Source organism: Scyliorhinus torazame, chromosome 3 (genome assembly GCF_047496885.1).
Source record: "Scyliorhinus torazame isolate Kashiwa2021f chromosome 3, sScyTor2.1, whole genome shotgun sequence".
Lineage (NCBI taxonomy): Eukaryota > Metazoa > Chordata > Chondrichthyes > Carcharhiniformes > Scyliorhinidae > Scyliorhinus > Scyliorhinus torazame.
Window position 1 is genome coordinate 368,197,212 of NC_092709.1, and position 288,358 is coordinate 368,485,569.

The following is a 288,358-nucleotide window of genomic DNA, read 5'->3' on the forward strand; positions in this document are numbered from 1 at the left end:
ACTCTCTCTCCAAACCACTGCCCACTCTCTCTCCAAACTACTGCCCACTCTCTCTCCAAACCACTGGGCACGCCCTCTCCAAGCCACTGCCACTCTCTTTCCAAACCACTGCCCTCTCTCTCTAAACCACTGCCCACTCTCTCCCAAATCCACTGCGCCCTCCCTGACAAACCACTGCCACTCTCTCTCCAATCGACTGCCCACTCTCTCTCCAAATTACTGCCACTATCTCTCCAAACGACTGCCCACTCTCTCTCAAAACCATTGCCCACTGTCTCTCCAATCCACGGCCCAATCTCTCTCCAATCTACTGCTTAATCTCTCCCAAGCCACTGCTCAATCTCTCTCCAAACCACTGCCCACTCTCTCTCCAAAACCACTGCCCACTCTATATCCAAACCACTGCCCAATCTTTAAACCACAGCCCACACTCTCTCCAAACCACTGCTCACGATTCTCCAATCCACTGTCCACTGTCCCTCCAAACCACTGCACATTCTCTCAACAATCCACTGCACATTCTCTCTCCAATCCACTGCCCATTCTCTTACAATCCACTGCCTAATCTCTCTCCAAACCACTGCGCATTCCCTCTCCAAACCACTGCCCACTCTCTCTCCAAACCACTGCCCACTCTCTCTCCAATCCACTGCTCACTCTCTCTCCCAAACCGTTGTCCATTGTCTCTCCAAACCAATGCCCACGCTCTCTCCAAACCACTGCACACTCTCTCCAAACCACTGCCCACAGTCTCTCCAATCCACTGCCCACTCTCTCTCCAATCTACTGCTCACTCTCTCCCAATCCAATGCCTAATCTCTCTCCAAACCACTGCGCACTCCCTCTCCAAACCACTGCCCACTCTCTCTCCAAACCACTGCCCAATCTCTCCCCAAACTACTGACAACTCTCTCTCCAAACCACTGGGCACTCCCTCTCCAAGCCACTGCCACTCTCTTTCCAAACCACTGCCCACTCTCTCTCCAAACCACTGCACACTCTCTCCCCAAACCACTGCGCACTCCCTCACAAACCAGTGCCACTCTCTCACCAAACCACTGCCCACACTCTCTCCAAACCACTGCCCACTGTGTCTCCAAACCACTGCCCACTCTCTCTCCAAACTACTGCCCACACTCTCTCCAACACACTGCGCACTCCCTGCCCAAACCACTGCCCACTCTCTCCCCAAACCACTGCCCACTCTCTCCAAACCACTGCCCACTCTCTCTCCAAACCACTGCCCACTGTGTCTCCAAACCACTGACCACTCTCTCTCCAAACCACTGCCCAATCTCTCTCCAAACCACTGACCACTGTGTCTCCAAACCATTGCCCACTCTCTCTGCAAACCACTGCCCACTCTCTCTCAAAACTACTGCCCACTGCTCTGCTGCCTGACAGCTCCAGGGTCCATGATTAGATTCCCCGCTGGGCCACTCTCTGTGCGAATTCTCCAAACCACTGCCCACTGTCTCTCCAAATCACTGCCCATTCTCTCTCCAAACCACTGCACACTCTCTCTCCAATCCACTGCCCACTCTCTCTGCAATCCATTGCCCTCTCTCTCTCCAAGCCTCTGCCCACTCTCTCACCAAATCACTGCCCACCCTCTCACACATCTACTGCCCACACTCTCTCCAAACCACTGCCCATTGTCACTCCAATCTACTGGCCACTCTCACTCCAATCCACTGTCCACACTCTCCCCAAACCACTGCCCACTGTCTCTCCAATCCACTGCCCAATCTCTCTCCACTCTACTGCTTACTCTCTCCCAAACCACTGCTCAATCTCTCTCCAAACCACTGCCCACTCGCTCTCCAAAACCACTGTCCACTCTCTCTCCAAACCACTGCGAACTTTCTCTCCAAACCACTGCCCACTCTCTCTCCAAACCACTGCTCACGATTCTCCAATCCACTGTCCACTGTCTCTCCAAACCACTGCACATTCTCTCTCCAATCCACTGCCCATTCTCTCTCCAATCCATTGCCCATTCTCTCTCGCAAACCACTGCCCACTCTCTCTCCAATCCACTGCTCACTCTCTCCCCCAATTCGTTGTCCACTGTCTCTCCAAACCACTGCCCACTCTCTCTCCAACCCACTGCACACTCTCTCTCCAAATCACTGCCCACTCTCTCTCCAATCTACTGCTCACTCTCTCCCAATCCACTGCCTAATCTCTCTCCAAACCACTGCGCACTCCCTCTGCAAACCACTGCCCACTCTATCTCCAAACCACTGCCCACTCTCTCTCCAAACTACTGCCCACTCTCTCTCCAAATCACTGGGCACGCCCTCTCCAAGCCACTGCCACCCTCTTTCTAAACCACTGCCCACTCTCTCTCTAAACCACTGCACACTCTCTCCCAAAACCACTGTGCACTCCCTCACAAACCACTGCCACTCTCTCACCAAACCACTGCCCACACTCTCTCCAGACCACTGCCCACTGTGTCTCCAAACCACTGACCACTCTCTCTCCAAACCACTGCTCTCGATTCTCCAATCCACTGTCCACTGTCTCTCCAAACCACTGCACATTCTCTCTCCAATCCACTGCCCATTCTCTCTCCAATCCATTGCCCATTCTCTCTCGCAAACCACTGCCCACTCTCTCTCCAATCCACTGCTCACTCTCTCCCCCAATTCGTTGTCCACTGTCTCTCCAAACCACTGGCCACTCTCTCTCCAAACCACTGCCCACTCTCTCTCCAACCCACTGCACACTCTCTCTCCAAACCACTGCCCACTCTCTCTCCAATCTACTGCTCACTCTCTCCCAATCCACTTGCTAATCTCTCTCCAAACCACTGCGCACTCCCTCTGCAAACCACTGCCCACTCTATCTCCAAACCACTGCCCACTCTCTCTCCAAACTACTGCCCACTCTCTCTCCAAATCACTGGGCACCCCCTCTCCAAGCCACTGCCACCCTCTTTCTAAACCACTGCCCACTCTCTCTCTAAACCACTGCACACTCTCTCCCAAAACCACTGTGCACTCCCTCACAAACCACTGCCACTCTCTCACCAAACCACTGCCCACACTCTCTCCAGACCACTGCCCACTGTGTCTCCAAACCACTGCCCACTCTCTCTCCAAACCACTGCCCACACTCTCTCCAACACACTGCGCACTCCCTGTCGAAACCACTGCCCACTCTCTCTCCAAACCACTGCCCACTCTCTCCAAACCACTGCACACTCTCTCCCAAAACCACTGCGCACTCCCTCACAAACCACTGCCACTCTCTCACCAAACCACTGCCCACACTCTCTCCAGACCACTGCCCACTGTGTCTCCAAACCACTGCCCACTCTCTCTCCAAACCACTGCCCACACTCTCTCCAACACACTGCGCACTCCCTGTCGAAACCACTGCCCACTCTCTCTCCAAACCACTGCCCACTCTCTCCAAACCACTGCCCACTCTCTCTCCAAACCACTGCCCACTGTGTCTCCAAACCACTGATCACTCACTCTCCAAACCACTGCCCAATCTCTTTCCAAACCACTGACGAATGTGTCTCCAAACCAGTGCCCACTCTCTCTGCAAACCAATGCCCACTCTCTCTCAAAACCACTGCCCACTCACTCTCCAAGCCACTGCCCACTCTCTCTCCAAACCGCTACACTCACTCTCACCAAACGACTGCCCACTTTCTCCAAACCACTGCTCACTCTCTCTCCAAATCACTGCTCACTCTCTCTCCAATTCACTGCCCCCTCTCTCTCAAGCAACTGCCCAATGTCTCAAAATAACTGATGCACTTTGACCAAAATACGGCCCACATTCTTTCCTAAAAATGTTTCACTCTCTCCAAACAACTGACCACTCTCTTTTCAATCCACAGTGGTTAGCACTGCTGCCTGACAGCTCCAGGGTCCATGATTAGATTCCCCGCTGGGCCACTCTCTGTGCGAATTCTCCAAACCACTGCCCATTCTCTCTCCAAATCACTGCGCATTCTCTCTCCAAAACACTGCCCACTCTCTCTCCAATCCACTGCCCACTCTCTCTGCAATCCATTGCCCTCTCTCTCTCCAAGCCTCTGCCCACTCTCTCACCAAACCACTGCCCACCCTCTCACACATCTACTGCCCACACTCTCTCGCAAACCACTGCCCACTCTCTCTCCAATCCACTGCTCACTCTCTCCCCCAATTCGTTGTCCACTGTCTCTCCAAACCACTGGCCACTCTCTCTCCAAACCACTGCCCACTCTCTCTCCAACCCACTGCACACTCTCTCTCCAAACCACTGCCCACTCTCTCTCCAATCTACTGCTCAATCTCTCCCAATCCACTGGCTAATCTCTCTCCAAACCACTGCGCACTCCCTCTGCAAACCACTGCCCACTCTATCTCCAAACCACTGCCCACTCTCTCTCCAAACTACTGCCCACTCTCTATCCAAATCACTGGGCACCCCCTCTCCAAGCCACTGCCACCCTCTTTCTAAACCACTGCCCACTCTCTCTCTAAACCACTGCACACTCTCTCCCAAAACCACTGTGCACTCCCTCACAAACCACTGCCACTCTCTCACCAAACCACTGCCCACACTCTCTCCAGACCACTGCCCACTGTGTCTCCAAACCACTGCCCACTCTCTCTCCAAACCACTGCCCACACTCTCTCCAACACACTGCGCACTCCCTGTCGAAACCACTGCCCACTCTCTCTCCAAATCACTGCCCAGTCTCTCCAAACCACTGCACACTCTCTCCCAAAACCACTGCGCACTCCCTCACAAACCACTGCCACTCTCTCACCAAACCACTGCCCACACTCTCTCCAGACCACTGCCCACTGTGTCTCCAAACCACTGCCCACTCTCTCTCCAAACCACTGCCCACAATCTCTATAACACACTGCGCACTCCCTGTCGAAACCACTGCCCACTCTCTCTCCAAACCACTGCCCACTCTCTCCAAACCACTGCCCACTCTCTCTCCAAACCACTGCCCACTGTGTCTCCAAACCACTGATCACTCACTCTCCAAACCACTGCCCAATCTCTTTCCAAACCACTGACGACTGTGTCTCCAAACCAGTGCCCACTCTCTCTGCAAACCAATGCCCACTCTCTCTCAAAACCACTGCCCACTCACTCTCCAAGCCACTGCCCACTCTCTCTCCAAACCGCTACACTCACTCTCACCAAACGACTGCCCACTTTCTCCAAACCACTGCTCACTCTCTCTCCAAACCACTGCTCACTCTCTCTCCAATTCACTGCCCCCTCTCTCTCAAGCAACTGCCCAATGTCTCAAAATAACTGATGCACTTTGACCAAAATACGGCCCACATTCTTTCCTAAAAATGTTTCACTCTCTCCAAACAACTGACCACTCTCTTTTCAATCCACAGTGGTTAGCACTGTTGCCTGACAGCTCCAGGGTCCATGATTAGATTCCCCGCTGGGCCACTCTCTGTGCGAATTCTCCAAACCACTGCCCATTCTCTCTCCAAATCACTGCGCATTCTCTCTCCAAACCACTGCCCACTCTCTCTCCAATCCACTGCCCACTCTCTCTGCAATCCATTGCCCTCTCTCTCTCCAAGCCTCTGCCCACTCTCTCACCAAACCACTGCCCACCCTCTCACACATCTACTGCCCACACTCTCTCCCAAACCACTGCCCACTCTCTCTCCAATCCACTGCCCACTCTCTCTCCCAAACCACTGTCCACTGTCTCTCCAATCCACTGCCCACTCTCTCCAATTGACTGCCCCCTCTCTCACTGATCGACTGCTCACTCTCTCTCCAATTTACAGCCCACTCTCTCCCCAATACACTGCCCACTCTCTCTCCAATCCACTGCCCACTCTCTCCAATTCACTGCCCACTCTCTCACCAATCCACTGCACACCCTCTCTCCAATCCACTGCCCAATCTCTCTCCAAACCACTGTCCACTCTCTCCCAATCTAGTGTCTCCCTCTTTCCAAACCACTGCCTCCCTCTTTCAAAACCACTACCGACTCTCTCGTCAATCCACTGTCGATTCTCTCCAAACCTATGCCCAGCCTCTTTCCAAACGACGACCCACTCTCCCTCCAAACCACTGCCCACTCTCTCTCCAAGCCACTGCCCATTGTCTCTCCAAATCACTGTCCACTCTCTCCCAAACCACTGCCTACCTCTTTCCAAACCACTGCCTCCCCCTTTCCAAACCACTACCTCCCGCTTTCCAATCCACTGCCCACTCTCTCACCAATCCACTGTCCACTCTCTCCAAACCTATGCCCAGCCTCTTTCCAATCGACGACCCACTCTCTCTCCAAACCACTACCCACTCTCTCTCCAAACCACCGCCCACTCTCGTTCTAAACTACTATGCATTCTCTCCAAACCACTGCCCATCTCTCCAAATCACTGCCACTCTCTCCAAACCACTGCCAACTCTCCTTCTAAATCATTGTCCACTCTTGCTTAGAAACCACTGCCCATTCTCTCCAATCCTCTGCCAACGCTCTCTTGGTTGTATTGCAATTCACCGACTGACCACTAGGAGCCTCACTAGTATTTACGTGCATGTTCGTGTTAAGAGATCTCAGAATGACTGCAGACCATGGGAGGGAGAAGTGGATTGTTAATACTGTTATTCACTTATTGTTTTTTATATAGTTGACCCATAGCTGATGTTAACAAATTGTTCATAGCTTTAGCTGCAAGTGTTCTTGTAATACAAATCAGGCTAGCCAACAAGAACATTACATGGTTCCTGGAGTGGGGTTGAAATAACATTCACATGCAGATCTACATCTTCAGCGATTTCATAGCTAATAGTTTGCATCGGTGCTCAAGATAATGCGTCTTCTTCAAATTGTATCTCGTTGGCAAATGGGAGTGCACTAAAATCCTTGTGGATAGCATAATTGCTTCACAGCTCCAGGGTCCCAGGTTCGATTCCGGCTTGGGTCACTGTCTGTGCGGAGTCTGCACATCCTCCCCGTGTGTGCGTGGGTTTCCTCCGGGTGCTCCGATTTCCTCCCACAGTCCAAAGATGTGCAGGTTAGGTGGATTGGCCATGATAAATTGCCCTTAGTGTCCAAAATTGCCCTTAGTGTTGGGTGGGGTTACTGGGTTATGAGGATAGGGTGGAGGTGTGGACCTTGGGTAGGGTGCTCTTTCCAAGAGCCGGTGCAGACTCGATGGGCTGAATTGCCTCCTTCTGCACTGTAAATTCTATGATAATCTATGAAAATCAGTGAACAAATCGCTGAATTTGCTGACAATGTTCTCTGACTCGTTGGAGTGTTGATTCAATCCTTTGAGGATGCTCTATACCAACTACACTAGACCTAATTCTTCACAGGACTGATCACCTGTCCAAGCCCTCGGACACAATACAGAATGGGGCAGAATAAACTGTGTTCTTCACCACCACTCTCAAGTCACAAGCACCATAACATTTAGTACTTCAACCGTTATGATCTCTCAGAGATATTTTGTGATTTCTTCTAATCGGCTGAATTTTTATATTTTTAAAATCAGTCATGCTGATGAAATTGGCTTTGGATCCAATATCTACATTTAATTGGATCCATGCGCCGTTAACCTCAAGTGGTAGAAGCTAGTTGTCCTCATCAACCGCATTTATTTTAAATGGAGCATCAGTTTGCATGTTTTTAAGTGCTGAAGAATGTTTTGATGTCTCAAGTAAATGATTCTTCTGTTATTACTCCAACAAACAATGATGTTTCATCACTGGAGACTGTGTCTTCCCCTGTGTTGACTGATCTGGGGCTGAGCTCAGAGTGACGATTCTGAGCAAAGTGATCTTTTTCCTTTGCATTTGGAACAAAACTTGCCAAACGCTGGACACGGCCTTAATCTGTGCCTCTGACCACATCTTTCACATAGAAATACTGTGTCCTGATCTTTATCCTGTTTGTTGGTGGGTGAGGAGCTGCAACAACTTTCCCGCCTTTATTGGACGTTTCCTGCCTTTTTGGGGAAAGGGCGATAAGCGGAGTGCTTTCCTCCAAGAAGCTGCCGCCATTACTGAGAAACATTTCACAATGCTGTGCTGCTAGCTCGTGAGCCTGGCAAATCTTAACTCTTTGTTCCAAAGAAAGATTCCCTGGCAACTGTTTCCTCAGCAACCGTTCCCTCCGTAACCGTTCCCTCAGCTTATTTTCATTCATACCGAACACAATCTGGTCCCGAATCATGTGGATTCCACCACAGAAAAATTCCAGGTGTTAACTTTTACCTTTAAATCAGCGATGAAATGATCTATGGACTCTCCTGTCTTCTGTTAACTTGATCTAAACAGACATCATTCATAAATTTCATTCTTTCTGGGGTGCAATGTGCATCTTACTATCTTCCATGTTGGCAAATTTAAACGTGTTAACCACAGCAAGCATTTCGGGCCTTGCCACTGTTCGGAGCATCGCTCATTCCGCAAATCTGATTGATGTCCGAAATGTACTGCAGTAAGGAACAGATTAAATTGTTGTTTAACACAGCCAGTTGCTCTGCACATTACCATGAAAGCTGAGACTGATTGGTGACTTCACCGACTCCATTCGTGCTGTCTGCATAATCTTCAAATCTCTGTGGACATCGTGGCAGGTTGATGTTTTTTTTTCTCAGTGTTTAATACCATCCTGATCTGGTACTGGTCCATCCGACCCACTGTCCAATCTCACCAAGGCACTTCCCACTCTCTATCCAGTCCACTGGCCACTCTCTCCAAACCACTGTCCACTCTCTCTACACCAAATCACTGCCCACTCTCTCTCCAAACTACTGCCCACTCTCCCCCCAAATCACTGCCCACTCTCTCTCCAAACTACTGCCCACATTCTCACCCGTCCACTGGCCATTCTCTCAAAATACACTGCTCACGCTCTTTCCAATCACTGCCCACTTCTCTCCAAATCACTGCCCACTCGCTCCCAAAACCACTGCCAACTCTCTCTCCAAGCTAATACCCACTCCCTCTCTAAACCACTGCCCACTCTCTCTACACCAAATCACTGCCCACTCTCTCTCCAAATCACTGCCCACTCTCTCTCCAAACCACTGCCCACTCTCTCTCCAAACCACTGCCCACTCTCCCAAACCACTGCCCACCCTCCCCCCAAGCCACTTCCCACTTTATCCAAAACACTTCCCACTCTCTCTCTAAATACCTGCCCACCCTTTCCGAACTATTGCCCACTCTCTTACCAAACCACTTATTCTTCTCTCTCTAAACCACAGGCCACTGTTTCCAACACACTGCCCACTCTCCCCCTCTCCAAACCACTACTCACCTGGTTCGGACCTGCTTCAAGACCCGACCCCAGGAGCACCCAGGGAGGGAACAGACCACGGGACTCAGCCCACCCTGCCTCAGGAAGCGCCTGCCGACGACCCAGGACCCCCAAAATGGCGGAGACCCCGCGCGAGGACCCGAACGCGCTGCAAGGTATTCACCTGCCCGCAGAACGCCGCGACCCATCCAGATCGCAAACATGCCCCCCTAGCAACCCCTCTACCTCAACCAGCGTCATGGATTCTGCCAGACGCGACCCTAGAAAGGTAGCCAGCGCCCTGGTCCCCGCCAGCGCACTGGACCCCGCCAGCGCCCTGGTCCCCGCCAGCGCCCTGGTCCCCGCCAGCGCACTGGACCCAACCAGATTCAACCGCCGACCTTCCACAAGGTCAGACCTCTCCCATCGGATCCCAGGATCATTCAGCCGCAGCTGCCGACCGAGGAAGCGAGGGAAACGCGGCGGTCTGCAGGTTAGACTGAAGCAATGCGGTTTCAAGACCCCTTTCCCCAGCATACTCCTGGCAAACGTCCAAGCGATCTAAAACAAGCTTTATGAACTTAACGCCAGACTTACCTCTCAGAGGGAAGTAAGTGACTGCTGTGTACTCTGTTTCACAGAGACATGGCTCACTCCCGCCTCACCGGACTGCGCCATACAACCTGAAGACTTCTCAATTCACCGGCGGACCGTACCGCGTCATCAGGCAAGGCGAAGGGTGGAGGGGTTTGCCTCCTCATCAACTTCTCCTGGTGCTTAGATGTGGCGACCCTGGCGACCTACTGCTCCCCGGTCCTGGAATACCTGACCGTGAAGTGCCGCCCATACTATCTTCCACGTGAGTTCATTCCAGCCATTATCACAGCGGTCTACATCCTACCCCAGGCAGAAGTGAGGAAGGCGCTGGACGAACTGTACACAGTTATAAACAGCTATGAACCAGAACATCCGGAGACCTTGTTCATCATGGCCAGAGACTTCAACAAGGCCGACTCCCCTCTCCTCCTGACTCTCTCTGCTTCTCCCACTTCCCCTCTCCACTACTCCCACTTGCCCTCTGCTCCCCACTCTCTCTGCTACTCCCACTTCACCTCTCCTCCCCACTCTCTCTGCTACTCTCCGTCCCACTTCCCCTCTCCTCCCCACTTTCTCTGCAACTCCCACTGCCCTTCCACTACCCACACTCTCTACTACTCTGCCTCCCACTTCCCCTCTCCTCCTCACTTTCTCTGCTGCTCCCACTTCCCTCTCCACTCCTGCCACTTCCCCTCTCCTCCTCACTCTCTCTGCTGCTCCCACTTCCCTCTCCACTCCTGCCACTTCCCCTCTCCTCCTCACTCTTTCTGCTAATCTCCCTCCCACTTGCCCTCACCCCCCCACTCTCTTTACTACTCCCACTTCCCCTCTCCACTACTCCCACTTCCCCTCTCCTCCTCACTCTCTCTGCTGCTCCCACTTCCCCTCTCCACTACTCCCACTTCCCCTCTCCACTACTCCCACTTCCCCTCTCCTCCTCACTCTCTCTGCTGCTCCCACTTCCCCTCTCCACTACTCCCACTTCCCCTCTCCACCCCACTCTCTCTGCTAATCTCCCTTCCACTTCCCCTCTCCTCCCCACTCTCTCTACTACTCCCACTCCCCCCCTCCTCACCACTCTCTCTGCTGGTCGTTCTCCCACTTCCCCTCTCCTCCTCCATCTCTCTGCTGCTCCAACTTCCCCTCTCCTCCCCACTCTGCGACACCAACTTCCCCTCTCCTGCCCACTCTCTCTGCAATGCGCACTTCCCGTCTCCTCCCTACTCTCTCTGCTACTCCCACTTCTCCTCTCCTCCTCACTCTCTCTGCTGCTCCAACTTCACCTCTCTACTATTCCCGCTTCTCCTCTGCTCCCCACTCTCGCTGCTACTCCCATTGCACATCTCCTCCCCACTCTATCTGTCCTCTCCCTCCCACTTCCCCTCTATTCCACACTCTATCAGCTACTCCCAGTGCCCCTCTCCTCCCCACTTTCTCTGCTACTCCCACTGCCCCTCCCCTCCCCACTCTCCCTGCTACGCCCACTTCACCTCTCCTCCCCAGTATCTCTGCTACTCTCCCTCCCCCTTCCCCGATCCTTCCCACTCTCTCTGCTACTCTCCCTCCGCTTTCCCCGATCCTTCGCACTCTCTCTGGTAGTCTGCCTCCCACTCCTCCTCTCCACCCCACTCTCTCTGACAATCTACCTTCCCCTTCCCTTCTCTTCCCAAAACCCTCTGCTACTCGCCCTCCCACTTTCCTTCTCCTCCCCACTCTCTCTGCTACTCTCCCTCCCACTTTCCCTCTCCTCCCCACTCTCTCTTCTACTGCCAGTACCCCTCTCCTCCCCACTCTCTCTACTGCTCTCCCTCCCACTTCCCCTCTCCTCGTTACTAACTCTGCTGCTCCCAATTCCCCTCTCCACTACTCCCACTTCCCCTCTCCTCCCCACTCTCTCTGCTTCTCCCACTTCCCATCTCCTCCCCACTCTCTCTACTGCTCTCCCTCCCACTTCCCCTCTCCTCGTTACTAACTCTGCTGCTCCCAATTCCCCTCTCCACTACTCCCACTTCCCCTCTCCTCCCCACTCTCTCTGCTTCTCCCACTTCCCATCTCCTCCCCACTCTCTCTACTGCTCTCCCTCCCACTTCGCCTCTCCTCGTTACTAACTCTGCTGCTCCCAATTCCCCTCTCCACTACTCCCACTTCCCCTCTCCTCCCCACTCTCTCTGCTTCTCCCACTTCCCCTCTCCTCCACACTCTCTCTGCTGCTCCCACTTCCCCTCTCCACTACTCCCACTTCATCTCTCCTCCCCACTCTCTCTGCTACTCCACCTTCACCTCGCCTCCTCACTCTCTCCGCTAGTCTCACTCCCACTTCCCCTCTCCTCCACACTCTCTCGGCTAATCTGCCTCCCACTTCCCCTCTCCTCCCCACTCTCCCTACTACTACCACTTCCCCACTCCTCCCCACTCTCTCAGGTGGTCCCACTCCAACTTCCCCTCACGTCCTCAGTCTCTCTGCTACTCCCACTTCCCCCCTCCTCCCCACTCACTCTGCTGCTCTCCCTCCCCCTTCCCCGATCCTTCCCACTCTCTCTGCTGGTCTCCCTCCCACTTCCACTCCCCTCCCCACTCTCTCTGCTACTCACCCTCCCCTTCCCTTCTCCTCCCAACTCTCTCTGCTTCTCTCGCTCCCAATTCCCCTCTCCTCCCCACTCTTTCTGCTGCTCCCAGTTCCCATCTCATCCAAAGACATTCTGCTACTCCCAATTCCACTCTAGTCCCCACTCTCTCTGCTACTCTCCCTTCAACATCCCCTCTCCTAAGCCCTCTCTCTCCTACTCCCAGTTCCCAACTCCACCCCAGACTCTCTGCTACTCCCGCTTCCCCCTCGTCCGCACTCTCTCTCCTACTCCCACTTCACCGCTCTTTCGCACTCTGTCTGCTATTCCCACTACCCCTCTCCTCTCCACTGTATCTGCTTCTCCCACTGCCCCACCCCTCCCCACTCTCTCTACTACTCTCCCTCCCACTTCCCCTTTCCAACCCACTCTCTCCGCTACTCCCACTTACCCTCTGCTCCCCACTTACTCTGCTACTCCCAATTCACCTCTCCTCCACACTCTCTCTGCTACTCCCACTTCCCTTCTCCTCCCCACTCTCCGTGCTACGCCCACTTACCCTCTCCTCTTCACTCTCTCTGCTACTCTCCCTCCACTTTCCCCGATCCTTCCCACTCTCTCTGCTACTCTCCCTCCGCCTTCCCCGATACTTCCCACTCTCTCTGGTTGTCTCCCTCCCACTCCCCCTCTCCACCCCACTATCTCTGACACTCTACCTTCCCCTTCCCTTCTCTTCCCAAAACCCTCTGCTACTCGCCCTCCCACTTTCACTCTCCTCCCCATTCTCTCTGCTACTCTCCCTCCCACTTTCCCTCTCCTCCCCACTCTCTCTTCTACTGCCAGTACCCCTCTCCTCCCCACTCTCTCTACTGCTCTCCCTCCCACATCCCCTCTCCTCGTTACTAACTCTGCTGCTCCCAATTCCCCTCTCCACTACTCCCACTTCCCCTCTCCTCCCCACTCTCTCTGCTTCTCCCACTTCCCCTCTCCTCCACACTCTCTCTGCTGCTCCCACTTCCACTCTCCACTACTCCCACTTCATCTCTCCTCCCCACTCTCTCTGCTACTCCACCTTCACCTCGCCTCCTCACTCTCTCCGCTAGTCTCACTCCCACTTCCCCTCTCCTCCCCACTCTCTCGGCTAATCTGCCTCCCACTTCCCCTCTCCTCCCCACTCTCCCTACTACTACCACTTCCCCACTCCTCACCACTCTCTCAGCTGGTCCCACTCCAACTTCCCCTCACGTCCTCAGTCTCTCTGTTACTCCCACTTCCCCCCTCCTCCCCACTCACTCTGCTGCTCTCCCTCCCCCTTCCCCGATCCTTCCCACTCTCTCTGCTGGTCTCCCTCCCACTTCCACTCTCCTCCCCACTCTCTCTGCTACTCACCCTCCCCTTCCCTTCTCCTCCCAACTCTCTCTGCTCCTCTCGCTCCCAATTCTCCTCTCCTCCCCACTCTTTCTGCTGCTCCCAGTTCCCATCTCATCCAAAGACACTCTGCTACTCCCAATTCCACTCTTGTCCCAACTCTCTCTGCTACTCTTCCTTCAACATCCGCTCTCCTAAGCCCTCTCTCTACTACTCCCAGTTCCCAACTCGACCCCAGACTCTCTGCTACTCCCGCTTCCCCCTCGTCCGCACTCTCTCTCCTACTCCCACTTCACCGCTCTTTCGCACTCTGTCTGCTATTCCCACTACTCCTCTCCTCCCCACTTTATCTGCTTCTCCCACTGCCCCACCCCTCCCCACTCTCTCTGCTACTCCCACTTCCCCTCTGCTCCCAACTTACTCTGCTACTCCCAATTCACCTCTGCTCCACACTCTCTCTGCTACTCCCACTTCCCTTCTCCTCCCCACTCTCCGTGCTACGCCCACTTACCCTCTCCTCTCCACTCTCTCTGCTACTCTCCCTCCACTTTTCCCCATCCTTCCCACTCTCTCTGCTACTCTCCCTCCCCTTCCCCGATCCTTCCCACTCTCCCTGCTACTCTCCCTCCGCCTTCCCCGATACTTCCCACTCTCTCTGGTAGTCTCCCTCCCACTCCCCCTCTCCACCCCACTCTCTCTGATACTCTACCTTCCCCTTCCCTTCTCTTCTCAAAACTCTCTGCTACTCGCCCTCCCACTTTCCCTCTCCACCCCACTCTCTCTGCTACTTTACCTCCCACTTTCCCTCTCCTCCCCACTCTCTCTGCTACTGCCAATTCCCCTCTCCTCCCCACTCTCTCTACTACTCTCCCTCCCATTTCCCCTCTCCTCCTTATTCACTCTGCTCCTCCCAATTTCCCTCTTCACTACTCCCACTTCCCCTCTCCTCCCCACTCTCTCGGCTAATCTGTCTTCCACTTCCACTCTCCTCCCCTCTCTCCCTACTACTACCACTTCCCCCCCCTCCTTCCCACTCTCTCAGCTGGTCCCATTCCCACTTCCCCTTACGTCCACAGTCTCTCTGCTACTCCCACTTCCCCCCTCCTCCCCACTCACTCTGCTGCTCTCTAACTCCCCCTTCCCCGATCCTTCCCACTCTCCCTGCTGGTCTCCCTCCCACTTCCACTCTCCTCCCCACTCTCTCTGCTGCTCACCCTCCCCTTCCCTTCTCCTCCCAACTCTCTCTGCTTCTCTCGCTCCCAATTCCCCTCTCCTCCCCACTCTTTCTGCTGCTCCCAGTTCCCATCTCATCCAAAGACACTCTGCTACTCCCAATTCCACTCTAGTCCCCACTCTCTCTGCTACTCTTCCTTCAACATTCTCTCTCCTAAGCCCTCTCTCTCCTACTCCCAGTTCCCAACTCCTCCCCAGGCTCTCTGCTACTCCCGCTTCCCCCTCCTCCGCACTCTCTCTCCTACTCCCACTTCACCGCTCTTTCGCACTCAGTCTGCTATTCCCACTACCCCTCTCCTCCCCATTGTTTCTGCTTCTCCCACTGCCCCACCCCTCCCCACTCTCTCTACTACTCTCCCTCCCACTTCCCCTTTCCAACCCACTCTCTCTGCTACTCCCACTTCCCCTCTGCTCCCCACTTACTCTGCTACTCCCAATTCACCTCTCCTCCACACTCTCTCTGCTACTCCCATTTCCCTTCTCCTCCCCACTCTCCGTGCTACGCCCACTTACCCTCTCCTCTCCACTCTCTCTACTACTCTCCCTCCACTTTCCCCGATCCTTCCCACTCTCTCTGCTACTCTCCCTCCCCTTCCCCGATCCTTCCCACTCTCCCTGCTACTCTCCCTCCGCCTTCCCCGATACTTCCCACTCTCTCTGGTAGTCTCCCTCCCACTCCCCCTCTCCACCCCACTCTCTCTGATACTCTACCTTCCCCTTCCCTTCTCTTCTCAAAACTCTCTGCTACTCGCCCTCCCACTTTCCCTCTCCTCCCCACTCTCTCTGCTACTTTACCTCCCACTTTCCCTCTCCTCCCCACTCTCTCTTCTACTGCCAGTTCCCCTCTCCTCCCCACTCTCTCTACTATTCTCCCTCCCACTTCCCCTCTCCTCCTGACTCGCTCTGCTCCTCCCAATTTCCCTCTCCACTACTCCCACTTCCCCTCTCCTCCCCACTCTCTCTGCTGCTCCCTATTCCCCTCTCCACTACTCCCACTTCATCTCTCCTCCCCACTCTCTCTGCTACTCCCCCTTCACCTCTCCTCCTCACTCTCTCCGCTAGTCTCACTCCCACTTCCCCTCTCCTCCCCACTCTCTCGGCTAATCTGCCTTCCACTTCCCCTCTCCTCCCCTCTCTCCCTACTGCTACCACTTCCCCCCCTCCCCACTCTCTCAGCTGGTCCCATTCCCACTTCCCCTCACGTCCTCAGTCTCTCTGCTACTCCCACTTCCCCCCTCCTCCCCACTCACTCTGCTGCTCTCCCTCCCCCTTCCCCGATCCTTCCCACTCTCTCTGCTGGTCTCCCTCCCACTTCCACTCTTCTCCCCACTCCCTCTGCTACTCACCCTCCCCTTCCCTTCTCCTCCCAACTCTCACTGCTTCTCTCGCTCCCAATTCCCCTCTAGTCACTCTGCTCCTCCCAATTCCACTCTAGTCCCCACTCTCTCTGCTACTCTCCCTTCAACATCCCCTCTCCTAAGCCCTCTCTCTGCTACTCCCAGTTCCCAACTCCTCCCCAGGCTCTCTGCTACTCCCGCTTCCCCCTCCTCCGCACTCTCTCTCCTACTCCCACTTCACCGCTCTTTCGCACTCTGTCTGCAATTCCCACTACCCCTCTCCTCCCCACTTTATCTGCTTCTCCCACTCCCCCACCCCTCCCCACTCTCTCTACTACTCTCCCTCCCACTTCCCCATTCCAACCCACTCTCTCTGCTACTCCCACTTCCCCTCTGCTCCCCACTTACTCTGCTACTCCAAATTCACCTCTCTTCCACACCCTCGCTACTACTCCCACTTCCCTTCTCCTCCCCACCCTCCCTGCTACGCCCACTTACCCTCTCCTCTCCACTCTCTCTGCTACTCTCCCTCCACTATCCCCGATTCTTCCCACTCTCTATGCTACTCTCCCTCCCCTTCCCCGATTCTTCCCACTCTCTCTGCTACTCTCCCTCTCACTTTCCCTCTCCTCCACACTCACTCTGCTGCTCCCACTTACCCTCTCCTCTCAACTCTCTCTGCTACTCTCACTCCTCTTTCCCCGATCCTTCCCACTCTCTCTGCTAATCTCCCTCTCACTTTCCCTCTCCTCCCCACTCACTCTGCTGCTCCCACTTACCCTCTCCACTACTCCCACGTTCCCTCTCCTGCCCAATCTCTCTGCTGCTATCCTCCCACTTCCCCCCTTCTCTCCACTCTCTCTGGTACTCAAGGTTCCCCTCTCCTCCCCACTTTCTCTGCTACTCCCACTTCCCCTCCCCTCCCCACTCTCTCTACAACACTCCCTCCCACATCCCCTCTCCTACACACTCTCTTTGCTACTCTCCTCCCACTGCCCATCGCCACCCCACTCGCTCTGCTGGTCCCACTCCCACTTCCCCTCTCCTCCACACTCTCTATACTACTTCCACTTCCTCCCCACTCTCTCTACTGGTCTCCCTCCCACTTCCCCTCTCCTCCCTATTCTCTCTGTTACTCTCCCTCCCACTTCCCTTCTTCTCCCTACTCTCTCTGCCACTCTCCCTTCACCATCCCCTCTCTTAAACCCTCTCTCTGCTACTCCCAGTTCCCAACCCGTGCCCAGACTCTCTGCTACTACCTCTTCCCCTCTCCTCCGCACTATCTCTGCTAGTCTCCCTCCCACTTCACCTCTCCTCCCCAATTTCTCTGCTACTCCCACTGCCCCTCCCCTCCCCACTCTCTCTGCTGCTCCCACTTGTCCTCTCATCCCCACTCTCTCTGTTACTCTCGCTCCCCCTTTCCCTCTCCTCCCCACTCTTTCTGCTACTCTCCCTCTCACTTCCCTCTCCTCCCCACTCTCTGTTCTACTCCCAGTTCCCCTCTCCTCCCCACTCTCTCTACTACTCTCCCTCCCACTTCCCCGCTCCTCTTTACTCACTCTGCTGCTCCCAATTCCCCTCTCCAATTCTCCCACTTCCCCTCTTCTACCCACTCTCTCGACTACTCACCCTCCCACTTCCCCTCTCCTCCTTACTCACTCTGCTGCTCCCAATTCCCCTCTCCACTACTCCCACTTCCCCTCTCCTCCCCACTCTCTCTGCTACTCGCACTTCACCTCTCCTCCCCACTCTCTCTGCTACTCTCCTGCCCACTTCCCCCCTCGTCCCCACTCTCTCTGTTACTCCAGGTTCCCCTCTCCTCCCCACTTTATCTGCTACTCCAACTTCCCCTAGCCTCCCCACTCTCTCTGCTACTCTCCCTCCCACGTGCACTCTCCTACCCACTCTCTCTGCTGCTCCCACTTCCCCTCTCCACTATTCCCACTTCATCTCTCCTCCCCACTCTTTCTGCTACTCCCCCTTCACCTCTCCTCCTCACTCTCTCCGCTAGTCTCACTCCCACTTCCCCTCTCCTCCCCACTCTCTCGGGTAATCTGCCTCCCACTTCCCCGCTCCTCCCCAATCTCCCAACTACTACCACTTCCCTTCTCCTCCCCACACTCTCAGCTGGTCCCACTCCCACTTCCCCTCTCGTCCTCAATCTCTCTGCTACTCCCACTTCCCTTCTCCTCCCCACCCTCCCTGCTACGCCCACTTACCCACTCCTCTCCACTCTCTCTGCTACTCTCACTCCACTATCCCCGATCCTTCCCACTCTCTATGCTACTCTCCCTCCCCTTCCCCGATTCTTCCCATTCTCTCTGCTACTCTCCCTCTCACTTTCCCTCTCCTCCCCACTCCCCCTACTACGCCCACTTCCCCTCTCCTCTCAACTCTCTCTGCTACTCTCTCTCCTCTTTCCCCGATCCTTCCCACTCTGCTACTCTCACACCCCTTCACCGATCCTTCCCACTCTCTCTGCAAATCTCCCTCTCCCTTTCTCTCTCCTCCCCACTCACTTTGCTGCTCCCACTTACCCTCTCCATTACTCCCACTTCCCCTCTCCTCCCCAATCTCTCTGCTGCTATCCTCCCACTTCCCCCCTCCTCCCCACTCTCTCTGGTACTCAAAGTTCCCCTCTCCTCCCCACATTCTCTGCTACTCCCACTTCCCCTCCCCTCCCCACTCTCTCTACAACACTCCCTCCCACATCCCCTCTCCTACACACTCTCTCTGCTACTTTCCTCCCACTGCCCCTCGCCACCCCACTCTCTCTGCTGGTCCCACTCCCACTTCCCCTCTTCTCCCCACTCTCTCTGTTGGTTTCCCTCCCACTTCCCCTTTCCTCCCCACTCTCTATACTACTTCCACTTCCACTTCCTCCCCACTCTCTCTGCTGGTCTCCCTCCCACTTCCCTTCTTCTCCCCACTCTATCTGCCACTCTCTCTTCACCATCCCCTCTCTTAAACCCTCTCTCTGCTACTCCCAGTTCCCAACCCGTGCCCAGACACTCTGCTACTCGCTCTTCCCCTCTCCTCCGCACTCTCTTTGCTACTCTCCCTCCCACTTCACCTCTTCTCCCCAATTTCTCTGCGACTCACACTGCCCCTCCCCTCCCCACTCTCTCTGCTGCTCCCACTTTCCCTCTCCTCCCCACTCTTTCTGCTACTCTCCCTCGGACTTTCCCTCTCCTCCACACACTCTCTTCTACTCCCAGTTCCCCTCTCCTCCCCACTCTCTCTACTACTCTCTCTCGCACTTCCCCTCTCCTCCTTACTCACTCTGCTGCTCCCAATTCCCCTCTCCACTACTCCCACTTCCCCTCTCCACCCCACTCTCTCTACTACTCTCCCTCCCACTTCCTCTCTCCTCCTTACTCACTCTGCTGCTCCCAATTACCCTCTCCACTACTCCAACTTCCCCTCTCCTCCCCACTCTCTCTGCTACTCTCCCTCCCACGTCCACTCTCCTACCCACTCTCTCTGCTGCTCCCACTTCCCCTCTCCACTATTCCCACTCCATCTCTCCCCCCTACTCTTTATGCTACTCCCCTTCACCTCTCCTCCTCACTCTCTCCGCTAGTCTCACTCCCACTTCCCCTCTCCTCCCCACTCTCTCGGGTAATCTGCCTCCGACTTCCCTGCTCCTCCCCACTCTCCCAACTACTACCACTTCCTTTCAGCTCCCCTCTCTCTAGCTGGTCCCACTCCCACTTCCCCTCTCGTCCTCAGTCTCTCTGCTATTCCCATTTCCCCTCTCCTCCCCACTCTCTCAGCTGCTCTCCCTCCCCCTTCCCCGATCCTTCCCACTCTCTCTGCTGGTCTCCGTCCCACTTCCCCGATCCTCCCCACTCTCTCTGCTACTCACCCTCCCCTTCCCTTCTCCTCACAACTCGCACTGCTTCTCTCGCTCCCAATTCCCCTCTCCTCCCCACTCTCTCTGCTGCTCCCAGTTCCCATCACATCCAATGACTCTCTGCTACTCCCAATTCCACTCTTGTCCCCCTCTCGCTGCTACTCTCCCTTCAATATCCCCTCTCCTAAGCCCTCTCTCTGCTACTCCCAGTTCCCAACTCCTCCCCAGCCTCTCTGCTACTCCCGCTTCCACCTCCTCCGCACTCTATCTCCTACTCCCACTTCACCGCTCTTTCACACTCTGTCTGCTACTCCCACTACCCCTCTCCTCCCCACCTTCTCTGCTTCTCCCACTGCCCCACCCCTCCCCACTCTCTCTATTTCTCTCCCTCCCACTTCTCCTTTCCAACCCACTCTCTGCTACTCCAACTTCCCCTCTGCTCCCCACTTACTCTGCTACTCACAATTCACTTCTCCTCTCAACTCTCTCCGCTATTCTCCCTCCACTTTCCCCGATCCTTCCCACTCTCTCTGCTACTCTCACTCCCCTTCCCCGATCCTTCCCACTCTCTCTGCTAATCTCCCTCTCACTTTCCCTCTCCTCCCCACTTACTCTGATGCTCCCACTTCCCCACTCCTCCGCACTCTCTCTGGTACTCCCAGTTCCCCTCTCCTCCCCACTCTCTCTGGAACTCCCAGTTCCCCTCTCCTCCCCACTTTCTCTGCTACTCCCACTTCCCCTCCCCTCCCCACTCTCTCTACAACACTCCCTCCCACATCCCCTCTCCTACACACTCTCTCTGCTACTTTCCTCCCACTGCCCCTCGCCACCCCACTCTCTCTGCTGGTCCCACTCCCACTTCCCCTCTTCTCCCCACTCTCTCTGTTGGTTTCCCTCCCACTTCCCCTCTCCTCCCCACTCTATTTACTACTTCCACTTCCACTTCCTCCCCACTCTCTCTGCTGGTCTCCCTCCCACTTCCCTTCTTCTCCCCACTCTCTCTGCCACTCTCCCTTCACCATCCCCTCTCTTAAACCCTCTCTCTGCTACTCCCAGTTCCCAACCCGTGCCCAGACTCTCTGCTACTCGCTCTTCCCCTCTCCTCCGCACTCTCTCTGCTACTCTCCCTCCCACTTCACCTCTTCTCCCCAATTTCTCTGCGACTCACACTGCCCCTCCCCTCCCCACTCTCTCTGCTGCTCCCACTTTCCCTCTCCTCCGCACTCTCTCTGCTACTCTCCCTCCCACTTCACCTCTTCTCCCCAATTTCTCTGCGACTCACACTGCCCCTCCCCTCCCCACTCTCTCTGCTGCTCCCACTTTCCCTCTCCTCCCCACTCTTTCTGCTACTCTCCCTCGGACTTTCCCTCTCCTCCACACTCTCTCTTCTACTCCCAGTTCCCCTCTCCTCCCCACTCTCTCTACTACTCTCTCTCGCACTTCCCCTCTCCTCCTTACTCACTCTGCTGCTCCCAATTCCCCTCTCCACTACTCCCACTTCCCCTCTCCACCCCACTCTCTCTACTACTCTCCCTCCCACTTCCTCTCTCCTCCTTACTCACTCTGCTGTTCCCAATTCCCCTCTCCACTACTCCAGCTTCCCCTCTCCTCCCCACTCTCTCTGCTACTCTCCCTCCCACGTCCACTCTCCTACCCACTCTCTCTGCTGCTCCCACTTCCTCTCTCCACTATTCCCACTCCATCTCTCCCCCCTACTCTTTCTGCTACTCCCCCTTCACCTCTCCTCCTCACTCTCTCCGCTAGTCTCACTCCCACTTCCCCTCTCCTCCCCACTCTCTCGGGTAATCTGCCTCCGACTTCCCCGCTCCTCCCCACTCTCCCAACCACTACCACTTCCTTTCAGCTCCCATCACATCCAATGACTCTCTGCTACTCCCAATTCCACTCTTGTCCCCCTCTCTCTGCTACTCTCCCTTCAATATCCCCTCTCCTCAGCCCTCTCTCTTCTACTCCCAGTTCCCAACTCCTCCCCAGCCTCTCTGCTACTCCCGCTTCCACCTCCTCCACACTCTATCTCCTACTCCCACTTCACCGCTCTTTCACACTCTGTCTGCTACTCCCACTACCCCTCTCCTCCCCACCTTCTCTGCTTCTCCCACTGCCCCACCCCTCCCCACTCTCTCTATTACTCTCCCTCCCACGTCTCCTTTCCAACCCACTCTCTCTGCTACTCCAACTTCCCCTCTGCTCCCCACTTACTCTGCTACTCACAATTCACTTCTCCTCTCAACTCTCTCCGCTACTCTCCCTCCACTTTCCCCGATCCTTCCCACTCTCTCTGCTACTCTCACTCCCCTTCCCCGATCCTTCCCACTCTCTCTGCTAATCTCCCTCTCACTTTCCCTCTCCTCCCCACTTACTCTGATGCTCCCACTTCCCCACTCCTCCGCACTCTCTCTGGTACTCCCAGTTCCCCTCTCCTCCCCACTCTCTCTGGTACTCCCAGTTCCCCTCTCCTCCCCACTTTCTCTGCTACTCCCACTTCCCCTCTCCTCCCCACTCTCTCTACTACTCCCACTCCCCCATCCTCCCCACTCTCTCTGGTACTCCCAGTTCCCCTCTCCTCCCCACTTTCTCTGCTACTCCCACTTCCCCACCCCTCCCCACTCTCTCTACAGCACTCCCTCCAACTTCCACTCTCCTCCCCACTCTCTCTGCTACTCTCCTCCCACTTTCCCTCTCCTGCCAACTCTCTTTGCTACATCCACTTCCCCTCTCCTCCGCACTCTCTCTACCACTCTCCCTACTAGTTCCCCTCTCCTCCTCACTCTCTCCGCAAGTCTCATTGCCACTGCCCCCCTCCTCCCCACTCTCTCTGCTGGTACCACTCCTACTTCCCCTCTTCTCCCCACTCTCTCTGCTGGCCTCCCTCTTACTTCCCCCCTAATCCCCACTCTCTCTACTACTTCCACTTCCACTTCCTCCCTACTCTCACTGCTGGTCCACCTTCCACTTCCTCTCTCCTCCCCACTCTCTCTGCTGCTCTCCCTCCCTCTTCCCTTCTTCTTCCCACTCTCACTGCTACTCTCCCTTCACCATCCCCTCTCTTAAGCCCTCTCTCTCCTACTCCCAGATCCCAACTCGTGTCCAGACTCTCTGTTACTCCCACTTCCCGTCTCCTCCGTACTCTCTCTACTACTCTCCCTCCCACTTCACCTCTCCTCACCACTTTCTCTGCTACTCACACTGCCCCTCCCCTCCCCACTCTCTCTACTAATCGCCCTCCCACTTCACCTCTCCTCCCTTCTCTCCCTGCTACTCCCACTTCTCCTCACCTCCTCAATCTCTCTGCTGCTCCCACTTCCTCTCTCCACTATTCCCACTTCTCCTCTGCTCCACACTCTCTCTGCTACTCCCGGCGCCCCTCTCCTCCCCACTTCCTCTGCTACTCCCACTGTCCCTCCACTCCCCACTCTCCCTGCTCCTCCCACTTCCCATCTCCTCTCCACTCTCTCTGATACTCTCCCTCCCCTTCCCCGATCCTTCCCACTCTCTCTGCTAGTCTCCTTCCCCTTTCCCCGATCCATACCACTCTCTCTTCTAATCCCAGTTCCCCTCTCCTCCCCACTCTCTCTACTACTCTCCCTCCCACTACCCCTCTCCTCCTTACTCACTCTGCGGCTCCCACTTCCCCTCTCCACTACTTCCACTTCCCCTCTCCTCCCCACTCTCTCTGCTACTCGCACTTCACCTCCCCTCCCCACTCTCACTGCTACTCTCCCTCCCTCTTGCCCCCTCCAGCCCACTCTCTCTGCTACTCCAGGTTCCCCTCTCCTCACCACTTTCTCTGCTACTCCCACTTCCCCTGCCCTCTCCACTCTCTCTACTACTGTCGCTCCCACTCCCCAACTCCAACCCACTCTCTCTGCTACTCCAGTTTCCCCTCTCCTACCCACTCTCTCTGCTACTCCCACTTCCCCTGTCCTCCTCACTCTCTCTGCTGCTCCCACTTCCTCTCTCCACTTCTACCACTTCCCCTATCATCCTCACTCTCTCTGCTACTCCCACTTCCCCTCTCCTCCTCCCCCTCTCTGCTGCTCCCACGTCCCCTCTCCACTGCTCCCTCTTCCACTATCCTCCCTACACTCTCTGCTACTCCCACTTCACCTCTCCTCCTTACTCTCTATGCTAGTCTCACACCCACTTCCCCGATCCTCCCCACTCTCTCTGCTACACTCCCTCCCACTTTCCCTCTCCTCCCCACTCTCTCTTCTACTCCCAGTTCCCGTCTCCTCCCCACTCTCTCTACTACTCTCCCTCCCATTTCCCCTCTCCTCCTTACTCACTCTGCTGCTCCCACTTCCCCTCGCCTCCTCACTCTCTCTGCTAGTCTCACTCCCACTTCCACGATCCTTCCCCCTCTCTCTGGTAGTCTACCTCCCACTGCCCCTCTCCTCCCCACTCTCTCTGCTACTCCCACTTCACCTCTCCTCCTCACTCTCTACGCTAGTCTCACTCCCACTTTCCCTCTACTCCCCACTCTCTGTACTACTCACACTTTCCCTCTTCTCCCCACTCTCTCTGCTGGTCGCACTCCCACTCCCCCTCTTCTTCTCAGTCTCTCTGCTAATCGCACTTCCCCTCTCCTCCGCAGTCTCTCTGCTACTTCCACTTCCGTTCTCCTCCCACTCTCCCTGATACGCTCACTTCCACTTCCTCCCCACTCTCTCTGATACTCTCCCTCCCTCTTCCCCGATCCTTCCCACTCTCTCTGCTGGTCTCCCTCCCACATCCCCTCTCCTCCCCACTCTCTCTGCTACTCTCCCTCCCACTTCCCCTCTCCACCCCTCTCTCTCTGCTACTCTCCCTTCAACATTCCCTCTCCTAAGCACTCTCTCTGCTACTCCGAGTTCCCAACTCGTACCCAGACTCTCTGCGACTCACACTTCCCCTCTCCTCCCCACTTTCTCTGCTACTCCCACTGCCCCTTCCATCCCACTCTCTCTACGACTCTCCCTCCCACTTCCCCTCTCCTCCCTACTCTCTCTTCTACTCGCACTTCTCCTCTGCTCCTCACTCTCTCTGCTGCTCCCACTCCCCCTCTCCACTATTCCCACTTCTCCTCTGCTCCCCACTCTCTCTGCTACTCCCATTGCACCTCTCCTCCCCACTCTATCTGCTACTCTCCCTCCCACTTCACCTCTCCTCCCCACTCTCTCAGCTACTCCCAGTGCCCCTCTCCTCCCCACTTTCACTGCTACTCCCACTGCCCCGCCCCTCACCACTCTCCCTGCTACGCCCACTTCCCCTCTCCTCTCTCTCTGCAACTCTCCCTCCCCCTTCCCCGATCCTTCCCACTCTCTCTGCTACTCTCCCTCCCCCTTCCCCGATCCTTTCCACTCTCTCTGGTAGTCTCGCTCCCACTCACCCTCTTCACCCCGCTCTCTATGATACACTACCTCCCCCTTCTCTTCTCCTCCCAAAATTCTCTGCTACTCGCCCTCCAACTTTCCCTCTCCTCCCCACTCTCTCTGCTACTCTCCCTCCCACATTCCCATTCCTCCCCACTCTCTCTGCTACTCTCGCTCCGACTTTCCCTCTCCTCCCCACTCTCTCTTCTACTCCCAGTTCCCCTCTCCTCCCCACTCTCTCTACTACTCTCCCTCCCACTTCCCCTCTCCTCCACACTCACTCTGATGCTCCCACCTCCCCTCTCCACTACTCCCACTTCACCTCTCCTCCCCACTCTCTCTGCTACACTGCCTCCCACCTCCCACCTCCAACCCACTCTCTCTGCTACTCCAGGTTCCCCTCTCCTCTCCACTTTCTCTGCTACTCCCACTTCCCGTCCCCTCTCCTCTCTCTCTACTACTCTCCCTCCCTCTGCCCCTCTCCTACCCACTCTCTCTGCTACTACCACTTCCCCTCTCCTCCTCACTCTCTCTGCTGCTCCCACATCCCCTCTCCACTTCTGCCACTTCCCCTATCCTGCTCACTCTCTCTGCTGCTCCCACGTCCCCTCTCCACTTCTCCCTCTTCCCCTATCCTCCACACTCTCTCTGCTACTCCCACTTTACCTCTCCTCCTCACTCTCTCCAGTAGTCTCACTCCCACTTCCCCGATCTTTCCCACTCTCTCTGCTACTCTCCCTCCCCCTTCCCCGATCCTTCCCACTCTCTCTGCTACTCTCCCACCCCCCCCCTTCCCCGATCCTTCCCACTCTCCCTGGTAGTCTCCCTCCCACTCTCATAGAACATAGAACAATACAGCGCAGTACAGGCCCTTCGGCCCACGATGTTGCACCGAAACAAAAGCCATCTAACCTACACTACGCCATTATCATCCATATGTTTATCCAATAAACTTTTAAATGCCCTCAATGTTGGCGAGTTCACTACTGTAGCAGGTAGGGCATTCCACTCTCTCTGATACTCTACCTCCCCTTCTCTTCTCCTCCCTAAACTCTCTGCTACTCTCCCTCCCACTTTCCCTCTCCTCTTCACTCTCTCCGCTAGTCTCACTCCCACTTCCACACTCCTCCCCACTCTCTCTACTACTCCCACTGCCCCTCTCGTCCCTACTCTCTCTGCTACTCCCACTTCCCGTCTCCTCCCCACTCTCTCTGCTAATCTCCCTCCCACTTCCCCTCTCGTCCTCAGTCTCTCTGCTAGTCCCACTTCCCCTCTCCTCCCTACTCTCTCTGCTACTCGCACTTCCCCTCTCCTCTCCATCCCTCTGTTACTCTCCCTCCCCTTACCCGATCCTTCCCACTCGCTCTGCAGGTCTCCCTCCCACATCCCCTCTCCTCCGCAATCTCTCTGCTACTCACTCTCCCCTTCCCTTCTCCTCCCAACTCACTCTGCTTCTCTCCCTCCCACTTCCCCTCTCCTCTCCACTCTCTCTGCTACTCTCCCTCCCACTTCCCCTCTCCTCCCCACTCTCCCTGCTGCTTCCAGTTCCCATCTCATCCAAAGACTCTCTGCTCCTCCCACTTCCACTCTCGTCCCCACTCTCTCTGCATTTCAGAGACCTGATTGAGGGAAGGGCAGGATTGGCAGCTAAACGTTCCAGGATTTAGATGTTTCAAGCGGTATAGAGGGGGATGTAAAAGGGGTGGCGGAGTTGCGCTACTGATTAGGGAGAATATCACATCTGTACTGCGGGAGGACACCTCAGAGGGCAGTGAAGCTATATGGGTAGAGATCAGAAATAAGAAGGGTGCAGTCACAATGTTGGGGGTTTGCTACAGGCCTCCCAACAGCCAGCGGGAGATAGAGGAGCAGATAGGTAGACAGATTTTGGAAAAGAGTATAAACAACAGGGTTGTGGTGATGGGAGACTTCAACTTCCCCAATATTGACTGGGACTCACTTAGTGCCAGGGGCGTATACGGGGCAGAGTTTGTAAGGAGCATCCAGGAGGGCTTCTTAAAACAATATGTTGCCTGTCCAACTAGGGTAGGGACGGCACTGGACATGGATTTGGGGAATTAGCCCGGCCAAGTGGTAGAAGTTTCAGTTGGAGAACATTTCGGGAACAGTGACCACAATTCAATAAGTTTTAAAGTGCTGGTGGACAAGGATAAGAGTGGTCCGAGGATGAATGTGCTAAATTGGGGGAAGGCTAATTATAACAATATTAGGCGGGAACTGAAGAACATAGATTGGGGGCAGATGTTTGAGGGCAAATCAACATCTGACATGTGGGACGCTTTCAAGCGAAAGTTGAAAGGAATTGAGGACCGGCATGTTCCTGTGAGGAAGAAGGATAAATACGGCAATTTTCGGGAACCTTCGATAACGAGAGATATTGTAGGACTCATCAAAAAGAAAAAGGAGGCATTTGTCGGGGCTAAAAGCCTGGGAACAGACGAAGCCTGTGTGGGATATAAGGAAAGTAGGAAGGAACTTAAGCAAGGAGTCAGGAGGGCTAGAAGGGGTCACGAAAAGTCATTGGCAAAAAGGTTAAGGAAAATCCCAAGGCTTTTTACACAAACAGAAAAAGCAAGAGGGTAGCCAGGGAAAGCGTTGGCCCACTGAAGGATAGGCAAGGGAATCTATGTGTGGAGCCGGAGGAAATGGGCGAGGTACTAAATGAATACTTTGCATCAGTATTCACCAAAGAGAAGGAATTGGTAGATGTTGAGTCTGGAGAAGGGTGTGTAGATAGCCGGGGTCACATTGAGATCCAAGAAGACGAGGTGTTGGGTGTCTTAAAAAATATTAAGGTAGATAAGTCCCCAGGGCCTGATGGGATCTACCCCAGAATACTGAAGGAGACTGGAGAGGAAATTGCTGAGGCTTTGAATGAAATCTTTGTATCCTCACTGTCTTCAGGTGATCTCCCGGAGGACTGGAGAATCGCCAATATTGTTTCTCTGTTTCAGAAGGGTGGCAAGGATAATCCAGGGAACTACAGGCCGGTGAGCCTTACTTCAGTGGTAGGGAAATTACTGGAGAAAATTCTTCGAGACAGGATCTACTCCCATTTGGAAGCAAATGGACGTATTATTGAGAGGCAGCATGGTTTTGTGAAGGGGAGGTCGTGACTCACTAATTTTTTCGAGGAGGTCACAAAGATGATTGATGCAGGTAGGGCAGTGGATGTTGTCTATATGGACTTCAGTAAGGCCTTTGACAAGGTCCCTTCTGGTAGACTAGTACAAAAGGTGAAGTCACACGGGATCAGGGATGAGCTGGCAAGGTGGATACAGAACTGGATAGGTCATAGAAGGCAGAGAGTAGCAATGGAAGGATGCTTTTCTAATTGGAGGGCTGTGAAGAGTGGTGTTCCACAGGGATCAGTGCTGGGACCTTTGCTCTTTGTAGTATACATAAATGATTTTGAGGAAAATGTAACTGGTCTGATTAGTAAGTTTGCAGACGACACAAAGGTTGGTGGAATTGCGGATAGCGATGAGGACTGTCAGAGGATACAGCAGGATTTAGATTGTTTGGAGACTTGGGCGGAGAGACGGCAGATGGACATTAATCCGGACAAATGAGAGGTACTGCATTTTGGAAGGTCTAATGCAGGTAGGGAATATACAGTGAATGGTAGAACCCTCAAGTGTATTGAAAGTCAGAGAGATCTAGGAGTACAGGTCCACAGGTCACTGAAAGGGGCAACACAGGTGGAGAAGGTAGTCAAGCAGGCATACGGCATGCTTGGCTTCATTGGCCGGGGCATTGAGTATAAGTATTGGCAAGTCATGGTGCAGCTGTATAGAACCTTAGTTAGGCTTGGAGTATACACACTTGGAGTATAGTGTTCAATTCTGGTCGCCACACTGCCAGAAGGATGTTGAGGCTTTAGAGAGGGTGCAGAAGAGATTTACCAGAATGTTGCCTGGTATGGAGGGCATTAGCTATGAGGAGCGGTTGAATAAACTCGGTTTGTTCTCACTGGAATGACGGAGGTTGAGGGGCGACCTGATAGAGGTCTACAAAACTATGAGGGGCATAGATAGAGTGGATAGTCAGAGGCTTTTCCCCAGGGTAGAGGGGTCAATTACTAGGGGGCATAGGTTTAAGGTGAGAGGGGCAAGGTTTAGAGTAGATGGACGAGGCAAGTTTTTTACACAGAGGGTAGTGGGTGCCTGGAACTCACTACCGGAGGAGGTGGTGGAAGCAGGGACGATAAGTGACATTTAAGGGGCATCTTGACAAATACATGAATAGGATGGGAATAGAGGGAATAGAGGGACCCAGGAAGAGTAGAAGATTGTAGTTTAGTCGGGCAGCATGATCGACACGGGCTTGGAGGGCCGAAGCGCCTGTTCCTCTGCTGTACATTTCTTTGTTCTTTGTCTTTGCTTCTCTCCCTTCAACATGCACTCTCCCCCCACTCTCTCTGCTACTCCCACTTCCCCTCTCCTCCGCACTCTCTCTGCTACTCCCACTTCCCCTCTCCTCCGCACTCTCTCTGCTACTCCCACTTCCCCTCTACTCCGCACTCTCTCTGCTACTCCCACTTCCCCTCTCCTCCGCACTCTCTCTGCTACTCCCACTTCCCCTCTCCTCCGCACTCTCTCTGCTACTCCCACTTCCCCTCTCCTCCGCACTCTCTCTGCTACTCCCACTTCCCCTCTCCTCCGCACTCTCTCTGCTACTCCCACTTCCCCTCTCCTCCGCACTCTCTCTGCTACTCCCACTTCCCCTCTCCTCCGCACTCTCTCTGCTACTCCCACTTCCCCTCTCCTCCGCACTCTCTCTGCTACTCCCACTTCCCCTCTCCTCCGCACTCTCTCTGCTACTCCCACTTCCCCTCTCCTCCGCACTCTCTCTGCTACTCCCACTTCCCCTCTCCTCCGCACTCTCTCTGCTACTCCCACTTCCCCTCTCCTCCGCACTCTCTCTGCTACTCCCACTTCCCCTCTCCTCCCCAGTATCTCTGCAACTCTCCCTCCCACTTCCCCTCTCCTCCCACTGTCGTGGCTACTGTCCCTTCCCTTTCCCTCTCGTCCTCACTCTCTCTGCTACTCCCACGACCCCTCTCATTCCCACTCTCTCTACTACTCTCCCTCCCCTTCCCCTCTTCTCCCCACTCTCTCTGCTACTCCATCTTCCCCTGTCCTCCTCACTCTCTCCGCTAGTCTCACTTCCACGTCCCATCTTTCCCCACTCTCTCTGCTACTCTCCCTCACACTTCCCTCTCGTCCTCACTCTCTCTGCTACTCCCACTTGCGTTATCCTCCTCACTCTCTCTGCTACACTCCCTCACCTACCCCTCACCTCCCCAATCACTCTGCTAGTCTCACTTCCACTCCCCCTCTTCCCCCACTCACTCTGCTACTCTCCCTCCCACTTCACTCTCCTCCTCACACTCACTGCTAATCCCACTCCCCCTCTCCTCCCCATTCTCTCTGCTACTATCCCTCCCCTGCCCCTCTCCTCCTCACTCTCTCTGCTACTCCATCTCCAACTTCCCCTCTCCTCCCCACTCTCGCTGCAGCTGTCCCTCCCACTTCCCTCTCGTCCACACTCTCTCTGCTACTCCCACTACCCCTCTCATCCCCAATCTCTCTGCTACTCAACCTCCCCCTTCCCCACTACTCCCCACTCTGCATTCTACTCCATCTTCCCCTCTCCTTCCTACTCTCTCTGCAACTCCCCCTTCCGCTCTCCTCCTCACTCTCTGTGCTACTCTACCACCCCCTTTCCACTCTCCTCCCCACCGCTCTGCAACTCCATCTTCCCTGTCCTTCCCACTCTCTCTGCTAATCCCACTTACCCACTACTCCTCACTCTCTCTGCTACTCCTACTTCCGCTCTCCTCCTCACTCTCTCTGCTACTCTCCCTCCCTGACCCCTCACCTCCACAATCGCTGTGCTACTCCCATTTGGCCTCTCCTCCTCACTCTCTCTGCTAGTCTCACTGCCACTTCCCCTCTCTTCCCACTCTGACTGCTAGTCTCACTTCCACTTCCCCTCTTCGCCCACTCGCTCTGCTACTCTCCCTCCCACTTCCCTCTCCTCCTCACTCTCACTGCTAATCCCACTCCCCCTCCCCTCCCCACTCTCTCTGCTACTCTCCCTCCCCTTCCCCTCTCATTCCCACTCTCTCTGCTACTCCCACTTCCCCTCTTCACCCCGCTCTCTCTCCAAATTACACTACCGCTCTCCTCTCCACTCTCTCCGCTAAACTCCTTCCCACTTCCCCTTTCCTCCCCACTCTCTCTGCTACTCCCCATTCCCCTCTCCTTCCTATTCTCTCTGCCACTCCCATTTCCCCTCTGCTCCCCACTCTCTCTATTACTCCCACTTCCCCTCTCCTCCCCACTCTCTCTGCTGGTCCCACTCCCACTTCCCCTCTCCTCCCCACGATCTCTGCTACTCTCACTCCCCCTTCCCCGCTCCTTCACACTCTCTTCTACTCTCCCTCCCCATTGCCTCCTCCTCCGAACTTTCTCTGCTCCTCTCCCTCCCACTTCCCCTCTCCTCCCCACTCTCTCTACTACTCCCAGTTCCCCTTTCCTCCCCACTCTCTCTGCTACTACCTCCCACCTCCCCTATCCTCCCCGCTCTCTCTGCTACTCCCAGTTCCTCTCTCCTCCCCGCTCTCTCTGCTACTCCCACTTCCCCTCTCCTCTTTACTCTCTCTCTGCTGCTCCCACTTCCCCTCTCCACTGCTCCCAATTCCTCTCTCCTCCCCATTCTCACTGCTACTCCCACTTCACCTCTCCTCCTCACTCTCTCCGATAGTCTCACTCCCACTTCCCCTCCCCTACCCGCTCTCTCTGCTACTCTCCCTCCTCCTTCCCTCTCGCCCTCACTCTCTCCGCTAGTCTCACTCCCACATCCCCTCTCCTTCCCGCTCTCTCTGCTACATTCCATCCCACTTGCCCCTCTCCTCCTCACTCACTCTGCTAGTCTCACTTCCAAATCCCCTCCCCCACGCTCTCGGCTACTCTCCCTCCCCTTCCCCTCTACTTCCCACTCTCTCTGCTGCTCCCATTTCCCCTCTCCTCCCCACTATCTCTGCTACTCTACTTCACCTCTGCTTCCCACTCTCTGTGCTTCTCTCCCTCCCACTTCCATCTCGTCCGCAATCTCTGCTACTGACCCTCCACCTTTCCTTCTCCTCCCCACTCTCTCTGCTACTTTCCCTCCCACTTCCCTTCTCTCCTTACTCTCCCTGCTACTCCCACTTCCACTCTCGTCCCCACTCTCTCTGCTTCTCTCCCTAGCCCTACCCCTCACCTCCCCAATCTCTCTGCTGCTCTCATTTCCCATCTTCTCCTCACTCTCTCTGCTAGTCTCACTGCGACTTCCCCTCTCCTTCCCACTCTCACTGCTAGTCTCAATTCCACTTCCCCTCTCCCCCACGCTCTCTGCTACTCTCCCTCCCACTTCCCCTCTCCTCCCCACTCCCTCTGCTACTCCCTCTACCTCTCTCCTTCCCATTCTCTCTGCTACTCCCTATTCCCCTCTCCTCCTCACTCTCCCTGCTACTCCCATTTCCACTCTCCTTCGCACTATGTCTGCTACTCCCACTTTGCCTGTCCTCCTCACTCATAGATCATAGATCATAGATCATAGACTCTCTCTGCTACTCTCCCTCCCACTTCCACTCTCCTCGCCAGTATCTCTACAACTCGCCCTCCCACATCCCCTCTCCTCCCACTGTCGTGGCTACTGTCCCTCCCCTTTCCCTCTCGTCCCCACTCTCTCTGCTACTCCATCTTCCCCTCTCCTCCTCACTCTCTCCGCTAGTCTCACTTCCACGTCCCATCTTTCCCCACTCTCTCTGCTACTCTCCCTCACACTTCCCTCTCGTCCTCACTCTCTCTGCTACTCCCACTTGCGTTATCCTCCTCACTCTCTCTGCTACACTCCCTCCCCTACCCCTCACCTCCCCAATCTCTCTGCTAGTCTCACTTCCACTTCCCCTCTTCCCCCACTCACTCTGCTACTCTCCCTCCCACTTCACTCTCCTCCTCACACTCACTGCTAATCCCACTCCCCCTTTCCTCCCCATTCTCTCTGCTACTATCCCTCCCCTGCCCCTCTCCTCCTCACTCTCTCTGCTACTCCATCTCCAACTTCCCCTCTCCTCCCCACTCTCGCTGCAGCTGTCCCTCCCACTTCCCTCTCGTCCACACTCTCTCTGCTACTCCCACTACCCCTCTCATCCCCAATCTCTCTGCTACTCAACCTCCCCCTTCCCCACTACTCCCCACTCTGCATTCTACTCCATCTTCCCCTCTCCTTCCTACTCTCTCTGCAACTCCCCCTTCCGCTCTCCTCCTCACTCTCTGTGCTACTCTACCACCCCCTTTCCACTCTCCTCCCCACCGCTCTGCAACTCCATCTTCCCTGTCCTTCCCACTCTCTCTGCTAATCCCACTTACCCACTACTCCTCACTCTCTCTGCTACTCCTACTTCCGCTCTCCTCCTCACTCTCTCTGCTACTCTCCCTCCCTGACCCCTCACCTCCACAATCGCTGTGCTACTCCCATTTGGCCTCTCCTCCTCACTCTCTCTGCTAGTCTCACTGCCACTTCCCCTCTCTTCCCACTCTGACTGCTAGTCTCACTTCCACTTCCCCTCTTCGCCCACTCGCTCTGCTACTCTCCCTCCCACTTCCCTCTCCTCCTCACTCTCACTGCTAATCCCACTCCCCCTCCCCTCCCCACTCTCTCTGCTACTCTCCCTCCCCTTCCCCTCTCATTCCCACTCTCTCTGCTACTCCCAATTCCCCTCTTCACCCCGCTCTCTCTCCAAATTACACTACCGCTCTCCTCTCCACTCTCTCCGCTAAACTCCTTCCCACTTCCCCTTTCCTCCCCACTCTCTCTGCTGGTCCCACTCCCACTTCCCCTCTCCTCCCCACGATCTCTGCTACTCTCACTCCCCCTTCCCCGCTCCTTCCCACTCTCTTCTACTCTCCCTCCCCATTGCCTCCTCCTCCGAACTTTCTCTGCTCCTCTCCCTCCCACTTCCCCTCTCCTCCCCACTCTCTCTGCTACTCCCAGTTCCCCTTTCCTCCCCACTCTCTCTGCTACTACCTCCCACCTCCCCTATCCTCCCCGCTCTCTCTGCTACTCCCAGTTCCTCTCTCCTCCCCGCTCTCTCTGCTACTCCCACTTCCCCTCTCCTCCTTACTCTCTCTCTGCTGCTCCCACTTCCCCTCTCCACTGCTCCCAATTCCTCTCTCCTCCCCATTCTCACTGCTACTCCCACTTCACCTCTCCTCCTCACTCTCTCCGATAGTCTCACTCCCACTTCCCCTCCCCTACCCGCTCTCTCTGCTACTCTCCCTCCTCCTTCCCTCTCGCCCTCACTCTCTCCGCTAGTCTCACTCCCACATCCCCTCTCCTTCCCGCTCTCTCTGCTACATTCCATCCCACTTGCCCCTCTCCTCCTCACTCACTCTGCTAGTCTCACTTCCAAATCCCCTCCCCCACGCTCTCGGCTACTCTCCCTCCCCTTCCCCTCTACTTCCCACTCTCTCTGCTGCTCCCATTTCCCCTCTCCTCCCCACTATCTCTGCTACTCTACTTCACCTCTGCTTCCCACTCTCTGTGCTTCTCTCCCTCCCACTTCCATCTCGTCCGCAATCTCTGCTACTGACCCTCCACCTTTCCTTCTCCTCCCCACTCTCTCTGCTACTTTCCCCCCCACTTCCCTTCTCTCCTTACTCTCCCTGCTACTCCCACTTCCACTCTCGTCCCCACTCTCTCTGCTTCTCTCCCTAGCCCTACCCCTCACCTCCCCAATCTCTCTGCTGCTCTCATTTCCCATCTTCTCCTCACTCTCTCTGCTAGTCTCACTGCGACTTCCCCTCTCCTTCCCACTCTCACTGCTAGTCTCAATTCCACTTCCCCTCTCCCCCACGCTCTCTGCTACTCTCCCTCCCACTTCCCCTCTCCTCCCCACTCCCTCTGCTACTCCCTCTACCTCTCTCCTTCCCATTCTCTCTGCTACTCCCTATTCCCCTCTCCTCCTCACTCTCCCTGCTACTCCCATTTCCACTCTCCTTCGCATTATGTCTGCTACTCCCACTTTGCCTGTCCTCCTCACTCATAGATCATAGATCATAGACTCTCTCTGCTACTCTCCCTCCCACTTCCACTCTCCTCGCCAGTATCTCTACAACTCGCCCTCCCACATCCCCTCTCCTCCCACTGTCGTGGCTACTGTCCCTCCCCTTTCCCTCTCGTCCCCACTCTCTCTGCTACTCCATCTTCCCCTCTCCTCCTCACTCTCTCCGCTAGTCTCACTTCCACGTCCCATCTTTCCCCACTCTCTCTGCTACTCTCCCTCACACTTCCCTCTCGTCCTCACTCTCTCTGCTACTCTCACTTGCGTTATCCTCCTCACTCTCTCTGCTACACTCCCTCCCCTACCCCTCACCTCCCCAATCTCTCTGCTAGTCTCACTTCCACTTCCCCTCTTCCCCCACTCACTCTGCTACTCTCCCTCCCACTTCACTCTCCTCCTCACACTCACTGCTAATCCCACTCCCCCTCTCCTCCCCATTCTCTCTGCTACTATCCCTCCCCTGCCCCTCTCCTCCTCACTCTCTCTGCTACTCCATCTCTAACTTCCCCTCTCCTCCCCACTCTCGCTGCAGCTGTCCCTCCCACTTCCCTCTCGTCCACACTCTCTCTGCTACTCCCACTACCCCTCTCATCCCCAATCTCTCTGCTACTCAACCTCCCCCTTCCCCACTACTCCCCACTCTGCATTCTACTCCATCTTCCCCTCTCCTTCCTACTCTCTCTGCAACTCCCCCTTCCGCTCTCCTCCTCACTCTCTGTGCTACTCTACCACCCCCTTTCCACTCTCCTCCCCACCGCTCTGCAACTCCATCTTCCCTGTCCTTCCCACTCTCTCTGCTAATCCCACTTACCCACTACTCCTCACTCTCTCTGCTACTCCTACTTCCGCTCTCCTCCTCACTCTCTCTGCTACTCTCCCTCCCTGACCCCTCACCTCCACAATCGCTGTGCTACTCCCATTTGGCCTCTCCTCCTCACTCTCTCTGCTAGTCTCACTGCCACTTCCCCTCTCTTCCCACTCTGACTGCTAGTCTCACTTCCACTTCCCCTCTTCGCCCACTCGCTCTGCTACTCTCCCTCCCACTTCCCTCTCCTCCTCACTCTCACTGCTAATCCCACTCCCCCTCCCCTCCCCACTCTCTCTGCTACTCTCCCTCCCCTTCCCCTCTCATTCCCAGTCTCTCTGCTACTCCCACTTCCCCTCTTCACCCCGCTCTCTCTCCAAATTACACTACCGCTCTCCTCTCCACTCTCTCCGCTAAACTCCTTCCCACTTCCCCTTTCCTCCCCACTCTCTCTGCTACTCCCCATTCCCCTCTCCTTCCTATTCTTTCTGCCACTCCCATTTCCCCTCTGCTCCCCACTCTCTCTATTACTCCCACTTCCCCTCTCCTCCCCACTCTCTCTGCTGGTCCCACTCCCACTTCCCCTCTCCTCCCCACGATCTCTGCTACTCTCACTCCCCCTTCCCCGCTCCTTCCCACTCTCTTCTACTCTCCCTCCCCATTGCCTCCTCCTCCGAACTTTCTCTGCTCCTCTCCCTCCCACTTCCCCTCTCCTCCCCACTCTCTCTGCTACTCCCAGTTCCCCTTTCCTCCCCACTCTCTCTGCTACTACCTCCCACCTCCCCTATCCTCCCCGCTCTCTTTGCTACTCCCAGTTCCACTCTCCTCCCCGCTCTCTCTGCTACTCCCACTTCCCCTCTCCTCCTTACTCTCTCTCTGCTGCTCCCACTTCCCCTCTCCACTGCTCCCAATTCCTCTCTCCTCCCCATTCTCACTGCTACTCCCACTTCACCTCTCCTCCTCACTCTCTCCGATAGTCTCACTCCCACTTCCCCTCCCCTACCCGCTCTCTCTGCTACTCTCCCTCCTCCTTCCCTCTCGCCCTCACTCTCTCCGCTAGTCTCACTCCCACATCCCCTCTCCTTCCCGCTCTCTCTGCTACATTCCATCCCACTTGCCCCTCTCCTCCTCACTCACTCTGCTAGTCTCACTTCCAAATCCCCTCCCCCACGCTCTCGGCTACTCTCCCTCCCCTTCCCCTCTACTTCCCACTCTCTCTGCTGCTCCCATTTCCCCTCTCCTCCCCACTATCTCTGCTACTCTACTTCACCTCTGCTTCCCACTCTATGTGCTTCTCTCCCTCCCACTTCCATCTCGTCCGCAATCTCTGCTACTGACCCTCCACCTTTCCTTCTCCTCCCCACTCTCTCTGCTACTTTCCCTCCCACTTCCCTTCTCTCCTTACTCTCCCTGCTACTCCCACTTCCACTCTCGTCCCCACTCTCTCTGCTTCTCTCCCTAGCCCTACCCCTCACCTCCCCAATCTCTCTGCTGCTCTCATTTCCCATCTTCTCCTCACTCTCTCTGCTAGTCTCACTGCGACTTCCCCTCTCCTTCCCACTCTCACTGCTAGTCTCAATTCCACTTCCCCTCTCCCCCACGCTCTCTGCTACTCTCCCTCCCACTTCCCCTCTCCTCCCCACTCCCTCTGCTACTCCCTCTACCTCTCTCCTTCCCATTCTCTCTGCTACTCCCAATTCCCCTCTCCTCCTCCTCACTCTCCCTGCTACTCCCATTTCCACTCTCCTTCGCACTATGTCTGCTACTCCCACTTTGCCTGTCCTCCTCACTCATAGATCATAGATCATAGACTCTCTCTGCTACTCTCCCTCCCACTTCCACTCTCCTCGCCAGTATCTCTACAACTCGCCCTCCCACATCCCCTCTCCACCACATTCTCCCTGCTAGTCTACCTCCCAATTCCCCTCTCCTCATCACTATCTGCTGCTCCCAGTTCCCCTTTCCTCCCCACTCTCTCTGCTACTCCATCTTTCATCTCCTTACCACTCTCTCAGCTACTCCCACCTGCCCTCTCCTTTACACGCTCTCTGCAGCTCCCACTTCCCCACTTCTCCCCACTCTCTCTGCTACTCTCCCTCCCGCTTTTCCCTCTCCTCCCCACGATCTCTGCTACTCCATCTTCCTCTCTCCTTCCCACTCTCTCTGCGATTTTTACTTCCACTCTCCTCCTCACTCTCTCTGCTACTCCCACTTCCGCTCTGCTCCTCACGCTCTCTGCAACTCTCCCACCCACTTTCCCTCTCCTCCCCACTATCTCTGCTGCTTTCCCTCCCACTTCCCCTGTCCTTCACACTCTCTTGCTAGTCTCACTGCCACTTTCCCTCTCCTCCCCACTCTCTCTGCTACTCACCCTCCCACTACCCTCTCCTCCTCACCCTCACTGCTAATCCCACTTCCCCTGCCCTCCCCACTCTCTCTGCTACTCTTTCTCCCCATCTCCTCTCCTTCCCACTCTCGCTGCTACTCCTACTTCCCCTCTTCTCCCCACTCTCCCTGCCACTCCCACTACCCCTCTCATCGCGTCTCTCTGCTAGTCTCCCTCCCAATTCCCCTCTCCTACCCACTCTCTCTGCAACTCCATCTTCCCCTCTTCTTACCACTCTCTCTGCTACTCCCACTTGCCCTCTCCTCCCTGCAACTCTCCCTCCCACTTCTCCTCTACTTCCCACTCTCTCTGCAAGTCTCACTGCCCACTTCCCCTCTTCCCCCCACTTTCTCTGCTACTCTCGCTCCCACTTCCCATCTCCACCCCACTTTCTCTGCTACTCCCTCGTCCCCTCTCCTCCCTACTCTCCCTGCTACTCCAACTTCCCCCCTCCACCCCACTTTCTCTGCTACTCCCAATTCACCTCTCAGCCATACTCTCTCTGCTAATGTCCCTCCTACTTTCCCTCTCCTCACGACTCTCCTACTCCCAGTAGGTAACTCCCCAGACACTCTGCGACTCCCACGTCCACTCTCTTCCCCCCTCTCGCTGCTACTCCCACTACCCCTATCCTCCTAACTTTCTCTGCTACTCCCACTTCCCCTCTCCTTCGCTCTTTCTCTGCTACTCCCAATTCCCCTCTGTTCCCCACTCTGTCTGCTCCCCCAACTGCCCCTCTCTTCCGCACTCTCTCTGCTACTCCCACTTCACTCTACTCGCCACTCTCTCTGCTACTCCCACTTCCCCTCTCCTCCCCACTCTCTCTGCTAATCCCACTTCCCCTCTCCTCCCCACTCTCTCTGCTGATCACACTCCCACTTCCCCTCTGCTCCCCAGTCACTCTGCTACTCCCACTTCCCCTATCCTCCCCACTCTCTCTGCAGCTTTCGCTCCCTTTTTCCAGCTGCTTCCCACTCTCTGTGCCAGTCTCCATCCCACTTTACCTCTCCTCCCAACTCTGTCTGCTACTATCCCTACCACTTCCTCTCTCCACCCCACTCTCTCAGCTACTCACTGTTCCCAAGACCTCCCCAGACTCTCTGCTCCTCCCACTTCCCCACTCTTTTATCTCCTCCCATTTTCCCTCTCCTCCCCTCTCTCTCTGCTATTCCCACTTACCCTCTCCTCCCCACTTTCTCTGCTACTCTCCCTTTCCTTCCATTCTCCTTCCCACTCTTTCTGCTACTCTCCCTCCTACTTCCCCTCTCTCTGCTACTCCCACTCACCCTCTCATCCCCACACTCTCTGCTCCTCTCCTATCCACTTCCCCTCTCCTCTTCACTCTCTCTGCTACTCCCACTTCCCCTCTCCTCATCACTCTCAATGCTACTCCCACTTCGCCTCTCCTCCCCACTCTCTCTGCGACTCCATCTTTCATCTCCTTATCACTCCCTCTGCTACTCTCTCTCCCGCTTTCCCCTCTCCTCCCCACGCTCTCTGCTACTCCATCTTCCCCTCTCCTTCCCACTCTCTCTGCGACTCCCACTTCCCCTCTCCTCCTTACTTTCTCTGCTACTCTCCCTCCCCCTGACCCTCTCCTCCCCACTCTCGCTGCTACTCCCACTTCCCCTCTTCTCCCCACACTCTCTGCTACTCCCACTACCCCACTCATCCCGCCTATCTGCTAGTCTCCCTCCCCTTCCGCTCTCCTCCCCACTCTCTCCAACTCCATGTTCCCCTCTTCTTACCACTCCCTCTGCTACTCCCACTTGCCCTCTCCTCCTCATTATGTCTGCTACTCCCACTTCTCCACTCCACCCCACTCGCTCTGCTACTCTCCCTCCCCCTTTGCCCTCTCCTTCCCACTCTCTCTGCTACTCCCACTTCCCCTCTCCTCCTCACTCTCTCTGCTACTCCCACTTCCGCTCTCCTCCTCACGCTCTCTGCTACTCTCCCTCCCCCTAGCCCTCTCATCCCCACTCTCTCTACTACACCCATTTCCCCTCTCCACCTCACTCTCTCTGCTATTCCAACTATCCCTCTCCTCCCTACTCTCCCTGCAACTCTCCCTCCCACTTCCCCTCTCCTCCCCACTTTCTCTGCTGCTCTCCCTCCCACTTCCCCTCTCCCCCCACTCTCTCTGCTACTCTCCCTCCCCTTCCCTTCTCCTTCCCACTCTCTCTGCTAATCCCACTACCCCTCTCCTCCCCACTCTCTTTGCTACCCTCCCTCCCACATCCCATCTCCACCCCACTCTCTCTGCTACTCCCTCTTCCCCTCTACTTCCCATTCTCTCTGCTACTCCCATTTCCCCTCTCCTCCTCACTCGCCCTGCTACTCCAACTTCCCCTCTCCACCCCACTCTCTCTGCTTTTTTTCCTCCCACGTCCCATCTCCTCCCCACTCTCTGCTACTCCCAGTTCCCAACTCCTCCCCAGGCTCTCTGCTACTCCCAATTCCCCTCTCCTCCATACTCTCTCTGCTAATTTCCCTCCCACTGTCCCTCTCCTCACCACTCTCGTTCCTACTCCCAGTTCCCAACTCCTCCCCAGACACTCTGCGACTCCCACTTTCACTCTCCTCCACGTTCTCTCTGCTACTCCCACTTTCCCTCTCCTCCTAATTTTCTCTGCTACTCCCACTTCCCATCTCCTTCGTTCGTTCTCTGCTACTCCCAATTCCCCTCTTTTCCCCACTCTGTCTGCTCCCCCAACTGCCCCTCTCCTCCACACTCTCTCTGCTACTCCCACTTCACTCTACTCGCCACTCCCTCTGCTACTTCCACTTCCCCTCTCCTCCTCACTCTCTCTGATAATACCACTCCCCTCTCTTCCTAGCTCTCTCTCCTCTTCTAGCTCCCCCTTCCCCTATCCCCTCCACTGTCTCTGCTACTCCCATTTCACCTCTCCTCCTCACTCTCTCTGCTACTCTCAGTTCCCAACTCCTCCCCAGATTCTCTGCTACTCCCAATTCCCCTCTCCTCCATACTCTCTCTGCTAATTTCCCTCCCACGTTTCCTCTCCTCACCACTCTCAGAGGGGGCGGGGTTACCTTGTTAATTGGGAATGAAATTAAATCAATAGCACTAAACGACATGCGTCAGATGATGTGGAGTCTGTGTGGGTAGAGTTGAGGAACCACAAAGGCAAAAAAACCATAATGGGAGTTATGTACAGGCCTCCTAGCAGTGGTCAGGACCGGGGGCACAAAATGCACCATGAAATAGAAAGTGCATGTCAGAAAGGCAAGGTCACAGTGATCATGGGGGACTTCAATATACAGGTGGACTGGGTAAATAATGCTGTCATTGGACCCAAGGAAAGGAAATTCATTGAATTTTTACAGGAGGGCTTTTTGGAACAGCTTGTGATGGAGCCCACGAGGGAACAGGCCATTCTGGACTTAGTGTTATGTAATGAGGCAGACTTGATTAAAGATCTTAAAGTAAGGGAACACTTAGGAGGCAGTGATCATAGTATGGTCGAATTCAATCTCCAATTTGAAAGAAAGAAGGTAGAATCAGATGTAAAGGTGTTACAGTTAAATAAAGGTAACTAGAGGGGCATGAGGGAGGAACTGACGAAAATCAACTGGGGGCAGAGCCTAGTGGGAAAGAGTAGTGGGAAGTCAGAAGATTGGGAAGACTACAAAAACAAACAGAGGATAACAAAGAGAGAAATAAGGAAAGAGAGGATCAAATTTGAAGGTAGGCTAGCCAGTAACATTCGGAATGATAGGAAAAGTTTCTTTAAATACATTAAAAACAAACGGGAGGCAAAAGTTGACATTGGGCCGCTCCAAAATGACGCTGGTAATTTTGTGATGGGAGACAAGGAAACAGCTGAGGAACTGAATACGTACTTTGCGTCAGTCTTCACAGTAGAAGACAGGAGTAATATCCCAACAATTCCGGAGAGTCAGGGGGCAGAGTTGAATATGGTAGCAATCACAAAGGAGAAAGTGCTAGAGAAACTAAGAGGTCTAAAAATTGATAAATCCCCGGGCCCAGATGGGCTACATCCTCGAGCTCTAAAGGAGATAGCTGAAGAAATAGTGGAGGCGTTAGTTATGATCTTTCAAAAGTCACTGGAGTCAGGGAAAGTCCCAGAGGATTGGAAAATCGCTGTTGTAACCCCCCTGTTCAAGAAGGGAACAAGGAAAAAGATGGAAGATTATAGACCAATTAGCCTAACCTCGGTTGTTGGCAAAATTCTAGAATCCATTGTTAAGGATGAGATTTCTAAATTCTTGGAAGTGCAGGGTCGGATTAGGACAAGTCGGCATGGATTTAGTAAGGGGAGGTCGTGCCTGACAAACCTGTTAGAGTTCTTTGAAGAGATAACAAATAGGTTAGACCAAGGAGAGCCAATGGATGTTATCTATCTTGACTTCCAAAAGGCCTTTGATCAGGTGCCTCACGGGAGACTGCTGAGTAAAATAAGGGCCCATGGTATTCGAGGCAAGGTACTAACATGAATTGACGATTGGCTGTCAGGCAGAAGGCAGAGAGTTGGGATAAAAGGTTCTTTTTCGGAAATGGCAACCGGTGACGAGTGGTGTCCCGCAGGGTTCAGTGTTGGGGCCACAGCTGTTCTCTTTATATATTAACGATCTAGATGACGGGACTGGGGGCATTCTGGCTAAGTTTGCCGATGATACAAAGATAGGTGGAGGGGCAGGTAGTATGGAGGAGGTGGGGAGGCTGCAGAAAGATTTAGACAGTTTAGTAGAGTGGTCCAAGAAATGGCTGATGAAATTTAACGTGGGCAAGTGCGAGGTCTTGCACTTTGGAAAAAAGAATAGAGGCATGGACTATTTTCTTAACGGTGACAAAATTCATAATGCTGAAGTGCAAAGGGACTTGGGAGTCCGAGTCCAGGATTCTCTAAAGGTAAACTTGCAGGTTGAGTCCGTAATTAAGAAAGCAAATGCAATGTTGTCATTCATCTCAAGAGGTTTGGAATATAAAAGCAGGGATGTGCTTCTGAAGATTTATAAAGCATTAGTTAGGCCCCATTAAGAATACTGTGAGCAATTTTGGGCCCCACACCTCAGGAAGGACATATTGGCACTGGAGCGCGTCCAGTGGAGATTCACACGGATGATCCCAGGAATGGTAGGCCTAACATACGATGAACGTCTGAGGATCCCTCCCCCTTCCATTCTCCACCCAACTATCTCTGCTACTCTCCCTACCACTTCCCCTCTCCTCCCCACTCTCGCTGCTACTCTCTCTTCCCCTTCCCTTCTCCTCCCAACTATCTCTGCTACTCTCCCTACCACTTCCCCTCTCCACCCCATTCTCTCTGCTACTCACTGTTCCCAACTCCTCCCCAGACTCTCTGCTACTCCCACTTCCCCTCTCTTCGCCACTTTCTCTGTTATTCCCACTTAGCCTCGCCTCCCCACTCTCTCTGCCACGCCCACTTCCCCATTCCACCACCGCACTCTCAGCTACTCCCACTACCCCTCTCCTCCCACTCTCTCTGCTATTCTCCCTCCCCTTCCCCACTCCTTCCCACTCTCTCTGCCACTCTCCCTCCCACTTCCCCTCACCTCCCCACTATCACTGCTACTCCCACTTCCCCTTTCCTCCCCACTCGCTCTGCCACTCCGAAATCCCCTCTCCTCCCCACTCCCTCTGCTACCCTCCCACCCCTTCCCCGCTCCTTCCCACTCTCTGCTCGTCTCCCTCCCCTTCCCCTCTCCTTCCCACTCTCTCTATTACTCTCCCTCCCAGTTCCCCACTTCTCCCCACTCTCTCTGCGACTCTCCCTCCCAATTCCCCTCTCCTCCCCACTCTCTCTGCTACTCTCACTGCCCCTCTCCTCCCAACTCTCTCTGTTCCTCTCCCTCCCACTGCTACTCCCACTACCCCTCTCCTCCCCAATCTCTCTGCTACTCTCCCGCCAATTGCCTCTCCTCTTCACTCTCTCTGCGACTCTCCCTCCCAATTCCCCTCTCCTCCCCACTCTCTCGGCTACTCCCACTACCCCTCTCCTTCCCACTCTCTATGCTACTCCCACATCCCCTCTCCACCCCACTCTCTCTACTACTCACATTTACCCTCTCCTCCCCACTCTCTCTACTACTCACATTTACCCTCTCCTCCTCACTCTCTCTGTTACTCTCCCTCCGGCTGACCCTCTCCACCCCACTCAATCTGCTACTCCCACTACCCATCTCCTCCCCACTCTCTCTACTACACTCCCTCCCACTTCCCGTCTCCTCCCCACTCACTCTGCTACTCCCAGTACCTCTCTCCTCCCCACACTCTCTGCTATTCTCCGCCCCCTTCCCCTCTCCTCCGCACTCTCACTGCTACTCCGTCTTCCCCTCTCCTTCCCACTCTCTCTGCTACCCCCACTTCCCCACTACTCCTCACTCTCTCTGCTACTCCCACTTCGCCTCTACTCCCGGCGCTCTCTGCTACTCTCCCCCCCCCCCCTTCCCCTCTCCTTCCCACTCTCTCTGCTAGTCTCACTCCCACTTCCCCTCTCCTCCCCACTCTCTCCACTACACCCACTGCGTCTCACATCCCCACTCTCTCTGCTGGTCCCACTCCCACTTCCCCTCTCCTCCCCAATCTCTCAACGACTCTCACTTCCCCTCTCCCCCCCCCCCCCCTGCACGCACTCTCACTGCTACTCCCAATTCCACTCTCTTCCCCACTCTCTCGGCTAATCTCCCTCCCCTTCCCCGCTCCTTCCCACTCTCTCCTAGTCTCCCTCACACTTCCCCTCTACTCCCCACTCTCTCTGCCACTCTCCCACCCCTTCCGTTCTCCTCCCTACTCTCTCTGCTTCTCTCCCTCCTACTTCCCCTCTCCTCCCCACTCTCTCTGCTTTTCCCACTTACCCTCTCCTCCCCACTCTCTCTGCTACTCCCACTTTCCCTCTCCACCCCGCACTCTCAGCTACTCCCATTTCCCCTTTCCTCCCCACTCTCTCTGCCACTCTCCCTCTCACTTCCCCTCTCCTCCCCACTCTCACTGCTACTCCCAGTTCCCAACTCCCCCCCAGAATCTCTGGCACTCCCAATTCCACTCTCGTCCGGACTATTTCTGCTACTCTCCATCCCACTTCCCCTATCCTCCACACTCTCTCTGCTACTCACATTTACCCTCTCCTCCTCACTCTCTCTGTTACTCCCCCTCCGGCTGACCCTCTCCACCCCACTCAAACTGCCACTCCCACTATCCATCTCCTCCCCACTCTCTCTACTACACTCCCTCCCACTTCCCGTCTCCTCCCCACTCACTCTGCTACTCCCAGTACCTCTCTCCTCCCCACACTCTCTGCTACTCCCCGCCCCCTTCCCCTCTCCTCCGCACTCTCACTGCTACTCCCTCTTCCCCTCTCCTTCCCACTCTCTCTGCTACCCCCACTTCCCCACTACTCCTCACTCTCTCTGCTACTCCCACTTCCCCTCTACTCCCGACGCTCTCTGCTACTCTCCCCCCCCCCTTCCCCTCTCGTTCCCACTCTCTTTGCTAGTCTCACTCCCACTTCCCCTCTCCTCCCCACTCTCTCCACTACACCCACTGCGTCTCACATCCCCACTATCTCTGCTGGTCCCACCCCCACTTCCCCTCTCCTCCCCAATCTCTCAACGACTCCCACTTCCCCTCTCCCCCCCCCACGCACTCTCACTGCTTCTTCCAGTTCCACTCTCTTCCCCACTCTCTCGACTAATCTCCCTCCGCTTCCCCGCTCCTTCCCACTCTTTCCTAGTCTCCCTCACACTTCCCCTCTACTCCCCACTCTCTCTGCCACTCTCCCACCCCTTCCGTTCTCCTCCCTACTCTCTCTGCTTCTCTCCCTCCTACTTCCCCTCTCCTCCCCCTCTCTCTGCTTTTCCCACTTACCCTCTCCACCCCGCACTCTCAGCTACTCCCATTTCCCCTTTCCTCCCCACTCTCTCTGCCACTCTCCCTCTCACTTCCCCTCTCCTCCCCACTCTCTCTGCTACTCCCAGTTCCCAACTCCCCTCGAGAATCTCTGTCACTCCCAATTCCACTCTCGTCCGGGCTCTTTCTGCTACTCTCCCTCCCACTTCCCCTATCCTCCACACTCTCTCTGCTACTCCCACTTTAACTCTACTCCCCACACTGTCTGCTACTCCCACATGCGCTTTGCTCCCCGATCTCTCTGCTACTCTCCCTCCCCCTTTCCCTCTCCTCCCCACTCTCTCTGCTACTCCCAGTTCCCCTCTCCTGCTCACTCTTTATGCTGCTCAAACATCCCCTCTCTTCCCCACTCTCTGCTGGTCTCCCTCCCACTTCCAGTCTCTTCCCCACTCTCTCTGCAATCCCACTTCCACTTTCCTTCCCACTCTCTCTGCTACTCTCCCTCCCACTTCCCTCTCCTCCTCACTCTCTCTGATACACCCACCTCGCCTCTCCTCCCCACACTCTATGCTACTCCCACAGCTCCCCTCCTCCTCAATCTCTCTGCTACTCCCACTTCCCCTCAACTCCCCACGCTCTCTGCTATTCCCACTTAGCCTCTCCACCCCACTCTCTCTGCCACTACCACTTCCACTCTCCTCCCCTCTCTCTCTGTTACTCTCACTCCAACTCCCCCTCTCCAACCCACTCTCTCTGCTACTTTCCCTCCCAATTCCCCTCTCCTCCACACTCTCTCTGCTTCAGTCCCACCCCTTCGCCTCTCCTCCCCACTCTCTCTTCTGCTCCATCTTTCCCTCGCCTTCCCTCTCTCTCTGCCACTCCCACTTCCCCTCTCCTCCACACGCTCTCTGCTACTCCTACTTTCCCTCTCCTCCCCACTCTCTCTGTTACTCCCCCTTTCTCTCTCCGCCCCACTCTCTCTGCTAGTCCCACATGCCGTCTGCTCCCCGATCTCTCTGCTACTCTCCCTCCCCTTACCCCTCTCCTCCCCATTCTCTCTGCTACTCCCACTTCCCCTCTCCTCCTCACTCTTTCAGCTGCTCAAACTTCCCCTCTCTTCCCCACACTCTGCTGGTCTCCCTCCCACTTCCCGTCTCTTCCCCACTCTGTCTGCAACTCCCTCTTCCCCTCTCCTCCCCACTCTCTCTGCTATCCCACTTCCCCTTTCCTTCCCACTCTCTCTGCTACAGTCCCTCCCCTTCGCCTCTACTCCCCACTCTTTCTGCTACTCCATCTTCCCCTCGTCTTCCCACTCTCTCTGCCTCTCCCACTTCCCCTCTCCTCCCCACTCTCTCTGTTACTCTCACTCCCACTTCCCCTCTCACCCCACTCTCTCTGCTAATCTCCCTCCCAATTCCCCTCTCCTCCACACTCTCTCTGCTACAGTCCCTCCCCTTCGCCTCTCCTCCCCACTCTCTCTACTACTCCATCTTCCCCTCGCCTTCCCACTCTCTCTGCCACGCCCACTTCCCCTCTCCTCCACACTCTCTCTGCTACTCCCAGTTCCCGTCTCCTCCTCACTCTTTCAGCTGCTCAAACTTCCCCTCTCTTCCCCACTCTCTGCTGGTCTCCCTCCCACTTACCGTCTCTTCCACACTCTGTCTGCAACTCCCTCTTCCCCTCTCCTCCCCACTCTCTCTGCTATCCCACGTCCCCTTTCCTTCCCACTCTCTCTGCTACTTTGCCTCCCACTTAACATCTCCACCCCACTCTCTCTGCTACTCCTAGTTCCCAATTCCTCCCCAGAATCTCTGCTACTCACAATTCCACTCTCGTCCGTACTCTTTCTGCTACTCTGCCTCCCACTTCACCACTCCACCCCACTCTCTCAGCTACTCTCCCTCCCAATTCTCCTCTCCTCCACACTCTCTCTGCTACTCTCCCTCCCCTTCGCCTGTCCTCCCCACTCTCTCTATGCTACTCCATCTCCCCCTCTCCTTCCCACTCTCGCTGCTAGTCTGTCTCACACTTCCCCTCTCCTCCCCACTCTTCTGTGAGTCTCACTCCCACTACCCCTCTCCTCCCCACTCTCTGTGCTACTCCCACTTCCACTCTCCTCCCCACTCTCTCTGCTACTCCCAATAGCCCTCTCCTCCCCACTCTCCCTGCTACTCTCCATCCCCTTCCTCCTCACTCTCTCTGCTGCTCCCACTTCGACACTCCACTACTCACACTTCCCCTCTCCTCCCCACTCTTCTGCGAGTCTCACTCCCACTACCCCTCTCCTCCCCACTCTCTCTGCTACTCCCACTTCCACTCTCCTCCCCACTCTCTCTGCTACTCCCAATACCCCTCTCCTCCCCACTCTCTCTACTACTCTCCCTTCCCTTCCTCCTCACTCTCTCTGCTGCTCCCATATCGACACTCCACTACTCCCACTTCCCCTCTACTCCCCACTCTCTCTGCTACTCCAACTTTCACTTTCCTCCCCGCTCTCTCTGCTACTCCCACTTTCCCTCTTCTCCCCACTCACTCTGCTGCTCCCAGTACCTCTCTCCTCCCCACACTCTCTGCTATTCTCCGTCCCCTTCCCCTCTCCTCCGCACTCTCTCTGCTACTCTCTCTTCCCCTCTCCTTCCCACTCTCTCTGCTACCCACATTTCCCCATTACTCCTCACTCTCTCTGCTACTCCCACTTCCCCTCCACTCCCACTCTCTCTGCTACTCCCACTTCCCCTCTCCTCCCAACTCTCTCTGCTATTCCCACTTAGCCTCTCCTCCCCACTCTTTCTGCTACTCCCACTTCCCCTTTCCACCCCGCACTCTCAGCTACTCCCACTTCCCCTCTCCTCCCCACTCTCTCTGCGATTCTCCCTCCCACTTCCCCTCTCCTCCCCAATCTCACTGCTACTCCCAGTGCCCAACTCCTCCCCAGAATCTCTGCTACTCCCAATTCTACTCTCGTCCGTACTCTTTCTGCTACTCTCCCTCCCACTTCCCCACACCACCCCACTCTCTCTGCTACTCTCCCTCCCAATTCCCCACTCCGCCACACTCTCTCTGCTACTCCCACTTTCCCTCTCCTCCCCACTGTCTCTGCTACTCACCCTTTCCCTCTCCGCCCCACTCTCTCTGCTACTCCCACATGCGCTCTGCTCCCCGATCTCACTGCTCCTCTCCCTCCCCTTCCCCTCTCCTCACCACTCTCTCTGCTACTCCCTCTTCCCCTCACCTTCCCACTCTCTCTGCTACACCCACTTCCCCACTACTCCTCACTCTCTCTGCTACTCCCACTTCCCCTCCACTCCCACTCTCTCTGCAACTCCCCCTTCCCCTCTCCTCCCCACTCTCTCTGCTACTCCCACTTCCCCTCTCCTTCCCACTCTCTCTGCTACCCCACTTCCCCACTACTCCTCACTCTCTCTGCTACTCCCACTTCGCCTCCACTCCCACTCTTTCTGCTACCCACACTTCCCCTCTCCTCCCCAATCTCTCTGCTACTCTCCCGCCAATTGGCTCTCCTCTTCACTCTCTCTGCTACTCTCCCTCCCAATTCCCCACTCCTCCCCATTCTTTCTGCTACCCACACTTCCCCTCTCCTCCCCACTTCTCTCCCTCCCAGTATCCCTCTCCTTCCCACCCTCGCTGCTAGTCTGACTCCCACTCCACCTGTCCTCCCCACTCTTCTGCGGGTCTCACTCCCACTACCCCTCTCCTCCCCACTCTCTCTGCTACTCCCACTTCCACTCTCCTCCCCAATCTCTCTGCCACTACGACTTCCACTCTCCTCTCCACTCTCTCTGTTACTCTCCCTCCAACTTCCACTCTCCTCCCCACTCTTTCTGCTACCCACACTTCCCCTCTCCTGTGCAATCTCTCCGCTACTCCCACTACCACTCTGCTACTCTCCCGCAGATTGCCTTTCCTCTTCACTCTCTCTGCTACTCTCCCTCCCACTTCCCCTCACCTCCCCACTTCTCTTCTGCTCTCCCTCCCACTATCCCTCTCCTTCCCACATTGGTTGCTAGTCTCACTCCCACTTCTTCTCTCCTCCCCACTCTTATGCGAGTCTCACTCCCACTACCCTTCTCCTCCCCACTCTCTCTACTACTCCCACTTCCGCTCTCCTCCCCACTCTCTCTGCTACTCCCAATACCCCTCTCCTCCCCATTCTCTCTGCTACTCTCCCTCCCCCTTCCCCTATCCATCCGTCTCTCTCTGCTATTCCCACTTCCACTCTCCTCCCTCCTCTCTCTGCTACTCCCAATACCCCTCTCCTCCCCACTTTCTCTATTACTCTCCCTCCCCCTTCCCCTATTCTTCCCACTCTCTCTGCTAGTCTCACTCCCCGTTCCCCTCTCGTCCCCACTCTCACTGCTACTCCCAGTTCCCCTCTCCTCCTCACTCTTTCTGCTGCTCAAAGGTCCCGTCTCTTCCCCACTCTCTGCTGGTCTCACTCCCACTTCCCGTCTCTTCCCCACTCTGTCTGCAACTCCCTCTTCCCCTCTCCTCCCCACTCACTCTGCAAGCCACTTCCCCTTTCCTTCCCACTCTCTCTGCTACTCCCCCTCCCAATTCCCTCTCCTACTCACTCTCTCTGCTACACACTCTTTGCCTCTCCTCCCCACACTCTATGCTACTCCCACAGCTCCTCTCCTCCACATTCTCTCTGCTACTCCCACTTCCCCTCTCCTCCCCACTCTCTCTGCCATTCCCACTTAGCCTCTCCTCCCTACTCTCTCTCTGCCACTACGACTTCCACTCTCCTCCCCACTCTCTCTGTTACTCTCCCTCCCACTTCCCCTCTCCACCCCACTCTCTCTGCTACTCTCCCTCCCAATTCCCCTCTCTTCCACACTCTCTCTCCTACTCTCCCTCCCCTTCGGCTCTCCTCCTCACTCTCTCTGCTACTCCATCTTCCCCTCGCCTTCCCACTCTCTCTGCCACTCCCACTTCCCCTCTCCTCCCCACTCTCTCTGCTACTCCCACATGCGCTCGGCTCCCCAATCTCTCTGCTACTCTCGCTGACCCTTCCCCTCTCCTCCCCACTCACTCTGCTACTGCCAGTTCCCCTCTCCTCCCCACTCACTCTGCTACTGCCAGTTCCCCTCTCCTCCTCACGCTTTCTGCTGCTCAAACTTCCCCTCTCATCCCCACTCTCTCTGCTACTCCCACATGCGCTCGGCTCCCCAATCTCTCTGCTACTCTCGCTGACCCTTCCCCTCTCCTCCCCACTCACTCTGCGACTGCCAGTTACCCTCTGCTCCTCACTCTCTCTGCTACTCCGACTTCTCATCTCCTTCGCACTCTCTCTGCTACTCCCACTTACCCACTCCTCGACAGTCCCTCTGCTACCATCCCTATCATTCCCCGCTCCTTCCCACTCACTGCTAGTCTCACTCCCACTTCCCCTCTCCTCCCCACTCTCTCTGCTACTCTCCCTCCCCTTCCCTTCTCCTCCCAACTCTCTGTGCTACTCTCCCTCCCACTTCCCCATCCTCCCCACTCTCTCTTCTACTGCCAGTTCCCAACTGCTCCCCAAATTCTCTGCTCCTCCCACTTCCACTCTCCTTCCCGCTCTCTCTGCTACTCACATTTCCCCTCTCCTCCCCACTCTTTCTGCTACACCCACTTCCCCTCTCCTTCGCACTCTCGCTGCTTCTCCAAATTCCCCTCTCCTCCCCACTCTCTCTGCTACTCTCCCGCCCACTTCCCTCTTCTCTTCATTCTCTCTGCTACTCTCCCGCCCACTTCCCTCTTCTCTTCATTCTCTCTGCTACTCTCCCTCCCACTACCCCTCTCCTTCCCACTCTCTGCTAGTCTGACTCCCCCTTTCCCTATCCATCCCACTCCCTCTGCTACTCCCGCTTCCCCTCTCCTTCCCAGTCTCTATGCTACTCCCACTTCCCGTCTACTCCCCACTCTCTCTGCTAATCGCCCACCCTCTTCCCCTCTCCTTCCCACTCTCTCTACTGCTCACATTTACCCTCTCTGCCCCACTATCTCTGCTACTCTCGCTCCCGCTTACCCTTTCCACCCCACTCTATCTGCTACTCCCAATATCCCTTTCCTCCCCACTCTATCTGCTACTCCCAATATCCCTCTCCTCCCCACTCTATCTGCTACTCTCCCTCCCCCACTCCTCCCAACTCTCTCTGCTACTCCCCTTTCCCTCTCCTTCCCACTCTCTCTGCTAGTCTCACTCCCACTTCCCCTCTCCTCCCCACTCTCTCTACTACTCACATATACCCTCTCCACCCCACTCTGTCTGCTACTCCAACTACCTCTCTTCTCATCAATCTATCTGCTGCTCCCACTACCTCTCTCCTCCCCACTCTCATTACTACTCTCCCTCCCACATCCCCCTTCCTCCTCACTCACTCTGCTGCTCCCACTTGCCCTCTCCACTACTCCCACTTCCCCTCTAGTCCACACTCTCTCTGCTTCTCCCACTTCCACTCACCACGCCGCTCTTTCTGCTATTCCCACTTACCCACTCCTCGACAGTCCCCCTGCTACTCTCCCTCCCATTCCAAGCTCCTTCCCACTCACTGCTAGTCTCCCTCCTACTTCCCCTCTCTTCCCCACTCTCTCTGCTATTCTCCCTCCCCTTCCCTTCTCCTCCCAACTCTCTGTGCTACTCTCCCTCCCACTTCGCCTTCCTCCCCACTCTCTCTTCTACACACAGTTCCCAACTCCTCCCCAGACACTCTGCTACTCCCACTTCCACGCTCCTTCCCGCTCCCTCTGCTACTCACACTTCCCCTCAGGACACTCTCTCTGCTACTCCCACTTCCCATCACTTTCGCACTCGCTCTGCTACTCCCAATTCCCCTCTTCCCCCCACTCTCTCGGCGAGTAGCACTCACACTATCCCTCTCCTCCCCACTCTCTCTGCTACTCTCACTTCCACTCTCCTCCTCACTCTCTCTGCTATTCCCCCTTCCCCTCTCCTACCCACTCTCTCTGCTAGTCTCACTCCCACTTCCCCTCTCCTCCCCACTCTATCTACTAATCACATTTACCCTCTCCTCCCCACTCTCCCTGCTACTCTCCCTCCCGCTTCCCCTCTCCTCCCCACTCTATCTGCTGCTCCCACTACCCCTCTCCTCCCCACTCTCATTACAACTCTCCCTCCCACATCCCCCTTCCTCCTCACTCGCTCTGCTGCTCCCACTTCCCCTCTGCACTACTCCCACTTCCCCTCTACTCCCCACTCTCTCTGCTACTCCCACTTCCACTCACCACACCGCTCTTTCTGCTACTCCCACTTTTCCTCTCCTCCTCACTCTCTCTGCTACTCCCACTGCTCATCTCCTTCCCACTCTCTCTGCTAGTCTGACTCCCCTTTCCCTATCCATCCCACTCCCTCTGCTACTCCCGCTTCCCCTCTCCTTCCCACTCTCTAAGCTACTCCCACTTCCCGTCTACTCTCCACTCTCTCTGCTACTCGCCCACTCTCTTCCCCTCTCCTTCCCACTCTCTCTACTGCTTACATTTACCCTCTCTGCCCCACTATCTCTGCTACTCTCCCTCCCGCTTACCCTTTCCACCCCACTCTATCTGCTACTCCCAATTCCCCTCTCCTCCCCACTCTATCTGCTACTCTCCCTCCCCCTTCCCCACTCCTCCCAACTCTCTCTGCTACTCCCCTTTCCCTCTCCTTCCCACTCTCTCTGTTAGTCTCACTCCCACTTCCCCTCTCCTCCCCACTTTCTCTACTACTCACATATACCCTCTCCTCCCCACTCTGTCTGCTACTCCAACTACCTCTCTTCTCCCCAATCTATCTGCTGCTCCCACTACCTCTCTCCTCCCCACTCTCATTGCTACTCTCCCTCCCACATCCCCCTTCCTCCTCACTCACTCTGCTGCTCCCACTTGCCCTCTCCACTACTCCCACTTCCCCTCTAGGCCACACGCTCTCTGCTACTCCCACTTCCACTCACCACGCCGCTCTTTCTGCTACTCCCACTTCTCATCTACTACGCACTCTCTCTGCTACTCCCACTTACCCACTCCTCGACAGTCCCTCTGCTACTCTCCCTCCCATTCCAAGCTCCTTCCCACTCACTGCTAGTCTCCCTCCTACTTCCCCTCTCCTCCCCACTCTCTCTGCTATTCTCCCTCCCCTTCCCTTCTCCTCCCAACTCTCTGTGCTACTCTCCCTCCCACTTCGCCTTCCTCACCACTCTCTCTTCTACACACAGTTCCCAACTCCTCCCCAGACACTCTGCTACTCCCACTTCCACGCTCCTTCCCGCTCCCTCTGCTACTCACACTTCCCCTCAGGACACTCTCTCTGCTACTCCCACTTCCCATCACTTTCGCACTCGCTCTGCTATTCCCAATTCCCCTCTTCTCCCCACTCTCTCGGCGAGTAGCACTCACACTATCCCTCTCCTCCCCACTCTCTCTGCTACTCCCACTTCCACTCTCCTCCTCACTCTCTCTGCTATTCCCCGTTCCCCTCTCCTACCCACTCTCTCTGCTAGTCTCACTCCCACTTCCCCTCTCCTCCCCACTCTATCTACTATTCACATTTACCCTCTCCTCCCCACTCTCCCTGCTACTCTCCCTCCCGCTTCCCCTCTCCTCCACACTCTATCTGCTGCTCCCACTACCCCTCTCCTCCCCACTCTCATTACAACTCTCCCTCCCACATCCCCCTTCCTCCTCACTCGCTCTGCTGCTCCCACTTCCCCTCTGCACTACTCCCACTTCCCCTCTATTCCCCACTCTCTCTGCTACTCCCACTTCCACTCACCACACCGCTCTTTCTGCTACTCCCACTTTTCCTCTCCTCCTCACTCTCTCTGCTACTCCCACTGCTCATCTCCTTCCCACTCTCTCTGCTAGTCTGACTCCCCTTTCCCTATCCATCCCACTCCCTCTGCTACTCCCGCTTCCCCTCTCCTTCCCACTCTCTATGCTACTCCCACTTCCCGTCTACTCTCCACTCTCTCTGCTACTCGCCCACTCTCTTCCCCTCTCCTTCCCACTCTCTCTACTGCTTACATTTACCCTCTCTGCCCCACTATCTCTGCTACTCTCCCTCCCGCTTACCCTTTCCACCCCACTCTATCTGCTACTCCCAATTCCCCTCTCCTCCCCACTCTATCTGCTACTCTCCCTCCCCCTTCCCCACTCCTCCCAACTCTCTCTGCTACTCTCCTTTCCCTCTCCTTCCCACTCACTCTGCTAGTCTCACTCCCACTTCACCTCTCCTCCCCACTTTCTCTACTACTCACATATATCCTCTCCTCCCCACTCTGTCTGCTACTCCAACTAGCTCTCTTCTCCCCACTCTATCTGCTACTCCCACTACCTCTCTCCTCCCCACTCTCATTTCTACTCTCCCTCCCACATCCCCCTTCCTCCTCACTCACTCTGCTGCTCCCACTTGCCCTCTCCACTACTCCCACTTCCCCTCTAGGCCACACGCTCTCTGCTACTCCCACTTCCACTCACCACGCCGCTCTTTCTGCTACTCCCACTTTTCCTCTCCTCCTCACTCTCTCTGCTACTCCCACTTCTCATCTACTACGCACTCTCTCTGCTACTCCCACTTACCCACTCCTCGACAGTCCCTCTGCTACTCTCCCTCCCATTCCACGCTCCTTCCCACTCACCGCTAGTCTCCCTCCGACTTCCCCTCTCCTCCCCACTCTCTCTGCTATTCTCCCTCCCCTTCCCTTCTCCTCCCAACTCTCTGTGCTACTCTCCCTCCCACTTCCCCTTCCTCCCCACTCTCTCTTCTACACACAGTTCCCAACTCCTCCCCAGACACTCTGCTACTCCCACTTCCACGCTCCTTCCCGCTCCCTCTGCTACTCACACTTCCCCTCAGGACACTCTCTCTGCTACCCCCACTTCCCATCACTTTCGCACTCACTCTGCTACTCCCAATTCCCCTCTTCTCCCCACTCTCTCGGCGAGTAGCACTCCCACTATCCCTCTCCTCCCCACTCTCTCTGCTACTCCCACTTCCACTCTCCTCCTCACTCTCTCTGCTACTCCCCCTTCACCTCTCCTACCCACTCTCTCTGCTAGTCTCACTCCCACTTCCCCTCTCCTCACCACTCTATCTACTATTCACATTTACCCTCTCCTCCCCACTCTCCCTGCTACTCTCCCTCCCGCTTCCCCTCTCCTCCCCACTCTATCTGCTGCTCCCACTACCCCTCTCCTCCCCACTCTCATTACAACTCTCCCTCCCACATCCCCCTTCCTCCTCACTCGCTCTGCTGCTCCCACTTCCCCTCTGCACTACTCCCACTTCCCCTCTACTCCCCACTCTCTCTGCTACTCCCACTTCCACTCACCACACCGCTCTTTCTGCTACTCCCACTTTTCCTCTCCTCTTCACTCTCTCTGCTACTCCCACTTCTCATCTCCTTCGCACTCTCTCTGCTACTCACCCTCCCCTTCCCCTCCCCTCACCTCTCTCTCTGCTACTCACACTTCTCCTCTCCTCCCCAACTCTCTGCTGCCCCTGCTACTCCCACTTCGCCACTCCTCCCCCTCCCTGCTACTCTCCCTCCCCCTCCTTCCCACTATCTCTACTACTCCCACCCGCTTTCCCTCTCCCCCTCACTCTCTCTGCTGCTCCCACTTCCCCTCTGCTCCTCACTTTCTCTGCTACTCCCACTTCCACTCTCCTCCCCACTCTATCTACTACTCACATTTACCCTCTCATCCCCACTCTCCCTGCTACTGTCCCTTCCGCTTCCCCTCTCCTCCCCACTCTCATTACTACGCTCCCTCCCACTTCCCCCTTCCCCCTCACTCTCTCTGCTGCTCCCACTTCACCTCTCCACTACTCCCACTTCCCGTCTAGTCCACACTCTCTCTGCTACTCCCACTTCCACTCAACACCCCGCTCTTTCTGCTACTCCCACTTTTCATCTCCTCCCCACTCTCTCTGCTACTCTCCCTCCCATTTCCCTCTCCACCTCACTCTCTCTGCTACTCCTTCTTCCCCTCTACTTCCCAGTCTCTCTGCTACTCTCCCTCCCGTTCCCCTCCCCTTCCCACTGTCTCTGCTAGTCTCACTCCCACTTCTCCTCTCCTCCCCAGTCTCTCTAATACTCACATCTACCCTCTCCTCCCCACTCTCCCTGCTACTCTCCATGCCGCTCCCCACTCTTTCTTCTGCTCCCACATCCCCTCTCCTCCTCATTCTCACCGCTAGTCTCACTCCCACTTCCCCTCTCCTTCCCGCTCTCTCTGCTACTCTCCCTCGCACTTCCCTTCTCCTCCCCAATCTCTCTACTACTCCCACTTCCCCTCGCCTTCCGACTCTCTCTGCTAGTCCCACTTCCACTTCTCCTTTCCTCCCCAGTCTCTCTGCTACTCCCACTTCTCTTCTCCTTCCCACACTCTCTGCTTCTCACCCTCCCCTACCCTGCTCCTTCCCACTCTCTCTGCTACTCCCACTTCGCCACTCCTCCCCCCCTGCTACTCTCCCTCCCCTCCTTCCCACTCACTCTACTACTCCCACCCGCTTTCCCTCTCCCCCTCACTCTCTCTGCATCTCCCACTTCCCCTCTGCTCCTCACTTTCTCTCCCACCCCCACTTCCCCTCTCCTCCCACTCTCTCTGCTACACCCACTTCACCTCTCCTCCTCAATCTCTCTGCCACTTACCCACTCATCGACAGTCCCTCTGCCACTCTTCCTCCCATTCTCCGCTCCTTCCCACTCTCTGCTAGTCTCCATCCCACTTCTCCTCTCCTCCACACTCTCTCTGCTACTCTCCCTCGCCTTCACTTCTCCTCCCAACTCCTTCTGCTACTCTACCTCCCACTTTCCCTCTCCTACCCACTTCTCTGCTGCTCTCCCTCCCACTCCCCCTCTCTTTCCCACTCTCTCTGCTAATCTGACTCACACTTCCCCACTTCTCCCCACTCTCTCTGCGAGTCTCACTCCCACTTCCCCTCTACTCCCCACTCTATCTGCTACTCCCACTTCCACTCTCCTCCCCGCCTTCTCGGCGACTCACACTTTCCCTCTGCTCCTCACTGTCTCTTCTACTCCCACTTCCAATCTCTTTCGCACTCTCTCTGCTACTCCCACTACCCCACTTCTCTCCACTCTCTCTGCTACTCCCAATACCCCTCTCCTCCCCACTCTATCTGCTACTCTCCCTCACCCTTCCCCTCTCCTCCCAACTCTCTCTGCTACTCCCCTTCCCCTCTCCTTCCCACTCTCTCTGCTAGTCTCACTCCCACTTCCCCTCTCATCCCCACTCTCTCTACTAGTCACATTTACCCTCTCCTCCCCACTCTCCCTGCTACTCTCCCTCCCGCTTCCGCTCTCCTCCCCACTCTATCTGCTACTCCCACTGCCCCTCACATCCCCACTCTCATTACGACTCTTCCTCCCACTTCCCCCTTCCTCCTCACTCTCTCTGCTGCTCCCACTTTCCCTCTCCACTACTCCCACTTCCCGTCTCGTCCACACTCTCTCTGCTACTCCCACTTCCACTCACCACCCTGCTCTTTCTGCTACTCCCACTTTTCCTCTCCTCCTCACTCTGTCTGCGACTCCCACTTCCCCTCTTCTCCCTACTCTCTCTGCTACTCTCCCTCCCATTCTCCTCTCCACCTCGCTCTCTCTGCTACTCCCTCTTCCCCTCTACACCCCAGTCTCTCTGCTACTCCCACTTCTCTTCTCCATCCCACTCTCTCTGTTTCTCTCCCTCCCCTACTCTGCTCCTTCCCAATCTCCCTGCTAGTCTCCCTACCACTTCCCCTCTCCTCCCCACACTCTCTGCTGCTCTCCCTCCCCTCCCCCCCCAACTCTCTCTGCTACTCTTCCTCCCACTTTCCCTCTCCTCCCCACTCTCTCTGCTACACTCCCTCCCACTTCCCCTCTCCGCTCCACGCTCTCTGCTACGCCCACGTCCCTTCTTCTCCCCACTCTCTCTACTACTCCCAATACGCCCCTCCTCCCCACTCTCTCTGCTACTCTCCCTCCCCTTCCCCTCTCCTCCCCTCTCTCTCTGCTCCTACCACTTCCCTTCTTCTCCCCACTCTATCTGCTACTCCCACTACCCCTCTCCTCTCCACTCTCATTCCTACTCTCCCTCCCACTTCCCCCTTCCTCATCACTCTCTGTGCCGCTCCCACATGCCCTCTCCACTACTCCCACTTCCCGTCTAGTCCACACTCTCTCTGCTACTCCCACTTCCACTCACCACCCCGCTCTTTCTGCTACTCCCACTTTTCCTCTCCTCCTCACTCTCTCTGCTACTCCCACTTACACTCTTCTCCCTACTCTCTCTGCAACTCCCTCTTCCCCTCTACTCCCCAGTCTCTCTGCTACTCTCCCTCCCCTTCCCTTCCCCTTCCCACTGCCTCTCACTCCCACTTCCCCTCTCCTCCCCAGTCTCACTATTACTGCTCTATGCCTCCTCCTCCCCACTCTCCCTGCTACTCCCACATAACCTCTTCTTCCCACTCTTTCTGCTGTTCCCACATTCCCTCTCCTCCTCAATCTCACCGCTAGTCTCACTCCCACTTCCCCTCTCCTTCCCGCTCTCTCTGCTATTCCCTCTTCCCCTCTCCTTCCCACTCTGTCTACTACTTCCACATCCCCACTACACCTCACTCTCTCTGCTAATCCAACTTCCCCAATCCTCCCCCCTCTCTCTGCTACTCACACTTCCCCTCTACTCCCCAACTCTGTGCTGCTCACTGCTACTCCCACGTCACCACTCCTCCACACTCTCACGGCTACTCTCCCTCCCCCTCCTCTTCCCACTCTCTCTACTACTTCCCCTCCCGCTTTACATCTTCCACTCACTCTCTCTGCTACTCCCATTTCCCCTGTCCTCCTCACTCTCTCTGCTACTCCCACTACCCAGTCTCTCTAATACTCACATGTACCCTCTCCTCCCCACTCTCCATGCTACGGTCCATGCTTCCCCTCTCACTCTCACTGCTACTCCCACTACCCCTCTCCTCCTCATTCTCTCCGCTAATCTCACTCCCATTTCCCCTCTCCTTCCCGCTCTCTCTGCTACTCTCCCTCCCACTTCCCTTCTCCTCCAGAGTCTCCCTACTACTCCCACTGCCCCTCGCCTTCGGACTCTCTCTGCTAGTCTCCCTCCCACTACATCTCTTCTCCCCACTCTCTCTGCTGCTCTCCCTCCCCTTCCCTTCTCCTCCCAACTCTCTCTGCTACACTCCCTCCCACTTCCCCTCTCCGCCCCACTCTCTCTGCTACTCACACTTCCCTTCTTCTCCCCACTCTCTCTGCTACTCCCACTACGCCCCACCTCCCCAGTCTCTCTGCTACTCCCACTTCTCTTCTCCATCCCACTCTCTCTGTTTCTCTCCCTCACCTACTCTGCTCCTTCCCACTCTCCCTGCTAGTCTCCCTCCCACTTCCCCTCTCCAACCCACTCTCTCTGCTGCTCCCACTTCGCCTCTGCTCCTCACTTCCTCTGCTACTCCCACTTGCCCTCTCCTCCCCACTCTCACTTCGACTCCCACTTCCCCTCTCCTCCCCACTCTCACTGTTACTCACACTTCCCCTCTCCTCCCCACTCTCTCTGCCGCTCTCCCTCCCACTTCCCTCACTTCCTCATTCTCTCTGCTACTCCCACTGCGCCACTCCTCCCCACTCTCTCTGCTACACACACCCCCACGTTCCCTCTCCTCTTCACTCTCTCTGATAGTCCCACGATCCCTCTCCTTCTCACTCTCTCTGCTACTCCCACTTCCCCTCACCTACTCACTCTATTTGCAACTCCCACTTCCCCTCTCCGCCCTACCCTCACTGCTACTCCGACTTCCCCACTCTCTCTGCTATTCATACTCCCACTTTCGCTCTCCTCTTCACTCTCTCTGCTACTCCCACTCCCCCTCTCCTCCCCACTCTCTCTGCTACTCTCCCACTTTCCCTCTCCTCCTCATTCTCTCTGCTACTCCCACTTCCCGACTCCTCCCCACTCTCTCTGCTACTCCCAATACCCCCTCTTCTCCACTCTCTCTGCTACTCTCCCTCCTCTTCCCCTCTCCACCCCACTCTCTCTGCCATTCCCTCTTCCCCACTCCTTCTCACTCTCTCTGCTACACCCACTTCCCCTCTCCTCCCCACTCTCTCTCCTACTCTCACTCCTACTTCCCCACTCCTTCTCACTCTCACTGCTACTCCCACATCCCCTCTCCTCCCCACTCTCGCTGCTACTCCCACTTTCTCTCTCCTTCCCACTCTCTCTTCTACTCTCACTCCCACTTTCCCTCTCCTCCTCACTCTCTCTGCTACTCCCACTCTCCGACTCCTCCCCACTCTCTCTGCTACTCACACCTCGCATCTCCTCCCCAACTCTCTGCTGCTCCCTGCCACTCCCACTTCACAACCCCTCCACACACTCCCTCATACTCTCGCTCCCCCTCCCCTTCCCTCTCTCTCTACTACTCCCCCTCCCGCATTCCAACACCCCCTCACTCTCTCTGCTACTCCCACTTCCCCTGTGCTCCTCACTCTCTCTGCTACTCCCACTTCCCCTCTCCTCCCCACTCTTTTTGCTACTCTCACTCGCACTTTCCCTCTCCTCCTCACTCTCTCTGCTACTCCCACTTCCCGACTCCTCCCCACTCTCTCTGCTACTCCCAATACCCCCTCCTCCCCACTCTTTCTGCTATTCTCCCTCCCCTTCCCCTATCCACCCCACTCTCTCTGCTATTCCCTCTTCCCATCGCCTTCCGACTCTCTCTGCTAGTCTCACTCCCACTTCTCTTCTCCTCCCCAGTCTCTCTGCTACTCCCACTTCTCTTCTCCTTCCAACTCTCTCTGCTTCTCCCCCTCCCCTACCCTGCTCCTTCCCACACTCCCTGCTAGACTACCTCCCACTTCCCTTCTCCTCGCCACTCTCTTTGCTGCTCCCACTTCGCCTCTGCTCCTCACTTTCTCTGCTACTCCCACTTCCCCTCTGCTCCCCAAACTCTCTGCCGCTCTCCCTCCCACATCCCTCTCTTCCTCATTCTCTCTGCTACTCCCACTGCGCCACTCCTCACCACTCTCTCTGCTACTCACACTCCCACGTTCCCTCTCCTATTCACTCTCTGCTACTCCCACTACCCCTCTCCTCCCCACTCTCACTGCGACTCCCACTCCCCCAGTCCTCCCCACTCTCTCTGCTACTCCCACTTCCACATTCACTCTCCTCCTCACTCTCTCTGCTACTCTCACTCCCACTTTCACTCTCCTCCTCACTCTCTCTGCTACTCCCAATTTCCGACTACTCCCCTCTCTCTCTGCTACTCCCAATACCCCCTCCTCCCCACTCCATCTGCTATTCCCTCTTCCCCCTCCTCCCCACTCTAACTGCTACTCTCCCTCCTCTTCCCCTCTCCTCCCCACTCTCACTGCTACTCACACTTCACCACTCCTACCCACTCTCAATGCTACTCTCCCTCCCACTTCCCTTCTCATCCCCAATCTCTCTACCACTCCCACTTCCCCTCGCCTCCCTACCTTCTCTGCTACTCCAACTTACCCTCTCCTCCCCACTCTCTCTGCTACTCCCACTTCCCCTCTCCTCACCAACTCTCTGCTGCCCCCTGCTACTCCAGCTTCCCCTCTCCACCCCACTCTCTCTGCTACTCCCGTTTCCCCTCCCAGCCCCCACGCTCACTGCTACTCGCACTTTCCCAATCTTCCGCACACTCTCTGCTACTCTCCCTCCCATCTTTCCTCTCCTCTTCACTCCCTCTGCTACTCCCACTTCCCCTCGCCACTCTATTTGCAACTCCCACTTCCACTCTCCTCCCCACTCTCTCTGCTACTCTCACTCCAACTTTCCGTCTCCTCCTCACTCTCTCTGCTGGTCCCACTGCCACTTCCCCTCGCCTCCCCAACTCTCATCTGCCCCCTGCTACATCCACTTCTCCACTCCTCCCCACTCTCTCTGCTACTACTACATCCCCTCTCCTCCCCACTCTCACTGCTACTCCCTCTCCACCTCTACTCCCCAATCTCACTGCTACTCCCACTTCGCTCTCCTCCCCACTCTCTCTGCTACTCTCCCTCCCACTTCCCTCTTTTCTTCATTCTCTCTGCTACTCCCTCTGCCCCACTCCTCCCGACTCTCTCTGCTACTCACACTCCAACTTCCCCTCTCCTCCCCATTCTATTTGCAACTCCCACTTCCCCTCTCCCCCCGCTCTCTCTGCTACTCCCACTTCCGCTCTCCTCCCCACTCTCACTGCTACTCACACATCACCACTCCTCCCCACTCTCTCTCTGCTACTCTCCCACTCCTTCCCCACTTCTTCCCACTCTCTCTGCTAGTTTCCGCCCACTTCCCCTTTCTCCTCCCCACTCTCTCTGCTACTCTCCCTCCCCTTCCCTTCTCCTCCCAACTCTCTCTGTTACTCTCCCTCCCACTTTCCCTCTCCTCCGCACTCTCTCTGCTACTCTCCCTCCCAGTTCCCCTCTCCGCCCCACTCAGTCTGCTACTCCCAGTTCCGAACTCCACCCCAGACTCTCTGCAACTCCCATTTTCCCTCTCCTCCTCAATCTCTCTGCTACTACCACATCCCCACTCCTCCCCACTCTCTCTGCTACACCCACTCCCACTTTCCCTCTCCTCTTCACTCTGTCTGCTACTCCCACTTCCGCTCGACACTCTATTTGCAGCTCCAACTTCCCCTCTCCTCCGCACTCTATTTGCAACTCCCACTTCCCCTCTTCCCCCCCCCCTCTCTCTGCTACTCCCAATGCGCCCTTCCCCCCACTCTCTCTGCTACTCTCTCTCCCACTTTCCTTCTCCCCACTGTCTCTGCTACTCCCAATACCCCCCTCCCTCCCTCTCTCTCAGCTACTCCCAATACCCCCTCCTCCTCACTCTCTCTGCTTCTCTCCCTCCAGCTTCCCCTCTGCTCCCCTCTCTCTCTGCTATTCCCTCTTCCCCACTCCTCCCCACTCTCTCTGCTACACACACTCCCACTTTCCCTCTCCTCTTCACTCTCTCTGACTACTCTCGCTTTCCCTCTCCTCCCCACTCTCTCTGCTACACACACTTTCCCTCTCCACCCCACTCTCACTGCTACTCCCTCTTCCCCTCTCCTTCCCACGCTCTCTGCTACTCCCACATCTACTCGCCTCCCCACTCTCTCTGCTATTCCCACATCTATTCTCCTCACTCTCTCTGCTGCTCCCACTTCCCCTCTCCTCCCCACTCTATTTGCAACTCCCACTTCCCATCTCCTCCCCTCTCTGATCCTCTCACTTACCGACTCCTCCCCACTCTCTCTGCTACTCCCACTACCTCCTCCTCCCCACTCTCTCTGCTACTCTCTCTCCCACTTCCACTCTGCTCCCCACTCTCTCGGCTGCTCCCTCTTCCCCTCTCCTCCCCAACTCTCTCTGCTACTCTTCCTCCCCTTCCCTTCTCCTCCCAACTCTCTCCGCTACTCTCCCTCCACTTCTCCTCTTCTCCCCACTGTCTCTGCTACTCCCAATACCCCCCCTCCTCCCCACTCTCTCTGCTACTTTCCCACCCCCTTCCCCTCTTCTCCCCACTCTCTCTGCTACTCCCTCTTCCCCTCTCCTTCCCACTCTCTCTGCTACTCCTTCACCCTCAGTACTCCTCACTCTCTCTGCTACTCCCACTCCCACTTTCCCTCTCCTCTTCACTCTCTCTGATACTCTCACTTCCCCTCTCCTCCCCACTCTCTCTGCAACTCACACTTCCCCTCTCTTCCCCAACTGTCTGCAGCCTCCTGCTACTCCCACTTCGCCTCTCCTCCTCACTCTCCCTGCTACTCTCCCTCCCCCTCTTCTTCCCACTCTCTCAATTACTCCCCCTCCCGCTTCCCCTCTCCCCTTCACTCTCCCTGCTACCCCCACTTCCACTCTGCTCCTCAAACACTCTGCTACTGCCACATCCCCTCTCTTCCCAATCTCTCTGCTACACCCACTTCCCCTCTCCTCCCCACTCTCACTGCTACTCCCACTTCCCCTCACCTCCCCACTCTCTCTGCTGCTCTCCCTTCCACTTCCCTCTCTTCCTCATTCTCTCTGCTACTCCCACTGCCCCACTCCTCCCACGGTCTCTCTACTCACACTCCGTCTTTCCCTCTCTTCTTCACTCTATCTCCACTACTCACACTTCCCCTTTCAGCGCCTATCTATTTGCAAATGGCACTTCCCCTCTCCCTCCTCCCCACTCTATTTGCAACTCCCATTTCCCCTCTCCCCCCTCTCTGCTACTCCCACTTCCCAACTTCTCCCCACTCTCTCTGCTACTCCCCCTCCCCTCCCCCTCTCCTCTCCCCTCTCTGCTACTCCCTCTTCCCTTTTCCTTCCCACTCTCTCTGCTACACCCACATCCCCACTACGCCTCACTCTCTCTGGTACTCCCCCTTGCCCTCTCCTCCCCACTCTCTCTGTTACTCACACTTCCACTCTCCTCCTCAACTCTCTGCTGCTCCCTGTTACTCCCACGATACCACTCCTCACCACTCTCCCTGCAACTCCCCCTCCCCCTCTACTTCCCACTCTCTCTTCTACTCCTCCTCCCGCTTTCCCTCTCCTCCTCACTCTCTCTGCTACTTCTACTTCCCCTCTGCTCCTCACTCTCTCTGCTGCTCCTACTGCCCCTCTCCTCACACTCTCTCTGCTACTCCCACTTCTCCTCTCATCCCCACTCTCTCCGCTACTCTCCCTCCCACTTCCTTTTCTTCCTCATTCTCTCTGCTACTCCCACTGCCTCACTCCTCCCCACTCTCTCCGCTACTCACACTCCCACTTTCCCTCTCCTCTTCACTATTTCTGCTACTCCCACTATCCCCTCACCTCGCCACACTATTTGCAACTCCCACTTCCCCTCTCCTCCCCAGTCTCTCTGTTATTCTCACTCCCACTTTCCCTCTCCTCCCCACTCTACTTGCAACTCCCACTTCCCATCTCCCCCCTCTCTGCTACTCCCACTTCTCGACTAATCCCCACTCTCTCTGCTACTTCCAATACCCCATTCCTCTCCACCCTCTCTGTTCTCTCACTCCCCTTACCCTCTCCTCCCCACTCTCTCTGCGACTACCTCTTCCCTTTTCCTTCCGGCTCTCTCTGCTGCTCCCACATCCCCTCTCCTGCCAATCTCTCTGCTACACCTACTTCCCCTCTCCTCCCCACTCTCTCTCTGCTCTCCCTCCCACTTCCCTCTCTTCCCCGTTCCCTCTGCTACTCCCACTGCCCCACTCCTCCCACTATCTCTGCTGCTCACACTCCCACTTTCCCTCTCCTCTTCACTCTCTCTGCTATTCCCACTTCCCCTCTCCGCCCCACTATATTTGCAACTGCCACTTCCCCTCTCCCCCCCACGCTCTCTGCTACTTCCACTTCCCATATCCTCCCCCTCTCACTTCTACACCCACTTCCCCAATCCTCCCCACACTCTCTGCTGCTCACGCTCTCTGCTGCTCACACTCAGACTTTCCCTCTCTTCTTCACTCTCTATGTAACTCCCACTTCCCCTCGCCACTCTATTTGCAACTCCAACTTCCCCTCTCCTCCCCACTCTATTTGCAACTCCCACTTCCCCTCGCCCCCCCTCTCTGCTACTCCCACGGCTCGACTGCTCCCCACTCTCTCAGCTACTCCCAATACCCCCCTCCTCCCCACTCTCTCTGCTACTCTCACGCCCCCTTCCCCGCTCCTCCCCACAGTCTCTGCTGCTCCCTCTTCCTTTTTCCTTCCCTCTCTCTCTGCTACTCCCCCTTTCCCTCTCATCCCCACTCCCTCCGCTACTCACACTTCCACTCTCCTTACCAACTCTCTGCTGCTCCCTGTTACACCCACTTCCCCACTCCTCCCCACTCTCCCTGCAACTCTCCCACCACCTGTCTTTCCCACACTCTCTACTACTCCCCCTCCCGCTTTCCCTCTCCCCTCACTCTCTTTGCTACTCCCACTTCGCCTATCTTCCCACTCGCTCTGCTACTCCCACTTCCCCTCTCCTGCCCACTCTCACTGCAACTCCCACTTCCCCCCTCCTCCCCACTCTATTTGCAACTCCAACTTCCTCCTCTCCCCTCTCTGCTACTCCCACTTCCCGACTCCTCCCAATTCTCTCTGCTACTCCCAATAAGCCACTCCTCCCCACTCTCTCTGCTACTCTCCCTCCCCCTTCCCCTCTCCTCGCCACTCTCTCTGCTACTCACTCTTCCCTTTTCCTTCCTACTCTCTCTGCTTCTCCCACACCCCTCTCCTCCCACTCCCTATGCGACACCCACTCCCCCTCTCCTCCCCACTCTCACAGCTACTCCCACTTCCCCTCTCTTCCCCAACTCTCTGCAGCCTCCTGCTACTCCCACTTCGCCTCTCCTCCTCACTCTCCCTGCTACTCTTCCCCTTCCCCTCTTCTCCCCACTGTCTCTGCTACACCCAATACCCCCTCCTCCCCACTCTCTCTGCTACTCGCTCTTCCCCTTCCTACTCTCTCTGCTACTCCTCCATCCTCACTCCTCCCCACTCTCTCTGCTACTCTCCCTCCCCCTTCCACTCTCCTCGCAACTCTCTCTGCTACTCACTCTTCCCTTTTCCTTCCTACTCTCTCTGCTTCTCCCACATCCCCTCTCCTCCCACTCCCTCTGCGACACCCACTCCCCCTCTCCTCCCCACTCTCACAGCTACTCCCACTTCCCCTCTCTTACCCAACTCTCTGCAGCCTCCTGCTACTCCCACTTCAACTCTCCTCCTCACTCTCCCTGCTACTCTCCCCCCCTTCCCCTCTTCTCCCCACTGTCTCTGCTACTCCCAATACCCCCCTCCTCCCCACTCTCTCTGCTACTCTCCCACCCCCTTCCCCTCTTCTCCCCACTCTCTCTGCTACTCCCTCTTCCCCTTCCCACTCTCTCTGCTACTCCTCCATCCTCAGTACTCCTCACTCTCTCTGCTACTCCCACTCCCACTTTCCCTCTCCTCTTCACTCTCTCTGATACTCTCACTTCCCCTCTCCTCCCCACTCTCTCTGCTACTCACACTTCCCCTCTCTTCCCCAACTCTCTGTAGCATCCTGCTACTCCCACTTCGCCTCTCCTCCTCACTCTCCCTGCTACTCTCCCTCCCCCTCTCCTTCCCACTCTCTCTATTACTCCCCCTCCCGCTTCCCCTCACCCCTTCCCTCTCCCTGCTACCCCCACTTCCACTCTGCTCCTCACACACTCTGCTACGCAACATCCCCTCTCTTCCCACTCTCTCTGCTACACCCACTTCCCCTCTCCTCCCCAGTCTTACTGCTACTCCCACTTCCTCTCACCTCCCCGCTCTCTCTGCTGCTCTCTCTTCCACTTCCGTCTCTTCCTCTGTCTCTCTGCTACTCCCACTGCCCCACTCCTCCCCACTGTCTCTTCTACTCACACTCCGTCTTTCCCTCTCTTCTTCACTCTCTCTCCACTACTCCCACTTCCCCTCTCAGCGCCAATCTATTTGCAAATGGCACTTCCCCTCTCCCTCCTCCCCACTTTATTTGCAACTCCCATTTCCCCTCTCCCCCCTCTCTGCTACGCCCACTTCCCGACTTCTCCCCACTCTCTCTGCTACTCTCCCTCCCCTTCCCCTCTCCTCTCCCCTCTCTGCTACTCCCTCTTCCCTTTTCCTTCCCACTCTCTAAGCTACTCCCACATCCCCACTACGCCTCACTCTCTCTGGTACTCCCCCTTGCCCTCTCCTCCCCACTCTCTCTGTTACTCACACTTCCACTCACCTACTCAACTTTCTGCTGCTCCCTGTTACTCCCACGATACCACTCCTCACCACTCTCCCTGCAACTCCCCCTCTACTTCCCACTCTCTCTTCTACTCCTCCTCCCGCTTTCCCTCTCCTCCTCACTCTCTCTGCTCCTTCTACTTCCCCTCTGCTCCTCACTCTCTCTGCTGCTCCTACTGCCCCTCTCCTCCCATTCTCTCTGCTACACCGACTTCTCCTCTCATCCCCACTCTCTCCGCTACTCTCCCTCCCACTTCCTTTTCTTCCTCATTCTCTCTGCTACTCCCACTGCCTCACTCCTCCCCACTCTCTCCGCTACTCACACTCCCACTTTCCCTCTCCTCTTCACTATTTCTGCTACTCCCACTATCCCCTCACCTCGCCACACTATTTGCTACTCCCACTTCCCCTCTCCTCCCCAGTCTCTCTGTTATTCTCACTCCCACTTTCCCTCTCCTCCCCACTCTACTTGCAACTCCCACTTCCCATCTCCCCCCTCTCTGCTACTCCCACTTCTCGACTAATCCCCACTCTCTCTGCTACTTCCAATACCCCATTCCTCTCCACCCTCTCTGTTCTCTCCCTCCCCTTACCCTCTCCTCCCCACTCTCTCTGCGACTGCCTCTTCCCTTTTCCTTCCGGCTCTCTCTGCTGCTCCCACATCCCCTCTCCTGCCAATCTCTCTGCTACACCTACTTCCCCTCTCCTCCCCACTCTCTCTCTGCTCTCCCTCCCACTTCCCTCTCTTCCCCGTTCCCTCTGCTACTCCCACTGCCCCACTCCTCCCACTATCTCTGCTGCTCACACTCCCACTTTCCCTCTCCTCTTCACTCTCTCTGCTACTCCCACTTCCCCTCTCCGCCCCACTCTATTTGCAACTGCCACTTCCCCTCTCCACCCACATTCTCTGCTACTTCCACTTCTCATATCCTCCCCCTCTCACTTCTACACCCACTTCCCCAATCCTCCCCACACTCTCTGCTGCTCACGCTCTCTGCTGCTCACACTCACACTTTCCCTCTCCTCTTCACTCTCTATGTAACTCCCACTTCCCCTCGCCACTCTATTTGCAACTCCAACATCCCCTCTCCTCCCCACTCTATTTGCAACTCCCACTTCCCCTCGCCCCACCTCTCTGCTACTCCCACGGCCCGACTACTCCCCACTCTCTCAGCTACTCCCAATACCCCCCTCCTCCCCACTCTCTCTGCTACTCACCCTCCCCCTTCCCCGCTCCTCCCCACAGTCTCTGCTGCTCCCTCTTCCTTTTTCCTTCCCTCTCTCTCTGCTACTCCCCCTTCCCCTCTCCTCCCCACTCCCTCCGCTACTCACACTTCCACTCTCCTTACCAACTCTCTGCTGCTCCCTGTTACACCCACTTCCCCACTCCTCCCCAATCTCCCTGCAACTCTCCCACCACCTGTCTTTCCCACACTCTCTACTACTCCCCCTCCCGCTTTCCCTCTCCCCTCACTCTCTTTGCTACTCCCACTCCCCCTCTCCTCCCCATTCTCCCTGCAACTCTTCCTCCCCCTCCCCTTCCCACGCTCTGTACTACTCCCCCTCCCGCTTTCCCTCTCGCCCTCACTCTCTCCGCTACTCCCACTTCGCCTATCTTCCCACTCGCTCTGCTACTCCCACTTCCCCTCTCCTGCCCACTCTCACTGCAACTCCCACTTCCCCTCTCCTCCCCACTCTATTTGCAACTCCACCTTCCCCCTCTTCCCTCTCTGCTACTCCCACTTCCCGACTCCTCCCAATTCTCTCTGCTACTCCCAATAAGCCACTCCTCCCCACTCTCTCTGCTACTCTCCCTCCCCCTTCCCCTCTCCTCGCCACTCTCTCTGCTACTCACTCTTCCCTTTTCCTTCCTACTCTCTCTGCTTCTCCCACATCCCCTCTCCTCCCACTCCCTCTGCGACACCCACTCCCCCTCTCCTCCCCACTCTCACAGCTACTCCCACTTCCCCTCTCTTCCCCAACTCTCTGCAGCCTCCTGCTACTCCCACTTCGCCTCTCCTCCTCACTCTCCCTGCTACTCTCCCCCTTCCCCTCTTCTCCCCACTGTCTCTGCTACTCCCAATACCCCCCTCCTCCCCACTCTCTCTGCTACTTTCCCACCCCTTCCCCTCTTCTCCCCACTCTCTCTGCTACTCCCTCTTCCCCTCTCCTTCCCACTCTCTCTGCTACTCCTTCACCCTCAGTACTCCTCACTCTCTCTGCTACTCCCACTCCCACTTTCCCTCTCCTCTTCACTCTCTCTGATACTCTCACTTCCCCTCTCCTCCCCACTCTCTCTGCAACTCACACTTCCCCTCTCTTCCCCAACTGTCTGCAGCCTCCTGCTACTCCCACTTCGCCTCTCCTCCTCACTCTCCCTGCTACTCTCCCTCCCCCTCTTCTTCCCACTCTCTCAATTACTCCCCCTCCCGCTTCCCCTCTCCCCTTCACTCTCCCTGCTACCCCCACTTCCACTCTGCTCCTCAAACACTCTGCTACTGCCACATCCCCTCTCTTCCCAATCTCTCTGCTACACCCACTTCCCCTCTCCTCCCCACTCTCACTGCTACTCCCACTTCCCCTCACCTCCCCACTCTCTCTGCTGCTCTCCCTTCCACTTCCCTCTCTTCCTCATTCTCTCTGCTACTCCCACTGCCCCACTCCTCCCACGGTCTCTCTACTCACACTCCGTCTTTCCCTCTCTTCTTCACTCTATCTCCACTACTCACACTTCCCCTTTCAGCGCCTATCTATTTGCAAATGGCACTTCCCCTCTCCCTCCTCCCCACTCTATTTGCAACTCCCATTTCCCCTCTCCCCCCTCTCTGCTACTCCCACTTCCCAACTTCTCCCCACTCTCTCCGCTACTCCCCCTCCCCTTCCCCTCTCCTCTCCCCTCTCTGCTACTCCCTCTTCCCTTTTCCTTCCCACTCTCTCTGCTACACCCACATCCCCACTACGCCTCACTCTCTCTGGTACTCCCCCTTGCCCTCTCCTCCCCACTCTCTCTGTTACTCACACTTCCACTCTCCTCCTCAACTCTCTGCTGCTCCCTGTTACTCCCACGATACCACTCCTCACCACTCTCCCTGCAACTCCCCCTCCCCCTCTACTTCCCACTCTCTCTTCTACTCCTCCTCCCGCTTTCCCTCTCCTCCTCACTCTCTCTGCTACTTCTACTTCCCCTCTGCTCCTCACTCTCTCTGCTGCTCCTACTGCCCCTCTCCTCACACTCTCTCTGCTACTCCCACTTCTCCTCTCATCCCCACTCTCTCCGCTACTCTCCCTCCCACTTCCTTTTCTTCCTCATTCTCTCTGCTACTCCCACTGCCTCACTCCTCCCCACTCTCTCCGCTACTCACACTCCCACTTTCCCTCTCCTCTTCACTATTTCTGCTACTCCCACTATCCCCTCACCTCGCCACACTATTTGCAACTCCCACTTCCCCTCTCCTCCCCAGTCTCTCTGTTATTCTCACTCCCACTTTCCCTCTCCTCCCCACTCTACTTGCAACTCCCACTTCCCATCTCCCCCCTCTCTGCTACTCCCACTTCTCGACTAATCCCCACTCTCTCTGCTACTTCCAATACCCCATTCCTCTCCACCCTCTCTGTTCTCTCACTCCCCTTACCCTCTCCTCCCCACTCTCTCTGCGACTACCTCTTCCCTTTTCCTTCCGGCTCTCTCTGCTGCTCCCACATCCCCTCTCCTGCCAATCTCTCTGCTACACCTACTTCCCCTCTCCTCCCCACTCTCTCTCTGCTCTCCCTCCCACTTCCCTCTCTTCCCCGTTCCCTCTGCTACTCCCACTGCCCCACTCCTCCCACTATCTCTGCTGCTCACACTCCCACTTTCCCTCTCCTCTTCACTCTCTCTGCTATTCCCACTTCCCCTCTCCGCCCCACTATATTTGCAACTGCCACTTCCCCTCTCCCCCCCACGCTCTCTGCTACTTCCACTTCCCATATCCTCCCCCTCTCACTTCTACACCCACTTCCCCAATCCTCCCCACACTCTCTGCTGCTCACGCTCTCTGCTGCTCACACTCAGACTTTCCCTCTCTTCTTCACTCTCTATGTAACTCCCACTTCCCCTCGCCACTCTATTTGCAACTCCAACTTCCCCTCTCCTCCCCACTCTATTTGCAACTCCCACTTCCCCTCGCCCCCCCTCTCTGCTACTCCCACGGCTCGACTGCTCCCCACTCTCTCAGCTACTCCCAATACCCCCCTCCTCCCCACTCTCTCTGCTACTCTCACGCCCCCTTCCCCGCTCCTCCCCACAGTCTCTGCTGCTCCCTCTTCCTTTTTCCTTCCCTCTCTCTCTGCTACTCCCCCTTTCCCTCTCATCCCCACTCCCTCCGCTACTCACACTTCCACTCTCCTTACCAACTCTCTGCTGCTCCCTGTTACACCCACTTCCCCACTCCTCCCCACTCTCCCTGCAACTCTCCCACCACCTGTCTTTCCCACACTCTCTACTACTCCCCCTCCCGCTTTCCCTCTCCCCTCACTCTCTTTGCTACTCCCACTTCGCCTATCTTCCCACTCGCTCTGCTACTCCCACTTCCCCTCTCCTGCCCACTCTCACTGCAACTCCCACTTCCCCCCTCCTCCCCACTCTATTTGCAACTCCAACTTCCTCCTCTCCCCTCTCTGCTACTCCCACTTCCCGACTCCTCCCAATTCTCTCTGCTACTCCCAATAAGCCACTCCTCCCCACTCTCTCTGCTACTCTCCCTCCCCTTCCCCTCTCCTCGCCACTCTCTCTGCTACTCACTCTTCCCTTTTCCTTCCTACTCTCTCTGCTTCTCCCACACCCCTCTCCTCCCCACTCTCACAGCTACTCCCACTTCCCCTCTCTTCCCCAACTCTCTGCAGCCTCCTGCTACTCCCACTTCGCCTCTCCTCCTCACTCTCCCTGCTACTCTTCCCCTTCCCCTCTTCTCCCCACTGTCTCTGCTACACCCAATACCCCCTCCTCCCCACTCTCTCTGCTACTCGCTCTTCCCCTTCCTACTCTCTCTGCTACTCCTCCATCCTCACTCCTCCCCACTCTCTCTGCTACTCTCCCTCCCCCTTCCACTCTCCTCGCAACTCTCTCTGCTACTCACTCTTCCCTTTTCCTTCCTACTCTCTCTGCTTCTCCCACATCCCCTCTCCTCCCACTCCCTCTGCGACACCCACTCCCCCTCTCCTCCCCACTCTCACAGCTACTCCCACTTACCCTCTCTTCCCCAACTCTCTGCAGCCTCCTGCTACTCCCACTTCAACTCTCCTCCTCACTCTCCCTGCTACTCTCCCCCCTTCCCCTCTTCTCCCCACTGTCTCTGCTACTCCCAATACCCCCCTCCTCCCCACTCTCTCTGCTACTCTCCCACCCCCTTCCCCTCTTCTCCCCACTCTCTCTGCTACTCCCTCTTCCCCTTCCCACTCTCTCTGCTACTCCTCCATCGTCAGTACTCCTCACTCTCTCTGCTACTCCCACTCCCACTTTCCCTCTCCTCTTCACTCTCTCTGATACTCTCACTTCCCCTCTCCTCCCCACTCTCTCTGCTACTCACACTTCCCCTCTCTTCCCCAACTCTCTGTAGCATCCTGCTACTCCCACTTCGCCTCTCCTCCTCACTCTCCCTGCTACTCTCCCTCCCCCTCTCCTTCCCACTCTCTCTATTACTCCCCCTCCCGCTTCCCCTCACCCCTTCCCTCTCCCTGCTACCCCCACTTCCACTCTGCTCCTCACACACTCTGCTACGCAACATCCCCTCTCTTCCCACTCTCTCTGCTACACCCACTTCCCCTCTCCTCCCCAGTCTTACTGCTACTCCCACTTCCTCTCACCTCCCCGCTCTCTCTGCTGCTCTCTCTTCCACTTCCGTCTCTTCCTCTGTCTCTCTGCTACTCCCACTGCCCCACTCCTCCCCACTGTCTCTTCTACTCACACTCCGTCTTTCCCTCTCTTCTTCACTCTCTCTCCACTACTCCCACTTCCCCTCTCAGCGCCAATCTATTTGCAAATGGCACTTCCCCTCTCCCTCCTCCCCACTTTATTTGCAACTCCCATTTCCCCTCTCCCCCCTCTCTGCTACGCCCACTTCCCGACTTCTCCCCACTCTCTCTGCTACTCTCCCTCCCCTTCCCCTCTCCTCTCCCCTCTCTGCTACTCCCTCTTCCCTTTTCCTTCCCACTCTCTAAGCTACTCCCACATCCCCACTACGCCTCACTCTCTCTGGTACTCCCCCTTGCCCTCTCCTCCCCACTCTCTCTGTTACTCACACTTCCACTCACCTACTCAACTTTCTGCTGCTCCCTGTTACTCCCACGATACCACTCCTCACCACTCTCCCTGCAACTCCCCCTCTACTTCCCACTCTCTCTTCTACTCCTCCTCCCGCTTTCCCTCTCCTCCTCACTCTCTCTGCTCCTTCTACTTCCCCTCTGCTCCTCACTCTCTCTGCTGCTCCTACTGCCCCTCTCCTCCCATTCTCTCTGCTACACCGACTTCTCCTCTCATCCCCACTCTCTCCGCTACTCTCCCTCCCACTTCCTTTTCTTCCTCATTCTCTCTGCTACTCCCACTGCCTCACTCCTCCCCACTCTCTCCGCTACTCCCACTCCCACTTTCCCTCTCCTCTTCACTATTTCTGCTACTCCCACTATCCCCTCACCTCTCCACACTATTTGCTACTCCCACTTCCCCTCTCCTCCCCAGTCTCTCTGTTATTCTCACTCCCACTTTCCCTCTCCTCCCCACTCTACTTGCAACTCCCACTTCCCATCTCCCCCCTCTCTGCTACTCCCACTTCTCGACTAATCCCCACTCTCTCTGCTACTTCCAATACCCCATTCCTCTCCACCCTCTCTGTTCTCTCACTCCCCTTACCCTCTCCTCCCCACTCTCTCTGCGACTACCTCTTCCCTTTTCCTTCCGGCTCTCTCTGCTGCTCCCACATCCCCTCTCCTGCCAATCTCTCTGCTACACCTACTTCCCCTCTCCTCCCCACTCTCTCTCTGCTCTCCCTCCCACTTCCCTCTCTTCCCCGTTCCCTCTGCTACTCCCACTGCCCCACTCCTCCCACTATCTCTGCTGCTCACACTCCCACTTTCCCTCTCCTCTTCACTCTCTCTGCTACTCCCACTTCCCCTCTCCGCCCCACTCTATTTGCAACTGCCACTTCCCCTCTCCACCCACATTCTCTGCTACTTCCACTTCCCATATCCTCCCCCTCTCACTTCTACACCCACTTCCCCAATCCTCCCCACACTCTCTGCTGCTCACGCTCTCTGCTGCTCACACTCACACTTTCCCTCTCCTCTTCACTCTCTATGTAACTCCCACTTCCCCTCGCCACTCTATTTGCAACTCCAACATCCCCTCTCCTCCCCACTCTATTTGCAACTCCCACTTCCCCTCGCCCCACCTCTCTGCTACTCCCACGGCCCGACTACTCCCCACTCTCTCAGCTACTCCCAATACCCCCCTCCTCCCCACTCTCTCTGCTACTCACCCTCCCCCTTCCCCGCTCCTCCCCACAGTCTCTGCTGCTCCCTCTTCCTTTTTCCTTCCCTCTCTCTCTGCTACTCCCCCTTCCCCTCTCCTCCCCACTCCCTCCGCTACTCACACTTCCACTCTCCTTACCAACTCTCTGCTGCTCCCTGTTACACCCACTTCCCCACTCCTCCCCAATCTCCCTGCAACTCTCCCACCACCTGCTTTCCCACACTCTCTACTACTCCCCCTCCCGCTTTCCCTCTCCCCTCACTCTCTTTGCTACTCCCACTTCCCCTCTGCTCCTCACTCTCTCTGCTACTCCCACTCCCCCTCTCCTCCCCATTCTCCCTGCAACTCTTCCTCCCCCTCCCCTTCCCACGCTCTGTACTACTCCCCCTCCCGCTTTCCCTCTCGCCCTCACTCTCTCCGCTACTCCCACTTCGCCTATCTTCCCACTCGCTCTGCTACTCCCACTTCCCCTCTCCTGCCCACTCTCACTGCAACTCCCACTTCCCCTCTCCTCCCCACTCTATTTGCAACTCCACCTTCCCCCTCTTCCCTCTCTGCTACTCCCACTTCCCGACTCCTCCCAATTCTCTCTGCTACTCCCAATAAGCCACTCCTCCCCACTCTCTCTGCTACTCTCCCTCCCCCTTCCCCTCTCCTCGCCACTCTCTCTGCTACTCACTCTTCCCTTTTCCTTCCTACTCTCTCTGCTTCTCCCACATCCCCTCTCCTCCCACTCCCTCTGCGACACCCACTCCCCCTCTCCTCCCCACTCTCACAGCTACTCCCACTTCCCCTCTCTTCCCCAACTCTCTGCAGCCTCCTGCTACTCCCACTTCGCCTCTCCTCCTCACTCTCCCTGCTACTCTCCCCCTTCCCCTCTTCTCCCCACTGTCTCTGCTACTCCCAATATCCCCCTCCTCCCCACTCTCTCTGCTACTCTCCCACCCCCCTCCCCTCTTCTCCCCACTCTCTCTGCTACTCCCTCTTCCCCTTCCCACTCTCTCTGCTACTCCTCCATCCTCACTCCTCCCCACTCTCTCTGCTACTCTCCCTCCCCCTTCCACTCTCCTCGCCACTCTCTCTGCTACTCACTCTTCCCTTGTCCTTCCTACTCTCTCTGCTTCTCCCACATCCCCTCTCCTCCCACTCCCTCTGCGACACCCACTCCCCCTCTCCTCCCCACTCTCACAGCTACTCCCACTTCCCCTCTCTTCCCCAACTCTCTGCAGCCTCCTGCTACTCCCACTTCGCCTCTCCTCCTCACTCTCCCTGCTACTCTCCCCCCTTCCCCTCTTCTCCCCACTGTCTCTGCTACTCCCAATACCCCCCTCCTCCCCACTCTCTCTGCTACTCTCCCACCCCCTTCCCCTCTTCTCCCCACTCTCTCTGCTACTCCCTCTTCCCCTTCCCACTCTCTCTGCTACTCCTCCATCCTCAGTACTCCTCACTCTCTCTGCTACTCCCACTCCCACTTTCCCTCTCCTCTTCACTCTCTCTGATACTCTCACTTCCCCTCTCCTCCCCACTCTCTCTGCTACTCACACTTCCCCTCTCTTTCCCAACTCTCTGCAGAATCCTGCTACTCCCACTTCGCCTCTCCTCCTCACTCTCCCTGCTACTCTCCCTCCCCCTCTCCTTCCCACTCTCTCTATTACTCTCCCTCCCGCTTCCTCTCTCCCCTTCCCTCTCCCTGCTACCCCCACTTCCACTCTGCTCCTCACACACTCTGCTACGCCACATCCCCTCTCTTCCCACTCTCTCTGCTACACCCACTTCCCCTCTCCTCCCCAGTCTCACTGCTACTCCCACTTCCTCTCACCTCCCCACTCTCTCTGCTGCTCTCTCTTCCACTTCCCTCTCTTCCTCTGTCTCTCTGCTACTCCCACTGCCCCACTCCTCCCCACTGTCTCTTCTACTCACACTCCGTCTTTCCCTCTCTTCTTCTCTCTCTCTCCACTACTCCCACTTCCCCTCTCAGCGCCAATCTATTTGCAAATGGCATTTCCCCTCTCCCTCCTCCCCACTCTATTTGCAACTCCCATTTCCCCTCTCCCCCCTCTCTGCTACTGCCACTTCCCGACTTCTCCCCACTCTCTCTGCTACTCCCAATACCCCTCTCCTCCCCACTCTCTCTGCTACTCTCCCTCACCTTCACCTCTCCTCTCCCCTCTCTCTGCTACTCCCTCTTCCCTTTTCCTTCCCACTCTCTCTGCTGCTCCCACATCCCCACTACGCCTCACTCTCTCTGGTACCCCCCCTTGCCCTCTCCTCCCCACTCTCTCTGTTACTCACACTTCCACTCTCCTCCTCAACTCTCTGCTGCTCCCTGTTAGTCCCACTTAGCCACTCCTCACCACTCTCGCTGCAACTCCCCCTCCCCCTCTCCTTCCCACTCTCACTTCTACTCCTCCCCCCGCTTTCCCTCTCCTCCTCACTCTCTCAGCTACTTCTACTTCCCCTCTGCTCCTCACTCTCTCTGCTGCTCCTACTGCCCCTTTCCTCCCACTCTCTCTGCTACTCCCACTTCTCCTCTCATCCCCACTCTCTCCGCTACTCTCCCTCCCATTTCCTTTTCTTCCTCATTCTCTCTGCTACTCCCACTGCCTCACTCCTCCCCACTCTCTCCGCTACTCACACTCCCACTTTCCCTCTCCTCTTCACTATATCTGCTACTCCCACTATCCCCTCCCCTCGCCACACTGTTTGCAACTCCCACTTCCCATCTCCCCCCTCTCTGCTACTCCCACTTCTCGACTAATCCCCACTCTCTCTGCTACTTCCAATACCCCATTCCTCTCCACCCTCTCTGCTACTCTCCCTTCCCTTCCCCTATCCTCCCCACTCTCTCTGCGACTAACTCTTCCCTTTTCCTTCCGGCTCTCTCTGCTGCTCCCACATCCCCTCTCCTGCCAATATCTCTGCTACACCCATTTCCCCTCTCCTCCCCACTCTCTCTCTGCTCTCACTCCCACTTCTCTCTCTTCCCCGTTCCCTCTGCTACTCCCACTGCCCCACTCCTCCCACTATCTCTGCTACTCTCCCCCCCCCTTCCCCGCTCCTCCCCACAGTCTCTGCTGCTCCCTCTTCCTTTTTCCTTCCCTCTCTCTCTGCTACTCCCCTTTCCCCACTCCTCCCCACTCTCCCTGCAACTCTCCCACCCCCTGTCTTTCCTACACTCTCTACTACTCACCTCTCCCCTCACTCTCTTTGCTATTCCCACTTCCGCTCTGCTCCGCACTCTGTCCGCTACTCCCACTTCCCCTCTCCTCCCCATTCTCCCTGCAACTCTCCCTCCCCCTCCCCTTCCCACTCTCTGTACTACTCCCCCTCCCGCTTTCCCTCTCGCCCTCACTCTCTCCGCTACTCCCACTTCACCTCTCTTCCCACTCTCTCTGCTACTCCCACTTCCCCTCTCCTGCCCACTCTCACTGCAACTCCCACTTCCCTTCTCCTCCCCACTCTATTTGCAACTCCCACTTCCCCCTCTCCCCTCTCTGCTACTCCCACTTCCCGACTCCTCCCAACTCTCTCTGCTACTCCCAATAAGCCACTCCTCCCCACTCTCTCTGCTACTCTCCCTCCCCCTTCCCCTCTCCTCGCCACTCTCTCTGCTACTCCCTCTTCCCTTTTCCTTCCTACTCTCTCTGCTTCTCCCACATCCCCTCTCCTCCCACTCCCTCTGCGACACCCACTCCCCCTCTCCTCCCCACTCTCAGAGCTACTCCCACTTCCCCTCTCTTCCCCAACTCTCTGCAGCCTCCTGCTACTCCCACTTTGCCTCTCCTCCTCACTCTCCCTGCTACTCTCCCTCCCCTTACCCTCTTCTCCCCACTGCCTCTGCTACTCCCAATACCTCCCTCCTCCTCACTCTCTCTGCTACTCCCACTTCCTCTCTCCTCCCCACTCTATTTGCAACTCCCACTTCCCCTCTCCCCCCTCTATGCTACTCCCACTTCCCGACTCCTTCCCGACTCCTTCAGCTCCTCAAAGACCGTGTTAGGGAACTGGAGCTGAAGCTGGATGAACTTCGGATCATCCGGGAGGCAGAGGGGGTGATTGAGAAGAGTTACAAGGAGGTAACCACACCCAAGGTACAGGACAAGAATAGCTGGGTTACAGTCAGAGGGAAAAAAACAAACAGGCAGAAAGTGCAGGGATCCCTCGTGGCCTTTCCCCTTCAAAACAAGTATACCGTTTCTGATGCTGTTGGGGGGGATGACCTACTGGGGGAAGGCCCTAGCGGCCAGGTCTCTGGCACTGAGTCTGGCTCTGGGGTTCAGAAGGGGAAGGGGGGAGAATAGAAAAGCAATAGTTGTAGGAGATTCAATGGTTAGGGGAATAGATAGGAGATTCTGTGGTCGCGAGCGAGACTCCCAGAAGGTATGTTGCCTCCCGGGTGCCAGGGCCAGGGATGTCTCGGATCGTGTCTTCAGGATCCTTAAGCGGGAGGGGGAGCAGCCAGAAGTTGTGGTGCACATTGGTACCAACGACATAGGTAGGAAAAGGGGTGTGGAGGTAATAAACAAGTTTAGGGAGTTAGGCTGGAAGTTGAAAGCCAGGACAGACAGAGTTGTCATCTCTGGTTTGTTGCCGGTGCCACGTGATAGCGAGGCGAGGAATAGGGAGAGAGTGCAGTTGAACACGTGGCTGCAGGAATGGTGTAGGAGGGAGGGCTTCAGGTATTTGGATAATTGGAGCGCATTCTGGGGAAGGTGGGACCTGTACAAGCAGGACGGGTTGCATCTGAACCAGAGGGGCACCAATATCCTGGGAGGGAGGTTTTCTAGTACTCTTCGGGAGGGTTTAAACTAATTTGGCAGGGGAATGGGAACCGGAATTGTAGTCCAGCATCTAAGGTAGCCGATATTCAGGACGCCAAAGCGTGTAATGAGGCAGTGGGGAAGGGAACACTGACAAAGGAGAGTACTTGCAGGCACGGAGAGGAGTTGAAGTGTGTATACTTCAACGCAAGAAGCATCAGGAATAAGGTGGGTGAACTTAAGGCATGGATCGGTACTTGGGACTACGATGTGGTGGCCATCACGGAAACTTGGATAGAAGAGGGGCAGAAATGGTTGTTGGAGGTCCCTGGTTATAGATGTTTCAATAAGATTAGGGAGGGTGGTAAAAGAGGTGGGGGGGGCGGTGGCATTATTAATTAGAGATAGTATAACAGCTGCAGAAAGGCAGTTCGAGGGGTATCAGCCTACTGAGGTAGTATGGGTTGAAGTCAGAAATAGGAAAGGAGCAGTCGCCTTGTTAGGAGTTTTCTATAGGCCCCCCAATAGTAGCAGAGATGTGGAGGAACAGATTGGGAAACAGATTTTGGAAAGGTGCAGAAGTCATTGGGTAGTAGTCATGGGCGACTTTAGCTTCCCAAATATTGAGTGGAAACTCTTGAGATCAAATAGTTTGGATGGGGTGGTGTTTGAGCAGTGTGTCCAGGAAGCTTTTCTAACGCAGTATGTAGATTGTCCGACCAGAGGAGGGGCAATATTGGATTTAGTACTGGGTAATGAGCCAGGGCAAGTGATAGATTTGTTAGTGGGGGAGCATTTTGGAGATAGTGACCACAATTCTGTGACTTTCACTTTAGTAATGGAGAGGGATAGGTACGTGCAACAGGGCAAGGTTTACAATTGGGGGAAGGGTAAATACGATGTTGTCAGACAAGAATTGAAGTGCATAAGTTGGGAACATAGGCTGGCAGGGAAGGACACAAGTGAAATGTGGAACTTGTTCAAGGCACAGGTGCTACGTGTCCTTGATAATTATGTCCCTGTCAGGCAGGGAAGAGATGGTCGAGTGAGGGAACCATGGTTGACAAGAGAGGTTGAATGTCTTGTTAAGAGGAAAAAGGTGACTTATGTAAGGCTGAGGAAACAAGGTTCAGACAGGGCATTGGAGGGATACAAGATAGCCAGGAGGGAACTGAAGAAAGGGATTAGGAGAGCTAAGAGAGGGCATGAACAATCTTTGGCGGGTAGAATCAAGGAAAACCCCAAGGCCTTTTACACATATGTGAGAAATATGAGAATGACTAGAGCGAGGGTCGGTCCGATCAAGGACAGTAGCGGGAGATTGTGTATTGAGTCTGAAGAGATAGGAGAGGTCTTGAACGAGTACATTTCTTCTGTATTTACAAATGAGAGGGGCGATATTGTTGGAGAGGACATTGTGAAACAGATTGGTAAGCTCGAGGAAATACTTGTTAGGAAGGAAGATGTGTTGGGCATTTTGAAAAACTTGAGGATAGACAAGTCCCCCGGCCTAACGGGATATATCCAAGGATTCTATGGGAAGCAAGAGATGAAATTGCAGAGCCGTTGGCAATGATCTTTTCGTCCTCACTGTCAACAGGGGTGGTACCAGGGGATTGGAGAGTGGTGAATGTCGTGCCCCTGTTCAAAAAAGGGACTAGGGATAACCCTGGGAATTACAGGCCAGTTAGTCTTACTTCGGTGGTAGGCAAAGTAATGGAAAGGGTACTGAAGGATAGGATTTCTGAGCATCTGGAAAGACACTGCTTGATTAGGGATAGTCAGCACGGATTTGTGAGGGGTAGGTCTTGCCTTACAAATCCTATTGAATTCTTTGAGGAGTTGACCAAGCATGTGGATGAAGGTAAAGCAGTGGATGTAGTGTACATGGATTTTAGTAAGGCATTTGATAAAGTTCCCCATGGTAGGCTTATGCAGAAAGTAAGGAGGCATGGGAGAGTGGGAAATTTGGCCAGTTGGATAACAAACTGGCTAACCGATAGAAGTCAGAGAGTGGTGGTGGATGGCAAATATTCAGCCTGGATCCCAGTTACCAGTGGCGTACCGCAGGGATCAGTTCTGGGTCCTCTGCTGTTTGTGATTTTCATTAATGACTTGGATGAGGGAGGTGAAGGGTGGGTCAGTAAATTTGCAGACGATACGAAGATTGGTGGAGTTGTGGATAGTAAGGAGGGCTGTTGTCGGCTGCAAAGAGACATAGACAGGATGCAGAGCTGGGCTGAGAAGTGGCAGATGGAGTTTAACCCTGAACAGTGTGAGATTGTCCATTTTGGAAGGACAAATATGAATGCGGAATACAGGGTTAACGGTAGAGTTCTTGGCAATGTGGAGGAGCAGAGAGATCTTGGGGTCTATGTTCAGACATCTTTGAAAGTTGCCACTCAAGTGGAAAGAGCTGTGAAGAAGGCCTATGGTGTGCTCGCGTTCATTAACAGTGGGATTGAATTTAAGAGCCGTGAGGTGATGATGCAGCTTCACAAAACGTTGGTAAGGCCACATTTGGAGTACTGTGTGCAGTTCTGGTCGCCTCATTTTAGGAAGGATGTGGAAGCTTTGGAAAAGGTGCAAAGAAGATTTACCAGGATGTTGCCTGGAATGGAGAGTAGGTCTTACGAAGAAAGGTTGAGGGTGCTCGGCCTTTTCTCATTAGAACGGAGAAGGATGAGGGGCGACTTGATAGAGGTTTATAAGATGATCAGGGGAATAGATAGAGTAGACCGTCAGAGACTTTTTCCCCGGGTGGAACAAACCATTACAAGGGGACATAAATTTAAGGTGAAAGGTGGAAGATATAGGAGGGACATCAGAGGTAGGTTCTTTACCCAGAGAGTAGTGGGGGCATGGAATGCACTGCCTGTGGAAGTAGTTGAGTCGGAAACATTAGGGACCTTCAAGCAGCTATTGGATAGGTACATGGATTACGGTTAAATGATATAGTGTAGATTTATTTGTTCTCAAGGGCAGCATGGTAGCATTGTGGATAGCACAATTGCTTCACAGCTCCAGGGTCCCAGGTTCGATTCCGGCTTGGGTCACTGTCTGTGCGGAGTCTGCACGTCCTCCCCGTGTCTGCGTGGGTTTCCTCCGGGTGCTCCGGTTTCCTCCCACAATCCAAAGATGTGCGGGTTAGGTGAATTGGCCAATGATAAATTGCCCTTAATGTCCAAATTGCCCTTGGTGTTGGGTGGAGGTGTTGAGTTTGGATAGGGTGCTCTTTCCAAGAGCCGGTGCAGACTCAAAGGGCCGAATGGCCTCCTTCTGCACTGTAAATTCAATGATAATCTATGATTAATCTAGGACAAAGGTTCGGCACAACATCGTGGGCCGAAGGGCCTGTTCTGTGCTGTATTTTCTATGTTCTATTTTCTCTCTCTGCTACTCCCAATAAGCCACTCCTCCACACTCTCTCTGCAACTCTCCCTCCCCCTTCCCCTCTCCTCGCCACTCTCTCTGCTACTCCCTCTTCTCTTTTCCTTCCTACTCTCTCTGCTTCTCCCACATCCCCTCTCCTCCCACTCCCTCTGCGACACCCACTCCCCCTTTCCTCCCCTCTCTCACAGCTACTCCCACGTCCCCTCTCCTCCCCACTCTCTCTCTGCTCTCCCTCCCACTTCCCCCTCTTCCGCGTTCCCTCTGCTACTCCCACTGCCCCACTCCTCCCGACTTTCTCTGCTACTCACACTCCCACATTCCCGCTCCTCTTCAATCTCTCTGCTCCTCCCAAATCCCCTCTCCGTCCCACTCTATTTGCAACTGCCACTTCCCCTGTCCCCCACCACTCTCTCTGCTACTCCCACTTCCCCTCTCCTGCCCACTCTCACTGCAACTCCCACATATCCTCTCCTCCCCACACTCTCTGCTACTCACACTCCCACTTTCCCTCTCCTCTTCACTCTCGCTGCTGCTCCCACATCCAATTGCCACTCAATTTGCAACTCGCACATCCCCTCTCCTCCCCACTCTCTCTGCTACTCTCACTCCCATTTTCCCTCTCCTCTTCACTCTCTCTGCTACTCCAACTTCCCCTCGCCACTCAATTTGCAAATCCCACTTCCCCTCTCCCCCTCTCTGCTACTCCCACTTCCCGATTCCTCCCCACTCTTTCTGCTACTCACAATACACCCCTCCTCCCCACTCTCTCTGCTACTCCCCCTTCCTCTCTCCTCCCCAACTCTCTGCTGCTCCCTGTTACTCCCACTTCACCACTCCTCCCCACTCTCCCTGGAACTCTCCCTCCACTCCCCATCCCACTCTCTTTACTGCTCCCTCTCCCGCTTTCCCTCTCCCCCTCACTCTCTCTGCTACTCCCACTTTCCCTCTGTTCCTCACTCTCTCTGCTACTCCCACTGCTCTTCTCCCCCCACTCTCTCTGCTTATCCCACTTCGCTTCTCCTCCCCACTCTCCCAGCTACTGCCACTTCCCCTCTCCTCATCACTCTCACTGCTACTCCCACTCCCCATTTACTCTCCACTCTCACTGCTACTCTCACTTCCCGTCTCCCACCCACTCTCTCTGTAACTCTCCCTCTCAATTCCCTGTCTACCTCATTCTCTCTGCTATTCTCACTGCCTCACTCCTCCCCACTCCTCCTCACACTCCCACTTTCCCTCTCCTCTTCACTTCTCTGTTACTCCCACTTCTCCTCTCCTCGCCACTCTATTTGGAACTCCCACTTTCCCTCTCCCCCCACTCTCTCTGCTATTCCCACTTCCCCTATCCTCCGCACTCTCACTGCTACTCCCACTTCCGCTCTCCTCCCCACTCTCTCCGCTACTCTCCCTCCCACTTCATTCTCTTCCTCATTCTCTCTGCTACTCCCACTGCCTCACTCCTGCCCACTCTCTCTGCTGCTTCAACTTACCCTCTCATCCCCACTCTCACTGCTACTCCCACTTCCCCACTCCACCCTACTCTCTCTGCTACTCACACTCCCACTTTCCCTCGCCTCTTCACTCTCTCTGCTACTCCCTCTTCCCCTCCCCTCGCCACTCTATTTGCAAGTGCCACTTCCCCTCTCCACCCCACTCTCTCTGTTACTCTCACTCCCACTTTCCCCTCTCCTCCTCACTCTCTCTGCTACTCCCACTTCCTCTCCCCTCCCCACTCTACTTGCAACTCCCACTTCCCCTCTCCCCCCTCTATGCTACTCCCACTTCCCGACTCCTCCCAACTCTCTCTGCTACTCCCAATACCCTACTCCACCCCTCTCTCTGCTACTCTCCCTCCCCTTCCACTCTTCTCGCCACTCTCTCTGCTACTCCCTCTTCCCTTTTCCTTCCGACTCTCTCTGCTAAACCCACATCCCCTCTCCTCCCACTCTCTCTGCGACACCCACTCCCCCTCTCCTCCACACTCTCACTGCTACTCCCACTTCCCCTCTCCTCACCACTCTCTCTCTGCTCTCCTTCCCACATCCCTCTCTTCCTCGTTCCCTCTGCTACTCCCACTGCCCCACTCCTCCCCACTGTCTCACACTCCTACGCACACTTAAACATTTCCTCTCCTCTTCACTCTCTCTGCTCCTCACAAATCCCCTCTCCGCCCCACTCTATTTGCAACTGCCACTTCCCCTCTCCCCCACCACTCTCTCTGCTACTCCCACTTCCCCTCTCCTCCCCACTCTCACTGCTACTCTCACTTCTCCAAGCCTCCCACACTCTCTGCTACTCACACTCCAGCTTTTCCTCTCCTCTTCACTCTCGCTGCTGCTCCCACTTCCCCTCGCCACTCAATTTGCAACTCGCACTTCCCCTCTCCTCCCCACTCTCTCTGCTACTCTCACTCACACTTTCACTCTCCTCCTCACTCTCTCTGCTACTCCAACATCCCCATGCCACTCAGTTTGCAACTCCCACTTCCCCTCTTTACCCTCTCTGCTACTCCAATTCCCGACTCCTCCCCATTCTCTCTGCTACTATCAATACCCCCTCCTCTCCACTCTCTCTGCTACTCCCCCTTCCACTCTCCTCCCCACACTCTCTGCTACTCTCACTTCCACTCTCCTCCCCAACTCTCTGCTACACCCTGTTACTCCCACTTCACCAATCCTCCTCACTCTCCCTGCAACTCTCCGTCCACCTCTCCATCCCACTCTCTCTACTACTCCCACTCCCGCTTTCCCTATCCCCCTCACTCTCTCTGCTACTCCCACTTCCCCTCTGTTCCTCACTCTCTCTGCTGCTCCCACTTCCACTCTCCTCCCACTCCCTCTGCTACTCCCACATCGCTTCTCCTCCCCACTCTCACAGCTACTGCCCCTTCACCTCTCCTCTCCACACTCACTGCTACTCCCACTCCCCATTTACTCCCCACTCTCACTGCTACTCTCACTTCCCGTCTCACACCTACTCTCTCTGCTACTCTACCTCCCACTTCATACTCCTCCCCACTCTCTCTGCGACTCCCACTCCCACTTTCCCTCTCCTCTTCACTCTCTCGGCTACTCCCACTTCCCCTCTCCACGCCACTCTATTTGGAACTCCCACTTCCCCTCTCCCCCCACTCTCTCTGCTACTCCCACTTCCCCTATCATCCGCACTCTCACTGCTACTCCCACTTCCCCTCTCCTCCCCACTCTCTCTGCTGCTCTCCCTTCCACTTCCCCTCTCCTCCCACTCTCACTCCTACTCCGACTTCGCCAATCCTCCCCACACTCTCTGCTACTCACACTCCCACTTACCCTCTCCTCTTCACTTTCTCTGCTACGCCCACTTCCCCTCTCCACTTTATTTGCAACTCCCACTTCCCCTCACCTCCCCACTCTCTCTGTTACTCCCACTCCCCCTTCCCCTCTCCTCCCCACTCTCTTTGCTACTCCCTCTATCCTTGTCCTTCTGACTCTCTCTGCTCCTCCCACTTCCGCTCTCCTCCCACTCTCTCTGCTACTCCCACTTCCCCTCTTCTCCCCACTCTCACTGCAACTCCCACTTCCCCTCTCCTCCCCACTCTCTCTGCTACTCTCAATCCCACTTTCCCACTCCTCCTCACTCTCTCTGCTACTCCCACTGCCGCTCTCCTCCCACCCTCTCTGCTATTCCCACTTCTCCAATCCTACCCACACTCTCTGCTACTCCCACTTCCCCTCTCCTGCCCACTCTCACTGCAACTCCCACATATCCTCTCCTCCCCACACTCTCTGCTACCCACACTTCCACTTTCGCTGTCCTCTTCACTCTCTTTGCAACTCCCACTTCCCGTCTCCACCCCACTCTGTCTTCTAATCCCCCTTCCCCTCTCCTCACTACTCTCTCTGCTACTCTGCCTCCCTCTTCGGCTCTCCTGCCCACTCTCCCTGCTACTCCCTCTATCCTTTTCCTTCCGACTCTCTCTGCTCCACCCACTTCCACTCTCCTCCCACTCTCTCTGCTACTCCAACTTCCCCTCTCCTCCCCCCTCTATTTGCAACTCCCACTATACTTTTCCTTCCGACTCTCTCTGCTCCACCCACTTCTACTCTCCTCCCACTCTCTCTGCTACTCCAACTTCCCCTCGCCTCCCCCCTCTATTTGCAACTCCCACTTCCCGACTCCTGCCCACTCTCTCTGCTCCTCCCAATGCCCCCCTCCTCCCCACACTCTCTGCTAACCCCCTCTGCTTCCCCTCTCCTCTCCACTGTCTCTGCTACTCCCTCTTCCCTTTTCCTTCCCACTCTGTCTGCTACTCCCCCTTCCCCTCTCCTCCCCACTCACTCTGCTACTCACACATCCACTCTCCTCCTCAACTCTCTGTTGCTCCCTGTTACTCCCACTTCACCACTCCTCCCCACTCTCCCTGCAACTCTCCCTCCCCCTCGCCTTCCCACTCTCTCTTCTACTCCTCCACCCGCTTTCCCTCTCCTCCTCACTCTCTCTGCTACTCCTACTTCCCCTCTGCTCCTCACTCTCTCTGCTACTCCCACTGCCCCTCTCCTCCCACCCTCTCTGCTACTCCCACTTCTCCAATCCTACCCACACTCTCTGCTACTCCCACTTCCCCTCTCCTGCCCACTCTCACTGCAACTCCCACATATCCTCTCCTCCCCACACTCTCTGCTACCCACACTTCCACTTTCGCTGTCCTCTTCACTCTCTTTGCAACTCCCACTACCCGTCTCCACCCCACTCTGTCTTCTAATCCCCCTTCCCCTCTCCTCACTACTCTCTCTGCTATTCTGCCTCCCACTTCCCCTCTCCTCCTCACTCTCTCGGATAATCCCCCTTCCCCTCTCCTGACTACTCTCTGAACTACTCTGCCTCCCACTACCCCACTCCTCCCCATTCTCTCTGCTACTAACACTTCCCCTCTCCTCCCCACTCTCTGTGCTACTCCCACTTCCCCTTTCATCGTCATTCTCTCTGCTAGTTTTACTCCCAATTGCCCTCTACTTCCCAATCTCTGCTAGTCTCACCCCAATATCCCCTCTCCTCCCCACTCTCTCTGCTTGTCTCAATCCCACATCACAACTCCTCCCCACTCTCTCTGCTACTTTCCCTCCCACTACCCCTCTCCACCCCCTCTCTTTGCAACTCCCACTGCCCCCTCCTCACCACTCTCTCTGCTAATCCCACTTCCACTCTCCTCACTACTCTCTCTGCTACTCTGCCTCACACTTCCCTTCTCCTCCCCACTCTCTCTGCTAATCCCACTTCCACTCTCCTCCCCGCACTCTCTGCTACTCACACTTCCCCTCTCCTTCCCACTCTCTCTGCTACTGTGCTTCCAATTTCCCTCTCCTCCTCACATTCTCTGTTACTCCCACTTCCCCTCTTCTACCCGCACTCCCTGCTACTCCCACCTCCGATCTCCGCCCCACTCTCTCTGCTACTCTCTCCCCCTTCCCCTCTCCTCATTACTCTCTCTGCAACACTGCCTCCCAATTCCCCTCTCCTCCCCAGTCTCTCTGCTACTGCCACTCTCCCCCTACTCCCCAATCCCTCTGCTAATCCCCCTTCCCCTCTCCTCGCTACTCTCTCTGCTACTCGGCCTCCCACTTCCCCTCTACTCCCCACTGTCCCTGCTACTCCCACTACCCCTCTCCTGCTCATGCTCTCGGATAATCCCGCTTCCCCTCTCCTGACTACTCTCACAGCTACTCTGCCTCCCACTTCCCCTCTCTTCCCCATTTTCTCTGCTACTCACACTTCCCCTCTCCTCCCCACTCTCTCTGATACTCCCACTTCCCCTCTCCTCTTCATTTTCCCTGCTAGTTTTACTCCCAATTGCCCTCACCTTCCCAATCTCTGCTAGTCTCACCCCAATATCCCCTCTCCTCCCCACTCTCTCTGCTTTTCTCAATCCCACTTCACGACTCCTCCCCACTCTCTCTGCTACTTTCCCTCCCACTACCACTCTCCTCCCCCCTCTCTTTGCAACTCCCACTTCCCCCCTCCTCACCACACTCTCTGCTAATACCCCTTCCCCTCTACTCACTACTCTCTCAGCTACTCTGCCTCACACTTCCCCTCTCCTCCCCACTCTCTCTGCTACTCCCACTTCCCCTCTCCTCCCAACTCTCTCTGCTACTGTTCCTCCCCTTCCCCTCCCCAATCTCTCTGCTACTCTCCCTTCCACTTCCCACTCCTCCTTACTCCCTCTGCTACACCCACTCCCCCTCTCCTCCGCACTCTCTCTGCTACTCCCACTTCCCCTCTCCTCCCCACTCTCTCTGCTACTTTCCCTCCCACTACCACTCTCCTCCCCCCTCTCTTTGCAACTCCCACTTCCCCCCTCCTCACCACACTCTCTGCTAATACCCCTTCCCCTCTACTCACTACTCTCTCAGCTACTCTGCCTCACACTTCCCCTCTCCTCCCCACTCTCTCTGCTACTCCCACTTCCCCTCTCCTCCCAACTCTCTCTGCTACTCTTCCTCCCCTTCCCCTCCCCAATCTCTCTGCTACTCTCCCTTCCACTTCCCACTCCTCCTTACTCCCTCTGCTACTCCCCCTTCCCCTCTCATCCCCACTCTCACTGCTACGCACCATTCCTCTCTCCTCCCCACTCTCTCTGCTACTCTCACTTCACGACTCCTCCCCACTCTCTCCGCTACTCATACCCACTTCTCCTCTCCTCCCCACTCTCTCTGCTACTCCCACTTCCCCTCTTCTGGCCACACTATTTGCATCTCCCACTTTCCACTCTCCACCCCACTCTCTCTGTTACTCTCCCTCACACGTCCCCTCTCCTCCTCATTATCTCTGCTAGTTTTACTCCCACTTGCCCTCTCTTTCCGAATCTCTGCTAGTCTCACCCCCACATCCTCTCACCTCCCCACTCTCTCTGCTTTTCTCACTCGCTATTCCCCTCTCCTCCCCACTCTCTCTGTGGCGTTCACTCCCACTTTCCGTCTATTCCCCACACTCGCTGCTAATCCCACTTCTACTCTCCTGCCCAAACTCTCTGATACTCCCACTTCCCCTCTCCTCCACACTCTCTCTGCTACTCTCTCTCCCAGTTCCCCTCCCCTACCCGCTCCCTCTGCTACTCCCACTTCTCCTCTCCTTCCCACTCTCTCTGCGACTCTCTCTCCCAGTTCCCCTCCCCTACCCACTCTCTCTGTTACTCCCACTTCCAGTCTCCTCCCCGAACTCTCTGATACTCCCAGATACCCTCTCCTCCGCACTTTCTCTGCTACTCCCACTTCGCCCCTCCTCCCGACTGTCTCTGCTACTCCCATCTCCACTCTCCTCCCCACTCCGTCTTCTACTCTCCTTCCTCATTCCCCTCTCCTCCCCATTCTCTCTGCTACTCCCACTTCCAATCTCCTCCCCACTTTCTCTGCGACTCTCCCTCCCACTTCCCCTCTCCTCCGCACTCTCTCTGCTACTCACACTTCCCCACTCCTCCCCACTCTCTCTGCTACTCTCCATCCCACTTCCACTCTCCTCCGCACTCTCTCTGCTACTCCCACATACCCACACCTCCCCACTCTCTCTGCATTTTTCCCTCCCACTTCCCTGCTCCTCCCGACTGTCTCTGCTACTCCCATTTCCACTCTCCTCCCCACTCTCTCTGCTCCTCTCCTTCCTAATTCCCCTCTCCTCCCCATTCTCTCTGCTCCTCCCACTTCCCCTCTCCTCCCCACTCTCTCTGCTACTCTCTCTCCCACTTACCCTCTCCTCCCCTCTCATTCTGCTACTCCCACATACCTTCTTATCCCCACGCTCTCTGCTACTCCCTCTTCCCGTCTCCTCCCGACTGTCTCTGCTACTCCCATTCCCACTCTCCTCCCCACTCTCTCTGCTACTCTCCTTCCCAATTCCCCTCTGCTTCCCATTATCGCTGCTACTCCCACTTCCACTCTCCTCCCCACTCTCTCTGCTACTCTCTCTCCCACTTCCCCTCTCTTCCGCACTGAATCTGCTCCTCCCACATCCCCTCTTGTCCCCACTCTCTCTGCAACTCACACTTCCCCACTTCTCCCCACAATCTCTGCTACTCTCTCTCCTGCTTCCCCTCTCCTCCCCACTCTCTCTGCTACTCTCTCTCCCACTTCCCCTCTCTTCCCCACTGTCTCTGCTCCTCCCACATCCCCTCTTATCCCCACTCTATCTGCAACTCACACTTCCCCACTTCTCCCCACTCTCTCTGCTACTCTCTCACTCACTTCCCCACTCCTCCCCACTCTCTCTGCTACTTTCCGTCCCACTACCCCTCTCCTCTCTACTTTCTATGCTACTCCCAGTTCCCCTCTCCTCTCCATTCTCTTTGCTGCTCTCACTCCCACTTCCCCTCTCCTCAGCACTCTCTCTGCTACTCCCACTTCCCGACTCCACCCTAATCTATCTGCTACTCTCTCACCCACTTCTCCACTCCTCGCCACTCTCTCTGCTGCTTTCCCTCCCGCTAACACTCTCCTCCCTACTTTCTATGTTACTCCCTGTTCCCCTCTCCTCCCCACTCTCTCTTCTACTCACCTTACCAATTCCCCTCTCCTCCCGATTCTCTGTGCTACTCCCACTTCCCCTCTCCTCCCCACTCTCTCTGCTACTCCCACTTACCGACTCCTTCCCACTCTCACCGCTGCTCTCTTTCCCACTTCCCCACTCCTCCCCACTCTCTCTGCTACTTTTCCTCCCACTACCCCTCTACTCGCCACTCTCTTTGCGACTTGCACTTTCCCCCTCTACGACGCTCTCTCTGCTACTCACCCTCGCACTTCCCCTTTCCTCCGCACTCTCTCTGCTACTCCCACTTCCCGACTGCTCCCCACTCCCTCTGTTACTCTCTCACCCACATCCCCACTCGTCCCCACTCTCTCTGCTACTTTCCCTCCCACTTCCCCTGTCCTCCCGACTGTCCCTGCTACTCCCATTTCCACTCTACTCCCCACTATCTCTGCTACTCTCCTTCCAAATTCCCCTCTCCTCCCCATTCTCTCTGCTACTCCCACTTCCCATCTCATCCCCACTCTCTGGTGTACCCTCTCTCCCACTTCCCCTCTCCTCCTCACTCTCTCTGCTACTCCCACATCCTCTCTTATCCCCACTCTCTCTGCGACTCACACTTCCTCAGTCCTCCCCACTCTCTCTGCTATTCTCCCTCCTTCTTCCCCTCTCCTCCGCACTCTCTCTGCTACTCCCACGTCCCCAATTCTCCCCACTCTCTCTGCTACTTTCACTTCCACTACCCCTCTCCTTGCGACTTTCTATGCTACTCCCTGTTCCCCTCTCCTCCCAACTCTCTCTCTGCTACTCTTCCTCCCCTTCCCCTCCCCAATCTCTCTGCTACTCTCCCTCCCACTTCCCACTCCTACCCACCCTCTGCTACGCCCACTTCCCCTCTCCTCCCCACTCTCTCTGCTACTCCCACTTCCCCTCTCCTCCCCACTCTCACTGCTACTCCCCCTTCCCCTCTCCTCCCCACTCTCACTGTTACGCCCCATTCCTCTCTCCTCCCCACTCTCTCTGCTACTCTCTCTCCCACTTACCCTCTCCTCCCCTCTCATTCTGCTACTCCCACATACCTTCTTATCCCCACGCTCTCTGCTACTCCCTCTTCCCGTCTCCTCCCGACTGTCTCTGCTACTCCCATTCCCACTCTCCTCCCCACTCTCTCTGCTACTCTCCTTCCCAATTCCCCTCTGCTTCCCATTATCGCTGCTACTCCCACTTCCACTCTCCTCCCCACTCTCTCTGCTACTCTCTCTCCCACTTCCCCTCTCTTCCGCACTGAATCTGCTCCTCCCACATCCCCTCTTGTCCCCACTCTCTCTGCAACTCACACTTCCCCACTTCTCCCCACAATCTCTGCTACTCTCTCTCCTGCTTCCCCTCTCCTCCCCACTCTCTCTGCTACTCTCTCTCCCACTTCCCCTCTCTTCCCCACTGTCTCTGCTCCTCCCACATCCCCTCTTATCCCCACTCTATCTGCAACTCACACTTCCCCACTTCTCCCCACTCTCTCTGCTACTCTCTCACTCACTTCCCCACTCCTCCCCACTCTCTCTGCTACTTTCCGTCCCACTACCCCTCTCCTCTCTACTTTCTATGCTACTCCCAGTTCCCCTCTCCTCTCCATTCTCTTTGCTGCTCTCACTCCCACTTCCCCTCTCCTCAGCACTCTCTCTGCTACTCCCACTTCCCGACTCCACCCTAATCTATCTGCTACTCTCTCACCCACTTCTCCACTCCTCGCCACTCTCTCTGCTGCTTTCCCTCCCGCTAACACTCTCCTCCCTACTTTCTATGTTACTCCCTGTTCCCCTCTCCTCCCCACTCTCTCTTCTACTCACCTTACCAATTCCCCTCTCCTCCCGATTCTCTGTGCTACTCCCACTTCCCCTCTCCTCCCCACTCTCTCTGCTACTCCCACTTACCGACTCCTTCCCACTCTCACCGCTGCTCTCTTTCCCATTTCCCCACTCCTCCCCACTCTCTCTGCTACTTTTCCTCCCACTACCCCTCTACTCGCCACTCTCTTTGCGACTTGCACTTTCCCCCTCTACGACGCTCTCTCTGCTACTCACCCTCGCACTTCCCCTTTCCTCCGCACTCTCTCTGCTACTCCCACTTCCCGACTGCTCCCCACTCCCTCTGTTACTCTCTCACCCACATCCCCACTCGTCCCCACTCTCTCTGCTACTTTCCCTCCCACTTCCCCTGTCCTCCCGACTGTCCCTGCTACTCCCATTTCCACTCTACTCCCCACTATCTCTGCTACTCTCCTTCCAAATTCCCCTCTCCTCCCCATTCTCTCTGCTACTCCCACTTCCCATCTCATCCCCACTCTCTGGTGTACCCTCTCTCCCACTTCCCCTCTCCTCCTCACTCTCTCTGCTACTCCCACATCCTCTCTTATCCCCACTCTCTCTGCGACTCACACTTCCTCAGTCCTCCCCACTCTCTCTGCTATTCTCCCTCCTTCTTCCCCTCTCCTCCGCACTCTCTCTGCTACTCCCACGTCCCCAATTCTCCCCACTCTCTCTGCTACTTTCACTTCCACTACCCCTCTCCTTGCGACTTTCTATGCTACTCCCTGTTCCCCTCTCCTCCCAACTCTCTCTCTGCTACTCTTCCTCCCCTTCCCCTCCCCAATCTCTCTGCTACTCTCCCTCCCACTTCCCACTCCTACCCACCCTCTGCTACGCCCACTTCCCCTCTCCTCCCCACTCTCTCTGCTACTCCCACTTCCCCTCTCCTCCCCACTCTCACTGCTACTCCCCCTTCCCCTCTCCTCCCCACTCTCACTGTTACGCCCCATTCCTCTCTCCTCCCCACTCTCGCTGCTACTCTCACTTCACGACTCCTCCCCACTCTCTCCGCTACTCACACCCACTTCTCCTCTCCTCCCCACTCTCTCTGCTACTCCCACTTCCCCTCTTCTGGTCACTCTATTTGCAACTCCCACTTTCCACTCTCCACCCCACTCTCTCTGTTACTCTCCCTCACACGTCCCCTCTCCTCCTCATTATCTCTGCTAGTTTTACTCCCACTTGCCTTCTCCTTCCGAATCTCTGCTAGTCTCACCCCCATATCCTCTCACCTCCCCACTCTCTCTGCTTCTCTCACTCGCTCTTCCCCTCTCCTCCCCACTCTCTCTGTGGCTTTCACTCCCACTTTCCGTCTATTCCCCACACTCGCTGCTAATCCCACTTGCACTCTCCTGCCCAAACTCTCTGATACTCCCACTTCCCATCTCCTCCACACTCTTTCTGCTAGTCTCTCTCCCAGTTCCCCTCCCCTACCCACTCCCTCTGCTACTCCCTCATCTCTTCTCGTCCCCACACTCTCTGCTGCTCCCACTTCCCCTCTCCTTCCCACTCTCTCTGCTACTCTGCCCCCCCACTTCCCTCTCCTCCTCACTCTCTCTGTTACTCCCACTTCCACTCTCCTCCCCGCACTCTCTGATACTCCCAGATACCCTCTCCTCCGCACTCTCTCTGCTTATCGCACTTCCCCTCTCCTCCCCAATGTCTCTGCTACTCCCATTTCCACTCTCCTCCCCACTCTCTCTGCCACTCTCACTCCCAAATCTCCTCTCCTCTCCATTCTCTCTGCTACTCCCACTTCCCCTTTCCTCCCCACTCACTGCTACTCTCTCTCCCACTTCCCCTCACCTCCGCACTCTCTCTGCTGCTCCCACTTCCCCTTTCCTCCCCACTCTGTGCTACTCTCTCTCCCACTTCCCCACTCCTCCCCACTCTCTCTGCTACTTTACCTGCCACTGCCCCTCTCCTCCCGACTTCCTACGCTCTTCCCTCTTCCCCTCTCCTTCCCACTCTCTCTGCTACTGTTCCTCGCACTTCCCTCTCCTCCTCACTCTCTCTTCTACTCCAACTTCCCCTCTCCTCCCCACATTCTGCTACTCTCCCTCCCCTTCCCCTCTCCTTCCCACTCTCTCTGCTACTCTCCCTCCCCTTCCCCTCTCCTCCCCACTCTCTCTGATACTGTTCCTCGCACTTCCCTCTCCTCCTCACTCTCTCTTCTACTCCAACTTCCCCTCTCCTCCCCACACTCTGCTACTCTCCCTCCCCTTCCCCTCTCCTTCCCACTCTCTCTCTGCTACTCTCCCTCCCCTTCCCTTCCACTTCCCAATCTCTCTGCTACTCCCACTTCCCCTCTCCTCCTCACCATATCTGCTACTCACACTTCCCCTTTCCTTCCCACTATCTCTACTACTCCCTCTTCCCCTCTCCTCCTCATTATCTCTCTGCAGCTCCTACTTCCCCTCTACTCCCCACTCTCTCTGCTTCTCCACTTCCCCTCTCCTCTCGACTACCTCTGCTACTCCCATTTCCACTCTCCTCCCCACTCTCTCTGCTACTCTCCCTCCCAATTCCCCTCTCCTCCCCATTTTCTCTGCTACTCCCACTTCCCCTCTACTCCCCACTCTCTCTGCTACTCTCTCTCCCACATACCCTCTCCTCCCCACTCTCTCTGCTACTCCCACTTCCCCTCTCCTCCCAACTCTCTCTGCTACTCCCACATCCCCTCTTATCCCCACTCACTCTACTACTCACATCTCCCCACTCCTCCCCACTCCCTCTGCTACGCTCTCTCCCACTTTCACTCTCCTCCCCACTCCCTCTGCTACTCTCTCACCCCAGTCCCCACTCTTCCCCACTCTCTCTGATACTTTCCCTCCCACTACCCCTCTCCTCCCGACTTTCTATGCTACTCCCTGTTCCCCTCACTTATCCACTCTCTCTGCTACTCTCACTCCCACTTCCCCTCTCCTGCCCACTCTATTTGCAACTCCCAATTTCATTCTCCACCACGCTCTCTCAGCTACTCTCTCTGCTCCTCCCACTACCAGACTCCTACCCACTCTCTCTGCTACTTTCCCTCCAAATACACCTCTCCTCCCGACTTTCGATGCTTCACCCTGTTCCCCTCTCCTCCCCACCTGTCTGCTACCCTCACACACACTTTCCCTCTCCACCACGCTCCCTCTGCTACTCTTCCTCCCCGTCCCCTCTCCTTCCCTCTCTCTCTGATTCACTCCGTCCCCTTCCCCTCTTTTTCCCAATCTCTCTGCTACTCCAACTTGCTAACTCCTCCCCTCTCTCTCTGCTATTCTCACTCCCACATCCCCTTTCCTTCCCACTCTCTCTGCTTCTCCCACATCCCCTCTCCTCCGCACTCTCTCTGCTACACTCACTTCCCCTCTCCTCCTCATTCTCTCTGCTAGTCTCAGTCCCACTTCCCCTCTCCTGCATCCTCTCTCTGCTTCTTTCACTCCCAATTCCCCTCTCCTCTTCACTCTCCCTGTCGATTTCACTCCCACTTCCCCTCTCTTCCCCACTCTCGCTGCATCTCCCACTTCCACTCTACTGCCCAAACTCTCTGCTACCCCCACTTCCCCTCTCCTCCTCACACTCTCTGATACTCTCACTTCCCCTCTCCTCCACACTCTCTCTGCTACTCGCTCACCCACATCCCCTCTCCTCCCCACACTCTCTGCTACTCCCACTTCCCCTCTCCTTCCCACTCGCTCTGCTACTCTACCCCCCCACTTCCCTCTCCTCGTCACTCTCTCAGCGACTCTCACTTCCGCCCCCACTCCCCACTCCCTCTGCTGCTCCCACTTCCGCTCTCCTCGCCTCTCTATCTGCTACTCTCACTTCCACTTTTCCTCTTCTCCGCACTCTCTCTGCTACTCCCACTACCCGACTCCTCCCCACTCTCTCTGCTACTCTCTCATCCACTTCTCCACACCTACCCACTCTCTCTGCTACTTTCCCTCCCACTACACCTCTCCTCCCTACTTTCTATGCTACACCCTGTTCCCCTCTCCTCCCCACTCTGTCTGCTACTCAAACTCCAACTTTTCCTCTCCACCACGCTCCCTCTGCTACTCTCCCTCCCCGTCCCCTCTCCTTTCCTCTCTCTCTGCTTCACTCCGTCCCCTTCCCCTCTTCTTCCCAATCTCTCTCCTACTCCAACTTGCCTACTCCTCCCCTCTTTCTCTGTTATACTCACTCCCACTTCCCCTCTCCTCCCCACTCTCTTTGTAACTCCCACTTTCACTTCCACCCCATTCTCCCTCCCACGACCCCTCTCCTCCTCACACTCTCTGCGACTCTCACTTACCCTCTCCTCCTCATTCTCTCTGCGAGTTTAACTACCCTCTCCTTCCCAATCGCTGCTAGTTTCACCCACACATTCCCTCTCCTCTCCACTCTCTCTGCTAGTCTCACTCCCACTTCCCCTCTCCACCCCACTCTCTCTGCTTCTCTCATTCGCAATTCCCGTCTCTTCCCCACTCTCTCTCTGCTACTCCCACTTACCCTCACCTCCCGAATGTCTCTGCTACTGCCATTTCCAATCTCCTCCCCACTCTCTCTGCTACTCCCCCTCCCAATTCCCCTCTCCACCCCACTCTCTCTGCTACTCTCCTTCCCAATTCCCCAGTCCTCCCCACTCTCCCTGCTACTTTCCCTCCCACTGCCCCTCTCCTCCCGACTTTCTATGCTACTCCCTCTTCCCCTCTCCTCCACACTCTCTCTGCTACTCCCACTTCCCCACTCCTCCCCAGTCTCTCTGATACTCTCTCACCCACTTCTCTCGACTTTCTATACTACCCCCTCTCCCCTCTCATCCCCACTCTCTCTGCTGCTCTGACTCCCACTTCCCCTCGCCTCCCCATTCTCTTTGCAACTCCCACTTTCCCTCTCTACCACGCTCTCTCTGCGACTCTCTCTCCCCTGCCCCTCTCCTTGCCTCTCTCTGCTCCACTCCCTCCCCTTGACCTCTTCTTCCCAATCTCTCTGATACTCCTAATTCCCCTCTCCTCCCCACCCACTGCTACTCTCACTCCTACTGACCCTCTCCACTCCACTCTCTATGCTACTCTCCCTCCCCTCTGCTTTCCACTCTCTCTGCTACTGCCACTTCCCCTCTCCTCCTCACTCTATCCGCTACTCACACTTCCCCTCTCCTCCCCACTGCATCTGCTACTCCCATTTCCACTCTCCTTCCCACTCTCTCTGCTACTCTGCCCCCCACTTTCCTCTCCTCCTCACTCTCTCTGCTACTTTCACATCCCCTCTCCTCCGCACTCTCTCTGCTACTCCCACTTCCCCTCTCCTCCGTACTCCCTCTGCTACTCCCACTTCCCCACTCCTCCCCACTCTCTCTGCTATCTTCCCTCCCACTACACCTCTCCTCCAGACTTTCTATGCTACTCCCTTTTCCCCTCTCCTTCCCTCTCTCTCTGCTACACTCCGTCCCCCTTCCCCTCTTCTTCCCAACCTCTCTGCTACTCCAACTTGCCTACTCCTCCCCCTCGCTCTGCTATTCTCTCTCTCACTTCCACGCTCCTCCCCACACTCTCTGCTACTCCCACTTCCCCTCTCCTTCCTACTCTCTCTGCTACTGTGCCATCCTCTTTCCTCTCCTCCTCACTCTCTCTGCTGCTCACACTTCCACTCTCCTGCTCCCTCTTTCTGCTACTCTCTCTCCTCTTCCCCTCTGCACGCACTCTCTCTGCAACTCCCACGTCCCACTCTACCTGCTATTCCCACTTCCGCTCTCCACGACCCTCTTTCCGCTGCTCCCACTTCCCCTATTCTCCCCACTCTCTCTGATACTCCCACTTCCCCTCTCCTCGCCACTCTCCCTGCTGGTCCCACACCCCTCTCCCCCCACGCTCTCTGCTACTCCCACTTGCCCTCTCCTCCACACTCGTTCCGCTCCTCCCACTTCCCCTCCCCTCCCCACTCTCTCTGCTATTATCCCTCCCCTTCCCTTTTCGTTCCCACTCTCTCTGCTACTCTCCCTCCCACTTCCCCCTCCTCCTCAATCTCTCTGCTACTCCCACTTCCCCTCTCCTCCACACTCTTTCCGATCCTCCCACTTCCCCTCCCCTACCCACTCTCTCTGCTATTATCCCTCCCCTTCCCTTTTCCTTCCCACTCTCTCTGCTACTCTCCCTCCCACTTCCCCCTCCTCCTCAATCTCTCTGCTACTCCCACTTGCCCTCTGCTCCCCACTCTCTCTGCTATTCTCCCTCCCCTTCCACTCTCCTTTCCACTCTCTCTGCTACTCTCCCTCCCAATTCCCTCTCCTACTCAATCTCTCTGTTACTCCCACTTCCCCTCTCCTCCCCACTCTCTCTGCTACTCCCACTTCCTCTCTCCTTCACACTCTCATAGCTGGTCTCGCCCCACATCCCCTCTCCTCTTCACTCTGTCCACTAGTTTCACTCCCACTGCCCTTCTCCTCCGCACTCTCTCTGCTATTCCCACTTCCCCTCTCCTCCGCACTCTCTCTGCTACTCCCACTTCCCCTCTTCTCTCCACTCTCTTCGCTACTCCCACTTCCCCGCCCCTCGCCACTCTCTCTGCTATTATTCCCTCCCCTTCCACTCTCCTTTCCACTGTCTCTGCTACCCTCCCTCCCAATTCCATCTCCTACTCAATCTCTCTGTTACTCCAACTTCCCCTCTCCTCCCCACTCTCTCTGCTACTCCCACTTCCTCTCTGCTTCACACTTCCATAGCTGGTCTCACCCCAAATCCCCTCTCCACTCTGTCCACTAGTTTCACTCTCACTTCCCTACTCCTCCCCCTCGCTCTGCTATTCTCACTCCCACTTCCCCACTCCTCCCCACTCTCTCTGCTCCTCTCACTTACCCTCTCCTCCCCACTTTTGCTGCTACTTCCATTTCCACTCTCCTCCCCACTCTCTCTGCTACTCTCCCTCCCACTTCCCACTCCTCCTTACTCCCACTGCTACGCCCATCTCCCCTCTCCTCCTCGTTCTCTCTGCTAGTTTAACTCCCACTTGCCCTCTCCTCCCCCATCTCTGCTAATCACAAACCCACATCCTCTCTCCTCCACACTCTCTGTGCTTGTCTCACTCACACGTCACTACTCCTCCTCACTATCTCTGTTACTTTCCCTCCCACTACCCCTCTCTTCCCCACTCTCTTTGCTACTCCAACTTACCCCTCCTCCCCACTCTCTCTGCTGCTCTGCCTCCCACTTCCCCTCTCCTCCTCGCTCTTTTGCTAATCCCCCTACCTCTCTCCTCACTACTCTCTCTGCTACTCTGCCTCCCACATCCCACTCCTCTATACTCCCTCTGCTACGCCCACTTCCCCTCTCCTCCCCACTCTCTCCGCTACTACCACTTCCCCTCTCCAACCCACTCTCTCTGCTACTCCCACTATACCTCTCCTTCCCGCACTCTCTGCTACTCCCACATCCCCTCTCCTCCCCACTCTCTCTGCTACTCCCACTACCCCTCTCTTCCCCACTCTCTTTGCAACTCCAACTTACCCCCTCCTCCCCACTTACTCTGCTAATCCCCTTCACCTCTCTTCACTACTCTCTGCTACTCCCACTTCCCCCCTGCTCCCTACTCTCTCTGCAAACCCCCCTTCCCCACTCCTCACTACTCTCTCTGCTACTCTGCCTCCCACTGCCCCTCTCCTCCCCAGTCTCTCTGCTACTCCCAATTCCCCTCTCCTCCCCACTCTCTTTGCTACTCGTACTTCCCCTCTCCTCCTCACTCTTCTGCTAATCCCGTTTCCCCCCTCCTCCCTACTCTCTCTGCAAAACCCCCTTACCCTCTCCTCACTACTCTCTCTGATACTCTGCCTCCCACTTCCCCTCTCCTCCCCACTCTCTCTGCTACTCCCACTTCCCCTCTCCTCCCCACCCGCTCTGCTACTCCCACTCCCCCTCTCCTCCCAACTCTCTCTGCTACTCCCACTTTCCCTCTCCTTCCCACTTTCTCTGCTACTCCCACATCCCCCCTCTTCCGCAATCACTCTGCTACTTCCACTTCCCCTCTCCTCCCGACTTTCTCTGCTATTCCCTGTTCCCCTCTCCTCCCCACTCTCTTCGCAACTCCCACTTCCCCTATCCACACTTCTCTCTCTGTTACTCTCCCTCCCCTTCCCCTATCCTTCGCACTCGTCTCAATCCCACTTGCCCTCTCCTCCCACAATCTCTGCTGCACGCCCTCTCCGATTCTCTCTACCACTTCCCCTCTCCTCCGCACTGCATCCGCTACTCCTACATCCCCTCTCCTCCCCACTCTCTCTGCTACTCCCACTGCCCCTTTCCTCCCCACTCCTCCCACTGTCCCTCTCCTCCCCACTCTCCCTGCTACTCTCCCTCCCCCTCACCTTCCCACTCTCTCTACTACTCCCCCTCCCGCTTCCCCTCTCCCCCTCACTCTCTCTGCTACTCCCGCTTCACCTCTCCTCCTACTGTCTCTGCTACTCTGCCTCCCACTTCCCCTCTCCTTCCCACCCTCTCGGCTACTCCCACATCCGCTCTCCTCCTCACTCTCTCTGCTGTTCTATCTCCCCTCCCCTCTCCCTCCGACTGTCTCTGCTATCCTCCCTACTACTTTCCTCACCTCCTCAATCTCTCTGGTAATCCCACTTGCCCTCTCCTCCCCACTCTCTCTGCTACACTCCCTCCCACTTAACTCCCCTCCTCAATCTCTCTGCTACTCCTCATCCCCTCTCCTCCCCACTCTGACTGCTACTCCCACTTCCCCTCTCCCCCTCACCCTCTCTGCTACTCCCACATCCCCTATCTTCCGCAATTACTATGCTACTCCTACTTCTCCTCTCCTCCCCACTCTCAATGCTACTCCCACTTTCCCTCTCCTCCCCACACTTCCGCTTCTCTCCCTCCCACTCCCCTCCTCCTCATTCTCTCTACTACTCCCAATTTCGCTCTCCTCCTCACTCACTCTGCTACTCTCACTCGCACTTTCCCTCTCCTCCCTACTATCTCTGCTACACTCCCTCCCCTTCACCTCTCCTCCCCACGTGCTCAGCTATTCTCTCTACCACTTCCCGTCTCCTCCTCACTCTCTCTGCAGATCCCACTTCCCCTTTACTCCCATCTCCTGCCACTTCACACCTCCTCCCCACTCGCCCTGCTAATCTCCCTCCCCCTCTCCTTCCCACTCTCTCTACAACTCCCCCTCCCGCTTCCCCTCTGCTCCTCACTCTCTCTCCTACTGCCACTTCCCCTTTCCTCCCACTCTCTCTGCTACTCCCACTTCCCCTCTCCTCCCCACAGATTCAGCTATTCTCCCTCCCCTTCCCCTCTCATCCACACTCTCACTTCTACTCCCACTTCCGCTCTACTCCCCACTCTCTCTGCTAATCTCCCTCCAACTTCCCTCTCCTCCTCATTCTCTCTGCTACTCCCACTTATCCTCTCCTCCCCACTCTTTCAGCTATTCTCCCACCCGTTCCGCTTTACTTCCCACTCTCTCTGCTACTCTCCCTCTCACTTACCTCTACTCCCCACTCTCTCTGCTACTCCCGCTTCCCCTGTCCTCCTCAGTCTCTCTGCTACCCCCCTTTCCCTCTCCTCACTACTCCCTCTGCTACTCTGTCTCCTACTTCCCCTCTCCTCCCCACTCTCTTTCCTACTCCCACTTTCCCTATCCATCCCACTCTCTCTGCTACTCCCACTTCCCCTCTCCTACCCACTGTATCTGCTACTCCCCCTCCCGCTTCCCCACTCCCCCTCACTCTCTTTGCAACTCCCACTTCCCCTCTCCTCCCCTCTCACTGCTACTCCCACTTCCCCTCTCCTCCTCACTCTCTCCGCTACTCCCACACCCCCTCTCCTCCCCACTCTATCTGCTCCTCTCCCTCTCTCTTCCCTCTCCTCCTCACTCTCTCTGCTCCTCCCACTTCCTCTCTCCTCCCGAATTTCTCTGCTACTCACTCTTCCACTCTCCTCCCCGCTCTGTTCGCCACTCCCACTTCCCCTCTCCACACTTCTCTCTCTGCTACTCTCCCGCCCCTTCCCCTAGCCTTTCCACTCTCTCCATTTCATTCCCTCTCCTTCCCCCCTTCTTCCCACATTCTCAACTACTCCAACTACCGATTTCCTCCCCGCTCTCTTTGCAACTCCCACTTCCCCTCTCCACTCCAGTCTATCTGCTACTCTCTTTCCCGTTCCACTCTCCTTGCCCCTCCCTCTGCTTCACTCGCTCCCCCTTCTCCTCTTCTTCACACTCTCTCTGCTACTCCCACTTCCCCTCTCCTCCCCACTCTCTCTGCTACTCCCACTTTCCCTCTCCTCCCAACTCCCTCTGCTACTCTCCCTCCCACTTGCCCACTCCACCCCACTCTCACTGCTCGTCTCAATTCCACTTACCCTCTCCTCCCTACTCTTTCAGCCTATCTCCCACCCCTTCCCCTTTCCTTCCCACTCTCTCTGCTACTCTCCCTCCCACTTCCCTCTCCTCCTCATTCTCTCTGCTACTCCCACTTCCCCTCTCCTCCCCACTCTCACTGCTACTCCCACTTCCCCTCTCCGCCTCACTCTCTCTGCTACTCCCACTACCCCTCTACTCCCCACTATCTCTGCTACTCCCGCTTCCCCTGTCCTCCTCACTCTCTCTGCTCCTCTCCCCCCCCCTTCCCTCTCCTCCTCACTCTCTCTCCTACTCCCACTACCACATATCCTCTCTTCCGCAATCACTCTGCTACTCCCACTTCCTCTCTCCTCCCGACTTTCTCTGCTACTCACTCTTCCACTCTCCTCCCCGCTCTGTTCGCCACTCCCACTTCCCCTCTCCACACTTCTCTCTCTGCTACTCTCCCGCCCCTTCCCCGAGCCGTTCCACTCTCTCCATTTCATTCCCTCCCCTTCCCACTTTCTTCCCACATTCTCTGCTACTCCAACTATCGATCTCCTCCCCACTCTCTTTGCAACTTCCACTTCCCCTCTCCACTCCAGTCTCTCTGCTACTCTCTTTCCCGTTCCCCTCTCCTTGCCACTCCCTCTGCTTCACTCGCTCCCCCTTCTCCTCTTCTTCACACTCTCTCTGCTACTCCCACTTCCCCTCTCCTCCCCACTCTCTGTGCTACTCCCACTTTCCCTCTCCTCCCAACTCCCTCTGCTACTCTCCCTCCCACTTACCCACTCCTCCCCACTCTCACTGCTCGTCTCAATTCCACTTCCCCTCTCCTCCCTACTCTTTCAGCTATTCTCCCACCCCTTCCCCTTTCCTTCCCACTTTCTCTGCTACTCTCCCTCCCACTTCCCTCTCCTCCTCATTCTCTCTGCTACTCCCACTTCCCCTCTCCTCCACACTCTCACTGCTACTCCCACTTCCCCTCTCCTCCTCACTCTCTCTGCTACTCCCACTACCCCACTACTCCCCACTATCTCTGCTACTCCCGCTTCCACTGTCCTCCTCACTCTCTCTGCTACTCCCCTTCCCCTCTCCTCACTACTCTCTCTGCTACTCTTCCTCCCACTTCCCCTCTCCTCCCCACTCTCTTTCCTGCTCACAGTTTCCCTATTCTTCCCACTCGCTCTGCTATTCCCACTTACCCTCGACTCGCCGCACTCTCTGCTACTGCCCCCACCCCACTTCCCTCGCGTCCTTTCTCTCTCTGCTACCCGCACTTGCCCTCTCCTCCCCCCTCTCAATTCTACTCCCACAACCCCTCTCTTCCGCATTCACTCTGCTACTCCAACTTCCCCTCTCCTCCCGACTTTCTCTGCTACTCCCTCTTCCCCTCTCCTCCCCACTCTCTTCGTGACTCCCACTTCCCCACTCCACTCTAGTCTCTCTGCTACTCTCCCTCCCGTTCGTCTCTCCTTCCCACTCTCTCTGTCATCCCCTCTCTTCCGCAAACACTCTGCTACTCCCACTTCCCCTCTCCTCCTGACTTTCTCTGCTACTCCCTCTTCCCCTCTCCTCCCCACTCTCTTCGTAACTCCAGTCTCTCTGCTACTCTCCCTCCCATTCGCCTCTCCTTCCCACTCTCTCTGCTACTCCCACTTACCCTCTCCTCCCCGCACTCACTGCTACTCCCACATCCTCTCTCCTTCACAATCTCTCTGCTACTCTCCCCCCTCCCCACTTCCCTCTCCTCCCCACACGCTCTGTTACTCCCACTCTCCCTCCCATTCGCCTCTCCTTCCCACTCTCTCTGCTACTCCCACTTTCCCTCTCATCCCAACTCTCACTGCTACTCTCCCTCCCTCTTTCCCACTCCTCCCCACTCTCTCTGCTCATCTACATTCCACTTCCCCTCTCCCCCTCACTCTCTCTGCTACTCCCATTTCCCCTCACCTCCCACTCTCTCTGGTACTCCCACTTGCCCTCTCCTCCCCACATTTTCAGCTATTCTCCCTCCCCTTCCCCTCTCAACCACTCTCTCACTTCTACTCCCACTTCCCCCCTCCTCCCCACTCTCTCTGCTCGTCTAAATTCCACTTCCCCTCTCCTCCCTACTATCTCTGCTACACTCCTCCCCCTTCACCTCTCCTCCCCACGTGGTCTGCTATTCTCTCTACCACTTCCCCTCTCCTCACCACTGTATCTGCTACTCCAACTTCCCAATTACTCCCCTCTCCTCCCACTTAACCTCTCCTCCCCACTCGCCCTGCTACTCTCCCTCCGCCTATCCTTCCCACTCTCTCTACTACTCCCCCTTCCGCTTCCCCTCTCCCCCTCACTCTCTCTGCTACTGTCACTTCCCCTCTCCTCTCACTCTCTCTGCTACTCCCACTTCCGCTCTCCTCCCCACACTTTCAGCTATTCTCCCTCCCCTTCCCCTCTCCAACACTCTCACTTCTACTCCCGCTTCCCGTCTACTCCCCACTCTCTCTGCTACTCTCCCTCCAACTTCCCTCTCCTCCTCATTCTCTCTGCTCCTCCCACTTCGACTCTACTCACTCTCTCTGCTACTCCCACAACCCCTCTACTCCCCACTCTCCCTGCTACTCCCGCATCCCCTGTCCTCACTCTCTCTGCTACTCCCCCTTCCCCTCTCCTCACTACTCTCTCTGCTACTCTGCCTCCCACTTCCCCTCTCCTCCCCACTCTCTTTCCCGCTCCCACTTTCCCTATCCTTCCCACTCTCTCTGCTACTCCCACTACTCCCCTCCCCACACTCTCTGCTACTCTCACATCCCCTATCTTCCGCAACCACTCTGCCACTCCCACATCCCCTCTCTTGCCCACTGTATCTGCTACTCTCCCTCCCCTTCCACTTCCCATTCTCTCCCCTACACTCTCACCCACTTCCCTCTCCTCCTTTCTCTCTCTGCTACCCACACTTGCGCTCTTCTCCCCCTCTCAATGCTACTCCCACGTCCCCTCTTTTCCGCATTCACTCTGCTACTCCCACTTCCCCTCCCCTCCCCAGACCCTCTGCTACTCCCACTTCCCCTCTCCTCCCCACTATCTGCTACTCTTCCTCCCCTTCCACTACCCATTCTCTCTGCTACTCTCTCTCCCACCTCTCGCTGCAACTCCCACTTCCACTCTCCCCCCACACACTCTGCTACCCACACTTCCGCTCTCCTGCCCACACTCTCTGCTACTCCCTCTTCCCCTCTCCTCCCCACTCTCTTCGCAACTCCCACTTCCCCTCTCCATCGCCCTCTCTCTGCTAAACTCCCTCCACCTTCCCCTCTTCTTCCCACTCTCTCTGCTACTCCCACTACCCCTCTCCTCCCCACTCACTCTGCCACTCTCACTCCCACTTTCCCTCTCGTCCTCACTCTCTCTGCAACTCCCACTTCCCCTCCTCCAGACCCTCTCTGCTACTCCCGCTTCAGCTCTCCTCCTCACTTTCTCTGCTACTCCCCCGTCCCCTCTCCTCACTACTCTATCTACTACACTGCCACCCTCTTCCCATCTCCTCCCCACTCTCTCTGCTACTCCCACTTACCCTCTCCTCCCCAGTCTCTCTGCTACTCTCCCCCCCCACGTCCCTCTCCTCCTCACTCTCTCTCCTACTCCCACCCCCCTCTCCTCCCCACACTCTCTGCTACTCCCACTTCCCTCTCCTCCCGACTTTCTCTGCTACTCCCTCTTCCCCTCTCCTCCCCACTCTCTTCGCAACTCCCACTTCCCCTCTCCACACTTCTCTCTCTGCTACTCTCCCGCCACTTCCCCTATCCTTCCCGCGCTCTCCGTTTCATTCCCTCCTTTTCCCCTCTTATTCCCACATTCTCTACTACTCCAACAACCGCTCTCCTCCCCACTCTCTTTGCAACTACCACTTCCCCTCTCCACTCCAGCCTCTCTGCTACCCTCCCTCCCGTTCCCCGCTCCTTCCCACTCTCTCTGCTTCACTCGCTCCCCCTTCTCCTCTTCTTCACACACTCTCTGCTACTCCAACGTCCCCTCTCATCCAGATTCTCACTGCTACTCCCACTTCCCCTCTCCTCCCCACTCGCTCTGCGACTCCCACTTCCTAACTCCTCCCCACTCTCGCTGCAACGCCCACTTCCACTCTCCTCCCCAAACTCTCTGCTACCTCCACTTCCGCTCTCCGGCCCACACTCGCTGCTACTCCCACTTCCCCTATCCTCCCCACTCTCTCTGGTACTCTCCCTCCCATGTCCGCTCTCCTCCCCACTCTCTCTGCTACTCCCACATCCCCTGTTCTCCCCACTCTCGCTGCTACTCCAACTTCCCCACACATCCCCACTCTCTCTGCTACTCTCTCTCCCACTTCCCTTCTCCTCCCCACTCTTTATGCTACTCCCAGTTCCCATCTCCTCCCCACTCTCTTTGCAACTCACACTTCCCCTCTCCCCCCACTCTCTGTGCTACTCCCACGTCCCCTCTCCGCCCCACTCTCTTTGCAACTCCCACTGCCCCTCTCCCCCACTCTCTGCTACTCCCACTTCCCCTTTTCTGCACTTTCTCTCTGCTACTCTCTCTTCCCCTCTCCTCCCAACTCTCTTCGCAACTCCCACATCCTCTCTCCACCCTTCTCTCTCTGCTACTCTCCCTCCCCCTTCCCCTCCCCTTCCCTCCCTCTCTGTTTCATTCCCTCCCCTTCCCCTCTTCTTCCCACACTCACTGCTACTCCAGCTACCCCTCTTCTCCCCACTCTCTTTGCAACTCCGACTTCCCCCCTCCACTCCAGTCTCTCTGCTACTCTCCCTCCTGTTCCCCTCACCTTTCCACTCTCTCTGCTACTCCCCCTTTCGCTTCCCCTCTCCTCCTCACTCTCTCTGCTACAACCACTTCCCCTCTCCTCCGCACTCTCTCTGCTAGTCTCACTCCCACTTCCCCTCTCCTCCCCACTCTCTCTGGTACTCTCCCTCTCCTCCCCACTCTCTCTGCTACTCCCACTTACCCTCTCCTCCCTACTCACTCTCCTGCTTCCACTTCCCCTCTCCTTCCCACTCTCTCTCCCAGTCCGACTTCCCTTCTCCTCCCCACTCTCTCTGCTACTCTCGCTCCCACTTAACCTCTCCTCCTCACTCTCTCTGATACTCCGACTTCCCCTCTACTCCTCACTCTCTGCTACGCCCACTTCTCCTCTCCTGCCCCTCTCTCTGCTACTTTCCCTCCCCTCAACAATCTATTTGCTACTCTCCCTCCCACTTCCCCTCTCCTCCCCACTCTCTCTGCTACTCCCACTTACCCTCTCCTCCCTACTCACTCTCCTGCTTCCACTTCCCCTCTCCTTCCCACTCTCTCTCCCAGTCCGACTTCCCTTCTCCTCCCCACTCTCTCTGCTACTCTCGCTCCCACTTAACCTCTCCTCCTCACTCTCTCTGATACTCCGACTTCCCCTCTACTCCTCACTCTCTGCTACGCCCACTTCCCCTCTCCTGCCCCTCTCTCTGCTACTTTCCCTCCCCTCAACAATCTATTTGCTACTCTCCCTCCCACTTCCCCTCTCCTCCCCACTCTCTCTGCTACTCCCACTTACCCTCTCCTCCCTACTCACTCTCCTGCTTCCACTTCCCCTCTCCTTCCCACTCTCTCTCCCAGTCCGACTTCCCTTCTCCTCCCCACTCTCTCTGCTACTCTCGCTCCCACTTAACCTCTCCTCCTCACTCTCTCTGATACTCCGACTTCCCCTCTACTCCTCACTCTCTGCTACGCCCACTTCCCCTCTCCTGCCCCTCTCTCTGCTACTTTCCCTCCCCTCAACAATCTATTTGCTACTCTCCCTCCCACTTCCCCTCTCCCCACCCCACTCTCTCTGCTGCTCACACTTCCCCTCTCTTCCCCACTCTCTCTGCCACTCCCAATTCCCCTCTCCTCCCAACTCTCCCTGCTACTCCCACTTCCCCTCTCCTCCTCACTCTCTCTGCTATTCCCACTTCCGCTCTCCTCCTCGCTCTCTCGTCTACTCCCACTTCCCGTCTCCTCCCCACTCTCTCTGGTACTCCCAGTTCCCCTCTTCTCCCCACTCTCTCCGCTACTCTCCCTCTCACTTATCCTCTCCTCCCCACTGTCTGTGCTACTCACCCTCCCCCTTCCCTTCCCCTCCCCACTCTCGCTGCTACTCCCACTTCCCCTCTCCTCCTCACTCTCTCTGCTACTCTCCCTCCCATGCCCCCTCTCCTCTCCACTCTCTCTGTGCAACGCACGCATCCCGTCTCCTCCCCACTCTCTATCTCTTTCCCATCCCTCCCCAATCTCTCTGCTACTCTCCCTCCCACTTCCCCTCTCCTCCCAATCGCTCTGTTAGTCCCACTTCCCCCCTCATCCCCACTCTCTCTACTACTCCCACTTCCCCTCTCCTCCCCACTCTCTCTGCTACTCCCACATCCCCTCTACTCACCAGGCTCTCTCTGATACTCCCACTTCCGCTCTATACCCCACTCTCTCTGATACTCCCAATACCCCTCGCCTCCTCACTCTCACTGCTACTCCCAATTCCCCTCTCCTCCCCAGTGTCTCTCTGCTACTCCCACTTCCTCTCTCCTCCCGACTCTCTCTGCTATTCCCACTTCCCCTCTCCTTCCCAGTCTCGGCTACTTCCACTTCCTCTCCCCTCCCCACTCTCTCTGCTACTCCCACTTCCCCTCTCTTCCCCACGCTCTCTGCTATTCCCAGTTCCCGTTTCCTCCACACTCTCTCTCTGCTACTCCTACTTACCCTCTCCTCCCCATTCTCTCTGCTCCTCCCACATCCCCTCTCCTCCCCACTCTCTCTGCTACTCACAGTTCTGCACTCCTCCCCACTCTCTCCGCTAGTCTCCCTCCCACTTCACGTCTCCTCCCCACTCTCTCCGTTACTTCCACTTCCCCTCTCCTCCCCACTCTGCCTCCCACTTCCCCTCTTCTCCACTCTCCCTCTGCTACTCTGCCTCCCACATCCCCTTTCCTCCCCTCTCTGCTACTCTGCTACTCACACTTCCCCACTCTTCGGCACTCTAGCTTCTACTCTCCCTCCAACTTCCAATCTCCAACTTTCTCTCTCTGCTACTCCCCCTTCCCCTCTGCTCCCCACTGTTTCTGCTTCTCTCGTTCCCTCTTCCCCACTCCTCCCCACTCTCTCTGCTACTCCCCCTCCCCTCTACTCCCCAATCTCTCTGCTACTCTCCCTCCCACGTCGCCTCTCCTCCCCACTCTCTCTGCCGCTCCCCTTCCCCTCTCCTCCTCACTCTCTCTGCTACTCTCCCTCCCACTTCCCCTCTCCTTCCCACTCTCTCTCCCAGTCCCACTACCCCACTCCTCCCAACTCTCTCTGCTACACCCGCGTTCCCTCTCCTCCCCTCCCTCTCTGCTAGCCCCACTTGCCCTCTCCTCCACACTCACTCTGCTACACCCAATTCCCCTCCCCTCCCCAATCTCTTTGCTGCTCTCCCTCCCACCTCCCCTCTCCTCCCCACTCTCTCGGCTTCTCCCACTTCCCCTCTCCTCCCCAGTCGCTCTGCCACTCCCACTTGCCCTCTCCTCCACACTCTCTCTGCTACTCCCACTTCCCCTCTCCTCCCCAGTCACTCTCTGATACTCCCACTTCCGATCTATACCCCACTCTCTCTGATACTCCCAATACGCCTCTGCTCCCACTCTCTCTGCTATTCCCACTTCCCCTCTCCTTCCCAGTCTCTGCTACTTCCACTTCCTCTCCCCTCCCCACTCTCTCTGCTACTCCCACTCCCCCTCTCTTTCCCACTCTCTCTGCTATTCCCAGTCCCCGGGGTAGAGGGGTCAATTACTAGGGGGCATAGGTTTAAGGTGAGAGGGGCAAGGTTGAGAGTAGACGTGCGAGGCAAGTTTTTGACGCAGAGGGTAGTGGGTGCCTGGAACTCGCTGCCGGAGGAGGTGGTGGAAGCAGGGACGATAGTGACATTTAATGCTACTCAGGGCAGCACGGTAGCATTGTGGATAGCACAATTGCTTCACAGCTCCAGGGTCCCAGGTTCGATTCCGGCTTGGGTCACTGTCTGTGCGGAGTCTGCGCATCCTCCCCGTGTGTGTGTGGGTTTCCTCCGGGTGCTCCAGTTTCCTCCCACAGTCCAAAGATGGGCAGGTTAGGTGGATTGGTCAGGATAAATTGCCCTTAGTGTCCAAAATTGCCCTTAGTGTTGGGTTATGGGTTATGGGGACAGGATGGAGGTGTGGGCTTGGGTAGGGTGCTCTTTTCAAGAGCTGGTGCAGACTCGATGGGCCGAATGGCCTCCTTCTGAACTGTGAATTATATGATTAAGGGGCATCTTGACAAATACATGAATAGGATGGGAGTAGAGGGATACGGACCCAGAAAGTGTAGAAGATTGTAGTTTAGTCGGGTACCATGGTCGGCACGACTTGGAGGGCCGAAGGGCCTGTTCCTGTGCTTTACATTTGTTTGTTCCTTGTTCTTTGTTCTTTGTTCCCCTCTCCTCCCCACTCTCTTTGTAACCTACTTCCCCTCTCCCCCCATTCTCTCCGCGACTCCCACTTCCCCTCTCCTCCCCACTCTCTTTGCAACTCCCACTGCACCTCCCCCTTATCTCTCTGCTACTACCACTTCCCCACTCCTACTCACTCGCTGCTATTCTCACACACACACACCCTCTCCTCCCCACTCTCTTCGCAACTCCCACTTCCCCTCTCCATCCCCTTCCCTCTGCTACACTCCCTCCCCCTTCCCCTCTCCTTCCCACTCTGTCTGCTTCACTCCCTCGCCCTTCCCCTCATCTTCCCACTCTCTTCGCAACTCCCACTTCCCCTCTCCATCCCCCTCTCTCTGTTTCACTCCCTCCCCCTTCTCCTCTCTTCCCCACTCTCTTTGCAACTCCCACTCCCCCGCTCCACTCCAGTCTCTCTGCTACTCTCGCTCCCCTTCCCCTCTCCTTCCCACTCTCTCTGTTTCACTCCCTCTCCCTTCCCCTCTTCTTCCCACTCTAGAATCATAGAATCATAGAAGTTTACAGCATGGAAACAGGCCCTTCGGCCCAACCAGTCCATGCCGCCCAGTTTTTACCATTAAGCTAGTCCCAGTTGCCCGCACTTGGCCCATAACCCTCTATACCCATCTTACCCATGTAACTATCTAAATGTTTTTTAAAAGTCACAATTGTACCCGCCTCTACTACTACCTCTGGCAGCCCATTCCAGACACTCACTACCCTCTGAGTGAAGAAATTGCCCCTCTGGGCCCTTCTGAATCTCTCCCCTCTCACCTTAAACCTATGCCCTCTAGTTTTAGACTCCCCTACCTTTGGGAAAAGATGTTGACTATCTACCTCATCTATGCCCCTCATTATTTTATAGACCTCTATAAGATCACACCTAAGCCTCCTACGTTCCAGGGAAAAAAGTCCCAGTCTATCCAGCCTCTCCTTACAACTCAAACCATCAAGTCCCGGCAACATCCTAGTAAATCTTTTCTGCACTCTTTCCAGTTTAATAATATCCTTTCTATAATAGGGTGACCAGAACTGCACACAGTATTCCAAGTGTGGCCGTACCAATGTCTTGTACAACTTCAACAAGATGTCCCAACTCTTGTATTCAATGTTCTGACCAATGAAACCAAGCATGCCGAATGCCTTCTTCACCACCCTGTCCACCTGTGACTCCACCTTCAAGGAGCTATGAACCTGTACTCCTAGATCTCTTTGTTCTATAACTCTCCCCAACGCCATACCATTAACTGAGTAGGTCCTGGCCTGATTCGATCTGCCAAAATGCATCACCTCACATTTATCGAAATTAAACTCCATCTGCCATTCGTCGGCCCACTGGCCTAATTGATCAAGATCCCATTGCACTCCTTAATAACCTTCTTGACTATCCACTGTGCCACCAATCTTGGTGTCATCTGCAAACTTACTAACCATGCCTCCTAAATTCTCATCTAAATCATTAATATAAATCACAAATAACAGTGGACCCAGCACCGATCCCTGAGGCACACCACTGGTCACAGGCCTCCAGTTTGAAAAACAACCCTCTACAACCATCCTCTGTCTTCTGTCGTCCAGCCAATTTTGAATCCAATTGGCAACCTCACCCTGGGTCCCGTGAGCTTTAACCTTCTGCAACAACCTACCATGCGGTACCTTGTCAAAGGCTTTGCTAAAGTCCATGTAGACAACGTCTACTGCACTGCCCTCATCTACCTTCTTGGTCACCCCCTCAAAAAACTCAATCAAATTTGTGAGACATGATTTTCCACGCACAAAGCTATGCTGACTGCCCCGAATCAGTCCTTGCCTCTCTAAATGCTTGTAGATCCTGTCTCTCAGAATACCTTCTTACCTACTACAGACGTTAGGCTCACCGGTCTGTAGTTCCCAGGCTTTTCCCTGCTGCCCTTCTTAAACAAGGGCACAACATTCACCACTCTCCAATCTTCAGGCACCTCACCTGTGGCTGCCGATGATTCAAATATCTCTGTTAGGGGACCCGCAATTTCCTCCCTAGCCTCCCACAACATCCTGGGATACATTTCATCAGGTCCCGGGGATGTATCTACCTTGATGCGCTTTAAGACTTCCAGCACCTCCTCCTCTGTAATATGCACACTTCTCAAGACATCACTATTTATTTCCCTTAGTTTCCTATCATCCATGCCTTTCTCCACCGTGAATACCGATGAGAAATATTCATTCAGGATCTCACCCAACTCTTGTGGCTCTGCACATAGATGTCCTTGTTGATCCTTAAGAGGCCCTACTCTGTCCCTAGTTACTCTTTTCCCCTTTATGTATCTGTACAATCTCTTTAGATTCTCCCTTGCACTATTTGCCAAAGCAATTTCATGTCCCCTTTTTGCCCTCCTGATTTCCCTCTTAACTCGCTCTCTCTCCTACTCCCACTTCCCCTCTCCTCCCCACTCTCTTTGCTAATCCCACTACCCATCTCCTCCCCACTCTCTCTGCTAATCTCCCTCGAACATCACCTCTCTTCCCCATTCTCTCTGCTGCTCCCACTTCCCCTCTCCTCCCCACTCCCTCCGCTACTCTGCCTCCCACTTAGCCTCTCCTCCCCACTCTCTCTCCTCCTCTCACTTTACCTCTCCACGCTACTCTCTCTGTTACTCTCCCTCCCACATCCCCACTCCCTCCCACTCTCTGGGCTTGTCTCAATCCAACTTCCCCTCTCCTCCCCACCCTCTCTGCAACTCTACCTCCCCCTTCCCCTCTCCAGCCCACTCTCTCTGCTGCTCTCACTTCCCTGCTCCTACCCATTCTCTATGCTACTCTCTCCACCACTTCCCCTCTCCTCCCCACTCTCCCTATTACTCTCCCTCCCCCTCTCCTTCCCACTCTCTCTGCTACTCCCCCACCCGCTTTCCCTCTCCACCTCACTCTCTCTGCTGCTCCCACTTCCCCTCTCCTCCCCACTCCCTCCGCTACTCTGCCTCCCACTTAGCCTCTCCTCCCCACTCTCTCTCCTCCTCTCACTTTACCTCTCCATGCTACTCTCACTGTTACTCTCCCTCCCACTTCCCCTCTCCCTCCCACTCTCTCTGCTCGTCTCAATCCAACTTCCCCTCTCCTCCCCACTCTCGCTGCAACTCTACCTCCCCCTTTCCACTCACTCCCACTCTCTCTGCTCGTCTCAATCCAACTTCCCCTCTCCTCCCCACTCTCTCTGCAACTCTACCTCCCCCTTCCCCTCTCCAGACCACTCTCTCTGCTGCTCTCACTTCCCTGCTCCTCCCCATTCTCTATGCTACTCTCTCCACCACTTCACCTCTCCACCCCACTCTCCCTATTACTCTCACTCCCCCTCTCCTTCCCACTCTCTCTGCTACTCCCACTCCCGCTTCCCCTCTCCACCTCACTCTCTCTGCTACTCCCACTTCCCCTCTGCTCCCCACTCTCTATGCTACTCCCACTTCCCCTCTCCTCCCACTCTCTCAGCTGTTCTCCCTCCGCTTCCCCTCTCCTTCCCACTCTCTCTGCTGCTCCCACTTCCCCTCTCCTCCTCACTCTCTCTGCTATTCTCTCTCCCTCCCCCTCTCCTACTCGCTCTCTCTGCTACTCTCCCTCCCACCTCCCTCTCTTCCTCAATCTCTCTTCTACTCCCACTTCTCCTCCCCTCCCCACTCTCACTGCTACTCCAACTTCCACTCTCCTCCTCACTCTCACTGCAACTACCACTTCTTTCAAGTGTCAGTTGAAAGGAATTCAGGACTGGCATGTTCCTGTGAGGAAGAAGGATAAATACGGCAACTTCCGGGAACCTTGGATAACGAGAGATATTGGAGGCCTCGTCAAAAAGAAAAAGGAGGTATTTGTCAGGGCTAAAAGGCTGGGAACAGACGGAGCCTGTGTGGAATAAAAGGAAAGTAGGAAGGAACTTAAGCAAGGAGTCAGGAGGGCTAGAATGGGTCACAAAAATCATTGGCAAATAGGGTTAAGGAAAATCCCAAGGCTTTTTACACATACATAAAAAGCAAGAGGGTAGCCAGGGAAAGGGTTGGCCCACTGAAGGATAGGCAAGGGAATCTATGTGTGGAGCCAGATGAAATGGGCGAGGTACTAAACAAATACTTTGCATCAGTATTCACCAAAGAGAAGGAATTGGTAGATGTTGAGTCTGGAGAAGGGGGTGTAGATAGCCTGGGTCACATTGAGATCCAAAACGACGAGGTGTTGGGTGTCTTAAAAAATATTAAGGTAGATAAGTCCCCAGGGCCTGATGGAATCTACCCCAGAATACTGAAGGAGGTTGGAGAGGAAATTGCTGAGGCCTTGACAGAAATCTTTGGATCCTCACTGTCTTCAGGTGATGTCCCGGAGGACTGGAGAATAGCCAATGCTGTTCCTCTGTTTAAGAAGGGTAGCAAGGATAATCCAGGGAACTACAGGCCGGTGAGCCTTACTTCAGTGGTAGGGAAATTACTGGAGAGAATTCTTCGAGATAGGACCTACTCCCATTTGGAAGCAAATGGACGTATTAGTGAGAGGCAGCATGGTTTTGTGAAGGGGAGGTCGTGTCTCACTAACTTGATAGAGTTTTTCGAGGAGGTCACTAAGATGACTGATGCAGGTAGGGCAGTGGATGTTGTCTATATGGACTTCAGTAAGGCCTTTGACAAGGTCCCTCATGGTAGACTAGTACAAAAGGTGAAGTCACACGGGATCAGGAGTGAGCTGGCAAGGTGGATACAGAACTGGCTAGGTCATAGAAGGCAGAGAGTAGCAATGGAATGATGTTTTTCTAATTGGAGGGCTGTGACCAGTGGTGTTCCACAGGGATCAATGCTGGGACCTTTGCTGTTTGTAGTATATATAAATGATTTGGAGGAAAATGTAACTGGTCTGATTAGTAAGTTTGCAGACAACACAAAGTTTGGTGGAATTGCGGATAGCGATGAGGACTGTCAGAGGATACAGCAGGATTGAGATTGTTTGGAGACTTGGGCGGAGAGATGGCAGATGGAGTTGAATCCGGACAAATGTAAGGTAATGCATTTTGGAAGGTCTAATGCAGGTAGGGAATATACAGTGAATGGTAGAACCCTCAAGGGTATTGAAAGTCAAAGAGATCTAGGAGTACAGGTCCACAGGTCACTGAAAGGGGCAACACAGGTGGTGAAGATAGTCAAGAAGGCATACGGCATGCTTGCCTTCATTGGCCGGGGCATTGAGTATAAGAATTGGCAAGTCATGTTGCAGCTGTACAGAACCTTAGTTAGGCCACACTTGGAGTAGAGTGTTCAATTCTGGCACCCACACTACCAGAAGGATGTGGAGGCTTTAGAGAGGGTGCAGAAGAGATTTACCAGAATGTTGCCTGGTATGGAGGGCATTAGCTATGAGGAACGGTTGAATAAACTCGGTTTGTTCTCACTGGAACGAAGGAGGTCGAGGGGAGACCTGATAGAGGTCTACAAAATTATGAGGGGCATAGACAGTGTGGATAGTCAGAGGCTTTTCCCCGGGGTAGAGGGGTCAATTACTAGGGGGCATAGGTTTAAGGTGAGAGGGGCAAGGTTGAGAGTAGATAGTAGATGAGCGAGGCAAGTTTTTGACGCAGAGGGAATTGGGTGCCTGGAAGTCGCTACCGGAGGAGGTGGTGGAAGCAGGGACGATAGTGACATTTAATGCTACTCAGGGCAGCACGGTAGCATTGTGGATAGCACAATTGCTTCACAGCTCCAGGGTCCCAGGTTCGATTCCGGCTTGGGTCAACGTCTGTGCGGAGTCTGCGCATCCTCCCCGTGTGTGCGTGGGTTTCCTCCGAGTGCTCCGGTTTACTCCAAAGATGGGCAGGTTTGGTGGATTGGTCAGGATAAATTGCCCTTAGTGTCCAAAATTGCCCTTCGTGTTGGGTTGGGTTATGGGTTATGGGGACAGGATGGAGGTGTGGGCTTGGGTAGGGTGCTCTTTCCAAGAGCTGGTGCAGACTCGATGGGCCGAATGGCCTCCTTCTGCACTGTAAATTCTATGATTAAGGGGCACCTTGACAAATACATGAATAGGGTGGGAATAGAGGGATATGGACCCAGAAAGTGTAGAAGATTGTAGTTTAGTCGGGCACCATGGCCGGCACGGGCTTGGAGGGCCGAAGGGCCTGTTCCTGTGCTGTACATTTATTTGCTCCTTGTTCTTTATCCTTTGTTCTCCTCTCCTCCCCACTCTCTTTGTAACTTCTACTTCCCCTCTCCCCCCAATCTCTCCGCTACTCCCACTTCCCGTCTCCTCCCCACTCTCTTTGCAACTCCCACTGCACCTCCCCTTACCTCTCTGCTACTACCACTTCCCCACTCCTACCCACTCTCTGCTATTCTCACACACACTCCTCCTCGCCTCCCCACTCTCTTCGCAACTCCCACTTCCCCTCTCCATCCCCCTCTCTCTGCTACACTCCCTCCCCCTTCCTCTCTCCTTCCCACTCTGTCTGCTTCCCTCCCTCGCCCTTCCCCTCTTCTTCCCAATCACTTCGCAACTCCCACTTCCCCTCTCCAACCCCTCTCTCTGTTTCACTCACTCCGCCTTCCCCTCTTCTTCCCACTCTCTCTGCTACACCCACTATCTCTCTACTCCCCACTCTCTTTGCAACTCCCACTCCCCCTCTCCAATCCAGTCTCACTGCTACTCTCGCTCCCGTTCCCCTCTCCTTCCCACTCTCTCTGCTTCACTCCCTCGCCCTTCCCCTCTTCTTCCCACTCTCTTTGCTACTCCCACTACCCATCTCATCCTCACTCTCTCTGCTATTCTCCCTCGAACATCACCTCTCTTCCCCACTCTCTCTGCTGCTCCCACTTCCCCTCTCCTCCCCACTCCCTCTGCTACTCTGCCTCTCACTTCCCCACTCCCCCCACTCTCTCTGCTCGTCTGAATCCCACTTCCCCCGTCCTCCCCACTCTCTCTGCTGCTCTCTCTACCACTTCCATTCTCCTCCCCACTCTCTCTGCTACACTCACTTCCTTGCTCCTCCTCATTCTCTATGCTTCTCTCTCCACCACTTTCACACTCCCCCCCACTCTCTCTCTGCTACTCCCACGTCCCCTCTCCATCCCCCTCTCTCTGCTAAACTCCCTCCCCCTTCCCCTCTCCTTCCCACTCTGTCTGCTTCACTCACTCGTCCTTCCCATCTTCTTCCCACTCTCTTCGCAACTCCCACTTCCCCTCTTCCCCCCCTCTCTCTGTTTCACTCCCTCCCCTTCCCCTCATCTTCCCACTCTCTCTGCTACACCCACTATCCATCTCCTCCCCACTCCCTTTGAAACTCCCACTCCCCCTCTCAACTCCAGTCTCTATGCTTCTCTCGCTCCCCTTCCCTTCTCCTTCCCACTCTCTCTGCTTCACTCCCTCGCCCTTCCCCTCTTCTACCCACTCTCTTTGCTACTCCCACTACCCATCTCCTCCCCACTGTCTCTTCTATTCTCCCAAGAACATCACCTCTCTTCCCCACTCTCTCTGCTTCTCCCACTACCCCCCCCCCCACTCCCTCTGCTCGTCTCAATCCCACTTCCCCTCTCCTCCCCACTCTCTCTGCTGCTCTCTCTACCACTTACACTCTCCTCCCCCACTCTCTCTGCTACTCTCAATTCCCTGCTCCTCCCCATTCTCTATGTAACTCTCTCCACCACTTCCACACTCCTCCCCACTCTCTCTCTGCTCCTCCAGCTTCCCCTCTCCTCCTCACTCTGTCTGCTTCTCCCACTTCACCTCTCCACGTCACTCTCACTGCTACTCACCACTCTCTTCGCAACTGCGACTTCCCCTCCCCTCCCCAATCTATTTGCTGCTCTCCCTCCCACTTCCCCTCTACTCCCCAGTCTCTCTGCCACTCCCACTTCCCCTCTCCTCACCACTCTCTCTGGTACTCCCACTTCCCCTCCCCTCCCCACTCTCGCTGCTACTCTCCCTCCCCTCTCCTCCCCACTCTCTCTGCTACTCTCCCTCCCACGTCCCCTCTCCTCCCCACTCTCTCTGCGACTCCCCCTTCCCCTTTACTCCTCACTCCCCCTGCTACACTCCCTCACACTTCCCCTCTCCTTCCCACGCTCACTGCTACTCCCACTTCCACTCTCCTCCCACTCCCTCTCCTACCTCCACTTCCCCTCTCCTTCCCACTCTCTCTACCAGTCCCACTTCTCCTCTCCTCCCCACTCTCTCTGCTACACCCGCTTCCCATCTCCTCCCCTCCCTCTCTGCTAGTCCCACTTCCCCTCTCCTCCACACTCTCTCTCTGATACTCCCACTTCCGCTGTATACCCCACTCTCTCTGATACTCCCAATACTCCTCTGCTCCCCACTCTCTCTGCTACTCCCAATTCCCCTCTCCTGCCCAGTTTCTCTCTGCTATTCCCATTTCCTCTCTCCTCCCCACTCTCTCTGCTAATCCGACTTTCCCTCTCCTCCCCACTCTCTCTGCTATTCCCACTTCCCCTCTCTTTCCCAGTCTCTGCTACTTCCACTTCCTCTCCCCTCCCCACTCTCTCTGCTACTCCCACTTCCCCTCTCTTCCCCACTCTCTCTGCTATTCCCAGTTCCCGTCTTCTCCCCACTCTCTCTATGCTACTCCCACTTCCCCTCTCCTCCCTATTCTCTCTGCTACTCCCACATCCCCTCTCCTCTTCGCTCTCTCTTCTACTCCCACTTCCCCTCTATTCCCCACTCTTTCAACTACTCGCACTTCCCCTCTCCTCCCCACTCTGCCTCCCATTTCCCCTCTCCTCCCCACTCTCTGCTACTCTGCCTCCCACACTCCCTCTCCTCCCCTCTCCCTCTGCTACTCTGCCTCCCACTTCCCCTTTCCTCCCCTCTCTCTGCTATTCCCCCTTCCCCTCTCCTTCCCAGTCTCTGCTGCTTCCACTTCCACTCCCCTCCCCACTCTCTCTGCTACTCCCACTTCCCCTCTCTTCCCCCCTCTCTCTGCTATTCCCAGTTCCCGTCTCCACCCCACTCCCTCTCTGCTACTCCCACATCCCCTCTCCTCTTCGCTCTCTATTCTACCCCCACTTCCCCTCGCCTCCCCACTCTCTCTGGTACTCCCAGTTCCGCACTCATCCCCACTCTCCCCGCTACTATCCCTCCCATTTCTCCTCTCCTCCCCACTTTCTCCGCTACTCCCTCTTCCCCTCTCCTCCCCACTCTGCCTCCCACTTCCCCACTCTTCGGCACTCTCGCCGCTACTCTCCCTCCGACTTCCCCTCTCCTCCTTTCTCTCTCTGCTACTCCCCCTTCCGCTCTGGTCCTCACTGTTTCTGCTACTCTCGTTCCCTCTTCCCCACACCTCCCCACTCCCCTTTCCCCTCTCCTCCTCACCCTCTCTGCTACTCTCCCTCCCACTTCCCCTGTCCTCCCCACACTCTCTGCCTCTCCCACTTCACCTCTCCTCATCACTCTCTCTGCTACTCTCCTTCCTACTTCCCCTCTCCTTCCCACCCTCTCTGCTACTCCCACTTCCCCTCTCTTCCCAACACCCTCTCCTATTCCCACTTCCCCTCTCCTTCCCACTCTCTCTGCTATTCCCAGTTCCCGTCTCCTCCCCACTCTCTCTGCTACTCTCACTTCCCCTCTCCTCCCCACTCTGCCTCCCACTTTCCCTCTCCTCCCCACTCTCTCTGCTACTCTGCCTCCCACTCCCCCTCTCCTCCCCTCTCCCTCTACTACTCTGCCTCCCACTTCCATTTTCCTCCCCATTCTCTCTGATACTCTGCTACTCCCACTTCCCCACTCCACGGCACTCTCGCTGCTACTCTCCCTCCGACTTCCCCTCTCCTCATTTCTCTCTCTGCTACTCCCCCTTCCCCTCTGTTCCCCACTGTTCCTGCTACTCTCGTTCCCTCTTCCCCACTCCTCCCCACTCTCTCTGCTACTCCCCCTCCCCTCTCCTCTCCACTTTCTCTGCTACTCTACCTCCCACTTCCCCTCTCCTCCCCAATCCCCCTTCCCCTATCCTTCTCACTCTGTCTGCTACTCTCCCTCCTACTTCCCCTCTCCTCCCAACTCCCTCTCCTACTCCCACTTCCCCTCTCCTTCCCACTCTCTCTCCCAGTCCTACTTCCCCTCTCCCCCCCCCACTCTCTTTTCTACACCCGCTTCCCCTCTCCTCCCCTCTCTCTCTGCTAGTCCCACTTGCCCTCTCCTCCACACGCTCTCGGCTTCTCTCACTTCCCCTCACCTCACCGGTCTCTCTGCCACTGCCATTTACCCTCTCCTCCCCAGTCACTCTCCTACTCCCACTTCCCCTCTCCTCCCCACTCTCTGGGCCATTACGCCTTCCCCTCTGCTTCCCAGTCTCTGCTACTTCCACTTCCTCTCCCGTCCCCACTCTCTCTGCTACTCCCACTTACCCTCTCTTCCCCACTCTCTCTGCTATTCCCAGTTCCCGTCTCCACCCCACTCCCTCTCTGCTACTCCTACATCCCATCTCCTCTTCGCTCTCTCTTCTACTCCCACTTCCCCTCTCCTCCCCACTCTCTCTGGTACTCCCAGTTCCGCACTCCTCCCCACTCTCTCCGCTACTTTCCCTCCCATTTCCCCTCTCCTCCCCACTTTCTCCGCTACTCCCACTTCCCCTCTCCTCCCCACTCTCTCTGGTACTCCCAGTTCCGCACTCCTCCCCACTCTCTCCGCTATCTCCCTCCCATTTCCCCTCTCCTCCCCACTTTCTCCGCTGCTCCCACGCCCCCTCTCCTCCCCACTCTGCCTCCCACTTTCCCTCTCCTCCCCACTCTCTCTGCTACTCTGCCTCCCACTCCCCCTCTCCTCCCCTCTCCCTCTGCTACTCTGCCTCCCACTTCCATTTTCCTCCCCTCTCTCTCTGATACTCTGCTACTCCCACTTCCCCACTCCACGGCACTCTCGCTGCTACTCTCCCTCCGACGTCCCCTCTCCTCCTTTCTCTCTCTCCTACTCCCACTTCCCCTCTCCTTCCCACTCTCTCTCCCAGTCTCACTTCCCCTCTCCCCCCCTCTCTCTTCTACACCCGCTTCCCCTCTCCTCCACACTCTCTCTCTCATACTCCCACTTCCGCTCTATACCCCACTCTCTCTGATACTCCCAATACTCCTCTGCTCCCCACTCTCTCTGCTACTCCCAATTCCCCTCTCCTCCCCAGTTTCTCTCTGCTATTCCCACTTCCTCTCTCCTCCCCACTCTCTCTGCTAATCCCACTTCCCCTCTCCTCCCCTCTCTCTCTGCTATTCCCACTTCCCCTCTCCTTCCCAGTCTCTGATACTTCCACTTCCTCTCCCCTCCCCACTCTCTCTGCTACTCCCACTTCCCCTCTCTCTGCTATTCCCAGTTCCCGTCTTCTCCCCACACTCTCTCTGCTACTCCCACTTCCCCTCTCCTCCCTATTCTCTCTGCTACTCCCGCATCCCCTCTCCTCTTCGCTCTCTTCTACTCCCAACTCCCCTCTACTCCCCACTCTCTCCGCTACTTCCACTTCCCCTCTCCTCCCCACTCTGCCTCCCACTCCCCCTCTCCTCCCCACTCTCTCTGCTACTCTGCCTCCCACAACCCCTCTCCTCCCCTCTCCCTCTGCTACTCTGCCTCCCACTTCCCCTTTCCTCCCCTCTCTCTGCTATTCCCCCTTCCCCTCTCCTTCCCAGTCTCTGCTACTTCCACTTCCACTCCCCTCCCCACTCTCTCTGCTACTCCCACTTCCCCTCTCTTCCCCACTCTCTCTGCTATTCCCAGTTCCCGTCTCCACCCCACTCCCTCTCTGCTACTCCCATATCCCCTCTCCGCTTCGCTCTCTCTTCTACTCCCACTTCCCCTCGCCTCCCCACTCTCTCTGGTACTCCCAGTTTCGCACTCCTCCCCACTCTCCCCGCTACTCTCCCTCCCATTTCTCCTCTCCTCCCCACTTTCTCCGCTACTCCCTCTTCCCCTCTCCTCCCCACTTTCTCCGCTACTCCCTCTTCCCCTCTCCTCCCCACTCTGCCTCCCACTTCCCCACTCTTCGGCACTCTCGCTGCTACTCTCCCTCCGACTTCCCCTCTCCTCCTTTCTCTCTCTGCTACTCCCCCTTCCGCTCTGGTCCTCACTGTTTCTGCTACTCTCGTTCCCTCTTCCCCACACCTCCCCACTCCCCTTTCCCCTCTCCTCCTCACCCTCTCTGCTACTCTCCCTCCCACTTCCCCTGTCCTCCCCACACTCTCTGCGCTCCCACTTCACCTCTCCTCATCACTCTCTCTGCTACTCTCCTTCCTACTTCCCCTCTCCTTCCCACCCTCTCTGCGACTCCCACTTCCCCTCTCTTCCCAACACCCTCTCCTATTCCCACTTCCCCTCTCTTCCCACTCTCTCTGCTATTCCCAGTTCCCGTCTCCTCCCCACTCTCTCTGCTACTCTCACTTCCCCTCTCCTCCCCACTCTGCCTCCCACTTTCCCTCTCCTCCCCACTCTCTCTGCTACTCTGCCTCCCACTCCCCCTCTCCTCCCCTCTCCCTCTGCTACTCTGCCTCCCACTTCTATTTTCCTCGCCTCTCTCTCTGATACTCTGCTACTCCCACTTCCCCACTCCACGGCACTCTCGCTGCTACTCTCCCTCCGACTTCCCCTCTCCTCATTTCTCTCTCTGCTACTCCCCCTTCCCCTCTGTTCCCCACTGTTCCTGCTACTCTCGTTCCCTCTTCCCCACTCCTCACCACTCTCTCTGCTACTCCCCCTCCCCTCTCCTCTCCACTTTGTCTGCTACTCTACCTCCCACTTCCTCTCTCCTCCCCAATCCCCCTTCCCCTATCCTTCTCACTCTGTCTGCTACTCTCTCTCCTACTTCCCCTCTCCTCCCAACTCCCTCTCCTACTCCCACTTCCCCTCTCCTTCCCACTCTCTCTCCCAGTCCCACTTCCCCTCTCCCCCCCCACTCTCTTTTCTACACCCGCTTCCCCTCTCCTCCCCTCTCCCTCTGCTAGTCCCACTTGCCCTCTCCTCCACACGCTCTCGGCTTCTCTCACTTCCCCTCACCTCACCAGTCTCTCTGACACTGCCACTTACCCTCTCCTCCCCAGTCACTCTCCTACTCCCACTTCCGCTCTCCTCCCCACTCTCTGGGCTATTACCCCTTCCCCTCTGCTTCCCAGTCTCTGCTACTTCCACTTCCTCTCCCCTCCCCACTCTCTCTGCTACTCCCACTTACCCTCTCTTCCCCACTCTCTCTGCTATTCCCAGTTCCCGTCTCCACCCCACTCCCTCTCTGCTACTCCTACATCCCATCTCCTCTTCGCTCTCCCTTCTACTCCCACTTCCCCTCTCCTCCCCACTCTCTCTGGTACTCCCAGTTCCGCACTCCTCCCCACTCTCTCCGCTACTTTCCCTCCCATTTCCCCTCTCCTCCTCACTTTCTCCGCTATTCCCACTTCCCCTCTCCTCCCCACTCTCTCTGGTACTCCCAGTTCCGCACTCCTCCCCACTCTCTCCGCTATCTCCCTCCCATTTCCCCTTTCCTCCCCACTTTCTCCGCTGCTCCCACTTCCCCTCTCCTCCCCACTCTGCCTCCCACTTTCCCTCTCCTCCCCACTCTCTCTGCTACTCTGCCTCCCACTCCCCCTCTCCTCCCCTCTTCCTCTGCTACTCTGCCTCCCACTTCCATTTTCCTCCCCTCTCTCTCTGATACTCTGCTACTCCCACTTCCCCACTCCACGGCACTCTCGCTGCTACTCTCCCTCCGACGTCCCCTCTCCTCCTTTCTCTCTCTCCTACTCCCACTTCCCCTCTCCTTCCCACTCTCTCTCCCAGTCCCACATCCCCTCTCCCCCCCTCTCTCTTCTACACCCGCTTCCCCTCTCCTCCACACTCTCTCTCTCATACTCCCACTTCCGCTCTATACCCCACTCTCTCTGATACTCCCAATACTCCTCTGCTCCGCACTCTCTCTGCTACTCCCAATTCCCCTCTCCTCCCCAGTTTCTCTCTGCTATTCCCACTTCCTCTCTCCTCCCCACTCTCTCTGCTAATCCCACTTCCCCTCTCCTCCCCTCTCTCTCTGCTATTCCCACTTCCCCTCTCCTTCCCAGTCTCTGATACTTCCACTTCCTCTCCCCTCCCCACTTTCTCTGCTACTCCCACTTCCCCTCTCTTCCCCTCTCTCTGCTATTCCCAGTTCCCGTCTTCTCCCCACACTCTCTCTGCTACTCCCACTTCCCCTCTCCTCCCTATTCTCTCTGCTACTCCCGCATCCCCTCTCCTCTTCGCTCTCTTCTACTCCCACTTCCCCTCTACTCCCCACTCTCTCCGCTACTTCCACTTCCCCTCTCCTCCCCACTCTGCCTCCCACTTCCCCTCACCTCCCCACTCTCTCTGCTACTCTGCCTACCACACCCCCTCTCCCCCCTCTCCCTCTGCTACTCTGCCTCCCACTTCCCCTTTCCTCCCCTCTCTCTGCTATTCCCCCTTCCCCTCTCCTTCCCAGTCTCTGCTACTTCCACTTCCACTCCCCTCCCCACTCTCTCTGCTACTCCCACTTCCCCTCTCTTCCCCACTCTCTCTGCTATTCCCAGTTCCCGTCTCCACCCCACTCCCTCTCTGCTACTCCCATATCCCCTCTCCTCTTCGCTCTCTCTTCTACTCCCACTTCCCCTCGCCTCCCCACTCTCTCTGGTACTCCCAGTTCCGCACTCCTCCCCACCTTCTCCGCTACTCTCCCTCCCATTTCTCCTCTCCTCCCCACTTACTCCGCTACTCCCACTTCCCCTCTCCTCCCCACTCTGCCTCCCACTTCCCCACTCTTCGGCACTCTCGCTGCTACTCTCCCTCCGACTTCCCCTCTCCTCCTTTCTCTCTCTGCTACTCCCCCTTCCGCTCTGGTCCTCACTGTTTCTGCTACTCTCGTTCCCTCTTCCCCACACCTCCCCACTCCACTTTCCCCTCTCCTCCTCACCCTCTCTGCTACTCTCCTTCCTACTTCCCCTCTCCTTCCCACCCTCTCTGCTACTCCCACTTACCCTCTCTTCCCAACTCCCTCTCCTATTCCCACTTCCCCTCTCCTTCCCACTCTCTCTGCTATTCCCAGTTCCCGTCTCCTCCCCACTTTCTCTGCTACTCCCACTTCCCCACTCCTCCCTACTCTGCCTCCCACTCCCCCTCTCCTCCCCTCTCCCTCTGCTACTCTACCTCCCACTTCCATTTTCCTCCCCTCTCTCTCTGATATTCTGCTACTCCCACTACCCCACTCCACGGCACTCTCGCTGCTACTCTCCCTCCGACTTCCCCTCTCCTCATTTCTCTCTCTGCTACTCCCCCTTCCCCTCTGTTCCCCACTGTTCCTGCTACTCTCGTTCCCTCTTCCCCACTCCTCCCCACTCTCTCTGCTACTCCCCCTCCCCATTCCTCCCCACATTCTCTGCTACTCAACTTCCCACGCCCCCTCTTCTCCCCACTCCCCCTTCCCCTATCCTCCTCACTCTGTCTGCTACTCTCCCTCCCACTTCCCCTCTCCTCCCAATTCCCTCTCCTATCCCACTTCCCCTCTCCTTCCCACCCAACTTTCTCTCCTACACCCGCTTCCCCTCTCCTCCCCTCCCTCTCTGCTAGTCCCACTTGCCCTCTCCTCCACACGCTCTCGGCTTCTCCCACTTCCCCTCACCTCACCAGTCTCTCTGCCACTGCCACTTCCCCTCTCCTTCCCATTCTCTGCTATTTCCACTTCCTCTCCCCTCCCCACTCTCTCTGCTACTCCCACTTACCCTCTCTTCCACACTCTCTCTGCTATTCCCAGTTCACGTCTCCACCACACTCCCTCTCTGCTACCCCCACATCCCCTCTCCTCTTCGCTCTCTCTTCTACTCCCACTTCCACTCTACTCCCCACTCTCTCCGCTACTCTCCCTCCCATTTCCCCTCTCCTCCCCACTCTCACTGTTACTCTGCCTCCCACTCCCCCTCTCCTCCACTCTCCTTCTGCTACTCTGACTCCCACTTCCCCTTTCCTCCCCTCTCTCTCGGCTATTCCCCCTTCCCCTCTCCTTCCCAGTCTCTGCGACTTCCACTTCCTCTCCCCTCCCCACTCTCTCTGCTACTCCCACTTACCCTCTCTTCCCCACTCTCTCTGCTATTCCCAGTTCCCGTCTCCACCCCACTCCCTCTCTGCTGCTCCCACATCCCCTCTCCTCTTCGCTCTCTCTTCTACTCCCACTTCCCCTCTCCTCCCCACTCTCTCCGCTACTCTCCCTCCCATTTCCCTCTCCTCCCCACTCTCACTGCTACTCTGCCTCCCACTCCCCCTCTCCTCCACTCTCCCTCTGCTACTCTGACTCCCACTTCCCCTTTCCTCCCCTCTCTCTCGGCTATTCCCCCTTCCCCTCTCCTTACCAGTCTCTGCTACTTCCACTTCCTATCCCCTCCCCACTCTCTCTGCTACTCCCACTTACCCTCTCTTCCCCACTCTCTCTGCTATTCCCAGTTCCCGTCTCCATCCCACTCCCTCTCTGCTACTCCCACATCCCCTCTCCTCTTCGCTCTCTCTTCTACTCCCACTTCCCCTCTCCTCCCCACTCTCTCTCGTACTCCCAGTTCCGCACTACTCCCCACTCTCTCCGCTACTCTCCCTCCCATTTCCCCTCTCCTCTCCACTTTCTCCGCTACTCACACTTCCCCTCTCCTCCCCAATCTCTCTGGTACTCCCAGTTCCGCACTCCTCCCCACTCTCTCCGCTACTCTCCCTCCCATTTCCCCTCTCCTCTCCACTTTCTCCGTTACTCCCACTTCCCCTCTCCTCCCCACTCTGCCTCCCACTTCCCCACTCTTCGGCACTCTTGCTGCTACTCTCCCTCCGACTTCCCCTCTCCTCATTTCTCTCTCTCCTTCTCACACTTCCCCTCTCCTTCCCGCTCTCTCTGCCAGTCCCACTTCCCCTCTCCCCCCCCCCCACTCTCTCTTCTACACCCGCTTCCCCTCTCCTCCCCTCTTCCCCACTCTGCTACTCTGCCTCCCACTTCCCCTCTCCTCCCCTCTCCCTCTGCTACTCTGCCTCCCACTTCCATTTCCCTCCCCTCTCTCTCGATACTCTGCTACTCGCACTTCCCCACTCCTCGGCACTCTCGCTGCTACTCTCCCTCCGACTTCCCCTCTCCTCATTTCTCTCTCTGCTACTCCCCATTTCCCTCTGTTCCCCACTGTGCCTGCTACTCTGGTTCCCTCTTCCCCACTCCTCCCCATGTCTCTGCTACTCCCCCTCCCCTCTCCTCCCCACTCTCTCTGCTACTCTACCTCCCACGTCCCCTCTCCTCCTCACTCTGTCTGCTGCTCTCCCTCCGACTTCCCCTCTCCTCCTTTCTCTCTCTCCTACTCCCACTTCCCCTCTACTCCCCTCCCTCTCTGCTAGTCCCACTTGCCCTCTCCTCCACACTCTCTCTGCTCCTCCCACTTCCCCTCTCCTCCACACTCTCTCCGCCACTCCCACTCCCCCTCTCCTCCCCACTCTCTCTGCCACTCCCACTTCCCCTCCCCTCCCCACTCTCTCTGCTACTCCCACTTCCCCTCTCCTCCCCACTCTGCCTCCCATTTCCCCTCGCCTCCCTACTATCTCTGCTGCTCTCCCTCCCACTTCCCCTCTCCCCCCCAGTCTCTCTGCCACTCCCACTACCCATCTCCTCCCCACTCTCTCTGCTACTCTGCCTCCCACTTCCCCACTGCCCCCCACTCTCTCTGCGCATCTCAATCCCACTTCCACTCTCCTCCCCACTCTCTCTGCTACTCTCACTTCCCTGCTCCTCCCCATTCTCTATGCTTCTCTCTCCACCACTTTCACACTCCTCCACACGCTCTATCTGCTACTCCCACTTCCCCTCTCCTCCCCACTCTCTCTCTGCTACTCCCACTTCCCCTCTCCATCCCCCTCTCTCTGCTACACTCCCTCCCCCTTCCCCTCTCCTTCCCACTCTGTCTGCTTCACTCCCTCGCCCTTCCCCTCTTCTTCCCATTCTCTTCGCAACTCCCACTTCCCCTCTCCATCCCCCTCTCTCTTCTACTCTCCCTCACCCTTCCCCTCTTCTTCCCACTCTCTTTGCTACTCCCACTACCCATCTCCTCCCCACTCTCTCTGCTATTCTCCCTAGAACATCACCTCTCCTCCCCACTCTCTCTCTGCTCCTTCCACTTCCCCTCTCCTCCCCACTCTCCCTGCTACTCTCCCTCCCATCCTCCTTCCCACTCTCTCTGCTACTCCCCCTCCCGCTTCCCTTCTCCTCCTCACTCTCTCTACTGCTCCCTCTTCCCCTCTCCTCCTCACTCTCTCTGCTACTCTCCCTCCCACTTCACCTCTCCTTCCCACCATCTCTGCTACTCCCACTTCCCCTCTCCTCCCAACTCCCTCTCCTACTGCCTCTTCCCCTCTCCTCCTCACCCTCTCTGCTACTCTCCCTCCCACTTCCCCTCTCCTTCCCACTCTCTCTGCTACTCCCACTTCTCCTCTCCTCCCCACTCTGCCTCCCACTTTCCCCCTCCTCCACACGCTCTCGGCTTCTCCAACTTCTCCTCTCCTCCCCACTCTTTCTGCCTCTCCCACTTCCCCTCTCCTCCCCACTCCCCGTCCCCTCCCCACTCTCTCTGCTACTCTCCCTCCCACGACTCCTCTCCTCCCCACTCTCTCTGCTACTCCCACTTCCCCTCCCCTCCCCGCTCTCTCTGCTACTCCACCTTCCCCTCTCCTCCTCACTCTCTCTGCTCGTCTCACTCCCACTTCCCTTCTCCTCCCCAGTCTCTCTACTACTCTCCGTCCCACTTCCCCTCTCCTCCCCACTCTCTCTGCTGCTCTCCCTCGTTCTTCCCCTCTCCACCCCACTCTCACTGCTACTCCCACTTCCCCTCTCCTCCCCACTCTCGCTGCTACTCCCACTCACCTCTCCTCCCCACTCTCTCTGCTGCTCTCCCTCCCACTTCCCCTCTCCATCCCACTTTCTCTGCTACTCCCACTTCCCCACTCCGTCCTACTCTCACTGCTACTCCCACTTCCCCTCTCCTCCCCACTCTCTCTGCTGCTCTCCCTCGCACTTCCCCTCTCCATCCCACTCTCACTGCTACTCCCACTTCCCCTCTCCTCCCCAATTTCTTTGCTACACTCCCTCCCACTTCCCCTCTCCTCCCCAGTCTCTCTCCCAGTCCCACTTCCCCTCTCCTCCCCAGTCTCTCTCCCAGTCCCACTTCCCTCTCCTCCCCACTCTCTCTGCCACTCCCACTTCCCCTCTCCTCCCCAGTCTCTCTCCCAGTCCCACTTCCCCTCTCCTCCCTACTCTCTCTGCTACTCCCACTTCCCCTCTCCTCCCCAATCTCTTTGCTACTCTCCCTCCCACTTCCCCTCTCCACCCCACTCTCTCGGCTTCTCCCACGTCCCCTCTCCTCCTCAGTCTCTCTGCCACTCCCACTACCCCTCTCCTCCCCAATCTCTCTGCGACCCCCACTTCCCCTCCCATCCCCACTCTCTCTGCCACTCTCCTTCTCCTCTCCTCCCCACTCTCTCTGCTACTCTCCCTCTCACGTCCCCTCTCCCCCCCCACTCTCTCTGCTACTCCCCCTTCCCCTATCCTCGTCACTCTCTCTGCTACTCCCACTTCCCCTCCCCTCCCCATTCTCTCTGCTACTCTCCCTCCCACTTCCCCTTTCCTCCCCACTCTCTCTGCTGCTCCCACTTCCCCTTTCCTCCCCACTCTCTCTGCCACTCCCACTTCCCCTCTCCTCTCCAGTATCTCTTTGCTACTCCCACTTCCCCTCTCCTCCCCACTCTCTCTGCTACTTGCACTTCCCCTCTCCTCCCCACTCTCTCTGCCACTCCCACTTCCCCTCTCCTCTCCAGTCTCTCTCTGCTACTCCCACTTCCCCTCTCCTCCCCACTCTCTCTGCTACTCCCACTTCCCCGCTCCTCCCCACTCTCTCTTCTACTCCAGCTTCCCCTCTCCTCCCCACTCTCTCTCCTACTCTCCCTCCCATTTCCCCTCCTCACTCTGAGGATCACCTGAGGATTACCACACCTTCGGCGAGGGTAAGGTTCAGCAGGCGTATCCGTGATTAACTCCAGCAAGTGCAGGAATATTAACTGGTGCTCCTGTACTCACTCTGCACCACGAACCAGCTGCGACCCAATTGAGCTAAACCGACCTGTGAGTAACAGTACAGTAAATAACTGGAACTACTACCTTTGTTTGAAATTGGACCACTATCAATGCTACCGCCTGCTCCAGATGAATTGCAAAATGGAGGAGCCCAGTTCATGTCACAGTGACAGTTGTCTTTACTGTTACAAACCTGAAACAAAATGCACAACATTTAAAATTATTTTAACATTCATAAATAAAATTCATATGAAAGTATTTAATGACTTTGGGGATCATCTCTGGCTGGGCCAGCATTCATTGCTCCCCTTCAGTTTGGTTTTGTTCCATGAAAGGTAACATTGCTTTTTGATATGAAAACAAACAGCTTAAAGGAACACAATATTGTTGCTTGGCATCCATGAGCCACTCTCGGGCAGAAATTACTTTGAGTTAGTTGTAATCTATTGCCGGGAGAATTTCGTACATGACAAGGGAACTGCAGAAAGCGAACTTCCAAAAGAACAAAATAAAAGCCCCCAAAAACGAGTGGAGACAAAAAGAATGCCTCAAGAAAACAGTTGCATTAAAGGAACAAACAACAGAAGACGTTCAAGTTTAAAGAAAAAGGGACAGCTGCATGAAACAGATTCAAAGCCGGTTGGATAAGAAGCCAGACTTCCGAGGTCAATCAAAAGTTTGGTGATATCTTAATCCAACCTTCGAATCTATAGTGTTCTGTTGGCATCGCTGGGGACCTGATAGATTGTGTGGAACCTTGAATACACGTGGCAATCCAAAGCAGAGTCAATCCAAGGAGAGATTGAAATCCTGGAAGTCGATTCTTGGTGAAGGCAACTGATTGAAAGGTTTAAGATAAAATAAAATAGCTGCGGCTGCTAGAATCTGAAACAAAAAGAGAAAATCGCAGCAGGTCTGACAGCATCTGTGAATAGAGAATAGAGCCAACGCTTCAAGTCCTCAACTCCTTTCACTCTCCACAGATACTGTCAGACCTGCTGAGATTGTCCAGTAGTTTCTGTTTTTGTTGTGTAAGAGAAATATTTGTTTGGGAGACAATTCCAATGCGTGGTTTTTGCAGAATGAAGTTTGGGTACCCTGGCGGAGAAGCCATCGTTCTGTAGTTGGATTACAGTGTGAGACATGTGGGGGAATTGCTGTTAAATCCACAGAAGCTGTTTTGGGTGGTACCTGTCACTTTGTTTCAGAGTGCGGTGTGTCTGACCATATTTCACCTGCTGGTTCACATGGACTGTGTACCCACTGAGCACATTAGACTATAAGATATATATTGTAGTTTGCATGATGCTGACAAATCAATGCACACCTGTAAAGATATAGGTGTGGTGAAGTCTCTAGACAAAGAAAATAAAAGTTACAACAGTCAAGCCTGTGTTCGGCTCTAGGAGCTGATTGTCCAGCATTAACATCAGCTGACAATGTAACAGCTGTTAAGAGGCAAGCACTTTGGTGCCACATATAGATCAGATCAGGTAAGGACAGCAGACATGGTAAGGACAGCAGACCAGGTAAGGACAGCAGACCAGGTAAGGACAATAGACCAAGTAAGGACAATAGACCAGGTAAGGACAGCAGACCAGGTAAGGACAATAGATCAGGTAAGGACAGCAGACCTGGTAAGGACAGCAGACCAGGTGAGGACAGCAGACCAGGTAAGGACAGCAGACATGGTAAGGACAGCAGACCAGGTAAGGACAGCAGACCAGGTAAGGACAGCAGACCAGGTAAGGACAGCAGACCAGGTAAGGACAGCAGACCAGGTAAGGACAATAGACCAGGTAACGACAGCAGACTAGGTAAGGACAGCAAACCAGGTAAGGACAGCAGACATGGTAACGACAATAGACCAAGTAAGGACAATAGACCAGGTAAGGATAGCAGACCAGGTAAGCACAGCAGACCAGGTAAGGATAGCAGACCAAGTAAGGACAATAAACCAGGTAAGGACAGCAGACCAGGTAAGGACAGCAGACCAGGTAAGGACAGCAGAGCAGGTAAGGACAATAGACCAGGTAAGGACAATAACCAGGTAAGGACAGCAGGCCAGGAAAGGACAACAGACCAAGTAAGGACAGCAGACCAGGTAAGGACAGCAGAGCAGGTAAGGACAGCAGAGCAGGTAAGGACAGCAGAGCAGGTAAGGGCAGCAGACCAGGTAAGGACTGTCGACCAGGTAAGGACAACAGACCAGGCAATGACAGCAGACCAGGTAAGGACTGTAGACCAGGTAAGGACAATAGACCAGGTAAGGCCAACAGACCAGGCAATGACAGCAGAACAGGTAAGGACTGTAGACCAGGTAAGGACAATAGACCAGGTAAGGACAATAGACCAAGTAAGGACAATAGACCAGGCAATGACAGCAGACCAGGCAATGACAGCAGACCAGGCAATGACAGCAGACCAGGTAAGGACTGTAGACCAGGTAAGGACAATAGACCAGGTAAGGTCAGCAAATTTCCTTCCCTAACGGGCAGGACATAACCTGAAGGGTTTTTAAAAACATGATTCGATAGTTATTGCCGGATTTGTACTGGTGGGATATGAAGCCAGGAGCCCAGAGCATCCCCCCGAGTCTGACCACTCCACCACCTCCTGCTCAATCACTCTGCCCATCGCTGTTTGAATGCAAGTGGATGGTAGAAAGAACCCTTCAGTGGACATTAATTACCCACTGGAGGGCCTCAACTGATAATGGGTCAGTTTGACCGTTAATGCATCTTCCTGCCTTCCAACTAATCAGAGCAAAGGAGAGAAGTTGGTGGAGATCCCTCTGAACACCCAAGTAAAGTGCCCCACCCATCTCCAAACTCACCTTGGGGAAAGGCATTAAATTCCACCACAATGCCATCCAGGATGAGGGGTCATCCCTGTGGAGTACATATGACATAATCCCAGAGCATCATCTATTGGGACAATATCACCGTTCCTTCACTCTGGTTCAAAATCCTCCAACTCCTTTCCTAACAGCATTGTGGATGTACCTAGACCACATAGGCTGCAGCAGTTCAAAAAGCCATTCAACATCACCTTCTCAAGGGCAATTAAGTGTGGGCAACAAATGTTAGCAGAGTTAACGAAAACCGTTTCAATGACCGTTCCTCAAACGTTCACGGACTCCTGTTCAGTTCAACTCTGATTATGAAGCAGCCCAGACCAATCGAATCATACATTTCATACGATGGTTACAGTGACAAAAGTCATCCTGCCAGTCCCACCGAGACCAATTCCCTGCAAGAGACGTTCACCTCATCTCACATTTTCCCTGAACCCACCACCCAATCCTTCCCTGTCATCCTCCAAATTTTTCTTTGCAGATACTGCTCCAATTCTCTTTTCAAGGCCTCAGCTGAATCTGCCTTAAGCGCATTCCGGCAATGCCCTCAGGTCGTAACAAGTAAAAATTATTTTCTTCACAGGATCACAGAAAGGTTCCAACACAGAAGCCGGCTATTTGGCTGCGTTGGCTGCACTGTTTCTCCAAATGGGAAACTCATTTAGCGCTGCGAGAGTTCTGTTATCTTTAACTCCGGAAATTCAGCAATATCATAAGAGCTTAATCACCGACCTAAACAGCAATTGGGTCGAAAGATCAATCGCAGGGGCAGCACGGTAGCATGGTGGTTAGCACAATTGCTTCACAGCTCCAGGGTCCCAGGTTCGATTCCGGCTTGGGTCACTGCCTGTGCGGAGTCTGCACGTTCTCCCCGTGTGTGCGTGGGTTTCCTCCGGGTTCTCCGGTTTCCTCCCACAGTCCAAAGATGTGCGGGTTAGGTGGATTGGCCATGCTAAATTGCCCATAGTGTCCAAAATTGCCCGTAGGGTGGGGTTACTGGGTTATGGGGATTAGGTGGGGTTACTGGGTTATGGGGATAGGGTGGAGGTTTGGACCTTCGGTAGGGTGCTCTTTCCAAGAGCCGGTGCAGACTCGATGGGCCGAATGGCCTCCTTCTGCACTGTAAATTCTATGTCTATGTCTATGTCTATGGCTTTCTCCTGGAAGTTTCTAAACTAAGCAAAAGAATCTGAGGAAGGAATATGCATTGTATATTTATAACGGACTAGAGATTCCGGAAACATCCCTAGAGCAAAACACAGAAGCTTCGAATGATGTATTCTAGAATATTATTGAGTTTGTATAGTTTACACAATGAGACTACAACCAGTTTGAAAATTACCACAACACTTCATTTTTAACGATATATGTCAGAGAATCACAGAATGGTTACAGTGCAGAATGTGGCTATTTGACTTATTAAGCCTGCGCTGATCCCCGGACGCTCACTCCCCTGCCTCATCACCTTTATCTTGCACAAATTCCTCTTTTCAGCAAGCAATTCCTTTCTGAAGATCTCGATCAAACCTGCCTCCTCCACCCCTCAGGGACGTCGTTGAACACTCTGGGGGAAAGTACATTTGCTCAGATCCCTTTTAGTCCTTTTACCAAATATTTTGGGCGCTATCCAGCCACCGTGTAGTGCCCGGCACAGATCGGGGTAAACTGGGTGAACCAGCGTGAACCGTTCTGCCCAGCCCGCTCACGATGGCGACTTCGGGACCTCACCCCAAAATGGCAAGCAGGTCATTGACCCTCAGTTGCATTCTCCTTCTCCAGTTCCTTCCAGATGTTTGCTGGTGTGGATCCCGCGGTGACTGCCCGTGTTCTGCTTCTGGCAGCCAAGGTGGGCAGATGCCAATGCTGGCAATGCAGGCTGGAGGCTGCACCACACATGCAGGGGACCACAACACACCCTGAAGACCCGGCTGTGCTGATGGGAGGCCAGATCGGGAGGCCAATCAGAGGCCACAGTGTACAGGAGTCATTGGTACTTCATGAGCTGGCGCACAGCATATGCCGCAGAAGGCTGCAACTCAACAGAGAGGTAGTGCGGCACCTGTCCTTGCAGACATGGTACCCTGTGGAGGAAGAGGATACCTCCTCCTGGTGGCCGTGAAGGTCACTGCCGCCCTAAACCACCTCTGCCATCAGGACATTCCAGAGCTCAAGCAGGAACCACTGTGGCATTTTCCAATCTTCAGCCCAGGTGCATCCGGGAGGCAACAGATATTCTGTATGCCCGGGCATCAGACTATGTGACGTTCGACCTGGGCAAGGCCCAGCAAGATGCCTGGACTGCAGGATTTGTTGCCAACGCAGGTGGTGATTGAAGGCTTGTATGTCACATTGGGTCATCAGGGAATGTCCAATAATAACAGGAAGGGTTCCACTCCCTAAATGTTCAGATCCCATGCAATCTCCGTCTGAGAATCATGCATGTTAACCAGGGACCGTGCACGACAGCTACATCCTGGCGCACTCGGAGATCCACTGTGCCTTCGAGGGCCACCCCAGGAGGCTGGGTTGGCTCATGGGGGTCAAGGGGTACTCGCTGAAGACATGTCTGATGATGCCATTGCGCAAGTATGAGACCGGGCCAGAGGTCCAATACATTGAGGCCCACAAATCTCCTCACAGCGTTCTTTACTCCAAGGAAAAAAACAGCTCCACCTTCTCCAATCTACGAATCACATCCTTCCACAGAATGGCTCAGAACAATGGATGCAGAGGTCCAGATGGGGCACTAGTGCAACGTGACCTGCTTATTCTTATAGTCAATGCCATGATGAACAAAGAAAGATAAGATACACTGAGGGCGGGGTGGGGGGGGGGGTAGATTTCCGGCACCCGTTTTCAGGGGACATGATTGATTGTGCAACTTGGAAATCCCCCAGGAATTCCAAAATACGGTTTTCGCAGGCAAAATTTCAGCTTGTGAATGTCTCCAACCCTACCAAAACCCTGATCAGGCATGAACGCCTGATTATTGCACCACCCATTAGACTGTCCATTTATGTCAGCGTGACCTGGAAAGCAGATCCTGCCTGGGCAGTTCAGGTGAGTGCATCACACGAGGGGGAGGGTCATGCTCAGGTACTGCTCCATAGCACTGTCTCCTGGCATTGCCCAGGAACTGAGCCTTGCACTACACAGCAACTGACCCTTGCACTGCTCAGGAACTGACCTTGGCAATGTCCCCTGGCACTGCCCAGGAACTGACCCTGCCAATGCCCAGGAACTGACCCTGGCAATGTCCCCTGGCACTGCCCAGGAACTGACCCTGCCAATGCCCAGGAACTGACCCTGGCAATGTCCCCTGGCACTGCCCAGGAACTGACCCTGCCAATGCCCAGGAACTGACCCTGGCAATGTCCCCTGGCACTGCCCAGGAACTGATCCAGGCACTGTTCAGAAACTGACCCTGGCGCTGACCCTGGTACTGCCCAGGAACTGACCCTGGCACTCTCCAAGTCTATTCAGCCTCTCCGCATAGCTAACACCCTCCAGACCAGGCAACATCCTGGTAAACCTCCTCTGCACCCTCTCCAAAGCCTCCACATCCTTCTGGTTGTGTGGCGACCAGAAATGTGCGCAATATTCCAAGTGTGGCCTTGCCAAGGTTCTATACAACTGCAGCATGACTTGCCAGTTTTTATACTCGACGGGACATATCACAGCAACAAAAAAGAATCTAAAAGAGGACTATGATAAACAAAGCAATCCTCTGTCTGAACTTCGAGAAGGTGACTGTACAAATTCAGAATCCAGAAGGAGGATGGCAACACATTGCAAAAGTTCTGAAGGAATAATAATAATAATCTTTCCTGTCACAATTAGGCTGACATTAACGTACCCTAGTCGCCACGTTCCTGCGCCTGTTCGGGTACACAGAGAATTCAGAATATCCTAATTACCTAACAGCACGTCTTTCGGGACTTGTGGGAGGAACCCGGAGCACCCGGAGGAAACCCACGCAGAGACATGGGGAGAACGTGCAGATCCGCACTGACAGTGATCCAAGCCGGGAATCCAACCTGGGACCCTGGGACCCTGGAGCTCTGAAACAACAGTGCTAACCAATGTATTACCGTGCCGTCGTACTGAGTCAAAAGAGAACAGGAATCGCTGTTCAGGAGAAACAGATGAGCATTGCTGTGTATCAAGCCTAAAGTTTAACCTCAGCTTCCAAATATTATAGCACCTGATAACATATTCAAGGACACTGCCTTTCTAAATCCTTACTTAGCACAGACACAGCAAGATGTGATTACTGTATCATGAAACATTTGCTCACACCTGAAATGTAATGGTTAAAGAAAATTTCACGAACAATGTTATAATAATTTTCTTTTACAAAGAAAGGGGTATGTGGTATTATCATAACTGTCAGAACTGCAAGGGTTAATGAAGTGTTGAGAGTAGCCAATAGAGGGAGTTACAGTTACAACTATATAAGGCAGTGATGCTATGCCTTGTGGGAGAGTGTACAAGAGTTAGTTAGAGAGTCAGAAGTACAGATAGTGTAGGTGAGAGCAGGTTATATTTTAAACCAGTAATGAGATTAGCTTAGATGTTATTAATCAATTGTGTATTCTTTAGGAGTACGTGTCAAATCCAAGTTCGTAGTGTTGATAAATTTATAGCTTTGTTTAAGTTAAAGATACTTCGTGAACACTACACCACCCTGAAATAAGCAACATAAAAAACACCACAAATCCCTTTTACTATTTTATATGCATCGATCAGATCCCCTCTCATCCTTCGAAACTCCAGCGAGTAGAAGCCCAAACTGTCTAATCTCTCCTGATACGTCAACCCATTTATCCCTGGAATCAATCTAGTGAACCTCCTCCGAACTGCCTCCAATGCCACCACATCCTTCCTCAAATAAGGAGGCCAAAACTGCACGTAATACTCCAGATGTGGTCTCGCCAACATCATCTTCAATTGCAACAATACTTTTCTATTTTTATACACCTGTCCTTTTGCAATAAAAACTAACGTTCCATTTGCCTGTCTTATAACAATTTGTACCTACAGGGGCCGGTTTAGCACAGTGTTGGCACGGGCCTGGAGGGCTGAAAGGCCTGTTCCTGTGCTGTACATTTGTTCGTTCTTTGTCTTTGTTTGTAATGCAGAACAAGGCCAGAAGCGTGGGTTCAATTCCCGTACCAGACTCCCCGAACAGGCGCCGGAATAGAACATAGAACATAGAAAAATACAGCACAGAACAGGCCCTTCGGCCCACGATGTTTTGCCGAACCTTTGTCCTAGATTAATCATAGATTATCATAGAATTTACAGTGCAGAAGGAGGTCATTCGGCCCATTGAGTCTGCACCGGCTCTTGGAAAGAGCACCCCACCCAAGGTTAACACCTCCACCCAACACTAAGGGCAATTTTGGACACTAAGGGCAATTTATCATGGCTAATCCACCTACCCTGCACACCCTTGGACTGTGGGAGGAAACCGGAGCACCCGGAGGAAACCCACGCAGACACGGGGAGGACGTGCAGACTCCGCACAGACAGTGACCCAAGCCGGAATCGAACCTGGGACTCTGGAGCTGTGAAGCAATTGTGCTATCCACAATGCTACCGTGCTGCCCTTAAGAACAAATTAATCTACACTATATCATTCTACCGTAATCTCTCTGGGTAAAGAACCTACCTCTGACATCCCCCCTATATCTTCCATCATTCACCTTAAATTTATGTCCCCCTTGTAATGGTTCGTTCCACTTGGGCAAAAAGTCTCTGACTGTCTACTCTATCTATTCACCTGATCATCTTATAAATCTCTATCAAGTCGCCCCTCATCCTTCTCCGCTCTAATGAGAAAAGGCCTAGCACCCTCAACATTTCCGTGTAAGACCTACTCTCCATTCCAGGCAACATCCTGGTAAATCTCCTTTGCACCTTTTCCAAAGCTTCCACATTCTTCCTAAAATGAGGTGACCAGAACTGTACACAGTACTCCAAATATGGCATGTGGCAACTAGGGGCTTTTCACACTTGTACCTACTTGTGACAATAAGTGATTATTATTATTACATAGACTTTCTGCAATTCATGGACAAAGGCACCCAGATCCCTCTGCCCAGACGCATTTTGAATCTGCTTTCAATTTTGATACTAATTTACCTGACTATATTTTAGGCCAAAATGGAAACATTACCCTTAAATCCACATTAAACTCCATCTGCCAAATTTTGGCACAATCTCCTAGCCTGTCTATATCCGTCTGTATCTCCTCTTCACTGCCTGCTTTCCCACCTATTTTAGTATCATCTGCAAATGTTACTATTATCATCTGTCCTTGCTTGCAGATCATTTATGTAAATTGCTAACAGTTGAGGTCTGAGGACTGACCCCTGCGGCACCCCGCTACATACAGTTCACCAGCCAGAGAAGGACCTATTTAACCCGACCCTCTGCTTTCTTTCAACCATCAATCCCCAATCCAATCTAGTATTCTACCCCAACCCCCTGTGATCTCACCTTCTGAATCAATCTTTTATGCGGTTCCTTGTCAAACACCTTCTGGAAGTCTAGATACACCACATCCACAGGTTCCCCATTATCCAACTTGCTGGTTACGTCTGCAAAGAATTGAAGCAACTTTGTCAAGCATGACTTTGCCTTCATAAAGCCACGCTGACAATGGTGGATTGAGCTTTGTCTTTCCAAATGTTCAGTCATCTCCTTAATTATTGATTCCAGCAAGTTGCCCACCACAGGGGTCAAGCTAACCGGTCTATAGTTTCCGACTTTTTGCCCCTCTCCCTTTTTGAATGGGAAAGTCACATTAGCGTGTTTCCAATCTACTTGGACCTTTCCAGAATCCAGCGAATTTTGGAATATCATTGCCAATGCATCCTCTATCTCTGCTGCCGCCTCCTTTAAAACACTAGAGTGCAGGCCATCAGGTCCTGGAGGCTTTTCTGCCTTTAGTCTCATCAGTTTATTCAATACCTTCTCCCCCTCGGTTATTGCATCAAGTTCCTCTGCATTAACTGCATATTTTTAAAAAAAAATCTTTATTGTCACAAGGGTGGGCAGAGGAGATTTACGATGTTAATCCCAGAGTTGAGGGGGTTGGATTACGAGGAGAGGTTGAGTAGACGGGGACTGTACTCGTTGGAATTAAGAAGGATGCGGGGGAAGGGATCTTATAGAAACATATAAAATTATGAAGGGAATCGATAGGATAGATGCGGGCAGGTTATTTCCACTGGCGGTTTACAGCAGAACTAGAGGGCATAGCCTCAAAATAAGGGGAAGTAGATTTAGGACTGAGTTTAGGAAGAACTTCTTCACACAAAGAGTTGTGAATCTATAGAATTCCCTGCCCAGTGAAGCAGTTGAGGCTCCTTCATTAAATGTTTTCAAGATAAAGATCTGTAGTTTTTTGAAGAATAAAGGAATAAAGGGTTATGGTGTTCGGGCCGGAAAGTGGAGCTGAGTCCACAAAAGATCAGCCATGATCTCATTGAATGGTGGAGCAGGCTGGAAGCGCCAGATGACCCACTCCTGCTCCTAGTTCTTATGTTCTAAGTAGGCTTGCATTAACACTGCAACGAAGTTCCTGTGAAAAAACCCTCGTCGCCACAATCTGGCGCCTGTTCGGGTACACAGATGGAGAATTCAGAATATTCAATTCATCTAACAGCACGTCTTTGGACTGTGGGAGGAAACCGGAGCGCCCGGAGGAAACCCCCGCAGACACGGGGAGAACGTGCAGACTCCGCACAGACATTGACCCACGCCGGGAATCGAACCTGGCACCCTGGAGCCGTTTTGCTGGTGCCAGAAACAGTTTATCAAGGAAAGCTCTGAAACATTGCTCTGCAACCCTCGAAGATAGTGTTGAAAAAGCTACAGTGGAGAAGTGGTCTGATTGAGGGGTCGTATTGATGTAACAGATGGCAGATTTGCGCATCGGCAAAATAAATGATCAAGCAACGATGGGAAGAACCTGGCTGGAAACGATCAGCTTAAATTGGCATGAGTTAAATTTCATGACAGTTTCTGAATCAGGCCGACCCAAAATCTTGAACAAACATATTGCTGTCTTCAACAATGAGCTGAGAAGCATGACGGATATATCAGTAAAGATGAAGATCAAGGAAGAAAGTCAGGTAAGATGCTTAAAAGCGAGGGCAGTGCAGTACGCAATCGGACCTGAGGTAGAGGCAGAATTAGAATGATTGGTCAGTACACAAGTCCTTGAATCCGTGATGAAAAAGTTGGATCTGTGTGCATTTATCGTGATATTAGTCACTATTAATCCTGTACTGTATGCAGAGCAATACCCTCGACCCCTGATTAAAGACCTATTCGCTGGAGGCCCACACTTCAGATACATTGACCTCATATCTTGATACATATCTTCCCGTACCGGCCTCCCCGAACAGGCACCGGAATGTGGCGACTAGGGACTTTTCACAGTAACTTCATTTGAAGCCTACTTGTGACAATAAGCGATTTTCATTTCATTTCAAATGAACGTGGATTAAGATTCAGGATTTACAACAGTTTTTGATGATTGCAACACACAAAGGGCTATTTTGACATGAAAGTTTACAATTTGTCATCTCTTCAGTGGCAGTGTTGCTCAAAGAAGCTGTGGATCAAATCTTGAACTGCATCCTGGCTACAGAGAAGAATGATGAAGAACATCTCCCCAACTGAAATGCTACACTCCAGAGATTAGAAGATAATCAATTTAGTGTCCAAAAAGTCAAAAGTGAATTTTTACAATCTTCAATTGAATATCTGGGTCATGACATTGACATCAAGGGGCTGCATAAATCACCTTTGGAAGTCAAAGCCATTCGTGAGGCACCCACACCTCAGAATGTCAACCAACTTTGATCTTTCTTAGGCTCACTAAATTACTACGGAAGGTTTGTCCCTAATCTGGCAACTATTCTAAAACCCTTACACAAATGATCCACTATTGGCAGAAGTCATGGGCATGGTGCTTCGAGGCAAGACTTCAGGGGCAAACACTGAGCAAAAGCCATATTCCACCGGAGGACTTGAGTTATCTCATGTCTCCTCTGGGGAATGAGAGTCATCATTGTACAATTATTAAGAAAATGCAAAGGGCACTCTGGTATTGGAAGGATGAACGAGACAGCCAGGAGCTATTTCTGATAGCTGGGGCTAGGGTCTTCTCCCATCGAGGCGAAGGTAGGAATGTGTTCATCATTTGCAAAAGTGCAGAACCGTTCGCCATTAGCCCCGTTACGCCCATGGGAATGGCCAGAAGAGGGCTGGCAATGGATACATGTTGATTCCGCTGGACCGTTGGAAGGGGCCATGTTTCTCATTCTATTCGGTGCTCACTCGAAATGGCCTGAAGCTGTCATCATGAAATTAACATCATCGGGGAAAACAATTGAGAGAGTGGGTGAAATCTTCAGCAGATTCGGTTACCCCGAACAACTGGTGAGTGATAATCGAGTGCAGTTCATAATGGGCTGGCAGGACATTTTGTACAGCTGATGAAATATTCAGTAAAGGTTACGGGGGTCTTGGAGGCCATTGGAGATCCCCGGGTGATTGCGGGCAGTGCCCTGGCACTCCCCCTAGCACCCGGGCACCTTGGCAAAGCCACTCTGACTACCCGACCGTGCCAATTTTTAGGAAGTGATCAAGTTACATTTACAGAGTGCAGTGGTGTATTGCTACGTAATCAAAGTAATTTTTGTTTTTAATAAACTAATAGGCGGGAATCTCCTTTTTGGGGACTAAGCCCCCACGCTCGCCGGAAAATGGGCTAGAATCACTCCGGACTATTTCCGAGAAAGTCCGGGCTGGTTCTCCATTCTCCATGGGGCTAGCTCAGCCTCGGCATGTGCTCGCAGTTCTGGCTGCCCAGGCTGCGCATGCGCGCCGCTTCCTACTTCGGCGCGGGCGACGATGAGATGGCGGATGGAGACGGTGGGCCGTGCGGAGGAAGGTAGGTCCTCCTCCGATTGCGATGGCCCGCCAATCAGTGGCCCCCGATCGCGGGCCTGCCCACCGAGACCGGTTCCCCCCTCCCCCCCCCCCCCCCAAGGACTGCCACCATTGCCGCGAGTCCAAGCTCCCGCCGGCTGGGATCAGATTAGAACCACACCAGCAGGACTCGTCGGAGTTCGGCCCATCGAGCGGCGGAGAATCGCCGCTGGGGGCTTTTTCAGCGGCCCCCGACCCGGCGGGGTCTCGGAGAATCCCGGCCAATAAGTTTAGTGTTTATTGAAAAAAGTCTGGTTAAAGTCGCTTTTATTCTTGGTATCGGTCGTGAAGGTCAACAATTGGCCATTTGGTGATGAAATTAAACTTGTAACTTAATGATATGACCGACGTAGTAGAGTTAAATAATACACACACTTATCCCAATTCATATCTTGTATTACATTGGAATATTGTTTTCAAGGGTAGGCAGAGTTGTGGTGGTATTGTCACTGGACTAGTATTCCAGAGACCCAGAGTAAGGGGCGTCATTCTCCGACCCCCCAGAGGGTCGGAGAATGGCCGTTGGCCGCCGTGAATCCCGCCCCCGCCAGTTGCCGAAGTCTCCGAAGGGAGAAAAGTCGGCGGGGCGTTAATGGCGCCGCTGCCGCGGAGAATGTCACGGGTCTGCGCAAGGCAGCCGATTTTCGGCCTGCCGATATTCTCCCTTCCGGATGGGCCGAAGTCCCGTCGGCGTGATGACCGTTCACGTCGACGTAAATTAAACCTCCTTTTCATCGGCGTGACCCTGTGCTCCAGGGTCACGCCGACCAGCGTGGAGGTGAGTGACGGCCTGGGGGGTTGGCTCTGGGCAGGCGATGGCGTGGCCGCAGTATGAATGCGTGAGGAGAGGTGTGTCTCGGCTTGTGTGTGTGTGTGTGCGGCGGGTGGGGGGGGGGGGGGGTGGTTAGAGTAGGCTGGGCTCCGGGGGAGTGCCAGGAGGGGGTCCGTGCCGGGGTGGAGGTTGTGGGGGGTCCGTGACGGTGAGGAGGTTGGGGGGGGGTCCGTGCCGGGGAGTGGGGTGGGGGGTCCATGCCGGGGAGGAGGTTGGGGTCCGTGCCGGGGAGGAGGTTGGGGGGTCCGTGCCGGGGAGGAGGTTGGGGGGGGGGTCCGTGTCGGGGAGTTGGATGGGGGGTCCGTGCCGGGGAGGAGGTTGGGGTCCATGCCGGGGAGGAGGTTGGGGGGGGTCCGTGCCAGGGAGGAGGTTGGGGGGGGGTCCGTGCCGGGGAGGGGGATGGGGGGTCCATGCCGGGGAGGAGGTTGGGGTCTGTGCCGGGGAGGGGGATGGGGGGTCCGTGCCGGGGAGGACGTTGGGGTCCGTGCCGGGGAGGAGGTTGGGGGGTTCATGCCGGGGAGGGGGATGGGGGGTCCGTGCCGGGGAGGAGGTTGGGGTCCGTGCCGGGGAGGAGGTTGGGGGGTCCGTGCCGGGGAGGAGGTTGGGGGGGGTCCATGTCGGGGAGGGGGATGGGGGGTCCGTGCCGGGGAGGAGGTTGGGGTCCGTGCCGGGGAGGAGGTTGGGGAGGGTCCGTGCCGGGGAGGAGGTTGGGGGGGGGGGTCCGTGCCGGGGAGGTGGTTGTGGTCCGTGCCGGGGAGGAGGTTGGGGGGAGGTCCGTGCCGGGGACGGGGATGGGGGGTCCGTGCCGGGGAGGAGGTTGGGGTCCATGCCGGTGAGGGGGATGGGGGGTCCGTGCCGGGGAGGAGGTTGGGGGGGGGTCCATGTCGGGGAGGGGGATGGGGGGTCCGTGCCGGGGAGGAGGTTGGGGTCCGTGCCGGGGAGGAGGTTGGGGGGGTCTGTGCCGGGGAGGGGGATGGGGGGTCCATGCCGGGGAGGAGGTTGGGGTCCGTGCCGGGGAGGGGGATGGGGGTCCGTGCCGGGGAGGAGGTTGGGGTCCGTGCCGGTGAGGGGGATGGGGGGTCCGTGCCGGGGAGGAGGTCGGGGTCCGTGCCGGGGAGGGGGATGGGGGGTCCGTGCCGGGGAGGAGGTTGGGGTCCGTGCCGGGGAGGGGGATGGGGGGTCCGTGCCGGGGAGGAGGTTGGGGTCCGTGCCGGGGAGGGGGATGGGGGGTCCGTGCCGGGGAGGAGGTTGGGGTCCGTGCCGGTGAGGGGGATGGGGGGTCCGTGCCGGTGAGGAGTTCGGGGTCCGCGCCAGGGAGGAGGTTGGGGTCCGTGCCGGGGAGGGGGATGGGGGGTCCATGCCGGTGAGGAGGTTGGGGCCCATGCCGGGGAGGGGGATGCGCGGGCAAGTAAGTTGGTCCACCTGGCCAGGTGCCAGCCTCCAACAGTTGGACCCATGCGGTCCATGCCACCTGGCTGGGTGGAGGAGGGGATATGGGCAATGATGACATGTCGTCGTTCCCCTCCCCCCACCAGGCCGTCATGTTTTCAGACCATCCAGCGATGTTGGCCGCCGTGGTGGCAGCCGCTCATGTCTATGTTGCCCTGGATGAGGAGGAGGAGGAGGAGGAGGAGGAGGAGCGTGCCAGAGAGGCGGCGCAGGCTGCCGCAGAGGGGCAGGCGGCAGCCGCCCAGGCTGGAGGGACACCTGACCGACAGGACGAGGAGGGGGAGGAGGACGTCGCGGCCCCACGGCAACGGAGGCACCCGAGGGCGCCCCGTGTGTACCGGCCCCGGCAGTCATACCAGGACCTCACGGACCGGGAATTCCCGGATGAGGCGGGAAACCGTGGCACACATCTGCCACCTGCTGGCACACCTGTCACCGCGTGGCACTGGCGGGGGACACCCTCTCCCCGTGTCCGTCAAGGTTACGGTGGCCCTGAACTTTTATGCAACGGGGTCATTCCAGGCACCGAGAGGGGACCTGTCCGGCATATCGCAGACATCGGTGCATCGGTGCATCCTGGCAGTGACAGACGCCCTATATGCCATGGCGCACCGCTACATCCGCTTCCCCGTGGACCGGGCCAGCCAAGATGCCCGGGCCGTGGGCTTCTCTGCCGTTGCCGGGTTCCCCATGGTCCAGGGCGCGATCAATGGGATGCACGTCGCCGTGCGGCCACCTGCGGATAACAGGGCCGTGTTCACTAATAGGAAGGGGACCTATTCGATGAACATACAGGTGGTCTGCGACCACCGCATGATGATCCTGCACGTCTGCGCCCGTTACCCAGGCAGTGTACACGACTCATACGTGTTGTCGCGGTCATCCATCCCCGGCATGTACGAGGGACGCCATCCCCGGCTGAGGGGCTGGTTGCTGGGCGACAGGGGCTACCCATTGCGATCGTGGCTGATGACGCCTATACAGAGGCCACGCAATGAGGTGGAGAACCGCTACAATGATGCCCATGTAGCGACAAGGGGAGTGATCGAGAGGTGCTTTGGCATGCTGAAGATGCGTTTCAGGTGCCTGGACCTCTCTGGGGGCGCCCTCCAGTATCGGTCAGATAGGGTCGGCCGCATCATTGTGGTGTGCTGCGTCCTGCACAACATAGCCCAGCAGACGGGCGATGTGCCGCATGCAGAGGAGGGCGGAGTGGAGGAGCAGCAGGAAGAGGCGCAGTCCTCCCCAGATGAGGGGGATGGGGGTAATGGTCAGGGCAGACGGGGTAGACACAGGCGGGTGGCTGTCCACCGTTACCGGCTGGCCCAGCGGGAAAGGGACAGACTGATAGCCGCCCGCTTCACTGACTAGGTGGGCATGGGAATCAGGTATTATGGCCACAGACCGCACACCATGGCAACAGCTGACCACCCACACCCCCCACCCATCCACCCACCCAGCACCCTCACCCCCCTCCCCAACCCCACCCCTCCCCATTGCCGATCCACCTGCGGCACAATGGGCCGGGCTCACACAGTTGCGGGTGGACGCGTGTCTATTGCAGGCCATGGAGGATGATGACAACCCGCCCTGCGGTGAGCTCCTGGCTCCACATCGTTGGACTATGTCTGACCCATGGCCACAGTACCACCATCCACCCGGACCATCCCTGCATGCGGCTGTGACACTGCAGCGCACGGTCCCGTCCTCTGCCCGGGGGATGTTGATGGCGGCCCAGGGGGAAGGGGGCAGACTCACCTGGGGCTGAGGTAAGACCACCCCTCACACACTCACACTTGCGCTCAACGTACATGATACCCCCGCACGCTTTGGACAGAGCACAAAGGCAGCTTCTGTAGGTGTAACATTGACTTTAATAACCAAAGGAGTTCATGCACGTGCCCTAGCCCCTAAAACTCATCTGTGCCCTGCACCCGTGCCAACTTACTCAGTGTCTAATTGTTTGGCCTTACGGGCCCTTTGACTACGTCTACGTGGTTCCCCAGACGGTACAGCAGAACTGGAGGTGGACTCCTGTGATTCCTGCCCTGACACTGGATCCCTTTGGCGACCGTTTCCTGGGGCGTCCTGGCCTAGATGGGCCAGGCTGCGGCCCGGGCGACTGGGATGGCGAGCTGCCAGCCTGTCCTGCCCGTTGCCCACCCGATGCACCTGGGACGGAAGGGGGGGAGTCCGAGGTGTCGCGGTGTACCGGGACCTCCCCTACAGGGGGAGCCGGGACGGACCACACCACCTCCTCCTCCCTCGGGGTGCCCAATGGCCCCCAGGCCTCTACATGGGTGGGGGATGCGAACAGACTGGCCATCCGACGCCCCCCCGACATCTGGCGCTGCCAGTCCTGGAGGCCCGTGCTGGTATCGACAGGGGTCTGCAGGTTTGCAGCCATGGAGCTCAGGGGATTGGCAAACCCTGTCTGTGACAATGCGACGCCGGCTCGCACATGGCCACTGGCGCCGATGCCCTCAGCGATGGCCTGCAGAGACTGGGCCATGGCCTGCTGAGACTGGGCTATGGCCTGCAGAGACTGGGCTATGGCCTGCAGAGACTGGGCCATGGCCTGCTGAAACTGGGCTATGGCCTGCAGAGACTGGGCCATGGCCTGCTGAGACTGGGCCATGGCCTGCTGAGACTGGGTAATGGCCTGCTGAGACTGGGCTATGGTGTTGAGCGCCTCTGCCATCTGGCGCTGCCACTGGCTCATGGCCTCCTGTAAGAGGGCAGCCATGTCCTGGGCCACAGACGCCGCCTGCACGGAAAGCCCCAGGCCTCGCAAACCGTTCCCCATGTCTGACACCATCGCACCCATTGCCTCCACCGCGGACACCACCCGTGCGGTGTCGGCCTGGGTGGCACGTATGACCGGCACCACTTCCAGTTCCTGGACGCGGGTGGACTCCTCCACCTGCGACCGCAGCCGCCGCAAGCCGCCCGTCACCCTATTCGCTCGTCTCCGGGTCAGTGGTTGCATCGGATCTATGTGTGGGTGTAGTAACTCCAGGAACCAGGGATCCATCTGGGCGGCAGATGTTCGCTTGGGCTGGGCTGCCCTCCAACCGCCCGGCCCCTCTGCTGCTCCTACTTCCACCTGCTGTACCGGGACGGCTGTGTTGTGCGCACCGGTGAGTGTACCAGACGCCTCATCACTAAAGTGCCCAACCGAGGTGAGTGTTTCTGCGATGGTGGAGGGTGTTGGTGACAGCAGTGGCGTTGTGTCGTGCTCTTCGTCCCACTCTGAGTCCATGGCACTTTGGGGTGGGGGTTCGTCTCCACCCATCCACTCTGTGTCACTGTCCGGTATTTCGTCTTCCTGGGTAGTGCTGTCCCGGATAGGGGTGTCCTGGGTAGTGGTGTCCTGGGTAGCGGTATCCTGGGTAGCGGTATCCTGGGTAGTGGTGTCCTGCGTAGTGGTGTCCTGGGTAGTGGTGTCCTGGCTCGGATGTGACGGGGGCCTGTGGCTGCCCCCCTCGTCGCTGGGTGGTCGTCCCCGCACGTGACGGGGGTGTCGTCTCCCTGTTGCTCCAGGTCTCTCCGTCTCCCGTGGTGTGCGAGGGGCATCCTGCGTGCGTCGCATGCTGGAGGGTCCGGGTCTCTCCGTCTCCCGTGGTGTGTGAGGGGCATCCTGCGGGCGTCGCATGCTGGAGGGTCTGGGTCTCTCTGTCTCCCGTGGCCTCCGAGGGGCATCCTGCGGGCGTCGCGTGCTGGAGGGTCCGGGTCTCTCTGTCTCCCGTGGCCTCCGAGGGGCATCCTGCGGGCGTCGCATGCTGGAGGGTCCGGGTCTCTCCGTCTCCCGTGGCCTCCGAGGGGCATCCTGCGGGCGGTCTGCATCTGCGGGGATGACTGCCTGGACGTTTGGTCCTGCGATACACAATGAAGCATGCATGGTTAGACATCAGGCAGTGATCAGGTGATATGGGGAAGGGGGATATAGGGGAGGGGGGATATGGAGACGGGCTGTCGGTGGCTCACTTGCTAGTACGCCCCCGACCTCTGCATCAGCAACCTCCCGGTCCTCAGGTCCGCCGGCCAGTTCCAGGGCCCTTTCCTCGTGTTCGGTTAGTGGCCTCTCATCAGCGGGGCCTCCTCCAGTCCTCACATGCTCCCTATTGTTGTGTGCGTGCTTCTCCTGCGGGGGGGGGGGGGGTGGCAGGGGTAAAAGGCAACACTGTTAGGCAGGTATATGAATGCACGCCATCGGTTGCGCGTGCATTGCAGAGGTTAAGGTTAGGGCTGGATTCACTTGGGGATATGGGGGATATGGGGGAGGGGGGATATGGGGAGGGGGGATATGGGGAGGAGGGATATGGGGGAGGGGGGATATGGGGAGGGGGATATGGGGGAGGGGGGATATGGGGGAGGGGGGATATTGGGGAGGGGGGATATGGGGAGGGGGGATATGGGGGGGGATATGGGGTAGGGGGGATATGGGGGGGGATATGGGGGAGGGGGGATATGGGGGAGGGGGAATATTGGGGAGGGGGAATATGGGAGATATGGGGGAGGGGGGATATTGGGGAGGGGGGATATGGGGGAGGGGGGATATGGGGGAGGGGGATATGGGGGTGGGGGGATATGGGGGAGGGGGGATATGGGGAGGCTCACCCTGGCTGCTCTGACGAGGTCGTTCACCTTCTTGTGGCACTGGGTGCCTGTCCGTGGTGTTAGGGCCACAGCGGTGACGGCCTCTGCCACTTCCCTACACAGACGCCGGCTGTGGCGTGGGGCAACTCTGTGGCCGTGCCCGGGATACAGGGCGTCCCTCCTCTGCTCCACCGCGTCCAGGAGCGCCTCCACATCGCGTGACTCGAACCTCGGGGCTGAGCGACGGCCAGCCATCCAGTCGGGTGTTGCGGTCGGGTGTTCCGGTCGGGTGGGGGGGAGCAGCGCGGCCTTATGAGCCGTCACGCCGCGCGGCGCGTATGACGCTGCACGGTGTGAACCACGTGCGCAAGCGCGGATCCCGTCACGTCACTGCTAGCCCATTTCGGGCCGCAGACTATCGGCCCATTTTTCCAACGTGACGCAAGTCGGGTTTGCGCCGTTTTTTGAGCCGATCGGCGGAGTTTGCGCCGATAACGGAGAATTTCGCCCATTATCTGTGCTCCGGGGTTCGTTGTCCACCATTGCAGGTGGTGAAATTTGAAACAACACAAATGGGTGCGGTTTACATGTCCCTCCAGATCCACAGCAGTGTGACTCAGTCTCAAACGCCCTCTGAAACGGTGGGCAGGACGGGATGGGCAACAAATGCTGGCACATCCTGTAAACCAATTTTAAAAAGTGTATTTGTGAACTATACCAATTCCTCTGAGAATACTAATGCCAACGCTTGAATCCCGTTAATATTTTTTATCTAAATAACCAATAAATCAGCTTATACTTATGCTCCAAAGTATTAAGCTGTTTTGGTCTCAGTTTTCGAGGGAGATCAGCTTTTGCAGACTTTTCTCAGTTTGACCACTTGTTTATTATGTTTGCTAATTATAAAGAAAATCTGATGATTTGAGAATAGGGTACCATTGTCCGGCTTAATATGAAGAGCATTTGTTTAATTGAGGATCTTGAGAATCAATCTGTTTTTGTACTGCAGCTGCAAGTGTTATCAGCTCTGTGCACGGCTGCCTGTCTGGGAAGGCAGAGCCTATCAAGGCCCCTGTCTGTTTTCCTGTCTGCGTTTCTCATCAGGACTTTCAGCTGTATTTTATTCCAGTCGAATTGTTAACCCTATCATAGTCTATTTCCTAATCGTGCCATTTTACCCTCCTTCAAACTCTGCTTGAAGGTGGGCGATTGGCCTCTTCGGAGCGGAGGAGAGTATGCCAGGCAACAACAGAACCGACATTGTTGGCAGGTTTGATCACAATGTCAAGGTCGGAACTAAGAGAATGGAATACAGCAAGTTCAGGAGTGGAGAGGTTGGAGCAGGTAAGCGGAACAGGGAAACTGAGGCAGCTGACGTGGAGTCGGTAGTTGGCAATTGAAAGATCAAGAGCAGGTAGGAGGCCAGAGGAAGGGTTCCAGATAGAGAGAAGGACAAGACTGGAGGAGGGTGAAAGAATCCATGGACCGGAGGCAGGACTCTTGCCCGAAGAAGTGAGCACGGAGACTAAATGCCTTATCTTCGTATTTCTCATCATTGAACTTCATTTTCCTTGGCCTCCCATTCCACCAGATTGTCTGTGTTCGATACTATCCGCCTCATAGTTACACAATGGGAGTGATTCAGTGGCCTTGTTGCGCTCGAGTGGGAGCACGATGAGGCCGGTGAACAGTGGGAGAGGCCAAAAATGAGATCCGGGCCAGGCGCCAAACTGTTCGTGATTCAACCAACCCGCTCCCGTAGGCAAAATCGGGATCCAACCGCAGCATGATGAGAAACCAATAATTACCACTTAAAACCAATTTCCAAACAATTGACGGGAGCCACCCCAGATCCAGCAGCCTCCTGTATCTAATTGCCTCCCCAGCAAGTAGGCACCAACTAGTACTCCTTTTTAATAACATGAACCTGACAGAAGCGGGGGGGGAGGTGAGTAGCCCTCTTCACTCACTGGCAAAGAGCCCACGGGCACTGGGTTTGCAACTCCTTTGCTCGGAGAGGGGTGGAGGGGCGGGAGCAAGAGGGGAGTCCATGCATTTGGGCGGCCATGGGAGGGTCGAGGTATCAGAGCTGGGGAGAGGGTGTGGGGCTCTGCTGCGCGGGTAGGGGGGTGGTTCTTGTGCGGGCCCACCATGTAATCCGCAGGACCCCAGTCCCTGCCCATCTGCCCCACTGACCACCTGCAACTCCCGCTGACTGCGGAGGCCTCTGGCCAATCGGCTGAAGGCTATTGCTACCAGCGAATTGGCAATCTTCGCAAATCCCAAGTGGATCCCTATGGGTAGGCGTGCCATGTGGCATGTGGGGCTTACTTCCTGGCATCCCAATCAGTCTGTGCTGACTGCCTGGATACTGTGCTTCAACACTGCGATCGGCATCAACACAGACGCAGCATCTAACTTCCAAACACGCCAGGAGATGAGCCATAGCCCCGGGCACATGTCCGCGGCCAGGGTTTGATGCCGGTTCTGTCCAGGTGTCTGGGGTGCATGCAGTGGGGTCCGGTGGGCAGAGGCCTCCACTGTGGCTGGGTGTGCATGGGCAGGGCGTAGTGGGTGAGGGGGGGACATGAGAGGGTCCAGAATACCATGCCTGGGGCAGGGGGGGGTTGGGACATGCAACCGGTTGGCGGTCCAATCTCTCTGACAAGTGTACACCACCTCCCCACTCTCCCGATGGTGCCATCCCACTCTCCCCACCCTCCAGGCAGCACTGGCTGTCCTGTGGCTCACCCTCTGGGACCCTCGGGAACAGGATGTCCCTCCTGGTTTCGACCACTAGGTGCTTCCCTTGGTCTGCCTCTCCAAATCCTGGAGCTGGCCGTCTCGGCGCAGTGGCTGTGAGCTGAGAGGTGTTGGCTGGGTAAGAGCTGTTTAAGTGCTGATCCACCTTACCAGCGGGGGACTGGCGAGTGTGGTCCCGATGAATCAGGTGGCAATCCATGATTTGCAACGTTAAAGCCATGGGGCCTCCTTAAGTGGACCAAATAACGTTGGATTGCAGTGTCAGCCTCGCCCGGCTGAGTGGCAGTAAGAGCGGCCGTTCCTGCTCACTACCACACTTGGAACATTTTTCATTGAATCGCGCCCAATGATTCCAATTTTCATATCATTGGCAAATTTGGAAATTGGGCCTGATGCAACAACAGCTCGGTCATTCATACGTAACAGGAAAAGTAATAGTCCAAACACTGACCGTGGAGAACGCCTTCACAAACTTTCTTCCAACTTGAAAAACATCCATCAGCAACTACTCTCCACTTCCTGTCACTCAGCCAGTCCTGTATCCATGTTTTAATCTCTTTTAATCCAAGAGCTGCAACTTTGCTCACAAATGTGCTTTTTAAAAATTAATTTAATGGATGTGGGCATCACTGTTTGGGCCAGAATTTATTACCCATCCCTAGCTGCCCTTCAGAACAAAGAAACATCCAGCACAGGAACAGGCTCTTCGGCCCTCCAAACCTAACCCGATCATGATACCCTAACCAAAATAAAACCTGCTGCCCTTACTCGGTCCGTATCCCTCTATTTCCTCCCGATTTATGGACCCATCCAGATGCTTCTTCAATGTTGCTAATGTGCCTTCTTCCACCACATTCTATAGCCAGCGCGTTCCAGGCACCCACCACTCTCTGCGTGAAAAACTTACCCCACACATCTCCCTTAAACACTCCCCCCTCACCTTGAACCTGTGCCCCTTGCAATTAACACATCCACCCTTGGAAAAAGCCTCTGACTATCCACCCTGTCTGTGCCTCTCATAATTTTGCAGACCTCTATCAGGTCTCCCCTCAGCCTCCGTCTTTCCAGTGAAAACAATCCTGGTTTATTCAACCACTCCTCATAGCCAACAGCCTCGAGGCAACATCCTGGTGAACCTTCTGTGCAATCTCTCCAAAGCTTCCACATCCTTCTGATAATGTGGTGACCAGAACTGCACGCAATACTCTAAATGCAGCCTAACCAAGGTTTTCTACAGCTGCAACATGATTTCCCAGCTCCTGTACTCAATGCCCCGGCTGATGAATGCAAGCATACCATATGCCTTCTTTATCACATTGGCCACCTGTGTTGCCACTTTTAGGGAACTGTGGACCTGCACGCCCAGATCCCTCTGTATGTTAATGTTCCGAAGGATTCTGCCATTTACAGTATAATTCTACCTAGATTTGATCCTCCAAAATACATCACCTCGCATTTGTCCAGATTAAACTCCGGTAGCACAGTGGTTAGCACTGTTGCTTCACAGCGCCAGTCACCCGAGTTTGATTCCCGGCTTGGGTCACTGTTTGTGCGGAGTCTGCACGTTCTCCCCGTGTCTGCGTGGGTTTCCTCTGGGTGCTCCGGTTTCCCCCCACAAGTCAATAAAGATGTGTTTATTAGGTGAATTGGACATTCTGAATTCTCCCTCTGTGTACCCGAACAGGCGCCGGAATGTGGCGACGAGGGGCTTTTCACAGTAACTTCATTGCAGTGTAAATGTAAGCCTACTTGTGACAATAATAAAGATTATTATTACATTTTGGTCACAAATAGACATTTAGTGTACAGTGTGGTGTGTTCGACCACAGTTTGCCTGTTAATTTATATGTATCTCAAATTAACCCAGAATGTTAAAGTATAAAATAAATATTGTTAACTATTTCATCTTTTCCGACCAATTATTTTTGTTTGTTTCAATCCAGTAGAATCTTACGGCTTTACTCACTTAGTAAACGTCTCATGTCTCAAATTTTGTTTACTTTAAACAAAATACACTTGATCCTAACCAGACCTTCCCGATAGGCCTGGCCAGGGGTGGCAACAATTCATAGCAATGGTTTTCACCAAAACAGCCTACAGTCGCATTCTTACAATTGGAAACATAGAAAATAGGAGCAAGAGGAGTCCATTCGATCCTTCGAACCTATTCCACAATTTATTAAGATCATGGCTGAGGGGACGTCCTGGGAGGGGGTGGGGAGAGGGGGGGGGGAGGGGGGACTGCCTGGGAGGGTGGATGAGCAAGAGATAACATGAAGGGTTGGGGAAACTGGCACGTACGGGTGAGGGCCAGTGTACAAAGCTGTGTAAATATATCATTTTGCCGTGTATATATCTTGCTCTGCGCGATTTCTCGTTTTTTTTTGTTACGAGGGGGGGGTTATTGTTTGTAAGGGAGAAAAATTGTGTTAAAAAACTTTAATAAATATATATATATTTTTTAAAATATCATGGCTGATCATCGAGTCAATATCCTAAACCCACCTCCCTGCCCCATATCCTTCGATCCCCTTCTCTCCAAGTGCTATGTCTAACTGCTTCTCGAAAACCTACAATGTTTTGGCCTGAACTATTTTCTGTGGTCGCAGTTTCCACAGGCTCACCACTCTCTGATATTTCTCCTAATCTCTGTCCTAAACGGTCTACTCCGTATCCTCAGACTGTGACCGCTGTTTCTGAACACACCCACCATCGGGAGCATCCTTCGTGCATCTACCCTGTCTAGTCCTGGTGGGATTTTATTGGTTTCTATGAAATCCCCCCTCACTCCTCTGTACTCCAATTAATATAATCCGAACCGACTCAATCACTCCTCATATGTCATTTCCTCATCCCGGGGATTAAACTGGCAAACCTTCGCTGCACTCTGTCTACAGTAAGAAAATCCTTCCTCAGATAAGGAGACCAATACTGCACAAAATGTCGCCTCACCAATGCCCTGTATAATTGCAGCAACACATCCCTGCTCCTGTACTCGAATCCTCTCGCAATGAAGGCCAACATACCATTCTCCTTCTTCACCACCTGCTGCACCTGCCTGCTTACCTTCAGTTACTGTTGTACGAGGACACCCAGGTCTCATTGTACATTGCCTCTCAATTTATAACCATTCAGATAATCATCTCCATTCCTGTTCTTGCCACCAAAATAGATAACCTCACATTTACCCATTATATACGGCATCTGCCATTCATTCGTCCACTCACTCAACTTGTCCAAATCACATTGAAGGATCTCTGCATCCTCCTCACAGCTCACCCTCCCACCTAGCTTTGTATCACCTGCAAATATGGAGGTATGACAATTTGTTCCCTCATCTAAATCATTAATATGTATTGTGAATAGCTGGGGTCCCAGCACTGACCCCTGCGGTATCACACTTGTCACTGCCTGCCAATTGGAATGATACCCTTTCATTCCGACTCTTTTTTTCCTGTCTGCCAACCAGTTTCCTGTCCATCTCAATACTCTACCCCGAATCCCATGCGCTTTAAATTTACACACTGAACTCTTATGCGGGACAATGTCAAACGTTTTCTGAAAGTCCAAATAAACTACATCCACTGGCTCCCCCTCATCAACTCTACTAGTTACATCCTCAAAGAATTCTAGTAGATTTGTCAAGCAGAATTTCCCTTCATAAATCCATGATGACTCTGTCCGATCCTGCCACTGTTTGCGAAGTGCTCTGTGTGCATTTTTACCACGGCCACAGGACAGAACACATGGTACCAGGTGATGTGTACAATTTAAGATAACTATAAAGAAGATGGGATGAAGAAGACCGAAGAAAGAATAAAATTAAAATTCCTACACCTACCTGGTAAACCACTGGCAACTGGCACTCAATGCATGGAAAGACTGTCAAATTCGAGATGGAAGGTCTGAAGGCACCTCACCAGCTTCAAGCCACCGGTAATATAGACGAGAATTGGCGTGTTTTTAAGCAGCAATTAAAATTCTATGTTGCAGCGTTGGCCTGCAGGCACAGCCCGACGAGAGGTGCAGTGCATTGCTGCTCATTGTAGCAGGTCCTGAAGCCATCAAAAGTTATAATACCTTTGCGTTCAACAGCGAGGTGGATCGAAAGAACTTTGATGAAGCAATAAAGTATTTTGATCGACATTGCTCCCAGAGGAAAAATGAAACTTTTGAGCGATATATATTTTGCACGCGTACTCAAAAGTCAGGCGAATCGTTCGATAGTTTTCTTTCTTTTTAAAAAAAATTTGGAGTACCCAATTCATTTTTCCAATTGAGGGGCAATTTTAACATGGCCAATCCACCTAGCCTGCACATCTTTTGGTTTGTGGGGGCGAAACCCAAGCAAACACGGGGAGAATGTGCAAACTTCACACGGACAGTAACCCAGAGCCGGGATCGAACCTGGGACTTCAGCGCCGTGAGGATGCAGTGTTAACCACTGTGCCACCGTGCTGCCCCTTCTATGGTTTTCCAACTGACTTGTGGTTGAAGGTGCAGTCATGCAATTTTAATACCTTAAAGTCGTCGATGATCCGCGATCAGATTGTTTTCGGAATTTAATATGACAAGGTTCGCGAGAGGCTATTGAGGGAAGATGAGCTGCAACTAGAAAACACTATCAATATTTGTCATGTACAGCAGATTAGCACGCTCACTCTGAAACATTTTGGCGTCAATGTGGCAGAAGCCACCAGTGCCATAAGCATATTGACGCAGTCAGATAAGAAACGTGATCCCTGTGCAGGCGGCCATTTTAAGCGACCGACAATCGGCCATGGCAAAGTTCTGCATTTGTGAAGGTGTATTTCAAGCGTGGAAGGAAAAATCACTTTACTCGGCAATGTTTTTCACATCCAACAGTGGACCAAACAAGACCAGTTAACTTAATTAACAAGATATATAGCGAAGACCTGGCAGTTGTTGATATGATTTTGACTGAGGACAATTGACCATGGAACAATGGTCAATTCCGTTGATGGTTAATGGCACATTAATAAAACACAATATCAACACGGGAGCGAGGGCCAACATTATCACATTGTCAGCTTTAAAAAGTCTGAAAACTAAACCGAAAATAGTTTGTCAATCAGTATAACTGAAGGACAATAATGGTAATGAGATCACAACGCTAGCAGCGCAGCATGTGAGCTCGAAGTAACGGTAAAAGACAGAACTTACATTTTCCATCGTGGAGACCGAGCGCGAATCGCTCGTAGGATTGGAGGTGTGTGAAGCGCTTGGGCCCGTAAAGCGGACTTACACTGCAGAAAGCATGGTGTCCCGCCAGCATGCATCCTTAGAATCCATCACAAAGAACTTTCCGGAGATATCTCAAGGCTTTGGCGCTCTGCCTTTTCTGTACCGCAACCATTTTAAGGAGAACGCAAAGCCAGTCATTCACGCGCTGAGACGTGTACCAGCTCCATTGAAGGTCAGATTGAAGGCCGAGTGAGACAGAATGATGGTTCTAGGAATCATCAAACGTGAAGAGGAACCTGCTGACTGGGTTAACTCGATGGTGTGAGTCATATCTGTAGGTTTATGATATAAATCGACCCAAAGAACTCAACCTTAAAGTCAAGAGAGAGCACTACCCGATTCCAAAACAAAGAACAAAGAAATGTGCAGCAAAGGAACAGGCCCTTCGGCCCTCCAGGCCCGTGCCGACCATGCTGCCCGACTAAACTACAATCTTCTACACTTCCTGGGTCCGTATCCCTCTGTTCCCATCCTATTTATGTATTTGTCAAGATGTCCCTTAAATGTCACTATCGTCCCTGCTTCCACCACCTCCTCCGGTAGCGAGTTCCAGGCACCCACTACACTCTGTAAAAAACTTGCCTCGTACATCTCCTCTAAACCTTGCCCCTCGCACCTTTAACCAATGCCCCCTAGTAATTGACCCCTCTACCCTGGGAAAAAGTCTCTAACTATGCACTCTGTCTGTGCCCCTCATAATTTTGTAGACCTCTATCAGGTCGCCCCTCAACCTCCGTCATTCCAGTGAGAACAAAATAAATGTTTATTCAACCTCTCATCACAGCTAATGCCCTCCATACCAAGTGCACTCAGTAAGCATTGCGCAGGTCAAAGATACACAGCCTGAGTGAGTGAGACACATTCAGAGTGGGAATTTGAAACTTGGTAATTTGGTGCAGTGAGGTAACCAGGAAAGGTAAGTGGTTAATCTAATTCTGTTGTTTTTCAGTCAAATGTGCAGTGTAGATTAGTGTCTGATTGGCTGAAGCTGCCCCCACCCTAATTGCTGAGAGGCAGTTATCTGGCAGTCACCTGAGGCCTGTTAAGGGGCACAAAGGTACACATTGTATACTTATCTTTGAAGTTTTAGTGTGAGTCATCCTAAAGTCTGTATATAAGACAGACAGAAAGCACATGAAGTAAGCGTTGCGCTGGTCAAAGAGACACAGCCTGAGTGAGTGAGACACATCCAGAGTGGGAATTTGAAACTTGGTAATTTGGTGCAGTGAGGTAATTTGGTGCAGAGTGGGAGAAGGTGCTTTGTCCCTACTGTTTTGTTCTCTCTCTTTCTTCTGGCCTGTAACTTTTAATCAGCAGGGAGAGAACCTGAGAGCATCTGAGACCCTCAGAAGGTAAGTAAGTGGTCTTTACTCATTTTTACTTTTATTACATTTTCAAAGTGTGTGTGTGGGGTGGGGGGGGGGGGGGGGGGGGCTGAAGTGACAGCACAGAAAATCTGTGACCTTATTGGCTGGTTGGGAATCTACACTAAATTTAAAAAATTAAGCATTGGTAAACAAATTAAACATAAACACATAATTATAATTTAGAGGGGTATCTAAGCTAGAGATCGGAGAGTACTGTATTTAGCTTTCACATTTATAGTAGAAATCTAGTGCTTGGAAACATATAGTTAACAGTAACTTTTAAAAAAACTTTTAACTTTAATTTACCAATTAATTGACGCAATATCAGTTAGAGGGGTGCAGTGCTCTGACTGTGAGTTGTAGCAGGTCCGGGAGGCTTCCAGCATCCCAGATGGCTTCATCTGCAGAAAGTGCACCCAACTGGAGCTCCTCACAGACCGCATGGTTCGGTTAGAGCAGCAATTGGACGCACTTAGGAGCATGCAGGTGGTGGAAAGCGTCATAGATCGCAGTTATATAAATGTGGTCACACCCAAGATGCAGGCAGAGAAATGGGTGACCACCAGAAAGGGCAGGCAGTCAGTACAGGAATCCCCTCTGGTTTTCCTCCTCTCAAACCCCCTTTGGATACTGTCGGGGGGATAGCCTATCAGGGGAAAACAGCAGCAGCCAGAGCAGTGGCACCACGGCTGGCTCTGATGTTCAGAAGGGAGGGTCAAAGCGCAGAAGAGCAATAGTCATAGGGGACGCAATAGTCAGGGGCACAGATAGGCGCTTCTGTGGACATGAAAGAGACTCCAGGATGGTATGTTGCCTCCCTGTTGCTAGGGTCCAGGATGTCACCGAACGGGTAGAGGACATCCTGAAGGGGGAGGGCAAACAGGCAGAGGTTGTTGTACATATTGGTACATAGGCAGGAAGCGGCATGAGGTCCTGCAGCAGGAGTTCAGGGAGCTAGGCAGAAAGTTAAAAGATCTCGGGATTACTCCCTGTGCCACGTGCCAGTGAGGCTAGAAATAGGAAGATAGAGCAGCTAAACACGTGACTAAACAGCTGGTGTAGGAGGGATGGTTTCCGTTATCTGGACCACTGTGAGCTCTTCCTGGGCAGGTGTGACCTATATAAGAAGGACGGGTTGCATCCAAACTGGAGAGGCATAAATATCCTGGCCGCGAGGTTTGCTAGTGTCACACGGGAGGGTTTAAACTAGTATGGCAGGGGGGGTGGGCATGGGAGCAATAGGTCAGAAGGTGAGAGCATTGAGGGAGAACTAGGGAATAGGGCCAGTATGGCTCTGAGGCAGAGCAGACAGGGAGAAGTTGCTGAACACAGCGGGTCTGGTGGCCTGAAGTGCATATGTTTTAATGCAAGAAGTATTACGGGTAAGGCAGATGAACTTAGAGCTTGGATTAGTACTTGGAACGATAATGTTGTTGCCATTACAGAGACCTGGTTGAGGGAAGGGCAGGATTGGCAGCTAAATGTTCCAGGATTTAGATGTTTCAGGCGGGATAGAGAGGGATGTAAAAGGGGTGGCGGAGTTGCGCTACTGGTTAGGGAGAATATCACAGCTTTACTATGGGAGGACACCTCAGAGGGCAGTGAGGCTATATGGGTAGAGATTAGGAATAAGAAGGGTGCAGTGACAATGTTGGGGGTTTACTACAGGCCTCCCAACAGCCAGTGGGAGATAGAGGAGCAGATAGGTAGACAGATTTTGGAAAAGAGTAAAAACAACAGGGTTGTGGTGATGGGAGACTTCAACTTCCTCAGTATTGACTGGGACTCACTTAGTGCCAGGGGCTTAGAAGGGGCAGAGTTTGTAGGGAGCATTCAAGAGGGCTTCTTAAAACAATATGTAGACAGTACAACTAGGGAAGGGGCTGTACTGGACCTGGTATTGGGGAATGAGCCTAGCCAGCTGGTAGAAGTTTCAGTAAGGGAGCATTTCGGGAACAGTGACCAAAATTCAGTAAGTTTTAATGTGCTGGTGGACGAGGATAAGAGTGGTCCTAGGGTGAATGTGCTAAATTGGGGGAAGGCTAATTATAACAATATTAGGCGGGAACTGAAGAACCTAGATTGGGGGCGGTGTTCGAGGGTAAATCAACATCTGACATGTGGGAGGCTTTCAAGTGTCAGTTGAAAGGAATTCAGGACCGGCATGTTCCTGTGTGGAAGAAGGATAAATAGAGCAATTTTCGGGAACCTTGGATAACGAGAGATATTGTAGGCCTCATCAAAAAGGAAAAGGAGGCATTTGTCAGGGCTAAAAGGCTGGGAACAGACAAAGCCTGTGTGGAATATAAGGAAAGTAGGAAGGAACTTAAGCAAGAAGTCAAGAGGGCTAGAAGTGGTCACGAAAAGTCATTGGCAAATAGGGTTAAGGAAAATCCCAAGGCTTTTTACACGTACATAAAAAGCAAGAGGGTAGCCAGGGAAAGGGTTGGCCCACTGAAGGATAGGCAAGGGAATCTATGTGTGGAGCCAGAGGAAATGGGCGAGGTACTAAATGAATACTTTGCATCAGTATTCACCAAAGAGAAGGAATTGGTAGCTGTTGAGTCTGGAGAAGGGTGTGTAGATAGCCTGGGTCACATTGAGATCCAAAAAGAAGAGGTATTGGGCGTCTTGAAAAATATTAAGGTAGATAAGTCCCCAGGGCCTGATGGGATCTACCCCAGAATATTGAAGGAGCCTAGTGAGGAAATTGCAGAGGCCTTGACAGGAATCTGGATCTTCACTGTCTTCAGGTGATGTCCCGGAGGACTGGAGAATAGCCAATGTTGTTCCCCTGTTTAAGAAGGGTAGCAAGGATAATCCAGGGAACTACAGGCCGGTGAGCCTTCCGTCAGTGGTAGGGAAATTACTGGAGAGAATTCTTCAAGACAGGATCTACTCCCATTTGGAAGCAAATGGACGTATTAGTGAGAGGCAGCACGGTTTTGTGAAGGGGAGGTCGTGTCTCACTAACTTGATAGAGTTTTTCGAGGAGGCCACAAAGATGATTGATGCAGGTAGGGCAGTGGATGTTGTCTATGTGGACTTCAGTAAGGCCTTTGAAAAGGTCGCTCATGGTAGACTAGTACAAAAGGTGAAGTCACACGGGATCAGGGGTGAGCTGGCAAGGTGGATACAGAACTGGCTAGGTCATAGAAGGCAGAGAGTAGCAATGGAAGGATGTTTTTCTAATTGGACGGCTGTGACCAGTGGTGTTCCGCAGGGATCACTGCTGGGACCTTTGCTGTTTGTAGTATATATAAATGATTTGGAGGAAAATGTAACTGGTCTGATTTGTAATTTTGCAGACGACACAAAGGTTGGTGGAATTGTGGATAGCGATAAGGACTGTCAGAGGCTACAGCAGGAATTAGGTTGTTTGGAGACTTGGGCGGAGAGATGGCAGATGGGGTTTAATCCGGACAAATGTGAGGTAATGCATTTTGGAAGGTATAATGCAGGTAGAGAATACACAGTGGATGGTAGAACCCTCAAGAGTATTGAATGTCAGAGAGATCTAGGTGTGCAGGTCCACAGGTCACTGAAAGGGGCAACACAGGTGGAGAAGGTAGTCAAGAAGGCATACGGCATGCTTGCCTTCATTGTCCGGGGCGTTGGGTGTAAGAATTGGCAAGTCATGTTGCAGCTGTATAGAACCTTAGTTAGGCCACACTTGGAGTATAGTGTTCAATTCTGGTCACCACACTACCAGAAGGATGTGGAGGCTTTAGAGAGGGTGCAGAAGAGATTTACCAGAATGTTGCCTGGTATTGAGGGCAGTAGCTTTGAGGAGCGGTTGAATAAACTTGGTTTGTTCTCACTGGAACGGCGGAGGTTGAGGGGCGACCTGATAGAGGTATACTAAATTATGAGGGGCATAGACAGAGTGGATAGTCAGAGGCTTTTCCCCAGGGTAGAGGGGTCAACTACTAGGGGGCATAGGTTTAAGGTGTGAGGGGCAAGGTTTAGAGTACATATATGAGGCAAATTCTTTACACAGAGGGTAGTGGGTGCCTGGAACCCGCTTTCGGAGGAGGTGGTGGAAGCAGGGACGATAGTGACATTTAAGGGGCATCTTGACAAATACATGAATAGGATGGGAATAGAGGGATACGGACCCAGGAAGTGTAGAAGATTGTAGTTTAGTCGGGCAGCATGGTCGTCACGGGCTTGGAGGGCCGAAGGGCCTGTTCCTGTGCTGTACTTTTCTTTGTTCTTTGTTCTTTGTTCTAACATCCTGGTAAATCTCTTCTGCACCCTCTCTAAAGCCTCCACATCCTTCTGGTAGTGTGGCGACCAGAATTGAACACTATACTCCAAGTGTGGCCTAACTAAGGTTCTATACAGCTGCAATATGACCTGCCAATTTTTATACTCAATGCCCCGGCCAATGAAGGCAAGCATGCCGTATGCCTTCTTGACTACCTTCTCCACCTGTGTTGCCCCTTTCAGTGACCTGTGGACCTGTACACCGAGATCTCTCTGACTTTCAACACTCTTGAGGGTTCTACCATTCACTGTATATTCCCTACCTGTATTAACCTTCCAAAATGCATGACCTCACATTTGTCCGGATTAAACTCTATCTGCCATCTCTCCGCCCAAGTTTCCAAACGATCTAAATCCTGCTGTATCCTCCGACAGTCCTCATCGCTATCCGCAATTCCACCAACCTGTGTGTCTTCCGCAAACTTACTAACGGGAGGAAATAACATGCAAGCTGGCTGGAGTGATACATTTCAGAAAGTTAAATGGCAGCTTTTACTGGACAAAGAGACCACAAAGCTGTGTATATTTAACACACCCTTTGGGCGCTAATGTTTCCTTCGGATGCCATTTGGCTTAATTTCTGCATCAGTAGTCTTCCATGGTGCCATGGAGCACATAGTTGAAGGGTTACCAGCTCATGACGATGAAGCTCCAACCCTTCGATTGTGACCTAATCTCCACACCAGGCACACATCTCATTGTCGCTGACACACTTTCTCGAGCCACGTGTGTGAAAGAGGTACACCTGGTTAATGAGGATGTGCAAGCCCACGTCACTGCATCTCTTCCAGTCTCTGATGAGACGTTGTACCTAATAAAGGAAGAAACAGCCAAGGGCACACAAGTAATAAGGTATCTCCACGAGGGACGGCCTCAGGGTTCCTGCTCGGGCTATCACAATGTGAGGGCAGAGCTGAGTGAGGTGAATGGATTTCCACAGCGACAGCGCAGGATTGTGCTTCCACAGGATTACGCATTCCTGACTTGTGTCTTGTGGGTGGGGAACAGGCTTTAGGAAGTCAGGAGGTGAGTTACTGTCTGCAGGATTCCCAGTTTCTGCTCTGCCAGCCCGGTTCAGTTTTTGGTCAATGGGAACCCCCAGGATGTTGTTAATGGAGGATTCAGCGATGGTAATGCCTTGAAATGTCAGGGGAAGATGGTTAGCTTCTATCCGGTTGGAAATGTCCATTGCTTGGCACTTGTGTGGTACAAATGTTCATTTCAGTTATCAGGCCAAACCTGGATGCTGCCTTGGTCTTGCTGAATATGAACGTGGACTGCGTCAGTATCTGAGGGGTTGTGGAAGTTGCTGGACAGTGTGCAGTCATCAGGGAACATCCTTATCTCTGACCTTACGGAGGTTATTGAGGAAGCAGTTGAAGATGTTTGAGCCGAGGACCATCCTGAGGACCTCCTCCTGCGATGTCCAGACTGGGAAATTGGTCTCCAGCATCACAAACATTTTCCGTTGTGCTGGGGTAACTGATAGGGAAGCAGCAGATACATTGGGTGGCGTTCTCCATCCGGCTAGCCCTGTTTTCCAGCACATCCCCGCCGGGAGCGGGATTCTCCATCCGACCAGCCCTGTTTTCCAGTGCATCCCCACCGGGAGCGGGATTCTCCGTCCGGCCAGCCCGGTTTTCCAGTGCATCCCCGCCGGGATCGGGATTCTCCATCCCGCTAGCCCTGTTTTCCAGCGCATCCCTGCCGGGAGCGGGATTCTCCATCCGGCCAGCCCTGTTTTCCAGCGCATCCCCGCCGGGAGCGGGATTCTCCATCGGCCAGCCCTGTTTTCCAGCGCATCCCCGCCGGGAGCGGGATTCTCCATCCCGCTAGCCCTGTTTTCCAGCTCTCCCCCGCCGGGAGAGGGATTCTCCATCCGGCCAGCCCAGTTTTCCAGCGCATCCCCGCCGGGAGCGGGATTCTCCATCCGACCAGCCCTGTTTTCCGGCACGCCCCCACCGGGAGCGGGATTCCCCATCCGACCAGCCCAGTTTTCCAGCGCATGCCCGCCGGGAGCGGGATTCTCCGTCCGGCCAGCACAGTTTTCCAGCGCATCCCCGCCGGGAGCGGGATTCTCCGTCCGGCCAGCCCAGTTTTCCAGCGCATCCCCGCCGGAAGCGGGATTCCCCATCCGACCAGCCCAGTTTTCCAGCGCATCCCCACCGGGAGCGGGATTCCCCATCCGACCAGCCCAGTTTTCCAGCGCATCCCCACCGGGAGCGGGATTCCCCATCCGACCAGCCCAGTTTTCCAGCGCATCCCCACTGGGAGCGGAATTCTCCATCCAACCAGCCCAGTTTTCCGGCTCTCCCCCACCGGGAGCGGGATTCTCCATCCAACCAGCCCAGTTTTCCGGCTCTCCCCTGCCGGGAGCGGGATTCTCCATCCCGCTAGCCCTGTTTTCCAGCACATACCCGCCGGGAGCGGGATTCTCCATCCGGCCAGCCCAGTTTTCCGGCTCTCCCCCGCCGGGAGCAGGATTCTCCATCCCGCTAGCCCTGTTTTCCAGCACATACCCGCCGGGAGCGGGATTCTCCGTCCAACCAGCCCAGTTTTCCAGCGCATCCCCGCCGGGAGCGGGATTCTCCATCCGGCCAGCCCAGTTTTCCAGCACATCTCAGCCGGGAGCGGGATTCTCCATCCAGCCAGCCCAGTTTTCCAGCACATCTCAGCCGGGAGCGGATTCTCCATCCGGCCAGCCCAGTTTTCCAGCGCATCCCCCCGGGAGCGGGATTCTCCGTCCGGCCAGCCCCGTTTTCCGGCGCATCCCCGCCGGGAGCGGATTCTCTGTCCGACCAGCACAGTTTTCCGGAACTCCCCCGCCGGGAGCGGGATTCTCCATCGGCCAGCCCAGTTTTCCGGCGCATCCCGCCGGGAGCGGATTCTCTGTCCGACCAGCACATTTTTCCGGAACTCCCCCGCCGGGAGCGGGATTCTCCATCGGCCAGCCCAGTTTTCCAGCGCATCCCCACCGCGAGCGGATTCTCTGTCCGACCAGCCCTGTTTTCCAGCACATCCCTGCCAGGAGCGGGATTCTCCATCGGCCAGCCCAGTTTTCCAGCACATCCCCGCCGGGAGCGGGATTCTCCGTCCGACCAGCCCTGTTTTCCAGCGCACCCCCGCCGGGAGCGGATTCTCTGTCCGACCAGCCCTGTTTTCCGGCGCATCCCCGCCGGGAGCGGGATTCCCCATCCGGCCAGCCCAGTTTTCCGGCGCATCCCCGCCGGGAGCGGGATTCCCCATCCGGCCAGCCCAGTTTTCCGGCTCTCCCCCGCCGGGATCGGGATTCTCCTTTCCTGCAGCAGGCCAATGGGGTTCCTCATTGTGGACACCCTGTCGGGAATCCCGCGGATATGGGTGCGCTGCCAGTGAAAGGGAGGATCCCGCTGACAGAGAATCCCCCAGGATCAATAATGTCCCATAAAATACTTTACTGCACAAAATTAGGCCTGATGTGCGTGGGGGTAATGTATCAGCCTGGAGTGTGTATTATTTCAGAAATAGCAAACACACAACAAACAATTCAAATTCAGTTTCTCAAAATGTAACCATTGGGGTAATTTAAGAATCAGTGTTTGGGACAAAGCAATTTACAATCTCGATCAATGACCCAACTGAAAGCCCGAGGTGGGATTGTGCAAGTTTGCTGATGGTTCAAAATGAGGTGAAAAATTAAGCTCTGTGGAGGAGACAAGCGGCTGCAAGAGCGAGTGAGGAAATATTCTATCTGAGGCCAAAGCCAGAAGTTATAAACCTTTCACACAATAATAGCATTACCCCATTCCACTGCCAGCCCCGCCAACCCGGCCCCCACTCAATTTGTTCACCAATTTGAAAGAAATGTGATTAGTTCCATACCCCTTTGTCATGACAGGCGGCGTCACACTGTTTCACTTTGAACACACCCACATCCTGACACTTCGCATTGTAGCAGGCCTGTGAAATTAAAAATAGAGCAATATTGTCACCACAGTGTCTCTGCAATTAGGTTTTATGAATCAGTCAGTCAGCATCAAAATGGTTTGACTCAAAACTCAATAATTAAGAGTCATGGCCGTTTGATTCAAAATATTATTTGGATGAATTGTCGGCACTGGGCTGGAGCAGAATAATGAAGCTTGAGTGAGGCTCTGCATCAGTTCAATAATCCTGGTCCCGTGTCTGTTCTTCTTTTCTGTTTTATTTGTTTTTATATAAGGCGGGAACCGGAAGTTCGACCCGCGGACCTCTGGGAAGTCCCCCCCCCAACCAATAAATTCTGGTGTGGAGATGCCGGCGTTGGACTGGGGTGAGCACAGTAAGAAGTCTTACAACACCAGGTTAAAGTCCAACAGGTTTGTTTCGATGTCACTAGCTTTCGGAGGAGTTCTGGTGGAGAGGAAACCCGAGACACTACACGTGTAGTGTCTCCCACCCGCCCTCCTCCTCTAAACTAATAATAAGACCCATTGGTGTAAGGTAAGTGCCATATTATATTATTAGCATTGTGCAGGTCAAGGATCGGAGGTGGAGGAGCAGTCTCTGTCAGCGAGAGAACCTGAGAACATCTAAGACACTCAGAAGTTAAGAAGGTAAGTAAGTGATTTTTACTTTTATACCTTTTTTCAAATTGTGTGTGTCGGGGGGAAACTGAAGTGACATCACAGAAAAGCTGTGGCCAGAGTGGTTGGTTGGGATTCTACCCTAAATTTTAAAAAAATTTGAGTATTTGGTAACTAATTAAACATAATAACTTAATTATAATTTAGAGGGATATCTAAGCCAGAGATCGGAGAGTATTATAGTTAGCTATCGCATTTCTATTAGAAATCTAGTGCTAGGAAACAGATAGTTGACAGTAACTTTGAAATTTAAAAAAAGTATTTAAAAAAAAAAAACAAATTTTAATTAATTGACGCAATGTCAGTTAGAGGGGTGCTGTGCTCTGACTGTGAGATGTGGCAGGTCCGGGAGGCTTCCAGCGTCCCGGATGGCTTCATCTGCAGAAAGTGCACCCAACTGGAGCTCCTCACAGACCGCATGGTTCGGTTGGAGCAGCAATTGGATGCACTTAGGAGCATGCAGGTGGCGGAAAGCGTCATAGATCGCAGTTATGTAAATGTGGTCACACCCAAGGTGCAGGCAGAGAAATGGGTGACCACCAGAAAGGGCAGGCAGTCAGTGCAGGAATCCCCTGTGGTTGTCCCCCTCTCGAACAGATATACCCCTTTGGATACTGTCGGGGGGGATAGCCTATCAGGGGAAAACAGCAGCAGCCAGAGCAGTGGCACCACGGCTGGCTCTGATGTTCAGAAGGGAGGGTCAAAGCGCAGAAGAGTAATAGTAATAGGGGACTCTATAGTCAGGGGCACAGATAGGCTTTTCTGTGGACGTGAAAGAAACTCCAGGATGGTATGTTGCCTCCCTGGTGCCAGTGTCCAGGATGTCTCCGAACGGGTAGAGGGAATCCTGAAGGGGGAGGGCAAACAGGCAGAGGTCGTTGTACATATTGGTACTAACGACATAGGCAGGAAGGGGCATGAGGTCCTGCAGCAGGAGTTCAGGGAGCTAGGCAGAAAGTTAAAAGACAGGACCTCGAGGGTTGTAATCTCGGGATTACTCCCTGTGCCACGTGCCAGTGAGGCTAGAAATAGGAAGATAGAGCAGATAAACACGTGGCTAAACAGCTGGTGTAGAAGGGAGGGTTTCCATTATCTGGACCACTGGGAGCACTTCCGGGGCAGGTGTGACCTGTATAAGAAGGACGGGTTGCATCTAAACCGGAGAGGCATAAATATCCTTGCCGCGAGGTTTGCTGGTGTCACACGGGAGGGTTTAAACTAGTATGGCAGGGGGGTGGGCATGGGAGCAATAGGTCAGAAGGTGAGAGCATTGAGGGAGAACTAGGGAATAGGGACAGTGTGGCTCTGAGGCAGAGCAGACGGGGAGAAGTTGCTGAACACAGCGGGTCTGGTGGCCTGAAGTGCATATGTTTTAATGCAAGGAGCATTACGGGTAAGGCAGATGAACTTAGAGCTTGGATTAGTACTTGGAACTATGATGTTGTTGCCATTACAGAGACCTGGTTGAGGGAAGGGCAGGATTGGCAGCTAAACGTTCCAGGATTTAGATGTTTCAGTTGGGATAGAGGGGGATGGAAAAGGGGAGGCGGAGTTGCGCTACTTGTTCGGGAGAATATCACAGCTGTACTGCGGGAGGACACCTCAGAGGGCAGTGAGGCTATATGGGTAGAGATCAGGAATAAGAAGGGTGCAGTCACAATGTTGGGGGTATACTACAGGCCTCCCAACAGCCAGCGGGAGATAGAGGAGCAGATAGGTAGACAGATTTTGGAAAAGAGTAAAAACAACAGGGTTGTGGTGATGGGAGACTTCAACTTCCCCAATATTGACTGGGACTCACTTAGTGCCAGGGGCTTAGACGGGGCGGAGTTTGTAAGGAGCATCCAGGAGGGCTTCTTAAAACAATATGTAGACAGTCCAACTAGGGAAGGGGCGGTACTGGACCTGGTATTGGGGAATGAGCCTGGCCAGGTGGTAGATGTTTCAGTAGGGGAGCATTTCGGTAACAGTGACCACAATTCAGTAAGTTTTAAAGTACTGGTGGACAAGGATAAGAGTGGTCCGAGGATGAATGTGCTAAATTGGGGTAAGGCTAATTATAACAATATTAGGCGGGAACTGAAGAACATAGATTGGGTGCGGATGTTTGAGGGCAAATCAACATCTGACATGTGGGAGGCTTTCAAGTGACAGTTGAAAGGAATACAGGATCGGCATCTTCCTGAGAGGAAGAATGAAAAATACGGCAATTTTCGGGAACCTTGGATGACGAGTGATATTGTAGGCCTCGTCAAAAAGAAAAAGGAGGCATTTGTCAGGGCTAAAAGGCTGGGAACAGACGAAGCCTGCGTGGAATATAAGGAAAGTAGGAAGGAACTTAAGCAAGGAGTCAGGAGGGCTAGAAGGGGTCACGAAAAGTCATTGGCAAATAGGGTTAAGGAAAATCCCAAGGCTTTTTACACATACATAAAAAGCAAGAGGGTAGCCAGGGAAAGGGTTGGCCCACAGAAGGATAGGCAAGGGAATCTATGTGTGGAGCCAGAGGAACTGGGCGAGGTATAAATGAATACTTTGCATCAGTATTCACCAAAGAGAAGGAATTGGCAGATGTTGAGTCTGGAGAAGGGTGTGTAGCTAGCCTGGGTCACATTGTGATCCAAAAAGACGAGGTGTTGGGTGTCTTAAAAAATATTAAGGTAGATAAGTCCCCAGGGCCTGATGGGATCTACCCCAGAATACTGAAGGAGGCTGGAGAGGAAATTGCTGAGGCCTTGACAGAAATCTTTGGATCCTCGCTGTCTTCAGGGGATGTCCCGGAGGACTGTAGAATAGACAATGTTGTTCCTCTGTTTAAGAAGGGTAGCGAGGATAATCCCGGGAACTACAGGCCGGTGAGCCTTACTTCAGTGGTAGGGAAATTACTGGAGAGAATTCTTCGAGACAGGATCTACTCCCATTTGGAAGCAAATGGACGTATTAATGAGAGGCAGCACGGTTTTGTGAAGGGGAGGTCGTGTCTCACTAACTTGATAGAGTTTTTCGAGGAGGTCACTAAGATAATTGATGCAGGTAGGGCAGTAGATGTTGTCTATATGGACTTCAGTAAGGCCTTTGACAAGGTCCCTCATGGTAGACTAGTACAAAAGGTGAAGTCACACGGGATCAGGGGTGAGCTGGCAAGGTGGATACAGAACTGGCTAGGCCATAGAAGGCAGAGAGTAGCAATGGAGGGATGCTTTTCTAATTGGAGGGCTGTGACGAGTGGTGTTCCACAGGGATCAGTTCTGGGACCTTTGCTCTTTGTAGTATATATAAATGATTTGGAGGAAAATGTAACTGGTCTGATTAGTAAGTTTGCAGACGACACAAAGGTTGGTGGAATTGCGAATAGCGATGAGGACTGTCGGAGGATACAGCAGGATTTAGATTGTCTGGAGACTTGGGCGGAGAGATGGCAGATGGAGTTTAATCCGGACAAATGTGAGGTAATGCATTTTGGAAGGTCTAATGCAGGTAGGGAATATACAGTGAATGGTAGAACCCTCAAGCGTATTGTTGAAAGTCAAAGAGATCTAGGAGTACAGGTCCACAGGTCATTGAAAGGGGCAACACAGGTGGAGAAGGTAGTCAAGAAGGCATACAGCATGCTTGCCTTCATTGGCCGGAGCATTGAGTATAAGAATTGGCAAGTCATGTTGCAGCTGTATAGAACCTTAGTTAGGCCACACTTGGAGTATAGTGTTCAATTCTGGTCGCCACACTACCAGAAGGATGTGGAGGCTTTAGAGAGGGTGCAGAAGAGATTTACCAGAATGTTGCCTGGTATGGAGGGCATTAGCTATGAGGAGCGATTGAATAAACTCGGTTTGTTCTCACTGGAACGAAGGAGGTTGAGGGGAGACCTGATAGAGGTATACAAAATTATGAGGGGCATAGACAGAGTGGATAGCCAGAGGCTTTTCCCCAGGGTAGAGGGGTCAATTACTAGGGGGCATAGGTTTAAGGTGAGAGGGGCAAGGTTTAGAGTAGATGTACGAGGCAAGTTTTTTACCCAGAGGGTAATGGGTGCCTGGAACTCGCTACCGGAGGAGGTAGTGGAAGCAGGGACGATAGGGACATTTAAGGGGCATCTTGACAAATACATGAATAGGATGGGAATAGAGGGATACGGACTCCGGAAGTGCAGAAGATTTTAGTTTAGACAGGCAGCATGGTCGGCACGGGCTTGGAGGGCCGAAGGGCCTGTTCCTGTGCTGTACATTTCTTTGTTCTTTGTTCTTTGTTAATAGATGCTGCCACATGCATTCATTTCATAATATAGGCAGAAAAAGTTCCCTGAGCAGCACACAGTCCTGTGGTGGGTCACACATGAGCTTGTCTCTTTAAGGTACAGTGCACTGTGACAAGGGGCAGTGCATCTAAAAACGTTAACTGTGCGAATAAAGGAGCATAGAACATACAGTGCAGAAGGAGGCCATGCGGCCCATCGAGTCTGCACCCACCCACTTAAGCCCTCACTTCAACCCTGTCCCCTTAACCCAATAACCCGTCCTAACCTTTTTGGACACTAAGGGCAATTGATCATGGCCAATCCACCTAAACTATACATCATGGACTGTGGGAGGAAACCAGAGCACCCGGAGGAAACCCACGCACACACGGGCAGAACGTGCAGACTCCACATAGACAGTGACCCAGCGGGGAATCGAAGCTGGGACCCTGGTGCTGTGAAACAACAGTGCTAACCACTATGCTACCGTGCTGCCCTATAAAAGGAAGGGGCGGCCATCTGATTGGTACGTCAGGTGAATCTGTGGAGTCAGAAACAAGGTTAGTCTTTCACATTCATGACCTGTCTCTCTAAAGATATCACGGGCGGAATTCTCCCCCCCCCCCCCCCCCCACAACGCCGGGTGGGAGAATCGCCCGGGCGCCACGCAAGACCCGCCATGCCGTCCCGATGCCCACACGCGATTCTCCCAGCCCCCCCAAACCTGCGCGGCGACAAACACAGCTGGCCGCTGGGAGGATCGCCGCTCGCCGCTTGCTGGCTCGGATGGGCCGAGTGGCCTGCCCAACACGACAGGTTCCCGCTGGCGCTGTCCACACCTGGTCGTTGCCAGCGAGAACAGTGTGGGAACGCTGGCGGGGGGGGGGGCCTGTGGGGGGGCGAGGGGGTTCCTGCATGGTGGTGGGGGGCGGCCTCAAAAGGGGTCTGGTCCACGATCGGTGCCTACCGATCGGCGGGCCGCCCTCTCTGAGGGAGGACCTCCTTTCCTCCGCCGCCCCGCAAGATCCATCCGACATCTTCTTGGAGGACGGCACCCGGCGCATGCGCGGGAAACGTCATTTACGCGACGCCGGTCGCTTCTACGCGGCGCCAAGGCCCGGCGCGCGTAAATGACGCGGCGGTGCTCCTAGCCCCCCGGGGGCGGGAGAATAGGGGGTTGGGAGCGGCCTCCAACGCTGGAGTGATACACTCCAGTTTTCACTCCGGCGTCAGGACTTAGTCTCCCGATGGGAGAATTGCGCCCCACATTTCATGTAAAGTTCACAATCGTAGAAGTTTGAAACAGGTTTTGAAATGAAGACAATTCAGGAGAGATGTGAGGAAGAATTTCTTCGCTCAAAGGGTGGTAGAAGTTTGGAACTAACCTCCACAAACGGCAGTTGTTCATTTTAAATGTGCTACACAGTGAATGGTAGAACCCTCAAGACTATTGACAGTCAGAGAGATCTAGGTGTACAGGACCACAGGTCACTGAAAGGGGCAACACAGGTGGAGAAGGTAGTCAAGAAGGCATACGGCATGCTTGCCTTCAATGGCCTTGGGTAAAAGGGCATTGGGGAAAAAAATTGGCAAGTCATGTTGCAGCTGTATAGAACCTTAGTTAGGCCACACTTGGAGTATAGTGTTCAATTCTGGTCGCCACACTACCAGAAGGATATGGAGGCTTTAGATAGGGTGCAGAAGAGATTTACCAGGATGTTGCCTGGTATGGAGGGCATTAGCTATGAGGAGAGGTTGACTAAACTCGGTTTGTTCTCACTAGAATGACGGAGGTTGAGGGGCGACCTGATAGAGGTCGACAAAATTGTGAGGGGCATAGACCAAGTGGATAGTCAGAGACGTTTTCCCAGGGTAGAGGGGTCAATTACTAGGGGGCATAGGTGTAAGGTGCGAGGGGCAAGGTTTAGAGGAGATGTACGAAGGCAAGTTTTTTTAAATGAAAAATGAAATGAAAATTGCTTATAGTCACATGTAGGCTTCAATGAAGTTACTGTGAAAAGCCCCTAGTTGCCACATTCCGGCGCCTGTTCGGGGAGGCTGGTACGGGAATTGAACCGTGCTGCTGGCCTGCTTGGTCTGCTTCAAAAGCCAGCAATTTAGCCCAGTGTGCTAAACCAGCTTTTTTTACACAGAGGGTAGTGGGTGCCTGGAACACGCTGCCGAAGGAGGTCGTGGAAGCAGGGATGATGGTGACGTTTGACTTACGGGAGCAGAGAGGAGCGGACCTGCCCCGGACACTGCTGCACTGGGAGAAGATAAAGGCAGCGCCAGGCTCGAGGCCTTCACTTACCTTCCGGGAGCAGAGAGGAGTGGACCTGCCCCGGACACTGCTTCAGGGGAGAGGATAATGGCAGCGCCAGGCTCGAGGCCTTCACTTACCTTCACTTACCTTCCGGGAGCAGACCTTCCGTAGTTCCGCACACATGAGTGCGGCCTGAACCTGGACCTGGGATTCATGTCGCATTACATTCATCCCCCACCATCTGGCCTGCGAAATCCTACCAACTGTCCTGGCTTGACACAATTCACACCTCTTTAACCTGGGGTTACCCCATCTCTGGATCTGTAAAGATTTAATCACCTGCTAATGCTCGCATTCCAAGCATTATCTGGCATCTTTGAATTTGTCTGTATATATGTTTCTGGAACACACCTCTTCATTCACCTGAGGAAGGAGCAGCGCTCCGAAAGCTAGTGATTCGAAACAAACCTGTTGGACTTTAACCTGGTGTTGTAAGACTTCTTACTGTGCTCACCCCAGTCCAACGCCGGCATCTCCACATCATATCTTCCATGAGCAGAGAGGAGCGGACCTGTGCGGGACACTGCGTGGGACACTGCACGGGACACTGCGTGGGACACTGCACGGGTCACTGCACGGGACACTGCATGGGACACTGCACGGGACACTGCACGGGACACTGCGTGGGACACTGCGCGGGACACTGCGTGGGACACTGCGTGGGACACTGCGTGGGACACTGCACGGGACACTGCACGGGACACTGCATGGGACACTGCACGGGACACTGCGTGGGACACTGCACGGGACACTGCACGGGACACTGCACGGGACACTGCACGGGACACTGCGTGGGACACTGCGCGGGACACTGCGTGGGACACTGCGTGGGACACTGCGTGGGACACTGCACGGGACACTGCACGGGACACTGCACGGGACACTGCATGGGACACTGCACGGGACACTGCACGGGACACTGCACGGGACACTGCACGGGACACTGCGTGGGACACTGCACGGGACACTGCACGGGACACTGCACGGGACACTGCATGGGACACTGCACGGGACACTGCATGGGACACTGCATGGGACACTGCACGGGACACTGCGCGGGACACTGCGTGGGACACTGCACGGGACACTGCATGGGACACTGCATGGGACACTGCATGGGACACTGCACGGGACACTGCGTGGGACACTGCGTGGGACCTGCACGGGACACTGCACGGGACACTGCATGGGACACTGCACGGGACACTGCACGGGACACTGCGTGGGACACTGCGTGGGACACTGCGCGGGACACTGCGTGGGACACTGCGCGGGACACTGCACGGGACACTGCGTGGGACACTGCGTGGGACACTGCACGGGACACTGCGTGGGACACTGCGTGGGACACTGCGTGGGACACTGCGTGGGACCTGCACGGGACACTGCGTGGGACACTGCGCGGGACACTGCATGGGACACTGCATGGGACACTGCACGGGACACTGCGTGGGACACTGCGTGGGACCTGCACGGGACACTGCGTGGGACACTGCACGGGACACTGCGTGGGACCTGCACGGGACACTGCGTGGGACACTGCGCGGGACACTGCACGGGACACTGCATGGGACACTGCACGGGACACTGCATGGGACACTGCACGGGACACTGCGTGGGACACTGCGCGGGACACTGCACGGGACACTGCACGGGACACTGCACGGGACACTGCACGGGACACTGCGCGGGACACTGCGTGGGACACTGCGTGGGACACTGCGCGGGACACTGCGTGGGACACTGCGTGGGACACTGCGCGGGACACTGCGTGGGACACTGCGTGGGACACTGCACGGGACACTGCACGGGACACTGCGTGGGACCTGCACGGGACACTGCGTGGGACACTGCGCGGGACACTGCACGGGACACTGCATGGGACACTGCACGGGACACTGCGTGGTACACTGCGTGGGACACTGCGTGGGACACTGCGCGGGACACTGCGTGGGACACTGCGTGGGACACTGCACGGGACACTGCACGGGACCTGCACGGGACACTGCGTGGGACACTGCGCGGGACACTGCACGGGACACTGCATGGGACACTGCACGGGACACTGTGCGGGACACTGCGTGGGACACTGCACGGGACACTGCGCGGGACACTGCGTGGGACACTGCGTGGGACACTGCATGGGACACTGCGCGGGACACTGCACGGGACACTGCATGGGACACTGCGTGGGACACTGCATGGGACACTGCACGGGACACTGCGTGGGACACTGCGCGGGACACTGCACGGGACACTGCATGGGACACTGCACGGGACACTGCGTGGGACACTGCACGGGACACTGCACGGGACACTGCACGGGACACTGCGTGGGACACTGCGCGGGACACTGCGTGGGACACTGCATGGGACACTGCACGGGACACTGCACGGGACACTGCGCTGCAGGTAGGACAGCTGCAAAATTGAAAAAAACCTGGTAAAGTGATGTCACAGGAGACTGTGATCTGATTGGCTGAAAGGCAGACTGGGCTAAATTTGAATATTTGTGGAGTTACGAGTTTTAATTTGATTGAAATGACTATTTTTAGGTTGATTTGAATTACTATTTCTTTCTTAATTTTTAAATCTCACTTAAATAACTATTTTTGATTGATTTAAATTACTATTTTTAAGTTGATTTAAATAACTTTTTAAATTTTAATTAAGTAACTAGTTATTTTGTTGTATGATCAAGCAAGATAAATACTCAGGGATAAAGCTAATTAAATAGTACATGGGGATTGGATTTAATCTGACACAAAAACATCTTTCTCAAGTTTAATTTTAAAGGTTTAATTTAAAGGAATAATTCATGGCAGGACAGCTCCAAGGTGTGGTCTGCTCCTCTTGCTCCATGTGGCAGGCTGGGGTCAGTTCCAGTCCCCAGGGCCAGCATGTGTGCAGGAGGTGGCTCCAGTTACAGCTCCTGGAAGCTCGAGTTTCAGAGCTGGAGTGGCAGCTGGAGACACTGTGGAGCATCCACGAGTTGGAGAGCATTGTGGATAGCACGTATAGAGAGGTGGTCACACTGCGGGCTCTGGCTCTGCAGGCAGGAAGGAAATGGGTGACCACCAGACAGAGCAAGAGAGTGAGGCAGGTAGTGCAGAAGTCTGCTGTGGCCATTCCCCTGCAGAACAGATATACCGCTTTGGATACAATTAAGGGGAATGACCTCTCAGGGGAAAACAGCAACAGCCAAACTTGTGACACCATGGTTAGTTGTGCTGCAGAGGGGAGGGGTGATAAGTGTGACAGTGCAATAGTTATAGGGGATTCAATTGTAAGGGGAATAGACAGGCATTTCTGTGGCCGCAAACGAGACTCCAGGATAGTATGTTGCCTCCCTGGTGCTTGGGTCAAGGATGTCTCGGAGCGGGTACAGGACATTTTGAAGTGGGAGGGTGAACAGCCAGTGGTCGTGGTACACATCAGTACAAACAACATAGGTAAAAAAAGCAGAATACAGGGAGCTAGGAAGGAAGTTAAGAAATCGAACCTCGAAGGTAGTGATCTCAGGATTACTACCGGTGCCACGTGCTAGTCAGAGTAGAAATGACAGGATATATAGGATGAATACGTGGCTGAAGGGATGGTGTCAGGGGGAGTATTTCAGATTCCTGCGGCATTGGGACCGGTTCTGGGGGAGGTGGGACCTGTACAAACTGGACGGGTTACACCTGGGCAGGACTGGAACTGATGTCCGAGGAGGGCTATTTGCTCGAGCGGTTGGGGAGTGTTTAAACTAATGTGGCAGGGGGATGGGAAACGATGCAGGAAGTTGGAAGGTACTAAAACAAGGGCAGAAACAAAAGGCATTAAGGGGGAAAGTGTAAGGCAGAGAAGCCAGTGTCAAAAATCAAAAAGGGCGACAGTACAAGGTACAGTGACTGAGGGGATCTCAATGAATAGGACCAGGAAAGCTAAAAGGAATAAAACGGGAAGTAAAAACATTAATGGAAAGCGACGCGGCAGGTTGTTACATGACGATATGGGTTTAACGACAAGGAAAATTAGGAGAAATGTTAAGAGGAAAAATAACTTAGGAGAGGCTACTGATCAAGGTGTTAAGATTCAAAACAGAGGTAAAAAAGCCAACATAAGTGTACTTTACCAGAATGCTCGTAGTATTCGGAATACGGTAAATGAGTTGATGGTGCAAATCATCGTGAATGACTATGATTTAGTGGCTATTACTGAAACATGGTTAAAGGATGGTCACGACTGGGAGTGAAATATCCGAGGGTATCTAACTATTCGGAAGGACAGAGTGGATGGTGAGGGAGGTGGTGTAGCTCTGTTATTTAAGGATGACATCTGGGCAACAGTAAGGGATGACATCGATGCTGTGGAGGATAAGGTTGAATCCATTTGGGTGGAAATCAGGAATAGTCAGGCGAAAAAGTCACTGATAGGAGTAGTCCAAAGGGCACCAAATAGTAACATTATGGTGGGACAGGCAATAAACAAAGAAATAACTGATGCATGTAGAAATGGTACAGCAGTTATCATGGGGGATTTTAATCTACATGTCGATTAAGCAGGTCGGTCAAGGCAGCCTTGAGGAGGAGTTTATAGAATGTATCCGTGATAGTTTCCTAGAACAGTTTGTAATGGAACCTACGAGGGAACAAGCAGTCCTAGATCTGGTCCTGTGTAATGAGACAGGATTGATTAATGATCTCATAGTTAGGGATCCTCCCGGATGGAGCGATCATAATATGGCGGAATTTAAAATACAGTTGGAGGGTGAGAAGGTAAAATCAAATTAGTGTTTTGTGCTAAAACAAAGGAGATTACAATGGGATGAGAGAAGAGCTATCTAAGGTAGACTGGGAGCAAAGACATTATGGTGAAACAGTTGAGGAACAGTGAAGAAACTTCCAAGCGATTTTTCACAGTGCTCAGCAAAGGTTTATAGCAACAAAAAGGAAGGACGGTAGAAAGAGGGAAAATCGACCGTGGATATCTAAGGAAATAAGGGAGGGTATCAAATTGGAGGAAAAAGTATACAAAGCGGCAAAGTGTGGTGGGAGACTAGAGGACTGGGAAATCGTCAGGGGGCAACAGAAAGCTACTAAAAAAGCTATAAAGAAGAGTAAGATAGATTATGAGAGTAAACTTGCTCAGAATATAAAAACAGACAGTAAAAGTTTCTACAAATATATAAAGCAAAAAAGAGTGGCTAAGGTAACTATTGGTCCTTTAGAGGATGAGAAGGGAGATTTAATAATGGGAGATGAGGAAATGGCTGAGGAACTGAACAGGTTTTTTGGGTCGGTCTTCACAGTGGAAGACACAAATAACATGCCAGTGACTGATGGAAATGAGGCTATGACAGGTGAGGACCTTGAGAGGATTGTTATCACCAAGGAGGTAGTGATGGGCAAGCTAATGGGGCTAAAGGTAGACAAGTCTCCTGGCCATGATGGAATGCATCCCAGAATGCTAAAAGAGATGGCTAGGGAAATTGCAAATACACTAGTGATAATTTACCAAAATTCACTGGACTCTGGGGTGGTCCCGGCGGATTGGAAATTAGCAAATGTGATACCACTGATTAAAAAAGGAGGTAGGCAGAAAGCGGGTAATTATAGGCCAGTGAGCTTAACTTCGGTAGTCGGGAAGATGCTGGAATCTATCATCAAGGAAGAAATAGCGAGGCATCTGGATGGAAATTGTCCCATTGGGCAGGCGCAGCATGGGTTCATAAAGGGCAGGTCGTGCCTAACTAATTTAGTGGAATTTTTTGAGGACATTACCAGTGCAGTAGATAACGGGGAGTCAATGGATGTGGTATATCTGGATTTCCAGAAAGCCACACAAGAGGTTGCTGCATAAGGTAAAGATGCATGGCATTGAGGGTAAAGTGTTAGCATGGGTAGAGGATTGGTTAATTAATAGAAAGCAAAGAGTCGGGATTAATGGGTGTTTCTCTGGTAGGCAATCAGTAGCTAGTGGTGTCCCTCAGGGATCAGTGTTGGGCCCACAATTGTTCACAATTTACATAGATGATTTGGAGTTGGGGACTAAGTGCAATGTGTCCAAGTTTGCAGACGACACTAAGATAAGTGGTAAAGCAAAAAGTGCAGAGGATACCGGAAGTCTGCAGAGAGGTTGAGTGAATGGGCTAAGGTCTGGCAGATGGAATACAACGTTGACAAATGTGAGGTTATCCATTTTAGTAGGAGTAACAGCAAAAGGGATTATTATTGAAATGATAAAATATTAAAACATGCTGCAGTGCAGAGAGACCTGGATGTGCTAGTGCATGCGTCGCAAAAAGTTGGTTTACAGGTGCAACAGGTGATTAAGAAGGCAAATGGAGTTTTGTCCTGCATTGCTAGAGGAATGGAGTTTAAGACGAAGAAGGTTATGCTGTAATTGTATAAGGTGTTAGTGAGGCCACACCTGGAGTATTGTGTTCAGGTTTGGTCTCCTTACCTGAGAAAGGACGTACTGGCGGTGGAGGATGTGCAGAGGAGATTCACTCGGTGAATCCCTGAGCTGAAGGGGTTGAATTACGAGGAGAGGTTGAGTAGACTGGGACTGTACTCGTTGGAATTTAGAAGGATGCGAGGGGATGTTATAGAAACGTATAAAATTATGAAGGGAATAGATAGGATAGATGCGGGCAGGTTGTTTCCACTGGCGGGTGAAAGCAGAACTAGGGGGCATAGCCTCAAAATAAGGGGAAGTAGAATTAGGAGGAACTTCTTCACCCAAAGGGTTGCGAATCTATAGAATTCCTTGCCCAGTGAAGCAGTAGAGGCTCCTTCATTAAATGTTTTAAGATATTGATAGATAGTTTTTTGAAGAATAAAGGGATTAAGGGTTATGGTGTTCGAGTCGGAAAGTGGAGCTGAGTCCACAAAAGATCAGCCATGATCTCACTGAATGGTGGAGCAGGCTCGAGGGGCCAGATGGCCAACTCCTGGTTCTTATGTTTTTATGTTTAAGGGGCATCTTGACAAATACATGAATAGGATGGGAATAGAGGGATACAGACCCCGGAACTGCAGAAGATTTTAGTTTAGACGGGCAGCATGGTGGGCACGGGCTTGGAGGGCCGCAGGGCCTGTTCCTGTGCTGTACTTTTCTTTGTTCTTTGAGATAGTTAGACTTTTGTTACGCAAAGGTAATAAGGGATACGGTATAAAGGCAGGGGAGACAGTGGCAGAGTGGTATTGCTGCTGGACTAGAGACCCAGAGTCACGCTCTGTGGGTCTGGGTTCAAATCCCACCATAGCTGATGGTGAAATATAAATTAATAATTCAGGAATTAAAAGTCTAAAGTTGACCATGAAACCATTGTTGGATCAAAACATTATTTTTTTTAATTTGTACATGGGATGTGGTCATCGCAGGCAGGGCCAGCATCTATTGCCCAACCCTGAGTCAACCAGATTGCTGTGGGCCTGAAGTCACATGTAGGCCAGACCGGTTAAGGACGGCAGATTTCCCTCCCTAAAGGACATTAGTGAACCCGATGTGTTTTTACACCAATCGACAATGGTTTTATGGCCATCTTTATACATTTTTAATTCCAGATTTTTGTTGAATATTATCATAGAATTTACAGTGCAGAAGGAGGCCATTCGACCCATCGACTCTTGGAAAGAGCACCCTACCCAAGGTTAACAACACCACCCTATCCCCATAACCCAGCAACCCCACCCAACACTAAGGGCAATTTTGGACACTAAGGGCAATTTATCATGGCCAATCCACCTAACCTGCACATCTTTGGACTGTGGGAGGAAACCGGAGCACCCGGAGGAAACCCACGCACACACGGGGAGGATGTGCAGACTCCGCACAGGCAGTGACCCAAGCCGGAATCGAACCTGGGACCCTGGAGCTCTGAAGCAATTGTGCTAACCACAATGCTACCGTGCTGCAAATGTCATCACCTGCCATGCCAGGATTTGAACCCCATGCATGATTCTGGGTCTCTGGGCGCGAGTCTAGTGACAATCCCACTATGCCACTGCCCCCCAGATTCCCTGGGGTTCACTAATGTCCTTTAGGGAAGGAAATTTCTTATCCTTGTCAGGCCTACATGTAACTCCTCTGAAAAATGCTATGATGTGGAGATGCCGGCGTTGGACTGGGGTGGGCACAGTAAGAAGTCTTACAACACCAGGTTAAAGACCAACAGGTTTGTTGAGAATCACTAGCTTTCGGAGCACAGCTCCTTCATCAGTTGAGTGAAGAGGCGGGTTCCACACACTCCTACGGGTTTGTATAAAACGAAAGAGAAAATGCTGGAAAATTTCAGCAGGTCTGGCAGCATCTGTAGGGAGAGAAAAGAGCTAACGTTTCGAGTCCGATGACTCTTTGTCAAAGCTGACAAAGGGTTTATATAAAAGCTAGCTCAATACTCAGACCTGGGAAACGCTCCTGCAGAGGGTCCAGCTGTCTTGTTATTAAGAATGGGAAAAGTGAGATAACCATTGCCTTCGAGGTGGGAGAGGCGGAGAAATCATCAGTAATTGGAGTGGATGCTTCTGAAAAATTTCAGCTTGTTGAAAGGATTCACTTAACCGGTACTTCAGCTGTCCGAGATGAAGAGTCAAGAGAAGACTTAAGTGTTGTGGACAACATCTCCAAAGCTTCCACTGATGCTGAGATATGAGAATCCAGGACAACTACTGATGCTGAAACATCAGAACCCGAGTTAGTCCAAAGAATGGAAACTCAAGCTCGTTTAATTACCGAGAATCTGCCAATGTCTGTCAGAAAACTATAGACCTTATACCAAAACTGAAAAGGACTTGACGCTCCAGAAGGTGAAACAATACCTAAAAGAACGATGGCCTGCTGGATGTAGCTGGCAAATCCAGCCACCAGGCATCAGGGGCGGGATTGAGTCAGTCCAGGCTGGTTTGGAGATGCCGCCCCGACGCAGGTCCACCGATTCTCCGGTGACTGGAGAATCGCCGCCATTGGCACCGACGACGTGGCGCCGGTCGGCAGGCCACTCTCCGCGGCCACCCCTGCCGATTCTCCGCCCGGGATGGGCCGAGTGGCCGCCAAAAAAACCCGAGCCCCGCCGGTGACGTTCACATCTGGTCTTATCCGGCGGGACCTCGGCGTCCATCCTGTCGGGGGCGGCCTGCTGGTGGGGGAAGAGGTGTCCGACCCTGGGGGGGTCCTCCACCATGACCTGGCCCGCGATCGGGGCCTACCGATTGGCTGGTCAGCCTCTCCTGCTGGGGGCCTCTGTAGAGGCCCCTGTAGCCCTATGCCATGTTGCGTCGGGGCCAGCGCGGGGAAGGAAGCTACCGCGCATGCGCATTGGTCACAACATGCATGCACAGACCCGCGGCATCCATTTGATGCCGGTATCAGCAGGCGGAGCAGCATGAGTCGCTCCAATGCCATGCTGGCCTCCATGCTGCACTCAGCGGTCTGATTGTGCTGCCGTTAAACTCTCCAGTTTTTATGACGGCGTCAAAACTCTGCCGTCAGGAGGGAGCAACCCGCCCCTTGTCTTCCACCATAGATTGGGCAGGAACGTTGAGTGAGACAAGAGAAAAAAATAGCAGGGATGCTGTCAATATTTTTCACTTCCTCTCTGGCCACAGGAGAGGTGCCGGGGGACTGGAGAATAGCCAATGTGGTACCATTATTCAAGAATGGAGGATGGGGAAAAACAGGAAACGACAGGCCAGTCAGTGTACCTGAGCGGTGGGGAAACTATTGGAAGCAATTCTGAGAGACAGAATTAATCTGCATTTGGAGAGGCCGGGATTAATCAAGAACAGTCAACATGGTTTTGTTAAGGGGAGATCATGCCTGACCAACTTATAGATCATAGATCATTTACAGTGCAGAAGGAGACCATTCGGCCCATCGAGTTTCCACCGACCCTTGGAAAGAGCACTCCACCCTAACCCCTTAACCTAGTAACGACAACTAACCTTTTTAGACACTGAGAGCAATTTAGCGTGGCCAATCCACCTAACCTGCATGGGCTGGATTCTCCGCCGATGCGATGCTCCATTTTTCTGGTAGCCTGGGGGTTTCCCAACGGCGTGGGGAAGCCCCACAATGGAAAACCCCATTGACTGGCCGGTGGGATGAAATAGAAATGTGGCACGGCGGGGCAGAGAATGCAGCTCCACATCTTTGGACTGTGGGAGAAAACCGGAGCACCCGGAGGAAACCCACGCAGACACGGGGAGAACATGCAAACTTCACACAGACAGTGACCCAAGCCGGGTATCAAACCTGGAACCCTGGAGTTGTGAAGCATCTGTGCTAACCACTGTGCTACCGTGTTGTCCGCTGCCATTTCTTTGTTTCCTATAATTACTTCTCCAGCCACATTTTCCAGTGGTCCAATGTCTAGTTTTGCCTCTCTCTTACCTTTTATATATTGAAAAAATCTCTTCCGATCTTCTTTGATACCATTAGTTAGCTTACACTAATACTTCCTCTTCTCTCCCCTTTTTGCTGTTTAGTTGTCCTCTGCTCGCTTTTAAAGGCTTCCCAATCCTCTGGCTTCCCACTAACACTCGCCACTTTGTATGCATTTTCGTTAGCTTTTAAAGCAATGTCCGAAGATAGTTTTTATCTCGCAGCTCCGTTCGTATGGATACCACTGGCCATTCAGCCCCTTCCACACCTTCTCATTCATTCTTCTAATTCCAGGAAAGGACTCATCTTCATGCCTTTACCTTAATTAATTCTGGACTCGGCACAAAGCTTAACTCTTCTTCCGCCGCCATCATCTCCGTGCTCACATCTTTGGGCAGGAGTCCTCCTGTTCAGTGGGCCCTTTCACACGCCTCATCTTCTCTCTCTGCTTGGAACATTCTCTCTTGCCTCCTACCCTCTATTCATTTTTTCATTGACAACTGTTGGCGTGAAGTCACACAGGATCAGGGGTGAGCTGGCAAGGTGGATACAGTACAGGCTCGGTCATAGAAGGCAGAGAGTAGCAATGGAAGGGTGCTTTTCTGATTGGAGGGCTGTGACCAGTGGTGTTCCACAGGGATCAGTGCTGGGACCTTTGCTCTTTGTAGTGTATATAAATGATTTGGAGGAAAATGTAACTGGTCTGATTAGTAAGTTTGCAGACGACACAAAGGTTGGTGGAATTGCGGATAGCGATGAGGACTGTCAGAGGATACAGCAGGATTGAGATTGTTTGGAGACTTGGGCGGAGAGATGGCAGATGGAGTTTAATCCGGACAAATGTGAGGTAATGCATTTTGGAAGGTCTAATGCAGGTAGGGAATATACAGTGAATGGTAGAACCCTCAAGAGTATTGAAAGTCAGAGAGATCTAGGAGTACAGGTCCACAGGTCACTGAAAGGGGCAACACAGGTGGAGAAGGTAGTCAAGAATGCATACGGCATGCTTGCCTTCATTGGCCGGGGCATTGAGTATAAGAATTGGCAAGTCATGTTGCAGCTGTATAGAACCTTAGTTAGGCCACACTTGGAGTATAGTGTTCAATTCTGGTCGCCACACTACAGAAGGATGTGGAGGCTTTAGAGAGGGTGCAGAAGAGATTTACCAGGATGTTGCCTGGTATGGAGGGCATAAGCTATGAGGAGCGATTGAATAAACTCGGTTTGTTCTCACTGGAACGAAGGAGGTTGAGGGGCGACCTGATAGAGGTATACAAAATTATGAGGGGCATAGACAGAGTGGATAGTCAGAGGCTTTTTCCCAGGGTAGAGGGGTCAATTACTAGGGGGCATAGGTTTAAGGTGAGAGGGTCAAGGTTTAGAGTAGATGTACGAGGCAAGTTTTTTACGCAGAGGGTAGTGGGTGCCTGGAACACGCTACCGGAGGAGGTAGTGGAAGCAGGGACGATAGTGACATTTAAGGGGCATCTCGACAAATCCATGAATAGGATTGGAATAGAGGGATACGGACCCAGGAAGTGTAGTAGATTTTAGTTTAGACTATCCGCAATTCCACCAACCTTTGTGTCGTCTGCAAACTTACTAATCAGACCAGTTACATTTTCCTCCAAATCATTTATATATACTACAAACAGCAAAGGTCCCAGCACTGATCCCTGCGGAACACCACGGGTCACAGCCCTCCAATTAGAAAAGCATCCTTCCATTGCTAGTCTCTGCCTTCTATGACCTAGCCAGTTCTGTATCCACCTTGCCAGCTCACCCCTGATCCCGTGTGACTTCACGTTTTGTACTAGTCTACCATGAGGGACCTTGTCAAAGGCCTTACTGAAGTCCATATAGACAACATCCACTGCCCTACCTGCATCAATCATCTCGACATGTCTTCCTTTTTCCTCACCGAGCCCCCCCACTATTGTGGTTGACAAGAGACTCAACCATGTCTGACCCCGCACCTCGGCCCTCCCCCTCTCTCCCGGAACCATGACAGGTTCCCTCTTGTTCTCACTTTTCAATTCACCGGCCTCCACAGTCAAAGGTAACCATTTCCGCCAACTCCAGCGTGGTGCTACCACGAAACACAACTTCCCCTCGCACCCCTCCATCAGCATTCCGCAGGGACCACTCCCTCCGTGACACCCTGGTCCACACCTCATTCACCAGCTCTTTATGGCAAGGAATTCCCAAGTGTTTCAAAGACTCACAACCCTCTGAGAGAGGAAATCACTCCTCATCTCAGTCTTTAAGCTGCTGGTATCTGCCCCATGGTCCACTCTGAGGTCTTGTCTGCTACCCTGTCAAGGAGACTGTGGGGAGGAGAGGGGGCCCTCTAAACACACTGCTGCACCCACACCTGATGGGGCAGGGCGTCCTGCTGGGCCTTGCAACCTTTGCATCTTGTCAGGGGTGGTGTATGTGCTTGCCCTCTCACCTCTCAACCGATAGTGAAAGGAAACGTTGGCACTCACAGAATGGGGCGTTCAGCACACAAAGGGTTAACTGCTGATCAGTAATCAGTGGCAGCCAGACAGAATTGGCTCATCTGTCAAAGTTAAGGACTGTTGATAGACTAGTGGGTCAATACAGAGCAGCCATCCTGGAGTGCCTGTCCGCTGCGGGACTGGAGCAGGAATTACATCAGGAAACCGTTCGAGGATGGCAGCTCCCGACTTCCTTTTCGGTTTGTGATCTCAGTGCTCCATCTCCAAATACTCAGCTGGCCAATATTTGGAGGACGTGGCGGGAAAGGTATTGGGCTTATGAAAATGGGATTACATACAAAAACATTATTTATCTCAGTCGTAATCGGGGGGGGGGGGCAGTCTTTTTAAAATGAATTCAACAATCACAATTTCCTGTGCACTGGTGTGGGCAATCCAAATCTGGGATCATAACTTCTGTGGTGTAACTGTATCTGAGTGACTTGGAGACATCTCCTGGTCACTGCTTTTTAATACAGCCTGTTGTAATGTTTTCAACGCAGGACAAACTCGTTGCTTGTGTAACTTTATTTTTGGAATGGACCCACCCCCCCCCCCCCCCCCACCCCCGGATTGGACAGCACTTGCTGAACAATCCCGAGTGTGCTGAGATTTACACAGACAACATATTTAAGATTATCAGTCGGGCAATCACTATACTTGCTACAAACTACATATAGGCATACACATCACCCTGTCCTCTGCAAACAAAATACACATCCAGCCATTTATCACAAAATCAAAGGGGTTCAATAGTTCCTCACACATGGGGCAGCACGGTAGCATAGTGCTTCGCACTGCGGCTTCACAGCACCAGGGTCCCAGGCTCGATTCCTGGCTGGGTTGCTGTCTGTGCAGCGTTCTCCCCATGTCTGCTTAGGTTTCCTCCGGGTGCTCCGGTTTCATCCCACAGTCCAAAGATGTGCTGTGAGGTAATTTGGACATTCTGAATTCTCCCTCTGTGTACCCGAACAGGCGCCGGAGTGTGGTGACCAGAGGATTTTCACAGTAACTTCATTGTAGTGTTAATGTAAGCCGACTTGTGACAATACAGATTATTATTATTCTGCACGGCAATACCTCCACCAATCAGAGTTGACTTGCCGACTAATCAGCAGCCTTTATCAGGCAGTCCGCATTCTGGCTTCCTTTGAAATTTGGTATTCTTGTGTCAGTTCTGATACATGCAAGACAAAAAGCTTCAACGGTGTATCTCTTTTTGCAGCAGTAAGATTCATTTATACTCACTGCGAATTGGTTACCTTTTGTGGTCCGCACCTGGTTCCTTGTTGAACTAGATCTGGGAAGCTGGAATCGGGTAAACTCGAAAACGTTGCTCGACATTGATATGTTTTACCCCCGGCAGCGAACTGAGAATTCAAAATATCAACGTTTCCTCCTCGGATTGGCTGAGCCTGTCCCCCGTTACACTGGATTTTTCCACACCGTACATCGCTGTCGGGGAGACATAAAATAACGTTGGTCTTCGAAATTCACCATATCGTGGAGGCACCATTGCTGCAAGGTTGTTGAGTATGAATATGTTGTTGCAACACCCTGGCCCAATTCCAGCCACACAGACCCCGGAGTCCCAACAGAAGTTTAACCAATAATTTGCATATTTTCCTGCAATCTCTAACCCTTGACTGCTACAATGAGTTACGGGCACCAGATTTTCAAGTAAAACATTAAACAACTGTTTATTTATAACAAGGAAAAAGATGAATATAATGGTAAGAGTGGAACAATGGTCTCCTCATCTATCTATTTGCCAAACCCCATTGCCACGCTCCACCCAGTGTTATTGGAGTGTCCCTTTAATAAATGTGTGTTTAACAAATAGCCTCAGTGGTGACATTGTGTGGGTGGAGCTGGGCTGTGGCTCTGAGTTTTACTTTCGGTTTAGACTTTTGGAAGCTGGATAAAGACAGAAAAGTCTTGGGTGTGTGTCTCTCTGCATGTTAAAAAATGTCCACATCACTTGATAATTTAAAAGTGATCACTGCTTTCTGTAAATAATTCATACTTACTGTTTTGGTAAAAAGGGTTTGTCCGGTATTGGATGTTCTTATCAAGTTGAAACAGCAGAAAATGAAGTTATTAAGGGTTATATAAATAGACATTACTAAAGTCTGTGCGGGGAATTTATGTTTGTAGTTGACAAGAAATGCTTCCTGTGTGTGTTTAGAAAATGTTAACTGAATGAGTAGAATAAACTTAAAATACCACCTGAAAAGTAGGCCCTTGTACTCCTCATAACCAAAATCTATAAATAGTTGTGGGTCAGGTGAACTCCATGATATACTTTGGAGTTTTCTAAACCAGGCATTGTCAAACTCGGGGGAGCGACCCGTGGGTGGGTCGCGGGCGGGTGCCTGGAGGGTCGCGGTGCCGTCCGTCGCGGCGCTCCCGATCGCGTAAATCCGTGCGTAACAGCCACAGCAGCCGGCTTTTAATGATGCCGGCTGCGAGCGGCCTTCAAAATGGCCAGGAACAGAAAGAAAAAAACTTTAGCTGCACTGCGCATGCGTGCGCGATATTCGGTGCGCATGCGCAGTGCGGTCGCATTTCTAAAAAATGGTTGCAGCCTTTTTTTTTCAAGTTCAGGGGGCCAAAGGGACCCAAAACCATTTCCTCCATTTTTGTCAGCAACAAACAAGGTCAGAGCAACTGGTGGGTCGCCAAGGTCGGCCGGCGTGGGTCACACAGGTCGGCCGGCGTGGGTCACACAGGTCGGCCGGCGTGGGTCGCGAAGGTCGGCCGGCGTGGGTCACACAGGTCGGCCGGCGTGGGTCGCCAAGGTCGGCCGGCGTGGGTCACACAGGTCGGCCGGCGTGGGTCACACAGGTCGGCCGGCGTGGGTCACACAGGTCGGCCGGCGTGGGTCGCGAAGGTTGGCCGGTTGGTAAAAATGGATCTCCGGAAAAAAGTTTGAAAAACACTGTTCTAAACCCTGGCCCATAACACCAGACACGTACAAGACAAACATATGGTGGGGTAGGATTGAAAATATCAAGGAGTAAAAGCATGAGATGGTTATTTGCTGCCGAGGTAGCATTCTTTGTAGCCCGACATCTTCTAATGGTGGTCTTCAACCAGAAGCTGCAGATTGTGGAATGCTCCCTGGTAAGTCACTTTCACTTTTAACACTCGGATCTTCACACTGAGAATGCACCCTCTGAGGTTGGCTCAGTCCTGACAGTCCTCCACCACATTGACTTCCTGTCTTACTGAGACAATTTTAAAAATTCTGTGCCTGAGAATTTAAACAACGGTTATCTACCACTCCACACACCGGCCACTTGCCTGCCGTTTCTGAAGGTCAAGCTTCACTTCCAGGGAGCTCCCACAGGTTAAACGGACTGCAGACAGGAAGGTCAGTTTCAGCTTTGAGCCTTCAATTCGAGATGTAAACCTTGACAGGCCTGATAGGGAGAGAGTACTTGAACCAGCTTCTCGCTGTCTCGATGTCTGACCAGAACTCAGGTAAAATGGTACTCTTCTCCTGACCCCGCCTTTCTTCTAGAAGGTTCTGAAAGGCTCCACCAATCGCAATTGAGATCAGCAGATATCCCAGAATTTCAGACACACTGATTGGCTGCTTGCCAAGTCCATCAAAATGATATCATAGGCTATGCCACAGCGCAACAACAGGAGACCAGAGCCAGCGCATTAGACCAATTTGACCATAGTCTCTCAGTTCTAAATCAAAACTGCAATGTTTCAGGGACAGGGGCTAAAAAGAGAAACATGAAACAGAAAAGGAACATAAGAACATAAGAACTAGGAGCAGGAGTAGGCCATCTGGCCCCTCGAGCCTGCTCCACCATTCAATGAGATCATGGCTGATCTTTTGTGGACTCAGCTCCACTTTCCGGCCCGAACACCATAACCCTTAATCTCTTTATTCTTCAAAAAACTATCTGTCTTTATCTTAAAAACATTTAATGAAGGAGCCTCTACTGCTTCACTGGGCAAGGAATTCCATAGATTCACAACCCTTTGGGTGAAGAAGTTCCTCCTAAACTCAGTCCTAAATCTACTTCCCCTTATTTTGAGGCTATGCCCCCTAGTTCTGCTTTCACCCGCCAGTGGAAACAATCTGCCCGCATCTATCCAATCTATTCCCTTCATAACCTTATATGTTTCGATAAGATCCCCCCTCATCTTTCTAAATTCCAACGAGTACAGTCCCAGTCTACTCAACCTCTCCTCGTAATCCAACCTCTTCAGCTCTGGGATTAACCTAGTGAACCTCCTCTGCACACCCTCCATTGCCAGTACGTCCTTTCTCAAGTAAGGAGACCAAAACTGAACACAATACTCCAGGTGTGGCCTCACTAACACCTTATAAAATTGCAGCAGAACCTCCCTAGTCTTAAAACTCCATCCCTCGAACAATGAAGGACAAAATTCCATTTGCCTTCTTAATCACCTGTTGCACCTGTAAACCAACTTTTTGCCACTCATGTACTAGCACACCCAGGCCTCTCTGCACAGCAGCATGTTTTAATATTTTATCATTTAAATAATAATCCCTTTTGCTGTTATTCCTACCAAAATGGGTAACCTCACATTTGTCAACATTGTATTCCATCTGCCAGACCCTAGCACCTTCACTTAGCCTATCCAAATCCCTCTGCAGACTTCCAGTATCCTCTGCACTTTTTGCTTTACCACTTATCTTAGTGTCGTCTGCAAACTTGGACACATTGCCCTTGGTCCCCAACTCCAAATCATCGATGTAAATTGTGAACAATTGTGGGCCCAATACTGATCCCTGAGGGACACCACTAGCTACTGATTGCCAACCAGAGAAACCCCCATTAATCCCCACTCTTTGCTTTCTATAATAGGCCAATCCTCTATCCATGCTACTACTTTCCCCTTAATGCCATGCATCTTTATCTGATGCAGCAACCTTTTGTGTGGCACCTTGTCAAAGGCTTTCTGGAAATCCAGATATACCACATCCATTGGCTCCCCGTTATCTACCGCACTGTTAATGTCCTCAAAAAATTCCACTAAATTAGTTAGGCACGACCTGCCCTTTTTGAACCCATGCTGCTTCTGCCCAATGGGACAATTTCCATCCAGATGCCTAGCTATTTCTTCCTTGATGATAGATTCCAGCATCTTCCCTACTACAGAAGTTAAGCTCACTGGCCTATAATTACCCGATTTCTGCCTACCTCCTTTTTTAAACAGTGGTGTCACGTTTGCTAATTTCCAATCCGCCGGGACGACCCCAGAGTCTAGTGAATTTTGGTAAATTATCACTGGTGCATTTGCAATTTCCCTAGCCATCTCTTTTAGCACTCTGGGATGCATTCCATCAGGTCCAGGAAACTTGTCTACCTTTAGCCCCATTAGCTTGCCCATCACTACCTCCTTGGTGATAACAATCCTCTCAAGGTCCTCACCTGTCACTGTCTCATTTCCATCAGTCACTGGCATGTTATTTGTGTCTTCCACTGTGAAGACCGACCCAAAAAATCTGTTCAGTTCCTCAGCCATTTCCTCATCTCCCATTATTAAATCTCCCTTCTCATCCTCTAAAGGACCAATATTTACCTTAGCCACTCTTTTTTGTTTTATGTATTTGTAGAAACTTTTACGATCTGTTTTTATATTCTGAGCAAGTTTACTCTCATAATCTATCTTACTCTTCTTTATAGCTTTTTTAGTAGCTTTCTGTTGCCCCCTAAAGATTTCCCAGTCCTCTGGACTCCCACTGATCTTTGCTACTTTGTATGTTTTTTCCTTCAATTTGATACTCTCCCTTATTTCCTGAGATATCCACGGTCGATTTTCCCTCTTTCTACCGTCCTTCCTTTTTGTTGGTATAAACCTTTGCTGAGCACTGTGAAAAATCACTTGGAAGGTTCTCCACTGTTCCTCAACTGTTTCACCATACAGTCTTTGCTCCCAGTCTACCTTAGCTAGTTCTTCTCTCATCCCATTGTAATCTCCTTTGATTAAGCACAAAACACTAGTGCTTTATTTTACCTTCTCACCCTCCATCTGTATTTTAAATTCCACCATATTGTGATCGCTCCTTCTGAGAGGATCCCTAACTATGAGATCCTGAATCAATCCTGTCTCATTACACAGGACCAGATCTAGGACCGCTTGTTCCCTCGTAGGTTCCATTACATACTGTTCTAGGAAACTATCACGTATACATTCTATAAACTCCTCCTCAACACTGCCTTGACGGACCTGGTTAAACCAATCGACATATAGATTAAAATCCCCCATGATAACTGCTGTACCATTTCTACATGCATCAATTATTTCTTTGTTTATTGCCTGCCCCACCATAATGTTTCTATTTGGTGGCCTATAGATTACTCCTATCAGTGACTTTTTCGCCTTAATATTCCTGATTTCCACCCAAATGGATTCAACCTTATCCTCCATAGCACCAAAGTCATCCCTTACTGTTGCCCGGATGTCACCCTTAAATAACAGAGCTACACCACCTCCCTTACCATCCACTATGTCCTTCCGAAAAGTTTGATACCCTCGGATATTTAACTCCCAGTCGTGACCATTCTTTAACCATGTTCCTTTAAACAAGTTATTTTCAATGTGGAGGATAATTGCCCACTATTGAGATGAGACCTTGTCCCTCCTTAGGACAGAGGGTATCAAAAGTTGTTCATGTAAATGCTTTGAAAAGTTGCCGTTTTTAAGAACTTGCAGTGAAAGGAAATAAAGTGAGAATGGTATAGCGTACAGCACAGGAGGGCGTACCAGGAGAAACACCAAGCATACATAAATATGAAGCGTGAACCTGGTGAAGCTACAAAACAGGACTGTTTGTCTGGTAAACAGCATAAGCAGTAAATAATAGGGTGTGCTAAGCAATTCCACAATCAACAGATCAGATCTAAGCATTGCAGTTAGGTGACATCCAGCCGTGAATGGTGGTGGACAAATAAAGAATTCACTGGAGGAGGAGTCTCCACAAATATCCCCGTCCTCAATGATGGAGGAGGCCAGCAGATCAGTGTAAATGACAAGGCTGGAATATTCGTCACAATTTTCAGCCAGAAGCGCCAGGTCAATGATTCATCGCGACGTCCTCTAGAGGTACCCAGCACCACAGATGTTCGATTCGCTCCATGTGACATCAAGAAATGGCTGAAGGCACTGAATTGATATGAATTTGCTTTATGTCTCGTGTACCGAGAAACAGTGAAAAGCTTTGCTTTGTGTAGAGTCCCGACAGATCGGTCCATACATGACAAAACACAGGACATGCATAAATCCACAACGTAAGTACAGAGGAGCAGCCATCGGGTGAGCACACTGTGTAGTACTCCTCAGTAGAGACGATTTGTGAAATGTGTGAAGCACAGAATAATGACATTTTACGATACTGACCAAAAATGATTTGTCTGCATTTTCACAGTGGATCCTGTCTGGTCACCCTCGCCTACTGTAGCTGCTTTACTGGATTTGGGTGTCCAGGGAGATTTACTGATTTGTAGACAGCAGTTGAGAAACTCCCTGCACGTGTTTGTAATAATCAAAGCTCCTGTTAGTAGGTTCTTTCCAAATCATTCTGAATTCAGGCCTGTTGTGTATTCAGGAAACCAGAAAATGTTGGTAAAATATTGTTCAGAACTTAGGAAGTCTGGGCCACTGCCTTAGAATTGTGGCCATTTTAGTGAAATAAGCGATTAAAATAAAATCTCACTGTCTCAACATCAGGGGTTTATTCCAAATCAGAGGCAAAGTTATTTCTAAGAGAGGATGACAGATATCACTATAACTTCGTGTTTGTGTAGGTTAAGTCCATTTCCCTCTCTGTTTCTTAGCATTTATAAAAATAGATCAAACAAAATATCAAAATGTTTTTTATTTCAATTAAAATATCTGTGATCAGTGCCGATCAGTATAATTCACAACTGGCGCAAAAGTATGGCTGTGGAAGCAGTGGCATCGTGGTATTGTCACTGGGCTAGTAATCCAGAGACCAGATCGGGCCAGAGAGTGCAAATTCTCAGGCTGAGCATGAATTTCACAGTTAGTATGGCAGCTTTTATCTCACTCTGTATCTGGTTACTTACTTAATAAACAGTTTATTCATTGATCTACTTGTTTCACAGTCACGCAGCCCACTCAAGGGCAACACCCACAGTAGCCCCGACAGGGGGTCACCGGACGAGTGCCGTGGATTGTACTGCTGATAAGGGCAGCGGTAGCCGATGGTAGCCCTGGCAGCAGGGACGTGCGCCAGGGCCAGATTCCCCATGATGCCAGGCGCCAACAGGGCCAGGGATGGCGGGGTGGAGGGGTTGGGACACGGGGTGGCAGACCGGCAGTATCAATCATGGGCACCATGTAGCCTGCTGCACCTGGTTGGGCATGGCGGTATGCCCATGTCAGCCTTTCACCCCTGCAGACAATGGACATTGACATTCAACCAGCAATGGTGGCCGTCCTGCTGGTCGCTGGGGGATGCAATGCGGCCCTATGAGCTGGAGTTGCTCGAGGAAGAGCAAGATGCAGCAGCAGAGCGTGCCACAGTGAAGCCTGCCCCAGAGGAACAGGAGGAAGCCGCCCAGGATAGAGAGTCAGCTGCCCAATAAGCCGAGCAGGAGGAGGTGCAAAGGAGGCACCACATGAGGCCCCATATGTACCTACACCACCTGTCATTCGAGGACCTGCTGGACCAGGTCTGCCATCGAAGACGCCGGCTGAGCAGACAGACAGTGCGGCATATCTGCCCTGAAGCTTTACGCCACAGAGTCCTTCCAGGCACCGACTGGGAACCTGTCTAATATCTCAAAGAGGTTGCTACACAGGTGCATACACACCGTCATAGATACATAGTGTCATGTGAGATTACCATTAAGAAATGGCTGTTTAGAAATGGGTGTGTATATAAACCTCTGTAGTGAGAGTACCTTTAAGAAATAGGTGTTTAATACTGCAGTGATGTCAGAGAGTGGGTGGAGCTGGGCTGTCTGTCAGTTTTTTACTTTCGCTTTAGGCTGTTTGCTGCAGGGTGTGTTTTAGTTACGTTTTCAGTGTTGGAGCTGAAGTCAGACAGAGCGGGTGTACTGTTGATGTCTCTGCCATTAAAAGACTATCTCTTGATCATTTGGTGAATTCAGAATTATAAATGTTCTCAATAGTGAATGTAAACCTAATGTGCTTCTGTTAAAAGGTGTTTCTTCTGTCTTCTGGATGTTGTTTGGGAAGTTATTAAGTATTACTTAATGTTGTATTCTTTGGAGGTTGTATTTGAATTGATGGTTGCTAAGATGTTCACTGTATGTTAAAAACGTTAACTTGAGTTCATAGAATAAACATTGTTTTGCATTCGAAAAATACTTTTCCATTTCTGCTGTACCACACCCGTAGAGTGAGCCGTGTGCTCCCCATACCACAATCAAGTAAAGGTTGTGGGTCAGGTGAACTCCATGATACACTTTGGGGTTCTCTATACCCTGGCCCATAACAAATTGGTGGCTCATCCGGGATAAAAGTCTTTCTATTGGATTGGCTTAGTGAACTTAAAGACAGTGAGGGGTGAGCATATTGTGGTTGCTTAGCAGGTGTGGTATTGTAGTTTAAGTGGGGAGTGTGTTGTGGACAATGGCTCTTTCAGGGGCTCTGAGGTTTTTGAGGGTGGAGACGGTCACAAGCAGTACCTTACGGACAGAGACTAAAAGCAGACTGTTAGATTTGGCAAAAACATTGCAATTAACATTACCTGACAAATGCTAAAAGATTAGGTAATTATGGCGGTGGCTAAGCATTTAAAGATGCCTGAGATACAGTTTGACTCATTGGAAATAGCTAAAATTCAGTTACGAATGAAACAAATGGAACATGAGAAAGAATTAAAGCAGCTTGAATACGAGAGGGAGGAAAAAGAAAGAGGGAGAGAAGGAAATAGAGAGGAAAAAGAAAGAGAGAGAGAAAGAGACAGAGAGGAAAAAGAAAGAGAGAGAGAGGAAAAAGAAAAGGAGAGAGAAGAAGGGAGAAAAGAAAGAATGGCCCTAGCAGAGCAAAAAGAAAGAGAAAGGGAGATACAGATCAGGGAAAACGATAAAGAGAGAGAGTTTGTACTTCTGAAAATGGCCATGAAACATGACAGTCAGTTAAAATTGGCAGACATAAAAGGAAACGTACAGTTGGATGATAGTGATGAGGGTAGTGAGCAAGAGCGTCAAAGTCGAAGGCTTGGTGGGAATCTATTTAAATATGTCCAAGCATTGCCAAAGTTTGATGAGAAGGAGGTGGAAGCCTTTTTCATTACATTTGAGAAGGTGGCTAAAGAAATGAAATGGCCACAGGAATGTGGGTATTACTGATTCAAACAAAGCTAGTAGGTAGAGCTAGTGAAGTGTTTGCATCACCACAGGAGGAGGTATCTGGGACATATGAGGAGGTGAAAAAGATCCATCTTAGGTGCATATGAACTAGTGCCTGAAGCCTACAGACAAAGGTTTAGAAATTTAAGGAAAGAATTTGGTCAAACAGACATGGCGTTTGAAAGGCGCAAACAGAGTAATTTTGATAGGTGGATAAGGGCTTTGTAAATAGACCAAACGTATGAAGCTCTCAGAGAAACTATACTTTTGGAGGAGTTTAAAAATTCAATTCCTGATGTAGTGAGAACTCATGTGGAAGAGCAGGGGGTTAAAACTGCGAGATTAGCAGCAGAAATGGCAGATGATGATAAATTAGTTCATAAATCAAAGCTTGGTTTTCGACATCAGTTTCAGGCTGTGAGGGATAGAAACTGGGGACATGAGACTCAAGTGGTAAAAGTAAAGGTGATCTGATGGGAGATAATAAGGAGAGTGTACCTCAGGTTAAAAAAGAAATCCAGGAGGGTGGAAGAGACATGAAAAGTTTCAAATGTTTTCACTGTAATGAACTAGGCCATGTAACGTCACAGTGTTGGTGGTTGAAGAAAAGCACTGGGAAGGCTGATGTGGTAAAACAGGATAAGACAGTGGGGTTTGTTAAGTCCAGTGAAGAGTGGTGAAGTGGTAGTATGAGTAATAGAGAAACTATCTTGTCCAGGAATACAGTTTATCTTGGGTAATTATATAGCTAGATTGCAGGTGGGTGTGATGCCAACTGTGGTTGATAAGCCAGTGGAAAATCAGATAACTCAAGTGCTGAAGGACGAATATCCTGGGATTTTTCCGGATTCTGTAGTAACAAGGTCACAAAGTCACAGCTTAAGACAAGAGGATAAATCAAAGAGTGAAGATGAAGTTGAAGTGCAATTATCAGAAACGATTTTTGATCAGATGGTTGAAAAAGAACAAGAACAGGTGGAGGATGAGGCGGATATTTTTAGTTCAGGAAAATTGGCGAAGTTACAACAGAAAGATGTAGAAATAAAACGGATGTATCAGAAAGCATACACGGAAGAGGAATCTGCGTGTATACCAGAGTGTTATTACCGTAAAAATGATGTCTTGATGAGAAAATGGAGACCTTTACATAGGCAGGCAGATGAAAAGTGGGCAGAAGTTCATCAAGTAGTACTGCCGGTAGGATATAGAAAGGAGGTGTTGCGAGTTGCACGTAAGGTACCAGTGGGAAGTCATTTGGGAATAAGGAAATCTCAAGCTGAAATCCAGAAACATTTTTATTGGCCTGGACTACATAAAGATGTAGTTAAATTTTGTCAATCATGTCACACATGTCAAGTGATAGGGAAACCTCAAGAAGTGATAAAACCAGCGCCCTTAATACCCATTTCCAGCATTTGTGGAACCTTTCACCAGGGACCTAATTGATTGTGTCGGACCGCTTCCTAAAACAAAAAGTAGGAATCAATATCTTTTGACTATAATGGATGTGTCTACTAGGTTTCCAGAGGCCATTCCAGTATGTAATATTACAGCTAAAAAGACTGTGGAGGAGTTACTTAAATTCTTTGCTAGATATGGACTACCCACAGAAATACAATCGGATCAAGGATTGAATTTTACCTCAAGGTTATTCAAAGAAGTTATGGATAGTTTAGGAATAAAACAATTTAAATCAACTGCATACATTCCAGAACCGCAGGGAACGTTAGAAAGGTGGCATCAGACATTAAAGACAATGTTGAGGGTTTATTGTCAAGATTATCCAGAGGATTGGGATAAAGGAATTCCATTTGTACTGTTTGCAATTAGGGATGCATCTAATGAGTCAACCAAATTCAGATCCTTTTGAGCTAATTTCTGATCATGAGGTAAGAGGACCACTTAAATTGATTAAGGAAAAATAGGTGAGTGAGAAATTGGAAATTACATTATTGGATTACGTGTCAAATTTTAGGGAACGATTAAACAGAGCAGGTGAATTGGCTAGACAACATTTAAAAGTTGCACAACATGTGATGAAATGGGTCGCGGACAAGAAATCCAAAGTTCGTAGTTTTGCAAGTGGAGATAAGGTTTTAGTACTGTTACCAGTGGTAGGTGAACCTTTAAAAGCAAGGTTTTGTGGACCTTATCAGATTGAAAGGAAATTAAGTGAGGTGAATTATGTGGTTAAAAACGTGCGGTTATAAGGAAAACTCACCGAGTGTGTCATGTGAATATGCTTAAAAGGTACTTTGAAAGGGAAGGACAGAAAAAGGATGAGGTTTTAATGATTCAAACTCAACGTGACGATCCAAATCCAGATGACTTGGAATTTGACATACCTCAAATTAAATTGGAAAATGAGGATGTTCTTAAAAATTGGGATAAATTGTTGAGTTCCTTCCAGAGGAAAAACAAACCGACCTGAAAGAGTTATTGATATCACATGGGCAAGTTTCTACAGATAAATTGGGAAGACTAAAATGGCTATACATGATGTAGATGTGGGAAATGCTGTTCCAATCAAACAACATCCATACAGACTTAACTTTTTAAAATTGACACAGGTTAACAAAGAGATTGAGAGTATGCTTAAAAATGGTATAATTGTGTGGGTTGCAGCCAATGGAGCTCACCCATAGTGATGGTACCAAAACCAGATGGTACCTAACGGTTGTGTGTGGACTACAGAAAGCTTAATGCAGTTACAAGAACGGACTCTTATCCTATCCCATGTTTGGAGAATTGCATTGAGAAAGTGGGACAATCAGCTTTTATTTCCAAACTGGATTTACTTAAAGGTTACTGGTAGGTACCTTTATCCAAAAGGGCGAAGGAAATTTCAGCTTTCGTGACTCCAGATGGCATATACCAATTCAAAGTTATGCCATTTGGCATGAAAAATGCCCAAGACACATTTCAACGGTTAACTAACAAAGTTGTTTCAGGATTATCCAATTGTGCGGTCAACATCGATGATCTGGTAATTTTCAGCCAGACGTGGAAAGAACATTTAAAACATCTGATGGAATTATTCGATTGACTTCAGGAGGCGGGTTTGGTGATAAATCTAGCCAAAAGTGAATTTGGATAAGCCCAAGTCCCTTTCATTGCGGAGTTTCCTATACCCTCAAGACGAAGGGAAATAATGCGATTTCTTGGCATGAGTGGATTTGATCGAACATTTGTGCAAAATATTTGTAGCGTGGTGGCTCCACTGATAGACTTGCTCAAGAAGCGTAACAAATTCCAATGGACAGCGGAGTGTCGACAGGCATTTGACTGCCTGAAAGCTGTGATAACCAATGCTCTTGCGTTGGAGAATTGCAAGGGACTCTGTGATCAGATTGAACTAAAGTATCTGACTTTAAAGAGAAATGCCGAGGTGTAGAAAGATCATGCAAGGACGTTCTTGTTCAAAGAGACTGTCAATCGAGAAGGATTTCAGTTGGAGGAGGAAAAACAAAAAATGGACTATATTGTTGTACCTGTTTGCGTGTGTTGTCTTTTTCTAAACGTAAGAGTATATTTACTGTGTGCATTTCTTAAAGGATAGTGAAAAGGTGAAAAATGAAACCATCTTGAAGTTGATGGTTTATTTTTTTTTCTTGGGGGGAGGTGTCATGTGAGAGTACCTTTAAGAAATGGGTGTTTATTACTGCAGTGATATCAGAGAGTGGGTGGAGCTCGACTGCCTGTCAGCTTTTTAGTTTTGTTTTAGGCTGCTTACTGTCAGGTGTGTTTTAGTTGCGGTTTCAGTGTTGGAGCTGAAGCCAGACAGAGCGGGTGTACTGTTGATCTCTCTGCCATGAAATGGCTATCTCTTGATTATTTGGTGAATTCAGAATTATAAATGTTCTCAGTAGTGAATGTAAACCTAATGTGCTTCTGTTGAAAGGTGTTTCTTCTGTCTTCTGGATGTTGTTTGGGAAGTTATTGAGGATTACTTAGTGTTGTATTCTTTGGGGGTTATATTTGAATTGATGGTTGCTAAAATGTTCACTGTATGTTAAAAAGGTTAACTTGAGTTTATAGAATAAACATTGTTTTGCTTTTAGAAATACTTTTCCATTTCTGCTGTACCACACCCGTAGAGTGGGCCGTGTGCTCCCCATACCACAATCTATTAAAAGTTGTGGGTCAGGTGAACTCCATGTTACACATTGGCGTTCTCTAAACCCTGGCCCATAACAATAGATACATGGAAGATAGGAGCAGGAGGAGGCCTTTTGGCCCTTCGAGCCTGCTCCGCCATTCATCACGATCATGGCTGATCATCCAACTCAATAACCTAATCCTGCTTTCTCCCCATAGCCTTTGATCCCATTCTCCCCAAGTGCTATATCCAGCCGGCTGGATATTCAATGTTTTAGCATCAACTACTTCCTGTGGTAATGAATTCCCCAGGCTCACCACTCTTTGGGTATAGAAATGTCTCCTTATCTCTGTCCGAAATGGTTTACCCTGAATCCTCAGACTGTGATGCCTGGTTCTGGACACACCCATCATTGGTAACATTTTCCCTGCATCTACCCTGTCTAGTCCTGTTGAATTTTATAAGTCTATGAGAACCCCCCTCATTCTTCTGAACTCCAGCGAGAACAATCCCAACCTAGTCAATCCCTCCTCATATGACAGTCCCGCCACCCCCGGAATCAGTCTGGTAAACCTTCGCTGTGCTCCCTCGAGAGCAAGAACATCCTTCCTCAGAGAAGGAGACCAAAACTGCTCACAATACCCCAGGTGTGGCCTCACCAAGGCCCTGTACAATTGCAGCAACACATCCCTGCTTCTATACTCGAAACCTCTCGCAATGAAGGCCAACATACCATTAGCCTTCTTTACCGCCTGCTGCACCTGCATGCTTACCTTCAGCGAATGGTGTACAAGGACACCCAGGTCCCGCTGCACACACCCCTCTCCTAATTTACAACCATTCAGGTAGTAATCTGCATTCCTGTTTTTGCTTCCAAAATGAATAACCTCACACTTATCCAAATTATACTGCATCTGCCATTGATTTCCCACTTGCCCAACCTGTCCAGATCTTGCTGCAGGATCCCTGCATCCTCGTCACAGTTCACCCTCCCACCCAACTTGGTGTCATCGGCAAACTTTGAGATGTTACATTTTGTTTCCTCATCCAAATCATTAATATATAGTGTGAGTAGCTGTGGTACCCCACTGGTTACTGCTTTCCAATTTGAAAAGGACTCATTAATCCCTACTCTTTCTTTCCTCTCTTCAACCAGTTTTCTATCCACCTCAATACATTTCCACCTATCCCATGCGCTTTAATTTTGCACAATAATCTCTTATGCGGGACTTTGTCAAATGCCTTCTGAAAGTCTAAATATACCACATCGACTGGCTCCCCCTTGTCGACTGTACTGGTTACCTCTTCAAAGAATTCCAACAGGTTTGTCAAGCATGAGTTCCCCTTCATAAATCCATGCTGACTCTGACTGATCCTGCCACTGCTTTCTAAATGTTCCGCTATGAAGTCCTCGATAATCGATTGAAGCATTTTCCCCACTACCGATGTTAGGCTGACTGGTCTATAATTCCCTGCTTTCTCTCTACCTCCGTTTTTGAATATCGGAGTGATGTGAGCTACCCTCCAATCTGTAGGGACAGTTCCAGAGTCTATAGAATCCCAGAAGATGACCACCAATGCATCCACTATTTCCAGAGCCACCTCCTTACCACCCTGGGATGCAGATTCTCAGGCCCTGGGAATTTATCCGCCTTCAATCGCTTCAATTTTCCCAGCATCATTTCTCTACTAATGTTAATCACCCTCAGTTCTTCCCTCTCACTAATGCTTCCATTCTCCAACATTTCTGGTATCTGATTTGTGTCCGCTTTTGTGAAGACAGAACCAAAGTGTGTATTCAATTGCTCAGCCATTTCTTTGTCCATCTTATGCATTCCCCAGTTTCTGTCTGTAGGGGGCCTACATTTCTCTTTACCAATCTCTTTCTCTTCACATATCTGCAGAAACTCTTAGTGTCAGTCTTTGTGTTCCCTGCAAGCTTCCTTTCGTACTGTACTTTCCACTTCTTAATCAATCCCTTGATCCTTCTTCGCTGAATTCTAAACTGCTCCTCATCCTCAGACCTATTATTTTTCTTGGCCAATCTGTGTGCTTCTTCCTTGGATCGGATACTATTTCTAATTTCCTTTGTAAGCCATGGATTGGCCCTCTTACCCCCTTAGTTTTGTGCCAGACAGGAATGAACAGTTGCCGTAGTTCCCCCATACGTTCCTTGAATGTTTGCTATTGTCTATCAACTTTCATCCCTTTGAATAACTCTCCCCAATCTATCGAGGCCAACTCACGCCTCATATCCTCATAGTTCCCTTTATTAAGATTCAGCACCGTAGTCTCTGAATCAACTACTTCACTCTCCACCTTGATAAAAAATTCTCTCATGTTATGGTCGCTCATCCCCAAGGGGTCTCTGACAGCCAGATTGGCAATAATACCCTTCTCATTACGCAGGAGGTCATGGAGGCTCTGTGTGCCCGGTCGGCACAATACATTCATTTCAATGTGGACCGAGCCCACCAGGATGCCCGGGTAGCATTGTTCACCACCATCGCCAACATGCCCTGTGTCCAGAGGGTGATCGACGGGAAGCATGTCCCCCTATGAGCACTGCAGATGACAGACTGCTCTATGCAAACAGAAAGGGGCTCCACTTGATGAATGTGCAGCTCATATGTGACCATCGGACGCGAATCGTGCACGTCTGGGCCCTGTACCTGGGCGGTGTGCAGGGCACCTTCATTCTGGCACACTCGATGACTCCTGAGCACCCCAGCAGCACCCTCCCAATGATCAGCAAAGTGATGGGAAGCATTGTTGACAGTGTTATCAAGCAGCATTTATACAGCAATAACCCGCTCATCAGTGCTCAGTTTGGGTGTTGCCAGGTCCACTTGACTCCTGATCTCATTTCTCTTTGGACAAAGGATACAATTAGTGCCCATAATTCTCAACAAGCTGGATGCTTCTGCATAAAACTTACGCATTATTGCATGCTTTGTAGCGATGATCATCACCCTCACCACAGTTTCCATACTGATTTCCCCTTTGATTGGTCAGTGAATAACAAAGCGTTTCAGCATTCCTTGCACCTACGAGAAAGCAAGTGGAGAATTATCATGATTTTATGGATCAGAAACTGGCCTGATCCATACCACACATTCCTCCTCCCCATCTGGGTCCCAATGAGAAGTGAACAGAGTCGGGGAGAATGTGCTTTACAGAGAAACAGAGAGTTTCAAATGGAGAGGTGTCGAAAAACAAACAGCGTAACAAAAATACAGCACCGACATTAAGCATGTTCACGTGTGTGAGTGCATTCAATTCGAGGATTGCCCGAAACTTCAAATTCCCCAGGGAAGGACAGTCAGTTCCTGTTGAAAACATCTGAACAACACTGAGAGCATGGGACCCCCTGAGGAGAGCAAAGAACAAAGAACAAAGAACAAAGAAAAGAACAGCACAGGATCAGGCCCTTCGGCCCTCCAAGCCCATGTCGACCATGCTGCCCAACTAAACTACAATCCTCTACACTTCCTGGGTCCGTACCCCTCTATTCCCATCCTATTCATGTATTTGTCAAGATGCCCCTTAAATGTCACTATCGTAGTCCACACCAGAGAGCTCCTTCTCCCACCTGGGCTGGGATTGTCCGCTCCTGTCCACCACGGGACCGGACATTCTCACCCAAATCAATGGACCTTTGGCTGGTCCGTCAAATGTTCCATTCCAATAATTCATGCCGTAGGCAAGACCAGAAGACGGCCCTGGTTTCACACATTTTTCCATGCCTGGATCAAGAATGGTACCACTAAAGATCATATCATAAGAACATAAGAACTAGGAGCAGGAGGAGGCCATCTGGCCCCTCGAGCCTGCCCCGCCATTCAATGAGATCATGACTGATCTTTTGCGGACTCAGCTCCACTTTCCAGCCCGAACACCATAACCCTTTATTCCTTTATTCTTCAAAAAACTATCTATCTTTATCTTAAAAACATTTAATGAAGGAGCCTCAACTGCTTCACTGGGCAAGGAATTCCATAGATTCACAACCCTTTGGGTGAAGAAGTTCCTCCTAAGCTCAGTCCTAAATCTACTTCCCCTTATTTTGAGGCTATGCCCCCTAGTTCTGCTTTCACCCGCCAGTGGAAACAACCTGCCCGCATCTATCCTATCTATTCCATTCATAATTTTATATGTTTCTTTAAGATCCCCCCTCATCCTTCTAAATTCCAACGAGTACAGTCCCAGTCTACTCAACCTCTCCTCGTAATCCAACCCCCTTCAGCTCTGGGATTAACTTAGTGAATCTCCTCTGAACACGTCCTTTCTCAGGTAAGCAGGCCAAAACTGAACACAATACTCCAAGTGTGGCCTCACTAACACCTGAAACAACTGCAGCATAACCTCCCTAGTCCTGAACTCCTTCCTCTAGCAATGAAGGATAAAACTGCATTTGCCTTCTTAATCACCTGTTGCACCAGTAAACCAACTTTTTGCGACTCATGCACTAGGACACCCAGGTCCTTCTGCAGCATGTTTTAATATTTTATCATCTCGTTTAGCTCAGTGGGCTCGACAGCTGGTTTGTGATGCACAACAAGACCAGCAGTGTTCAATTCCCGTTACAGCTTACCCAAACAGGCGCCGGAACATTGCGACTAGGGGCTTTTCACAGTAACTTCATAACTTGTGACAAGAAAAGAGTATTATTATTATTTATCATTTGAATAACAATCCCTTTTGCTGTTATTCCTACCAAAATGGATAACCTCACATTTGTCAACATTGTATTCCATCTGCCAGACCCTAGCCCATTCACTTAGCCTATCCAAATCCCTCTGCAGACTTCCGGTATCCTCTGCACTTTTTGCTTTACCACTTATGTTAGTGTCGTCTGCAAACTTGGACACATTGCACTTGGGCCCCAACTCCAAATCATCGATGTAAATTGTGAACAATTGTGGGCCCAACACTGATCCCTGAGGGACACCACTAGCTACTGATTGCCAACCAGAGAAACCCCCATTAATCCCCACTCGTTGCTTTCTATAATAGGCCAATCCTCTATCCATGCTACTACTTTACCCTCAATGCCATGTATCTTTATCTTATGCAACACCTTTTGTGCGGCACCTTGTCAAAGGCTTTCTGGAAATCCAGATATACCACATCCATTGGCTCCCTGTCATCTACCACTCTGATAATGTCCTCAAAAAATTCCACTAAGTTAGTTAGGCACGACCTGCCCTTTATGAACCCATGCTGCGTCTGCCCAACAGGACAATTTCCATCCAGATGCCTCGCTATTTCTTCCTTGATGATAGATTCCAGTATCTTCCTTACTACTGAAGTTAAGCTAACTGGCCTATAATTACCCGCTTTCTGCCTACCTCCTTTTTTAAACAGCGGTGTCACGTTTGCTAATTTCCAATCCGCCGGGACCACCCCAGAGTCTAGTGAATTTTGGTAAATTATCACTAGTGCATTTGCAATTTCCCGAGCCATGTCTTTTAGCACTCTGGGATGCATTTCATCAGGGCCAGGAGACTTGTCTACCTTTAGCCCCATTAGCTTGACCATCACTACTACCTTAGTGATAAAAATCATCTCAAGGTCCTCACCTGTCATAGTCTCATTTCCATCAGTAAGTGGCATGTTATTTGTGTCTTCCACTGTGAAGACCGACCCAAAAACCCTGTTCAGCTCCTCAGCCATTTCCACATCTTCCATTATTAAATCTCCCTTCTCATCCTCGAAAGGACCAATATTTAGCTTAGCCACTCTTGTTTGTTTTATTTATTTGTGGAAGCTTTTACTGTCTGTTTTTATATTCTGAGCAAGTTTTAACTCATAATCTATCTTACTCTTCTTTATAGTTTTTTTAGTGGCTTTCTGTTGCCCCTGAAGATTTCCCAGTCCTCTAGTCTCCCACTAATCTTTGCCACTTTATATGCTTATCAACATGCTTATGGAGAGTAGCAGGAGATAAATCAAACCCATTCGCCTGGCAATAAATTGGCACAAGCCAGGAAGTGGACTAGAAGTTACCAAACTAATGTCGTGCTGGTTTTGAGAGGTCACATACTCAGTTCTACAGTTGCCAACTCCACCCCCTTCTCTGGAAACACTGATGCTGAGGTTTTGCCGCGGTTGTATAGAGACTCAGTGCTGCCCCCTGGGGACCCAGGTTTGAATCCCACCACAACAAATGGAATTTAAATTCAATTAAAAATCTGGAACTAAAATTCCATGACCATGAAACTATTCTCAAATGTCATAAAAACCTCTCTGGTTTGTTGCTGTCCTTCAGGGAAGGAAATCTGCCTTCCTTACCTGGTATGGCCTACATGTGACTCCAAACCTACAGCAATGTGGTTGACTCTTACGTGTCTCTGAAATTGCCCAGCAAGCCACTCAGTTCAAGGGCAATTAGGGATGAGCCCAGCCTGCGATGCCCACATTCCATGAAAGAATTTAAAAAACAAATTATTCCACCGCTTCCCAGGATAGGACTTGGATGAGGAGGAATTTCTTTAGCGAGAGGTGGTGAATTCCTTAGCACAGAGAACCTTGGAGGCTCAGCCACTGAGCACAGAAAAAAGACTGATAGATTTTCTGATTTTAAAGATATTAAGAATTGTGGGGATAGTTCAGGAAATTTTATTCAACTAGATCAGCCATGATCCAATTAAATGGTGGAGTAGGCTTGAGGGACCAAATGGTCTACCAGTAATGCTATATTCCTGAACCGGGGAGGCTTCTTTCACAACACCTTCCAAACCTGTCACCTCTACCACCTGATGTGTTAGGCAGGTAGATTCGATGTGGACTGCACTCGATTCAGGGACGCTAGAAACAGACGTCTAACACAGGAGAAGATCCAAAACTGTTTTATTCAACGATATAACTGATATAGATATTTAACTGTGGGTCGACACTTTACTGAACTGACTGGAGACCTTGTACTAGCCTGACCAGACTTAGTAGCTGCCGCATGGTGTTTGCACTTGCTCGCTCGTGGACTCTGACTGTCTCAGTGGCTGGGTCCCGAGAGAGTGGGAAACCTAGTGCCCTCTGGCTTTATAGTGGTACTGTCCTGTCTGGTGATTGGCTGCACTGTGCTGTGTGCTTACTGGTCATCCTGTGTGCCAATCACTACCTGTCTGCATCTCAAATGCACGGGAACACCACCACCTACAAGTTCCCATCCAACTCACACACCATCCTGACTTGCAACGATATTGCAATTTCTCCAGGATCAAAATGGATGCTATCAATTTAAGGGCAATTCGAGATGGGTAATAAAGTGTTGACCCAGCAATGCCTAGACCATGAATACATGTTTGAAAAGTCCTGCTTCGTTCAAAGACCTATGCACATGAACCCCAAAGTCCTTCTCTTCCTACACATTCTTTGGACTGTCTTTATAACCATTTAGCCTGTTGCTATCTGTGATGAACCCCACTGTTGTTAAATGAAAGGGTATCCAAAACACAAAGGGTAACTTCCAACAACGGTCCATAGTGGTGTTTGTGTTTTTTTGGCATAATGCGAGGAACGGAATAGATCTGAGTGAGGAACAGTTCAGTCATTGGTGAACAACTAATAAAGAATATTTATTAACTTAAAAGCCCAAAGATGTGCAGGTTAGGTGGATTGGCCATGCTAAATTGCCCCTCAGTGTCCAAAAAGTTAAAAAGGTTAGGTAGGGTTACTGGGTTACGGGGATAGGGTGGAGGCATGGGTATAGGTAAGGTGGTCTTTCCAAGGGCCGGTGCAGACTCAATGGGCTGAATGGCCTCCTTATGCACTGTAGGGATTCTATGATTCTAAAAGAAAGACAAGACACACAAGATGGACTATAATACATTTGACACTTAAGTATACTGATATATCTACATTTACATGAAACTCTCTCTTGGTCCCCAGCTACCTACATTTCTGGGACACCCCTTTTCTCAAACAACACCCACGATTAAGTGACTCTATGAGCTCAATCCAGCAAGTAATTAAGGTGGCCAAGTCTGGGATCTCGTCTTCAGGTTCAGTGAAGACACAAAATGGCTGCCTCTTTCGGGAGAATATACCTCAACTCCTGCAGTTCTGATGTTAGCTGTCTCTCTACCTCCTTAGTTGATGTTCTACAGTAATGCTATTTTGTTCGTAAAATATACCCCAGAATAATTATTCCCAATAGTCTGTTACACTTGCGATAAACCATCCACAATGATGTTTTCTTTCCTGGCCACATGGATGGTTTTTACAATTAAGTAGTCATAGAATCATAGAATTTACAGTGCAGAAGGAGGCCATTCAGCCCACTGAGTCTGCACCGGCCCTTGGAAAGAGCACCCTATTTAATCCCATGCCCCAATCCTATCTCCATAACCCAGTAACCCCATCAAACCTTTTGGACACTAAGGGGCAATTTAGCATGGCCAATCCACCTAACCTGCACATGTTTGGACTGTGGGAGGAAACCAGCACACCCGGAGGAAACCCACGCAGGCACGAGGAGAAAATGCAGATGCCACACATATAGTTACCTGAGACCGGAATTGAATCTGGGTCCCTGGAGATTATTAATCCCGAAAGATTATTGTTATTATTATAGAGCTGTGAGGCAGCAGTGCTAACTACTGTGCCACTGTTCCGCCCTAAGTAGTAACTCTGTTCAAATAATTTGGTGTTCCAATTTTGAAATTTCTCCTGAACTTTAAGGATATTATGGTTCACATATAAGATTGTCTCTCCTGGAATACTGGCAACATGAATCTTGAATGTTGCAAAGCCAATAACAAACTTAAAATCTCTTTTTCAGTTGCAGAAAGCTTCTGTTAGTGATTATTTAATATCTTTGAGAAATACCCCACAGGCTTCTCAAATCCAATTTCATCTTCTTGTAACAACACAGCTCCCACACGAATGCGCAGCACTGGAGCACAGTGGTTAGCACTGTTGCTTAACAGCACCAGGAACACGGGTTTGATTCCCACTTGGGTCACTGTCTGTGCGGAGTCTGCACGTTCTCTCCTGTCTGCGTGGGTATCCTCTGGGTGCTCAGGTTTCCTTCCACAAGTCCAGAAAGACGTGTTGTTCGGTGAGTTACATGGATACACAGAAGATAGGAGCAGGCGGAGGCCTTTCAGCCCTTCGAGCCTGCTCTGCCATTCATCACGATCGTGGCTGATCATCCAACTCAATAGCCTAATCCTGCTTTCTCCCCATAGCCTTTGATCCTATTCTCCTCAAGTGCTACATCCAGCCGTCTCTTGAATATATTCAAAGTTTTAGCATCAACTACTCCCTGTTGTAATGAATTCCACAGGCTCACCACTCTTTGTGTGAAGAAATGTCTCAACTCTGTCCGAAATGGTTTACCCTGAATCCTGAGACTGTGACCCCTGATTCTGGACACACCCATCATTGGTAACATCTTCCCTGCATCTACCCTGTCTAGTCCTGTTAGAATTTTATAAGTCTCTGAGATCTCCCCTCATTCTTCTGAACTCCAGCGAGAACAATCCCAACCTAGTCAATCTCTCCTCATATATTAGTCCCGCCATCCCATGAATCAGTCTGGTAAACCTTCGCTGCACTCCCTCGAGAGCAAGAACATCCTTCCTCAGAGAAGGAGACCAAAACTGCCCACAATACTCCAGGTGTGGCCTCACCAAGGCCCTGTATAATTGCAGCAACACATCCCTGCTTCTATACTCAAAACCTCTCACAATGAAGACCAACATACCATTAGCCTTCTTTACCGCCTGCTGCACCTGCATGCTTACCTTCAGCGACTGGGGCACAAGGACAACCATTCAGGTAGTAATCTAACTTCCTGTTTTTGCTTCCAAAGTGAACAACCTCACACTTATCCAAATTATACTGCAGCTGCCATTGATTTCCCACTCACCCAATCTGTCCAGATCTTGCTGTAGGATCCCTGCATCCTCGTCACAATTCACCCTCCCACCTAATTTGGTATCATCTGCAAACTTTGAGATGTTACATTTTGTTCCCTCATCCAAATCATTAATATATCTATTGCGAATAGCTGGGGTCCCAGCACCGATCCCTGTGGTACCCCACTGGTTACTGCCTGCCAATTTGAAAAGGACCCTTTAATCCCTACTCTTTCTTTCCTCTCTGCCAACCAATTTTCTATCCACCTCAATATGTTTCCCAATCCCATGCGCTTTAATTTTGCACAATAATCTCTGATGCGGGACTTTGTCAAACACCTTCTGAAAGTCCAAATATACCACATCGACTGGCTCCCCCTTGTCAACTGTCCTGGTTACCTCGTCAAAGAATTCCAACAGATTTGCCAAGCATGAATATTCCCTTCATAAATCCATGCTGAGTCTGACTAATCCTGCCACTGCTTTCTAAATGTTCCGCTATGAAGTCCTTGATAATGGATTCAAGCATTTTCCCCACTACCGATGTTAGGCTTACTGGTCTATAATTCCCTGCTTTCTCTCTACCTCCCTTTTTGAATATCGGAGTGACGTGAGCTACCCTCCAATCTGCAGGGACAGTTCCAGAGTCTATAGAATCCCGGAAGATGACCACCAATGCATCCACTATTTCCAGAGCCACCACCTTAAGCACTCTGGGGCCCTGAGGATTTATCCGCCTTCAATCCCATAGATTTTCCCAGCACCATTTCTCTACTAATGTTGATCTCCCTCAGTTCTTCCCTCTCACTAAATCTTTCATTCTTCAACATTTCTGGGATCTGATTTGTGTCCTCATTTGTGAAGACAGAACCAAAGTTTGTATTCAAATGCTCAGCCATTTCTTTGTCTCTTATTGTGCATTCCCCTGTTTCTGTCTGTAGGGGGCCTACATTTCTCTTTACCAATCTCTTTTTCTTCACATATCCATAGAAACTCTCAGTGTCAGTCTTCATGTTCCCTGCAAGCTTCCTTTCGTACTGTACTATCCCCTTCTTAATCAATCCCTTGGTCCTTCTTTGCTGAATTCTAAACTGCTCCCAATCCTCAGACCTATTATTTTTCTTGACCAATCTGTATGCTTCTTCCCTGTATCGGATACTATCTCTAATTTCCTTTGTAAGCCATGGATTGGCCTTCTTACCCCCTTTGCTATTGTGCCAGACAGAAATGAACAGTTGCTGTAGTTCCCCCATGTGTTCCTTGAATGTTTGTCATTGCCTATCCACTGTCATCCCTTTCAGTAACACTTCCCACTCTATCAAGGCCAACTCACGCCTCATGTCCTCATAGTTCCCTTTATTAAGATTCAGCACCCTAGTCTCCAAATCAACTACTTCACTCTCCATCTTGATAAAATATTCAAGCATGTTGTGGTCGCTCATCACCAAGGGGTTTTGTACAGCCAGATTGGCAATAATTCCCTTCTCGTTACACAGTACCCAGTCTAAGATGGTCTGCTCTCTAGTTGGTTCCTCCACATATTGGTCAAGAAAACCATCCCGTATGCACTCCAGGAATTCCTCCTCTACGGCATTGTTGCTAATTTAATTTGCCCAATCTGTGTGAAGATTTAAATCACCCATGATCACCGATATTCCCTTGTTACATGCATCTCTGATTTCTTGTTTCATGCCATTCCCAACCTACCACTGCAGTTTGGGGGTCTATTTATGACACCCACTAATGTTTTTTGTCCCTTGGTATTTCTCAACTCTACCCGTACTGGAATTGAAAATATGGAAAGGTGTGTCATTTGAAACATGGAAGTCTGGCAATATCTGATCTGAGAGAAACATGAGAGGATACAGGGAAAGATCCCACAAAGGGTTAACAGCAGCTGCCAGGGAAGGATTGTAAAATGCAGATATCCTTGGTCAAGCAGGCTTAGCAAACAAGCCAAACAGGAATTTGAATGAAGCCAAAAACGATGGCTCATACCTTTATTGAAAGTAACTATTTTAGTAAGCGTCTGGAAAAGAATGGATGAGGTTCAGTTGAATTTGATGATAATTCTAGGTGTGAAAATTTGCTAATATTTGCTAATACCTGGTAAATTAAAGAAAACTGGAGACTATCAGTCTACGAAAAACATAATTCAAAGCCAAAAATCAAAGTCAAAATTATGAGCTGAGAACACAATTGGAAAATAAAACTATAGAAATGACAGGAATTAAAAGTAACACCTTTAGTCAAAGCATTTTGAAAAATCACAAAGGACACAATGTAATCAGATCTATGAGATGAAGTCTTGTCAAAATGAATACTTAGTTGGATTAGAATGTTTAGATCAAAGATACTTTTTACAATCAAATAAAATAAGAGTTACTTTACAATAACGTCATAAAAACTTAATAACTGTTAGAAAGAGAATATAAACCTAGAGACCAGGGCAGGAACTACCAGAACGAGAGCCAGAACTCAGAGGGAGAGAGAGAGAAGCAGAAAAGGAACAAGCAGTTAGAGTCAGATTACAGTCAGCTCGGCCATGGGAAAGGGACAGGGCAAAGCAGCCGAGCTAAAACAGCTAATACATCTAAGGAAGACTAGAATTTAAAGAGTAGGCAATTCAGCTCAGAGTCAGCTCAGAGATAGCCAGCAGAGTCAGCTCTCATTGCTTGGTACATGGGAAAGATAGGACACAGCAACCGAGCTAACCAGCGAATACATCTAAAGAAGACCAGACTTTAAAGAAGATTGATTGTCAAGTTGGGCCTAAAGGTCCCTTCAACCAACCAGAAGGATCCAGAAGCAAGATCTTTTTACCTTTCTGTAAAGACAGTGATTGCAGCTTTTAAAAGAAAAAAAATATAATAATAAAATAACTTAATTTAACCTGAAAAAGTGGTTATTCCAAAGTCTACTTTACTTACTTAGCAATGCAGGACCCAGGATCGATGCTACTAAGTGGTAAGTAGATGAAATCTTCGGTGAAGGCATGGGTTATAGCGGGGGATAACTTGAAAATATAGTTTGATCTGAATAGCACCCACTGAAGCCTGTATCAGAGTCGGGGAGTGAGAATCCCTGATCACCATTTAGAATGTCGGCCCTTTTTGGTCTAGGGGGAATTCTAAGGATAGTGGCGAGTTTTCAATAACAGTACAGATTCCACATTGTCAGAGCTAATATCCTTTCTCACTATTGTGTTAATTTCCTCTTTAACCAGCAGTGTCACGCCACCACCTTTTCCTTTATGCCTGTCCTTCCTAAATACTGAAAACCCCGGGACATTCAGTTCCCATCCCTGTTCACCGTGCAGCCATGTCTCCATAACCCAATTATATCATACCCATTTATATCTACCTGTGCGATACGTTCATCCAATGTATTGCAAATGCTCCGTGCATTAAGGCACAGAGCCTTTACGTCTGTCTTTTTCACAATGCTGGTCTTGCTCCCAATATTTTTTTCCATTGCCCTGTTTGAATTTTGCCCTTGGTTTCTCCAGCTTTCACTTTTCTTATTCACTTTTCTATCTTTTGTTTTTGTCCTTGATCCTTCTTTCTCTGACTCCTTGCATAGGTTCCCATCCCCCCGGCATATTTGTTTAAATCCTCTCCAACCACTCCAGCAAATAGCCCCCCCCCCTCGGACATCAGTTCCAGTCCTGCCCAGCTGTAACCCATCCAGTTTGTACAGGTCCCACCTCCCCCAGAACCGGTCCCAATGCCCCAGGAATCTGAAACCCTCCCCCTTCTTAACATATGCCTTCTACCAAAATGCATCATCTGACAATTGTCTACATTAAATCCATTTGTGACTTGTCTGCTCATTCTGCTACTCTGTCTGCATCATGCTTCAATCACTGTTTCTCAAATCCCTAAGTTTTGTATCACCAGCAAATATTGGAATTCTACTCTCTATTCCAAAATCCAACTGATTCATGTTTGGGCAAGCAAATCAATCACTTGCTGCAACTCACCATTTTCTGTCTTTAAGTCAAGCTGATACTGACGTGTCTGTTCCATGAACATTGTTTTCTTTAAACTTGCCTTCATGTGGCACTTTGTCAAAAGGAAATAAGGGAGAGTATCAAATTGAAGGGAAAAGCATACAAAGTGGCATAGATTAGTGGGAGACTAGAGGACTGGGAAATCTTTAGGGGCCAACAGAAAGCTACTAATATAGCTAGAAAGAAGAGTAAGACAGATTATGAGAGTAAACTTGCTCAGAATATAAAAACAAATGGTAAACGTTTCTGCAAATGTATAAAACAAAAAGAGTGGCGAAGGTAAATATTGGTCCTTTAGCGGATGAGAATGGACATTTAATAATGGGAGATGAGGAAATAGCTGAGGAGCTGAACAGGTTTTTTTGGTTGGTCTTCACAGTGGAAGACACAAATAACATGTCAGTGACTGACAGAAATGAGGCTATGACAGGTGAGGACCTAAGGAGGTAGTGATGGCCAAGCTAATGCAGCGAAAGGTAGGCAAGTCTCCTGGCCCTGATGGAATGCATCCCAGGGTACTAAAAGAGATGGCTAGGGAAATTGAAAATGCACTCGTGATAATTATCTATCATCAAGGAAGAAATAGCGAGACATCTGGATGGAAATTGTCCCATTGCACAGATGCAACATTTGTTCATTAGGGGCAGGTCATGCCGAACTAATGTAGTGGAAATTTTGAGGACATTACCAATGCGGTAGACAACGGGGAGCCAAGAGTTGAGGGGGTTGGATTACGAGGAGAGGTTGAGTAGACTGGGACTGTTCAAGTTGGAATTTAGAAGAATGAGGGGGGATCTTATAGAAACATATAAAATTATGAATGGAATAGATAAGATAGATGCGGGAAGGTTGTTTCCACTGGCGGGTGAAAGCAGAACTAGGGGGCATAGCCTCAAAATAAGGGGAAGTAGATTTAGGACTGAGTTTAGGAGGAACTTCTTCACCCAAAGGGTTGTGAATCTATGGAATTCCCTGCCCAGCGAAGCAGTTGAGGCTCCTTCATTAAATGTTTTCAAGATAAAGATAGATAGTTTTTTGAAGAATAAAGGGATTAAGGGTTATGGTGTTCGGGCCGGAAAATGGAGCAGAGTCCACAAAAGATCATGATCTAATTGAATGACGGAGCAGGCTCAAAAGGCCAGAGGGCCTACTCCTGCTCCAGGTTCTGATTATGTTCTCAAAAGCTTTCTTAGATAATGTAAGGAACCTCCATTAAGTCCTTGCCTGATCATTGTTTAATTACTGAATTGCTGGCTGCTGCAATATTGCAGATTTTGGGGTTTAAACTACCGACTTTTGATAACCCCTCTGCAAGCTGCTATTTGATCTGGACTAGGCACGCCTCTCGATCCAACGTGCTGTGTGGTAGGCTCCCGTGATGTCATTCTGATGGACTTGGCTCGCAGTCAATCATCTGTTCTGGGATTTTTGGACATAATTCTATTCTCGATTGTGATTCGTGGAGTGCCCCAGATGTTTCTGGCATGAAGAAGTGCTGGTTCCATTTAGTTCAGTACTACTTACACCTCAGGAAGAACAGGTTCTCTCAGCTGAGCTGACGTTTTTATTAAACATGCTCCAGCCAGGCCTGTGAAGGTTTAACTCCTGTGCAAGCATTCTCTACAGCCTGGCCTGTGCAAGTTAAACCCCTGTGTGAAAGGCTGAGAAAAGCCCAGACTGGTTTTCTCTCCTGGGAACCTTAAAAGATCCTGAAGACCAGGCCCTTTTTTCTTCCTCTACACCCTAGTTCAGAACCCTGCACAAATACCAGACAAATAGCTGAAAGGCTGAGTGGATGGTGAACTTGCTGAAAACTCTCTTGTAAATTCTCATGGTTAGAAAATCAGTTTCACTCAGTCCATCTGGTGGGCATAAGTTAGAAGTGCAGACTGGAGGGGAACCTTCTCCATGAAAGCCCAAGTCAGTGGACGTGAAGGTAACTTCCCCCAGAGGAAGCCTGACAATCTGAGGGCTCCAGTTGGATACAAACGTTAGAAGATCCAAACCAATGATTTCAACACTTTGCGCTCTTACTTTGATACCTCCTACAGTGTGCTTGAGTTGTGTGCATCTGGGTGGAGTGTAGAATGGGGTATGGGGAATAGTTAGATTAGCTGACCATTGTTCTATTATTCCCATTACAGGGGCCGGTTTCGCACAGTGGGTTAAATAGCTGGCTGGTAAAGCAGACCAAGGCCAGCAGCGCGGGTTCAATTCCTGTCCCGGCCTCCCCGAACAGGCGCCGGAATGTGGCAACTAGGGGATTTCCGCAGTAACTTCATTTTCAGCCTATTTGTGACAATAAGTGATTATTATTATTATTATTATTATGAGTGCCAGTCCTCATTTTCCCCGAATGCAGTAACACGTCATGCGCTCACTCTCCTTTAGGCTCTGTTAGTAAGATCCAGCCCAAGGACACACGGGGAATTATGGCTGCTCTGAGGGTTAGACATCCATCCAATACATTTGACAAATCTCATGGTGCAACTGTGCTGTAAGCGTTTGGGAGATTCTGATAATCTGTACTCACCCTCGCCCCAGATATCCTGGCATTGTTTCTCTGCAGACTGACAGGTCCCATCGCTGCAGTATAAATTTCCATTGCTGCATGTGTGACCGTCTTTCAGATAGACATTCTCGGGGCAGTCTGAGGAATCTCCTCTGCAGAACTCGGGCAAGTCGCATTCCCCCGTTAATGGTCGACAAGGAGTAGCTGCTGGAAGAAACTGCAGAACAAAGGCAGAAATTCAGATCTGCTGACATTTAAATTGGACAATTGTTCTGATGAGGGAGAAGTGAGTTGAAAATCAATTTATGAATTTGCTGATATCCAGCTGTGTCATACATGATGAGTATGGGAATTGATACGCTCCCAGTATTGTTACGCTCCCAGTCGATGCTGTAGCCATCTGGGATGGCCACGTCCCGATTACAAAATGGACACTTTGCAAAGAATGCAGGGAAAATGGATAATACTGAGAAAGCAAGCAGGTGCAGGGTTTATCTGTTGATTGGAGGCACAGCTCCCAGACAAGACCGAAACTGCAAAGCCATTACCACACTAATGAGCCATCCCCGGGGACAAAAGAGTAACATTTAAGTAAACGATACCAAGACTGACACCCCGGCAGCAGAGGAGACCAGAACAAAGCAGGCCAACCGCCACCTAGGACACGCCCAGACATCGGGGCACCCACCCCTTTAATATTCGGAGCCAAATAAAGAGAAACACAATTAGCAATATTTACTGGCGACCTCTGACGGGACGCGACCTAGAAGTGGCCTAGGGAGAGAACCCAAATTTGAATTGGAATCCAATTAGAAACTGAAAAATCACAAGTGTGAGAACGATACTGATTAAACCTCCGAGATTCAGAAGTGTGTTAATGCATGCGTATTAACAGGGATATTAGGTAAACCTGAGAGATTTTGTTGCGTAAAACTGTGGGGAGTTTTGTAGGCCGGAAAATAGGGTAAGCCGTACCCGTGTTTACATCACCACTTTATCACCCCCTGATCCAAATTCAATAGAGAACCCAGATAGAGAAAATGGCAATGAAGGCAATGGAACGCCTTATGAACCCCCATGAATTTGTGGTCGCAGCGACCAGTAGAGTAGGACAGTGTCCCGTATGGTAAGAGGAAATCAGAAAATACCTCTAAGGGAAAGGATGGCCCCTTTGGAGTTAATTCTGCGCCAATGACGAAACAGGTCCCGGGAGTATAGGACATACTTGGTGGGAGAACCTGACAGAGATCCACAAGAAGAGCTTAGGGAAAGCTCGTAAGCCGATGGCAATCGTGTCCTGCCTGGCACAATTGCGAGGCACAGAGGAGGTCGTGAGGACGCTCCGTAGAGAGATAGAGGAGAGAGACCAGAAATAGTCAGAGAGATGTGAGCGAGTTTGAGAAGGAGAATATAGATTTGAGAGAACAGTTAGCAGCGAGGGACAGAGAGGTGGATGATGCCAAGCGGGCACACCAGTCTTGTCTCGCCCATTTGTGTAGTTTTCAGACCCAATATGATAAGGCCTACCAGGACATGCAACGTGCAGTCCTGGTAAGACAAGAAACCGAGCAACAGGTAGAGGAATTGCAGAAACAGTGCAATGATTTGAAAGCAGCCCTCCGAGCGCTGCACACTTCCACGACGGAACAAAGGCAGAGCTCGGTAGATCACGCAAAGTCCCAGAAGCAAATTGGAGAATTACAATCTCTGATTTCTGTCCAGAGTGGGTTTCAAAGTACGTTTGGACCCCAATTAGACCAGGAAAACGGCCCCGATTGGCAGGAGTTAAATGAAACTGACCACAGATACGTACATGGGACATGTACGCAAGAAAACCCCCAGAAGAAAAAAGCACCCCAACCCCCGACTGAACAGGCAGAACACACCCCCATGAACCCTGTAACCACTCACCGCAGGGCCGCAGCAGAAGGAAACGCAGATTTCCTGTATACAACCCCGTTAACCATGCCCCAATTACGGGACGCGTGTGGAAAGATTATGCCGTTCCTTCCCATTTCAGACCCCCACCAGCTCTTCACTCGAGTTAAACAGCAGGCTACCATGTACGGCCTGGACGAAGAGGAGCAAGTGAAGCTCACAGTTTTAAGCCTCGACCCTTCAGTCGTGGCAGCTCTTCCCGACCCACAGAGTGTAGAAGGAGGCACACTCCAAGAGATACACACAGCGATCCTAGATGCGATCGGCTATCACTGTCCAGCCCGTCCTCAGACACATCTTCAACTCCACCCCCAGAGGCACGACCCCGCTTCTCCCTTCCTTCAACCAGCAGCGACAGCGACAGCAATGACGACAGCCACAGCACACCACGTTATGATTATACCCCTGCACCAGGCCCCACTCCCAGAGAATCCGAGCATGATTCCAGTGACCCCTTCGAAATCACATACATCAAAGCCCCTGACCCAGACCCACCGCCCGACGATTACGGATTGAAGCATAGTAGCTCCAACCTCGACACACGATTCTGGCACAGAGACAATTCGTTCAGGCTCGTCTAGAATGATGAGATGTACCCCAGATTGCCCCAAGCAGCTTTAGCCAAACTACTCCAGTCAAGAGTATGGCAGCTGGAAGAAGATCATAGAATTTACAGTGCACACGGAGGCCATTCGGCCCATCAAGTCTGCACCAGCTCTTGGAAAGAGCACCCTACACAAGGTCAACACCTCCACCCGATCCCCATAACCCAGTAACCCCACCCAACACTAAGGGCAATTTTGGACACTAAGGGCAATTAATCATGGCCAATCCACCTAACCTGCACATCTTTGGACTGTGGGAGGAAACCGGAGCACCCGGAGGAAACCCACGCACACACGGGGAGGATGTGCAGACTCCGCACAGACAGTGACCCAAGACGGAATCGAACCTGGGACCCCGGAGCTGTGAAGCAATTGTTCTATCCACAATGCTACCGTGCTGCCCTTGACATCGAGCCTGATGACATTGAGTCTGACTCCCACCAAACAAATCCCTTTGCAACCCTGTTCGCTACAGAGCAATGAGGTGTCCACATGATGGAAAAAAGGAACCGTTGGAGAGATACGGTGTCCTTTCTGATGGAACCTGCACCATGTTTGTTGAATGTTTGTTTGTTTATTGTACATGTTTGTTGTTCGTGAATTCAAAAGTTTTTCATGGCCCCACGCCACCACCCTTTTGACGCCCAATGGCTGTTAGAGGAACCAGTTTGTCAACAGACAACCGTTCAGAGGAACTAGTTTGTTGGCAGACACCACTCATAGCTACTCTCCTGATTCGATAACGAGAGGCAGCCCCCCACGACGACCATATTCTTACCCGTTCTTGCCGGTCGCTCAGGCAGTGGAGAAACGGCACTGGTCCCTGCCCTGCCTGAGACTCCCCTCTTGTCAGCTACGCTCGTGTAGAGCACATACGGCACTGATCACCGCCCTACCTGGGGATACCACCCATTTCTTACCCGCCGCGGGCAGCACGGTAGCATTGTGGATAGCACAATTGCTTCACAGCTCCAGGGTCCCAGGTTCGATTCCGGCTTGGGTCACTGTCTGTGTGGAGTCTGCACATCCTCCCCGTGTCTGCGTGGGTTTCCTCCGGGTGCTCCGGTTTCCTCCCACAGTCCAAAGATGTGCAGGTTAGGTGGATTGGCCATGATAAATTGCCCTTAGTGTCCAAAATTGCCCTTAGTGTTGGGTGGGGTTACTTGGTTATGGGAATAGGGTGGAGGTGTTGACCTTGGGTAGGTGCTCTTTCCAAGAGCCGGTGCGGTCTCGATGGGCCGAATGGCCTCCTTCGGCACTGTAAATTCTATGATACACACCCCATTTTGGCTCGTTACATTCAAAATTCTTTTGTTTGTTTTTGGCAACCGTTCGGTTGCTTCCGTATGCTATTCACTTCCTCAAACACGAGGATGGTAGATCACACAGGCTGCGAGACGGCTCGCACTGTGTCAGTATTTTTCTCGGATGTCTTATCCCAAAGATTCGGTTTTTTAAAAAAGAGGGAGTCACAGATGGTGACCAACCATAATGGGTAATTGGCAGCAAAGGACAGACAGACAGACATACGAGATCTTAAGCAAGATAATAACAGATATTATGCTTGTGTCCATAGAACTCAGGAACCTCAGGAACCCCAGAGGAAGAAAAAGAAGAAGACAGAAAGACGGAAAGATGAAGACAACCTTCATATTCACCTGGATCTTAGCGGGATCCCTTCAGTTGCGCACGGACGCTACCCCCCTGACCCATACCACACAGGCCGTGAATGATTCCCACCCCTACCGTACGCTGTACCCCGAGATAGTTAACCACGAGATAGTTAACGACACCCTGACCTGGTGCGACAAGTTCAGCAGCTGGTATTCACTATCGTACATAGTGGAAACACTTAGTACTGGCGATACTCTGCAGTATCGTGCAGACACTTAGACTCAGAAAATGGCGAAGGAGAGCCGACCGCTCTCGCACCCCGGTACACACGTTTAGGTCCCCTATTTTCAGACTTCACCAAACCCCCCAACCCCTTGAGTGAATTAAAGTGCATCCGTTTCTCTTTATGTGTGTTTTGTTCAATAAAGAAATGTACACCTCTGTGCTTGACTGCCAAGCCAGAGAAACTTGTGTTGCTGCTATTTGTACAGTTTAAAGTGTTGTGGATTAGTTTTGATTGTTTGAGTGAAGATAGTTTATTGAGGATAGTTAGAGGTTCCAGTTTTTTTTTTTTGTAATGCATGCCTGAATGTCATAGAGCCCCGTAGAGTTTTGTACTGATGTATGTAAGTAAAATGATTTTAGGTAAAAATTGTGTTTCATAGGATAGGGCAGTGTCGAGCCCGCGAAGTGCTTATGGGTGCCCGCGTGGTCAGAGAACGAAGACGAGGCGATAATGTGATCCTTCACGCTTCGCCACGTCCCGATTACAAAACGGACACTTTGCAAAGAATGCTGGGAAAATGGACAATACTGAGAAAGCAAGCAGGTGCAGGGTTTGTCTGTTGATTGGAGCCGCAGCTCCCAGACAAGACCAAAACTGCAAAGCCATTACCATACTAATGAACCATCTCCGGGGACAAAAGAGTAAAATTTAAGTAAACGATACCAAGGCAGACACCCCGGTGCCAAAGGAGACCAGAACAAAGCAGGCCAACGGCCACCAAGGACACGCCCAGCCATCGGGGCACCCACCCCTTTAATGGAGGAAATCGATAGAAACGACTGAGAAACGGCCCAATTAATTGGGGCCAAGTTCAAGGCCCGCCCAAAAGCCCGCAAAGCCCCTTTTGGGTGTAAGAAGGATCCCCCAAGAGAGAATCGCTCTCTTGGCTCTGGCTCTCACCGAGGAGACACCTGCCCAAAAGCTGCACCAGAACAAGTAAGTCCAAGTCAATGCACGCTCCAGACAGACGACTTTAGCTGTTATCCCGTACCAGTTCCACCCCAGCAGCCTCAGAACCGAACAATGGCCATTGTTCCTCTGACTGAGTGGGCGCCCGAAGCGAAGTAGAGGCTTTAGCAGTAGTGATAGTTTAGTCTGTAGTATTTGTGCATGATTATATTTAACTGTGTGTGTAAATAAATAAGCATTTGACTTTGAACTAACTAACTGACGTATCGAGTCTTTGATCAGTATTCGGTTTGAACCTTGTGGCGGTATCGAAAGATACCTGGCGACTCTAGAGCAAAACGTAATTAGAATTAAGGAAGGCGACCATATTGGCCGCCATATTCAGAGCTAAATAAAGAGAAACACAATTGGCAACAATGCTACAATCCAGCTGTGTCATACGTGATGAGTATGGGGATTGTTACACTCCCAGTCGATGCTAGAATTTTTCGGGGAGATCGCCGTATAGAACCCTGATTCAAAAGACCTCCGGCCAGATTCTCCATTCCCGAGGCTAAATCGCTCTGCACCTCGACCAATTGACAGACCGCTGAGAGGCTAGCACCGGCGCCACGTGGAACACGATCGATTCCGATGGAAAACGGTCTCGGATTTGCCGGGGTCAGCATTGGTACTTGAGAGGCTGACAAGCTGCAGCCACAGAACAGCACTCATCCCAGCAAACACAATGCCACTGGCTGTGTGTGCAGCCACATGGCTGCCCGGCAGGCGACATAAATGGTGTTGCATGCCCATGCACCTTAAACCCCACAGCCCACCCCCTAGCCAAACCCTGCTGTTGCCCCTAGCCCTGGAAGTAGCACCCCGTCCAGCAGCACGACTGTCAGCAATCTATGGCGATGTTGGGCACTTTCTGGACCCCTTCTCTCCCCCTCATCAGCCATGGAGCCTGTTTCATGACTTCTGAAAGCACAAGTGAACCTCACCATCATGAATTCCCCCTAGTGGGGGCAGAAGATGGCGGAGGCACAGAGAATACCTGGTCAGGCCTGCTAATGATATGCCAATGGCTTTTACTGTACGTGCAGAGTGGAACGCATTGACGTCGCTATCGAGGCACAGGGGAATTGTGATTTGACATGCCCCTACATCCGCTACAATTTCAGTGTCAAAACGGATTCTCCACCCAATCGCCTTTTACAATTCCGGCCAGCGGGCAATCCTGCCCCAAAACCTCACTTTGAGGTGGAAAACGTGGAGGAACAGTATCATAGGAGTGCCAATTAGCTTTTGCAAAAAGAAAAAAACATTTACTGAACATGGAAGGTGACATGATACATCTTATACAATAATGTTCTCAATAAGTAACAGTGCTGTGGCCAGACAGCACCCCACTCTGAAAATAATTCGCAGATGCAACTCAATCGATCTTCTGTGGAGTTCCCCTCAAATTCCCCATGGATGATTGTCACATGAGTGTTTCAAAACTCGACTCTCAAAGCAACATGTTTTAAAATCATCTTTCAGCCACTGCTTTCCATCAGCTGTTTTCATCAAGACTCCACCTCCAAATGTTCCAACTAGCCATCAAAAAAGACTTCCTCTTATCTGTTTAAACAAGAATCCACCTCCAGTTTTTCCAACTTTTCTTTCAAAATTCCTTTCTCTTGAATTGCCACAAGCATCCTGCACAAAGCTCAGGTACTCAGTCCGCCACTGGATACTATTGCTTCCAACGGCTGGAAATAAGGACAACAAACTTACGAATGCTTCAGATGTCTGGCTTTACCCAGAACTACACTTCCAGCTCTGTATTTATCTTCAGTGACCAGTAACCTGCTCCAATGGCAGGTCTTCTTTGGTGCCTTTAACTTCAAACTTCCTGGAAACGTTTAGTTTCTAGAAGTAACTGACCTAGATAAGTGCAGTCCTAAGACCATAAGACATAGAAGCAGAATTAGGCCACTCGGCCCATCGAGTTTGATCTGCCATTCAATCATGGCTGATATGTTTCTCATCCCCATTCTCCTGCCTTATCCCCATAACCCCTGATCCCCTTATTAATCAAAAACCTATCGATCTCTGTCTTAAAGACACTCAGTGATTTGGCCTCCACAGCCTTCTGTGGCAAAGTGTTCCACAGATTCACCACCCTCTGGCTGAAGAAATTCCTCCTCATCTTTGTTTTAAAGGATCGTCCCTTTAGACTGAGATTGTGACATCTGGATTTACTTTTTCCTACAAGTGGAAACATCCTCTCCACGTCCACTCTATCCAGGCCTCGCAGTATCCTGTAAGTTTCAATAAGATCCCCCCTCATCCTTCTAAACTCCGAGTACAGACCCAGAGTCCTCAACCGTTCCTCATACGACAAGCTCTTCATTCCAGGCATCATTCTTGTGAACCTCCTCTGGACCCTTTCCAACACATCCTTCCTTAGATACGGGGCCATAAACTGCTCACAATGCTCCAAATGGGGTCTGACCAGAGCCTTATACAGCCTCAGAAGTACATCCCGGGTCTTGTATTCTTGCCCTCTCGATATCAATGCTGACATTGATTTGCCTTCCTAACCGCCGACTGAACCTGCACATTAACCTTCAGAGAATCATGAACAAGGACTCCCAAGTCCCTTTGTGCTTCTGATTTCCTAAGGATCTTCCCATTTAGAAAATAGTCGATGCCTAAATTCCTCCTTCCAAAGTGCATAACCTCACACTTTTCCACATTGTATTCCATCTGCCACTTCACTGCCCACTCTCCTAGCCTGTCCAAATCCTTCTGCAGCCTGGTATGGTAACTGCTGGGCCCAGGACCGCAAGAAACTTCAGAGAGTTATGAACACCGCCCAGTCCATCACACGAACCTGCCTCCCATCCATTGACTCCATCTACACCTCCCGCTGCCTGGGGAAAGTGGGCAGCATAATCAAAGACCCCTTCCACCCGGCTTACTCACTCTTCCAACTTCTTCCATCGGGCAGGAGATACAAAAGTCTGAGAACACGCACGAACAGACTCAAAAACAGCTTCTTCCCCACTGTTACCAGACTCCTAAATGACCCTCTTATGGACTGACCTCATTAACACTGCACCCTGTATGCTTCATCCGATGCCAGTGCTTATGTAGTTACATTGTATATGTTGTGTTGCCCTATGATATATTTTCTTTTATTTTATTTTCATTTAAAGTGCTTAATGATCTGTTTGAGCTGCTCGCAGAAAAATACTTTTCACTGTACCTCAGTACACGTGACAATAAACAATCACAGAATGGTTACATTTAAAATACAGATGGAGTGTGAGAAGATAAAATCTGACAGCAGTGTCTTGTGCTTAAACCAGGGGCACCACAAGAGGGTGAGGGAGGAGTTGGCTCGGAGCAAAGACTTTGTGGTGGGACAATTGAGGAACAGTGGAGGACTTGGAAAGAGACTTTCCACAGTATTCACAAAAAGTATATGCCTGCAAAAAGGTAGGACTGTAGGAAAAATGATTATCGGCCAATCTAAGAAATAAAGAAGGGTATTAAATTGAAATAAAAGGTAATAAATTATAATCTTTATTATTGTCACAAGTATGCTTACATTAACAGTGCAATGAAGTTACTGTGAAAAGCCCCTAGTCGCCACATTCCGGCGCCTGTTCGGGTACACAGAGGGAGAATTCAGAATGTCCAAATTACCTAACAGCACATTTTTCGGGATTTCATAGATTATCATAGAATTTACAGTGCAGAAGGAGGCCATTCGGCCCATCGAGTCTGCACCGGCTCTTGGAAAGAGCACCTACCCAAGGTCAACACCACCACCCTATCCCCATAACCCAGTAACCCCACCCAACACTAAGGGCAATTTTGGACACTAAGGGCAATTTATCATGGCCAATCCACCTAACCTGTACATCTTTGGACTGTGGGAGGAAACCGGAGCACCCGGAGGAAACCCACGCACACACGGGGAGGATGTGCAGACTCCGCACAGACAGTGACCCAAGCCGGAATTGAACCTGGGACCCTGGAGCTGTGAAGCAATTGTGCTATCCACAATGCTACCATGCTGCCCCGATTTGTGGGAGGAAACAGGAGCACCCGGAGGAAACCCACGCAGACACGCGGAGAACGTGCAGACTCCGCACAAACAGTGACCCCAGCCGGGAATCGAACCTGGGACCCTGGAGCTGTGAAGCAACAGTGCTACCCACTGTGCTACCGCGCAGCCCATAAAAATGTCTTCAGGTGCCCCCAGCACCCCACCTCACAAGGCCGGGAACACCCATGGCCAATCCCTGGCATGGGTAAAATGCTAGCCTGGCACACCAGGAATGCCTCTGCCAGCCTGGCAGTGCCTCCTGGGCACCTTGGCAGTGCCAGGCTGGCACCCAGGTATATATACCTTGAGTATAAGAATTGGCAAGTCATGTTGCAGCTGTATAGAACCTTAGTTAGGCCACACTTGGAGTATAGTGTTCAATTCTGGTCGCCACACTACCAGAAGGATGTGGAGGCTTTAGAGAGGGTGCAGAAGAGATTTACCAGAATGTTGCCTGGTATGGAGGGCATTAGCTATGAGGAGCGGTTGAATAAACTCGGTTTGTTCTCACTGGAACGAAGGAGGTTGAGGGGCGACCTGATAGAGGTATACAAAATTATGAGGGGCATAGACAGAGTGGATAGTCAGAGGCTTTTCCCCAGGGTAGAGGGGTCAATTACTAGGGGGCATAGGTTTAAGGTGAGAGGGGCAAAGTTTAGAGTAGATGTACGAGGCAAGTTTTTTACGCAGAGGGTAGTGGGTGCCTGGAACTCACTACCGGAGGAGGTAGTGGAAGCAGGGACGATAGGGACATTTAAGGGGCACATTGACAAATATATGAATAGGATGGGAATAGAAGGATACGGACCCAGGAAGTGTAGAAGATTGTAGTTTAGTCGGGCAGTATGGTCGGCACGGGCTTGGAGGGCCGAAGGGCCTGTTCCTGTGCTGTACATTTCTTTGTTCTTTGTCTTTGTTCTTTGTGCCCATGTGGCACTGCTAGGGTGCCAGCCCGTCAATGCCAAGGTGCCACCCTGCCCAGAGGCCAACCCCCTCCCCCCCGGTGCCATTCTGCCTGATTGCTGTTTGTGGGGACCAGGACTGAATGGTACTCACCTATATAAAGTGGCAAAGATTATTGGGAAACCTTTGGAAGATGCTTGTGCACAGTACATGCCCTTTGATGTACTGAAAGACGAGGATTTCATAGAATTTATAGAGCAAAAGGAGGCCATTCGGCCCATTGAGTCAACACCGGCGCCTGAAAGAGCACCCTATCTAAGCCCACACCTCCACCCTATCCCTTAACCCAGCAACTCCACCCAACCTTTTGGAGATGACAGAGCAATTTATCGTGACCAACCCAACTAACCTGCACATCTTTGGACTGTGGGAGGAAACCGGAGCACCCGGAGGAAACCCACGCACACACGGGGAGGACGTGCAGACTCCGCACAGACAGTGACCCAGCGGGGAATCGAACCTGGGACCCTGGAGCTGTGAAGCCACAGTGCTAACCACTGACCCCCAATCTGAAGGTTTGTCAGGCGCTGGGTTCCAGAGCCTGAGCAGCAGTGGCCATCTCTGTGCCACTCCTTTCAGGTGGCATCTAGGTGGAGAAAACATGTTTAAATGTGGTCACCCTGCACCTTAAGCGTTTACAAGTGGAGAGGGAATGGTGGCCGAACAGTCAAGGGGGATTCGGCAAGTTGTGCAGGAATCTCTCGAGTACGTCTTGTTTTCCAGCCAGGATTCCATTCTGAATACTGAAGGGGTCTGTGGTTCATCTGAGTGGCTGAGCCAGAGCCAATGTCGTGGCAAAATGGCCGGCATAACCGTACACAGAAGCTGGAGCAAGATTAGAAATGTAAATGTCAGAGATTTGTTCCTGTAAACATCGTCAGAAAACCAGGATGTTATGTTGCTTCCTTGGCGTCTGGCTCAAGAGTATAACCGAGTGGCTGCTGAAAACTCTGGAGGGTGGGAAGGACAGAACCCAGAAATCAACATCAGGACCGACACCATGGTCTGTGGCTGCTGCTGGCAAGTTCAAAGGGCAACAAAAACCATCCCTGATTTCCATCGAACTGAATGGCTTGCATTTCAGAGGGCAGATCAGAGTCAACCGCATTCATAGATCCATAGAATCCCTGCACTGCAGAAGGAGGCCATTCGGCCCATCACTTCAGCACCAACCCTCTGAAAAGGCGCCAAATCTAGGCCCTAACCCCTGCCATATCCCTGTAACCCTAGAACCCCACCTTCTGGCGCCATGGTAGCACAGTGGTTAGCACTGTTGCTTCACAGCACCAGGGTCCCAGGTTCACTGGCTATGCGGAGTCTGCACGGTCTCCCCGTGTCTGCGTGGGTTTCCTCCGGGCGCTCTGGTTTCCTCCCACAAGTCCCAAAAGACATGCTGTTAGGTAATTTGGACATCTTGAATTCTCTCTCAGTGTACCCTAACAGGTGCCGGAATGTGGCAACTAGGGGATTTTCATCGTAAGTTCATTGCAGTGTTCATGTAAGCCTATTTGTGATACTGATAAAGATTATTATTATTATGGATGTAGGAGGAGAGATTGAATCGGTTAGGATTGTATTCGCTGGCATTCAGAAGAATGGGGGTGGGGGGAAGATCTCACAGAAACCTATACAATTCCAACAGGATTAGACAAGGTGGAAGTAAGAAGGATATTCCTGATGGTGGGAGTGTCCAGAACCAGGGGTCGCAGTCTGAGGATATGGGGTATACCAGTTGGGACAGAGATACTGTCATGTGAGAGTTCCTTTAAGAAATGGGTGTTTACAACTGCAGTGATGTCAGAGAGTGGGTGGAGCTGGGCTGTCTGTCAGCTTTTTACTTTCGTTTTTGAGCAGGCTGCAGGGTGTGTTTTAGTTTAGTTTTCAGTGTTGGAGCTGAAGCCAGGCAAAGCAGGTGTACTGTTGATCTCTCTGCCATGAAAAGACTATCTCTTGATCATTTGGTGAATTCAGAATTACTAATGTTTTCAGTCACGACTTTAATCCAATATGCTTCTGTTCGAGGTGGGTTTTTTCAAGTCCTATGTATGTTAAAAGGAAAGCTTCAAGGATTACTTAGTGTTGTATTCTTTGGGGGTTGTATTTGAATTCATGGTTGCTAAGATGTTCACTGTATGTTTTAAAAAGGTTAACTTGTGTTCATAAAATAAACATTGTTTTGCTTTAAAAAATACTTTTCCATTTCTGCTGTACCACTCCTGTAGAGTGGGCCGTGTGCTCCCCATACCACAATCTATTAAAAGTTGTGGGTCAGGGGAACTCCATGATACACTTTGGGGTTCTCTAAACCCTGGCCCAGAACAATAAGGAGAAAGTTCTTCACCTATAGAGTGGTGAGCCTGTGAAATTTATTTGCACAGAACGTAGTTGAGAACCAAACATTGTATGTTTCTAAGAAGCAATGAGATATAGCACTTGGGACGAAGGGGATGAAAGGAAATGGGGGGAAAGCGGGATTAGGCTGTTGAGTTGGATGGTCAGATGTGATCAGAATGAATGATAGTAGACCTGAACTCTAGAGGTGAGGTGAAAATGACTGCCTTTTATATCAAGGCAGCATTTGACAGAATTGGGCATCAAGGGATCCTCACAACATTGGAGTCAATGGGAATCAGGGGAAAACTCTCTGCTGGTTGGTGTCATACCCAGTATAAAGGAAGATTGTTGTAGTTGTTAAACATCAATCATCTCAATTCTAGGACATCACTGCATGAGCTCCTCAAGGTAGTGTCCTCAGCCTAACATATTCAGCTGCATCATCGATGTGCGATAAATGTAGAAATTGCAGATTTATTTTACGATAGGTATCTGGAACAGGGAGGGTTGAATGCTTGGGTTGTTGTGTGCATGATTGCTGCAGTCCTTTTTAAAAATACATCCTAGCTTGAAAGGTTGGTAGCCAGGGGTGCAATTAAAGTGTTGTCAAATGCTTGGGCTTTGTTTTGATTAAGGGCATTCCCTGTAGAGTTAATTGGATTTCCACTTGGTACGATAATGTAGTCATTGGGCGGAGATAAGGCATCAGGTATGTTGTAGAAATGCAGTTTGGAGAGTTCAGTGGAGTTCTAGCTGCAGCTGTGACTGCAAGTCAAGCAGTTTGCTCTCTGCAGTTCAGTTAGGAGGTATGTCCGCGGACAGAAGAGCAGTGTGGTTGGATTGGTGAACAAACCAGTTGAAACAGCTTGTGAAGAAATGCAGCAACTGTTTCTGCATGGGTCTGACAGGAGTCAGATCTTGTATATAAAGCAATGTCAAGAGATCTCATTTTCTCAAGGAACATCTCTGTACACAGGTATTTTTGGGTGGATTGAGTGCTGAGATGTTGTTTGAGTGGGAATAAAGATTGCAGTTAAGGGTATTGTGTTTATTCCATTGATTGGCATTGTTTAAGTAGTAAACGTAAGGTATTTTCTGGTGTGATGTTCAAGATAGTTTTGTCCTATGCTATTAATAAAGTTTTTTTTAATATACCATACCCCTATTCCTTTGCATAATCACCCTTTAGCAAGGTATTCTTTCCTCACAGTCTAACAACATTAAAATAAAATATTGGGTTATATGTCCGGAATCCTAGCTACTTTTGGGATCTGCACTAGTTCTGTAATAAATGACCTTCCTTCGATCATAAGGTCAGAAGTGGGAATGTTCACTGATGATTATACAATGGTCAGTCTCAACTCAATAGATTCTGATCCCATTCCAGACCCCAACAGTGACTGGGATTGTGGACCAAAATCCCCCGATATTTTACTTTATTTTGTAAGACTGTGCAGAAAGAATAATTCGCTCCAGGAGTGATTGCACAAAGAAATAGGGATTTAGTATTTTAAAACAAAACTTTATTATTAACACAGTATTGAACTCTTTAACCCTAAAATAGCTGATAAAGTACCCTTTAAACAATACTACAAAATACAGTAAATATAATAACCTTAATTACTATCTCTATTCCCAATTAAACAACAGGAAAGGGAAAATATACAGCTCTCAATCCAAATGGCTCAGAGTAATAACAAAGAATAAAGAACACTACAGCACAGGAGCATCCCTGTGGCCCGCCAAGCCCGCGCCGATCATGATGCCTGTTTACGCTTGTTTTCTGCACTTCCGGGGTCCGTATCCCTCTATTTCCATCCTATTCATGTATTCGTCAAAATGCCACTGAAACATTGCTATCGTACCTGCTTCAACCAGCTCCCCCGGCAGCGTGTTCCAGGCACTCACCAATCTCGTGTGAAAACTTGCCTCGCACTTCTCCTCTAAACTTTCCCCCTTGCACCTTAACCCTATGTGCCCTAATGATTGACTCTTCCACCCTGGGATAAAGTGTATGACTATCTATTTGACTATCCAGACTTCTTTCCAGACAGATTTGGTTCCTGCTAGAACCACTGCAGACTCTGGCTGCTTGCCTTCAAAAAGCTGTTTCAAATGGTTTGTTTCAGATTTCCCCTTGTTCTCAGACAAGTCTGCTATGCTTTAAATACTGTTTTTTGTAACTATCCTACTGTGAGAGCAAAATACTTTATTTGTGGTGTAAAAGGGTAGTAAGATTACAACTCACCTCAGAGTTTTCTCAAAATGTCTGAATACCTTAGCTCCACTCAGCAATTATATCATCTCCCCAAAACAAACTATCTCCACAGTGACTCCCCCTAGTCAAACAGCAATGCATTACCTCAGGATATTCACTCCTCAGGATTTTCACTCTGGCCAATTTCACCTTTGGCTCCTATAAGCTTTCCAGTCTTGCAAAACAAGATTTTTTTTCAAAAACATGACTCCTGCAGTTAAACACACTCTAACAAAGGACTTTAACCGTTAAATTACCAAATATTTATATTCCAACATATCTATAATCCCGCATTTGTCACAAGCAGTCCCTGTTCAAATGTAGCAAGACCTGAATGATGTACAGGCTTCGGCTGACAAGTGGCAAGTAACATTGATGGCACACAAGTGCTAGGCAATGGCCTTTCCGAACACGAGAGAATGAAACAATTGTTCCTCACATTCAATGGCTTTACCATAACTGAATCCCTATCAACATCCTGGCGGTTACCGTTGACCAGAAACTGTACTCAACCAGCCATAGTAATGCTATAGTTACAAGACCAGGTCAGAGGTGAGGAAGCCTGCAGCGAATAACTCACCACCTGACTCCCCAAAGCCTGTGCATCATCATCAAGGCACACGTCAGGACTGTAATGGAATAGTCTCCACTTGCCTGGATGAGTGCCACTCTACCATCACTCAAGAAGCTCAACAGTTTCAAGAGAAAGCTGTCCCCTTGATTGGCACATCATCCATAAACATTCACTGCCTCCATCACTGATGCTCAGCAGCAATCGACAAGGTGCAAAACAGGGACTCACCAAGGTTCCAAATACATGACCACTACCATCTAGAAGGACAAGAGCAGCAGATACCTGGGAACCCCACCACCTGGAGGTTCCCCTCCAAGTCACTCACATCCTGACTTGGAAATATATCGCCGTTCCTTCACTGTCGCTGGGGCAATATCCTGGAACTCCCTCCCTAACAGCACAGTGGGTGTACCTAAAGCACAAGAAGTTCAGTGGTTCAAGAAGACTGCTCACTACCACCTTCTTAAGAACAGTTATGGATGGTAATCAATGCTGGTGTTGTTTTCCTTGAGAGATGACCAGGTTCAGCTGAGATTTAATTGAAATGTTGTAAATTATGTAACGTTTTGAGATGTTCCAGGGAAAAACTGTAGATGGTGGGATTTGAATTTGAACAATCTGGAATTTGAAGTATTTTTTCAGAGAGTGGTGAATCTGTGGAATTCTTTACCACAGAGAGCTGTAGAGGCTGGGTCGTTAAGTATGTTCAAGGCGGAGAGAGACAGATATTTCATCAGTAAGGGAATCAAGGTGGGAAAGTGGAGTGGCAAATTATCACATCAAATCAGTCATGTTCTCTTGAATGGCAAAGCAGACTCGATGGGCAAATGGCCTCTGTCTGTCTCTACATCTTACAGTCTAATGAGGAGCATGAAACAAGTGTACAATGTGGCAAAAATCCATCATGTTCACTAATGATCCTCAGGGAAGGAAATCAACATTTACAACATGTAAACTCCACACAGTCACCCAAGGCCAGAATTAAACCCAGCTCCCTGGCGCAGTGAGGCACAGTGCTAACCACTGTGCCACCGTTCACTAAACCAAACACAGTTAACATAAATAACACAGGAACTAATGGTGACTTGATGAAAAGCTTTTTTTAAAAAGTAAATATTAGGGTCTGAAATGCATAACCAGGGTGTAATCAAGGCAGATTCAACAATACCTTTGCATAGTCACCTGAAGAGGAAAGAATAATGCAAAGCAATGGGCAGAAGACTAGTTTCAGCTGAGTTGGTCTCTCAGAGAGCTGGCATGGGCACGAGAGGTAATGTAACCATCCCATAATTTGTCCAGTTGCATTGTAAGGAATTAGGCTGCAGAATACAATCAAGGACTCCCGTTACATTTGGCAGCACTTCAGTGTTCCCCTATCGTGTTGCTTTGTCCAGCGCTTTGTGGCCTCACCCTTAATATCCAGGCCCCTCGGAATTTGACTCTTGGTCCTCAGAGCAAATACAACAATACTCAATAAATGTTGTTCTCCTCAATATTTTTTTAAAAAAAAGAATGTTCTTGCAGAATTATTGGAAATGCAATGGAAATGTTTCTTCAGGCTTCCCCTGTCTATTTAGTAGCAGATCAGGGATAATTTGACATTTGGATCGAATAGCGTCCTCATGGTTTAGCCATGAGAAGAAACTCTCACGCCATCTGTCTGAGCTGCTTTCCAACCCAGGCCCAAAGAGAAATAACAGTGTTTAAGAAATGAGTCTCTTATTTGTACTGTTGCTTTCCGGCAACATAGAAAGAAACCCATATCTTTATATTTAAAACCATTATTTTTAAAACTGTCCTCGTCTGCGGAAGATAGAAAATCAAGATGGTTGCTGCAAGTCATCAAGAGGGGGGATCTCACAGAGACTTATAAAATTCGAACAGGACTGGACAGGGTAGATGCAGGGAAGGCGTTACCAATGATGGGTGTGTCCAGAACCAGGGGTCACAGCCTGAGGATTCAGAGTAAACCATTTCGGACAGAGATAAGGCAACACTTCCTCACACAAAGAGTGGAATTCATTACCACAGGAAGTAGTTGATGCTAAAACTTTCAATATATTCAATAGGCAGCTGGATATCGCACTTGGGGAGAATGGGATCAAAGGCTATGGGGAGAAAGCAGGGTTAGGCTATTGAGTTGGATGATCAGCCATGATGGTGATGAATGGCGGAGCAGGCTCGAAGGGCCGAAAGGCCTCCTCCTGCTCCTATCTTCTATGTATGTATACCCAATGAGATCTTACTTTACAGCCTTTACAGCAGGGACCAACGGATGAACATTTTGCACCAGGTTTGAGTTTGCAGGTCAACGGCTGGCAGCAGGAATCTGAACAATCCTGAGGGCAAATCAAACAGAAAACACCAGTTACTGGGGTGAAATCGCAACATGCTAAGAGGATTTTCTCTAATTCAAAGCTGAGGGGGCAGTGCAGAGCATGGATGGGCAGCCTCGGCCATTGAGTGGGCAGCACGAGTGGCTGTCCTTCATCCCAATGGGCTGCAAGATTGAAGTAGGGCTGGTTGATTCACCATAACCCCATGAATCAGATTGAATACAATTAATACACACCAAATGTTTCAGAATGAGTGATAGAAAGTGCTTATTCATTCATGTATTAATAAAATTAACATCAATTTCAAGTTGTGGAAACAAAATAAGTGTTTACACTTTGGATGCAGAGGGTGTTCACAGCTCTCGGAGTCAATGTTGTGAGCAATCAGAAGGCACCTCCCTTCACTGACTCTCACTTTCAGTCATCCCAGGTGGAGAAAAACTACACAGATGGAAATCAGTGGAACGCAGAAACTCTGCGCATGGACAACGGTCATCAACATGTCTCGCGGGTCACACTCCGAACCCAGCTGGGCCGCGTGTGCCACCGATTGCCAACCACTGGTATAGGGGTGGTTTATTCTGTATCTGAACCATTCTCTAGCTGCCCTGAGAGTGTTCAACGGGACAGTGCAGGGGGTGCTTTACTCTGTATCTAACCCATGTTGTACTTGCTCTGGGGGGGGGGTGATGGGACAGTGCGCAGGCAGCTTTACTCTGTATCTAACCCATGTTGTACTTGCTCTGGGAGTGTGTGCTGGGACAGTGCGCAGGCAGCTTTACTCTGTGTCTAACCCATGTTGTACTTGCTCTGGGAGTGTGTGCTGGGGCAGTGCGCAGGCAGCTTTACTCTGTATCTAACCCATGTTGTACTTGCTCTGGGAGTGTGAGCTGGGACAGTGCGCAGGCAGCTTTACTCTGTATCTAACCCATGTTGTACTTGCTCTGGGAGTGTGAGCTGGGACAGTGCGCAGGCAGCTTTACTCTGTATCTAACCCATGTTGTACTTGCTCTGGGGGTGTGTGCTGGGACAGTGTGCAGGCAGCTTTACTCTGTATCTAACCCATGTTGTACTTGCTCTGGGAGTGTGAGCTGGGACAGTGTGCAGGCAGCTTTACTCTGTATCTAACCCATGTTGTACTTGCTCTGGGGGTGTGAGCTGGGACAGTGCGCAGGCAGCTTTACTCTGTGTCTAACCCATGTTGTACTTGCTCTGGGAGTGTGAGCTGGGACAGTGCGCAGGCAGCTTTACTCTGTATCTAACCCATGTTGTACTTGCTCTGGGAGTGTGAGCTGGGACAGTGCGCAGGCAGCTTTACTCTGTGTCTAACCCATGTTGTACTTGCTCTGGGGGTGTGAGCTGGGACAGTGCGCAGGCAGCTTTACTCTGTATCTAACCCATGTTGTACTTGCTCTGGGAGTGTGAGCTGGGACAGTGCGCAGGCAGCTTTACTCTGTGTCTAACCCATGTTGTACTTGCTCTGGGAGTGTGAGCTGGGACAGTGCGCAGGCAGCTTTACTCTGTGTCTAACCCATGTTGTACTTGCTCTGGGGGTGTGAGCTGGGACAGTGCGCAGGCAGCTTTACTCTGTGTCTAACCCATGTTGTACTTGCTCTGGGAGTGTGAGCTGGGACAGTGCGCAGGCAGCTTTACTCTGTGTCTAACCCATGTTGTACTTGCTCTGGGAGTGTGAGCTGGGACAGTGCGCAGGCAGCTTTACTCTGTGTCTAACCCATGTTGTACTTGCTCTGGGAGTGTGAGCTGGGACAGTGCGCAGGCAGCTTTACTCTGTATCTAACCCACGTTGTACTTGCTCTGGGAGTGTGAGCTGGGACAGTGCGCAGGCAGCTTTACTCTGTATCTAACCCATGTTGTACTTGCTCTGGGAGTGTGAGCTGGGACAGTGCGCAGGCAGCTTTACTCTGTGTCTAACCCATGTTGTACTTGCTCTGGGAGTGTGAGCTGGGACAGTGCGCAGGCAGCTTTACTCTGTATCTAACCCATGTTGTACTTGCTCTGGGAGTGTGAGCTGGGACAGTGCGCAGGCAGCTTTACTCTGTGTCTAACCCATGTTGTACTTGCTCTGGGAGTGTGAGCTGGGACACTGCGCAGGCAGCTTTACTCTGTATCTAACCCATGTTGTACTTGCTCTGGGGGTGTGAGCTGGGACAGTTCGCAGGCAGCTTTACTCTGTGTCTAACCCATGTTGTACTTGCTCTGGGGGTGTGAGCTGGGACAGTTCGCAGGCAGCTTTACTCTGTGTCTAACCCATGTTGTACTTGCTCTGGGAGTGTGAGCTGGGACAGTGCGCAGGCAGCTTTACTCTGTGTCTAACCCATGTTGTACTTGCTCTGGGAGTGTGAGCTGGGACAGTTCGCAGGCAGCTTTACTCTGTGTCTAACCCATGTTGTACTTGCTCTGGGAGTGTGAGCTGGGACACTGCGCAGGCAGCTTTACTCTGTATCTAACCCATGTTGTACTTGCTCTGGGAGTGACGATGGGACACTGCGCAGGCAGCTTTACTCTGTATCTAACCCATGTTGTACTTGCTCTGGGAGTGTGAGCTGGGACAGTGCGCAGGCAGCTTTACTCTGTGTCTAACCCATGTTGTACTTGCTCTGGGGGTGTGAGCTGGGACAGTGCGCAGGCAGCTTTACTCTGTATCTAACCCATGTTGTACTTGCTCTGGGAGTGTGAGCTGGGACAGTGCGCAGGCAGCTTTACTCTGTGTCTAACCCATGTTGTACTTGCTCTGGGAGTGTGTGCTGGGACAGTGCGCAGGCAGCTTTACTCTGTGTCTAACCCATGTTGTACTTGCTCTGGGAGTGTGTGATGGGGCAGTGCGCAGGCAGCTTTACTCTGTGTCTAACCCATGTTGTACTTGCTCTGGGAGTGTGAGCTGGGACAGTGCGCAGGCAGCTTTACTCTGTGTCTAACCCATGTTGTACTTGCTCTGGGAGTGTGAGCTGGGACAGTGCGCAGGCAGCTTTACTCTGTATCTAACCCACGTTGTACTTGCTCTGGGAGTGTGAGCTGGGACAGTGCGCAGGCAGCTTTACTCTGTATCTAACCCATGTTGTACTTGCTCTGGGAGTGTGAGCTGGGACAGTGCGCAGGCAGCTTTACTCTGTGTCTAACCCATGTTGTACTTGCTCTGGGAGTGTGAGCTGGGACAGTGCGCAGGCAGCTTTACTCTGTATCTAACCCATGTTGTACTTGCTCTGGGAGTGTGAGCTGGGACAGTGCGCAGGCAGCTTTACTCTGTGTCTAACCCATGTTGTACTTGCTCTGGGAGTGTGAGCTGGGACACTGCGCAGGCAGCTTTACTCTGTATCTAACCCATGTTGTACTTGCTCTGGGGGTGTGAGCTGGGACAGTTCGCAGGCAGCTTTACTCTGTGTCTAACCCATGTTGTACTTGCTCTGGGGGTGTGAGCTGGGACAGTTCGCAGGCAGCTTTACTCTGTGTCTAACCCATGTTGTACTTGCTCTGGGAGTGTGAGCTGGGACAGTGCGCAGGCAGCTTTACTCTGTGTCTAACCCATGTTGTACTTGCTCTGGGAGTGTGAGCTGGGACAGTTCGCAGGCAGCTTTACTCTGTGTCTAACCCATGTTGTACTTGCTCTGGGAGTGTGAGCTGGGACACTGCGCAGGCAGCTTTACTCTGTATCTAACCCATGTTGTACTTGCTCTGGGAGTGACGATGGGACACTGCGCAGGCAGCTTTACTCTGTATCTAACCCATGTTGTACTTGCTCTGGGAGTGTGAGCTGGGACAGTGTGCAGGCAGCTTTACTCTGTGTCTAACCCATGTTGTACTTGCTCTGGGTGTGTGAGCTGGGACAGTGCGCAGGCAGCTTTACTCTGTGTCTAACCCATGTTGTATTTGCTCTGGGAGTGTGAGCTGGGACAGTGCGCAGGCAGCTTTACTCTGTATCTAACCCATGTTGTACTTGCTCTGGGAGTGTGTGCTGGGACAGTGCGCAGGCAGCTTTACTCTGTATCTAACCCATGTTGTACTTGCTCTGGGAGTGTGAGCTGGGACAGTGCGCAGGCAGCTTTACTCTGTATCTAACCCATGTTGTACTTGCTCTGGGAGTGTGAGCTGGGACAGTGCGCAGGCAGCTTTACTCTGTATCTAACCCATGTTGTACTTGCTCTGGGAGTGTGAGCTGGGACAGTGCGCAGGCAGCTTTACTCTGTATCTAACCCATGTTGTACTTGCTCTGGGGGTGTGAGCTGGGACAGTGCGCAGGCAGCTTTACTCTGTATCTAACCCATGTTGTACTTGCTCTGGGAGTGTGTGCTGGGACAGTGCGCAGGCAGCTTTACTCTGTATCTAACCCATGTTGTACTTGCTCTGGGGGGGGTGATGGGGCAGTGCGCAGGCAGCTTTACTCTGTATCTAACCCATGTTGTACTTGCTCTGGGAGTGTGAGCTGGGACAGTGCGCAGGCAGCTTTACTCTGTGTCTAACCCATGTTGTACTTGCTCTGGGGGTGTGTGATTGGACAGTGTGCAGGCAGCTTTACTCTGTGTCTAACCCATGTTGTACTTGCTCTGGGAGTGTGAGCTGGGACAGTGCGCAGGCAGCTTTACTCTGTATCTAACCCATGTTGTACTTGCTCTGGGAGTGTGAGCTGGGACAGTGCACAGGCAGCTTTACTCTGTATCTAACCCATGTTGTACTTGCTCTGGGAGTGTGAGCTGGGACAGTGCGCAGGCAGCTTTACTCTATATCTAACCCATGTTGTACTTGCTCTGGGAGTGTGAGCTGGGACAGTGCGCAGGCAGCTTTACTCTGTATCTAACCCATGTTGTACTTGCTCTGGGAGTGTGAGCTGGGACAGTGCGCAGGCAGCTTTACTCTGTATCTAACCCATGTTGTACTTGCTCTGGGAGTGTGAGCTGGGACAGTGCACAGGCAGCTTTATTCTGTGTCTAACCCATGTTGTACTTGCTCTGGGAGTGTGAGCTGGGACAGTGCGCAGGCAGCTTTACTCTGTATCTAACCCATGTTGTACTTGCTCTGGGAGTGTGAGCTGGGACAGTGCGCAGGCAGCTTTACTCTGTATCTAACCCATGTTGTACTTGCTCTGGGAGTGTGTGCTGGGACAGTGCACAGGCAGCTTTACTCTGTATCTAACCCATGTTGTACTTGCTCTGGGAGTGTGAGCTGGGACAGTGCGCAGGCAGCTTTACTCTGTATCTAACCCATGTTGTACTTGCTCTGGGAGTGTGAGCTGGGACAGTGCGCAGGCAGCTTTACTCTGTATCTAACCCATGTTGTACTTGCTCTGGGAGTGTGAGCTGGGACAGTGCGCAGGCAGCTTTACTCTGTATCTAACCCATGTTGTACTTGCTCTGGGAGTGTGAGCTGGGACAGTGCGCAGGCAGCTTTACTCTGTGTCTAACCCATGTTGTACTCGCTCTGGGAGTGTGTGCTGGGACAGTGTGCAGGCAGCTTTACTCTGTATCTAACCCATGTTGTACTTGCTCTGGGAGTGTGAGCTGGGACAGTGCGCAGGCAGCTTTACTCTGTGTCTAACCCATGTTGTACTTGCTCTGGGTGTGTGAGCTGGGACAGTGCGCAGGCAGCTTTACTCTGTATCTAACCCATGTTGTACTTGCTCTGGGGGTGTGAGCTGGGACAGTGCGCAGGCAGCTTTACTCTGTGTCTAACCCATGTTGTACTTGCTCTGGGAGTGTGTGCTGGGACAGTGCGCAGGCAGCTTTACTCTGTGTCTAACCCATGTTGTACTTGCTCTGGGAGTGTGAGCTGGGACAGTGCGCAGGCAGCTTTACTCTGTGTCTAACCCATGTTGTACTTGCTCTGGGAGTGTGAGCTGGGACAGTGCGCAGGCAGCTTTACTCTGTGTCTAACCCATGTTGTACTTGCTCTGGGGGTGTGAGCTGGGACAGTGCGCAGGCAGCTTTACTCTGTATCTAACCCATGTTGTACTTGCTCTGGGAGTGTGAGCTGGGACAGTGCGCAGGCAGCTTTACTCTGTGTCTAACCCATGTTGTACTTGCTCTGGGGGTGTGTGATGGGACAGTGCGCAGGCAGCTTTACTCTGTGTCTAACCCATGTTGTACTTGCTCTGGGAGTGTGAGCTGGGACAGTGCGCAGGCAGCTTTACTTTGTGTCTAACCCATGTTGTACTTGCTCTGGGTGTGTGTGATGGGGCAGTGCGCAGGCAGCTTTACTCTGTATCTAACCCATGTTGTACTTGCTCTGGGAGTGTGTGCTGCGACAGTGCGCAGGCAGCTTTACTCTGTATCTAACCCATGTTGTACTTGCTCTGGGAGTGTGTGCTGCGACAGTGCGCAGGCAGCTTTACTCTGTATCTAACCCATGTTGTACTTGCTCTGGGAGTGTGAGCTGGGATAGTGTGCAGGCAGCTTTACTCTGTGTCTAACCCATGTTGTACTTGCTCTGGGAGTGTGAGCTGGGACAGTGCGCAGGCAGCTTTACTCTGTATCTAACCCATGTTGTACTTGCTCTGGGAGTGTGAGCTGGGACAGTGTGCAGGCAGCTTTACTCTGTGTCTAACCCATGTTGTACTTGCTCTGGGAGTGTGTGACGTGACAGTGCGCAGGCAGCTTTACTCTGTGTCTAACCCATGTTGTACTTGCTCTGGGAGTGTGAGCTGGGACAGTGCGCAGGCAGCTTTACTCTGTATCTAACCCATGTTGTACTTGCTCTGGGAGTGTGAGCTGGGACAGTGCGCAGGCAGCTTTACTCTGTATCTAACCCATGTTGTACTTGCTCTGGGAGTGTGAGCTGGGACAGTGCGCAGGCAGCTTTACTCTGTGTCTAACCCATGTTGTACTTGCTCTGGGAGTGTGAGCTGGGACAGTGCGCAGGCAGCTTTACTCTGTATCTAACCCATGTTGTACTTGCTCTGGGAGTGTGTGCTGGGACAGTGCGCAGGCAGCTTTACTCTGTATCTAACCCATGTTGTACTTGCTCTGGGAGTGTGTGATGGAACAGTGCGCAGGCAGCTTTACTCTGTGTCTAACCCATGTTGTACTTGCTCTGGGAGTGTGAGCTGGGACAGTGCGCAGGCAGCTTTACTCTGTGTCTAACCCATGTTGTACTTCCTCTGGGAGTGTGTGATGGAACAGTGCGCAGGCAGCTTTACTCTGTGTCTAACCCATGTTGTACTTGCTCTGGGAGTGTGAGCTGGGACAGTGCGCAGGCAGCTTTACTCTGTGTCTAACCCATGTTGTACTTCCTCTGGGAGTGTGTGATGGAACAGTGCGCAGGCAGCTTTACTCTGTGTCTAACCCATGTTGTACTTGCTCTGGGAGTGTGAGCTGGGACAGTGCGCAGCAGCTTTACTCTGTGTCTAACCCATGTTGTACTTGCTCTGGGGGTGTGTGCTGGGACAGTGCGCAGGCAGCTTTACTCTGTGTCTAACCCATGTTGTACTTGCTCTGGGAGTGTGAGCTGGGACAGTGCGCAGGCAGCTTTACTCTGTATCTAACCCATGTTGTACTTGCTCTGGGGGTGTGTGCTGGGACAGTGCGCAGGCAGCTTTACTCTGTGTCTAACCCATGTTGTACTTGCTCTGGGGGTGTGAGCTGGGACAGTGCGCAGGCAGCTTTACTCTGTGTCTAACCCATGTTGTACTTGCTCTGGGGGTGTGTGCTGGGACAGTGCGCAGGCAGCTTTACTCTGTGTCTAACCCATGTTGTACTTGCTCTGGGAGTGTGAGCTGGGACAGTGCGCAGGCAGCTTTACTCTGTATCTAACCCATGTTGTACTTGCTCTGGGAGTGTGAGCTGGGACAGTGCGCAGGCAGCTTTACTCTGTGTCTAACCCATGTTGTACTTGCTCTGGGAGTGTGAGCTGGGACAGTGCGCAGGCAGCTTTACTCTGTATCTAACCCATGTTGTACTTGCTCTGGGAGTGTGAGCTGGGACAGTGCGCAGGCAGCTTTACTCTGTATCTAACCCATGCTGTACTTGCTCTGGGGGTGTGAGCTGGGACACTGCGCAGGCAGCTTTACTCTGTGTCTAACCCATGTTGTACTTGCTCTGGGAGTGTGAGCTGGGACACTGCGCAGGCAGCTTTACTCTGTGTCTAACCCATGTTGTACTTCCTCTGGGAGTGTGAGCTGGGACAGTGCGCAGGCAGCTTTACTCTGTGTCTAACCCATGTTGTACTTGCTCTGGGGGTGTGTGATGGAACAGTGCGCAGGCAGCTTTACTCTGTATCTAACCCATGTTGTACTTGCTCTGGGGGTGTGAGCTGGGACAGTGCGCAGGCAGCTTTACTCTGTGTCTAACCCATGTTGTACTTGCTCTGGGGGTGTGTGATGGGGCAGTGCGCAGGCAGCTTTACTCTGTGTCTAACCCATGTTGTACTTGCTCTGGGAGTGTGAGCTGGGACAGTGCGCAGGCAGCTTTACTCTGTGTCTAACCCATGTTGTACTTGCTCTGGGAGTGTGTGCTGGGACAGTGCGCAGGCAGCTTTACTCTGTGTCTAACCCATGTTGGACTTGCTCTGGGGGTGTGTGCTGGGACAGTGCGCAGGCAGCTTTACTCTGTGTCTAACCCATGTTGTACTTGCTCTGGGGGTGTGTGATGGGGCAGTGCGCAGGCAGCTTTACTCTGTGTCTAACCCATGTTGTACTTGCTCTGGGAGTGTGAGCTGGGACAGTGCGCAGGCAGCTTTACTCTGTGTCTAACCCATGTTGTACTTGCTCTGGGGGTGTGTGATGGGGCAGTGCGCAGGCAGCTTTACTCTGTGTCTAACCCATGTTGTACTTGCTCTGGGAGTGTGAGCTGGGACAGTGCGCAGGCAGCTTTACTCTGTGTCTAACCCATGTTGGACTTGCTCTGGGGGTGTGTGCTGGGACAGTGCGCAGGCAGCTTTACTCTGTATCTAACCCATGTTGTACTTGCTCTGGGAGTGTGAGCTGGGACAGTGCGCAGGCAGCTTTACTCTGTATGTAACCCATGTTGTACTTGCTCTGGGGGTGTGTGCTGGGACAGTGCGCAGGCAGCTTTACTCTGTGTCTAACCCACGTTGTACTTGCTCTGGGAGTGTGAGCTGGGACAGTGCGCAGGCAGCTTTACTCTGTATCTAACTAATGTTGTACTTGCTCTGGGAGTGTGTGCTGGGACAGTGCGCAGGCAGCTTTACTCTGTATCTAACCCATGTTGTACTTGCTCTGGGAGTGTGAGCTGGGACAGTGCGCAGGCAGCTTTACTCTGTGTCTAACCCATGTTGTACTTGCTCTGGGAGTGTGAGCTGGGACAGTGCGCAGGCAGCTTTACTCTGTATCTAACCCATGTTGTACTTGCTCTGGCAGTGTGAGCTGGGACAGTGCGCAGGCAGCTTTACTCTGTGTCTAACCCATGTTGTACTTGCTCTGGGGGTGTGTGATGGGGCAGTGCGCAGGCAGCTTTACTCTGTGTCTAACCCATGTTGTACTTGCTCTGGCAGTGTGAGCTGGGACAGTGCGCAGGCAGCTTTACTCTGTGTCTAACCCATGTTGTACTTGCTCTGGGGGTGTGTGATGGGGCAGTGCGCAGGCAGCTTTACTCTGTGTCTAACCCATGTTGTACTTGCTCTGGCAGTGTGTGCTGGGACAGTGCGCAAGCAGCTTTACTCTGTGTCTAACCCATGTTGTACTTGCTCTGGGGGGGGGGTGATGGGACAGTGCGCAGGCAGCTTTACTCTGTATCTAACCCATGTTGTACTTGCTCTGGGAGTGTGAGCTGGGACAGTGCGCAGGCAGCTTTACTCTGTGTCTAACCCATGTTGTACTTGCTCTGGGAGTGTGAGCTGGGACAGTGCGCAGGCAGCTTTACTCTGTGTCTAACCCATGTTGTACTTGCTCTGGGAGTGTGAGCTGGGACAGTGCGCAGGCAGCTTTACTCTGTATCTAACCCATGTTGTACTTGCTCTGGGAGTGTGTGCTGGGACAGTGCGCAGGCAGCTTTACACTGTATCTAACCCATGTTGTACTTGCTCTGGGAGTGTGTGCTGGGACAGTGTGCAGGCAGCTTTACTCTGTATCTAACCCATGTTGTACTTGCTCTGGGGGTGTGAGCTGGGACAGTGCGCAGGCAGCTTTACTCTGTGTCTAACCCATGTTGTACTTGCTCTGGGAGTGTGCTGGGACAGTGCGCAGGCAGCTTTACTCTGTATCTAACCCATGTTGTACTTGCTCTGGGAGTGTGAGCTGGGACAGTGCGCAGGCAGCTTTACTCTGTGTCTAACCCATGTTGTACTTGCTCTGGGAGTGTGAGCTGGGACAGTGCGCAGGCAGCTTTACTCTGTATCTAACCCATGTTGTACTTGCTCTGGCAGTGTGAGCTGGGACAGTGCGCAGGCAGCTTTACTCTGTGTCTAACCCATGTTGTACTTGCTCTGGGGGTGTGTGATGGGGCAGTGCGCAGGCAGCTTTACTCTGTGTCTAACCCATGTTGTACTTGCTCTGGCAGTGTGAGCTGGGACAGTGCGCAGGCAGCTTTACTCTGTGTCTAACCCATGTTGTACTTGCTCTGGGGGTGTGTGATGGGGCAGTGCGCAGGCAGCTTTACTCTGTGTCTAACCCATGTTGTACTTGCTCTGGCAGTGTGTGCTGGGACAGTGCGCAAGCAGCTTTACTCTGTGTCTAACCCATGTTGTACTTGCTCTGGGAGTGTGTGCTGGGACAGTGCGCAGGCAGCTTTACTCTGTATCTAACCCATGTTGTACTTGCTCTGGGGGTGTGAGCTGGGACAGTGCGCAGGCAGCTTTACTCTGTATCTAACCCATGTTGTACTTGCTCTGGGAGTGTGAGCTGGGACAGTGCGCAGGCAGCTTTACTCTGTATCTAACCCATGTTGTACTTGCTCTGGGAGTGTGAGCTGGGACAGTGCGCAGGCAGCTTTACTCTGTGTCTAACCCATGTTGTACTTGCTCTGGGAGTGTGTGCTGGGACAGTGCGCAGGCAGCTTTACTCTGTGTCTAACCCATGTTGTACTTGCTCTGGGAGTGTGAGCTGGGACAGTGCGCAGGCAGCTTTACTCTGTGTCTAACCCATGTTGTACTTGCTCTGGGGGTGTGAGCTGGGACAGTGCGCAGGCAGCTTTACTCTGTATCTAACCCATGTTGTACTTGCTCTGGGAGTGTGCGCTGGGACAGTGTGCAGGCAGCTTTACTCTGTATCTAACCCATGTTGTACTTGCTCTGGGGGTGTGAGCTGGGACAGTGCGCAGGCAGCTTTACTCTGTGTCTAACCCATGTTGTACTTGCTCTGGGAGTGTGTGATGGGGCAGTGCGCAGGCAGCTTTACTCTGTATCTAACCCATGTTGTACTTGCTCTGGGAGTGTGAGCTGGGACAGTGCGCAGGCAGCTTTACACTGTATCTAACCCATGTTGTACTTGCTCTGGGAGTGTGTGCTGGGACAGTGTGCAGGCAGCTTTACTCTGTATCTAACCCATGTTGTACTTGCTCTGGGGGTGTGTGCTGGGACAGTGCGCAGGCAGCTTTACTCTGTGTCTAACCCATGTTGTACTTGCTCTGGGAGTGTGAGCTGGGACAGTGCGCAGGCAGCTTTACTCTGTATCTAACCCATGTTGTACTTGCTCTGGGAGTGTGAGCTGGGACAGTGCGCAGGCAGCTTTACTCTGTATCTAACCCATGTTGTACTTGCTCTGGGGGTGTGTGCTGGGACAGTGCGCAGGCAGCTTTACTCTGTATCTAACCCATGTTGTACTTGCTCTGGGAGTGTGAGCTGGGACAGTGCGCAGGCAGCTTTACTCTGTGTCTAACCCATGTTGTACTTGCTCTGGGAGTGTGTGCTGGGACAGTGTGCAGGCAGCTTTACTCTGTATCTAACCCATGTTGTACTTGCTCTGGGAGTGTGAGCTGGGACAGTGCGCAGGCAGCTTTACTCTGTATCTAACCCATGTTGTACTTGCTCTGGGAGTGTGAGCTGGGACAGTGCGCAGGCAGCTTTACTCTGTGTCAAACCCATGTTGTACTTGCTCTGGGAGTGTGAGCTGGGACAGTGCGCAGGCAGCTTTACTCTGTGTCTAACCCATGTTGTTCTTGCTCTGGGAGTGTGAGCTGGGACAGTGCGCAGGCAGCTTTACTCTGTATCTAACCCATGTTGTACTTGCTCTGGGAGTGTGTGCTGGGACAGTGCGCAGGCAGCTTTACTCTGTATCTAACCCATGTTGTACTTGCTCTGGGAGTGTGAGCTGGGACAGTGCGCAGGCAGCTTTACTCTGTGTCTAACTCATGTTGTACTTGCTCTGGGAGTGTGAGCTGGGACAGTGCGCAGGCAGCTTTACTCTGTGTCTAACCCATGTTGTACTTGCTCTGGGAGTGTGAGCTGGGACAGTGCGCAGCAGCTTTACTCTGTATCTAACCCATGTTGTACTTGCTCTGGGAGTGTGAGCTGGGACAGTGCGCAGGCAGCTTTACTCTGTATCTAACCCATGTTGTACTTGCTCTGGGAGTGTGAGCTGGGACAGTGCGCAGGCAGCTTTACTCTGTGTCTAACCCATGTTGTACTTGCTCTGGGAGTGTGAGCTGGGACAGTGCGCAGGCATCTTTACTCTGTGTCTAACCCATGTTGTACTTGCTCTGGGAGTGTGAGCTGGGACAGTGCGCAGGCAGCTTTACTCTGTATCTAACCCATGTTGTACTTGCTCTGGGAGTGTGAGCTGGGACAGTGCGCAGGCAGCTTTATTCTTTATCTAACCCATGTTGTACTTGCTCTGGGAGTGTGAGCTGGGACAGTGCGCAGGCATCTTTACTCTGTGTCTAACCCATGTTGTACTTGCTCTGGGGGTGTGAGCTGGGACAGTGCGCAGGCAGCTTTACTCTGTATCTAACCCATGTTGTACTTGCTCTGGGAGTGTGTGCTGGGACAGTGTGCAGGCAGCTTTACTCTGTGTCTAACCCATGTTGTACTTGCTCTGGGAGTGTGAGCTGGGACAGTGCGCAGGCATCTTTACTCTGTGTCTAACCCATGTTGTACTTGATCTGGGAGTGTGTGCTGGGACAGTGCGCAGGCAGCTTTACTCTGTATCTAACCCATGTTGTACTTGCTCTGGGAGTGTGAGCCGGGACAGTGCGCAGGCAGCTTTACTCTGTGTCTAACCCATGTTGTACTTGCTCTGGGAGTGTGAGCTGGGACAGTGCGCAGGCAGCTTTACTCTGTGTCTAACCCATGTTGTACTTGCTCTGGGAGTGTGAGCTGGGACAGTGCGCAGCAGCTTTACTCTGTATCTAACCCATGTTGTACTTGCTCTGGGAGTGTGAGCTGGGACAGTGCGCAGGCAGCTTTACTCTGTATCTAACCCATGTTGTACTTGCTCTGGGAGTGTGAGCTGGGACAGTGCGCAGGCAGCTTTACTCTGTATCTAACCCATGTTGTACTTGCTCTGGGAGTGTGAGCTGGGACAGTGCGCAGGCAGCTTTACTCTGTATCTAACCCATGTTGTACTCGCTCTGGGAGTGTGAGATGGGACAGTGTGCAGGCAGCTTTACTCTGTGTCTAACCCATGTTGTACTTGCTCTGGGAGTGTGAGCTGGGACACTGCGCAGGCAGCTTTACTCTGTGTCTAACCCATGTTGTACTTGCTCTGGGAGTGTGAGCTGGGACACTGCGCAGGCAGCTTTACTCTGTGTCTAACCCATGTTGTACTTGCTCTGGGGGTGTGTGCTGGGACAGTGCGCAGGCAGCTTTACTCTGTGTCTAACCCATGTTGTACTTGCTCTGGGAGTGTGAGCTGGGACAGTGCGCAGGCAGCTTTACTCTGTATCTAACCCATGTTGTACTTGCTCTGGGAGTGTGAGCTGGGACAGTGCGCAGGCAGCTTTACTCTGTGTCTAACCCATGTTGTACTTGCTCTGGGAGTGTGAGCTGGGACAGTGCGCAGGCAGCTTTACTCTGTGTCTAACCCATGTTGTACTTGCTCTGGGAGTGTGAGCTGGGACAGTGTGCAGGCAGCTTTACTCTGTGTCTAACCCATGTTGTACTTGCTCTGGGAGTGTGTGCTGGGACAGTGCGCAGGCAGCTTTACTCTGTATCTAACCCATGTTGTACTTGCTCTGGGAGTGTGAGCTGGGACAGTGCGCAGGCAGCTTTACTCTGTATCTAACCCATGTTGTACTTGCTCTGGGAGTGTGAGCTGGGACAGTGCGCAGGCAGCTTTACTCTGTGTCTAACCCATGTTGTACTTGCTCTGGGAGTGTGAGCTGGGACAGTGCGCAGGCAGCTTTATTCTTTATCTAACCCATGTTGTACTTGCTCTGGGAGTGTGAGCTGGGACAGTGCGCAGGCAGCTTTACTCTGTGTCTAACCCATGTTGTACTTGCTCTGGGAGTGTGAGCTGGGACAGTGCGCAGGCAGCTTTATTCTTTATCTAACCCATGTTGTACTTGCTCTGGGAGTGTGAGCTGGGACAGTGCGCAGGCAGCTTTACTCTGTATCTAACCCATGTTGTACTTGCTCTGGGAGTGTGAGCTGGGACAGTGCGCAGGCAGCTTTATTCTTTATCTAACCCATGTTGTACTTGCTCTGGGAGTGTGAGCTGGGACAGTGCGCAGGCAGCTTTACTCTGTATCTAACCCATGTTGTACTTGCTCTGGGAGTGTGAGCTGGGACAGTGCGCAGGCAGCTTTATTCTTTATCTAACCCATGTTGTACTTGCTCTGGGAGTGTGAGCTGGGACAGTGCGCAGGCAGCTTTACTCTGTGTCTAACCCATGTTGTACTTGCTCTGGGACTGTGTGCTGGGACAGTGCGCAGGCAGCTTTACTCTGTATCTAACCCATGTTGTACTTGCTCTGGGAGTGTGAGCTGGGACAGTGCGCAGGCAGCTTTACTCTGTGTCTAACCCATGTTGTACTTGCTCTGGGAGTGTGAGCTGGGACAGTGCGCAGGCAGCTTTACTCTGTATCTAACCCATGTTGTGCTTGCTCTGGGAGTGTGAGCTGGGACAGTGCGCAGGCAGCTTTACTCTGTGTCTAACCCATGTTGTACTTGCTCTGGGGGTGTGTGATGGGACAGTGCACAGGCAGCTTTACTCTGTGTCTAACCCATGTTGTACTTGCTCTGGGAGTGTGAGCTGGGACAGTGCGCAGGCAGCTTTACTCTGTGTCTAACCCATGTTGTACTTGCTCTGGGGGTGTGATGGGACAGTGCGCAGGCAGCTTTACTCTGTGTCTAACCCATGTTGTACTTGCTCTGGGAGTGTGAGCTGGGACAGTGCGCAGGCAGCTTTACTCTGTGTCTAACCCATGTTGTACTTGCTCTGGGGGTGTGATGGGACAGTGCGCAGGCAGCTTTACTCTGTGTCTAACCCATGTTGTACTTGCTCTGGGAGTGTGAGCTGGGACAGTGCGCAGGCAGCTTTACTCTGTGTCTAACCCATGTTGTACTTGCTCTGGGAATGTGCGCTGGGACAGTGCGCAGGCAGCTTTACTCTGTGTCTAACCCATGTTGTACTTGCTCTGGGGGTGTGTGCTGGGACAGTGCGCAGGCAGCTTTACTCTGTGTCTAACCCATGTTGTACTTGCTCTGGGAGTGTGAGCTGGGACAGTGCGCAGGCAGCTTTACTCTGTGTCTAACCCATGTTGTACTTGCTCTGGGAGTGTGTGATGGGGCAGTGCGCAGGCAGCTTTACTCTGTGTCTAACCCATGTTGTACTTGCTCTGGGAGTGTGTGATGTGACACTGCGCAGGCAGCTTTACTCTGTATCTAACCCATGTTGTACTTGCTCTGGGAGTGTGTGCTGGGACAGTGCGCAGGCAGCTTTACTCTGTGTCTAACCCATGTTGTACTTGCTCTGGGAGTGTGAGCTGGGACAGTGCGCAGGCAGCTTTACTCTGTGTCTAACCCATGTTGTACTTGCTCTGGGAGTGTGAGCTGGGACAGTGCGCAGGCAGCTTTACTCTGTATCTAACCCATGTTGTACTTGCTCTGGGAGTGTGAGCTGGGACAGTGCGCAGGCAGCTTTACTCTGTATCTAACCCATGTTGTACTTGCTCTGGGAGTGTGAGCTGGGACAGTGCGCAGGCAGCTTTACTCTGTATCTAACCCATGTTGTACTTGCTCTGGGAGTGTGAGCTGGGACAGTGCGCAGGCAGCTTTACTCTGTATCTAACCCATGTTGTACTTGCTCTGGGAGTGTGAGCTGGGACAGTGCGCAGGCAGCTTTACTCTGTATCTAACCCATGTTGTACTTGCTCTGGGGGTGTGAGCTGGGACAGTGCGCAGGCAGCTTTACTCTGTATCTAACCCATGTTGTACTTGCTCTGGGAGTGTGAGCTGGGACAGTGCGCAGGCAGCTTTACTCTGTGTCTAACCCATGTTGTACTTGCTCTGGGAGTGTGAGCTGGGACAGTGCGCAGGCAGCTTTACTCTGTATCTAACCCATGTTGTACTTGCTCTGGGGGTGTGAGCTGGGACAGTGCGCAGGCAGCTTTACTCTGTGTCTAACCCATGTTGTACTTGCTCTGGGAGTGTGAGCTGGGACAGTGCGCAGGCAGCTTTACTCTGTGTCTAACCCATGTTGTACTTGCTCTGGGGGTGTGAGCTGGGACAGTGCGCAGGCAGCTTTACTCTGTGTCTAACCCATGTTGTACTTGCTCTGGGAGTGTGAGCTGGGACAGTGCGCAGGCAGCTTTACTCTGTATCTAACCCATGTTGTACTTGCTCTGGGAGTGTGAGCTGGGACAGTGCGCAGGCAGCTTTACTCTGTGTCTAACCCATGTTGTACTTGCTCTGGGAGTGTGAGCTGGGACAGTGCGCAGGCAGCTTTACTCTGTGTCTAACCCATGTTGTACTTGCTCTGGGAGTGTGAGCTGGGACAGTGCGCAGGCAGCTTTACTCTGTATCTAACCCATGTTGTACTTGCTCTGGGAGTGTGAGCTGGGACAGTGCGCAGGCAGCTTTACTCTGTGTCTAACCCATGTTGGACTTGCTCTGGGAGTGTGAGCTGGGACAGTGCGCAGGCAGCTTTACTCTGTGTCTAACCCATGATGTACTTGCTCTGGGAGTGTGAGCTGGGGCAGTGCGCAGGCAGCTTTACTCTGTGTCTAACCCATGTTGTACTTGCTCTGGGAGTGTGAGCTGGGGCAGTGCGCAGGCAGCTTTACTCTGTGTCTAACCCATGTTGTACTTGCTCTGGGAGTGTGAGCTGGGACAGTGCGCAGGCAGCTTTACTCTGTATCTAACCCATGTTGTACTTGCTCTGGGGGTGTGTGCTGGGACAGTGCGCAGGCAGCTTTACTCTGTATCTAACACATGTTGTACTTGCTCTGGGGGGGGGGGGGGGTGATGGGACAGTGCGCAGGCAGCTTTACTCTGTGTCTAACCCATGTTGTACTTGCTCTGGGAGTGTGAGCTGGGACAGTGCGCAGGCAGCTTTATTCTTTATCTAACCCATGTTGTTCTTGCTCTGGGGGTGTGTGCTGGGACAGTGCGCAGGCAGCTTTACCCTGTGTCTAACCCATGTTGTACTTGCTCTGGGAGTGTGAGCTGGGACACTGCGCAGGCAGCTTTACTCTGTGTCTAACCCATGTTGTACTTGCTCTGGGAGTGTGAGCTGGGACAGTGCGCAGGCAGCTTTACTCTGTATCTAACCCATGTTGTTCTTGCTCTGGGAGTGTGTGCTGGGACACTGCGCAGGCAGCTTTACTCTGTGTCTAACCCATGTTGTACTTGCTCTGGGAGTGTGAGCTGGGACAGTGCGCAGGCAGCTTTACTCTGTGTCTAACCCATGTTGTACTTGCTCTGGGAGTGTGAGCTGGGACAGTGCGCAGGCAGCTTTACTCTGTATCTAACCCATGTTGTACTTGCTCTGGGAGTGTGAGCTGGGACACTGCGCAGGCAGCTTTACTCTGTGTCTAACCCATGTTGTACTTGCTCTGGGAGTGTGAGCTGGGACAGTGCGCAGGCAGCTTTACTCTGTGTCTAACCCATGTTGTACTTGCTCTGGGGGGGGGGGGGTGATGGGACAGTGCGCAGGCAGCTTTACTCTGTGTCTAACCCATGTTGTACTTGCTCTGGGAGTGTGAGCTGGGACACTGCGCAGGCAGCTTTACTCTGTGTCTAACCCATGTTGTACTTGCTCTGGGAGTGTGAGCTGGGACAGTGCGCAGGCAGCTTTATTCTTTATCTAACCCATGTTGTACTTGCTCTGGGAGTGTGAGCTGGGACACTGCGCAGGCAGCTTTACTCTGTGTCTAACCCATGTTGTACTTGCTCTGGGAGTGTGAGCTGGGACAGTGCGCAGGCAGCTTTACTCTGTGTCTAACCCATGTTGTACTTGCTCTGGGAGTGTGAGCTGGGACAGTGCGCAGGCAGCTTTACTCTGTGTCTAACCCATGTTGTACTTGCTCTGGGAGTGTGAGCTGGGACAGTGCGCAGGCAGCTTTACTCTGTATCTAACCCATGTTGTACTTGCTCTGGGAGTGTGAGCTGGGACAGTGCGCAGGCAGCTTTATTCTTTATCTAACCCATGTTGTACTTGCTCTGGGAGTGTGAGCTGGGACAGTGCGCAGGCAGCTTTACTCTGTATCTAACCCATGTTGTACTTGCTCTGGGAGTGTGAGCTGGGACAGTGCGCAGGCAGCTTTATTCTTTATCTAACCCATGTTGTACTTGCTCTGGGGGTGTGTGCTGGGACAGTGCGCAGGCAGCTTTACTCTGTATCTAACCCATGTTGTACTTGCTCTGGGAGTGTGAGCTGGGACAGTGCGCAGGCAGCTTTACTCTGTATCTAACCCATGTTGTACTTGCTCTGGGAGTGTGAGCTGGGACAGTGCGCAGGCAGCTTTACTCTGTGTCTAACCCATGTTGTACTTGCTCTGGGGGTGTGTGATGGGACAGTGCGCAGGCAGCTTTACTCTGTGTCTAACCCATGTTGTACTTGCTCTGGGAGTGTGAGCTGGGACAGTGCGCAGGCAGCTTTACTCTGTATCTAACCCATGTTGTACTTGCTCTGGGAGTGTGAGCTGGGACAGTGCGCAGGCAGCTTTACTCTGTGTCTAACCCATGTTGTACTTGCTCTGGGGGTGTGATGGGACAGTGCGCAGGCAGCTTTACTCTGTGTCTAACCCATGTTGTACTTGCTCTGGGAGTGTGAGCTGGGACAGTGCGCAGGCAGCTTTACTCTGTGTCTAACCCATGTTGTACTTGCTCTGGGGGTGTGATGGGACAGTGCGCAGGCAGCTTTACTCTGTGTCTAACCCATGTTGTACTTGCTCTGGGAGTGTGAGCTGGGACAGTGCGCAGGCAGCTTTACTCTGTATCTAACCCATGTTGTACTTGCTCTGGGAGTGTGAGCTGGGACAGTGCGCAGGCAGCTTTACTCTGTGTCTAACCCATGTTGTACTTGCTCTGGGAATGTGCGCTGGGACAGTGCGCAGGCAGCTTTACTCTGTGTCTAACCCATGTTGTACTTGCTCTGGGGGTGTGTGCTGGGACAGTGCGCAGGCAGCTTTACTCTGTGTCTAACCCATGTTGTACTTGCTCTGGGAGTGTGAGCTGGGACAGTGCGCAGGCAGCTTTACTCTGTGTCTAACCCATGTTGTACTTGCTCTGGGAGTGTGTGATGGGGCAGTGCGCAGGCAGCTTTACTCTGTATCTAACCCATGTTGCACTTGCTCTGGGAGTGTGAGCTGGGACAGTGCGCAGGCAGCTTTACTCTGTGTCTAACCCATGTTGTACTTGCTCTGGGAGTGTGAGCTGGGACAGTGCGCAGGCAGCTTTACTCTGTATCTAACCCATGTTGTACTTGCTCTGGGAGTGTGAGCTGGGACAGTGCGCAGGCAGCTTTACTCTGTATCTAACCCATGTTGTACTTGCTCTGGGAGTGTGAGCTGGGACAGTGCGCAGGCAGCTTTACTCTGTATCTAACCCATGTTGTACTTGCTCTGGGAGTGTGAGCTGGGACAGTGCGCAGGCAGCTTTACTCTGTATCTAACCCATGTTGTACTTGCTCTGGGAGTGTGAGCTGGGACAGTGCGCAGGCAGCTTTACTCTGTATCTAACCCATGTTGTACTTGCTCTGGGGGTGTGAGCTGGGACAGTGCGCAGGCAGCTTTACTCTGTATCTAACCCATGTTGTACTTGCTCTGGGAGTGTGAGCTGGGACAGTGCGCAGGCAGCTTTACTCTGTGTCTAACCCATGTTGTACTTGCTCTGGGAGTGTGAGCTGGGACAGTGCGCAGGCAGCTTTACTCTGTATCTAACCCATGTTGTACTTGCTCTGGGGGTGTGAGCTGGGACAGTGCGCAGGCAGCTTTACTCTGTGTCTAACCCATGTTGTACTTGCTCTGGGAGTGTGAGCTGGGACAGTGCGCAGGCAGCTTTACTCTGTGTCTAACCCATGTTGTACTTGCTCTGGGGGTGTGAGCTGGGACAGTGCGCAGGCAGCTTTACTCTGTGTCTAACCCATGTTGTACTTGCTCTGGGAGTGTGAGCTGGGACAGTGCGCAGGCAGCTTTACTCTGTATCTAACCCATGTTGTACTTGCTCTGGGAGTGTGAGCTGGGACAGTGCGCAGGCAGCTTTACTCTGTGTCTAACCCATGTTGTACTTGCTCTGGGGGTGTGAGCTGGGACAGTGTGCAGGCAGCTTTACTCTGTATCTAACCCATGTTGTACTTGCTCTGGGGGTGTGAGCTGGGACAGTGTGCAGGCAGCTTTACTCTGTATCTAACCCATGTTGTACTTGCTCTGGGAGTGTGAGCTGGGACAGTGCGCAGGCAGCTTTACTCTGTATCTAACCCATGTTGTACTTGCTCTGGGAGTGTGTGCTGGGACAGTGCGCAGGCAGCTTTACTCTGTATCTAACCCATGTTGTACTTGCTCTGGGAGTGTATGCTGGGACAGTGCGCAGGCAGCTTTACTCTGTATCTAACCCATGTTGTACTTGCTCTGGGAGTGTGAGCTGGGACAGTGCGCAGGCAGCTTTACTCTGTGTCTAACCCATGTTGTACTTGCTCTGGGAGTGTGAGCTGGGACAGTGCGCAGGCAGCTTTACTCTGTATCTAACCCATGTTGTACTTGCTCTGGGAGTGTGAGCTGGGACAGTGCGCAGGCAGCTTTACTCTGTGTCTAACCCATGTTGTACTTGCTCTGGGGGAGTGAGCTGGGACAGTGCGCAGGCAGCTTTACTCTGTGTCTAACCCATGTTGTACTTGCTCTGGGAGTGTGAGCTGGGACAGTGCGCAGGCAGCTTTACTCTGTGTCTAACACATGTTGTACTTGCTCTGGGAGTGTGAGCTGGGACAGTGCGCAGGCAGCTTTACTCTGTATCTAACCCATGTTGTACTTGCTCTGGGAGTGTGAGCTGGGACAGTGCGCAGGCAGCTTTACTCTGTATCTAACCCATGTTGTACTTGCTCTGGGAGTGTGAGCTGGGACAGTGTGCAGGCAGCTTTACTCTGTGTCTTACCCATGTTGTACTTGCTCTGGGAGTGTGAGCTGGGACAGTACGCAGGCAGCTTTACTCTGTGTCTAACCCATGTTGTACTTGCTCTGGGAGTGTATGCTGGGACAGTGCGCAGGCAGCTTTACTCTGTGTCTAACCCATGTTGTATTTGCTCTGGGAGTGTGAGCTGGGACAGTGCGCAGGCAGCTTTACTCTGTGTCTAACCCATGTTGTACTTGCTCTGGGAGTGTGAGCTGGGACAGTGCGCAGGCAGCTTTACTCTGTGTCTAACCCATGTTGTACTTGCTCTGGGAGTGTGTGCTGGGACAGTGTGCAGGCAGCTTTACTCTGTGTCTTACCCATGTTGTACTTGCTCTGGGAGTGTGAGCTGGGACAGTGCGCAGGCAGCTTTACTCTGTGTCTAACCCATGTTGTACTTGCTCTGGGAGTGTGAGCTGGGACAGTGCGCAGGCAGCTTTACTCTGTGTCTAACCCATGTTGTACTTGCTCTGGGAGTGTGTGCTGGGGGAGTGCGCAGGCAGCTTTACTCTGTATCTAACCCATGTTGTACTTGCTCTGGGAGTGTATGCTGGGACAGTGCGCAGGCAGCTTTACTCTGTATCTAACCCATGTTGTACTTGCTCTGGGAGTGTATGCTGGGACAGTGCGCAGGCAGCTTTACTCTGTGTCTAACCCATGTTGTACTTGCTCTGGGAGTGTGAGCTGGGACAGTGCGCAGGCAGCTTTACTCTGTATCTAACCCATGTTGTACTTGCTCTGGGAGTGTGAGCTGGGACAGTGCGCAGGCAGCTTTACTCTGTATCTAACCCATGTTGTACTTGCTCTGGGAGTGTGAGCTGGGACAGTGCGCAGGCAGCTTTACTCTGTATCTAACCCATGTTGCACTTGCTCTGGGAGTGTGAGCTGGGACAGTGCGCAGGCAGCTTTACTCTGTGTCTAACCCATGTTGTACTTGCTCTGGGAGTGTGAGCTGGGACAGTGCGCAGGCAGCTTTACTCTGTGTCTAACCCATGTTGTACTTGCTCTGGGAGTGTGAGCTGGGACAGTGCGCAGGCAGCTTTACTCTGTATCTAACCCATGTTGTACTTGCTCTGGGAGTGTGAGCTGGGACAGTGCGCAGGCAGCTTTACTCTGTGTCTAACCCATGTTGTACTTGCTCTGGGAGTGTGAGCTGGGACAGTGCGCGGGCAGCTTTACTTTGTATCTAACCCATGTTGTACTTGCTCTGGGAGTGTGAGCTGGGACAGTGCGCAGGCAGCTTTACTCTGTGTCTAACCCATGTTGTACTTGCTCTGGGAGTGTGAGCTGGGACAGTGCGCAGGCAGCTTTATTCTGTGTCTAACCCATGTTGTACTTGCTCTGGGAGTGTGAGCTGGGACAGTGCGCAGGCAGCTTTACTCTGAGTCTAACCCATGTTGTACTTGCTCTGGGAGTGTGAGCTGGGACAGTGCGCAGGCAGCTTTACTCTGTATCTAACCCATGTTGTACTTGCTCTGGGGGGGGGCGGTGATGGGACAGTGCGCAGGCAGCTTTACTCTGTGTCTAACCCATGTTGTACTTGCTCTGGGAGTGTGAGCTGGGACAGTGCGCAGGCAGCTTTACTCTGTGTCTAACCCATGTTGTACTTGCTCTGGGAGTGTGAGCTGGGACAGTGCGCAGGCAGCTTTACTCTGTATCTAACCCATGTTGTACTTGCTCTGGGAGTGTGAGCTGGGACAGTGCGCAGGCAGCTTTACTCTGTATCTAACCCATGTTGTACTTGCTCTGGGAGTGTGAGCTGGGACAGTGCGCAGGCAGCTTTACTCTGTATCTAACCCATGTTGTACTTGCTCTGGGAGTGTGAGCTGGGACAGTGCGCAGGCAGCTTTACTCTGTGTCTAACCCATGTTGTACTTGCTCTGGGAGTGTGTGCTGGGACAGTGCGCAGGCAGCTTTACTCTGTGTCTAACCCATGTTGTACTTGCTCTGGGAGTGTGAGCTGGGACAGTGCGCAGGCAGCTTTACTCTGTGTCTAACCCATGTTGTACTTGCTCTGGGAGTGTGAGCTGGGACAGTGCGCAGGCAGCTTTACTCTGTGTCTAACCCATGTTGTACTTGCTCTGGGAGTGTGAGCTGGGACAGTGCGCAGGCAGCTTTACTCTGTGTCTAACCCATGTTGTACTTGCTCTGGGAGTGTGAGCTGGGACAGTGCGCAGGCAGCTTTACTCTGTGTCTAACCCATGTTGTACTTGCTCTGGGAGTGTGAGCTGGGACAGTGCGCAGGCAGCTTTACTCTGTGTCTAACCCATGTTGTACTTGTTCTGGGAGTGTGAGCTGGGACAGTGCGCAGGCAGCTTTACTCTGTATCTAACCCATGTTGTACTTGCTCTGGGAGTGTGAGCTGGGACAGTGCGCAGGCAGCTTTACTCTGTATCTAACCCATGTTGTACTTGCTCTGGGAGTGTGTGCTGGGACAGTGCGCAGGCAGCTTTACTCTGTGTCTAACCCATGTTGTACTTGCTCTGGGGGTGTGAGCTGGGACAGTGCGCAGGCAGCTTTACTCTGTATCTAACCCATGTTGTACTTGCTCTGGGAGTGTGAGCTGGGACAGTGCGCAGGCAGCTTTACTCTGTGTCTAACCCATGTTGTACTTGCTCTGGGAGTGTGAGCTGTGACACTGCGCAGGCAGCTTTACTCTGTGTCTAACCCATGTTGTACTTGCTCTGGGAGTGTGTGCTGGGACAGTGCGCAGGCAGCTTTACTCTGTGTCTAACCCATGTTGTACTTGCTCTGGGAGTGTGAGCTGTGACAGTGCGCAGGCAGCTTTACTCTGTGTCTAACCCATGTTGTACTTGCTCTGGGAGTGTGAGCTGGGACAGTGCGCAGGCAGCTTTACTCTGTATCTAACCCATGTTGTACTTGCTCTGGGAGTGTGAGCTGGGACAGTGCGCAGGCAGCTTTACTCTGTATCTAACCCATGTTGTACTTGCTCTGGGAGTGTGAGCTGGGACAGTGCGCAGGCAGCTTTACTCTGTGTCTAACCCATGTTGTACTTGCTCTGGGAGTGTGAGCTGGGACAGTGCGCAGGCAGCTTTACTCTGTGTCTAACCCATGATGTACTTGCTCTGGGAGTGTGAGCTGGGGCAGTGCGCAGGCAGCTTTACTCTGTGTCTAACCCATGTTGTACTTGCTCTGGGAGTGTGAGCTGGGGCAGTGCGCAGGCAGCTTTACTCTGTGTCTAACCCATGTTGTACTTGCTCTGGGAGTGTGAGCTGGGACAGTGCGCAGGCAGCTTTACTCTGTATCTAACCCATGTTGTACTTGCTCTGGGGGTGTGTGCTGGGACAGTGCGCAGGCAGCTTTACTCTGTATCTAACACATGTTGTACTTGCTCTGGGAGTGTGAGCTGGGACAGTGCGCAGGCAGCTTTACTCTGTATCTAACCCATGTTGTACTTGCTCTGGGGGTGTGTGCTGGGACAGTGCGCAGGCAGCTTTACTCTGTATCTAACACATGTTGTACTTGCTCTGGGAGTGTGAGCTGGGACAGGGCGCAGGCAGCTTTACTCTGTATCTAACCCATGTTGTACTTGCTCTGGGGGTGTGAGCTGGGACAGTGCGCAGGCAGCTTTACTCTGTGTCTAACCCATGTTGTACTTGCTCTGGGGGTGTGAGCTGGGACACTGCGCAGGCAGCTTTACTCTGTATCTAACCCATGTTGTACTTGCTCTGGGAGTGTGAGCTGGGACAGTGCGCTGGCAGCTTTACTCTGTGTCTAACCCATGTTGTACTTGCTCTGGGGGTGTGAGCTGGGACACTGCGCAGGCAGCTTTACTCTGTGTCTAACCCATGTTGTACTTGCTCTGGGAGTGTGAGCTGGGACAGTGCGCAGGCAGCTTTACTCTGTGTCTAACCCATGTTGTACTTGCTCTGGGAGTGTGAGCTGGGACAGTGCGCAGGCAGCTTTACTCTGTGTCTAACCCATGTTGTACTTGCTCTGGGAGTGTGAGCTGGGACAGTGCGCAGGCAGCTTTACTCTGTATCTAACCCATGTTGTACTTGCTCTGGGAGTGTGAGCTGGGACAGTGCGCAGGCAGCTTTACTCTGTGTCTAACCCATGTTGTACTTGCTCTGGGAGTGTGAGCTGGGACAGTGCGCAGGCAGCTTTACTCTGTGTCTAACCCATGTTGTACTTGCTCTGGGAGTGTGAGCTGGGACAGTGCGCAGGCAGCTTTACTCTGTGTCTAACCCATGTTGTTCTTGCTCTGGGAGTGTGAGCTGGGACAGTGCGCAGGCAGCTTTACTCTGTGTCTAACCCATGTTGTACTTGCTCTGGGAGTGTGAGCTGGGACAGTGCGCAGGCAGCTTTACTCTGTGTCTAACCCATGTTGTACTTGCTCTGGGAGTGTGAGCTGGGACAGTGCGCAGGCAGCTTTATTCTGTGTCTAACCCATGTTGTTCTTGCTCTGGGAGTGTGTGCTGGGACAGTGCGCAGGCAGCTTTACTCTGTGTCTAACCCATGTTGTACTTGCTCTGGGAGTGTGAGCTGGGACAGTGCGCAGGCAGCTTTACTCTGTGTCTAACCCATGTTGTACTTGCTCTGGATGTGTGTGCTGGGACAGTGCGCAGGCAGCTTTACTCTGTATCTAACCCATGTTGTACTTGCTCTGGGAGTGTGAGCTGGGACAGTGCGCAGGCAGCTTTACTCTGTGTCTAACCCATGTTGTACTTGCTCTGGGAGTGTGAGCTGGGACAGTGCGCAGGCAGCTTTACTCTGTGTCTAACCCATGTTGTACTTGCTCTGGGGGTGTGTGCTGGGACAGTGCGCAGGCAGCTTTACTCTGTGTCTAACCCATGTTGTACTTGCTCTGGGAGTGTGAGCTGGGACACTGCGCAGGCAGCTTTACTCTGTGTCTAACCCATGTTGTACTTGCTCTGGGAGTGTGTGCTGGGACAGTGCGCAGGCAGCTTTACTCTGTGTCTAACCCATGTTGTACTTGCTCTGGGAGTGTGAGCTGGGGCAGTGTGCAGGCAGCTTTACTCTGTGTCTAACCCATGTTGTACTTGCTCTGGGAGTGTGAGCTGGGACAGTGCGCAGGCAGCTTTACTCTGTGTCTAACCCATGTTGTACTTGCTCTGGGGGTGTGTGATGGGGCAGTGCGCAGGCAGCTTTACTCTGTGTCTAACCCATGTTGTATTTGCTCTGGGAGTGTGAGCTGGGACAGTGCGCAGGCAGCTTTACTCTGTGTCTAACCCATGTTGTACTTGCTCTGGGAGTGTGAGCTGGGACAGTGCGCAGGCAGCTTTACTCTGTGTCTAACCCATGTTGTACTTGCTCTGGGAGTGTGAGCTGGGACAGTGCGCAGGCAGCTTTACTCTGTATCTAACCCATGTTGTACTTGCTCTGGGAGTGTGTGCTGGGACAGTGCGCAGGCAGCTTTACTCTGTATCTAACCCATGTTGTACTTGCTCTGGGAGTGTGAGCTGGGACAGTGCGCAGGCAGCTTTACTCTGTGTCTAACCCATGTTGTACTTGCTCTGGGAGTGTGAGCTGGGACAGTGCGCAGGCAGCTTTACTCTGTGTCTAACCCATGTTGTACTTGCTCTGGGAGTGTGAGCTGGGACAGTGCGCAGGCAGCTTTACTCTGTATCTAACCCATGTTGTACTTGCTCTGGGAGTGTGAGCTGGGACAGTGCGCAGGCAGCTTTACTCTGTATCTAACCCATGTTGTACTTGCTCTGGGAGTGTGAGCTGGGACAGTGCGCAGGCAGCTTTACTCTGTATCTAACCCATGTTGTACTTGCTCTGGGAGTGTGAGCTGGGACAGTGCGCAGTCAGCTTTACTCTGTGTCTAACCCATGTTGTACTTGCTCTGGGAGTGTGAGCTGGGACAGTGCGCAGGCAGCTTTACTCTGTGTCTAACCCATGTTGTACTTGCTCTGGGAGTGTGAGCTGGGACAGTGCGCAGGCAGCTTTACTCTGTATCTAACCCATGTTGTACTTGCTCTGGGAGTGTGAGCTGGGACAGTGCGCAGGCAGCTTTACTCTGTATCTAACCCATGTTGTACTTGCTCTGGGAGTGTGAGCTGGGACAGTGCGCAGGCAGCTTTACTCTGTATCTAACCCATGTTGTACTTGCTCTGGGAGTGTGAGCTGGGACAGTGCGCAGGCAGCTTTACTCTGTATCTAACCCATGTTGTACTTGCTCTGGGAGTGTGAGCTGGGACAGTGCGCAGGCAGCTTTACTCTGTATCTAACCCATGTTGTACTTGCTCTGGGAGTGTGAGCTGCGACAGTGCGCAGGCAGCTTTACTCTGTATCTAACCCATGTTGTACTTGCTCTGGGGTGTGTGCTGGGACAGTGCGCAGGCAGCTTTACTCTGTATCTAACCCATGTTGTACTTGCTCTGGGAGTGTGAGCTGGGACAGTGTGCAGGCAGCTTTACTCTGTGTCTAACCCATGTTGTACTTGCTCTGGGAGTGTGAGCTGGGACAGTGCGCAGGCAGCTTTACTCTGTGTCTAACCCATGTTGTACTTGCTCTGGGGGTGTGAGCTGGGACAGTGCGCAGGCAGCTTTACTCTGTGTCTAACCCATGTTGTACTTGCTCTGGGGGTGTGTGATGTGACAGTGCGCAGGCAGCTTTACTCTGTATCTAACCCATGTTGTACTTGCTCTGGGAGTGTGTGCTGGGACAGTGCGCAGGCAGCTTTACTCTGTGTCTAACCCATGTTGTACTTGCTCTGGGAGTGTGAGCTGGGACAGTGCGCAGGCAGCTTTTCTCTGTGTCTAACCCATGTTGTACTTGCTCTGGGAGTGTGAGCTGGGACAGTACGCAGGCAGCTTTACTCTGTGTCTAACCCATGTTGTACTTGCTCTGGGGGTGTGAGCTGGGACAGTGCGCAGGCAGCTTTTCTCTGTGTCTAACCCATGTTGTACTTGCTCTGGGAGTGTGAGCTGGGACAGTACGCAGGCAGCTTTACTCTGTGTCTAACCCATGTTGTACTTGCTCTGGGAGTGTGAGCTGGGACAGTGCGCAGGCAGCTTTACTCTGTGTCTAACCCATGTTGTACTTGCTCTGGGAGTGTGAGCTGGGACAGTGCGCAGGCAGCTTTACTCTGTGTCTAACCCATGTTGTACTTGCTCTGGGAGTGTGAGCTGGGACAGTGCACAGGCAGCTTTACTCTGTGTCTAACCCATGTTGTACTTGCTCTGGGAGTATGTGATGGGACAGTGTGCAGGCAGCTTTACTCTGTGTCTAACCCATGTTGTACTTGCTCTGGGAGTGTGTGCTGGGACACTGCGCAGGCAGCTTTACTCTGTATCTAACCCATGTTGTACTTGCTCTGGGAGTGTGAGCTGGGACAGTGCGCAGGCAGCTTTACTCTGTGTCTAACCCATGTTGTACTTGCTCTGGGAGTGTGAGCTGGGACAGTGCGCAGGCAGCTTTACTCTGTATCTAACCCATGTTGTACTTGCTCTGGGAGTGTGTGCTGGGACAGTGCGCAGGCAGCTTTACTCTGTGTCTAACCCATGTTGTACTTGCTCTGGGAGTGTGAGCTGGGACAGTGCGCAGGCAGCTTTACTCTGTGTCTAACCCATGTTGTACTTGCTCTGGGGGTGTGTGCTGGGACAGTGCGCAGGCAGCTTTACTCTGTATCTAACCCATGTTGTACTTGCTCTGGGAGTGTGAGCTGGGACAGTGCGCAGGCAGCTTTACTCTGTGTCTAACCCATGTTGTACTTGCTCTGGGGGTGTGAGCTGGGACAGTGCGCAGGCAGCTTTACTCTGTATCTAACCCATGTTGTACTTGCTCTGGGAGTGTGAGCTGGCACAGTGCGCAGGCAGCTTTACTCTGTATCTAACCCATGTTGTACTTGCTCTGGGGGTGTGAGCTGGGACAGTGCGCAGGCAGCTTTACTCTGTGTCTAACCCATGTTGTACTTGCTCTGGGGGTGTGCGATGGGACAGTGCGCAGGCAGCTTTACTCTGTGTCTAACCCATGTTGTACTTGCTCTGGGGGTGTGCGATGGGACAGTGCGCAGGCAGCTTTACTCTGTGTCTAACCCATGTTGTACTTGCTCTGGGGGTGTGAGCTGGGACAGTGCGCAGGCAGCTTTACTCTGTGTCTAACCCATGTTGTACTTGCTCTGGGAGTGTGAGCTGGGACAGTGCGCAGGCAGCTTTACTCTGTATCTAACCCATGTTGTACTTGCTCTGGGGGTGTGAGCTGGGACAGTGCGCAGGCAGCTTTACTCTGTGTCTAACCCATGTTGTACTTGCTCTGGGGGTGTGCGATGGGACAGTGCGCAGGCAGCTTTACTCTGTGTCTAACCCATGTTGTACTTGCTCTGGGGGTGTGCGATGGGACAGTGCGCAGGCAGCTTTACTCTGTGTCTAACCCATGTTGTACTTGCTCTGGGGGTGTGAGCTGGGACAGTGCGCAGGCAGCTTTACTCTGTGTCTAACCCATGTTGTACTTGCTCTGGGAGTGTGAGCTGGGACAGTGCGCAGGCAGCTTTACTCTGTATCTAACCCATGTTGTACTTGCTCTGGGAGTGTGTGCTGGGACAGTGCGCAGGCAGCTTTACTCTGTATCTAACCCATGTTGTACTTGCTCTGGGAGTGTGAGCTGGGACAGTGCGCAGGCAGCTTTACTCTGTGTCTAACCCATGTTGTACTTGCTCTGGGAGTGTGAGCTGGGACAGTGCGCAGGCAGCTTTACTCTGTGTCTAACCCATGTTGTACTTGCTCTGGGAGTGTGAGCTGGGACAGTGCGCAGGCAGCTTTACTCTGTATCTAACCCATGTTGTACTTGCTCTGGGAGTGTGAGCTGGGACAGTGCGCAGGCAGCTTTACTCTGTATCTAACCCATGTTGTACTTGCTCTGGGAGTGTGAGCTGGGACAGTGCGCAGGCAGCTTTACTCTGTATCTAACCCATGTTGTACTTGCTCTGGGAGTGTGAGCTGGGACAGTGCGCAGTCAGCTTTACTCTGTGTCTAACCCATGTTGTACTTGCTCTGGGAGTGTGAGCTGGGACAGTGCGCAGGCAGCTTTACTCTGTGTCTAACCCATGTTGTACTTGCTCTGGGAGTGTGAGCTGGGACAGTGCGCAGGCAGCTTTACTCTGTATCTAACCCATGTTGTACTTGCTCTGGGAGTGTGAGCTGGGACAGTGCGCAGGCAGCTTTACTCTGTATCTAACCCATGTTGTACTTGCTCTGGGAGTGTGAGCTGGGACAGTGCGCAGGCAGCTTTACTCTGTATCTAACCCATGTTGTACTTGCTCTGGGAGTGTGAGCTGGGACAGTGCGCAGGCAGCTTTACTCTGTATCTAACCCATGTTGTACTTGCTCTGGGAGTGTGAGCTGGGACAGTGCGCAGGCAGCTTTACTCTGTATCTAACCCATGTTGTACTTGCTCTGGGAGTGTGAGCTGCGACAGTGCGCAGGCAGCTTTACTCTGTATCTAACCCATGTTGTACTTGCTCTGGGGTGTGTGCTGGGACAGTGCGCAGGCAGCTTTACTCTGTATCTAACCCATGTTGTACTTGCTCTGGGAGTGTGAGCTGGGACAGTGTGCAGGCAGCTTTACTCTGTGTCTAACCCATGTTGTACTTGCTCTGGGAGTGTGAGCTGGGACAGTGCGCAGGCAGCTTTACTCTGTGTCTAACCCATGTTGTACTTGCTCTGGGGGTGTGAGCTGGGACAGTGCGCAGGCAGCTTTACTCTGTGTCTAACCCATGTTGTACTTGCTCTGGGGGTGTGTGATGTGACAGTGCGCAGGCAGCTTTACTCTGTATCTAACCCATGTTGTACTTGCTCTGGGAGTGTGAGCTGGGACAGTGCGCAGGCAGCTTTACTCTGTGTCTAACCCATGCTGTACTTGCTCTGGGAGTGTGAGCTGGGACAGTGCGCAGGCAGCTTTACTCTGTATCTAACCCATGTTGTACTTGCTCTGGGAGTGTGAGCTGGGACAGTGCGCAGGCAGCTTTTCTCTGTGTCTAACCCATGTTGTACTTGCTCTGGGAGTGTGAGCTGGGACAGTGCGCAGGCAGCTTTACTCTGTGTCTAACCCATGTTGTACTTGCTCTGGGAGTGTGAGCTGGGACAGTGCGCAGGCAGCTTTACTCTGTGTCTAACCCATGTTGTACTTGCTCTGGGAGTGTGAGCTGGGACAGTGCGCAGGCAGCTTTACTCTGTGTCTAACCCATGTTGTACTTGCTCTGGGAGTATGTGATGGGACAGTGTGCAGGCAGCTTTACTCTGTGTCTAACCCATGTTGTACTTGCTCTGGGAGTGTGAGCTGGGACAGTGCGCAGGCAGCTTTACTCTGTGTCTAACCCATGTTGTACTTGCTCTGGGAGTGTGAGCTGGGACAGTGCGCAGGCAGCTTTACTCTGTGTCTAACCCATGTTGTACTTGCTCTGGGAGTATGTGATGGGACAGTGTGCAGGCAGCTTTACTCTGTGTCTAACCCATGTTGTACTTGCTCTGGGAGTGTGAGCTGGGACAGTGCGCAGGCAGCTTTACTCTGTGTCTAACCCATGTTGTACTTGCTCTGGGAGTGTGAGCTGGGACAGTGCGCAGGCAGCTTTACTCTGTGTCTAACCCATGTTGTACTTGCTCTGGGGGTGTGTGCTGGGACAGTGCGCAGGCAGCTTTACTCTGTGTCTAACCCATGTTCTACTTGCTCTGGGAGTGTGAGCTGGGACAGTGCGCAGGCAGCTTTACTCTGTATCTAACCCATGTTGTACTTGCTCTGGGAGTGTGTGCTGGGACAGTGCGCAGGCAGCTTTACTCTGTGTCTAACCCATGTTGTACTTGCTCTGGGAGTGTGAGCTGGGACAGTGCGCAGGCAGCTTTACTCTGTGTCTAACCCATGTTGTACTTGCTCTGGGGGTGTGAGCTGGGACAGTGCGCAGGCAGCTTTACTCTGTGTCTAACCCATGTTGTACTTGCTCTGGGAGTGTGAGCTGGGACAGTGCGCAGGCAGCTTTACTCTGTGTCTAACGATGTTGTACTTGCTCTGGGAGTGTGAGCTGGGACAGTGCGCAGGCAGCTTTACTCTGTGTCTAACCCATGTTGTACTTGCTCTGGGAGTGTGAGCTGGGACAGTGCGCAGGCAGCTTTACTCTGTGTCTAACTCATGTTGTACTTGCTCTGGGAGTGTGAGCTGGGACAGTGCGCAGGCAGCTTTACTCTGTGTCTAACCCATGTTGTACTTGCTCTGGGAGTGTGAGCTGGGACAGTGCGCAGGCAGCTTTACTCTGTGTCTAACCCATGTTGTACTTGCTCTGGGAGTGTGAGCTGGGACAGTGCGCAGGCAGCTTTACTCTGTGTCTAACTCATGTTGTACTTGCTCTGGGAGTGTGAGCTGGGACAGTGCGCAGGCAGCTTTACTCTGTGCCTAACCCATGTTGTACTTGCTCTGGGAGTGTGAGCTGGGACAGTGTGCAGGCAGCTTTACTCTGTGTCTAACCCATGTTGTACTTGCTCTGGGAGTGTGAGCTGGGACAGTGCGCAGGCAGCTTTACTCTGTATCTAACCCATGTTGTACTTGCTCTGGGGGTGTGTGATGGGACAGTGCGCAGGCAGCTTTATTCTGTGTGTAGCTGTGGTGGTATGTATTGGGGTAATACGGTACACCATGAATGCCGAGGAGCTATTGGAGGACAGATGCTGGGTCCCGATTGGATCTGCCGCCTACTGGGCTCCACCCAGATAGGTGGGGTATAAGAACCCGGTTTACTCCCAGCAGCTGCATTCTGTGACTGAGCTGCTGGGGAACAAGTCTGAACAAGTCTGCTCAATAAAGCCTCGATTAAAGTTCTCTACGTGTCGCCTCGTGCGTGATCGATGGTGTTACAGTAGCCAGTTCTGTAGCTGGGACTACCTGATGAGGCAGCATAAAGAATCCTCCTCTTTATCTAACCTGAGCTGTACCTGCCCAGTGTTTCATTGGGCAGTGTCGAGGGAGCAATGTTCCAAGATCAAGGAGTCATTGATTGTGGAAGGAGTTCTGTGAATTATTGTGTCAAAGGACACAACTCTACACATTTCAATGGGAGTATGAACTTCACAAAAGGATGGTTTGGGAGATGGCAGGAACTCAATATTGAAAAAATTTCAAGCAAAGCAGCAACCCCCTCCAAAAGGAGCAGGAGCCCTATTCTGGCCGACCCTGAGGATCAAGGCTGCCTTGTTCCACTTCTGTCTAATACGTTCTGAAGTGATTGCTAAGACTAATCCACATTCTTCAGACAACCACATGTGAAGCAGGTAGTTCTTGAAGGGTTTTCTTCAGGGGGAAGACGTAACTCTGGTTTATTTAAAAATGCTTCACTAAGACTAGCTAATCAAACTGATGGGTAACTAAAAATAGAGGTACCAGCTAGAGCTACGAAGGTGGAGTGGAAACAGCCTGGGTCAACAATCAGGAGAATTGGCTAAAATTGAGTTACAAATGAAACAATTGGAAATGCAGCAAAAAACAAAAAGAAATGAAGTTGGGGCAGAAAGAAAAAGAAATGGAGATGGAAGTGAGGAAAGAGGAAATGGGAAAAGAAAGGGGAGAGAGAAAGAGAGAAAGGAAAATGAAGGAGAGAGAGAATTCCAGCTTAAGGCAATGGGAAGCTGCCAGAATGTAGATGGGAGCTTACTATCCGAACGGAACCCAGTGGTGATGCTTTCATTTATACAGACCCCTCCAAAATTCGAGAAGGTGGTAGGAACCTTTTTAGGGCGTTTGAAAAATTAGCAACCCAAATGGAGTGGCCAAGAGAAAAGTGGACATTACTCATAAAAGAAGCTGCTTGATGGAGTGTACACCACTATAAATATCAGAGAAACAGAACACCCGGAGGGCTTGTTCATCGTGGCCGAGGACTTCAACCTCAAGAGTGTTCTGCAAAACTTCCACAAACACATCTCCTGTCTCACCAGGGATGCCAACATCCTTGACCACTGATGCACAAACATCAAGGCTGTCTGCCGATCCACCTTCCGACTGCACGACAAAACATCGGACCATAAGACCGTGCTCCTACTCCCAGCATACAAGCAGAAACTTAAGCGGGAGAATCCGGTGAAGAATGTTGTGCAATGCTGGTCTGAGGAAATAGAAGAGCTCCTAGGCAACTACTTGGAGTCAGTGGTCTTGTGCATCTGCAAGAACTCAGCAGCCAACCTAAACGAGTATGCCACCACCGTCACAGACTTCATCAGCAAGTGTGTAGAAGATTGGGTACCAAAGAAGGTAGTACGTACGTTCGCCAACCAAAAACCATGGTTTAACTGGGGATTCACCCCGACTGAAGACCAGGTCTGAGGCATTCAAGACAGGCCACCTTGACCTATAGGTATGACCTCGGCAAAACCATCAGGAATGCCAAGAGACAATGCCAGACTAAGCTCGAGTCACAGACTAACAAGACAGATTCTCGTCGGTTGTGGCCAGGCTTAAACAACATAACGGGCTGCAAAGCAAAGCCAAGTAGAATATCCAGCAGTGGCGGACCCCTCCCCGATGAACTCTATGCTCATTTCAAGTAAGAAACTATCAAACCGCTGTCGACTGTCCCAACAGCCCCGGACACTGTCACAGCTTCCGAAGTCAGATCGGCCTTCCTGAAAGTGACCCTCGGAAACAACAGGTCCGAAGGAGGACCCTGGTCGTACACTCAGACCCTGCATGGATAACACGACGTAGTGGATCGGATCTCGAACAACATTCTTCCTGTGTCTGTGTGAGTTTCCTCCGGTTGCTCCGGTTTCCTCCTACAAGTCTGCATTTGGTCTCTCCAGTGTTGGCACTGCTGTCCACAGTGCCAGGGACACAGGTTCAATTCCAGCCTTGGATGACTGTGTGGAGTTTGCACGTTCTCCCCGTGTCTCCGTGGGTTTCCTCCGGGTGCTCCAGTTTCCTCCCACAGACCGAACATGTGCAGGTTAGGTGGATTGACCATGCTAAATTGCCCCCTAGTGTACAAAGGGTAGATGGGATTACAGGGTTACGGGAATAGACGGGGAGGGGGCTGAGGGAGGGTGCTCTTTCACAGGGTTAGTACAGACCCAATAGGCCGAATGGCCTCCGATTGCACTGTAGGAATTCTACGATCAAGTTAAAATTGGGGAATTGTATCTGTTAGATTTTATTCTGTATCTGATGTATCCAAATTACTCATTTACTTCATATTAATATTGGGGCTGAATATATATTTTTTAATTATTGATTTCTGGGATCTGGGCATGTCTGGCCAGCATTTATCACCAATATCTCATTGCCCGTTGAGTCGACTGTTTGGCCGTTTCAGAGGGATTTAAAAATCACCCACATTGCTGAGTTACTGGAGTCTCATGTAGGCCAGACCGGGTAAGGACGGCAGGTTTCCTTCCCGAAAGGACATTAGTGAACCAGATGGATTTTTACAACAAACGACAATGGCTTCAAGGTCATCTTTTAGACTTTTAATTCCAGATTTTCATTGAATTTAAATTTTCCCATCTGCCCTGGTGAGATTCAAACCTGGATCCACAGATTATTAAACCGGATCTCTGGATTATTACAAAAACATTTTGGCATCAAAGTTCCAACCATTATTTATTCCTCTATTCAAACTGAATAAAACTCATAATTTGGATTTTAAATTGGTTTCAGAACAATCCTACATTTAAATGTAGCCTCTGTGCGATAAGAAATGGTAAGAAGTCTTACAACACCAGGTTAAAGTCCAACAGGTTTGTTTCGAATCACTAGCTTTCGGAGCGCTGCTCCTTCCTCACCTGGGAAAAGAGCTGTGCTCCGAAAGCTAGTGATTCGAAACAAACCTGTTGGACTTTAACCTGGTGTTGTAAGACTTTTTACTGTGCTCACCCCAGTCCAACGCCGGTATCTCCACATCATGACTAGACATCAGGTTGGACTTTAACCTGGTGTTGTAAGACTTTTTACTGTGCTCACCCCAGTCCAACGCCGGCATCCCCACATCACGATAAGAAATATACAGACAAGTTTCTGATTGACCACAAGATTCAGACTTGAGCGATACTGCTATCAGCTACAGGTTACCACAAGGAACCCTTCCACATCATCACCGTTCTGACTCCTCCTTACCGCAGGTTTGCCGCAGTCACATTCCTCGCCTTTCTCCACGTACAGGTTGCCACACTTGGGGCCAGCAACCAGATTGTCGAGATTTGGCAGATTGTAGAGACAGCTGCCTCTGCCAATGCTCAAGCTTCTCATAAAGTCAGCGACGCTACAGCTGCTGAATTTTGTCGGCAATGGGTAACTGAAACAAAGAACATAGGAGAGGGCCAAAGGAGAGTGAGGTCAAAAACACAACACGGAAAAGCAAACATGTTCGTCACACACGTGGTAATGGTAACTTCTAAACCTCCTTACAGGAGCTCCAAAACCCAGAACTGGGAGCGGCAGGTGCTTGGGGCCCCACAACCTGCACATTCCACTCAAAGCTACACTCCATCCAGACCCAGAGCAATATCACCATTCCCTCACTGGTGAAGGATGTTATGGTCGATGAGAGATCAGTAACCTGTTGATTCAGGGACACACAACTTGAAATTCCAGCGACTGACGCAGACCAGTATCTTCAACCTCCCAGTGGTTCCTCCCACCCATGGTTCTTACTGATGGTCACTTCCCCATGGTTATTAGTGATGGTCACTTCCCCATGGTTATTAGTGATGGTCACCTCCCCATGGTTAGTAGTGATGGTCACCACCCCATGGTTATTAGTGATGGTCACCTCCCCATGGTTATTAGTGATGGTCACCTCCCCATGGTTAGTAGTGATGGTCACCTCCCCATGGTTATTAGTGATGGTCACCTCCCCATGGTTAGTAGTGATGGTCACCTCCCCATGGTTAGTAGTGATGGTCACCACCCCATGGTTATTAGTGATGGTCACCGCCCCATGGTTATTAGTGATGGTCACCTCCCCATGGTTATTAGTGATGGTCACCACCCCATGGTTATTAGTGATGGTCACTTCTCCATGGTTAGTAGTGATGGTCACCTCCCCATGGTTATTAGTGATGCTCACCGCCCCAATGATATTAGTGATGGTCACTTCCCCATGGTTATTAGTGATGGTCACATCCCCATGGTTAGTAGTGATGGTCACATCCCCATGGTTAGTAGTGATGGTCACATCCCCATAATTATTAGTGATGGTCACCACTCGATGGTTATTAGTGATGGTCACCTCCCCATGGTTATTAGTGATGGTCACCACCCTATAGTTATTAGTGATGGTCACTTCCCCATGGTTATAAGTGATGGTCACCACCCCATGGTTATTAGTGATGGTCACCGCCCCATGGTTATTAGCGATGGTCACTTCTCCATGGTTAGTAGTGATGGTCACCTCCCCATGGTTATTAGCGATGGTCACCACCCCATGGTTATTAGCGATGGTCACCGCCCCAATGTTATTAGTGATGGTCACCTCCCCATGGTTAGTAGTGATGGTCACCGCCCCATGGTTATTAGCCATGGTCACCGCCCCAATGTTATTAGTGATGGTCACCTCCCCATGGTTAGTAGTGATGGTCACCGCCCCATGGTTATTAGCGATGGTCACCGCCCCAATGTTATTAGTGATGGTCACCTCCCCATGGTTAGTAGTGATGGTCACATCCCCATGGTTAGTAGTGATGGTCACCTCCCCATGGTTATTAGTGATGGTCACCACCACATGGTTATTAGCGATGGTCACCGCCCCAATGTTATTAGTGATGGTCACCTCCCCATGGTTAGTAGTGATGGTCACCTCCCCATGGTTATTAGCGATGGTCACCTCCCCATGGTTAGTAGTGATGGTCACCTCCCCATGGTTATTAGTGATGGTCACCACCCCAGTTCCATCACCGCCCCAATGTTATTAGTGATGGTCACCTCCCCATGGTTAGTAGTGATGGTCACCTCCCCATGGTTATTAGTGATGGTCACCACCCCATGGTTAGTAGTGATGGTCACCGCCCCAATGTTATTAGTGATCAACATCTGACATGTGGGAGGCTTTCAAGTGGCAGTTGAAAGGAATTCAGGACCGACATGTTCCTGTGAGGAAGAAGGATAAATACGGCAATTTTCGGGAACCTTGGATGACCAGAGATATTGTAGGCCTCGTCAAAAAGAAAAAGGAGGCATTTGTCAGGGCTAAAAGGCTGGGAACAGACGAAGCCTGCGAGGAATATAAGGAAAGTAGGAAGGAACTTAAGCAAGGAGTCAGGAGGGCTAGAAGGGGTCACGAAAAGTCATTGGCAAATAGGGTTAAGGAAAATCCTAAGGCTTTTTACACGTACATAAAAAGCAAGAGGGTAGCCAGGGAAAGGGTTGGCCCACTGAAGGATAGGCAAGGGAATCTATGTGTGGAGCCAGAGGAAGTGGGCTAAATGAATACTTTGCATCAGTATTCACCAAAGAGAACAAATTGGTAGATGTTGAGTCTGGAGAAGGGTGTGTAGCTAGCCTGGGTCACATTGAGATCCAAAAAGACGAGGTGTTGGGTGTCTTAAAAAATACTAAGGTAGATAAGTCCCCAGGGCCTGTTGGGATCTACCCCAGAATACTGAAGGAGGCGGGAGAGGGAATTGCTGAGGCCTTGACAGAAATCTTTGGATCCTCACTGTCTTCAGGTGATGTCCCGGTGGACTGGAGAATAGCCAATGTTGTTCCTCTGTTTAAGAAGGGTAGCAAGGATAATCCCGGGAACTACAGGCCAGGTGAGCCTTACTTCAGTGGTAGGGAAATTACTGGAGAGAATTCTTCGAGACAGGATCTACTCCCATTTGGAAGCAAATGGACGTATTAGTGAGAGGCAGCACGGTTTTGTGAAGGGGAGGTCGTGTCTCACTAACTTGATAGAGTTTTTCGAGGAGGTCACTAAGATGATTGATGCAGGTAGGGCAGTGGATGTTGTCTATATGGACTTCAGTAAGGCCTTTGACAAGGTCCCTCATGGTAGACTAGTACAAAAGGTGAAGTCACATGGGATCAGGGGTGAGCTGGCAAGGTGGATACAGAACTGGCTAGGCCATAGAAGGCAGAGAGTAGCAATGGAAGGATGCTTTTCTCATTGGAGGGCTGTGACCAGTGGTGTTCCACAGGGATCAGTGCTGGGACCTTTGCTCTTTGTAGTATATATAAATGATTTGGAGGAAAATGTAACTGGTCTGATTAGTAAGTTTGCAGACGACACAAAGGTTGGTGGAATTGCGAATAGCGATGAGGAATGTCGGAGGATACAGCAGGATTTAGATTGTTTGGAGACTTGGGCGGAGAGATGGCAGATGGAGTTCAATCCGGACAAATGCGAGGTAATGCATTTTGGAAGGTCTAATGCAGGTAGGGAATATACAGTGAATGGTAGAACCCTCAAGAGTATTGAAAGTCAAAGAGATCTAGGAGTACAGGTCCACAGGTCACTGACAGGGGCAACACAGGTGGAGAAGGTAGTCAAGAAGGCATACGGCATGCTTGCCTTCATTGGCCGGGACATTGAGTATAAGAATTGGCAAGTCATGTTGCAGCTGTATAGAACCTTAGTTAGGCCACACTTGGAGTATAGTGTTCAATTCTGGTCGCCACACTACCAGAAGGATGTGGAGGCTTTAGAGAGGGTGCAGAAGAGATTTACCAGAATGTTGCCTGGTATGGAGGGCATTAGCTATGAGGAGCGGTTGATTAAACTCGGTTTGTTCTCACTGGAACGAAGGAGGTTGAGGGGAGACCTGATAGAGGTATACAAAATTATGAGGGGCATAGACAGAGTGGATAGTCAGTGGCTTTTCCCCAGGGGAGAGGGGTCAATTACTAGGGGGCATAGGTTTAAGGTGAGAGGGGCAAGGTTTAGAGTTGATGAACGAGGCAAGTTTTTTACGCAGAGGGTAGTGGGTGCCTGGAACTCGCTACCGGAGGAGGTGGTGGAAGCAGGGACGATAGCGACATTTACGGGGCATCTTGACAAATACATGAATAGGATGGGAATAGAGGGATACGGACCCAGGAAGTGTAGAAGATTGTAGTTTAGTCGGGCAGCATGGTCAGCACGGGCTTGGAGGGCCGAAGGGCCTGTTCCTGTGCTGTACATTTCTTTGTTCTTTGTTCTTTGTTTGATGGTCACCTCCACATGGTTAGTAGTGATGGTCACCTCCCCATGGTTATTAGCGATGGTCACCGCCCCAATGTTATTAGTGATGGTCACCTCCCCATGGTTAGTAGTGATGGTCACCTCCCCATGGTTATTAGCGATGGTCACCGCCCCAATGTTATTAGTGATGGTCACCTCCGCAAGGTTAGTAGTGATGGTAACCTCCCCATGGTTATTAGCGATGGTCACCTCCCCATGGTTCGTAGTGATGGTCACCTCCCCATGGTTATTAGCGATGGTCACCGCCCCAATGTTATTAGTGATGGTCACCTCCGCATGGTTATTTGTGCTGGTCACCTCCCCATGGTTATTAGTGATGGTCACCTCCCCATGGTTATTAGTGATGGTCACCTCCCCATGGTTATTAGTGATGGTCACCGCCCCTTGGTTATTAGTGATGGTCACCGCCCCTTGGTTATTAGTGATGGTCACCGCCCCATGGTTATTAGTGATGGTTACCGCCCCATGGTTATTACTGATGGTCACCGCTCTATGGTTATTTGTGATGGTGACCTCCCCATGGTTATTCGTGATGGTCACCTCCCCATGGATATTAGTGATGTTCACCGCCCCATGGTTATTAGTGATGGTCACCGCCCCATGGTTATTCGTGATGGTCACCTCCCCATGGTTATTAGTGATGGTCACCGCCCCATGGTTATTAGTGATGGTCACCTCCCCATGGTTATTAGTGATGGTCACCTCCCCATGGTTATTAGTGATGGTCACCTCCCCATGGTTATTAGCGATGGTCACCGCCCCATGGTTTTTCCTGATGGTCTCCTCATTATGGTTATTAGTGGTGGTCACCTCCCCATGGTTATTAGCGATTGTCACCGCCCCATGGTTATTAGCGATGGTCACCGCCCATTGGTTATTAGTGATGGTCACCGCCCAATGGTTATTAGTGATGGTCACCACACCATGTTTATTAGTGATGGTCACCGCCCCATGGATATTAGTGATGGTCACCTCCCCATGGTTATTAGTGATGGTCACCTCCCCATGGTTATTAGTGATGCTCACCGCCCCATTGTTATTAGTGATGGTCACCTCCCCATGGTTAGTAGTGATGGTCACATCCCCATGGTTATTAGTGATGCTCACCGCCCCATTGTTATTAGTGATGGTCACCTCCCCATGGTTATTAGTGATGGTCACCTCCCCATGGTTATTAGTGATGCTCACCGCCCCATTGTTATTAGTGATGGTCACCTCCCCATGGTTATTAGTGATGGTCACCGCCCCATGGATATTAGTGATGGTCACCTCCCCATGTTTATTAGTGATGGTCACTGCCCCATGGTTATTAGTGATGGTGACCGCCCCATGGATATTAGTGATGGTCACCTCCCCATGTTTATTAGTGATGGTCACTGCCCCATGGTTATTAGTGATGGTGACCGCCCCATGGTTATTAGTGATGGTCACCTCCCCATGGTTATTAGTGATGGTGACCGCCCCATGGTTATTAGTGATGGTCACCTCCCCATGGTTATTAGTGATGGTCAGCACCCCATGGTTATTAGTGATGGTGACCGCCCCATTGTTATTAGTGATGGTCACCTCCCCATGGTTATTAGTGATGGTGACCGCCCCATGGTTATTAGTGATGGTCACCTCCCCATGGTTATTAGTGATGGTCACCTCCCCATGGTTATTCGTGATGGTCACCGCCCCATTGTTATTAGTGATGGTCACCGCCCCATGGATATTAGTGATGGTCACCTCCCCATGTTTATTAGTGATGGTCACTGCCCCATGGTTATTAGTGATGGTGACCGCCCCATGGATATTAGTGATGGTCACCTCCCCATGTTTATTAGTGATGGTCACTGCCCCATGGTTATTAGTGATGGTCACCTCCCCATGGTTATTAGTGATGGTGACCGCCCCATGGTTATTAGTGATGGTCACCTCCCCATGGTTAGTAGTGATGGTGACCGCCCCATGGTTATTAGTGATGGTCACCTCCCCATGGTTATTAGTGATGGTCACCTCCCCATGGTTATTCGTGATGGTCACCGCCCCATGGTTATTAGAGATGGTCACCTCCCCATGGTTGTTAGTGATGGTCACCTCCCCATGTTTATTAGTGATGGTCACCACCCTATAGTTATTAGTGATGGTCACCACCCCATGGTTATTAGTGATGGTCACCGCCCCATGGTTATTAGTGATGCTCACCGCCCCATTGTTATTAGTGATGGTCACCTCCCCATGTTTATTAGTGATGGTCACCTCCCCATGGTTATTCGTGATGGTCACCGCCCCATGGTTATTAGTGATGCTCACCGCCCCATGGTTATTAGTGATGGTCACCTCCCCATGGTTATTAGTGATGCTCACCGCCCCATGGTTATTAGTGATGGTCACCTCCCCATGGTTATTAGTGATGGTCACCTCCCCATGGTTATTCGTGATGGTCACCACCCCATGGTTATTAGTGATGGTCGCCGCCCATTGGTTATTAGTGATGGTCACCTCCCCATGGTTATTCGTGATGGTCACCACCCCATGGTTATTAGTGATGGTCACCGCCCATTGGTTATTAGTGATGGTCACCGCCCCATGGTTATTAGTGATGGTCACCGCCCATTGGTTATTAGTGATGGTCAGCACCCCATGGTTATTAGTGATGGTCACCTCCCCATGGTTATTAGCGATGGTCACCGCCCCATGCTTTTTCCTGATGGTCTCCTCATTATGGTTATTAGTGGTCGTCACCTCCCCATGGTTATTAGCGATTGTCACCGCTCCATGGTTATTAGTGATGGTCACCACACCATGGGTATTAGTGATGATCACCTCCCCATGTTTATTAGTGATGGTCACTGCCCCATGGATATTAGTGATGGTCAGCACCCCATGGTTATTAGTGATGGTCAGCACCCCATGGTTATTAGTGTGGGTGACCGCCCCATGGTTATTAGTGATGGTCACCTCCCCATGGTTATTAGTGATTGTCACCACCCCATGGTTATTAGTGATGGTCACCTCCCCATGGATAGTAGTGATGGTCACCTCCCCATGGTTATTAGTGATGGTCACCTCCCCATGGTTATTAGTGATGGTCACCGCCCATTGGTTATTAGTGATGGTCACCTCCCCATGGTTCTCATTGGTGGTCATTTCCCCATTGTTCTCCTGAAGGTCACCTCATATAATAACAATAATAACCACTTATTGTCACAAGTTGGCTTCAATTAAGTTACTGTGAAAAGCCCCTAGTCGCCACATTCCGGCTCCTGTTCGGGGAGGCCGGTACGGGAATTGAACCCGCGCTGCTGCCTTATTCTGCATTGCAAGCCATCTGTTCAGCCCACTGTGCTAAACCAGCCCCTCTGAAAAATGAAAATCGCTTATTGTCACAAGTAGGCTTCAAATGAAGTTACCGTGAAAAGCCCCTAGTCGCCACACTCCGGCGCCTGTTCGGGGAGGCTGGTCTGGGAATCAAACCGTGCTGCTGGCCTGCCTTGGTCTGCTTTCAAAGCCAGCAATTTAGCCCTGTGCTAAACCAGCCCCTGGTTCATAATGAGGGTCACCGCCCCATGATTCTTCCTTGTGGCCAGAGCCCAATGGTTCTTAGTGCTGGTTATTTCCCCATCATCCTGATTGGTGGTCACCAATTGTGTGTGTGTGTGTGTGAGTGTGTGTGTGGGAGCGTGTGTGAGTGAGTGTGTGTGTGAGTGTGTGTGAGTGTGTGTGTGAGCGTGTATCACTGTGTGTGTGTGTCAGTGTGAGTGTGAGTGTGTGTTTGTGTGTGAGCGTGTATGACTGTGTGTGTGAGTGTGTGAGTGTGTGTGTGTTGTGTATTTGTGCGAGTCTGTGTGTGAGTGTGAGTGTGTGTTTGTGTGTGAGCGTATATGACTGTGTGTGTGAGTGTGTGAGTGTGTGTGTATTGTGTGTTTGTGTGAGTCTGTGTGCGAGTGTGAGTGTGTGTGTGGGAGCGTGTATGACTGTGTGTGAGCGTTTGCGTGTGTGAGTGTGTGTGTGTGTGAGTGAGTGTGTGTGTGAGTGTGTGTGTGAGTGTGTGTGTGAGCGTTTGCGTGTGTGAGTGTGTGTGAGTGAGTGTGTGTGTGAGTGTGTGTGTGAGCGTGTATGACTGTGTGTGTGAGCGTTTGCGTGTGTGAGTGTGTGTGTGTGAGTGTGTGTGTGTGTGTGTGAGCGTGTATGACTGTGTGTGTGAGCGTTTGCGTGTGTGAGTGTGTGTGTGAGTGAGTGTGTGTGTGAGTGTGTGTGTGAGCGTGTATGACTGTGTGTGTGAGCGTTTGTGTGTGAGTGTGTGTGTGAGTGTGAGTCTGTGTGTGAGTGTGTGTGTGAGTGTGTGTGTGTGCGTGTGCGCGCGTGTATGACTGTGTGTGAGCGTTTGTGTGGGTGTGTGTGGGTGTGTATGAGTGTGAGTCTGTATGTGAGCGTGAGTGTGTGAGTGTGTGTTGTGTGTGTGTTTGAGTGTGAGTCTGTGTGTGAGTGTGTGTGTGAGTGTGTGTGTGAGTGTGAGTCTGTGTATGAGTGTGAGTGTGTGTGTGAGTGTGTGTGAGTGTGCATGTGAGTATGAGTGTGTGTGTGTGAGTGTGAGTTTGTGTGTGTGTGTATATATAGAGGGTCGGGGAAAGTTAACATCGGGGATTGTGAATTATATAATAGTTAATCATTTGTATTTACTGCATATTTAATTAGAGTTCTTGTTATAAAAACAACATAATTGTTTTTAAACTTACAAACCTGGTGACTGTTCCTATTGGGCAGTAAAGCTGGGGCCTGAGGTGGCTAATCCCAATGGTGACTCCACCTTCACTGATAATGGAAGTTCCCCCTGCTGCTCTTCTAACGCTGTCACCATTTACACTGAAGACCAAAATGTATGGGATGAAGACGTACAAACCACCCGAAAATGACAATTGAGGCATGTGTCAATGACATGGCTGTGGTTGTTGGCCTCACAGCCATCATTGCTGCCTTAAATAGTCCAGAAAGCAGTGTTCTTGCTGAAGACCATGAGGGGAATGTTCCTGGCTCCCGAGCGTGGGTTACAGTCGGCAGATCAGTGGATCCTCTGGAGGCCAAGGTGCAGCTCATCGTCATTTCCAACAGCATTTGGCCCGGGGGAGTTTCTCTTCTCCCAACCTCCTCAGCTGGGGACCTGAATTTTCCTTGGTGTACCCGAACAGGCGCCGGAATGTGGCGACTAGGGGCTTTTCACAGTAACTTCATTTGAAGCCTACTTTTGACAATAAGCGATTTTCATTTCATTTCATTTCATTTCTAACCTTTTGGTTCAGGTCGTTTGTAAATACTTCAAGCTTTTTTTATGTATAACCTACTATTGAAAAATTATTTTTCTCATCTCTCTGAAATGCAGTCCATTTCGAGAACTTTTTTTATTCCTTTTGTTTCTGACTTGCCTTTTGCAATGTTGTGGAGTGTTTCATATTGGTGAGATATTTGTCGAGTCTCCTCTGATTTTCTGCTTAACAAGCAATATTGTAATCATGACAACATATTGGAAGGAAATTGTTCAATCCTTGTCTGTTTCGTGTTTCGCTTTTTAATCCCTGTCACTGCAACATTGCAGTTTTCATTTTAAACTGCAGACTTTAGTCAATTTGGGCAAACTGGAAACACATTTGGTCTAATGCACTTGCCCAGGTCTCCCCTTGTTGCTCTGTGACATAGCCCGTAATGTAATTTTCGTGGACGTGGCAAGCAGCCAATTAGTGCATCTGGATTATGGGACATCTCCTGTTCTCACTTGCGACTTATGGAGCCATTAAGAACGTTCTGGAAGAAAGGCTGGTCAGGAGAAGAGTCTCTATTGTTACCTCACTTCGGTTCAGGTCTCAAATACAGCCAGGGGCTGGTTTGGGAAATCTCTCCCTATGAGGACTGTAAAGGTTTAAATCTCGGATTGAAGATGGGGCAGCTGAAACCGACCGTCCTCTCTACAGTCCGTTTGACCTGTGGAGTTCCCCGGAAATGAATTTTGATCAGAAAGAACGGCAGACAAGCGGTCGATGCCTGCAGCAGACGGATGTCCTTTGTTTAAATTCTCAAGTAGCGCATTCTAAAATGATCTCATTGAGACTGGAAGTCAACCTGGTGGAGGGCCGACAGGACTGAGCTGACCTCAGAGGGGGAGTTCTCAGTCTGAAGACCCCGATTATTATAAGTGAAAGTGACTTACCAGAGGGATTCTACAACCTGCAGGTTGTGGATGAAAATCACCATGAGAAGATGTCTGGCTGGAAAGAACGCTATGTCGGCAGCAAAGAAGCATCTCATGCTTTTTAATCCCTGTTATTTTCAATCCTTTCCCGACTGTATGTCTGTCTTGTGTATGTCTTGGTGAAGGGGTGGGACGGGGTTTGGGGAACAGTTACATGAGCAGACCATTGTTCCATTCTTACCCGAATATATTAATCTTTTTCCATCTTATAAATAAAGTTTTTTAAAAATATTTTACTTATAAATCTGGTGCCTGTAACGCACTGGAGCAGTCTTGGCTTAAAGATACCAGGAAAGTACATCAATTATTGGTTAATTTCCTTGTGTTGTGATTCTGGGGTCCGTCTGGCTGGAATGTGACTGCGCACTCAATGTCAAAACAAACCAAACTAAATTACACGTCACCACAGAATATGTTCCTTTGAGAATATAAATCATCCCACCCTCTGTGTTGGAAAGGAAGGGTTCACTCTTAGTGTTCGACATTATAGTGGCGATGACATCCACCAACATCAGTCAGAGTGCTTGAATATCATCCTCACCGTAGAAATGATTCCATAATGCAGCCTCCAGACGGATCGTGACAGATACATTTCCGGGCCTTCGAATCATGTGCCATCCCCAAGTTGTGACCCATCTCGTGGGTGATGGTCACGGAAACAGGCAAAAAGCTCGTCTTGGTGTCCTAAGAGAGAACAGAAAGATGTTTCTGTGATTATGTTCTGAAAACACTGCATAATCGAACATAGAACATTACAGCGCAGTACAGGCCCTTCGGCCCTCGATGTTGCGCCGACCTGTGAAACCACTCTAAAGCCCATCTACACTATTCCCTTATCGTCCATATGTCTATCCAATGACCATTTGAATACCCTTAGTGTTGGCGAGTCCACTACTGTTGCAGGCAGGACATTCCACACCCTTACTACTCTCTGAGTAAAGAACCTACCTCTGACATCTGTCCTATATCTATCTCCCCTCAATTTAAAGCTATGTCCCCTCGTGCTAGACATCACCATCCGAGGAAAAAGGCTCTCA